Source organism: Calliphora vicina, chromosome 2 (assembly GCF_958450345.1).
Source record: "Calliphora vicina chromosome 2, idCalVici1.1, whole genome shotgun sequence".
NCBI classification, from domain to species: Eukaryota; Metazoa; Arthropoda; class Insecta; order Diptera; family Calliphoridae; genus Calliphora; species Calliphora vicina.
The window spans coordinates 16663123-16917957 of NC_088781.1; the positions used below are offsets into that span (position 1 = coordinate 16663123).

At 29.9% G+C, this 254835-nt stretch overlaps 7 protein-coding genes across 11 annotated transcripts; 4 read left to right on the plus strand and 3 right to left on the minus strand.

The window, feature by feature from the left end:
• Positions 1–19624: 19624 nt before the first annotated feature.
• RpI135 (RNA polymerase I subunit Rpl135) lies at positions 19625–26517 on the plus strand. Its single transcript, XM_065501169.1, has 6 exons — positions 19625–19761; positions 19820–20861; positions 20920–21377; positions 21434–21891; positions 21950–22357; positions 25435–26517. Exons 1-6 carry the CDS (start codon positions 19693–19695, stop codon positions 26369–26371), a joined length of 3372 nt encoding a protein of 1123 aa, XP_065357241.1. The 5' UTR covers positions 19625–19692; the 3' UTR covers positions 26372–26517.
• Positions 26518–30425: 3908 nt separating this feature from the next.
• Positions 30426–50078, minus strand: AP-2alpha (adaptor protein complex 2, subunit alpha). 5 transcript variants are annotated; one of them, XM_065501739.1, is made up of 11 exons: positions 50003–50078; positions 45727–46394; positions 37153–37364; positions 36885–37078; positions 36152–36815; positions 35896–36083; positions 35197–35826; positions 34846–35122; positions 34133–34416; positions 30965–31169; positions 30426–30885 (listed from the first exon to the last, which is right to left on the minus strand). In XM_065501739.1, exons 2-11 carry the CDS (start codon positions 45788–45790, stop codon positions 30808–30810), a joined length of 2796 nt encoding a protein of 931 aa, XP_065357811.1. In that variant the 5' UTR covers positions 45791–46394; positions 50003–50078; the 3' UTR covers positions 30426–30807. The 5 variants fall into 5 exon arrangements, with proteins under 5 accessions (XP_065357811.1, XP_065357809.1, XP_065357810.1 ...); XM_065501737.1 differs by having other exon boundaries at positions 49798–50046; XM_065501738.1 differs by having other exon boundaries at positions 49782–50046.
• Positions 50079–50760: 682 nt separating this feature from the next.
• Positions 50761–53871, plus strand: ebi. The gene is made up of 3 exons (XM_065499719.1): positions 50761–51161; positions 51229–52322; positions 52385–53871. Exons 1-3 carry the CDS (start codon positions 51104–51106, stop codon positions 53228–53230), a joined length of 1998 nt encoding a protein of 665 aa, XP_065355791.1. The 5' UTR covers positions 50761–51103; the 3' UTR covers positions 53231–53871.
• Positions 53872–54429: 558 nt separating this feature from the next.
• On the minus strand, positions 54430–55554 carry LOC135950225 (ribonuclease H2 subunit A). The gene has a single exon (XM_065499756.1). The coding sequence runs from the start codon at positions 55537–55539 to the stop codon at positions 54508–54510; it is 1032 nt and encodes a 343-aa protein (XP_065355828.1). The 5' UTR covers positions 55540–55554; the 3' UTR covers positions 54430–54507.
• A 1667-nt stretch (positions 55555–57221) lies between these two features.
• On the plus strand, positions 57222–58073 carry RpLP1 (Ribosomal protein LP1). The gene is made up of 2 exons (XM_065499634.1): positions 57222–57437; positions 57588–58073. Exons 1-2 carry the CDS (start codon positions 57366–57368, stop codon positions 57852–57854), a joined length of 339 nt encoding a protein of 112 aa, XP_065355706.1. The 5' UTR covers positions 57222–57365; the 3' UTR covers positions 57855–58073.
• Positions 57991–58571, minus strand: LOC135950115 (uncharacterized). Its single transcript, XM_065499632.1, has one exon. The coding sequence runs from the start codon at positions 58509–58511 to the stop codon at positions 58092–58094; it is 420 nt and encodes a 139-aa protein (XP_065355704.1). The 5' UTR covers positions 58512–58571; the 3' UTR covers positions 57991–58091.
• A 1782-nt stretch (positions 58572–60353) lies between these two features.
• drongo (Arf GTPase activating protein drongo) lies at positions 60354–239607 on the plus strand. The gene is made up of 6 exons (XM_065499388.1): positions 60354–61656; positions 221130–222019; positions 227348–228178; positions 233610–233849; positions 233917–234389; positions 237911–239607. The coding sequence occupies exons 1-6, from the start codon at positions 61490–61492 to the stop codon at positions 237947–237949; spliced, it is 2640 nt and encodes an 879-aa protein (XP_065355460.1). The 5' UTR covers positions 60354–61489; the 3' UTR covers positions 237950–239607.
• Positions 239608–254835: the final 15228 nt, after the last annotated feature.

The following is a 254835-nucleotide window of genomic DNA, read 5'->3' on the forward strand; positions in this document are numbered from 1 at the left end:
ATATTAGTAAAAAGAACTAATTTTTTACAATTGCCAATAGATTTTTGATTCAATTTACCTTTAACTTTTTCCTCCAACCATTAGTTTGAAAAAAAATTATGTCGTTTTAATTATTTCATTATATATTCTACATGATTTATTGAATAAAATAATAATTTGCCAGATTTGTCTTCATTTATGAGATTATGCAATATTTAATTTGTCAAACACGTGCTGCGAGTGTTTCTACTACAACCAAAACATTTTGGGATAGAATAGTGTCTATAGATTTGCGTTTAATGGATAAACCGAATACATACATATAAAAATGACCATGTTATTATAAAGTTTTAGAGGAACTTTAGTTAAGAATTTTAACAAAAGCTTAACACCCATATTCAAAATCAATTTTTAAATTTATTAAAGCTTTATAAAACCATTTTGCAATTATACATTAAAAAATTCACTTTTAAACGCATTTTACAAGAAATCCTAATACAATTTTCATCGAAATTGTTTAATCTCTTTAATTTTTAATTCGAATATTTATTAACACCAACTAACAAACAACATGACACAAAACATCTGTCATATTTGCAATACTTAAACATTTGTTTAATTTGCCACATTTTGTGCAGAAACAAATCCCCAACCTTGCTCCTCCCTTAAGTTACGAGTTCAGTAAACTTTGGGCATTGAAAATAAAATTGAACTTGCAATTTTGTTTTCTTTGAATTGCAGCACTGCTGCTACAAAAAACCATGCAACCAGACAAAACAATATTTATAATTAAAATCGAAAATATACATGCAAGTCATACAAAAAACAAAAAAACATAGGAAAAGAATTCAATTTGTTTTTCCTCAAACGAGATAAAACAACAACCCCACATTTTCTTTGTTTGTTGTAAAACTGTATAAAACGCAATTTTGCTGCAAATTTTCAAAAAAAAACAAATTGCTATTGTGGTCCATCATGATCTGTATTTAAAATTATGATTAAAAGAAAATTTAATCATTTGTATTTTAATAACGAAAACTTACTAAGAATAATATTTGAAATTTACTAAATTCATGTGTGAAAATACATAAACATTTTTAAAATGTTTTCAATTTACATGAAAAGAATATGAAATTTTATGAAAATGTATTTCAACTAAACCAACAATTAGTCATGGTGGGAAAATATAACAATGAAATCAAAATTTTTGATGACATGATTTTAATTAAATTAAATGACATATTTGGCAACCAGAATTTTTCTTAATTATCATTTGAATTAAGAGATTAAAACACGAAGAAAGCCAAATGGGAAAATATGAAAGCAAAAGTATTTTTATTTAACTTAAACATTGGATTTGTTTTAAATAAAGTTTAAACTTGTAACATTTTTAATCAATAAACCAATAGTTAAACTACAATTAACTGCATTTTAATGAGAATTTATGAATGAATTTTTTTAATTTTATATGCATCTTTAAGAGACACTTGTTTAGATACAATTAGTGAATATACAATAGAAACGTTTTTTGAAAACTATATTTCAAATTTTACAAAACTCCAATTTAAAATTTTGTTAAACAAATTTCAGAATTCTTTGATCATCACGTTGGGATTTATTGAGAACAGAATAGGGAATAAAAATATGAAAAAAAGACAATAGTTTTTCCGTATCTACGATTTAAATTTTGCGATTTTCAAGAAAAAATAATTTTTTGGCCATATTTAGGCGGATGTGCCAAATTTCATTACTGTTATGAATTGTAAGTAAAGCCTATTAAGAATATTATAGTCCAGGAAATTTTAAATGTAGTCTGATAGTTTTACTAAAATCGGAAAACGTTAACCTTTAAAAATACTAGACTTCAGTTATATTTTTTTAAAATTTCATCAAAATCGGCCTAAAAATATATATCATTTCGCTATCTTTCCATGAGAAATTCCAAATATTTAAAAATTTGACCTTTGACCTTCACGATTTAAGGGATACCGTTTTCCGATTTTAGTAAAACTTTAACATACTACTGCTCAAACAGTATTCCGGTGGACATACATATGTACGGGGGCTAGGTAAAATCATGGACAATTTTTTTTCAAGGACAATTTTTTGGTTCAATATCCTGTGTTCAAAAGAAAGGGATTTTTAGGAAATTATATTGAAACTAGGGTTCATAAGCATTACTATGTATGTTTTAAATATTTCCGAGTTAGATACAGCTATTTATACATAAATATGTTGAGTTTGTTGATATTTTTATACCCTTCAGCTTCGTGAGAAGGGTATATATAAGTTTGTCATTCCGTTTGTAATTTCTACATTTTTCATTTCCGACCCTATAAAGTATATATATTCTGGATCCTTATAGATAGCGGAGTCGATTAAGCCATGTCCGTCTGTCTGTCTGTCTGTCTGTCTGTCTGTCTGTCTGTCTGTCTGTCTGTCTGTCTGTCTGTCTGTCTGTCTGTCTGTCTGTCTGTCTGTCTGTCTGTCTGTCTGTCTGTCTGTCTGTCTGTCTGTCTGTCTGTCTGTCTGTCTGTCTGTCTGTCTGTCTGTCTGTCTGTCTGTCTGTCTGTCTGTCTGTCTGTCTGTCTGTCTGTCTGTCTGTCTGTCTGTCTGTCTGTCTGTCTGTCTGTCTGTCTGTCTGTCTGTCTGTCTGTCTGTCTGTCTGTCTGTCTGTCTGTCTGTCTGTCTGTCTGTCTGTCTGTCTGTCTGTCTGTCTGTCTGTCTGTCTGTCTGTCTGTCTGTCTGTCTGTCTGTCTGTCTGTCTGTCTGTCTGTCTGTCTGTCTGTCTGTCTGTCTGTCTGTCTGTCTGTCTGTCTGTCTGTCTGTCTGTCTGTCTGTCTGTCTGTCTGTCTGTCTGTCTGTCTGTCTGTCTGTCTGTCTGTCTGTCTGTCTGTCTGTCTGTCTGTCTGTCTGTCTGTCTGTCTGTCTGTCTGTCTGTCTGTCTGTCTGTCTGTCTGTCTGTCTGTCTGTCTGTCTGTCTGTCTGTCTGTCTGTCTGTCTGTCTGTCTGTCTGTCTGTCTGTCTGTCTGTCTGTCTGTCTGTCTGTCTGTCTGTCTGTCTGTCTGTCTGTCTGTCTGTCTGTCTGTCTGTCTGTCTGTCTGTCTGTCTGTCTGTCTGTCTGTCTGTCTGTCTGTCTGTCTGTCTGTCTGTCTGTCTGTCTGTCTGTCTGTCTGTCTGTCTGTCTGTCTGTCTGTCTGTCTGTCTGTCTGTCTGTCTGTCTGTCTGTCTGTCTGTCTGTCTGTCTGTCTGTCTGTCTGTCTGTCTGTCTGTCTGTCTGTCTGTCTGTCTGTCTGTCTGTCTGTCTGTCTGTCTGTCTGTCTGTCTGTCTGTCTGTCTGTCTGTCTGTCTGTCTGTCTGTCTGTCTGTCTGTCTGTCTGTCTGTCTGTCTGTCTGTCTGTCTGTCTGTCTGTCTGTCTGTCTGTCTGTCTGTCTGTCTGTCTGTCTGTCTGTCCGTCTGTCTGTCTGTTGAAATCAATTTTCTGAAGGCCCCAGATATCTCCGGGATCCAAATCTTCAACAATTCTGTCAGACATACTTTCGAGAATTTTGCTATTTAAAATCAGCAAAATCCGTCCATAAATAACGGAGATATGAGCAAAAATCCGAGACAACCTCTGAAAATTTCATCAAAAAACACAATGTATTGCATGCTTTGACAAAAAAACAACAAAACGTATGGTTGGATGTGCAAGCTATGCGTATTTTGTTTTTTTTTGTGTTTTGTTTCTTTTGGCGTTGTTGTTGTTTTTTATACAACTAAACTTTTGTTTGGTTGTGTGTTGGTTTTTTTGACAAAAAATCAACAAATCGTATGTTTGAATGTGCATGCTTTGCGTATTTTGTTTTTCTTTTGTGTTTTGTTTCTTTTGGCGTTGTTGTTGTTTTTTATACAATTAAACGTATGTTTGGATGTGTGTTGGTTTCATTGCCTTGCGTATTTTGTTTTTTCTTTTGGTGTTCTGTTTGGTTTGGCGTTGTTTTTTGTGTTCTTGATAAATTTAGGATGCTGTACGCTGAAAGTGGGCAATGTACATACATACCTATATACTAATTATAAAAAATAATAATGCATCCACAACAAAGGTGAAGGGTATATAAGATTCGGCATAGCCGAATATAGCACTCTTACTTGTTCTTTTCTTACGCCTTTAACCTTTTAAAAACGATCATTTTTTTTTTTTTGTTTGTTTTCTTCATTCTGCATTCTCATCTCATTAGTTTAGTTTACTGCTCTTTTTTTTTGTTATTAAATTATATTAGTTTTTAGTTTGTTACAATGTTTTCCATACGCTACAAAACAAAACTATGCCAGTGATAAAACTTCTATCATTTACTTGCTCTTTGGCAAAAGAAACAGGAAAAAAAGAACAAAATATTATGATGTAAATTTGGTTTCCTTGTTAAATAAAGATTTCCTTTGTTTTTTTTCTTTGTTTTTGTTTTGCTCCTCTTCACTTGCTTTTAGTTCGTTCTTTTATAACCCAACTACATACTTTTAATTTTGTTCTTTCATTCAGTCATTCATAGAGTTTTATGAACAAATACTCCATAGTATGGTAATGTTGTTATTTTAAAGTTTCAATTCTTCTTCTCGCGTCGTTTTTTTTCTCCTCCAGTTTTCTTGTTGATGTTGGTTGAGTTGCTGGGAACAGATTTGATGGAAAAGTTACTTATTGTTGATGATGTGGTTTGCCATGCACGCAGAAACATCATCAACAACAATTGTAGTCACATGCAGCAATAGTCGGCATGCGGCATCATACGAAAAGGAGTCATGGTAATGAAAACAACCATCAAGTTTTCTACACTCTATCAACCAAACAAACATCCAGTCAGTCAGCCAGCCAGCCAAGCATCCTGGCTTCATAGAACTACATTCCTAAGAGCCAACAACTATCATGCCTTCTAACGTGTAAGTAGTGAGAAGAAAACACAAATTGTTAAATATCACGGGAGGAGTAGATGCCTGAACAAAGTACATATTTTATATGTATTATTATGCGGTAGTGACAGGTGGTAGTATTAGCTACTTCCTTGTAGTATCTGGAACTTGTTCCTTGTGGACGAATTCTTTAGCCGCTACTTCTAATTAAACACTAAACTACTTGATATGTTTGGCCCCATCTGCACAACCATTCGCAGATTTTTAACGATTCAACCTATCTTTGGGTACAGAAGTTAGCTATTGGCAATAACTGTGGCAAGTATCGGTTTTCTAGGTCTCCTCGTATTTGAAACATTGGACGGACATTTTGTTCTGAATTGTTTTTGGTTGAACCAATTTTGTCTATTTTCAACATCAAACATTTCTGATCATTTCAAAGAATATTATCGGGAAATTTTCACCCCTAAGTCCATCTCTCTAGGAAATGTGGGAGCTATGGCCAATTATGATCGCCAAAATTTTACTTCAATAACGATATTTATAAGAAATTCATTTCCGATAATGTGTTTTTCGAAAGTGATCCTTATAAGGGAACTATGACCGATCATGGGCCGATCTTCATAAAATTAATTAATTAGATTTTTATTGTCTCAACTCTGGATCTACTTGATCGATTTTGGCCATTTTCAATACCAAATTTATCTGATCAACAAAGAATATTTGAGGAAATGTCTAAGCCCTATCGTGCCTTCAGCAAACAAATGGACGGACATAGCTAGATCGTAGAATAATAATCCTTTATATATACTATTTCGATATGTTACTAACGGAATGACAAAATCAAAATCTTTTTGGTGGTGGGTGGTCAGATCAGATCAATGCAGAGAAAGAAATTACATAACATTTTATTATAATCCATGTTAGATGATCTCTTTGTTTTAATTTTTAAAACAGAAATTCATCTCTAGTGATTTTGTTTGCAAAATGCAAAGCAAATATAACCAGTTTTTGCCAGCAGCATTACTTTGATTAAAGAGAGTAACTAGTAGTCACCACTAAAACTAGATACCAGTGAACAGAAAGGTAGGTAGTGCTGGGATAAATACTATTATTAAAACTGCAGGGTTATAGTGATATGACTGTAGTTGTAATAAAAATACAAAATAAATAAATACACATAAAGAAAAAAGTTCTCTTTTGGTGTGCTTTTGTTTTATTTGTGGTCTTTGTTGGTATGTGCGAAGACTCACACTTGTATCTCTGCTCCACTACTATTCTGAGCCATATTAGGGAGGTATGAAGGATAACAATTCCCATCTTTTCTGAGAATCGTTATGTTATAGCTCGCACTATTGTGTTACATTTTCTTATTTTTCCGAAGAAAAAAATCGTTTCGAATTCTGTATATTTATTTCCATATTATATAAAGAACCGCTAAGCTATATTTACTCCTAAAATATCCTTTCATATCGACTACGGATACCGGTAAAACACCGTTATTGATATACATAATTTCATATAATATATCGTGTTTTAAATGATTTTAAACGTACGACCGATTTCCAATACCAAACATTTCTGATTAACAGAGAATATCTGGGTCTTCAACAGACAGACGGACAGTCATAGACCGTCTTTGAATTATATAAAGATCCAGAATATATTGTTACGAAATTGCATTATCAATTTGAATTGCAGGTTTGTAATGGTTGAAACTCCTGAAACGTTAACAACAGCATGTTATCAACATTGTTTATAAGTATGACAACACCCTCTGTAAAGCAGCTTTAAAATCTCTGGGAGATCACTGTAGATTCTACAGTGTAGAAATATATAAGATGACGCTGCAGCGCGCTGTGTATATAAATAGTAACGAGAGCACTCCCAGCGGGAAAAAATGATAGGACTTCAATTTGTAGGCCTTCTAAAGGGCATACTTACACATTCTAAAAGATCCGATACTCATTCCACCCTGCCTGCTCTTAGAAGGTGTTCAAGAAGCCCTATGAATCCCCTTCTAATAACAAGTGAGCTTGTTGGCTGCCAACAGCCCATCATAAGTAGGCCTTCTCTCAGCCCTCTAACAGCAGCGAGTATGCAAGGCCTTGGCTCGCAATGACACGCCGTGTAAAATTGAAATGATTTTGCAATGCGGCAAAATGATTTTGCAAGTCCTTGTGTCTGCAAAATGAGGCATTTAGGAAGGCCTCTTTACTGCATCTTTTTCCCGCTGGGCTGTTTATTACCAATGAGTTTTTAAGGTGTGTATTAAAAGAGAGTGAATATGTGAATTGTTGTGTAAATTTGAATAAATAAAGAGTTGTTACAATTGTTGAACTACTTGGCGCTTTTATTTGCAATTTTTATTTAAAGGCAATAAACCACCATTATTAAAAGGTAAAAAAGTCTCAATATTAGTCGTAGACCCACAAAAGTATATTGTTACGAAATTGTACTTGAATTCAAATATAACGATTTTAACGGCTGATTTAAAGTTGCATAATGCTTTCAAATAGCAGTGCCCAAAATTTTAGATATCTGTGGGCATTATTAACATTGAATAAAAGCTTTCAGTTGACCATTGATCGTAAGTATGGCAACGCTGTTTGCTGCGACCGTATATTCGAATTCGAATATTCAGTTAAAGAACATTGTAAAAATAGAGCTTTCTAGATGGTAATGCAGTGTTATAAATAGTGGCAGAGGTTGCAGTCGTTAGTCAGTTTATCAGAGACGCTATTCGAATAAACATCAACTGAGTGCCTTAAAGTGTGCTGTATTTTTTCAAGTGAATTTGTGTACATTATAAAGTGTCTGTATTTCTGAGAATTTATAAACGTGTATAAAAAAACATTGAGTGGCTATTTAATTCTGTTGTTGTACATTTTTAAATAAATAAAGAGTTGTTACAATTTTCAAACTACTAAACGGCTTTTATTTGCAATCAAAAGTATCCGGTTTATTTAAAGGAAATAAACCAGCGTTTTGAAAAGGTTAAAACGTAACAATATATTTGTGGATCTACAACTAATATTTCAAATTAAATTTTATATTTTAACCCATTCCCTTAATGAATTCAGTATGAATTAGTAGTTCCTTTGAGAATTTATTCTTTATAGATTTAATTCCTTATTAAATCATTCAAATTTCCTTTAATTCAAATTCATTACATACATAGCTTTAAAAATGTATTGAAAACAAAAACAAAACTAGAGGAAATTCAATTTGTATTAGATTTAAATTGAATTTAATTGAATGATTTGAATTGAATTAATAAAAATTTAATCATTCAAATGTTGAATGAATTTTGTTATGAATTAATTCAACGATAAATGAATTCTATTTAAATAAAAGCCTTTGAATGAAGCTAAAGAATTATAGGTTATAGAATGAATTGCTGATTATAGAATGAATTGCTGAGATTTTTAAATTCTGAATTAAGTTTTAAGTAAATTTAGCTCAAATTGAATTAATTAATTCGAAACTCTGATTAAGAGCAACAGTACATTTCTATGAAATGGTCCCAGATTACGCTTGTCAAAAATTAAACCAAATCTTTACTGCGGCTCTTTAATAAAAAGTACTAATTCGGCAAGTAGTCCACACAGGAGATTATTAGTTTCATAATAGTGGTCCTATCACTTTAGTGACCTTCTAAAAAGATTCACTTTATGAAGGTGCTCCCTAATGTATTACACATGTACAAATGAATATGTACACATACAAATACTTAATAAAAGTTTTGCCGGATACAAAGGCAGACATACAGACACACATTTATACATAAAGTTTCTGTGGCCCCACGAAAAAATTCTTTTTAAGATTTTTCTTTATACACTACAACAAAAATATTGGGAGTACTAGTATTTTGAAGTGTTAACAAAAATAAATATATTGAAAATAAAGAAATTCTCAAATTCTGCTCCTTTAAAAGTATGAGCAAATTTCAATAATTTTGTTTGTGAGTGATTTTCGGAAATCGGTCTACAGGAGAGCTATTGTCAATTATGAATCGATTCGTTCAAAATTTTTTGGTGTGTTTTACCGATGATGCCGCCTGCCCAAAATCCACACCAAACAGTCAAGTTTTGGGGATGAATTGGACACTTTTGGATTTCATCTGGATTGGTATCGTTCCAAATTCAACAATTATGTTTGTTGACGTACCTATTCATCCAGAAATGGGCCTCACCGTAAAACTCATTTTTATAAAACAATTTTATCATTTGCACGTCCATGGTGATTTGGCAAAACTAACTGAATAAATGACAGCCAATTCGACAGATGTATGTAGCTTCAACAATATGGCCGCTATCAACTCTCAAAGTTCGGAAGTTAGAAATTCCTATTGGAAGTAATAAACAAACTCTATTTTATGCTCTTGTATTAATCTAGTTTTTCAAATTAGTAATGAATTGGAATGATTTCAAAGTAAATAAAAAATGTCTTCTAAACTAATTGTTCAATTAAAATACGAAATATTTAACTCCATCCACATCGAAGATGAATTTAGTTTGAAGATTGCAAAATCTAAGAAAATATCTCATTTGAAATGAATTTGACAACAAGGTTTTTCAATAAGTTGAGAATGAATTCCCCTAATTGTTAAGAATACTATTTTTATTAAATTAATTTAATTATTAAACGTTTGGCACATAGATAAATACATGGATCGGAAACTATCCTGTCAAAGACCTAACTCAGTTATTAAAAACCTATGTCTACATTTGAAATGCATTTGACAACAAGATTTTTCAATTAGTTGAGAATGAATTCCCCTAATTGTTAAGAATACTATTTTTATTAAATTAATTTAATTATTAAACGTTTGGCACATAGATAAATGCATGGATCGGAAACTATCCTCTCAAAGACCTAACTCAGTTGTCAAAACATATGTGATGAGAATGTTTAGTAAAAAAAACTATGAGTTTTTTGCGCTCTACTTATATTTGTCTATGTTTTGTCATTTGAGAAGGAGATGGTTTCAAATCATTCTCAATTTTATCAAAACATTTATCTGTCTTCTCTTTAGTTAAATCAGTGTGGCTATTCTTATTTTTTAAATTTTTTTTACAATGTATCTTTCAAAAATATCTCACATAAAGGTTATTTCAAAATGCAATATTTTCATTCCAGCAAACAAAACATTTCGTACATAAAGTTTCTAATTTCATTTAAAAGTGTTAATAATAAATGATGTACAGAAACAAACTCACACGTAAACATACTTAAAAAAACTTTCTTTAAAAATACCCTGCTGTTTAAAGTACATTACATACACAAGTCACTAGTTACGAAAGGGCCGCTGGTGGTGTATAAAGTAATGTCTATCATTGAGTTTATTGCGTTGCCACCAACTTATAATTAAAAATATAATGTCTGAGTATTTCTTTATTATCTGTTAATTAAATAGAAGATTCACCTGTCGAAAGCGTGGGAGTGTATTATAGGGTAATTAGTGGTAGTTCCATGAACTACACCTTAGTTATAATTCTTACAAAACACTTCACACATTCTTCAAAACAAAACAAATTTTCTAACTTCGAATCATCTTAACCATAAAATTTTAATTTCTATGAAAATCTTTTCTTTTATTAATAAGAAACTAGTTCCATGAACTGCTGGATGGCTAATGAATTCGTTAAAGCAAAACTAGTTCCACGAACTGTATGGTACTTCTTCTTAAAACAAAACATTATAATAGAATCTTCTAAACAAAACAAAAATAGACAATTTTCTAATTTCAAATTTTAGTTGCCACAAAATTGTAGTTCCTACGAAAAACTCTTCCTTTTCCCATAGTATTCATGCCTTCCAAGTATACACTTCTTGATACTTCTTGTTTACTATACATATTTAATGATAATTTAATTTTTAGAGCGACAGAGAACAAACTTCAAGGAATACAGAGGAAAACTTTTAGTTTTTCTGTAAACGCAAAATAAATTAAATTAAATGATTTTTTCTCTAATAAGTATTTGTATGCTTTTCTTTCCTTTTGGTTGGAATAAAATGCATCAATGTTATCAAAAGTTTTTTGTTATTTCTTGCTTTTAAGTCCTGTTTTAGTTTTTCTTTTATAATTTTTTTGCTGGGCGCGCGTGTTGCCTTTTAACAGACTGACCCGGGTGCTCAAAGGAATTTTTATTGGACACGTTGAATTTTAAATAAACTTTTTAATTAGAAGCTGTTGCAGGAGTACTGTGAGTATTTGCGAATAGAAACAAAATGAAATAAACAAAATATAAGAAAAAAATTAAAAAAGTTTTGGTGAAAAACGATTTACAACTTTAGTACATGCAATTCATTGAATTTTTAATTTAAGGACTGCAACTGCAATCAATTTTTTTAAAAACTGTTTTTCATTTATTATTTATGTTTGTAACTTAAGTTTTGTCAGGAATTAAATGTTGCTAAAAGAATCTTGTACAGTCGCTGGTTAAGGGTGAGTAGAGTTAGTTGGTTATTTGTCATTAAAGTTTAAGAGGTGCTTCGATATCTCAAGTTTTACAAAAGTTAAATGTTTAACTTGGGATTTTTCTTTTAAAATAACTTATTTATACTCTTCCAAACACAATCCACAAGTATACAACCGTTCAAGGCGAATTTATATACCAGATGGTGTCGGTGGCGAATTCGTTCGTATTTGCCTGAATTCGCCACTACCACCATTTGGTATATAAATTCGCTTTGAATAATTGCAATAACCCATTAATAAGCGATTATAATTTATTCTTCCTAAAAGTACACTTTAAAGATTTTTCCCAGCTTCTATTTAGCATTTTCCCGAAAAATATTTGCTGAGGAGGTAACTAATAAAAAAATGCAATGACGACAAAATCTGCAAAAAGGACAAATGCAAAACACGTAAAATGCGTTACTTCTAGCACTTTATTTGATTGACTTCTGGAGTTCTATGGAAAAATTCTTAAAATAAAATTATTTTCTTTTTCCAACTACTCGCATGAAGGTTAAAAAGAACACACACAAAAAGTGAAAACATATGTAAAGAAAAATATCTTGAATACAAATCAATGTTATGTATTCCTTATATACTTCTTTTAAAAAAAAAATAAATTGAATGATGCAAAAAATAGTTGAATACAAAACTCAAATGAATTAAAAATTTCTAGTAGAATTTAATAACTATTACAATACATGCAAAAAAAAAAAGATCAGAAATTCTTCTGTCAAAGACCTATGTTACGGACCGGTTGGTCTGGCGAGGTTTCCCAGTAGCTCGGGCATGTTTTGACCTCAGGCGGTTCCAACCCTACTCACCAGCCGCGTATCCGAACTCTAATCAAAAATGATAACACTACTACACAAAACTGACACTACACTCACTATACCACACGAAGAATGTCCAGGGACAGATGTTGGCCCCTATGTTGCCCTCCCAACCATGTCGTAGGCGCATCCGCTCATATATTCCTACGACCCAATACCCGCTAGACCACTTCTCCACTTACCTTTCCATCATTGCCTGTACCTTGCTAATTTAAGAAACCAAGAATAATTATAAATTTATTACATATTTTTTTATTAATAATTTTCTTAACCCTAAACAAGAATATATAAAAAAAACATGTAAACAATAAACACAAATATTTTATTTAACATCACCTCTTCAAATCTTCTTTTAGCCGTTACTTTTCTTTTTGTATGTTTCTCTTTACTATTATCATATATTTTATAAATGTTATTATTTATCTTTTCTTTTATCCTAGGGCTCAAATATTTTGCTTTATTTTTGAAATTTTTGCGAATTTACGATTTTTATCTACATATAAAGGAGCTCCCTGAATTGTAGTACTATTGACTGCCATTGCACAGTGATATTTAACATTTCCGCGGTTTATCTGGGCTCTAGATATTTAATAATTTTCGTATTATATTTCTTTTTAGTTTTACGGCAATCGAGGGACTAGTGTAACTAAACCAAAGAACACAAACACATAAACTAGACATTAAACGTTACACTCATAATTCGTTTGTCACAATATCACGAAATACACTTAAAACTAACTTAAATCTAATTTATTGTTGTTTCTTATCTATTTATTTATTTGTTCATTTATTATTTAAAAAAAATTCCAATTTCAGTTTCCTTTTTAACTTTTCGTTGCCCGACACTAGAGACTTATTTTGAAGCTATTTAAAATGATTCTCGTCCAAATTTAATTAAAATGTTTGCCACACTTATTGCCAATTTGTAGTTATATTTTATAATTTGAATAAAGTGGTTACTAAAATAGTTACCTGGCTATTTTCCTTCTGTGTAGTTCTGGCCAAGATTTCAGATTTATTGATCACGTATTGAGAAAATAGCCAGCTACAAAAACACACAATTTTAGTTTAAAAAAAAAACTATATTTTCTTTTGTTAACTTACGATTTGTTCAATAATAATTTTTAATATTTATTTGCCAGAACTTGTTCAATGTTCTCTTTCGCACAGACTTGTCCTTAAATTGAATATAACTCCGTCCCACGTCTTATCTTGACAACTTTATTTTTGACTTTGACGATATTTACATATTTTTGCCATTATTTACTAAAAAATGCTAGTTGCCAATTTTCCCTTGCTATTTATTTATAAATATATAGGCGCAAGATATATATATATATTATATATGTATTTCCCCGACATTTTAAATATTTATCAAAATTTTCCCGCTTTGATTCCATATATGTATTTATTCTTGCGGTTTCCTATTTACATAAGGGTCCTAAAATCCCCTCTTCAGCCCTACACAATACTACCTATCATTTTCAAATAACAGGCTCACATAAATTTTAACAAGTATTGTATTTTCATTCATAATTTTACAATCTTTATAATTATCTATATTCAAATAGTTTTGAATGAAAATACAACACTGTAACTTTACACATATGTTTACTAAACACAGCCACTACAATTGAATATACAAACAGCTGACACACACATTTACATATACTAAGTACGACAACGAAGAAGACAATAGACACACATGAATACAAACAAAACAAGCAAAAGAAATAATTACACGAAAATTAAATAAATGTGACAAAACTAAAACACACATTAAGTAAACAACATAAATACAAAAATATAAATAAGGCAACTAAACACATAAAGTTAATGACATACAAAAAACAAGAATACACATTAATGAAACATAAATCGGCCTAGAAGATTATAAAAACCCACCCGCAACAAAACTCCGGGTTCGCTGGTGCCAGCCAGAGGGAACGGTGTGCGGGTCATAATTGGTTCTGAAACCCAACGTGGGGAACTCTCACACCCTGAGATCAAGAGTCTCGGCTCTACATAAGAGTTAGCCGGGCAATAAAAAGTAAGTATATGAAAAATAATTGGTACTATCTCATAATAAATTTTATGTTTTTAGGAAACCTCGCAAGTGTAGTTTAAGTCATAGGTGAGCTTTAAATAGATCCTAGCTCCTGTCCCAAGACTAAAAGCACTCTGCTGAATTTGTTTCACGAGGAAATAAATACATAGAGGCAACCCTTTAAACTAATTTACAAAATTTTCGCGTTACTGTCATGAGATCAGTAGGGCACAATTGTGTGCCTAGTATATTAAACCGAGCGCTCCTTTTGAAGCAGAAAAAAAATCGGGCCACACCTCTAGAATTCTATTCCTGTTCCAAAAAGACTTCATGCTCAGAACTGGCTTTAATCTCTGGAATCTTTTAAATTGTAAAAGTTTCAGAGATTTCGGATCATCATCAAAATATCACCTACGGGAAGTACTCACTATTGTCAATCTGACATATAAGCATTTACTTTGTGAATCTTTATATTTATTTTTTTCAGGTTTTTTTTGAAGGACTAGTACAACATGATATTAAATCTATATTGCACAACCCTAAACCTACATATGTGTATTATTAAAAACACAAAAGACATCACAACTTAAAAACTATATCACAGAATTAATCACAGTTTTCCTAAATCTACTATTGTGGTTTCTTATCACCAATATTATTGCACAAACATGGACTAAACCAAATCTATCACAGTCTCTTGATTTCGTAATCCTGGCACACTTCTATAATGGTATTTATAAGATAAATATACAGACTAAAGACTGGCAAAAATTTGTATTATTAGTTAAAACAAAATCTTGTTAGACGAGAGATCGAAGTCATATGCAAACTTGTATATAAGCTTTAACAACGTATACAAATTATGGCAAAAATCAATTGTTTTTAAATAATCTAAACATTTGGTAAATTTTGGCAAATCAAATTTGTCGTTTTCAGAATAGTGCGTAATTTGGCAGATTAGATTTCAATAACAAAACAATTAAATAAACATTGAGATTTTTTAAAAATCGATAAATATAACAAAACTAAATAATTAAAGTCAAAATTAAACAATAAACATAAATAATGAAATAAATAAATAATAAATCTAAAAATAAGTAATAAATATGAAAATAATCTAATGAATAAATAAATGTATAAATATGAATGTGGACAAAACTTTACTAAATATACTAAATAAATAAACATGCAATTTAATAAATAATAAGAATAAATAAATAAGAAAATAAAATAAATAATAAAATCGTATGCAAATAAATAAATTAATAAATAGAAAATAAATAAAATGTAAAATCAATAAATAAATAAGTCAAAGAATAAATAATTGTATAAATTAATAAAAATAAAACTACGATGTTAAATACTTTTTAAAAACTAAATTTAAATTCAAAAAATATAAGAAAGTAACATGCAAAATAAATCAGTCTAAAAGTATAAATAATATCATGCAAACATAAAAATTAATTTTTGAAAATAATTATGTATGAGAAAATATAAACTTTTTCAAACATAATTATAAATAAATAAATGAATTGAAGAATAATTGATATAAATAAATATAAATAATCAAAAATTTAATAAATGTTTTAAACATGCAGATATCTAAATAAAAAAAATTAAAATAGTAGTTATATAATAATTAAAAATTGTAAATAATATAATTGTTAATTGTAAATAATAAAAATAAACTTTCAAATCATAATATTATTATTATTTTAATTTTTGTTTAGGCAATGATGGACGGATGTGGAGGTCAAAGCGGTTAACCAAAAACGATTGAAATTCTTCATGTGGTATACAAACAAAACTAAATCAAAATTTAACAAAGTTACTAACAGTTAGAACGAAATAACTCTGATACTACACACTTCACGATACACACGATCATGACAGGCTATCAGACATTACACAACATTCAAAACTGACAAATAACTATAAACAATTGAACTTTAACAATCATTTTCAGGACGAATGCATATAATTCTGATACAACACACTTCGATATAACATTATACGACAGGATATCAGACATTACAGTACATTCAACACTGAAAAATGACCAAAACCAAACTCTAAAACAAACTCAAATAAAAAAAAGGAAACGAATACAATACATTTGGGGACACTACAAGTCGCTCTCAAGCTACTGTTATTCTTTCCATTGTAAAAACTTCGCCGATCATCATATCCAATAATTCCATTCATATAAAACCCTCCATTTCGTCCTAGAGCAGCTATATGAACCAATTTTGCAAATATGAATTCTGGCTGTATTCGGGCTATAAAAAAAAAACAATCAGGCTATTGCTGCATGTTTCGCTGTTATACATGCGTAATTTATACATTCGTTTGGGCGCCATTTGTTACGGACCGGTTGGTCTGGCGAGGTTTCCCAGTAGCTCGGGCATGTTTTGACCTCAGGCGGTTCCAACCCTACTCACCAGCCGCGTATCCGAACTCTAATCAAAAATGATAACACTACTACACAAAACTGACACTACACTCACTATACCACACGAAGAATGTCCAGGGACAGATGTTGGCCCCTATGTTGCCCTCCCAACCATGTCGTAGGCGCATCCGCTCATATATTCCTACGACCCAATACCCGCTAGACCACTTCTCCACTTACCTTTCCATCATTGCCTGTACCTTGCTAATTTAAGAAACCAAGAATAATTATAAATTTATTACATATTTTTTTATTAATAATTTTCTTAACCCTAAACAAGAATATATAAAAAAAACATGTAAACAATAAACACAAATATTTTATTTAACATCACCTCTTCAAATCTTCTTTTAGCCGTTACTTTTCTTTTTGTATGTTTCTCTTTACTATTATCATATATTTTATAAATGTTATTATTTATCTTTTCTTTTATCCTAGGGCTCAAATATTTTGCTTTATTTTTGAAATTTTTGCGAATTTACGATTTTTATCTACATATAAAGGAGCTCCCTGAATTGTAGTACTATTGACTGCCATTGCACAGTGATATTTAACATTTCCGCGGTTTATCTGGGCTCTAGATATTTAATAATTTTCGTATTATATTTCTTTTTAGTTTTACGGCAATCGAGGGACTAGTGTAACTAAACCAAAGAACACAAACACATAAACTAGACATTAAACGTTACACTCATAATTCGTTTGTCACAATATCACGAAATACACTTAAAACTAACTTAAATCTAATTTATTGTTGTTTCTTATCTATTTATTTATTTGTTCATTTATTATTTAAAAAAAATTCCAATTTCAGTTTCCTTTTTAACTTTTCGTTGCCCGACACTAGAGACTTATTTTGAAGCTATTTAAAATGATTCTCGTCCAAATTTAATTAAAATGTTTGCCACACTTATTGCCAATTTGTAGTTATATTTTATAATTTGAATAAAGTGGTTACTAAAATAGTTACCTGGCTATTTTCCTTCTGTGTAGTTCTGGCCAAGATTTCAGATTTATTGATCACGTATTGAGAAAATAGCCAGCTACAAAAACACACAATTTTAGTTTAAAAAAAAAACTATATTTTCTTTTGTTAACTTACGATTTGTTCAATAATAATTTTTAATATTTATTTGCCAGAACTTGTTCAATGTTCTCTTTCGCACAGACTTGTCCTTAAATTGAATATAACTCCGTCCCACGTCTTATCTTGACAACTTTATTTTTGACTTTGACGATATTTACATATTTTTGCCATTATTTACTAAAAAATGCTAGTTGCCAATTTTCCCTTGCTATTTATTTATAAATATATAGGCGCAAGATATATATATATATTATATATGTATTTCCCCGACATTTTAAATATTTATCAAAATTTTCCCGCTTTGATTCCATATATGTATTTATTCTTGCGGTTTCCTATTTACATAAGGGTCCTAAAATCCCCTCTTCAGCCCTACACAATACTACCTATCATTTTCAAATAACAGGCTCACATAAATTTTAACAAGTATTGTATTTTCATTCATAATTTTACAATCTTTATAATTATCTATATTCAAATAGTTTTGAATGAAAATACAACACTGTAACTTTACACATATGTTTACTAAACACAGCCACTACAATTGAATATACAAACAGCTGACACACACATTTACATATACTAAGTACGACAACGAAGAAGACAATAGACACACATGAACACAAACAAAACAAGCAAAAGAAATAATTACACGAAAATTAAATAAATGTGACAAAACTAAAACACACATTAAGTAAACAACATAAATACAAAAATATAAATAAGGCAACTAAACACATAAAGTTAATGACATACAAAAAACAAGAATACACATTAATGAAACATAAATCGGCCTAGAAGATTATAAAAACCCACCCGCAACACCTAACACTCAGTTATCAAAAATTTAAATTATGAGAATTTTGTTGCAGAAGTTTAAAAGTTTCCATTGTTTGCTTAAAAATGTAAATATACGTTTATATTTGGTAAAAGGACATTTAAAAAAACAAGTTAGAGAGCTATATTCGGCTGTGCAGAATCTTATATACCCTTCACCAAATTATACTTCAAAATAAAAATTTTAAATTTAAACAAAATTTATTTTTTTTTTCAAAGTTGTTTTTTTATTTTTTTGGAAAAAAAAATTTTTCGAATTGTTTTTTTTTAAATTTAAATTTTTTATAATAAAATACATAAATTTTTTTAAGTTTTAAATTTTTTATTTTTTTTAATATTTAGTGAAAAAAACTTTTGGTAAAAAAAAAATTCGGGTTAAAAATGATTTTTTCCGATTTTGACCCATTGTAGGTCCAACTTACTATGGTCTTATTTACATCGTTGCAAAGGACTTTGAAATACCTATCATTGGATATCCATATTGTCTATATTAATTGCTTAGTAATCCAGATATAGCTCAAAAATAGGTCAAAAATCGAGGTTGTCCTGGTTTTTGCTTATATCTCTGCCATTTGTGTACCGATTTTCTCGATTTTAAGAGCCGGAAGAATTCCGGAGATATTGATGTATGAATAGTGTATGTAAGTTATTTGGGGGCTTCGGGAAGACATACATGGCTTTATCGACTTCGCTACCTATAAGTATCCAGAATATATATACTTTATAGGGTCGACAATTATATTGTGGAAATTACAAACGGAATGACAAACTTATATATACCCTTCTCACGAAGGTGAAGGGTATAAAAAACTGAAATTACTCATTGTACTGTATTTACTTTACTTTGTGTTATCTTTTACCCACCACAATTCAAATTTAACGTTTTTCTATACACACCACTTTTAAACAACTTTTTACCATTTCTTTCATTGCCTGTACATCCACTTGCTCAGCTGTTGACACAGCTCGCTGATACAAACACGTGCAGTTTAAAAGAGAGAGAGAATAAAAACATTTATTGTTAATTTTCCTAGCAGCAAGTTGGATTTTTATAAAATTTTTAAATATTTTTAATTTAAACAAGTTATTAACAAAAAATTTAATTAAAAATGAAAGTATACCCTGAATTAACAAATTCTCGTCCAATATTTAGAGTTATACCGGAAGAATTAAATGAAGTGAGTTAAAAATTATTGTATTTACCCCAGACAATTGTAAGAATTTGTTTTGTTTTAGCATTTACATGCCTTGGGTGCTCCTCATTTGGATTCCTTCAATGAATTAATTGACTATGGTTTGGCTAATGTGGCCAAACATATGACACCCTGCAGTTTTAAGACACCAGCTGGCGAAAAAGTCGACTTGTATGTGGAAGATATTAAAATCGCAAGACCCCAGGTGCCTTTGTCAGTGATAGATGTCAAGGAACGCGATATTTATCCCACCGAGGCCAGGCAATTGCATAAATCGTATACGGGCATGTGTTCCGTTAAAGTGGGCTGGCGTGTGGATGGCATAGAAAAGGCATCCATTGACGTGGATTTGGGTGAAATACCCATTATGTTGAAATCGAAAGTTTGCAATCTGGGCAATAAGTCACCCGAACAAATGGTTAAACATGGTGAACACGACTCTGAATGGGGTGGTATATTCATTGTCAAGGGTAATGAGAAAATTATACGTATGTTGCTGATGAGTCGTCGCAACTATCCCATTGCCATCAAGCGTAGTACTTGGAAAGATCGTGGAGCCAATTTCAGTGAAATGGGTATTATGATAAGATCTGTGCGTGAGGATGAGACCTCTTATAACAATGTCTTGCACTACCTGAACAACGGCACCTGCAAGCTTATGTTTTCGAATATGAAATTCATGGCCTATGTGCCGGTATGTTTGATCGTAAAATGTTTGACAGACTCTACGGATGAAGAAATCTATAGTCGTTTGAGTCGCGGCTACGAACATGATCAATATTATTTGAGTTGTGTCCAGCAAATGCTGCGTGATGTTCATGACGAGGGCTTGCATACATCCGGTCAGTGTAGGGAGTATTTGGGCCAAATATTCCGTTCAAGATTCCCCGACTTGCCTGAATGGACAACGAATAAAGAACTTACCGATTTTATAATGCAGCAGAGAATATTGATACATTTGGAAACGAATAAGGAAAAGTTTGATTTGCTGATATTTATGATACAAAAGTTGTATCAATGTGCTCAGGGCAATGCAAAAATTGAGAATGTCGATTCGGTTATGATGCAGGAAGTGTTGACATCGGGTGAGTTGTGAAATAATAAATAATTTTCTATAAATAAAAATTTTCTCCCTTTTTGCAGGTCATTTATATCAAAAATTCTTGGCAGATCGCATTGATCTTTGGATGCAATATGCTAAAAAGTCGGTGTTGAAAAAACTAAACACACCAGATGCTTTAATAAGCTCCAGCATTTTGACTGCTACTTTGCGCGGCAGTGTTGGTGTGGGTCGTGCTATGGAATCATTTTTGGCAACCGGTAATGCACCCTCACGCAGTGGTCTTGGTCTCATGCAAAACAGTGGTTTGGTAGTTATGGCCGAAAACATTAATCGCATGCGTTATATGTCACATTTTCGAGCCGTACACAGAGGTTCATTCTTTACCACCATGAGAACGACTGAAGCTCGTCAATTGTTACCCGATGCCTGGGGTTTTATTTGCCCGGTACATACGCCTGATGGTACGCCTTGTGGTTTATTGAATCATTTAACGGTGACTTGTAGAATTTCCACTATCCCAGATGCAAGATTAGTAGAGGTGAATAAACAAATTTTAATTATTTTTAATTTTAAATAATATTAATACATTTGTAGAACATACCCAAAACTTTGGTAGACATGGGCTTGATACCCATAGATTCCGAATTGAAAGATCATTCCAGTAAGCTGTTTGTGGTTTTCTTAGAAGGCAAACTTTTGGGCCACATACGACAAGCTGATGCCACAAAAATAGTGGATAATTTAAGATTGCTAAAAATTGAAGGCAAATTACCCGAAATGATGGAAATTGCTTATATACCCTACAAAAAGAAAGGACAATTCCCCGGCCTTTATTTGTTTGTGGGTCCTGCCAGACTTATGCGTCCTGTTAGAAATTTAGCCTTAAACAAAATAGAATTTATCGGCTCTTTGGAACAAGTCTATATGGAAATTGCGGTGGACTTGAAAGAAATGTATCCAGGTTTTACCACTCACATGGAGTTATCTAAAACAGATTTTATGAGTAATTTGGCTAATTTAATTCCCATGCCGGACTACAATCAATCGCCACGGTACGTCTTAAAACTATAATTAATTAAACTCTTTTTATATTCTGCCTATATCTTTTAGTAACATGTACCAGTGTCAGATGGGTAAACAAACCATGGGCACTCCCTGCCTAAATTGGCCCAAACAAGCCGCCAACAAGTTGTATCGTTTACAAACACCCTCGGCTCCCTTGTTTAGACCTGTTCATCACGACAACATACGTTTGGATGATTTTGCTATGGGCACAAATGCCATTGTGGCAGTTATTTCCTATACTGGCTATGACATGGAAGATGCTATGATTATTAATAAATCAGCTCACGAACGTGGTTTTGCTTATGGTTCCATTTATAAATCAAAATTTTTAGAAATGCGTGGCACTAGCTATTTTGCACGCAATCCTCATATACCTGAATTGGTTAAATATTTGGATAATGATGGCTTGCCGCAAGCTGGAACAAAATTTACACATGGCTGTCCTTTCTACAGGTGAGTTAAATAATTATTTATGTCCTTTTTTCGTGAAAACATTTCATTGCTATCACTAAAGATCACTCAATTAAATTATTTGCTTCATACTACTAAAGACACTTTAAAAATGAGCTAAGGAGATGATTTATGGTCAAAATCGGAAGGAAAAATAGGTCGAAAAGTAATGAAATGAAATAAAGGTATATCACAGTTAATCATATTATAATATCATACCTCGATTTTTGACCTGTTTTTGATCAATATCTTACTACTAAGTCATTAACATAGACAATATGGATATAGCAATTTCAATCGCTATCAAATCGGAAAAATATTTTTTAAACCGATTTTTTTTACCAAATGTTTTTTTTTTTGCAAAAAATAAAAAAAAAAATTTAAATTTAAAAACAATTCGAAAAAAAAAATTTCCATAAAAAACAATTTGGAAGAAACAAATAAATTTTGTTTACCTAAAAATATTTAAAATTTTTATTTTGAAGTATAATTTGGTGAAGGTATATAGCATTCGGCACAGCCGAATATAGCTCTCTTACTTGTTTATCATAAATTTTTTTCAGTAATAAATTAAAAACAAAATAGTTAAAAAATTAAAAAAAAAATTTTGCCAGAATTTTTTCACTTAAAAGTAAAAAATATTTTTGACATAAAATTTTTTTCACTTAAAAAGTGAAAACTAAATTTCAAATGAAAATTTAAAAAAAAAAATTTTTTAATTTTATTTACTTAAAAATACTTAATTTTTATTTTAAAGTATAATTTTGTGAAGGGTGTATACAGGGTGTTACAGCCGAATATAGCTACCTTACTTGTTTTTTTTTTTACTTATCAGGAATTTTGCTTGTTCAAAAAACTTCCTTTGGAATGAAAGCATTTTTAGTTTTCAAAGTGGAATTGATATTTCTTTGAAAATGTTTGTTTTTCTAAAATTTTTAATAATTTGTTTGTTTTAATACTAAATAAAAAACGACGTCAAATTAAAATCAGAAATACAGAATTATTGGTACTAATAAAGGTATTTATAGACGGCAATTCTGAGTATTAATATTTGTCAAAAACTCAAGTATCATAATACAATTTCATCATCAAAACAAAATTTGTATTAGATTTTCAAAAAATACAAATGATTTTTTTGATTTACGGTCGGTATTGAAAATTTGTTTAAAACAATTCAAAAACTTTTTATTTTCATATGTATCGGGTATGTATTTATAAACACAAATAAGGCAAATAAAAATGTCAAGAAAATATAAAATAAAAATAAAAATTTTCAGAAAAATATCAATCAACAAAGAAATAAAATATTTGTAATACTATCGTGTAAACAATAAATGTTTTTTCAAAACGATTTTTTGAAATACCGACTGATTTCAATAATATTTTAAATTTGAAAAGTGTTAATACTCAGTATTGCCGTCTATAAATACCTTAAATAGCACGGAATCTAAAGAACCTAAAACGAAATCGATCAGAATAAAAACTACGGAATAGAAACCATTCCGAACTGTATATCTCAAATATCACAGAGCAGTTTGAATAACATTTGAGAATAATGGCTTTCTCAAAACTAGAATTATTTTCTCATTTTCAATCTGGGCTATAAATTATTTCAAATTTGTGCTAATTACTAAATGTAATGTCAATAATTTTACAAGTTAGACTTTTAGTTTTTAGAATTATATTTGATATTGAGTTAAGAAAACCACATTTTTCTAAGTTAATTCATAAATTAAAATTTAATTTTTGCTTTGAGAATAACATTTAATATAAAATTTTGAAAAATACCACTTTACAAACAGTAGACTTGAAATAAATAAATAAAAATAAATAAATAAAAATAAATAAAAAATGAACTAGCTCTTCTAGCTCAATCACTCCTTTTGATTTTTGAACTACCTATTTGTAGAAGAACAAGAAGCAAGTAAGTGCTCATTGGGTTTTTAATTTCGCTGTCAGATGCAATACAATTATGACAACGGATTCTATCCATTATGACCTTATTTCTTCGGCACTCTGTCAGAATTCGTATAAAAAGCTGGAAAGGCAACGAGAACACACATTTTGTTCAAAACCTACATATGGATCATTTTAGTTCATATTTAAAAACTGAACTAAGTGATTAAACTAGTTCAATTGAACTAGTTCGTTCAAGAACTACCCAAGTCTATCAAACAATTTATTTTAAATGTTTATGTTTGGATATTGTGTAAATAAATTGTGAAATTTAAACTAAGTATGTTTAGGTTTGAGACATTTTTGAGAATTAAGCTTGATTTAAAGTTGTTTATGTCTTTTCTAAAGGATTATATTTATTTTATAATTCTTTAAAACAATTTCTACAAATTTCTGGAACCAAATTAGCGCATTCGTTATCGAATGAGCTATCGAAAAATGATTTTCATATCGAAATTATGATAAAATGTACTAAATTTCTTGCACGATCGATATCTATCGCAATAATCTCAAATAAGAAATTTAAATTTTACTCTATAATATATAGATGTGGTATCCGGCCCCTATTTATTAACAAACATTTTTATTGTAAAGATTTGTAATAAAATTGGACTTAGGGTATTTGGAATCTATCGATAAACTAAAAATCGAAATGTTTCTTCAAAAAATGTCAAAGGTATACAAAATTTACTTATTACATGCCCAAGGTGCAACAACTCATAAACAAATATTTTCTAAACATTTTTTAATATTTTGTTAAATATCTCCACAATATTTTCATGAAAATCTAAAAAGTTATTCCAAAATATTAAAGTTCTATCCTCATCCATAATTTCTTCTATGATTTTCTAATAAAGTGTCTTAATTTTAGTTGTTGCGAACTTTTTTAAATTTTAATTTTTTTTTTATATATATGTATGTATATAAATAATAATAAAAAAAAAAAAAAAATTATCATCACACACACATCATATATATTTCCCTAATAATATCAATCAATTCATATCAATAAATATCAAACGATTCTCTCTCATGTCCATGTTCAAACAATGCTGATCACTATTTCCTATTTTTATATTTACCCAACACCCCAAAAAAAATGTATTAAAATTCTTAAATTTTAGCTACTACGATACTGAGGAATCCACTTATAAACTCATAAAAATGGACGAAAAAGAAGATTGTATTGTCGATAGTGTAAGATATTGTGGTAGTTTTAATGCTAATTCACCACGTATGGTGTGCGTTACCTTGCGTATACCACGTCCACCCACTATTGGTGATAAGTTTGCCTCGCGTGCTGGTCAAAAAGGTATTTGTTCGCAAAAGTATCCAGCCGAAGATTTGCCCTTCTCCGAAACCGGTCTTATACCCGATATTGTATTCAATCCTCATGGTTTCCCCTCTCGTATGACAATTGCTATGATGATCGAGATAATGGCCGGCAAGAGTGCGGCCTTGCATGGGCTGGTGCATGATGCCACACCCTTCCGTTTCTCGGAAAAACACACAGCCATCGATTACTTTGGCAAATTGCTAGAGGCTGGTGGCTACAATTATTATGGCACAGAACGTTTGTATTCGGGTGTCGATGGCCGTGAAATGACTGCTGATATTTTCTTTGGTGTTGTGCATTATCAACGTCTACGTCACATGGTGTTCGATAAGTGGCAGGTGCGTTCGACCGGTCCTGTAGACGCTATAACCCAACAACCGATAAAGGGTCGCAAACGTGGTGGTGGTGTACGTTTTGGTGAAATGGAACGTGATGCTTTGATATCGCATGGTGCTTCTTTCCTTCTACAAGATCGTCTCTTCCACAATTCTGATAAGACTCACTCCTTGGTGTGTAATAAATGTGGCAGTATATTGGCCCCCTTAAAGAAAATCGTTAAACGTTCACAAAACACCGGTAAATTGCAATCGGTTCCTGATACTTGTCGTCTGTGCGGTGATGGTGCTGGTGTTGGCTATATTGAGATTCCCTGCTCCTTCAAATATTTAGTTACCGAATTGAGTTCCGTTAATATTAATGCTAGATTTAAATTGCTGGAAATTTAAAACAAAAAATACTTTAGTTTGTTAAAAATCTAGTTGTTACTTTAATAAAAAAATATAATTAATTTGTATAAAGTTTATTGGTTAAAAATAAACTCTAATGAAAGTTAATTTTTTAATAAAAATACATATTTTTATAACAAAAATAATATTGTTTTTATAAAAAAAAATTAAGTTAAATGGAAAATGAATAACACTGTAGAACATTTTCGGGATCATTATGTGGGGTGTGAGAAATTCCTAGGTGTGAGAAATTCCTCCAAAGGATTTGGCGTTCTCACTTTTCTTTTATGACCTTTCATATTTTTCCTTATCTTGATGTTTGTTGGCTTAGTTTACATATAAATGAATGTCTATTAGAAGGAAAATCAATATTATCCTTTTAAATGAGACTTTTTCGAAATTTCAACTTGGTGGCTAAAAAATTTATAAAGAGTATCGACCCACACTTGGCGATGGGATTCTAATTGCAATAAAAGGTGATAGTATGCATATGCTGTTACCTAAAATCAAAATAACTACTGTTGAGAGCATCTCAATATACTGTAGCGTATAAACCATTTAACTCTACCAATTTCAAGGCTGATTTGGATAAACTGACATCTTTTTCTAATGACTATTTTATATTTGCTGATCTGAATGCCCAACATACACTTTGGAATTGTATGTTAAATAATTATGCTGATAAAAAGCTGTTCAGCAAATGCCTCCAATCCAGTTACTACATATATCAAAATATCAACCCAGTCCACCCGCTTGAGCTTATCTAGTTTCGTTAACCTTTTTTTGGACTCGTTAACTGGATTTTGGACAAAAAGTAGAAGTGACCACAGATTGAGCTTATATTCTCAAAAATCTCAATATTTATCAAGTTAGAGCCGTTATTAGTTTCGTTGAGTTTATACAAAACTCGATTTGAAATAAAATGTTGAAGTGATCACAGATTGAGCTTTTTTTCTCCAAAAATGTAGTATTTACGTTGTTAGTTTCGTTAAAGTATTCGCAATTGAACTTATTTTCTCAAAAAACATAATGTTAACCAAGTTAGAGCCTTGTTTAGTTTCGTTCAAAAACTCGAACAAATTTGTATGAAAACTATTCGAAAGAATTTTAAAAACTGAGTGTTTTTCATACAAATTTGTTCGACTCATTTTTCTTTCGACATCGAGGAACAGGCAGTGAGCAAATTTTGTAAAAAAAAAACTCAGCATTTACCAAGTTTGAACCGTTTTTAGTTTCGTTCACTTTTTCATTCAAAAACTCAATTTTAATTAAAGGACGGAAGTGATCACATATTGAGTTATAGCCCATTTTAAGTTGATGAAAAGTAGAAGTGATTAGAGACGATGTTAGTTTCGTTGAAGTGTTGCAACTTATTTAGAGTTAGAACCTTGTTTAGTTTCGTTGACTTTTTCATTCTAAAAATCGATTTTAGATGATTGAGCTTCTCAAAAACACAAAAAAAAGTTATAGCCGTTTTTAGTTTCGTTGACTTTTTCATTTAAAATTTTTGATAAACAGTAGAAGGATCACAGATAATCATATTTGGCCATTAGGGCTTGATTCTGAATAAATATTAACCAAGTTAGAGCAATTTTTAATTTCGTTTACTCTTTCATTCAAAAAAAAGTACAGTGATCACAGATTGAACATATTTTCCCAAAAAACTCAATATTTACCAAGTTACAGCCTTTTTTAGTTTCGTTAACTTTATCCTTCCAAACTCGATTTTAGATAGTGATCAGAAGTTATCCCATATTGAGCTTAATTTTTCCAAAAATGCAGTATTTACCAAGTTAAAGCCGTTTTTAGTTTACTTTTTCATTCAAAAACTCGATATTTTATAAAAACCAGAAGTAATCACAAATTGAGCTTCGGTTTTGGAGTGAAGATCTAGTTATACTTAGTTCGAAAATTAAACTCTTTGATATTTTAAATAATGTTTATTATTTTTTTGTTGTTTTCTTTATTTTAAATTTTCTTTTTTTTATGTTTTACCTTCATAATATATGACACTAAATAATGTGTTGTATTTATATATAGTATGTATATATATATTTTATTTATTTGATAACAAACTTTTTTAGACAATTAAATGGATGATATAAAAAATTAAATATAAAAAGAAAAAAACTAAACGTTTTAATATGGTTTTTAATACTATTTATTGTTTTTTTCTTTCGCAAAATATAATAAGTATTTATTTGTTGTTTATTTTGTTTTGTTTTATAACTATACAAATATTTTTTATAAAAAAGCAAAAAAATAATAATAAAATGGAATTTTTGAAAATAATAATAAAAATAATAATAAATTGGTTAAATATGTGTTTTTTTTAAATTGTTTTTAATACAATGCTACAATACACTTTAAATTATTGTGTAATGTCTATTTAACAAATAAGAAATATTTTCTTGTTTTTTTTTATAAATTTTGTTCAACAAATGGGAATATTAGTGTTTATTTTTTTATTTTTTAAAGATCTTCTTTAAGAGTACTTTATGCTTTTTGTTTTGTTTTATTTGCAGTTTTTTTTAAATGAGTTTTATGTTTAAATTATTATTTGTCTAATGAGATTTTCTTCTTTTTTTAACGTTTATGTTGCTGAAAAATTATACATATTTATTTAAATTATATAAATTAAGTTTTTTTTGGGAGGAGTTTTAATTTGCTTTTGTGAGTAACGTTATTTTTTAAAAATTTTCTTTAAACATGGGGGTTTTTCTCATTTTCTCTATATTTTTAATTTAAGTTTACTCTATGCTTTATTTTTGTTTTATGATTAAACTTCTAAAATATCAATCAAATTTTAATTATTTCAAATAGCTGGAATTTGGTGTATTCAATAACAAAAAACTATCACGAATTATTAAAAAAAAAAATCTTTAAAAATTCTAAATTTGTTTTGGAAAAAGCTTTGAAAATTTTTAAACAATTTGTGAAAATTCCTAATAGCTTTTTGTTATTGAACGGACACCCCAGTTGATTTTGTAAATTTTTTCGTAATTTAGGAATTAAAAATGTAATTTTAATTGATATTAATGAAGTTTAATTTATTTTCTATATTATAATTTTTTTTAATACCAAAAGTTTGTATAACAATTATTTTTAATTTATTTAAACTCAACATAATTTGTTATGATAATATTATAGAAAGTATTGCATAGACTTTTCATCACCTTACTCATAATCATATTTTTAATTTATCAAAGATTTGTAAAACTTTTATAAATTTAAAAATTCATTGTGAATATAGGGATTGAAAAGGAGTTGTTTTTTTAATGTTTGAAAAAGAATTAAAAACAGGATTCAATTGAAAAGTTTATATTTTTAACAATTTCAAATTCTTTTAAATCTTTCTCAAACATTTTTAAAACTTAATTTCATTATCGAATTTCTTCTAAACACTTTAACTGCTTGTTTTTGTTTATTAATTCTTAAAGTTTTGAGCTTAAAATGTAGGTAGTTTTAATCATTTATGACTTTTTTCCAGTTTTGTTTATCAGAGTTGTTCATGCTTTCTGTCTGTCTGTGGCGGAGAGTTTTCAAAACACGTATGTATGTATGTATTTGGAAATATATAAAGTTTATTTAGTTTGTATTTGTTGGTTTAGTTTTCCTATATAAGATAGTCTTGATGTAAATTCTTTGAATTAACATTTGTTTAAAAACAATGCGTTATTTATTTAGTTTTATTTATGTTAAATGGTTGTTAAAGAAATCTCTGTATTTTTAAGGTTATTTGAAATTAAAGTTAACTTTAATTTTATTTAACATATATTATATATTTTTTACAATATTTATATTTTAAATGATCTTATTTATGTTGGTTTCTTTTTCATATTTATATAATAATATAGTATAGTGTAGTGTAGAGTTTTACATTTCGAGGAATTTTTTGTTTTGTTTGTTGTTGGTTTTCATTTGTTTTGTATTTGAAATAATGATATATTTTCATTGCAATTGGTAATTATTTATACGAATTTGAGTTTAAAGTTGTAGGGCATAGTAGTAATCGTAATAGTGTTTAACAGGATCTGGGTGTTAATTAGAAATGTTTTTAATTATTAAGGATTGTGCTATAATTCAGGTTTTATTTTTTTCGGACTGTATTTTTTTTTTTGTTTTGTTTTTCTTTTAAAGGAAAATCTATAATTTTGAAATATAAATCTTTGTCATCGAAAATGAATGCAAGCTTTTTTTTGTATGTAAGTATAATTATTATAATTAATATTATTAAAATTGTTATTTATACCTTTTTGTTTAACTACTTGTTTTTTCTTTAAATTTGTTTAATGATTTATTGTTGTTCTTGCTTGGTTTTTTTTGTTATTAATATTTAATTAATAGAAATGTCGTTGCATTTTCCCCTCTTGTTTGTTTGCTTGTCTCTGCAGTTTTCATTTCTCTAACAATATTTTGCATAAATATTGTGTTTCTTAAAATTGGTCTGAAAGCAAATCGCATATTTCTCGGGTTACACTTTCTTTGCTGGCACGTATTGTCAAACGGAACATCTTTAATAAAAATATGTGCATAAAAAGATTCATATAAGTTCTATATTCAAAAAGTGTGAAAAGTTAATGTGGTACCAACCTGTGCCTGTTTATTGGGCTCTAATCTGAGTAAACAACCCACTTGTTGTGTTTGTGTATGAATGATACCCGCACACACCATATTGTCAGGATTGGGGTCAACACTTTCCAGCAATTGCATACCGAAACCCATGAGTTTGTTGCGAGCACCAGGTAAATCTAACGGCTGTTGAGCTTTAAAGACCTTTTGAGCTCTTTGTTGTTCGCTAAAAGAGAAAAGACAAATAATTTATAATTTCTAGAGTCCCACCGATATCGTGTTTTTTATGTAGAATTAATGCCTAATTCGAAACAAACCGAATATTTTCAAATGTACTATTAATTCCAAACAAATATTAATTATTTTAAAAAGTTATATTTGAGAATACAAAATTTATTTTTTAATACGATTTAGTTTGAAAATGTTCTATATACAATTATATAATTTTTCACAAATAACTTTTCATAAAATAAAAAAAATTAAGTTCACCAAATTAGTTTGATTTGTTGGTTAGAGTCATTTACAAAATCTCGAGGATTTTGAATTTTCGTAATGTGCATCGATTAAAATGATAATTTTGTCCCAATACAAAAGTTTTTTTTGAGATTTTTGTAACATTTATTAATTTTCCAATTTTTTGGTCAGAAAATCAGCGTTTCAACTGGGTTGTCCGTATTTTCATGTTTTAAATTCCCGGGATCCCCAACAAAAATCCAAAGGAATCGGGTAGGGGGAAAATTGGTTAAATTCCCGGGAAATTTGTAAAAACCTCCCTAGTACAATTTTTTGCCAGCTAATTTTTACTGTTATTTTTTCATCTTGAACTGAAAAGTGTTTTGTAGAAATTTAACAATAAAATATGCGTTTTTGCATTTTATTTATTATTGTTATTGTATTTATACTTGTTTCAACTTTAAAATTCCATACAAATTTCAGTTTCATTCAGTATTCGGACAAATTTTGTTTTTTTTTACTTTTGCAATTTAATTTAAAAGAATCGAAATGTGTACGTAATTATCGTTCTAATAAGATATAAAAGACATATATTGGTTAAAAAATTTTAAAGTTATTAAAAAATCGCCAGGCCACTAGAACAAGAAATGTAGGAACAAAATATGTTAATTTTGGTGGTATTTTAGGTCATTACGAAAGTTTTCAGCGGGTACCGTTTCAACATTTCAAACATTTAATTCTTAGGGACACTCTAATATACATATATTGGAAATTTCATGTAAAGTGAACAAATTTTTAAACCGATTTCTTCCGACTTTTTTTGCAAAATCAACAACATTTTTGACTTTTTTTTCAAAATGGGACTTTTTTTCAAACGATCTATCAAAATCAAATTAAAAAACTTTTGACTTTTTTTTTGCAAAATTCAAAACTTTGTTGACTTTTTCAAAAAGCAACCTTTTTTTAATTTTTTATTATTTGGTTGTACAATGTTGATCCAGCCTTTTTAAGGGTTTCTAATTTAATAGTGGCATTTGATCGGTATTGTCACACGCGTAGTTTTTTAAAACACTTAAGAATTTCGAATATATTAAATATATATAACATGCGTAGTTAGTTTCGAAAGAGAAGATTTTCAAATCACATTGTACATAATCAAATTTAAACCACTATTATTGTTATTATTTATTTATATAAAAATGGATGTTTGTATGTGGGTATGTATGGATGTTCCGAATGAACTCAAAAACGGCTGGACCGATTTTGATGAAATTTTCAGGGAATCTTCAGTAAGGTCAGATTTTTGATTTTCGGTCTGTGGGCGGAGGGGCATTATCAAATTTTTATATTATACCGCTAATTCTATCTATATATATAAAAAACGGCTGGACCAATTTTAATGCAATTTTCAGGGAATCTTCAGAAAAGCCCAGCGGTTATCACTGTACAGACAGATTTTTGATATTAGGTGTGTGGGCGGAGAGGTCTGTAAAAATCCAATTTTTACATTATACCGTTAATGCCCTATATTTCATAAAAATGGATGTGTGTATGTATGTTCCGTATGGACTCAAAAATGGCTGGACCGATTTTGATGATATTTTCACGGTGTCTTCAGAGAAGCCTTTTGGGTCAGATTTTAATTTTCGGTCTGTAATACTCTTGCTTATAGGGTCATGAATAAGAAATTTCCATACTGAATTTTTGAATTCATTGGAACCAGCCGAAATGCCACTACATGTATTAACATTGCAGGTTGATTCACCGACTTTGTCCGACAATGTATATTAAAATCGAGATCGATATGCAATATAAAACAGATGTTTTCTAATGGCCAGCAACGCGGACCGGGTTCATCTAGTTTTCTCTAAATATGAATATCCATAAAAGTGTAAATGTTAGGCACCTTTAAGAATATAAACTTAAAATTTTATTCATTCTTAATAACCGAATATTTCAACTGTGGCTTGAGTTGAGTTAAAACAAATTTGGTTATTTCAACTGCCAACTGACTATTTGTTGATAGAACCGAAAAAATCTATGGATATAATAGAATAATTAAATTACCAACAAATTTGACAATCGCAACGAATCTGAAAACTTATAAAGAAATTCCCGACAAACATTTCCCCAAAATTTACCAAAAAAAATATTCACGGGAATTCCCGGGAAGAAATTTTTCCAGCGTAGGAACCCTAGTACATACCCTTACCACTCATGGTGAAAGTTATAATAATATTGTAAACACAGTGACAGCTGTCTCAACAGAAAGTTTTTCCTACGGAAAGAACAGTGGAACTGTTTTGACAATTAATTTGTAATCACGGCAATAGTTTTAGCAAGAAATCGATAGGGAAAAGTCGCTCAGATTGTCAAAAACAAGTGAAATTTTGAGTATTCCAAAGATCTTATGTATAGGTCATCTACTGTACAGTGCCGATATGACACATAATAACTTATTTTTAATACATCAGGATCAAAACCAACTTTTCGACGCCTGAAGATGCAATTTGGAAGGAAACAATAGTCATACACAATTTAAATTTGCTCAAAAATGTTAAATGCGCTTTGGTTTGTCTTTTATCGATGTTCAAATTTTATATATTAACCTCTCATCCAATTTTTACAATATTGGTCTCACAGTAATGCTTATGTAGCCTAGTTTCAATTTTGCTAAAATTGTTTGACTTAACTTCATTCGCTAATTGAAACACAATATTTTTTTTTCACACTTACCCGCTTAAGTTTTTCCATCTAGCAAAGAATGAATCGGCATTCATTTCTGTTGGTTCAAAGAATTTATTTATTGTTAACGGCAGCTTAATGCTGAACTTTTGTTGTACACCATTATAACGGAAATTCACCTCAATTGTGGGAGAATCTAAATAATCTTCTATACATTCGGCGGTCAACAATTGCTGGATTTGGGCGCCAGCTTCTAAGGTGGGCTCAACCGGTTTCATTTGAACATTCAGCTTTAAACCGTTCTCAGCATCCCATTGTAAAACAGGAGTAAAATTCTGGAAGAAAAATAATTTAATAAATTTTCAAAATCTTCCTATATTTTCTTGTAAAAGTATTCACTGAGAATCAGGGATGGGAAATTTTATACGATCGAACTTTTTTTGATAATATCTCATGTTAAAAAGTACAGTGCTTATTTGATGCACTTAAAATAAAAATATTTGTGTATAACACTTTTTTCTATAGACAAATTTGTGTATAACAGATTTTTCTATAGACAATTTTAATTATAATAGATTTTTCTATAGACAATTTAGTGTATAACAGTTTTTTTTATAGAAAATGTGAAATTAAAAAAACGTTACAGCTTTAGTACTCTGGGTCCAAAAAAATAACTACATAATTGAATATTCGATACATATATTTCTTTTTCCATCCCTGCTGAGAATATTGAAAAATTATTCATAATAAGTGTAAAAACTTACCGTTAAGGGTATTTGAGTTTTATTGCCATAGAACAAACCAAGACGTCCCAGATTCTGGCGGAATTCACTTTTAACACCAATTTGTAACATTTCATTTTCGAATAAAACACCATTGTTCTTGAATAGGAACTTTTTGGTATTATATATAGCGGTATTATTGTTGGTGCTGCCATAAATATCGCCTAAAACATCTATTAAAGTGCCGCTATTGTTAGCGGTATTATTGGCTGGTGGAGTACTCAAACCTAATAAATCTGTATTAGCATTGCTGTTTACTCTGCAAACGACAGAAAGTAAATACTCATAAATATTTGTTTTATTTATAAATTAATATAAAATAAATATGCCTACTTGTGATTGGTAGCAGCATGTGTATTATTTTGTACAGCAGCTGGTGCTGGACTCTTCGATTCGCGTATTTCATTTTCTGGTACCCGACCAGGTTTCTTCTTCTTCAACACGGCCAATATGGAACTTTCCCTTTCCGGGAACGAGGGCATTTCTTCCAACACTGTTGCCAGCACATCTGTGGATGCCACAATACTCAATTGTAGGTATTCACTGGCCCGCTGTTGAAGCTCAGCGTCGGCTGAACGTAAATTGCTGTGTTGACGGAATACTTCTTGTATGTTGGTACGTATCTCAGGGAATAGATTTATGAATTTAATGTATGTCGACAGTAAGAGAGCTCTAGTCATTGGTGAACATAAGTGATATTTCGAGTGTAGCAGTTTAAATTGTACCAGGGGAGCAGAACGCGAATCGCCCGCAATTAAATTACCAAATTCGCCCAATATGTAGCCACCGACTTTGACCATATTCTCGTGGCAAGCGGGTGCTTGGAGGGCTTCGAAAACAGTCTTAGCGGCATAACCCTGGACCTCTTCGCGATTGATAACAATTTGTATGACACGATACCATACCTCTTCGGAAACATAATCGCCAGCAATACGTATTAGATTAAGAATGACATCAACATACCTAGAAATATACAAAATTAACTGGTATAAAATATAACATTTCTAAGCAAGCTCTTATTTATCTTCATACCAAGTAAAATCAGTTGCATATTTTTCAGCTAAAATGGCCACTTTAAGTACCATTTCCTCTCGTATGGAATAATCAGCGGTTTCCAAATAATTCAACATTTCCTGTACAATTTCCTCAGCATTACTGCGATCACACATGGCATACAACAGATCCACAGCCATCTGACGCACCGAAACATCTTTTTCCATCTAGTATTTTAAATTTTAAAAATTATCTCTTTAATATGTATAAATAATAATAATACAAATATTCTTACCTTCATTGATAAAATGACAACTTCTTGATGCTTTTTAACTTCTTCGTGTGAGAACTCCGAAGTAGCCAAATGACACATAGATTCCAAAGCCAAATAACGCAAATTGGTCTCACGATTACTCAAGAACTGACCCAGCTGATTACAAGCACGCACCAATAAGTTCGGCTCACTGTCACTATGGATAATGAGATTGATGGCCTCAAATAGCACCGCATTCTTGGCATTTGAATGTTGTACCTTCTTGCTTTTTGGTGGTTCTTGGGCCTTATTCAAAATAGTCTCTAAAGTTTCATTTAAACGGGCTCGTACGCCAGGCTCTTCAGTAACCGGATTGTAGTTTTGTAACAAACGCAAAAGTTTAACGGACAGCCAAGGGGCTGGTACAAAATAATAAGTGTAATCTTGTAAATCTGTGTAACTGGCCGTGACAATGCGTGACAAACGGGAAACGGCTAAATTAACACAACCCTTGTATTCGTCGGGATTGCGTTTAACTAGAGCGTCTATGAGAGAAGTGGCAGCGGTCACCACGCCCATATGTTGATCATTCAATAAGTGAATAATGCGAGAAGTCCACTCGCCACCGGGAATAATATCGGGGCTAGAGCGGAATAAGCGCAAAAGACAAAGAGCAGCTGATTGTTTAACCACATCCATAGTATCTCTAAAAAAGAAAAAAATTCCAGTTTAAATTTAATTTGTTTTGTTATTTATGTTTGTTTGTTTTACTTACCCTGATACCAATAATTTTGGTATTTCATTGGAAAACGATTCAGCCATATCACGACTGCCAATATTGGCAATACACTGTAAGGCCAAATTAACGTGCACGGGATTACGTGATTGCAAATCATTTTTGATTGATTGTATAATCAAACGTATTAAATCGCTATTTGTATTAACCAATACCGATATGAATAAATAGCCCTTTAAAAAACATAGAAAAATTTTAATTATTTAATATTTCAATTCTTAATTTAATTGAAAATAAAAGAACTTACAATTTGCTTTTCTGAATATTTATTCGATGATAGTAAATTAACGGCTTCCATATGACCGAAATCAATATCATGACCCAGTAGAAATATAAATAGCAGCTTACACACATATTTCTTTTTCTGATAACCATCTAACGTTTTGTCACCTTTAAATTTACTGCGTATATTGGCCAATTCTTTATTAATACGTTTAACTTCCGCTTCTTTACTTTTACCTTAAAACAAAATCATACAAAAATATATTTATTATTATAATAACGATTGTTTTACATGTTTGGTTTCTTAGCTAAATGAAAAATCGATACCAATAATTTACTTGTACATTAAACTCCATTTAATAAAACTGAAAACACTGCTAATTTAAGTAGAGTATTATTAGAGACCGAAAATAACCCCTCATTCTATTCAAATTACACAAATTAACACTTATGTTTAGTTATAAAAATAAATCATTCACTGTGGCATTAAATAATTTTTGTTAAATGTTATAGTTTTTTTTTTTTAATGGAATCTAAGTGTGATAATATTTTGCAATGATTAACTTTAATTTTTATACCCTTCACCTTCGTGAGAAGGGTATATGTATATAAGTTTGTCATTCCGTTTGTAATTTCTACATTTTTCATTTCCGACCCTATAAAGTATATTATATATTCTGGATCCTTATAGATAGCGGAGTCGATTAAGCCATGTTCGTCTGTCTGTCTATTGAAATCAATTTTCTGAAGACCAAATCCAAATCTTCAATACATCTGGATTACTAAAGGTAGGGTCACCATGGCAAATATTTGCTCTAAAAAGAGTAACCACTTTTTTTAGAACAAATTTGTATGACGTGTGTTTAGTAGTGTTTGTTAGTGTTTTGTAAGATCAAACAGCATCAAATAAAACTAAATTTTTTGTTTTGAATCGTCCAAAGTAAAATAAGTTTTTGAAATAAAAGAATTCAAATATGTATATTTTATTTAGTGGTTACGTCTTTTTCGTCAAATATTTGTCATGTGTGACCCTACCTTAAGTCATTAATATAGACAATATGGATATACACATCTGCTCAAAATAATAGATACACCTAATTGGAAAAAATTTAAATGGCGGTAACATTGAAAATTTCCTCGCAAGCGTTAAGAATACATCATATTATTAAAATTTCTATCTGGCAATGTCATGTCAGTCAAAAATCTGGCAACTATTTGCTTTCATGTTGATTTTTAAAAACGAATTTATTTGAATTACAAAAAAATATTTGCTCATAAAAATAGATACACATCAGTAATTTGTAATTTGTTTATATACAATTTTTTTTTTGTGCAATTTTTTGTTCCTATTTACGTGAAACAGTAAGTATAATTTAAATTTTAGCAACAATTTTATAAAAAATAGGACTCTTTTGAAGAAAATGGGACGAAATCATCATTGTACCGAAGATGAGAAAAAAATTGTTCAAACGATGAGAAATCAAGGAAAATCATTACGGGAAATAGCAAAGAGCATAGGAAGATCTTTACATTTTGTCCAAAATGCTTTATCTAAAAAACAAAAAAGAGAAACTCGCGGTAGACCAAAGAAAACCAGTCCAGAAACAGATAGGCGGATCGTCCTTATGGTTAAAAAAGACCCTTTCATATCATCGAAAGCTATTTCTGCGGAGCTATGTAACGAAATCAGTCCACAAACAGTTCGTCGTCGTCTTTTACAAGCTAAATTGCCGGGAAGAATTGCCAGAAAAGTGCCACTAATGCGCCAAAAAAATATCAAGACAAGATTAGAATTTGCTAAAGAGCACTTACAATGGTCCGGGTGTGAAGGCGAAAAAAAATGGAGAAATATTTTATGGAGCGACGAAACAAAAATAAATTTGTTTGGAAACGACTGCCAAAGAAATGTACGCCGACCAAAACGAAAAGAATTCCACGTTAAATTTACAAAAAAGACGGTAAAACATGGCGGGGTAAACATAATGGTTTGGGGTTGCTTTTCATGGAATGGTGTTGGTCCGATATTCCGAATAGAAGATACCATGAATGCTAGTGGGTATAGAGACATATTGGAAAACGTAATGCTTCCATATGCATCGGAAAATATGCCATTAATATGGACATTCCAGCAGGACAACGACCCAAAACATAGTTCAAGATTAGTTAAAAACTGGTTCTTGGAGAATAACGTACCTGTTTTAAGCTGGCCCAGCCAATCCCCTGATTTAAACCCAATAGAAAACTTGTGGAGTGAATTAAAGATAAGGCTTTCGAAGGAAGTTTTCAAAAATAAAGACGATTTATGGGAGAAAACGCAAAAAATATGGTACGAGATTCCATTGGAGAAGTGTCAGAACTTGATATCCAGTATGCCCAGAAGAGTGGAGAAAGTTTTACAAAACAAAGGTGGATATACTGGATACTAGCTTTACTTTAATAATAAACTAATTTTTTTAAGATAAAATTTATTAGCTTTTGTTTAATAAGAATTTTTAAAAATGTATCTATTATTATGAGCACCAAATTTTTCGAAATTTAAGAAATTTAATTTACTTTATAATATTTATTATTAATTATGAAATATTTTGTTTTTGTTTTTTACTCTCCTTTTAACTATAAATAAAAATCGACTGAATTTTTTTTATAATTTTACAATATACCATTATTTTTTTTCGTTTTTAAAAAATAAATTTCGGTGTATCTATTATTTTGAGCAGATGTGTATAATGATAGATATTTCAAAGACTAAAACCATAGTAAGTTGGTCCTAAAAATTTTTTAACCCGATTTTTTTCTTCACCAAAAGTTTATTTTCGCTAAATATTAAAAAAACCAAAAAAAAAATTTTAAAATTTAAAAATTAAAATTTAAAAATTAAAATTTAAAAAAAAAAAATTAATTTAAAATTTAAAAAAAAAAAATTTAAAAATTAAAAAAAAAATTTAATTTAAAAAATTAGAAAATATTTTTTCCAAAAAATTAAAAAAACTGCAAAAAAAAAAATGTTGTTTACCTAAAAATATTTAAAATTTTTATTTTGAAGTATAATTTGGTGAAGGGTATATAAGATTCGGCACTGCCGAATATAGCTCTTACTTTTTTATTATGAGAACAAATTATCAAGATACTTTGGCAATTTTGTATTGTAATAGGGGTCGTAGACATTTTTGACTAGACGCTATAATATTATATATAAAACTAGTTGATCGCCCCGGCTTCCCCCGGTGGCATTTACTAATGTAAGTTCCTCAAGTTTCTCCAACCCACATACACCTGCCTGTTCTTATTTATTTGCAAATAAAATATCTAAATTTGTACTGCATACTTTAGGGATATTTTTTATTACTCACAAAAAAAGAATTTCCGAGTTTTACCCGGAATTTTTGAATTTTTTTTCCTTTACAAACCATCTCCTGAAAATTTCGAATCGAATAAAAAATCAGCCAAATCGCTCCAGCCGTTCTTACGTGATGACATTACATACATGGACCATTTCATTTTTATATATGTATATAGATAGAAGAGAATTTATTTATAAGTGTTAATACAGCGTTATTGTATGGATTGTTAAAATGTAAAATATGTCAGATATTATCCTTTCTTTAAAAAAAAATAAATAAAACTTTTTCAAAAAAATCCAATAAGGACTTTCAAAAGAATAGCAAAAGATCTGAAGGTTCAGCGTTACACTGTTTCAAAAGCAATTAAACAGTATACGGAAGACTTGAACATTGAAAGTCAAAACAAGTCAAACAACTCTTTCGAAGAACACCGAACAATTCTATCAGAAAGGCAGTTCGTAATGTTAAATGCTCTGATTATTTTGTGCACAGTGCCATAGCTAATGCTGGGTTGAAGTCGTTTAAATTCAAAAGATTTTCAGATCGCAATTCGGAAAAGAATTTAGAAACAAAATAACTAGAGAAAAATTTAGTAAAATTTTATAAAAAAAATACACCTGTTGTGTGATGGATAATGAAACTTATGTACTGGCAGACTTTATGTAACTTCCGGACCAAGATTTGTATGTGGCGCATGGACGAGGTAATGTTCGAGAATAATACCGGACAAAAAAACAAACAAAATTCGCCAAGTTTCTTATGTGACAAAAGAAGACAATCATTAGTAAATATACATTAAAGAGTGACTACAAAGATTTCCGTAAAAAGTGAATAAATTTATAAATACGTATAATATGCCAATATTTAAATATTTCTTGAATTTGTTCAATATCTTATATATAAATAGGTCATACGTTTTTTTTGGTACACTTTTAAGTGTGTTATTGTGCTCCAATATTGATGAAACGTATATGGTTTAAATGTTATTTTCTCTAGATACGCACAATATAAAAAATTTCAAAAGTGGTCGAATTTTGACCACCTTGCGATTCTAGTTTAAATAAATTTACGTATTTTTTACGTTCGTTTTGTGATTTCTTTTTAGCATGGAACTTTTTTTTGCAAAATTTTGTATTCAAAGACATTTATGTACCATAAAGATATATTGCGGGAAGAAATTTGTATGGGGGCTAGTAAAATCATCGGTCCATGATTTTACTAGCCCTCATACAAATTTCTTACCATTTTCAACAGAGCTTGTTCTTTTATCATAGGAACAATATTTGCAAAATTGCATACATAATACGTATATGGAAAACATTTTTTAAAAATATTTTTGGAGATTGTCTCACATTTTGGTTTATAACTCTGGTTCTACTGAAACGATTTTGTTAATTTTCATTTAACAAAATATTTATTTTACAAAACATATTAGTCATAGGGAAAGTAATAGCGGAAAAAACACAATCAAAAAAATTACTCAACCACTTAGGTTTTTGACAACTGAGTTAGGTCTTTGACAGGAGAATTTCCGATCTATGTGTATTTATCTAAGGTTTAAGTTATCACTTTCGTAGGAATCTGATGTTTACGGCATACCAGAACTTCTGAGTATGTTTTCAACGTCTACCCCGTTTAACCCCAAAATTTCCATAACAATTCTTTTTTTAAAAAACCTTTGATAAAATAATAATTCCATTAATCATAAAAACTTTAGATTTATTTCACAGCATATTCAATTCTAACTAACAAATTAATCTTAAATATAAACAAATTTGCTTATCTCTTTTCTCGCATTAAAATGTCAATTTGACAGTTTAATTCTTCACATGTAAAGGTCAATGATCACAATAATTTGTAATTTTGTTTAATATAAAATGAAGCTAATATTTAATTTAATAAATTATAAAAGTAGAAACAATTTCTACGCATTTAACTTGCAATAAAAAATTATTTTTTACGTAGATCATAATACAAATATTTCACTATAGATATTTGTACATACATATTTTATTTATACATAACTCGTTGAACCATAAAGTACCAGTTACATGTACAAATCAGTATTTTCCTTTTATTTACTATTATGTACAAGTACATACATACCTAAAGCTTCTATAGTAATATTAAACAAAAATACATGAAAACTCAAATCTAACTACTAGCAGACATCTACTATTAAATTATCATAATTGAATGTTCTAGCGCCAACAATAATAATATTACAAAATTTTGTTTGTGACAGAACAAAAAAAAAAATACAAAACAAAAAAAATATTGGTGTGAAAGGGAAGATGATATTTAAATGTTATAGACACGTATTTGGAAAATACAAATAAAATATTTGACGCCCCTATTATTTAATAAATGTTTAATTCAATTATGATGACATATACAACAATAAGAACATAAAGCTATTGACATTTTAGCACAGCTTAAATGTGGGAGTTAATGTAAAATGTATTGATTTATTTAAATCAATAACACATGTTAAACAAGACATGTTTAAAACAATTGTCAAACATACTGGCAGACTAAGAGGATTTCAACACTTTGCTGTAACTGAGATAGACAGAGATAAACGAGAGGTTTTAAATTTTTTTTTATTAAACTTTAATTCAAGTTTTTCTTTTATTTGAAAAAATAAGAAAATCCATCAAAATAATTATTTTAATTATAAAACTAACATAATGACTTTGCAGTTATGTTTAGTTAGACTGGTCTTGTATTCTCAGATATGGTTTTATACAAAAAATGTTAATTTACAACAAAACAACAAATTATACACAAACAAAATTAATGAGTTTGACGTTATTGCTGATAATTTTTTGTTAATTTTTTTGTATTCTTAAAAAGCTTAAAAAACAAATTCTTACGATAAATATGCATTCGCCTTTATTATTTCATTTAATCACGTTTATTTAACCTGCTCTGTACCGAATTGATATTGCTGTACTTTTAAAGCAAATATTTAAATATTCCGAAGGTATATGTATTTCAATGAAGATTTAATAAATATTGTACCTTTTTATATTATTTTTTTTTATTTTTTTCTTTAGGACATCAAAAGCTAGTATGAACAAAAAGAAGTACTGATTTTTAAAAGTATTTATGATTTTAATTGTGTAAACTTAAGCTAAATAGTATTGGTTTACTAATCGATTTAAATTATAAAATAAATTATACAGAGATGCTTTTCTAATTACGAAATTTGTATTTGTCCCTTAAATTGTTTTTAATGGCAGCCGAGATTTGAGTATAAAGGGTCTTTCTTAAAAGCTTGCCATTTCATTCAGTTTTCAAAACATTCACAAATGATCTTGGATGTGCCTCAGCGAAATGTGTTGGGATAAAAGTATATCGTTTTCCGCTTTCAAAAATGTATTTAAATAATTTTTAAACTCTATCACTTTAATATTGTAAGCTGACAAAACTCTTTTATATCTATTAGAAATTTTTTGCTAATAAAAATTGGTGGAACAAAAGTTTTATGAAATTTTGAAGTAGTCCTAAAAATTTTTGAATTTCATAACTTTCACCAAAATGTTGGCTTAAAAATTTAGCACCTTATAACATTTTACCGGATGTTGATTGAGTAATTATACATATAACAATATTGCTCCTCCATATCTGCTGAGCAGTTATTTTATACAAATCTAAATCGAAAAAACTTTCGTTCGTTTCAATAGAGAGATATAAATAAATCTCTCCACTTAGGTTTTTGACAACTGAGTTAGGATTGAAATTAGCACCTAGTCCATAATCGGTTAAAAATTTGTTTCCACTTTCAAGTCACATTAAAATTATATTTTTATTCAAAAGATTGAAGAAGTTCGACTAAGTTAAATCTGGGGAAAAAATAGTCACCCCTATCGCGAATCAATATTTCACATGAAATATGTTCCCATTTTTCGTTCATAAACTTTGTTCACGTGAAAAAATTCCCCATGTTGTGAAATTTTTAGATGAAATTTTGTAAACAATAAACAGCTGCTACGAACAAAATCAACTATTGTGAATGAAAAGTTTAGGGGAATATCACGATAGCAATTTTCCCTTCGAGGGAAATAAATATTTCATGGGAACATAAATTTCACATGTTTTTCACGATAGGGGTGAGTATTTCGTTTTAAAAGTAGTCGAAAAATTTCCTATTTTAAATAAAAAATATTGTAATTCTACTTTGTCAAACGATTATCTTTTCTTAGAACCCAAAAATCGATAGGGATACCCCGGAAGCCTACTTGGTAGTGCGATAGCTTTCATTTGGTCGTGACAACTAATCTGAATACTGTAACTTTAAGAAGGATTTTCAGCTCAGCGACAGCTGTAACAACCGAAATTATTTCAAAATAGTTATTTTAATTGATATATTGTTTTAACTAAAAATATGTTGTAATTTTTACACTTAGATTTGTGGACAAGTTATTTTCAGTAATTTTTATTATATTTTCTGGATCACTGGCAATATCTATTATTTTACTAATTTTAATGTATATTTTGTCTATTGTATTGTTATATTTATTTTCCGGATCTACTTTGATAAATATTATGCCATTTCAAATTGTATTTCAGAAACATCTAAAATATGATCAGAATTTCTGAAACTCAATTGGAAATTTTTGAAATATCTTATATATAAATAGGCCACACGTTTTTTTGTGTATGTTATTGTCCACCAATTTTGATGAAACATATATGGTTTAAAAGGTTTTTTTTCTCTAGATATGCACAATACAAAAAAATATTTCAAAATTCTTTCCATAAAAGTGGTAAAAAGCGTTTTAAAAGTGGTCGAATTTCGGCCACCAGGCGATCCTAGTGTATAATTAAAAATGTCTGAAATACAATTAGTAACAAGGCATATTAACAAGGTGAGTGCAAAAAATCAGCTGTTTCTTAATTCGCCGTGGTTTAATGTAGATGTTCTGTCAAACTATGTTTTTGTTTACATTTGTTATTGTAAATAACATAGTAATATTTTAATTCGCTAACATTCTACATTTTAACAAAAACAAAATGTCTGTTGTTTTTGCATTGTTGTATTTGTTGCCCGGACGCAATCACCTTGTTAATTCGCCTTGATTAGTAACTTCTAAAATACAATTGGAAATGGTGTAGTAATCGTTGGTTAAACTTCAACTAAATTTATTTCATAAGTTAAACCAGGTTTAACTAACGAATAGAAAACTAGCCCTTAATAACATAAATTTTAAAAATAATTAGTAATACATATTTATATACAAAAATTTACTTACAGTTTCTTATGTCCGATATAAAAACCGCCAGACCACGCATACCATCTCCCCTAACAGGTGCCATTGTTGTTAGTTTATTAATTTTTAAGATTTAACAAAAAACCGCTTTAGAAGAAAACAAACGTACACACTCGAAAACTTATTGCTTGTAGAGATTTGTTGTTTCTTCTTTTTTTGTTGTTGTTCGTTTAAACTCTCCTTGTTTAGGGGAGAGTTTAACTGATTTAAATTAATCACAAGATACGTCTACACTAGAGTAAGAAGAGACGCAGACGTTTAATAATCAAATTTAAAATATTGTTGCAATCAATGTTTGTTTCTGACAGCAAGCAAGCGAACAGCAACAGCAGCAGTAGTATAGCAGTGACAGCACCACCAATAGAACAATATAATAAAAGCAACAAGTTGTTTTTATTTTTTTTTTTTTTTACACAATCTTTTGCTTAGCAAATGTGTGTTAGTATAGGTATGTATGTGTATGTACTTGTGTGTCTTTTTTTTCCAAACCGGCAAAACACCAGTATAGATTAATATTAATCACTGGTATTCAATGGTTTTTTATTTAAAATTATAGAGAGTTGTGGTGTTCGTCGTCAGACCTGCATAAAAGAGGTGGTGGCGGTGTTGTTTCAACGGTAGATAAGATAGCGTTTTATATTTAAGATGACCTGTTGATTAAACAAACAAAAATAAACAACAAATTGTATTAGATCAAGGAAAATGCATTAGAAAATAAAATTACATAAATTTAAAAAGTTCATTGAACAGACTTGAAAGATTTTTATAGAAACCTTTTACTAAACTTCAGTTGTAATGTAAATAATAACAATTATTCAAATTCACACTTATTAAATTTTTATTAACTCATTTCCAACTTTTAGATAAAAACACTTTTTCATAGTTAACTATTTAAAACTTTTTAAACTACAAAGCAGAATTTTAATTTCTCTGTGTTTATTATTAATTTTTAAATTATTTATTTATATGTAAATTAAAATCCAAAATGAGCAATTATTTGAAATTTTATTTGACCTAGAGGCGTTGTTTGTTCTGAACTGATGATTTTTTTTATGCTTTATTTTGTTTCATTTCGTTTTTATCATTATTTTTTTGTTTAAATGGATTTAAAAAAAATAAAATACATACATTTGTATGTACTAGTATGAATATATATAGAAAAAAGCAAGCAACCAAATCTCTATAACAGAATTTTTCATTTAAAATTTCTTATCACTTGCTGCATGAATGGCGCAAACGAATACAACAAAAATATTTACGCTGTAGAAATCATAAGCAACAAAGAAATTTACAAAAGAAATAACAGAATGACGAGAAATTGGATGTGGACGTTAGTTAGTTACTTTAAATTGAATCAAGTGATTTATTTTATTTCTTTTAACAAAACCAATTCATGTTACAGAGTACATCATATACACATAGTGTAAATGTTAAATTAATGTAAAGGAATTGTTTTTTTTTCATATTTTCTGTTGATGTCATTGTTGCGAGGGTGGTACCAAAATCTAAGCGGAATGTTCCCCCGTATGGATGTTTTATAGATATGTTAGATATACATGTACTTTCTAGATAACTAATAAAAATCAGCAAATATATCAATCGAATATTTCCGAAATTTAATTTCACTCAACGTAATTTTACAAACTAATTTTCTTTTTGATACCTACATAGTATTTAAGATTTCATAAAGTTATTACTTTACGTTCACTTTCACACAATTTCAAATACCGTAAAAAATTTCCAAAAAAATAATAATAATCTTTATAAAATTCCATTTTTCTTAATTCATTTTATAAAAAACTAAAAACCAAACATTTTGGAATGTACATCAAATACATTTTTCAGTTAAACGTTAGCTTAACTACATTAATTGTAAACTCAAAAAACTCAATACATAATTGAAAACTCAAAAAAATATAATGGACGCGCTCGATTTTTTGTTAACCAAATTTTATGTATTTCCATCAGAAAAATTTTCTTTCAAACCGGTAAAATGGTTGGATCAACATTTTACAAACAAATATATTTTTTGTATACTTCTTTTAAAACGCTGGTAAAAGTATATTATTTGTTTTAATTTGATTTTCTGAAATTTTTCCGAATTTTTTCTCAACACAGGCAGCTACAATTTATTTCTTCTTAATCATAAATTACTCAATCAGGCCTGTCACAGTATTTCATACCGATCGAAAGTGTAACGTAAACACACATTTCCTTCGGAATGAAAACACTTTCAGCTTTCAAAGTGGAATTGATATTTTTTTGTATTTATTTGTTTTTCTAAAAATTTTAATCAATTTCTGTACCAAAAACTTCAATTATGTTTTAATATAAAAAACACTGTTAAATTAAAATCAGAAATACAGAATTAATAAATATATATTTGGAATTAAAAATTACACGGAATCCAAAGAACCTAAAACGAAATCGATCGGAATAAAAACTACGGAATTGAAACCATTCCGAACAAAATTGTCACACATTTTGTTCGACCTGAATGTTTTGATAACTAAATGTGACATTTTCTGACTTTATGATTATATTCAAATATGTAATATCATTTGAATTAAGCTAAAATAGGTAGTTTTTTCTGAATAGTATTATAGAAAAAAATGCAGAGATTTTTTAATCATTAATGGAGAATTTAGTGGATTCAGCGCAAATCAATGCTATGGATTGTCTAATAATTTGAAATACCATGCAAGGCTTTTTTATGCAGACACTGACTGACTTTCACTAAAGACTATTTATAAATCAAATGTACTACATATCCTCAACAAATATGCAAATATCCCTAGTTAAGACTAAAGTAATGGTAATCAGAGCATTTGAGGTTTTTTAAAATTCCTATTTGTAAAAAATTAGTCAGTCCGATTTTGAAGTTTGCGCGGTATGCAGTTTAGGTAACGATATGTTTTTCAAATCTTGCAAACAAAACACAACAAATACAAGTTACGTTATAGAAAATATATGATTTTAGATAGGTACATATGTATTAAAAAATATGTAAAATTAATTTTTCACAATGATCCCATCATCTGTAAATTACAGACATAAATTATTAATCACCTAGATTGAGTTGGCAGACACTAAAGGGTACAGGTCAAATTTAAGCAAAAATAAAATCAATAAATAAAATCAATTAAATACTATGTATTTTTATAGCTTTTTTGTGGGATGATAATTCGTTTCCCCTTTTTTAAATATATTTTGCCCTTTACTGGTATACAACTCTGTTCAATCATCACATCATGTAAAACAACTCTGTCTCAAATAACAAAAAAAAACAATTAACACCATAAAACAAATATACAAAAAAATAAGAAAAATATTAATTAAAATACATTATATAAATATAATTTTTTACTAAAAAATAAACTATGTAAAATATTAACATGTAAATAACTTGGTCTCATTTTATGTTTTACCGGCATCCCAAACTTAATATTTATATTAAAAAAAAAAACAAATATTTAAATTTCAATTGTGATTGCATTTGTTTTTGCTCATTCTTCTTTTACACTAGTTACGTTCGTTACTTTTCAATCATAAAATAGTATGTCAAATAACGCAGTCTACGTCATGAAAAATAACATAGCAATAACATGTCCACTAAAAAAGTGGACAGCACAACAAAGATGACGAACACACAAAGTCAAAGAAATTAACTAAACACCAATTATAACCATTTAAAGAGTAGTATTAACTTTTAACACAATAATATGTGAACTTTACACATTTTTTTTTACAAATTGTCTATTTTTTATATGCCTATAACAAAAAAAATACAACTTTGAAAATGCATAGTTTTCTTTTTGCCAAAAATATTCATATACATAGCATTTGTCTATTGATTTTACCACAATTTCGTTAATTTATTTTTTTTTCTTTCAACAAACTTTTGAACTTTATTACAGTTTTTGCAAAAATTCCATGGCCTCTTTTTAATTGAATGTAATAACAAGGAACCCTCGTCTTCCGCGAAATTGTGATTTTCACTGTTTTTTTTTCATGTACATGTATACTTTGCCTTTTACCGTTTTTGTGTAATACCTCGAGATGGGCGTTGCAATTTCCTATATATTTTAACGTTTTATTTATTTAATTATTTGGCCACGATTCATTTATGTTTTATATTCGTTTTTTAACACTTTGCTTGCTAAATTTGTGTATAAAATATTTATTTTCTTGTAATTATTTTGCTTGAAAATCCTTTACACAGCATACAGCGAAAAATTTTATTGATTTTTCTTCTTACGTTTGACTTTTTCCCCACTCGTACAACACATACGAACGCAGAGTGACAAGTCAAAGTAATTTTTTTTATTTTAAACTAGACACATAAATGTAATTTTTGGTAGTATTTTTTAATGCTATTTTTCCAGCTATGTAATAGGGAATACCGGCTATATAATATATAGTATAGATGGATGACGGATGTTTACACAAAGCTGATTACATATTGATTTAAATTTATTTATCATTCCCCTTATTTTTAATTTTATACTACAGATAGATACTTTATTTGTAACATTTGATTGAAACAGTAATAATTTTTTTTTTTTAAAATAACACATTTGTTAAGTTTTTTACAGCTACAGCTCATTGGTGGAACTTAATTGAAAATGAGGTTTTTGTAATTGAAATCAGATTTCAGTTTTTTCTATGTTTAATTGGTAAATTCAATTGCTCAACTCTAAAATAAGAAACGAATTCATACATGACTTAAAACTACTAAAATCGACAACTAATGCGATCTCAAACATATAATCAATGTAAATAGTATATGATTGTTGCCGCAATAAATTTTTTCTTCTAAGCTATATGATTTCATATCATGTTCGTATTATTTAGCTTGTAGGATTTTTATTATAAATATTTTTATATTTACTTTCCAAAAATAATAGATTTTGTAGAAAATATTTAAAATTTCTTTCAATGTATTTAGTACGAAAAATAGCAACTGTGTACTAAATTATTAAACGCCATATTGCGTTACTTGTGAATTGTGCTAAAAAGCGAAAACAAAATATTTTTTATTTTTTAAATATAAAACAGGCATTTTAAATGCCTAAAAAATACTGCAAAATTCGAAAAATACCTTAAATAATGATAAATCTATTCAATAAATAAATTAATACAAAAATATCTAATCACAAACGTAAAATAAAGTCCATTATAAAAAGCGGTATTTGTGGTGAGAACACATCTCTATAAAGAGAGTGAGAGGTAGTCTATGAAATAGAAGAAAATCAGGGAGATTACCTACGGCAATTTTTTTTATGAAAATCTTCCAAAATTTAAAATTGTAAAATATTTTCATAACTTGGTTAAATTTTAAGTAGTTAAAGTGGCTAAAATGAGTTTTTCCAGTGACGAAGTAAACTTTTTAGTTTACCGATATTTGCAAGAATCTGGTAAGTTCTTTTTGACACAAAAGGAGTCTCAAACATGTGAGAATAATTTTTGTAAAAAATATTTTAGGTTTTACACATTCGGCTTTTGTATTTGGTATTGAATCCCATATATCACAAAGTAATATAAATGGAGCTCTCGTTCCACCTGCTGCCTTGTTGACAATACTGCAAAAGGGTTTATTATATACAGAGGTTGAGTTGTCATTAGGTGAGGATGGGATGTCCGTAAGAGCTATAGAAAGTCTTAGTCTAATAGATGCCGTAATGCCAGAAGCTAAACCTCCCGTAGTTAAAACAGAGGCTGGCAAAGCGGGAAATGGAGAAAATTCGAATGCTGGAAGTGGAAGCACAGCATCTGGTGGTAATTCAGCTTCAAATGTTAAATCAGAAGTAAAAGCAGAAGGTACAACAACGGGTAGTGGATCTTCAGCAAATGCCGCCGGCTCAACGGGTACTTCCAATTCAGCAGCAGAAAACACTGAAGCGGATAGTAATGCTGCCGGAGCTGCAACAGGCACGGGAGGCTCACCAGCCGGAACAAATACTACTACAGGAAACGCTACCAACACTACAGCTGCCAATGCTTCAGACGATAAGAAGAGTGACTCGGCTGCTGGAGGTAATACTACGACCAATGCTGACGATGCCACCTCTTCTTCCTCCACAAATGGTAGTTCAAGTAACACAACTTCCACTGATGCAGCATCTGCTGGTGCCGCTGGAGGAGCTACCAGCTCTTCTGGAACCGCTACACCCACTACAGCTGCACAAACTGGTTCTGCTGGTGGTTCCGGTTCAGCACCCGGTGGGAATGCAGCCACTGCACCCACATCTGCTCAAACCGTCCCTAGTAGTGCGACAGCTACGAGTGCGGGAAGTGCGGCTGGTTCGGGTAATGTAGAAGCAATGGAAATTGATTCTGATATTGAAATACCGGCATCAAAAGCAACCGTATTAAGAGGTCATGAAAGTGAAGTTTTCATTTGTGCTTGGAATCCATCACGAGATTTATTAGCTAGTGGTTCGGGCGATAGCACTGCACGTATTTGGGATATGTCTGATGCAATGAGTTCACCCAACCAATTGGTTCTGCGCCATTGCATACAAAAAGGAGGAGCAGAAGTACCCAGCAATAAGGATGTAACATCTTTAGATTGGAACGTAAGATTTTACATAAATATAAAACTAATATGTAATAAAATTAATAAATATTATATTTGTAGTGTGATGGCACTCTTTTAGCTACGGGCAGTTATGATGGTTTTGCTCGTATTTGGAAAACTGATGGACGATTAGCATCGACATTGGGGCAACATAAGGGTCCCATATTTGCCTTAAAGTGGAATAAACGTGGCAACTACATACTTTCTGCTGGTGTTGACAAGACTACCATTATTTGGGATGCTTCTACCGGACAATGTACTCAGCAATTTTCATTCCACAATGCACCAGCCCTTGATGTTGATTGGCAAACAAACAATTCATTTGCATCTTGTAGTACTGATCAACGTATTCATGTGTGTCGTTTGGGTTCCGAAGTGCCCGTCAAAACGTTTAAAGGCCACACGAACGAGGTCAATGCAATCAAGTGGTGCCCACAGGGTAAACTGTTGGCCTCATGTTCTGATGATATGACTTTAAAGATTTGGTGCATGAGTCGAGACAAATGTTGCCACGATTTGCAGGCACATTCTAAGGAAATCTATACAATTAAATGGTCACCCACGGGTCCTGGTACACAAAATCCAAATACAAATTTACTATTGGCGTCAGCATCATTTGACTCCACTGTACGTTTGTGGGACGTGGAAAGAGGCATGTGTATACACACGTTGACGAAACATACAGAACCAGTCTATTCGGTGGCGTTCTCACCTGATGGCAAGTATTTGGCATCTGGTAGCTTTGATAAATGCGTACACATTTGGAGTACTCAATCAGGACAGTTGGTACACAGTTACAAGGGTACCGGTGGTATATTTGAAGTTTGTTGGAATTCTAAAGGAACAAAGGTGGGAGCTAGTGCTTCCGATGGCAGCGTATTTGTACTGGATCTCAGAAAATTTTGATCAGCACAGTTATCGTCGCCAGCTTGTATTGCTCTACCCAGAGATGGATTCTTTTAAACGGAGTCTGCAACAAGCATTGATCTTTCTTTTTTTTTTTGTAATTTTTAGCAAAAAAAACAAAAACAGAACATTTCGTAGCATTTAAGTTAAAAGCGTTAAGATTATCTTCTTTTTAAACGTAAGATACAAAACAAATTTCTTAATTTTTATTATTCTACTTTACTTTCGCTATCCTCGATATTTTGTGTTTAAAAATTCCAATGTGGTCGTCCAATTTTAACCTATATGGGACTGATTTGGAGTAACAGAGTTGCTTTTCAAATCAGGTTTTGAAAATTAAATTTATTTGTTTATTATATACATGCATACTATTTTTTTTAAAAAAACTTTGTTTAAGCTTAAATGTTTAACAAGATTGGTTAAGTTGATTAAACTATAATATAAATATATCCTTTCCCACTCTCTCTCTCTCTTTATTCTGTAACTCGACCTTACTTCCTCAGAACAAATAAAATTTAAGTGAACTTTTTTTAACGAAACAATTTCGGATGAAGTAAGCAAAAAAAAAATAATTTATAGTAACAAATAAATAATAAAAAAAATATAAAAATTTGGAATGCAATAAGTTTCATTAAGTAAAACTTTGTTTTTTTTTAATAGTATTCTCGATAGTATGTTTGATAAATTAATGGAATAGTTGCGTAAGTTGCAAAATTTATTTCTACAATAAATGGGTACATACGTTTTATCATCTATCTATCGCCACCTAAAATACCAACCGTTCTAAGAGAGCTATGGTTGTGCCGAATCTAATATAACCTTCCGAATCTAATATACCCTTCAGCAAAGTATACTTTAAGAAAAAGATTGAAAAAAATGTTGGTGTACAAAATTGATGATAAAAATTTAGCTGAAAAAAAAATCGGGTTCAAAAAGATTCCTGATTTGACTATTATATGTCCGAATTTCTATGGCGTTATATAAATCGTTAGCTATGCAGAAAGAAAAAAAACAAATACGATTAAAATGAAAAACTTAGGACTCTTGGTAAAGGGTAAAATGTTTTGAATTGGCCTCGTATTATGTGAGCGAGCATAACTTATCTCTTTAGATAAGAACTGATATTGTATCATTCTCTGCAGAATTTATGAATAATTTTATTGGTTCACACCTTTTCCAGATATTTTATTAAAATACACTTTTCTATACATTCAGACAATAAATTTATTAATGAAATTTCAATACAAACTAATTACATATTCTTAAATAAAATTAACTTAAAAATCTACACAATTATCTAGAAATCTTTCTTTAAACAAACGACATGGTTCCCTTTTAATCTCTCCCGTTTTAGTTGTGCCTTTAAAAAATTTCGTCAATTTAGTGCCGGCATATTTAGGCTTCTCTGAATCGGGCTCATCGAATTCCATTTCGTAGGCCTTATCTGCCAAAGCATTTTCAGCTGTAGACCAACTGAAGCGCACTAAACGTGGGAATCCAAATACCAGGTCAATATTTTCGGAAAGAAAACGTTTTGTAACTGGATCACCGGGATAACCACTGCCAAAGTTATTATCTTCAATTTCAATGCCTTCGGGAAATTTCCAAACTTTCAGGGCATGATCACGACTAACCTTGGCGCATATACTAGCGGCAGATACAATAGGATAAGTAGAATCCGCTTTCTTAGCAACAGTTATTTTGAATTGTGGAAAAATTAGCTGAAGTTTAGCTTGATATTTTTCGGGCGGTCCAACAGTATCCACATATACTTCGGCTATGTTAACACCTAAATCGACAGCAGCATGTATTAGGCCAATAGCAGAATTCATGGAAACTTCATTCAGCGAACATTTTGATCTTCTAAACATACTAGTGCTGATGACATTAGGTGAGATTATTTCTACAGCCCAGCCTATACATTTATTAGCATACTCCTTCGCGTTGATGTCATCGAAAATTATGTCTCTTTTCTCTTCGGTCAATTGTTTGGAATCAGCACAGCCCAAATCAATTAGAACTTGTTTACTGGCTATAGGACAGAATGCTATGCCATATACCATAGGTCCTAAAACAGGACCACGTCCGGCTTCATCAACACCCAGCATACATGGTTCATCTTTACACACTTGTGGTATATCTGAGAAGTAAATTGTATTGCGCGAATTATCTTTGGAGGCTATAAAAGGTCCCAATTTCTTAAGGGATGTGATTTTATCCACAGCCGGATCATATTTTTCTTCTTCATCATTGTTACTTTCTACGGTATCATTCAAAGGTTCACTTTTAATTTCAGCTTTTTTAGGCATGATTTTGAATAATATTGTCACACAAACTGAGCAAAATACGAAATTGCAAAAAAAAAATAGCGCCAGTTTTGTTTACAATACTTCATTAACGTCCCTGTTTTTCGTATTCTTTGTTTACAACGTTTTTGTATTTTTTTGGTTTTTACTTTTTTGAAGTGTTGCATTTATAGGTGCTAATCATTTATATTGGCGATTTTTAAAAAATAATTCAAATTTAAACCGAATGGTATAATTTTTCTGAGTATTAAGCAGGAAAGAAAAAGAAGTTAGAGTTTAAGCAAATTCAATTTTCAAACCATTAAAAGCATTTTTCTTCTTATTATTGTTTAAAAGTTATAGACACTTTAAAATAAAATGTTCCTAAGAAACTCAGATTATCTGAAAATTCTCGACAGATTTAATAATTTTCCTTTTTGCGAAATTGTTTATACCTCTTAGTAAATGTTAAATCAAAACAAATTTCATGTAGTACATTTGTAACAAAACATCTTTGTAAATGCTAATATTTTTTATTACATAAATTCAAAATCAAGCTTGTATTCTATTCAAAACAAGCTTGTATTCTATTCAAAACCTATAATGGTTTTAAAATAATCAAAATTATGTTAACTATTGGATAATCTTAAATGTTCCTCTTGTTTGATTTTGTTAAAATTTGATTCATATATTCAATTCGCATTATATGACTTATAAACCAAGCCCATTTCCTATATCGTTCATATTTTATAGACGTTTAAAGTTGGACATTTTAATAAAAAATAAGCAATGTTTAGGATCTAATAACATTGGAAAGCGTCATTCGATTTAAAAAAGTTTAGTATCCTTTCAAAGGATTATGATTGTCTTCACAAATATTTTGTAACATTTCTACACATTTTTTCACAATAGGAATACGTCTTGAAAAAATAAATTTCTTAAATGTTTTCACCACCAATATTGTTTCAGATTGTAAGACTAATGGTAAAAACAGCTTTTCCTGGTCTCTATTGGTTAAGAAGTTATAAAAAGGCGTTTTTTTTCATGTGTCCGAGATGAAAACGACATTGCGAAACTCAATTTTTTATAATCCCTATAACTAATTTTCAGCATTAGATATTCCAATTTTTTTGAAATTTTAATTGTAATTTATTGAGCTTAAGGATTTACATTGTTAATTTTTCCTTGACGATGCTACAGAATAGTGTAGAGAAATATCGAAAATAAATAACAATGACCTCTAGCTCAATAAATTAGAATAAAAAATAAATTATAAATATTGTAATTGGAAATTCAGCAAGGTTTAACTCACAACACCGAATTTAAAGTTTTTGATGTTTGATCTAAAATACAGCCCTGTAACGGAGTATAGAGTAGATTAATTAATTTAAAATGATTTTACTCGAAACGGTTTTTTAAGTTGTGATTGCGTTGCATTAATTCCTAATATATAAGGGTAATATCGGAATTTTAAAAATGTAGATTTGTTTCCATTGTTAAAATATTGAATTTTAGAACAAGATTTAAATTTTGTATATACTTATAATTTCATTAAAAAATCACTACATTAGCCTCATTTTTATGCATTTACAATTTTCTTTTCTCCTCATACGTACATTGTTGCATTTAGTAGTAGTAAATTCAGGGTTGATATTTTTGACAATTTCTTTTGTTTTGCAGCCAACTTCGCTTTGGTTTTCGTGTTACTTCTTTTCTTTCTTTCCGGTTTAGGACTCTGTCAAGTGTGCTTGTTCTCGAATCCCGAGCTAAGGCCAAATTTTTTAATAAAATTTACATTTAATTTTTTGGCAACTTGCACCAATTATTAAATAAAACAAATCTAAAAAAACATGTCTACCAAAGCTGAACTCGCTTGCGTCTACGCCTCCCTTATCTTGGTTGATGATGATGTCGCCGTTACTGTAAGTATTGGAACCAAAACATAACATTGCAATTGTCAAATAGAATCTTTGAAAATCCCAAGAATCTCTATAAGAAATGCAAGGTTTTGTTTATATTCTAGTTAGAAGAAGTTGATCTCATTTATTAATTTAATGTATTTTGTTTTTTAGGGTGAAAAAATCTCCACCATCTTGAAGGCCGCCAATGTTGAGGTTGAACCTTACTGGCCCGGTTTGTTCGCCAAGGCTTTGGAAGGTATCAATGTTAAGGACTTGATCACCAACATTGGATCCGGTGTCGGAGCTGGTGCCCCCGCTGGCGCTGCTGCTGCTGGTGGTGATGCCGCCCCTGTCGCTGAAGCCAAGAAGGAAGAGAAGAAGAAGGAAGAAGAACCAGAGGAATCCGATGACGATATGGGTTTCGCTCTCTTCGACTAAATTGACAGAATTTTATCAACAAACTAAAATACCAGGACTAAATGCTGCTTTTTTATTCGCTATTTACAACACACAACAGCAAGAACAACAAAAGTGTATGTTTTAAAATTTCTCCATCAGAGAAAGAATAGACATGTTTTAAGTGTTTTGTACACGTTTTAATGTACAAATTTATTTTTAAAAACAATAAAAAAGTATCATTTTTTCTACAAAAAAAAATACAGTGTTTATAAAATATTAGACAATTACTTCATCCAGCACTCGAGCAACTTCCTTAAGATTTTTGCCATCCATTTGTTTTAAACCCAAACCAATTACGAACTCGTTAGGACATCTATTTAACTTTGATTTGTTAACCAGATACTGTATGCCACTGCGAACTTCATCTTTGTCTGCGCCAAAATTGCATGTTATTGTTATGGGTACCGACATATGAAATTGTGGATGTTCCACGGGGCCCTGTATGGCAGCAGGTATACCTTCATTACGCTGCAAGTCAAATTTTACACTGTATAGATTTGGCACTTTTCCATATTGGGTGATTAATAGAAACCATTTGTTGGCAAATGGTTGGAATACAAATTCCGTTTGTTGTCCATTTATAGTTGTTGCAAATTGTTTGCTAAAACCACATTTATTTTCATTAGAAATGCACATTTTGCTATTATTTTTTTACGAAATTTTGATTGTTTATATTTTTCCTGCTGCGTCAGAAGTGTCAAATCATTTAAACTGAGAACATCTCTGTAGTTGGCTTGTCTTATATAAAAAGTAATGCCAGATTTAAACAAATTAACTAATGTTGCCATATATGGCTGTTATTTAATTTTGTCCGTTACTTTTTAAATGTAGAGTTTAAACGAGAGATGGTCTAAAATCAATTCCTATAACAAAAAATACGTTACATTATAGTTAATTTTGGAATCACTGTTAAAGGTTGTGACTACAGATTATGATAGAAAAACACATTATTTATAAATTCCAGCAATTTCAATCAAACCATCCAAACCATACCAAGAAATCTAAATTTTTAATTTCTGAAAAATTAACAAATTCTTATCAAAACGCGGTTTGTTAAATATTATGACTGCTGATTATCATAGTGGGTCAGTTTATTTATAAATTCCAACAATTTCCATCAGCCTATCTTCTTCCATTTCCTTTCAATATGTATTCATCATCCCAAGAAATTTAAATTTCCGAAATTTTTTTTTCTTTTTACTGTCTAATGTGATGTAAACGGCCTTGATTAATGAACATTTTGCCTAAATGCGTTTAAAACCTCAAGTCTGGACATAAAGAGTGAGTCAGAAAAAACGCATACACACTGTTTCAGCCAAAACTTTTCCTTGGTCCAACAAATTATTATTTTTCGAATCACATTAGCTTTTAAAAATATGTCAGATATTATCTTTCCTAAATCATTAATTTTCAACTGTTATTTCGGTCAAAATGGACAGCGTAAAAAAACGTGAACAAATAATTAAAACTTTTCAAAAAAAATCCAATAAGGACTCAATAGCGATTAAACAGTATAAGGAAGACTTGAACATTGAAAATAAACCTAGATCAGGAAGAAAAAAAGGTCTAACATATATTGGTAAGGCAAAAGAAGTCGAACAACTCTTTCGAAACTCTAGAAAAGCAGCTCGTAAAGATAAATGCTCTGATTATTTTGTGCACAAGGGTTGAAGTCTTTTACAGTTAAGAAAGTTCCAGATCGAAGTGAGGTAAATAACTTAGAAGCAAAAGAACGAGCGAACGAGAAATTCAAATGGTAAACCATTTGCAGTTGTGACAAAAGAACCAAATCATTTGTGACATCAGGCACTATAAACACAGAAATATATATTACGGAGTGTCTACAAAAACGGATTTCAGCTTTCTTAAAAGAAAAAAGGCCCTTGAGTGGTATTCAAAAAAATAATGGCAATTTAGTACTACGGGAGGCAAATCTACCCAACTTTCCTGAACTTCGGCCTTTGGAAAGGTATTGGGTTCTTGTAAAAAAGATGTAAAGAACATAGTAAGGTTTCCTGATTGGCTATTGGAAAGGTATTGGGTTCTTGTAAATGGACATTTCCGAATTTAAGCATAAGTAGACCACCTCGTATAAAAAGGTAGGAACTATAAAATATTTAATGGGAGGGTTTTGGAAAAAAGTGGATACATTTATAAATACCGACTAATATGCCAATATTTTAATGTTTAATGAATTTGTACAATATTTTAATAAATTTAGGTATTTTTTTTTAACTTAATACAAGTATAAGTTTTGTCTGGCTCACACTTTAGCATTAATGTTCATTATCCAACGTTAGAAATAAGTTTTATTTTTTGAACAAATAATAAAATAAAACTCCTTAAATAAGCTATATTTTTTGAAAAAAAAGTGGCACCACTGCTTTTCCCATAATCTGACATTTGACGCCGTTAGATTTACTGTATGCGGCAGCTTTGGACTATTATCTGGCAAAAATAATTAATTTTCTCAGTTGAGCAAAATTCTCTCGCCATTGCGGTTGGTTTTTATTTAATTTTTCCGTATTTTTAAGGTTGCTGTGCGTTAATTTTGTTGTGAAAGAAAAATCTGTGTGTCAGTGAAAATATATTTAATAATAATAAAAAGAAACGCAATTAAACAAAGAAAATTTTAACGGGCAACAATTAAAATACATATATAAATTATAAACAAAAGCTTTCCAATTAAGCTAACAACAACAACAGCAAAGTATTGTATAAAATTGTAATTGTTGAAAAATATTGCAAAGTGAGATTGTGAGAAAAAAGAAAATCCATAAAACCAGCAAATTATACGACGAAAAGCCAAAAATCTATTGCAATTGCATAAATATATTATTTCGTTTCGTTTCTTTTTTTGTATTTTGGTATTTTACTTCTTCTTCTATTGGAAGAGTGTGCAAGTTTGTGTGTGTGAAGTGTGCAATTGTTGTTACAGTGTTAGCGAGAAAAAAGTAGCAAGAAAAATTAAATAGATCCTACTAAAAGAAAGAGTGGTGGCCTTTACCTTATTTTCTTCTTGTGTTTGTTGTCTTTGCTGCAAAATTGTTTTTCTTTTAGTTGGTTCATTTGGTGGCGCCAAATAAATAATAAATAGATGTTTTACCCAATTCTCAATTGGTTGGATTAATTCTATGAGTGTTTTTTGTGTTTTCTTTAAGTTGACTGAAAGTATTTGTAACATCTTATTGCAAATAAACTAGAAAAAAACCAGCAAAATTCAGTTCGTTTTTATTTATCCTACAAACACGAAATTCAACAAAACGGATACATATCGAACTAACCGAGATCCCTCTCCTCCGCCCGATACGGAATTTTTTGCTACCGCCTCCACTAGTGACGACGATTTCAATAACCATCAGCAAAACGGCTCCCTTACGAAACGCAACACTAAATTCAAATCTTCTAAAAATCAAAAAGAAGAAGATTCTACGTTCGCAAAGTTTCCAACAAAATCACCGTTAACTTCGACGTCACTAATAATACCTCCATTGCCTTCGTCCTCCGTTGAGGATATAGCACGTTTTAGTCCAGTTGCTCCACCATCAGCTCTAAACAACTTTAACTTCAGCATCGACAGCAGCAACAGCAGCAACATTAGCAACACGAAAAACATGGCCATGGTACGCAAAAAACAAGATGATAAATATCTTGAAGCCTTGCGTGAGCTAATCACGACTGGCGGTGGTAATCGACAATGTTTTGATTGCGGCCAAAAAGGACCCACTTATGTCAACATGACCATTGGATCGTTCGTATGTACTCGCTGTTCAGGAGTATTGTAAGTATAAAAATTATGTATTACTCTTTGAAAATCAAAAATTTTTTGTTTCGAATTGAAATTTTTAATGTGATGCAAAATATGTATATTTTAACAATAGAAAATTTTTTATGAAAAATTAAATGAAAATTTAACTATGTAATCTTATTAGAAAATATGTAACTCACTTACATCTGTCTCTAAATCACTACAACTGTAATGCCTATCTCAAAAGTTTCACTCCTAGCTCCAAAGAATTTTTTTGGGCCAAAGTTTTATTTTTTTTCTGAACAAATATTTTTTTCAAAACTTGTTTTTTTTTTAAATTTTTTTATCAATATGTATTGTTAAAATTTTTTTTCGTATTTTTATTGAAGTTATTATAAAGTGTCATATTTAATCTATTTATTAATTGAGAAAACTATATGAAAATATGTAAAACAAAATTAAACTTTTTTTATTTTCGGCTGTGCCGAATCTTATTACCCTTCACCAAATTATAATTCAAAATAAAAATTTTAAATATTTTTTACTCAAACAAAATTTATTTTTTTTCCAAAGTTGTATTTTGTCATTTTTTTGAAAAAAAAATTTTCGAATTGTTTTTTTAAATATTTTTTCCGATTTTGACCCATTGTAGGTCCAACTTTTTATAGTCTTATATACGTCGTTGCAAAGGTCTTTGAAATATCTATCATTAGATATCAATATTGTCTATATATAGTATATTGTCTATATATACATATATTAATATATTAATGACTTAGTAATCCAGATATAGGTAAAAAATCGAAGTTGTCCTGGGTTTTTCCTTATATCTCAGCCATTTGTGGACCGATTTTCTCGATTTTAAATAGCAACCGAGCCGGAAGAATTCCGGAGATATTGATTTATGAATCGTGTATGTAAGTTATTTCTAATTTCAACAGATAGACAGACGGACGGATCCAGAATATATGTATATATTTTATAGGTTATGAAAATTATATTGTGGAAATTACAAACGGAATTACAAACTTACATATATAATAAAGTAATAAATGCCTTTTTTTTGGAAAGTTAGGAAGGAATTTTTGAAAAATTTAATTTTAAGAGAAAAATTATTGTGCTTTTTAATATATGTATGTATTCCGAAGAAAATAATTCAGAGAACGGCTACTTAGAAAACATAGATCCCAATACAATTATTTTTTTTTGCAAAAATTCGATGTTCGAGTTCTAAACAAATATTGTCATAATGTTCTAATATTTCACAATGATTTCAAAATATTGTTATTGCCTTTCAAGCAAAAAATTTCCTAACATCATGTTATCGTAACCAAACAGCAGAGACCTGCGCTGAACGGCTAAGAGTTGGTTAAGCCGAGCCGCCGAATTGTGAAATATTAGAGCATTATGACAATACGACATGATAGGATAACTAGTGAATCGACCAATTCAGAGTAACATAATTGGTCGATTCACAAGGTATCCTATAATGTCATATTGTCATAATGTTCTAATATTTCACAATGATTTTAAAATATTGTTATTGCCTTTCAAGCTAAAAATTTCCTAACATCATGTTATCGTAACCAAACAGCAGAGACCTGCGCTGAACGGCTAAGAGTTGGTTAAGCCGAGCAGCCGAATCATGAAATATTAGAACATTTTGACAATACGACATGATAGGATAACTTGTGTTTCGACCATACTTTAACTCAAGTAAATATGATTTAGCCAGTAAAACGACAAACTTTAAATATTTCAAGCTTTTAATAAGAAATTTGATACCATCACCAAAGTATATTTTAAGTAAAATATTAAAAAAAAATTAAAAAATAAAATATTTAAAAAAAATGTTGGTGAAAAGAATTTTTTGGTAAAAGAATTTGGTAAATAAAATAAAAATGTTTGTTAGAAAAAATTTTTATGAAAAAATCGAGGTTTTGACTCAATCTTTTTTGATTATTTCTCATTCTAAGTTGGACCATGTTGAATCAATCATAAAAAAATGTTTTTCAAATTGTACAAATTTAAATTCTAAAACATTCTAATGAAAGTTAAATCTTTGGAATAAACGATGGTAAACATTGTGTGGAAGTGTTTGCTTATTCTCCAGAATTATATTCTATAATCACAAATTGTGCAATTTTGCGCATTTAAGAAAAAAATATTTTTAAGGACATACATTTTTAAAAATGGGTTACATTTACGCTCATATATTTAAACCGAAAATTTTAAATTTTGTTTAATAAAAATTTCAAATATTTAGCTACCTTTTATCCAATCGAAATCATAGGTGTTAGGAATAAGTACTTCTGTAGCCAATAAGAAACAAATTATGATTTCACTACTTCTTAGTAATAAATAATCATTGAAGATTACGTTATTTAGAAATTGTTAATATTAAAATAATAAAACGATACCATTTTCTTGGAAATCCTTTGATTCGGAAAAGTATTCCTTTAAAATTGATTTTAGGTAGATGATTACAATCGTGCATTTGCCTTAAAATCGGAGTCCTGATCCTTCCTTCGAAGATATTTTTCTTTTAGTTGTAATCACAATTATCTATGAAATTTCCCATAAGAAATAATTGCATTAGAATCTGGGAAATTGCATTCAATTGCTGTTGTTTTTGTTGCCACTCGTAGCACTTGAATATAAAATGATTCTTGTTTTCTTAATGCTCTATTTCGTCATCAAAAAAATATAAAAAATCCACTTCGGTAAAAAAACTAGAAAAACAATCTAAGCGAAAACATATCAAATTTTATTGCCAACAAATCTGTAGTAGTAGACGAGTAAATGTCTACAAATATAAAAACAAAAACAGTACGGCAGTTAAATTCTAGTGTAAATATTGCCAGAGTTTGTTTTTCGCCGTCCTCAAATAAACAGAAATAATACCCTTAAATTAAATTGTGTCCAAACATATGTGTCCAAAAATTGACAAAATATGATGAACCGGTAAAAAGTTTTGAATCATACTTTGTTCGGACTTACCACTATATATATTTTGTTCCCAATAACATTAAAATGCTAGACTCTAGAAAGGTCATATTTACCACTGATATTTTCTATTTAGTAATATAAAATTATCCAAATCAGATATTATCCAAAAGTCTGCGCTTTTTTAAATGAAATGCAGGAGCTCCATTTGAGCTCTATATACTTTGTCCAACGTTTCTCCAATTTGTTTACCCCTTTCAAAAAGTAATATTTGTCGAGGTCTTCAAAATAGGTGTTTTTGTGAGATGATTTCATCGTTAAAGTCAAAGCTTTCTCATACCCAACTTATCATTCAAAATTGATACCATTGAGCCACGTGAGATGCCTATGGCTTCCACAATCTCTCGCACTTTAAATCTGCGATCAGCCAACACCATATCATGATTTTTTTCAATTGTTTCGGGTATAGGGACCTAAACTGGGCGTCCAGAACGTTCGGCATCTACCGTGCATGTACGTCCTCTTTGAGAATTCAATAAATCACTTTCTTACCAGAGTACCCATAGTATTTATTAAGCTTTGCCTTTATTTGAGTGATGGTTTAATGAGCAGACGAAATTCACTTGTTTCTAATTTCTCCTCAAGTCACGAGGTAGTCTGCTATCAATGGCTATCAAACACAAACTAAATGGCAGCTTGTTAAAATTTTGAAAGAGCAGTCTTGCCCTTTCAGTTAAGAGCCGGGAAATTCAAAATGTCGCGGACCCTACTTCGTTAATAGATTCGGTTTAGACGATTAAAAATTAATTGCTCCAGCCAACCAGCTGTCTCTGTGCAAACTTAATAAGAACTTTTTACCCCAGAAATATAAACCTGCAAGTCTGGTAAATCTAAACTGATGAATTAAATGTGCAATTTTAAAAGTGATCGATCTTAAAACAGGTTTTTTTATTTGAGCTGTACTGATGCCATTTTTGGTATTTGCTTGGAATCAGTTTTTTTTTTGCTAATGTTTTTGTTTTCATCCTCTTCAGGTCGTTTGAGTTGTTCGTTCGTTCGGTCGGTCGGTGTAAGGTTTTAGATCTCTTACTTCATTTTAACACGATTTGTTTGTTGTTATTTGTGCAATCGTAGTAGTGCGAGAGTTGTGATGAAGTGAATCCCTTTCAGTGAATGAGTCACCATCAACCACAACACAACACAACTGATATAATACACAAGACGAGTGGAGATGAAGGCTTTTGTAATACATACCAACACGACCAAAAAACACTATGTTGTATTACTCAGGCTCAGGTCTCAGTAATCGCACAAACATTCGCAATTGTTGTAGTTGTTGTTGCTGATATTTTCTTGCCAAAGGTTTTGAATTTCTTGCCATTTGTCTGTCTCTGGATGGGGCTAAACTGTGTAGATGCCTTGTTGGTTTCTTAGTAGGTTGGTTGACTACATGGCTGCCTGCTTGCTTGTTTGGTTGGCTGGGTTGTATGAATATTTTGGTTTTAGTGTTGTGTTGCAAGAATGTTGTGTTTTTTTTTTTGTTTGTTGGTACTTTGCCTCAGTTATTATTATTCTTGGTGAACAAAGTCATGACTTTTATAGTCATGCCAGTCAGACAGCCTGCACAATCAATCCAACAACCTACCAGCCAGCCATTTAGCCAGTCAATGAAGTTTTGGTTTCGTATTTATATTTCTTTTTTTTTTGCAAAAATTTCAAGCCAGTGCGAATAAATTCCTGGGTTTAAAAAAATAAATAGTTAGTAGGAATTGAAAGAATTTTTGTCATACATAGGAAAAAATGGTTGGAAAAATAGGGCTTTAAAGGAAATAATTCGTTTTGGCTTCAGGATACGAAATTTTTGTTTGTGCTGCATCTGTCAGTCTGACATTTTTCTAATCAATGTAGAGAAAACTTAATTAAATTTTGGATTAAATTAATTTTTTGACCAAGTACACAAAGCCTTTTGATATTGATTGGAATCGGTCCTCAAATTCTCTATTCTTCCTGAATAAAACTTTAACTTGAGAAGTTTCTAGTTAAAATAAATTTTCACAAATAGTACAAATTTTGACCATAGTTACCATATAAGGGCCACTGCCGAGATAGATTAGATTAAATAGCCTCTTAAGTTAACAATGAACCCTCAAGAAACCTCCTTCTACATGACCTCAAGGAAAGGCAAACACAAAGTATGAGCTGAGGCGTTTATGCCTTATCGGTTCATTATCGAAATTCTATTGTTTATTCTGTCTCAGATCGTTCGGAGATATAACACAGTTCACGACTCCCTACCTTATTTCGTACTCTGACAAGGCCTAGCGAAGCTTGGTTACTCAACATCATTTTTGAACCCCTTAACTGCTCTTTAAACACTCTCTAGTTCAAATGAAGATTATGTAAATTTCCATTAGAAATATCGTTTAATATTGTCCCAAGCGAATATCCATTTGAAACCCAAAGAACATGCTTCGGGGTTTTAGACATAGATACATATTGGATAGATACCACCAGTAGATATCTAAGAACACTATGTCCATCTATAACTACTGTGATTTCCAATTGACAATTTAGATTAGGTTAGGTCCACAGGTAGCAGCCTGTCGTCCTAAGTGCAGCTCACCTGGATCCATTAATTGTTACCTTTGTGTTACCTGAGGAAGGTAAAGAAAATAGAGAAGAGAAGAAAGAGAAGAGGGAAGGCGATAAGTTGATTGGTAAGTCTAGTAAGAGTAGGGTTGTTAACAGAAGTTTTAGATAGAAATTAGAGGAGTTGGAGTAGAGAAGAAGTTCAGAGAGCGCAGACCATCAGCGACAGATACGTGACCACTATGAGGTGCCATTTACATGGCCGGCCTAACCAACCATCTGCTTTTCCCAATAAAGGCATCTATACCACTTAATTCCTTCCCAGATAACTCGGTGAGGCTGGTAAATGATCTTTCCCTCAAATCACACAGTGCCGGGCAGTTACAGAAGAAGTGCATGATGGTCTCTTCCTCCTCCGCCTCATTTTGACAACTTATACAGAAAATGCAGCATCGATATCGAAAATGAAATGCCCTGTGATCAGCGCCACCATATTGCTGAGTCGTATTCGTTGTTACAGATCAACCTCGTAATCGCACTGGTGGTCAGTTACACCTAGTTTGGACAAGTTCCGTTGTTTACATGACGACAGCAGAGTGCAGCATAGGAAGTCTATATCGAGGCTCCTTTCCTCGCCAAGTTATTAATACAATTGCCTTCATTATCCCTGTCCATGTACCCAAGTGAGTACAACTATTGAATGTCTCGCCATTTCATTTAAAGGTGCCCGTCATTCCTGGACTATTTGATTGCAGCTTTGCTGTCAGTATATATACGAATCTCTACGAGATATCGTGTAATATCTGAGCCAGTTGGCAGTTGACAATGTTACAAATCGCTTTTTCTATCTGAGCCCATATATGGCTTCCCAGAGGCGTACAAACTTCTACTCAATTCAGGATACGGTCATTTCTCTTACATACCTATTTGATATAGGATAGCGGAGTCGATATGGCCATCTCCGTCTGTCCGCCTGGCTGTCGAAATCAACCCCAAATAACATACATACATGATTCATACATCAATATATAGGGCTCGGTTGCTATTTAAAATCGAGACGATCGGCTTACGAATGGCTGAAATTTAAGGAAAAAAACCAGGACAACCTCAGATTTTTTATCTATATCTGGATTACTAAGTCATTATTATAGACAAGATGGATATCCAATAATAGAAATTTCAAAGGCCTTTGCAATGGCGTATATAATGGCGTAATTAAGTAAGTCGGACCTACTGGATCAAAATCGGGAAAAATATTTTTACCCCGAATTTTTTTTTTTATCAAAAAAATTGTTTGTTATAAAATTTGTTCTCTAATAAATAAAAAATAATTTTTTTTTTGTAGAAAATTAATTTTTTTTATCGCTAATAAATTTTTTTTTTTGTAATTTTCTTTACCTAAAAATATTTTATTTTAGAGTCTAATTTGGTGAAGGTTACATAAGATTCGGCACAGCCGAATATAGTTCACTTGTTCTACATAGTTTTGCGAGAATCGACCCATAGAGTAACCGTTCTAGTTTCACTATTGACCTGTTTGGATCCGTCTGATAAATATATGTATTTGGAAATGACAAGAGTAATGCTAAGAGTAACGAACACTAATTACCAATTACTAATTAATTAAATGTAATGGGTTATAGTCAGGGTAACAACCACTCATTACCAGGTAACTTCTAAAACAAATCTTATTGTCCCTTTCCTTTATTCCTTTTTCAATTCTCTTAGCTTTTATTAAATTATTTGTAACTTTAAAGATCCTTTATATTTTAAGTTTATTTTATATATATATTTTTCTTCTGTTTGGTGGTACTATTTGGTGGTGTTGTGCTGGTATTATATTATTAGTTGCATTACAATTTTCTTCATTTAAATTCTATGATTTTTTTCTCTTTCCATTACTGAGCTCTTTTGTACTTGTGAATACACACATTTCACTTTATAATCAAGCTAAAGACATACAAAAATATACAGAAAAAAAAATTAATAATAAATGTCTAAGTTGTTTGTTGTCATAACTCGAGGTTTTTTTAATATAAAATTTTATTATTACTAGTTTTGAGCTTTTTTTATATATTATTCTGTTTTCAGTCTTTTAATACTTGTACGTTTGTATAAATTTATTTTTCTATATTCAAATATGAGTCATATTGAGTTTTGACTTTCAAACATTGAAATTGAAAAGGTCTTTTATTGCGTTTTTGTGGTTAAACATCATGACATTTAGCAGTATTTTTTTTCGTTTTGTTTTATTATTTGTAGAACACTGTAAAATTAAATCTTTTTAAATTGCAATTAATACCCGAGTATGAAGAATATCAAAGTGGATTGCTTGAAATTGTTGTTACCTACAAGCTAAATTGTGTAATAATTAAGAAAAAATACTGATTTATTATGACAATCGAATGTGTGGGCAACTGAATGATTAAGATTCAGTTGATATTAATATTTTTGGTTTAAACCTGTATTTAGAACTATATACAAAAAAGAATTACTACAAGAAAATGGTTTGAAATGTTCAATTTTGTAATAATTTTATGATTGTCATAAAGTTCAGAATAAGAGAGGTCTCTTTATAAAGAGACCTAAGTTCATAAAGAATGCTGATGAAGGTTATAGCGAACGCGACAATGTTTCTCATTTTCACACTCCCCATCAAAGTTTTTGTATATCAAAAACTTTAATAGTACTCCATATACAAATTTTAACATTCCTACCCTCACCACACTCAAATATTTTGAATATAATAAAATTACCACGTAATCTTCACCATACGTACCATTACCCTAATTTTGCAAATTTACCAAAAAATCCCATAAAAAAATCATCACATTCAATTATTTATTATCCCCTAATGCAACGAGTAAATAAAATGTAAACTTCAATTTCAGCAACCCAAAAATAAAAAATATAATCCGTAATTTGATACAATTTATTCTCGTATATGCAATTTATTATGTTAGTGTAATGTAGCCAACTGAAAATTGTATGATAAAAAGTGTAAAACTTTATAAACGTGATTAAACAACTTTGAGATGGGGAAAAAAATAAATAAATAAGTTTCTTAAAAATCTGCAATACCATGCATGCTGCTGAAATAAAAATAAACGTAATAAAAAGTGTAAAAACATTATGGCACAGAAAAGTTCTTCTTTGTTTTTTGTGTTAAATAGTAAATGAGAAATATAAACAAAAACCGTGTGAATTTTTGATATGACCAGTTTTTGTTTTTATTGTACACACACCAATTTGAAAAAGATGCAGAGAAAGAGCTAGAATTTCTCGAACTCGAATCGCATCGCACAGAAAGACAGACACATCCAGTTGTTCAGCACAGTTGGAGAATAGTAAAGTTGAACTATAAAAAAGAAAACAAACACACATTTACGACGCACTTAACTAAAGTGATAATAAAAGTGTTGTCAATCAGGTGCAAGTTGGGTAAAAGCAGTAAAAGAAATAAGATATTATTTCTTTCATAAGTTATGGTAGACTTTTAAATACCCCCACTACTAGACTTCGACTGAACACTTGCTAAAATGCTTACAAATGCGGTATTTTTAAAATATTTAGCTTTTATTTTGAAACATTTATTCAAAGTTTGGCCTTTGTTAGCTATGACCTTTTCCCATCTTTCTGGCAACATATGAATTCTGAGGCAAAATAACTGCTTACCTTTTGAGGCAAACAACGAATCAAGCCAATATCGGATAATCAGTTCCAAAGTAAAGCGTATCCAGGAGAGAGTGTTCTGCATCGATCGAAACAAATAGTAGTCGGACAGGGCACGATTTGATCTATGATGTGGGTGAGGCAAAACTACCCAATCACTTCATTCTACATACTTTTTAACAGGTATTGCAACATATGTTTTCATGAAGGAATATTACGGTTTCATGTCTAGCCGAATATTGTGGCCATTTTTCCGCCAATGCTCTCTTCAAACGAATCAGTTGAGTTCGGTAAAGGTTCTCTGTGATGGTCTGGTTAGATTTCAGCAGCTTTTGCTCCCACTAAATACAGATAATTACCTTAGCGCCATGGATATTTGGCTTTGGTGTCGATTCGTCTGGTTGGCCGTGCTTCACAATATATATCTTACGCTTCGGGCTATCGTAATTGTTCAACGCAAGTAATGATTTCTTCAAGCATCATTTCGGATATGGAAAATCGTTGTTCAAGGTCTCTCGTCTTCAATTCGTATGGTACCCAATTTCGCTGCTTTTGGATGAATCCTGCTGCTCGCAATCGTTTTGAAATTGCTGCTCGAGTAGCTCGCAATGTTTTTTGCAAGCTGTTGTATCTTCATAGAGTAATGCCTCCAATTCTTGGTCTTCAAACATTTTTGGCTGGCCTGGGTGATCTTTGTATTCCGTATCAAAATCACCACTTCTGAATCTCACAAACCATCTGTCTCACGTTGAAACCAATGGAACACATTAACCTTTGGTGAATGTCTCTTTTTGACGATCGGTAGTGGCAGGCAAAATTGACCAAAAGTCAAAGGTGAATAATTTGAAGAATGCTACATGGCTTCTGGAAGATCTCAAAGATAATAACCGATAAGAGTGCGAGAACTTATTGCCATGGATATTTGGCTTTGGTGTCGATTCGGATGGTTGGCCGGGCTTAATAAGGAGTGAGATCGAAAAATTCTTAACATACATATATGTTTATAAAAAAGAAACCACTAAACTTACAGCTTTAATTTTTTTTTTATTTGATTGAAATTATTATTTCAATTTACAAAAAAAATTATTTTTATAGTTTTAATCACTAGTGATGAAATTTTGAACCTTTTTCGGAAACCCTTCCATTAACGTTTTTATAGTGCTTTCTGTCACTTTGCTCGAACATGTAGTCCATCTCCGTTTAAAATCTACCACACTTTTGGACACCTTTTTTGTACTCTTCAATTCTCTTTTAACAAGAGCCCAATATCTCTCCACTGGCCTTAGCTCCGGGCAGTTTGGAGGATTTGCCTCTCTTGGTACAAATACCACATTATTGTTCTTGTACCACTCAAGGGCTTGTTTGCCATAGTGACAGGATGCCAAGTCAGGCCAAAAATAAGTGGACACATTATGAAGTCTTATGAATGGAAGCAGCCTTTTTTGTAAACATTCCTTGATGTAAATTTCGGTATTTATAGAGCCCGTTGTAACAAATGAGTGGCTTCTTTTGCCGCAACTGCATATTGCTTGCCATACCAAGAACTTTCTGGGAAATTTTGTCTGCTTTTGGGTCCTAAACTTTTCTTCAACATTCCCTCGAGCATCAGCAACATAAAATTTTTGACCTGGAAGTTGCGAAAAATCTGCCAGAACATACGTTTCGTCATCCATTATGCAGCAAGAATATTTTTTTATAAAACTTGACTTCAATTTCCGTGCTCTGTTTTTGGCCTCTAAATTTTTAGTAGCGTTCCTGTCAGGAACTTTTTGAGCCTTGTATGTTTTTAAACCTGCATTAGCTTTAACTTTTCGTACCAAATAGTCCGAGCACTGAGCTAACCGGGCTGCTTTCCTACCGGATGTGTTGGGAGCTCTTTTGAAAATGCGTTCTATTTTTTTGGCTTTAGAAACATCATGTGGACCATTCCTTCTACCTGAACCAGGTTTTCTATCAACTGACAAGTTCTCCCGGTACTGTTTAATAACATTGGAAACAGTTTGACGGCAGACCTTTGTATGCTTGGCCAACTTTTTGTAAGACCAAGTTGGGTTTTGTTGAAAATATTTAATAATTTCAGTACGCACTTTTTTCTGGTCACTCATTTTAATCAGATTAACAAAAAAATTAATATAATTGACATTACACATAATAACTGACATGTTTTTCAAAGGTAACTTGATCAAAAAAAAATTCAAATAATACTTGGGTTAAAAAATGTAATGAAAAACGTGTGTTAAGAATTTTTCGATCTCACTCCTTATAAGATATCTTTGGATCCGGTTATCGTAATGGATCCATCGCAAGAAATGATTCCATCAAGCATTCGGACATGAAAAATCGTTTTTCAAGGTCTCTCGACTTCAATTCGTATGGTACCCAATTTCCCAGCTTTTGAATGAATCCTGCTGCTTGCAAACGTTTTGAAATTGCTGCTTAAGTAGCTCCCAATAATTTTGCAAGCTCTTGTTGAATTTGACAACAATCTCCATTAAGTAATGCCTCCAATTCTTGGTCTTCAAACTTTTTTGGCTGGCCTGGGCGATTTATGACTTCCGTGTCAAAATCACCACTGCTGAATCGCACAAACCATCTCTCGCACGTTGAAAACGATGGAACACATTCACCATGAATAATTTGAAGAAACATATATGGCTTCTGGAAGATCTCAAAGATAATAACTGATAAGAGTGCGAGAACTTATTGCCCGGGACTTGATAGTTTTTAATAATGCTGGTCAATAGCGATGGCCTACTTGAACGATATCAAAATTTAAAGGAGGTTAGGTTGATAGGAGGATACAGTATCGCTGTCTCAAATCATAAGACATGCACCCAATCCTGTTATTTACTGCCATACCATGGATGTACTATCATCGTTCAATGTTTGGAAACTCGGTTTCTTCAACAAAGTTTCTTAGGTTACTCCACTCAACGTCGTTGAGGAAGGATATGTTCGGTATCAGTTCTCGTACGATGATCATCTAATTTCGGCAAAGGCGGGACAGCCCATTTGATAATGCTGGGCTCTTGTTCCAGAGTGTCCCGTAATAAATGAGTACCTTCCTAATACTCCGATATTAGAAGGTACTCATTTGTTACTTATTTTATCCTCGTTCGGGTTTCCCCTATGGATTCTTGTGGTCGTGTCCACAGTTTCGTTAGACAAGAGAGTCACATGAGCTTCTCTTAATTTTTTCAAATCCGTTCTTGTTGCCTCGAACGGTTTCGTATTGTCCAAGTTTGACGCATCTAGTTCCCTTCCTATAATGGTGAGGTCGTTAGCACGTTCAATGCTCACTATCCCAGAGTGGCCCGGCATCCAGATTATTCACTAGCTGAGTAGTCGATTATTACCTTTTAACACTTTAAAGTTTTTCTCGATTTAAACTTATCGTTAGTGATCTCCTTGATTGACATCCGGATATCGGTAAATATTTTCGCATCAATCGTCCTTAATTTGCATATGTGGTCCGGAAGGCGGAATAAAAACTCGGTCTCTTGGTTCTCTATGTAGATCCCCAGTGCCGTTTTATCTCTTAATTTAGAGCTGTTCGAGTAACAATGAATTCCTACGGGTATCTGCTTATGGATTCCATTTGACTAGTATTCTCTATCTGGGATCAATGTCTCCCAATTTTGTTGATGAAATATAGTTTCTTGAAGCACATGTGTGAAGCTTGCCAATAAATTGTTTAAGAAGATGATTAATCAATTAAATTCAAGCTCTTAAATTTGCTAACATCGACTCATAATTTCAATAGAAATTCGGCTTGAACTTCTCTATGATAAAAATATATACCTTGACTGATGTTTGAACATGGTTAGATGAAGGCAGTGAGCCCTGAAGAATAAATAATAGATTTGATATTTGTGCTCCGAAATTTACTCGATTTAGATGAATGTTTACATAATTAACCACCGCTTTATAGGGGTGGCTGTACCATTCCCTATAAATTGTTTTTTTGTTGCTATTTCCGACTATAAGCTTGAACATTTGCTTCGGAATGCTTCTTTTTAAAGGAACCTTTATATTCAGTGATAGGCTCTTATCAGCCAGACGTATAAATTCAATTCCTAATTTTCACCTGTTTGAGATAGCCTGTAGGAGCTTTACCACTCCAAATTGAAAGTTAATTTGTTGATCTCTCTGAAGAACCTGAAGGATGATCATTTGCCGGATGTCGTTATGAAAATGATTTCTAATGAAATCTCTTCATTTCTCCTTCCATAAAAACGCAACATTGACAAACTTTTAGGTTAGTGATGCATTTAGAATGAAGTGGGAAATGATACAACTATGTTTGTACTTATTCCATTCACTTGTTTACGATTTTTATTGCTGCTGCTGCTGTTGTTGTTTTTGATATTTTATTAGTAATAGTTTCATGAATGGTGTCATGTGTTGTTTTTCTTTTTTTTTTTCTTGTTTCATTTGTTGAGACATCAGAAATATGGATGGATGTTAGTAAGTAAGCGAGTGTGTAAATGTACTTAAAAAAAAACGTGTTGATGATAATACGTACGTATTTTGCAAATGCATTTGGCACCAAAATGTATGTAGAAACGCGTTCGATATAAAAAATAATCCAACGATTTTCATGATGTGTAAAAACCCAACAAGAGAAGATGTATTTTTGTTTTGTTTTTGGAAAGCTCAGCAAATACTACCAACAACTTAACGTATATAATATAGAATAAAAACTAAAATAAAAAATATACACCAAAACATGCACTTTACACACTACTACTCTCTGCATTACAATATGTAGTTTACAGTTCTCTAACCCAGCAGTTTTACAGGCAGTCAATGTATGTCTTAATTTGGTTGACTGACTCCAATTTATGTATTTTGGGTAATTTGTCATCTTTGCGCTCTTTGTAGTTCAGAGAGAAGTCAATTGGTTACTTTATACATCACATGCAATCCAGCGTGAAATCAATTGTCTCTTAAGTGTCTCTAAGTAATCTAGAGTGTAGTCACTTTAAATGTTTATTTTGTACTGCACTTTTTTGTGAGTGATACGAGTGCAACTGGTTTTAAGGAGTGAGATCGAAAAATTCTTAACACACGTTTTTCATTACATTTTTTAACCCAAGTATTATTTGAATTTTTTTTTGATCAAGTTACCTTTGAAAAACATGTCAGTTATTATGTGTAATGTCAATTATATTAATTTTTTTGTTAATCTGATTAAAATGAGTGACCAGAAAAAAGTGCGTACTGAAATTATTAAATATTTTCAACAAAACCCAACTTGGTCTTACAAAAAGTTGGCCAAGCATACAAAGGTCTGCCGTCAAACTGTTTCCAATGTTATTAAACAGTACCGGGAGAACTTGTCAGTTGATAGAAAACCTGGTTCAGGTAGAAGGAATGGTCCACATGATGTTTCTAAAGCCAAAAAAATAGAACGCATTTTCAAAAGAGCTCCCAACACATACGGTAGGAAAGCAGCCCGGTTAGCTCAGTGCTCGGACTATTTGGTACGAAAAGTTAAAGCTAATGCAGGTTTAAAAACATACAAGGCTCAAAAAGTTCCTGACAGGAACGCTACTAAAAATTTAGAGGCCAAAAACAGAGCACGGAAATTGAAGTCAAGTTTTATAAAAAAATATTCTTGCTGCATAATGGATGACGAAACGTATGTTCTGGCAGATTTTTCGCAACTTCCAGGTCAAAAATTTTATGTTGCTGATGCTCGAGGGAATGTTGAAGAAAAGTTTAGGACCCAAAAGCAGACAAAATTTCCCAGAAAGTTCTTGGTATGGCAAGCAATATGCAGTTGCGGCAAAAGAAGCCACTCATTTGTTACAACGGGCTCTATAAATACCGAAATTTACATCAAGGAATGTTTACAAAAAAGGCTGCTTCCATTCATAAGACTTCATAATGTGTCCACTTATTTTTGGCCTGACTTGGCATCCTGTCACTATGGCAAACAAGCCCTTGAGTGGTACAAGAACAATAATGTGGTATTTGTACCAAGAGAGGCAAATCCTCCAAACTGCCCGGAGCTAAGGCCAGTGGAGAGATATTGGGCTCTTGTTAAAAGAGAATTGAAGAGTACAAAAAAGGTGTCCAAAAGTGTGGTAGATTTTAAACGGAGATGGACTACATGTTCGAGCAAAGTGACAGAAAGCACTATAAAAACGTTAATGGAAGGGTTTCCGAAAAAGGTTCAAAATTTCATCACTAGTGATTAAAACTATAAAAATAATTTTTTTTGTAAATTGTAATAATAATTTCAATCAAATAAAAAAAAATTAAAGCTGTAAGTTTAGTGGTTTCTTTTTTATAAACATATATGTATGTTAAGAATTTTTCGATCTCACTCCTTATATAAAATGTGTTGATATAATTTCCATACAACTTATATTTGCTTAAGTATCCTTATATCCCAGGTATTCTATCATGAAGTCAATTGTCTCTTTAGTGTCTCTAAGTAATCTAGAGTGTAGAAAGTAGCTATTTTACCCACCAGAAATAATCTATAGGTGAGTAGTCGGTTTGTTAATAAGCAATCGGTCTAGAAGATGTCTTTTTAATTGATTATTTGAGGTAATTAGCTGTCATGCAATTTAAAGTAACTAGTCATGTAGCTAATCAAGTAACCAGTTAGGTAACTAGTAAGGTAACCGGTATGTGAATCCAATGAGTTGACTATTTCGGACTAGCTAGTAGACAGTCTATTTGTTATCTATGTAGATTCCATGTAGCTGTTTATGTAACTATTCGTCACCCTAAATGATAGGCAAAGTCACTAGTTCGGAATAGTCACCCAGAACTGCTGGTAAGTTATAACACTACACCAAACAACACTACTCACTCACTTGCTCACAGAGTGACGATGATATTCAAATGATAAATTTACGTATGAAATGTTGGGGCAGAACTACATAAAAAAGTAGTTTTTACTTGAAATTAGGTCACACTGTTGTTTATTTTTCTACTCCTCAGTCGCAGTCCTCAGTGTACGCAGTTGTATGCAGTTGTAGCATTTCAACTTATGCAGATTCATACGTCATTAGTGAGAGAAGAGAGAGAAAAAAAGAAGGAAAAGAAGAAAACCATTACTAACAAGGCATAATAAATAAATGGCTTTCAAAAATCCATTAATCAAAAATATACAAGAACAACAAAAAAACAAACAAATAAAATTTAATTTCTATGCACTACTCCTTGAAAATAAATCAAGTTCAAATTCGATTTTACCTGTTTTTTTTTCAAAAAATATGCATTTTATACAAAAAATTTCATAATTTTCCTTACTTTGCTGCTAAATCTAAAATCAATTTCATGTGGGGGAGTCATGATGTATAAACAAATCAAAAATAGTTTATACTTAGTATTTTCTTCTATTTTCGTTTCAGTTTGTTTATTTTTGTAAATTATTTTTGAAAACAATTTTTTGGCAGATTTCTCTATGTTTTCATAAATATTTTTGCAAATTTCTTCGCTTACTAAAATATATATGAGTATTTTTGTTTAATTTTTGAACATTTTTGTTTAATTTTTATATTTTATTGACTACAATAAAAATATAATATGTATTTTGTATGACCCTGACTTTGAATTGCAAGTGGAATGTAAAATATAATTGCCGTCCTCGACTGGTGTCTAAGTGGTGGATAAGATTTACTTGTGTATACATTGTAAATGCAGGAAATTGAATTTATTACTAAGCTAATTTATATATATTTTTATAAATCTATAGAAATAAAAGCTAAAACTGTTCAAATTAGCGAAGGTTTGTTGTCATTTTTGGGTGTGGTGAAATATAATTCTAATAGGAGTTTGAATTTGTTCTAATAGGAGTTTGAAAAAAGAAGCCTGTATTGATCCAAAACAAAACTAGATGACTTCTCAAACTCTTAACAAATCACTTAGTGACTTCTTTATGTGGATTTGGGGTCTCTGAATCCGATAAATACACACATTTATATTAAGGAATGTTTCCAATTAAGTCAACACAATGTTTTCAGCAACTTTTGGAATTAGTTTGCGTCTTGTCACTATTGTAAGAGGTCTTGTATGTGAGATATTGTACCAAGACAGGAAAATCTTGCAAAATGTCGGGACTCAGGCCAGTGGAAATAAAAATGAAGGCTACAAATGTGTTTCTCAAGATATAGAGGACTTTAAATGAAGACGGACAACTTGTTCTAAACATGTGATGGAAAACACTATCAATTAGACTTATAAATTAGACTTATAAAAATGTACTTCACTTGAGAACTGTAATAAAATTTCCATTAAAATATTTAACTTCCGTGGTTTCAATTGATCCAAAACCTTAGTTTTCAATGAAACTATCTGTATTTTCTACAGAGCTTCAGACCTCAGACCAAAAATCTGTTTAAATCGTGAACATATTCGATCTACATATTTTTTTTAATGATACATCAAGAACAAAGTTTGACATCTCGCAAGGTTTAACTAAACTCTGTGCGGAAACTTTTAATAGAAGATCGTCATGGGACTTATGGTGAAATCGACGTAGGTTTGAGCATTAGTTGAACTCAGAATCTGGATGAATATATGAATATTCGAGCATAATTCGAAAATCGCTCAAAACAGGATCGTTCGTGATTGATCCAAAGAAATGTAGAGAACATTCGCCTTTGGTGTTTTTAAAAACGTTTCTAAAATCGTGAGGTTCCTGGATGTAGTTTAATTTTTCCAAAATAAAACAATTGTGGACCATATGGGTTACTTAAGAGAAGTGAATTCTGGTGAAATTGTGTCATGTTTGGGCATTAGTTCAGCATTTAAAATATTAAAAAAAGAATCGTATCGATTGGCCTTTGTATCGGAAGCCAAATATCCCCCAGGCCAGCCAAAGAAGTTTGAACTAGAGGCATTACTCCATGAAGAATGTTGTTAAACTCAACAAGAGCTTGCAAAATCATTGGGATCTACTCAAGCTACCATAAGAATTGAAACCGATAGACCTTGCAAGACGAATTTAAATGTCCGAAATGATGTTTGAACGCTATAAAAGATGTGATGAAAAATGGATTCATTACAATAACCCGAAGCGTAAGAGATTGTATGTAAAGCCAATAGAGAAAAGTTGACAGATTCTGAGCAAAATTTTCTAGAGAAAAGTTGACAGATTCTGAGCAACATTTTCTAGAGCAAAGTTGTTAGATTTTGAGCAACATTTTCTAGAGAAAAGTTGTCAGATTCTGAGCTACTTTTTCTGCAGAAAATATGACAGATTTTGACCAACTTTTTCTAGATAAAAGTTGTCAGATTGTAATCAACTTTTTCTAGAGAAAAGTTGACAGATTCTGAGCAACTTTATCTAGAGAAAAGTTGACCAATTCTGAGCAACTTTCTCTAGAGAAAAGTTCTCAGATTTTAAGCAACTTTCTCTAGAGAAAAATTTGACAGATTCTGAGCAACTTTTTCAAGAGAAAAGATGACATATTTTTTTTTTTTTAGAGAAAAGTTTACATATTCTGAGCAACATTTTCTAAAGAAAAGTTGACAGATTCTGAGCAACTTTATCTGGAGAAAAGTTGATAGATTCTGAGCAACTTTCTCTAGAGAAAAGTTGACAAATTCTGAGCAGCTTTCTCTAGAGAAAAGTTGACAAATTCTGAGCAGCTTTCTCTAGAGAAAAGTTATCAGATTCTGAGCAACTTTTTCTAAAGAAAATTTGACGGATTCTGGGCAACTTGTTCTAGAGAAAATATTACAGATTCTGGGCAATTTTTTCTAGAGAAAAGTTGACATATTCTGAGCAACTTCTTCTATAGAAAACTTGACAGATTCTGATCAACTTTTTCTACAGAAAAGTTGACAGATTATGAGCAACTTTTTTACAGAAAATATTACAGATTCTGAGCAACTTTTTCTGGAAAAAAAGTTGACAAATTCTGAGGGCGAAAAACGCACAGAATATGCGGCTAGACATGAGACAGTAATTTTCCATAATGACAACGATCGGCCACATGTTGCAATACCTGTTAAAAACTATTTATAATGAAGTGTTTGGGAAGTTTCGTCTCATCCGCCTTATCGTCCAGACGATGCCCCATACGACTACTATTTGTTTTGATCGATGAAGAACGCTCTCTCTGGGATACGCTTCAATTTATAACAGAGTATCCGGAATTTTTTTGATTCGTTCTTGGCCTTAAAAAATGATCAGTTCTTTTGACTCGAAATCCATAAAAAGCAAAACATTTCGAATTTTTAAGTCGTATGTACATATAAAATTATTGGAATTATTCATTATTCGCAAATGGTCAAGAAATTGTTCTATTATTCGAACGATCATTATTCCAATGGATACCCTAGTATCGATCTTCATGCATTGTAATTTCAAAAACAATTTGGCCAAATTTTGTTAGTAATTAATTTCTTTTTACACAACCGGTAATTTTCTCATTTTCAAAAGCAAATGGTGTAATTCTTCTTAAAAGACATAATTAAATAAAAAACCATCAATTAACATGATTCTATAACCGATAATTATTTACTTCTTTAAATGGATTTTCTGTTTTCTTTTGAACTCTCCCCTTTGTTCTCTGCTCTCTTCAATGTTTGTCTTGTTTCTTTTCTTTTTTTGCTAATAGTTTAATTATTAGCAACTCAGCACGTAACATGTCAAAATAAATAAAGAAAAGAGAAATGAAATGAAAGAAAAGAAAAACATACAACATAGTCAAGGTGCCAAAATTGTACATAAAAAATAAAAAATAATAAAAACATAAATTAAAAACCCAGTTTTTAATGCTGAATATATTTATTATTTATGCAGACACAAAAACAATAATAAATAGAAAGAAATTTTGTATTATTATTTGTATGCAAAACGAATTATGAAATACTTCTCTTAAAAAAAATAAAATTTTGTTGTCTTTTCTAAAAGGTAAAAGCACTTTCGCTTTTGTTTTTTGTCTATAACTACAAATAAATTTCTAAATAACCCCAGAAGATCTAAAGGGAAGGTGTTAGTCACATCAAAAACAAAAAAATAAAAAACACCATATGAATCATAACAAATTTATAACAGATGTTAAGGCAAGAATTAATAAAAAAAAACATACAAATTTTAAACGTGTCATTTGAATCAGTATTTTTAAAGTAACTCCTCTCTTTCTAATGTTTGTGGTTTTGAGAACTCTGCTAAATACGTGATTTAAATTATATTTTCTTTTTGTAAATATTGTATTTACATGTGTGTGAGTTTAGCCAGTATGTATGATTTTGTAAAACTTTATTTGAATAATAATCAAGTGTAACGAACATTTTGTTTTCTTTTAATAACACATTTCTAAATTTCATACATTTGTACAACAACTTTCACTTACTATTCTGTTGCACACTTGACACTCATGCGGTGAAAGAAACACCTTTCGTTTACATTGAAAAACTATGTTGAAATTGGGGCTTTAGGCCACAGCAGTAAATATGCATACATATGTATATATTTAGGTATTTTACTTAATATGTAGGAGTATGTAAAATTTGTAGAAGATCATTTTGACTGACCTACATATGATGCATTGATGCTGAGAGCCAACTGGTATTGCAAGATCATAATGTAAATATTGTTAAATTGAAACATGCGTGAACATGCTTTACATTTTCTAGAGAAAAGTTGACATATTCTGAGCAACTTTTTCTAGAGAAAAGATGACATATTCTGAGCAAATTTTTCTAGAGCAAAGTTAACAGATTCAGAGAAACTTTTTCTAGAGAAAAGTTTACAGAATCTGAGCAACTTTTTCTAGAGCAAAGTTAACAGATTCAGAGCAACTTTTTCTAGAAAAAAGTAAACATATTCAGAGAAACTATTTCTAGAGTAATGTATACAGATTCTGAGCAACTTTTTCTAGAGCAAAGTTAATAGATTCAGAGTAACTTTTTGTAGAGAAAAGTTGACCTATTCTGAGCAACTTTTTGTAGAGAAAAGTTGTCTGATTCAGAGCAACATTTCCTAAGGAAAAATTATATTTTGTAGAGAAAAGTTGTCAGATTCTGAGCAACTTTTTGTAGAGAAAAGTTGTCAGATTCTAAGCAACTTTTTCTAGAGAGAAGTTGTTTGTTTTGACCAACTTTTTCTAGAGAAAAGTTGTTTGTTTTTGACCAACTTTTTCTAGAGAAAAGATGTCTGATTCTGAGCAACCATTTCTAGAGAAAAGTTGTCAGAATCTGAGCAACTTTTTCTAGAGATTCAGAGCAACTTTTTCTAGAAAAAAGTAAACATATTCAGAGAAACTATTTCTAGAGTAATGTATACAGATTCTGAGCAACTTTTTCTAGAGCAAAGTTAATAGATTCAGAGTAACTTTTTCTAGAGAAAAGTTGACCTATTCTGAGCAATTTTTTGTAGAGAAAAGTTGTCTGATTCAGAGCAACATTTCCTAAGGAAAAATTATATTTTGTAGAGAAAAGTTGTCAGATTCTGAGCAACTTTTTGTAGAGAAAAGTTGTCAGATTCTAAGCAACTTTTTCTAGAGAGAAGTTGTATGTTTTTGACCAACTTTTTCTAGAGAAAAGTTGTTTGTTTTTGACCAACTTTTTCTAGAGAAAAGTTGTCTGATTCTGAGCAACCATTTCTAGAGAAAAGTTGTCAGATTCTGAGCAACTTTTTCTAGAGAAAAGTTGTCTGATTCAGAGCAACATTTACTAAGGAAAAATTATCTTATTTAGAACTAGTTTATCTAGAGAAAAGTTGTCAGATTCTAAGCAACTTTTTCTACAGAAAAGTATTAAGATTTTCAGCAACTTTTCTAGAGAAAAGTTCCAAGCAACTTTTTGCAGAGAAAAGTTATCATATTCTGGTCAATTTTTTTTTTTTAAAAAATTCGTCAGATTCTTGGAAGCTTTAGCTCTTTTCCAGCTAATTATTCCACAGAAAAGTTGCCAGATTCCGAGCTAGATCTTCAAGAGAAAAGTACGATCTTATGCAACTTTTTCCAAAGAAATATTCTCTGATTCGAATCAGCTTTTTTCATTTGAAAATTTGCCAGATTCTAGGCAACTTTTCCTCTGAAAAATGTATCAGATTCTGGTCAACTTTTTGTCTAGAAAAGTTGTCAGATTCTGGGCAATATTTTCAATAAACAAATTTTCAGATTCTGAGCAATATTTTGATATTCATAAGGAATATTTAAAGAAATTTTTTTTTATTTTATTTGTAATGGCCTAATAATCGTACATGTATTTGAAACACAATATTTTGTAATGGTTTAATCGCATACTTGAAATATAATAAGTAGTGCAGGGCATTAAGAAATAACCTTGTTGTTGTTCGTTGGTGTATTCAATCCTATTTCAAAATTTTAATGACACTCAATACTTCCCATTACTTGACATTTCAAGACGCAAATGAAATGTGAGAGTGTAAAAACATTGAAATTACGGCAACATCGACGACAATAACAGCAATAAACACGAAACTATAACTGATGATACTTAATTGGGTAAACACATCATTAAAATATGAAGACTGTATGTAGAGGAAGGTACGAGTACAAGTATCTACTAAGTACAAATGTACAGTATGTGAGAAAAGTAAACCTTAACAATAATTTAACAAGTAAATAATATAGGATTCTACTAAAAAGAGTCTAAAAATTATCATCACACACTGTAAGTACTTTGTATGTGTCTTGCCACTAACTACTCAATTGCATGTTTGGAAAATATTTCAAATAATCATCAAGTACTAAAAGTATTTGTAAGACAAACTAATAAAATAAAAATATTTCTATGTCTTTATATACGAAATAGAATTTTGAGTAACAGGTAGCCAGCCAGCAAAATATGGCAAAATATTATGGCTACTGATATCTATAATGACACTTAAAATATTACCCAGCACATAGAAAACCAATAAACCTACATTTCCTCACACTCTTGTGTCGACTAAAACATTTCAACCATACTTTATGGGGATTAAGTAATTAAATATGAATGAAAATTTAAGTCTACCAAAAATGAAAACCTGAAACCCGCAAATTGATATAATGAGTCAAAACTTTACAATAAAACAAAAAACCAACCAACAAAGAACAAAACAACTTAACAAAAAAATAAAGAAAAAATGAAAACATAAACAAAAACTGAAATATAATAAAGTAAATTATTATTATAATTAAGTAATGTGTGAATGAAATCAACAAGAATTATAATTAAATGCTAAAATTACCTAAAAATACTTACTCGTGAATAACAAAATGAAGAAACAAGGTTAAGGTTGCGTTACATATTTCGATACCAAAAACAAAAGTTTCCGGTAAAACAGCTGCAAAACGAAATGATAAAAAACAGAGAAAAAGCTGAATATCAAATCAAAATGAAATGTAATCAGGCAAGAGAAAGTGGTATAATGATGATGATGGTGACTTTTGATAGAAACATGAAGATTTTTTTTATCTCTTATGTTTTTTTGATTAAACAATTTAAGGTTTTTTTTTTAAAGATTTAGTAGAAATCTGTCTACAGCGGAATTAAGTAATAAAATGCAGTCATAATAAGATATTAACAGGGTTTCTACTACAATTTTGAAAAAGTTGGCCAGAATCTGATAAACATTATTCTAGAATTCGAAAACTTTTTGGTAGAAAAAATTGTTGCAGAAAAATCTGCTCAGAATATGACAACTTTTCTTTAGAAAAAGTTGCTCAGCACCTGACAACTTTTCTTTAGAAAAAGTTGCTCAGAATCTGACAACTTTTCTTTAGAAAAAGTTGCTCAGAATCTGACAACTTTTCTTTAGAAAAAGTTGCTCAGAATCTGACAACTTTTCTTTAGAAAAAGTTGCTCAGAATCTGACAACTTTTCTTTAGAAAAAGTTGCTCAGAATCTGACAACTTTTCTTTAGAAAAAGTTGCTCAGAATTTGACAACTTTTCTTTAGAAAAAGTTGCTCAGAATCTGACAACTTTTCTCTAGAAAAAGTTGCTCAGAATCTGACAACTTTTCTCTAGAAAAAGTTGCTCAGAATCTGACAACTTTTCTCTAGAAAAAGTTGCTCAGAATCTGACAACTTTTCTCTAGAAAAAGTTGTTCAGAATCTGACAACTTTTCTCTAGAAAAAGTTGTTCAGAATCTGACAACTTTTCTCTAGAAAAAGTTGTTCAGAATCTGACAACTTTTCTCTAGAAAAAGTTGTAAACTTTTCTTTAGAAAAGGTTGCTCAGAATCTGACATTTTTTTAGAAAAAGTTGCCCAGAATCTCTAACAACTTTTCTATACAATTCCTACAAATTTTGCTAGGAATCTAATAACTTTTCTCTGGCCCAGAATTTGACAACTTTTCTTTAAAAGCAACTTCTTTTAAAGAAAAGTAAACTGTTTTCTAGAAAATGTTGTCCATAAATTGATAATATTTGGCCACATTCTAATAACTTTTCTATATAGAAAGTTTACTTGTCTTCTATAGAAAAGTACTATGAGACTTTTATTTTTATATCCAAAGTTTTTTTTTCAAATCTATTTACGTTTTTAAGATATCATTTAAGCTCTTAACAAAAAAAATTCTCTATTAATCTTATAAATACCAATTTATATAACTTATAATTATTTTTTTTTTATTGATTTTATATCTTAGAGGCAAAACGTGACTAATTAATTATAAACAAAAAAAAAAAAATAATCTAACTAAAATTGGGTAATAACAATTGATTGAAATTTTAATAATAATAATAATGAATTTTGTTAGAAAGAATAATTTATAGCTATGAATTTGCACAATCACGTAAAATGGAAAATTTTCAAATTAATTTATCAAATAAAAAAATTCGAAATGCAAGCACAAGCTAGAAAAAATTCCCTATAATCTAAAAATTAAGTTGCAAAAAGATGTTAATATTTGAAGGGAAAACAAATTAACAAAAAATTAAAATGACTGCAGTTTGGCAGTGTATAAATCTGTCAGTCTTTTTTCATTATATTGCACAATTTTATATAATTTATTACTTTAATTTGTTTTAATAGACCAACATTTTGTAATACTTTGTACTTTTAATTGTTGTTAACATTAAAAACGTTTTTATTTCAAATTCTTGGCTTTGGCACTTTTAACCTTTTAGATATTTTTTTTTTGAAAAGTCTTAATTAAATTTACAGTTTTTTCTTTATATTTCTAATATGGGTCACTTCACGTCTTTCTATGTTTAACATTTAAGATTCTGTTAGTTAAACTTTTGTGAACTGTAATGACACAAAAGCGAATGAAAGAAGAAATAATGACCTTAAGCTTAAAAGCAAACTATTTCGTTTATTAAGTGTATAACTTTATATAACTATATAGGAAATTTTTTGTTGCGTTTCTTATTTTAAAGTAGGATTTCAACAAACAATGAACTAATAATGTAAATGTTGAACTTAAAAAGCACTTAAAAAAATAGAATACAAATAATGTAATCTTTTAGAAAATCAAAGTAAAAGTTACACAGAATCGTGAAAGTTTTTCTACCGAAAAAGGGGATCAGAAACTGACAAATTTTCTTTAGAATATGTTTCCTAAATCTAACAATTTCTCTATAGAATAGTGGCAAGTTTTCTATAGAAAAAGTTGCCCAGAATTAGGACAACTCTTCTACAGAAAAAGTTGCCCAGAATAGTGACAGAATTCTGAAAACTTTTCTCTATATAAAGTTGCTTAAAATATACAACACGAACACGACAACTTTTCTATATAAAAAGTTGCTTAGAATATGATTACTTTTCGATATAAAATGTTACTGAGAATGAGAAAATTGCTCTCTGTAAAAAGTTGAAAAAGTTGCTCAGAATCTGACAACTTTTCTCAAGATAAAGTTGCTCAGAATCTGACAACTTTTCTCAAGATAAAGTTGCTCAGAATCTGACAACTTTTCTTTAGAAAAAGTTACTCAGAATCTGACGACTTTTCGTTAGAAAAATTCAGAATCTGACAATTTTTCTTTAGAAAAAGTTGCTCAGAATCTGACAACTTTTATTTAGAAAAAGTTGCTCAGAATCTGACAACTTTTATTTAGAAAAATTCAGAATCTGATAACTTTTCTTAAGAAAAAGTTGCTCAGAATCTGCTAACTTATCTCTAGAAAAAATTGCTCGGAATCTGACAACTTTTTGTTGGAAAAAGTTGCTCAGAATCTGACAACTTTTCGTTAGAAAAAGTTACTCAGAATCTGACGACTTTTCGTTAGAAAAATTCAGAATCTGACAACTTTTCTTAAGAAAAAGTTGCTCAGAATCTGATAACTTATCTCTAGATAAAGTTGCACAGGATCTGACAAATTTTTTTAGATAAAGTTGCTCTTTTTCTTTGGAAAAAGTTGCTCAGAATCTGATGTTTCTTTAGAAAAAGTTGCTCGGAATCTGACAACTTTTCTTTAGAAAAAGTTGTTTGGAATCTGACATCTTTTTTTTAGAAAAAGTTGCTTGGAATCTGACAACTTTTCTTTAGAAAAAGTTGCTCAGAATCTGATAACTTTTCTTTAGAAAAAGTTGCTCAGAATCTGACAACTTCTTTTTAGAAAAAGTTACTCAGAATTTGACAACATTTATCTAGGAAGAGTCACTCAGAATCTGACAACTTTCTTTAAAAAAAGTTACTCAGAATTTGACAACTTCTTTATAAAAACTTGCTTGGAATCTGACAACTTTTCTTTAGAAAACGTTGCTCAGAATCTGACAACTTTTCTTTAGAAAAAGCTGCTCAGAATCTGACAACTTTTCTTTAGAAAAAGTTGCTCAGAAACTGAGAACTTTTCTTTAGAAAAAATTGCTCGGAAACTGAGAACTTTTATTTATAAAAAGTTGCTCGGAAACTGAGAACTTTTCTTTAGAAAAAGTTGCTCGGAAACTGAGAACTTTTCTTTAGAAAAAGTTGCTCGGAAACTGAGAACTTTTCTTTAGAAAAAGTTGCTCGGAAACTGAGAACTTTTCTTTAGAAAAAGTTACTCGGCATTTAACAACTTTTCTTTAGAAAAAGTTGATGTTTTTCTTACGTGATCTGAAGGACTTTTATATGCAACGGACTGGTTTGGTTGACAACTCAAATTTATCTGACGAGGAATTGCTTTCCTCTTGCTTTCTGCTAGTGTACTCGCATTTAACTTAAACACAGTTTGTATTACACAAAAAAGTGAAATACTTTTACAAACAATTTCTTTTATTGTGCTCGCATTTAAAGTAAAAGATACTCGAAGCAAAGTTGTAATACAAATAGTATAAATGCTTTTTTTTCTTTTTTTTACTTTAACACAAAAGAAAATCTTTTATTACAGAAAAAGGAACAAAAAATTTACTTTTGAAAGCAATTTTATGAAGGTTACAAAGGCACAATTGTAAAAAAATTTTTATTAAAAACTATAAATAAAACTAAAAGCGATAGAAAGTAGTAGTTCAAAATACAAAAAAATAAATGTAATTTTTTTTGTAACACCACCAACATGTCATTTGTTTTTTTTTAATACAGGTCCCCACTTAAGTAATGCAGAGAAACTGTTATACAAAATACTAAACATTAAATTTAATTTGTAACAAAAATAGACAGGGAAGTCGGCAATTTTTGTATAAATATTTGGAAATACACACTACTTCCTCTTTGGCTCTATTAACTGGCATGGCTGTCTATTAAAATAAATTGAAGAGAAAAAAATTTTACAAAATTTTTATTTAACACCATAAAAAATGCAGTTTTGTTCAAAAAGGAACCTGAAAAATAAACCACCAATATTTACCGCAAACAAGTTTGAATTTTTTTGTTAATTTAAAAAAAAATGTTTAAGTTCAAATAAAAATTAACGTTTTACGTTGTATAATTTTAACATCAATTACCATCTATCATGTGCAGGTTTTTAGTACTTTTTTCAACATTCAAATACAAAATTTTAAACGAAAATCGTTTAACAATTTAGACGAGAGTGGTTTTTTTTTTTAATGTTTATTTATAACTCTATAGAGAATTATAAAACTGCACTGAAGGGGGAAATAAATGCAGGTTATTGTATGTTTTTTTTTTTTTAAATAATATCAACTTGTTTATTTCAAAGTTTAGTTGAAATTGCAGAAATAAATAAAAGTCAATTGCAATATATATATATTTGTTGTTAATTTAAATGTGTTTGACACCATTTTGTAAAATAACACTCCAGTGGAGAATTAAATAAATATTTATAACACAAAAAGAAATTTATAATTGTTAAAAGTTCATGATAAAACCTTGAAGATATTAGAACCTTACTTCTGTCTACAACTTTAGGGGTGTTTCTAAATGTAATTCTTTTAAACATAGTTTAATTATAAAATTTTATGTTTAAATTAAACTTATATGCCTGGTTTTTTTATATTTTAACACTTAAATTAAAAATTATTTTAATTACCTATTTCTTTCTTTGTTCTAACATATATTCCGCCAAAATTCCCCAACAAAAACAAAACAAACATTTCTTTCTTATCATTTATTTGAAATGTTTTCTGTGTAAATTAAAATATAATTTAAAAGCTTGTTGTTTTTTCCTTGTTTTATTATTAATTACTCATCAACACAGAAATGGGGTCTTAATTAAACAAATTTTAAATTTTAATATTTTTGTTTAACGAAAAAAAAAACATCACAAGAAGTCAACAACTTTGATTAAACACGTACCATCTAGCGACAATAACAAAATTTGTTTAAAGATTAAAATTTGAAAATGAAATTATGTTAAATATTTGAATTTCTTTTGTTTCCCTGAAATTTTTTGCCTACAGAGGAAAACACATTATTTTTTTTTTGCAGACAAAAGCATTTGAGATATGAATTCCATGAAATTAGGTTGTTAAACTTTTGGCAATGTTCGATAAAAAAATTTATTTAAATGGAAATAAATGATTATGAAGGAATTATTTAGAAACAAAGTAAAAAAAATAATAAAATATGGCAGACATTAAGAATTATTTACATATTATTGCATAATTACATATGTTCACAAGATATTTGTATTGCCCCAAAACATATTTCTGTCAATAATAGTATCTTCAAGACACTGATATGTATATTTATGTCAGTAAGACATAATCATGTCTGTAGGACATATTTATGTCTGTAAGACATATTTATATCTGTCATAGTTATGTCTGTGAGATATATTTATGTCTTTAAGACATAGTTAAGTCGGTAAGACATGTTTATATCTGAGACATATTTATGTCTGAGACATATTTATGTCTGAGACATATTTATGTCTGAGACATATTTATGTCTGAGACATATTTATGTCTGAGACATATTTTTGTCTGAGACATATTTATGTCTGAGACATATTTATGTCTGAGACATATTTATGTCTGAGACATATTTATGTCTGAGACATATTTATGTCTGAGACATATTTATGTCTGAGGCATAAATATGTCTGGGACATATTTATGACTGAATAATATTTATATCTGAGACATATTTTTGTTTAAGACAAAGTTATGTCAGACATATTTATGTCTAAGACTTATGTCTCTAAAACAGTCTTATGCCTGTACGACATATTTATATCTGTAAGAAATATTTACGTCTGTAAGACATATTTACGTCTGTAAGACATATATACACACAGGCTCAAAAGCGAGTAAACACCTTCGAATTTTTTGAATATTTTTAGGATCATGAAAATCCGTATTGTCCGACTTAAGTCTTTTTTTCACAACCGAATCTATTTTCAACTCAATCTCCAACAAACCGAAACATTAAAATTTTAATCGATGAATAAATTTTGGGATTTTCATTATCTTAAAAAAAAAATCGAAAATTTTTTGGTGTATATTCACTTTTGAGGCTCACTGTATGTCTTTATGACGTATTTGGGACATATTTATGTCTGGACGACATATTTAGTCTATAAGACATATTTAGTCTATAAGACATATTTATGTCTATAAGGCATATTTATGTCTGTGAGACATATTAATGTTTGTTAGAAATATTAATTTATATTTTTTCACAAACGTTTTATAATAAAAAATTTTATTCATAAAATTAATTTATTTTTCTTATCTTCTATCTTTTTAGGTAAGTGCCTTTAATTGTACCATTATGTATTACGGAAACACTGTAGTAGTAAGTAATTATTTATCAAAACGGGGTCCCTTCGACTCTACTTGATTGTTCGCTCGTAGTGAACTACCACGTAAACCAACCAAGTAATTATCTATTTATTTTAAACTCAGATCGGAGACAAGTTGAAGAAGTTCTAGGAACCAAAAGGAGAAGCTCACAAGCATTCTTAACACTAGAATATAAGAACTTTTGTTCATTTTTAAAATACACTGTAAAAATATTTGCAATTTTTAACTAATTTGCTATAGTTAATGTCCATTTCTTCTGAAATACTTTTAAATTTATTTGATTAATTAACAAATTTAAAAATGGTTCAAGACATTTGTATTTCATATTTGTATTTCACAGTGCAAGGTCCAATAAGTTTTTTCTTGAATACCGGATGGTAAACTTTGACCCTTTGCATTTGATAACTTGATAACTCTACAATTAGTAATAATTTTGTTTATTAAGTTTAGATGGGACCACAAGTAGTGAAAGTGCATGAGTGGTAAAACTTTCGCTTAAAATTATATTTTTTTTTATACAATATTTGTGGTATTAATATGTTGTTACTGCAAATTTAAAATAAAACTTGACCGCAATAAAGCCTATGGATTGTTTAAAAAATAAATATTAAATGGGATTTAATAAATTAATAAGCTTTAAAACAATTAGTGGCACTAATTTATATATATATTTATATGTATTTGAAATCAATCTATTAAAAGTCACTTAGGCCGGCCTATGACTCTGATATTTATATTTAGTGTATGTTTTTTAGAATCTTTAATAAAATTCTGCTAATTAAGCTTTTTATTTGATCGTAGCTTCTTGTAGATTTGTTTTGTTTTATTTTTTTTTTGCAAAAATTAAGTAATATTAACTATTTCATCAAAGGAAATAAACTTTATAAAATGAATTATTATTTCTATGTGTTTTTTTATATAAAAATCCATATAAATAAATAAATTTTCTACATAAACAAAGTGGAAATAACAAACATAAGGAATCAAATAAGATTTAATAGTATTTTTCCTTTCAACATGAAACATGCTGACACTTACACAAAACAATATGAAGTTTAGGGTTTCTGGAAAAAGGAGAATATAAAACTAAGGGAAAGTTTTGCAGTAAAAATTTATTATTGACTTATAGATGTGGGACTTGTAGCATGCGGAGTGAAATGAATATTGAATGGAATATAAAATAATACAGTGGTTGACAATACAATGAAAACTTTTTCAAATATTATTACTTCAATCGTAGGTATTTAAGTAGCCCAATTTTTACTTCAATAGTTGGTCTTTATGTAGCCCAATTTTAACTTCAATCATAGGTCTTTAAGTAGCCCAATTTTAGCTTGAATTGTTTGGCTGTAAGTATCCCAATTTTAACTTGAATCGTAGGTATTTAAGTAGCCCAATTTTTACTTCAATCGTAGGTCTTTAAGTAGCCCAATTTTTACTTCAATCGTAGTTCCTTAAGTAGCCCAATTTTTACTTAAATCACAGTTACCAAGTAGCTTCAATCGTAGAAGTTTGAATCAATCCTAGGTCTTTAAGTCGCCCAATTTTACTTAAATAGTAGGTCTTTAAGTAGCCCAATTTTTACTTAAATCGTAGGTCTCTAATTAGCCTAATTTTTACTTCAATCGTAGGTATTTAAGTAGCCCAATTTTTCCTTCAATCGTAGGTCTTTAAGTAGCCCAATTTTTACTTCAATCGTAAGTCTTTAAGTCGCCCAATTTTAACTTGAATCGTAGGTATTTAAGTAGCCCAATTTTTACTTCAATCGTAGGTCTTTAAGTAGCCCAATTTTTACTTCAATCGTAGTTCCTTAAGTAGCAAAATTTTTACTTAAATCACAGTTACCAAGTAGCTTCAATCGTAGAAGTTTAAGTAGCCAAATTTTAACTTCATTCGTTGGACTTTAAGTAGCCAAATTTTTACTTCAATCCTAGGTCTTTAAGTCGCCCAATTTTACTTAAATAGTAGGTCTTTAAGTAGCCCAATTTTTACTTAAATCGTAGGTCTCTAATTAGCCTAATTTTTACTTCAATCGTAGGTATTTAAGTAGCCCAATTTTTCCTTCAATCGTAGGTCTTTAAGTAGCCCAATTTTTACTTCAATCGTAAGTCTTTAAGTCGCCCAATTTTTACTTAAATCATAGGTCTTTAAGTAGCCCAAATTTTACTTCAATCGTAGGTCTTTAAGTATCCCAATTTTTACTTCAATCGTAGGTATTTAAGTAGCCCAATTTTTCCTTCAATCGTAGGTCTTTAAGTAGCCCAATTTTTACTTCAATCGTTGGACTTTAAGTAGCCAAATTTTTACTTCAATCGTAGGTCTTCAAGTAGCCAAATTTTAACTTCAATCGAGGTCCTTAAGTCGCCCAATTTTTACTTAAATCGCAGTTACCAAGTAGCTTCAATCGTAGGACTTTAAGTAGCCAAATTTTAACTTCATTCGTTGGACTTTAAGTAGCCAAATTTTTACTTCAATCGTAGGTCTTCAAGTAGCCAAATTTTAACTTCAATCGAGGTCCTTAAGTCGCCCAATTCGGACTTAAATCGTAAATCTTTATATAGCCCAATTTTTACTTCAATCCTAGGTCTTTAAGTAGCCCAAGTTTTACTTCAATCCTAGGAATTTAATTAGCTCAATTTTTACTTAAATCGTAGGTTAGACCCCTTTCCAACTATATATAACGCCATAGTAATTCGGACCTACAATGGGTGAAAATAGGGAAAAATATTTTTTAACCCAAGTTATTTTTTTAGAAAAAAGTTTTTTTTACCATAAAATTTTGTTATCATAAACATCTCAAAACATTTCCTTAAAAGAAAACCCCTACCCAAACTAGGAAAATACCCTATAACACAACTAAACAAATAATTGCTTGTAAGTGTAACTGACTGAGTTGTTGTACGAGTGTACGAGTAAAATTAAACAAATAAAATGACAAGAAAATACAATTTCCTCTAAGTGAGTAGAAGAAAATGTAATAAAATAAAATAAAAAACTGGAAAACAATATAATACCCAAAGAAGAAATATACATACAACCATCCATACAAATAACATGGTCAATACCAGCCAGCCGTATGTTCTCCATTGAGGAGCCAGACTAGAAATATTCAATACAAAACAATACAAGTACGACAATTTGTACATTTAAAGCTTTTTTTTGTACGCCCTTTAAGACAGAAATCAATAACAAAAAAAAAAAAGGAATGAAATAAAAGAAACCATAGAGAGATAAATATGTAATAGAGTTGGAGAAGGAAAAAATTGATAAAAATATATACATAGATATAAATCAAATCAAGTTTTTCTAGCTGTTTTTTAAATTGACTACCATATGGTAAGTTTAACCCAAGTGTTTTCAGTGTTTAAACAGAGTGCACGTTTTTTATTTGATTCTGCTGCTACTTATTTTCAAGCAGAGCTGGAGGGTTCAGCTGTGAAAAAGCTTTTTCAGTAATATTTATAGTCACAGATATTTTAAGGGGTATATTTAACGAACCATAACCGTTAAGGCCCTAATGGTGCAACGCAAAATACCGGTCGTTCTTATGGAAAATGGTGTGGTTCTTGTCCCTATCGAATTAGTAGCGTTCGCTATACAATAAATTCAAATTAGACTAAAATAACTTAAAATATTAATTATGGAGCTTAGTCGAATTTTGGTAATGAGCTGACATTACAGGCAATATTACTCAGTGATATACCTTACCCTATGCATTACCTTAAGTAGTAAAGTTTTCATTAGCTATTCTTTTCTTAAATCCTCAATTTTCCAGTCCTGTCTCACTCTAAGGGAAATACCATACCATACACGTTGTTACTGTCATTGTAATCATCATCTTTTTTCAATGTGGCAACATATTCACAAACCCCATATGTACAAAATGACTATATATAAAAGGATTATCTAATAAAAGTCACTCTACTAATAAATAATTGACAAGCAACCGTTCATAATATTGTGTGGTGTGTAGGGTAAAATTAGAAATAGAAAATAGCAAATAACTATTTTCTATGTAAGAGCAGTTGTTGTCTGCTGTTGTAAAGGCGTTGAAGTGGCAACATTGAAAACAGAACAAATAATGGTTAAAAAAGACACAAAAAAAAAATCCACGTAATTATTCCAAAATAGTCTGTCTGCTTTTCTGGCAGTACGTCTGTCCCTAAGTTTTTGTCTGCATATTGAAATATAATATGGAAAGCATTGTTGCGCAATTGATGAAGATAATTGACTGATTGACTGACTGACTATAAAAACACTACTAAAGAACTGTGTGTTGAGAGTTTCATAATACGATTTGTTTTGTGGGAGATTTAATAAGACTGGTAATATTGTCAGCTGTCAAAGTAACAGCTGTTAGAGATTCTTTTTTTATAAATATATACATATATGTATATATAACATTAGTCGGCATAATGAATATGAATCAAATATTATGTAATTTTTGTAATTGATTGTAGACCTTTAACTAGCCGAATTTTAACGTCAATTGAAGATTTTTAAGAAGCCGAATTTAAATATCAATTGTAGGTCTTTAAGTTGCCTATTTTTAACATCAATCAAAGGCCTGATTTTACTTCAGTCGTTGGTCTAAAAGTAAACGAATTTTTTACTTCAATCATAGGTCTCTTAGTAGCCAAATTTTTACTTAAATCGTAGGTCTTCAAGTAGCCCAATTTTTACTTCAAATGTGGGTCTTTAAGTAGCCCAACATTTGCCTCAATCATAGGTCTTTAAATAGCCCAATTTTTACTTAAATCGTAAGTCTTTAAATGGCTCAATTTTTACTTCAATCATAGGTCTTTAAGTGGCCCAATTTTTACTTCAATCATAGGTCTTTAAGTAGATAAATTTTTACTTCAGTCATAGGCCTTTAAGTTGCCCAATTTTTATTTCAATCATAGGTCTTTAAGTAGATCAATTTTTACTTCAATCATAAGACTTTAAGTATCCCAATTTTTACTTAAATCATAGAGCATTAAGTAGCACAATTTTAACTTAAATCGTAGGTCTTTAAGTAGCCCAATTTTTACTTCAATCATAGGTATTTAAGTAGCCGAATTTTTACTTCAATCATAGATCTTTAAGTAGCCCAATTTTTATTTCAATCATAGGTCTTTAAGTAGCCCTATTTTTACTTCAATCATAGGTCTCTAAGTAGCCGAATTTTTACTTCAATCATAGGACTTTAAGTAGCCCAATTTTAACTTCAATCATAGGTCTTTAAGTAGCCCAATTTTAACTTCAATCATAGGTCTTTAAGTAGCCCAATATTTACTTCAATTATAGGTCTCTAAGTAGCCCAATTTTTTCTTAAATCATAGGTCTTCAAGTAGCCCAATTTTCACTTAAAACGTAGGTCTTCAAGTAGCCCAATTTTCACTTCAATCATAGGTCTATAAATAACCCAATTTTTACTTAAATCGTAGGTATTTAAGTAGCTCAATTTTTACTTCGATCATAGGTCTTTAAGTAACCCAATTTTAACTTCAATCATAGATCTTTAAGTAGCCCAAATTTTATTTCAATCAAAGATCTTTAAGTAGCCCAATTTTTACTTCAATCATAGGACTTTAAGTATCCCAATTTTTACTTAAATCATAGAGCATTAAGTAGCACAATTTTAACTTAAATCGTAGGTCTTTAAGTAGCCGAATTTTTACTTCAATCATAGGTCTTTAAGTAGCCTAATTTTTACTTCAATCATAGGTCTTTAAGTATCCCAATTTTTTCTTCAATCATAGGTATTTTGTAGCCTAATTTTTACTTCAATCATACGCCTTTAAGTAGCCCAATTTTACCATCAATCATAGGTCTCTAAGTGGCCCATTTTTTACTTAAATCGTAGGTCTTTAAGTAGCCCAATTTTTACTTCAATCATAGGTCTTTAAATAGCCTAAATTTTATTTAAATCGTAGGTCTTTAAGCAGCTTAATTTTTACTTAAATCGTAGGCCTTGAAATATCCCAATTTGTTTAATCCATGAAAATTTTTGCCAAACTCAACTCAAGATCTTGCTAAATCATTGGAAACTACTCAAGCAACATTTTCAAAACGTTTCGAGCAGCAGTATTCATCCAAAAGCATTTAAATTGGTTACCATACCAATTGAATGTAGGCCTTGAAATGCGATTTTGTATGGCTGAAATGCTGTTTGAACGCTTTAAAAGAAAATCATGTTTGCAACTTTCTTGGCCTCAAAAGATGAGCTTTATGGTACTTTTTTCTTTTAATTGTACTTTTTGAATTATCTGTAATATTTATTTTTTATTTTTTGAATATTTTATTGTATTATAATGGATCAATAATCATGAAGATAGAAACACATGGTACTGAATAAGGTAGTATTCACAAAAAGGGTACGTAATGGTACTTTTTCTTTCTTCAAATGGTTCTTAATGAACCTAGAAAATTGCAATTAAGCGTAAACCTAGAAATAAATTTTCTGAAAGACAAACTTTCACTATTCAAGTATGTTAATTGCATATTTTTTCATGACAAAGAGATCATACATTTTATTACAATTACACGAGCTGTTTTTTTTTTTCAAACAATTAATTGTAAACTATTAAATTAACAAGCTAGAGAAAGATCACAATAAAAATCTATTTACTTTTTATATCAACAATCCCAATTCAAAACACAAACATGGTATTTCTATTTTCAATTATAAATGCATACAACATTATAGATTTTCCATTATTATCAATATTAATTTGTTGATTTTAAACAAATATTTACATTTTATTTGTCAGTTTTCTAAACACACACAAGCAAATAATACACTGTCCTACGACACGATTTGAAAAGCACATTTCAAATTTATTTTGTTGTTTTATTTACAAATCATATTTAGCTTTTAAAATTTGTTAGTCTAATGTATTTATTAAACACTCCACGTACATTTTTGTTTAGAAACGTAATTAGAAATGTTTATCTGTTTGTCTGTCTGTCTGTCTGTCTGTCTGTCTGTCTGTCTGTCTGTCTGGATGTTATTACTTCTGTAGCAGCAGCTGATGAAAGATTTTAATAAATTTAATGATAAAGCAAACATTTTGAATTATTTAATTAATTGAATACATCAAATAAAATTAAGCGACAATATTGTATATTTAAATATTTATTTATTTTTATTTATTTATAACAATAACAATAAATGTAAACTTATCAATTGCATTTCTAATTTCATTTAAATATTGTGTGGAATTTTGTTAATGCTGGGAAAAAAATATTTTTTATAAAATAAATAACAACTGGAAACAGTGCAAATATTGATTATTTAAATAAAAAATTGATTATTTAAATAAAAAAATTGAAATTCTGCAAATATTTATTATAGAATTAAACATCTGTTCTATTTGAAAATTTGACATTGGTGGCTTCTTTATAGTTATTAATCTACAGAAACTTGGGGCTATATATAGTAGAATTTAACTAGCTTTCTACCCTACTTGTGGAGGAATATGAGGATAAATAAGAATCTTAATAATAAATGGGAGTTGTTAAAGGCAAACTAGTGTTTTAATTGATTCAATTTAAATTTTAGTTGAAAAATACATTTTAATATCATTCAAAGAATATGAAATAATTTAATTAAATTTGTATTACAAAATCCTTAAATTTTAATTAAATTGCTGAATTTAATTAACATTTCATTTCCTATTTAGTTTTTTCAATTACAACTATATTTTTCAATTATTTCCAAAAAAAAACAAAAAATGGAAATGTATATTCCACATTACTTTGAATTTAATTAAAAAGAAACCTTTTAAAAATTTACTTAAACCAAAGTAATCTTACATACAAACTAAGCCTTGAATTCATTTCCTTTAACTAAGTAAATTTCCCCCTTTTGCTATAAAATTCTTAGTATAACCCTCAGCATAGTTTCTATTTCGTTTTTTGCATTTTTTATATTTGTTCGTATAATAAAAATATAATAAACAAAGGACTTTGTTTATTTTAACTTTGGTCTATATTTTAACATTTGCTTGAACATGTACAGGAATATACAAATATTATAGCATAAAAACTCCACAGGATTCTTTACAAACACTTGGCAAATAACTGGAGCTAGCAGCCGGGTAAAAGGAAACTACTTTAAATCTCAAGTGTATGTAGAAGAATACAAGTACTACGATATTCTATTGTAGCAAGAAAATGTTATATAAAATCCTCCTCCCTTGAACATGAAATTATTAAGTAAAGAATTGAAAATTAAAGTGCGTAACTTGAGAGGCACTACTACTTACTATCATTTCTAAGTATTCTTTGAAAGCAGTTACTACTACTACCACTTGTATTGGCACTCAACCGAAAAAGGGGGAATTTTTAGTTAAAATTCTGTTATATATTAGGTGAATTGAAAAAAAAGGTTACAAAAAAAAAGTATCATTTGTGCTAAATATATGTATTTGTGGGAGTAAGTATATTTATTTAGGATATTTTATTACAATAGTTGGCTTAGATTGTTTGGATTAAGTATTAGTCTCTAAATAATGAGAACATTTAAAAATAAATCATTTTCTATGAGATGCTACAAGTTCATTGGTTTTTAAGATGATCAAATCCAGCCGTTTTTACGGTTTTATCTCCTAAACATTTGATTCAACTAAAATCCATTCTTAGGGGAACTAGTTGGAGCTACATGAGAAATTAGTCAGTGAGTTAAGACACCCAAATACCTTTTATGTAAAAAGAAATGTATTTAAATTACATTTATGTTACATTTAAATTGCAATAAAAATATTGATTTTTGAACTTCGAAAAAAAAAAAAATAACGAAACTGGTGGGGAAGTTGTGTTTAACTATTTATATTACAAATGACTTCCCCGCCAATTTAGTTTTTTTTTATGAAACAATTTAATTTGTCATTCCGTTTGTAATTTCTACATTTTTCATATCCGACCCTATAAAGTATATATATTCTGGATCCTTATAGATAGCGGAGTCGATTAAGCCATGTCCGTCTGTCTGTTGAAATCAAATTTCTGAAGACCCCAGATATCTTCGGGATCCAAATCTTCAATAATTAAAATCATCAAAATCGGTCCACAAATGTCTGAGATATGAGGAAAAAACCAAGACAACTTCGATTTTTGACCTATTTTTGACCTACAGTGGTGGCCAGGAATTTAAGACAAACATTATTTGCTAAATTCCACGTGATTTTCAATTATTTTTTCAAATATTTCCACAAATATGTATGCATGAGGACTGTTTTAACACACAAGTGTGTTTTATTCGACTGTTTCAATTCATACATATTCACCACGAACACATAAAATTTATCTACAACTTGACCAAAAAAATTTTTTTTTAAATAAACATATTTTCTCACATTTATATCATTATATTTTTATTATTATAAAATATACGGACCAAATTTCGTATTTTTAGTTCCATTAGTTTCGGTCATATCATGTTATTAACAGCGGATGTTCGCTGAGGTGGGTCAACGTATTTCTACATATCTTTGTCCATATATGTTTTACCGATTTTTCCAAACATTTTTCAGAAACTAGAAACATTAATAATAAATTTCATACCCTTAGAGGTATTTTTCTTAAATTGGTGGCCACAACTGTATATCTGGATTACTAAGACATTAATATAGACAATATGGATATCTAATGATAGATATTTCAAAGACATTTGCAACGACGTATATAAGACCATAGTAAGATCGACCTACAAGGTGTTTACACGATTGTCAGATGTCTGATAATATTATTGTCCTACAATGTACTGACAATACTTTTTCTGACAACGTTGTAAGACAAAAATTGTAAGTTTACACGGTTGTTAGACATTTTCTGAAAATTTGCAAAAACCTTAGATATTTCAAAGACATTTGCAACGACGTATATAAGACCATAGTAAGATCGACCTACAATGGGTCAAAATCGGAAAAAAAAATTGAAAAAACAAAAAAAAAATTTTAAAATTTTAAAAAAAAAAATTAAATTTAAAAAAAAAAATTATAATAACAATCAAAAAAATTTTTTTTCCAAAAAATGAAAAAAACAACTAGAAAAAAAATTAAATTTTTTTTACCTAAAAATATTTTAAATTTTGAAGTATAATTTGGTGGAGGGTATATAAGATTCGGCACAGCCGAATATAGCACTCTTACTTTGTTTCTCAAGACAATTTTTCACAATTTGTTTTTAATTATGATTTGTATAAATTGTGTAAAAACAATTTAAAAAAAATAAAATTGGGAAGTTTTTAAAATAAATTTTTTTAATTTTAGTTTTTTGTTAATAATACTTTCCTTATGACAATATTTTTTAAATTATTTTTGATTCATTTTGAATAATTAAAATTACTACACCTTTTCTCATTGAAATTGAGAAAAATCCAAATGAAATCGAGAATTTCCATATGAAGTTGAATTTTATTTGTTTATTTGAATGTTTTTAATTTTATCTTTATATTCTCAATTTAATTTGGATAATTTGCAGTTAAAAATAGAAATTCACAATTCCAGTTCGAATTTTCTCAATATCATGTATAATGTTATTAATTTCAATTAAAAATAAGTAGGAAAGCTATATTCGGCTGTGACAAATATTTTAAAATACAAATTTAATTTTTTTTTCCTTTTTTTTTAAATTTATTAGTGAAAAAAATTTAAATTACATTTAAATTGCAATTATACAATTCATAATCAAAAAGAAAATTTAAAAATATTGCTTCTTAAAAAAATAGCTTTTTTGAACTTCGAAAAAAAAATCAAAACTGGTGGGGAAGTTGTGTTTTTTTAAAAATTAAAAAATCCATATCTTTGGTTCTGAAGACAATTTTTTCAAATTTGTTTTTGATTACGATTTGTATAAAGTACTACTACAATTTGAACAAAAAAAAAATTTTGTTAAAAAAAATTCGGGATAAAATTTTTTTTTACCGATTTTGACCTATTGTACGTTCAAATTACTATAACGTTATATACTTACATCATTGGAATGGACTTTAAAATATCTATTATTAGATATCCATATTGTATATATTAATGACTTAGTAATCCAGATATAGATAAAAAATAGGCTAAAAATCGAGATTGTCCCGGTTTTTTCATTATATCTCAGCCATTTGTGATCTAATTTTTTTAATTTTCTCAATTGTAAATAGCAATGTAAGTTGGACTTTAGCGGATATCGGTCATGGCTATATCGTCTTCGCTATCTATAATAAACCTTGCCACTCATGGTGGAAGAAATTAAATAAATTTTTTTCAATATAATAAATATTTCAGTTTAAACAAAATATTTTTTTTTTATATTTGTAAAATAATACGAAATTTCCTGCTATACATCAAATGTAAATATTATTCTTGTTCAATGCAATATTTTTTTATGGTAAACATAAATACGGATGTGATTTGTAACAATATTTTATTGAATTTACCAATTTATTCCATTTTATTCTTGTACGTTCTACCTTAAATCAAGTTTTTTTTTTTTTGCAGCCAGCAAATATTTTATGACGAATTTTTAATTTAATATATATATTTTTTTTTCATTATGTATAATTGATTGATTCGTGTCAGTATCTAAAAGATAGAAAAATCATCGTATCGTATACCACATGCTGCAAAATTGAAAAACCCAAACAGTTCAACAAACTGGTTTAACATGTTGCAAACAAGTGTAGCGAGATACAGTTTTTTGTATACAGAATAGATAAAATAGTTTGAAACCATTAAATGGAATTCACTCAGATTCCAACTCGCATCTATTAAATCATGTGAATAAAAATTGAAATAAAACACACACACAGAATGCACATAAAATCACCACGTAGAAAAATTCTATAAAATCGTTTTGTTTTTTTTTTATTTATTTATTTTTGTTAAAAATAAAATGCGGATTTTATTTGTACTGCTTTTTTATTAAATTAATTTATTTTTTTTGCACAACATTTTCCTGTATTTTGGTTTAGTAAATTCAAAAAAACATTTAAAGTAAAAATAAAAATGATGAAATTTACAGCTGAGTAGAAGAACAAGCCGGAGAGTAGTAAGAGGCTGCAGAAGGACGGAGGGACGGACACTATGATTTATTTTAAAATTGGCGCCAATTTAATGTATTTTTGGGTTTTTTTTGTATGTGCAAATATTTTTTTTCTTCTACAGTTTGGCTAAATATATATTTTTGGTTTATACTTATGTATACAGTAAAAATGTTGTTGATTTTGTTGGCTGTATTTCTAAAACGAACTATGATACAGAAATAGTTAGCAGCAAATAAAGAAGAGCTAAGTAAAAAGCCAAAAATGAATGAAGAAAAAAAAATTCTATTCAAACATGGTATTTTCCTTTAGTACAAAGAGACAAAAACCAAATAAAAGTTCAAGGCAAATAGAAGTTTTTCATGTCTTCATCAGCATCTACATCATCAACATCATTATCACCATTATATCTCATCATCAACATGCCTTCTCGACATGCTAAATTTTTGTTCTATTTTTCTGTAGGTTTTTTTTTTATTTCTTTATTTTCGAGATGTGGCGGGGTGGATAAATAAATAGTCCGCTTTGTGGTTAAGAACGTGAATGGTAGTTTTATTTTTTATTTTATTTATTTTTTTTAATTGTTGGGAAAATTTGTGTTAGAAAATATAAATAACTGTGTACTTGTAAATAAAAGGGTGAGTTAATAAGTTTTATATTAACGTAAAGGAATTGTTAATGCTTGTTAAAACAATTTAAAAGATTTTTAAGAAAAAAATCATAATTCAGTGGGCCTTATATGGGAGCTATGACTAATTATGGACCGATCGTCACAAAATTTGGTGGGATGATTTGCTTATGTATGAAACATATTTGTGTTGAATATTATTTGGATACTAACATATTTCAGAGAGCTATGGAAAATTGTGGACCGATCGGTACTAAATTTGGTAGTACGAATTCAGCTTATATAAAACTTATTTGTGCTGAATTTGGTATGGATATGTTTATAATTAAGATATTTATGAGAGCTTAACTATTTTCAGATAGGGCAGTTGTATTTGTGCTAGGAGAAATAATGGACTAGTCCGATATACCTTTCCCACTGTGGTAGTGTAGGGTATAAAAAGTGCCGCTTAAGCCCACCGATTGATCACCGAAGCTTTTGGTGAATTCCTTCCATCGGTTGACCTTATGTTGCCAGAATGATGGGAAGGTCCTAGCTAACAATGGCCAATACTTTGAATAAAATTATATTGTACAAATGTTTTAAAATAAAAGCTAAAAATTTAAAAAAAATCCCGCAATTTTAAGTCATACACCCAATATTAAAATGTAACATCCTTTAAATTTAGTTTAACAAACTTTTAGTTTTTTTCATAAAATTTTTTTTTGGATTTTTAAAAAAAATTTAATTTTTTTTATTTCTTTGTTCAAATTGTAGTGGTAATTGTTACCAATCATAATCAAAAATAAATTTTAGAAAAATATTATTTAGAATCATAGATATGGAATTCTTAAATTAAAAAAAAAAACAAAATTGGTGGGGAAGCTGTGTGCATTTTCATAAATGTGAATATGTGGAGGAAGTTCCATGCAACTTCTGCTACAATTTGATTGTATCAAACTTTTTAAAGCTTTAGCTACCATTTTAAATCACATTTTTTCAATTAGCTTCCTTTCAGTTATTTTTTTTTTATATATATTACAAAATAAAATTTTCGATTTTCTAAAAAAATTTAAAGTTTTTTTTTTCTTATTATTTCTTTGTTCATATTATAGTGTTAATTTTTACAATTCATAACCAAAAATAAATTTTAGAAAAATATTATTTAGAATCATAAATATGGAATTTTAAAGTTAATAGAAAACCAAAATTGGTGGGGAAGCAGTGTGAATTTTCATAAATGTGAATATTAAGAGTAAGTTACAAGCAACTTTTCCTAAAAATTGGTTGTATCAAACTTGTTAAAGCTTTAGCTATCATTTTAAATCATATTTTTTTCAATATTACAAAATAAAATTTTTAAAATTATTAATTTTTTTCAAAAAAAAAAAAAAATATTTTTAATAAAAAATATTTTTCTTTTTTTATGTTAAAATTAAACTAAACATAAAAAAACAAAATTTCTCTGGTCAATTTGTCATGTATATTCCACAGCATAATAAAAATAAAAGCTTTTAATGTTTAACAATTCAGTTAAATAGAGCAGAACTTAAAACCAACAGCATACATCAACAAAATCTACTAAATCCATAAAATATCCCCACAATTATTTTTTAAAGCAAACATAAAAATTTTCCAATTTACAAAAATATATTTTAATGACCCTCTCTTTCTGTTTCATCTCTACATGTTTTCTGTTACATTTGAATTTGAAATATATTTATGTATATATTTTCCAGCTGATGCAGCAGGCACATGCATCATGTTTACTAAACAATTCTATTTGACCCAACCCATTTGTTTAAAAAACTTGGTGCAATTGTGACAAAGTACTCGCTTCAACTCTCAACATACTAAGCTAAAAATTGTCACAACAACATTAACAAACACAGAAAAAATTCTATTGCTAAAATAACAACCCACACAAAATAGAACTGGGTCTAAAAATTACTAATGCTGTTTTTTTCCTTCCATATTTGAATGTGGCTAAAACCAACCAACCAACCAGCCAACGCTTTTTTCCTAACATTTTCATTTTGTTGTTATCTTTTTTGCTAAGCGGTATATATGTAACAATTGTTGTAAAATATGTACAACAAAAAAAAATATATATAAATATAAATAAAAATTACATATAAAAAGTCAAGAGACTTGGAAACTGTCATGTTCAAGCTAAAGTACACTAAACAAAAACAATTTTAAATAAAAAAAAAATAGAAAAAATTGGAAAAAATGGAAAAAAAAATACTGGCAAAATTGTTTCCCGTTGTGTAATGTCATGTTATTTTTGTTGGTTTATTTTTTGACATACAAAAAAAAATTGTATTTACTGTCAGTGGCAAAAAAAAAATGGTAAAAGTAGAGACAAACTTGAATATAAAGATCAATATTTGAAACCAATTGAACTATGACCTAAAAAACAAAAAAATTATACAAATTTATGTTGATTTAAATTCCAAAGCCTTCAAATAATTTAGGGACAGATATATCAATATATCCGATATGCTTGCTACCCAGAATATGGCTATTGAAAATCAGCAAAATCGATCACTAAATGACTGAGTTATTTTTCAACTAAATCAAATTCTGGATATTCAGATCTGTCAGGAACACTTGTGCCTTAAAAACTTGATTTCGATCACCAATAAAAATACGGTTTTAAACTAAAAATTTAATTAAAAAATTGGATTTACAAGAAACGGTTTGAAAATGAAAATCTTTATTTTTCGAAGAATGTTTATCTGTTTTGTCGCTCATTGTACTCGCATATTAATATATATTACAGAGAGAGAGGGAGTTGGTGCACCGCTGAAAAAAAGCATACATTTAATATGCCAAAGTATGTAATGCCCCAAAAGACAGCTTCAGTTTTTGAGTGGTAAACAATAGAATAAATATTGAATATTGTATTGCTTTGAAAAATATATTTTTGCAAACAAAAACACTGAAAGAAATAACATGTAAATTATTATAATAGATACAAATGTTGAATACAAAGTGGAAAATTCTATTTTTCAAAAAATCAAATTAAATATCTAGCAAAAAACTTGCAAAAGAAAATTTTGAAAATTGGATTTTGCAGTTTGAAAAAAGAAACCAAAATTGGCGGAGAAGTTATATATATTAATTCCTATAGTTCCAAGGTGGAACAAAGGGCCACATCAAAGTTTTTCCATTGTTATCTATCCTGTGATATCAGCTTCACTGCTTGCCACTTGAGTTTTTTTCAGTTTCGATTTGTCTTCTCCAGATGTCAGCCAGTCTACCTCATCTTCTATTGCCTTGGGGATTCAATTGCCATCTTGGCAACATTGGCGTTTGAGAACATGGCCACTCAAACTCCATTTAAGATTGATCTGGATACGTATTGCATTACAGCATTTTTATAGACTTTATCAAAGTCTAGAAATATGCAATATAGAAGGGTTCGCCATTCAACCGATTGTTCGAAAATAATACGAAGGCTGTTCATGTGATCCGTGCATGAGTGATGTGCCCTAAAACCAATTTCGACATTTCGTCAGGTCACCCTGTGCATGTGAAGTTAGAAGTTTTCGATAATGGGCCGTATTATCCTAGCCCCAAGCAATTCTGGGTTGATTTATGTCAACTGTAGCATGCGGAGTTACACATTGTAGCGTTGTGGTGGATTCTAATATTAACAATATGTCGGGGAAGTAGTCGGACCATATTCCCAATTGCCGGTCCATATATCGCACTGGTTCCTCTAAAAAGAGTCAACTCAAAATTTAAACATTTTCAGTAGAAGCAAAAAAAACTGTTTTTTTTTTTTAATACATTTCAATGAAATTTGTAGACGGATACAACTGTATTTTTTGGCGAAAGAATAGAGAAGCAGATTTTTGCAGTGGGTAGTTGTGACCACTGTACATCGATTTCTTGCAAAATGTGAAAATTTAAAAAATTTGAGTTGACGCTCTTTAGAGAAACCAGTGCGATATGAAGTAATAACACCCACCGGGTCCTTCAGGGGATAAGCAGTAGATCGGTTGTTACCAGAGATCTGCATTGTCAATCTATATAGTTTCCTAGTTCGGTGCGCATTCGTCGCAGCCTGAGTGTCTGTGGCCATGTTTTCCAACCAAGATCGCTTGTCCCGTCGAGTATTGCATTTAAATATGCGGTCCATAGATGGAATATAGGATATGCAAGCTTGTTCTCAATGATCTTGTTCTTGCCGCGTTTATATCAATCTTAGGTCGTCCTCTCTCATCAAAGAATCGCAAGGTCTCATCCATAATCCATATGTTGCGCTTATACTGTCTGTATCCGATTTATGGAGAAGTTATAAATGAATTCAAAAATTTATTTTTTATATTTATTCGATACTTCTCCTCACGAACTAATTTATGCCAAAAATTAAAGAAAATTTATAAAACTAAAAAAAGTAATTTATATTATTTCTTTGTTCAAATTATTGTGGAAATTCATACAAATCATAATCGAAAAGAATATTTAGAAAAATATTATTTAAGGAGTGAGATCGAAAAATTCTTAACACACGTTTTTCATTACATTTTTTAACCCAAGTATTATTTGAATTTTTTTTTGATCAAGTTACCTTTGAAAAACATGTCAGTTATTATGTGTAATGTCAATTATATTAATTTTTTTGTTAATCTGATTAAAATGAGTGACCAGAAAAAAGTGCGTACTGAAATTATTAAATATTTTCAACAAAACCCAACTTGGTCTTACAAAAAGTTGGCCAAGCATACAAAGGTCTGCCGTCAAACTGTTTCCAATGTTATTAAACAGTACCGGGAGAACTTGTCAGTTGATAGAAAACCTGGTTCAGGTGGAAGGAATGGTCCACATGATGTTTCTAAAGCCAAAAAAATAGAACGCATTTTCAAAAGAGCTCCCAACACATCCGGTAGGAAAGCAGCCCGGTTAGCTCAGTGCTCGGACTATTTGGTACGAAAAGTTAAAGCTAATGCAGGTTTAAAAACATACAAGGCTCAAAAAGTTCCTGACAGGAACGCTACTAAAAATTTAGAGGCCAAAAACAGAGCACGGAAATTGAAGTCAAGTTTTATAAAAAAATATTCTTGCTGCATAATGGATGACGAAACGTATGTTCTGGCAGATTTTTCGCAACTTCCAGGTCAAAAATTTTATGTTGCTGATGCTCGAGGGAATGTTGAAGAAAAGTTTAGGACCCAAAAGCAGACAAAATTTCCCAGAAAGTTCTTGGTATGGCAAGCAATATGCAGTTGCGGCAAAAGAAGCCACTCATTTGTTACAACGGGCTCTATAAATACCGAAATTTACATCAAGGAATGTTTACAAAAAAGGCTGCTTCCATTCATAAGACTTCATAATGTGTCCACTTATTTTTGGCCTGACTTGGCATCCTGTCACTATGGCAAACAAGCCCTTGAGTGGTACAAGAACAATAATGTGGTATTTGTACCAAGAGAGGCAAATCCTCCAAACTGCCCGGAGCTAAGGCCAGTGGAGAGATATTGGGCTCTTGTTAAAAGAGAATTGAAGAGTACAAAAAAGGTGTCCAAAAGTGTGGTAGATTTTAAACGGAGATGGACTACATGTTCGAGCAAAGTGACAGAAAGCACTATAAAAACGTTAATGGAAGGGTTTCCGAAAAAGGTTCAAAATTTCATCACTAGTGATTAAAACTATAAAAATAATTTTTTTTGTAAATTGTAATAATAATTTCAATCAAATAAAAAAAAAATTAAAGCTGTAAGTTTAGTGGTTTCTTTTTTATAAACATATATGTATGTTAAGAATTTTTCGATCTCACTCCTTAGAACCTCAGATATTAATATTTAATTTTTTTAAAAAGCAAAATTGGTGGGGAAGTTGTATGCATATTCATAAATGTGAATACATAGATACTGTTGCACATAATTTCTAATTAAAATTTGTTTTATAAAACTTTCAAAAGCCAAAGCTATTTAAATTCAAATTTTAAAATTTTTTGTTTAAATTATTTTAGAATACAAAATTTCTCTCAATTCAAAGACCACTTTTTTCCTCAGTGTATTTGTCACAATACCAGAATACTCAACGTATAAATATTCCTTTTAACAATTTTTACTGCAAAAGACATGCTTATTTATTACTCGTTTTTTTTTCTCTGTCTCTCTTCTTTATATTCAAACGTTTTCATATTTTTATCTTTATTTTATTTATTCTGTACTCATCCTTGAAATGGCGTTGAAATGGAAAATTGCTAGAGCAAAAATTACTTTGTTTTATTTTTACTTATTTTTTTGACTTAAAAGAAAAATAAAATATTTGATGCATATCTTTGGTTATTGTTTGCGAGTCGGAAACAATTTAATATTTTCAGAAATTTAATACTAAACGAGGTTGAACAAAATTACATACTAAGGGGTTATAAGTTACTTTAAATTAAGTAACTACTTAGGGTATTTACAGACGACAATACTGAGTATTTGTATATGTCAAAAATTGTATGTGTCATAATACAATTTCATCGTGTAAACAAACATTTTATTAGATTTTCAAATAAAGCATTTTTTTAATTTAAGGTTTCATAAATTTTTTTCATAAATTATTTTTAATTTCGAATAAGAAAATGACTCGATATCGAATGCGGTAATCTGTTCTCACCAAGTTTTAAAAAATAATGTAAATTTAAAACTGATGTGTGCCCTAATTTAACCCATCCCAGTCCTTAATTGGACACTTTTGCCCTTTGTTCACTTGTTATTCTAGTCTTAACTTCAAATTAAGGACTTTTAGTTCAATTTCGCCACAAGCATAAGTTTGTAGTAATGTGTCAGAATATATAAAACTTTGTAATGTTTGCACTTGCCACATTTTGCTTTATGGTTAAATTGTTTTGTAGTAAGTTGTTGCTGCAAGCTTCGTAACAAACATCTAATTTAACATGCTGCAGCTAAAAATTTGTTTTATTTCTTTTTTTAATTACAAAGTTTTCATATGTTTATGAAAATTTTTGCTGTTTAGTTTTTAATTTTAATTACTGAATCACTTACTCTGCCCCAAACAAAAAATCTCTTGAAATTGTTTAAAGTTTTCTTCTTTTTTTTAACAAAAATTCAATTGGTTTTTTATATGCAGTTTTTTGGTTTTTGTTTTTGTAGTTGATATTAAAGGTTGAATTTATTTTTGGCTAAAATCCAAAAATATTATGATACAACACAAGATTAACTTGCAACAAAAAGTTTACAAAAACTTTCGATTAAAAATTTGTTAGTGTTCTGATTTTGATTTGTTTTGGCAATAAACAGAAAATAAATACTACAAAATACTAGAATACAATTTGATGAAATTGACCTTGGCTGATAAGAAAACCTCAGCCAAATTGTATTTGAATGTCGGTCGAGTGGTGCTGGTGGTGGTGGGTAGGTGGGTGGGTGGTTGGTTATGATGATGTAGTGTTGCAAGTATGTGTGGTATGTGTAAAATAGCCAAATCAAAGTTCAATTTTGCTAAATTTTGATAAAGTATTTCTTTGCTAGTTTTCTATTTGCTCATAAATAATTATTTATTGTTATAAGACTACATACATATTTTGATTTTGATATCCTTGTTTTTCTTTCTTGAGCCTTGTATAATAATAAATATGAGTTTTTTTTTGCTAGTTATAAAGAAAGCGTGTCGAAATATTGTGCTATTTAAGTACAATATCAAGAATAATGATGGCCTGTGTTGTAAGTTTTGTATTTAAGACTTGAAATTAAGTTGGCGTCAACCACCTACAATGTTTATGGTTCATTGGTTTATTAGTTACTGGCTGTTTGGGATTTAAAATGTATCACAAGTTTTTTTTGTCTTCATATTGCGTCATATGCCTCTCTAGATAAAAAAGGATTTTCTAGAAATGTTAGGAAATACACTTACATGTGTATTTATTTATAAATATCTTTATTAATGTTTTTAAATTTAATTAGGAGCTATAATGTGTGGGTATATATAACGATTTTCTTAAGTTTATTTGTTATTTTAATAAAGTTTTATTTAAATTATTTTGTATTAATTAAATTTTTCTTTTTCTTTTCGTTTTAGGTAAGTTTTGATTCCTTATAAAGATATAATTATAAGCGTAAGTTATATATATATAAATTGACCCATTGTCGGTCCGAATTTCTATAGAGTTATACGCCGTTCGAAAGGCCTTTGAAATGTATATCATTAGATATTGTCTATATTAATTACGTATCTCTCTTATACTTACCAAAAAGTACTTTTTGTAAAATAATGTTTTTTCCATCTTTAAAACGTATTTTTTCGATATTTATCTTAATTTTTAAGAAAGTACCAAAAAAGTACTTTTTAAATTTAGTACTTTTCTTCAATCTTTTTCATAAATGTGCCAAAAAGTATTTTTTTAAATATAAGTTTTTTCTCAATATTTAGCTTAATAATTTGAAAATAAAAAAAAAACTGTTTGAAAATTGTACCAAAAAAGTACTTTTTGTAAATTTAAATCGCTTAAATTTTTTTTTTAAATTTACGTTTTTTCGAACTCCTTAACGTTTTTCCAACATTAAAGCGTTTTTTTTCATAATTAGTTACTTTTTAATGAAAAACAAGTAAGAGTGCTATATTCGGCTGTGCCGAATCTTAAATACCCTTCACCAAATTATACTTCAAAATTTTAAATATTTTTAGGTAAACAAAATTTAATTTTTTTTCCAGTTGTTTTTTGAATTTTTTGGAAAAAAAAATTTTTCGATTGTTATTTTAATTTTTTTTTTTTTTAAATTAAAATTTTTTTTTTTTTAAAATTTTTTTTTTTAAATTTGAATTTTTTTTTTAAATTTTAAAATTTTTTTTTTTTAAATTTAAAAAAAAATTTTTTTGTTTTTTAATTTTTTTTTTTTTTAAAAAAAAAATCTGGTTCAAAATTTTTTTCCCGATTTTGACCCATTATAGGTCCAACTTTCTATGGTCTTATATACGTCGTTGCAAATGTCTTTGAAATATCTATCATTAGATATCCATATTGTCTATATTAATGTCTTAGTAATCCAGATATAGGTAAAAAAATAGGTCAAAAATCGAGGTTGTCTTGCTTTTTTCCTCATATCTCAGCCATTTGTGGACCGATTTTGCTGATTTTAAATAGCAAAATTCTCGAAAGCATGTCTGACAGAATTATTGAAGATTTGGATCCCGAAGATATCTGGGGTCTTCAGAAAACTGATTTCAACAGACAGACAGACAGACGGACAGACAGACAGACAGACAGACAGACAGACAGACAGACAGACAGACAGACAGACAGACAGACAGACAGACAGACAGACAGACAGACAGACAGACAGACAGACAGACAGACAGACAGACAGACAGACAGACAGACAGACAGACGGACATGGCTTAATCGACTCCGCTATCTATAAGGATCCAGAATATATATACTTTATAGGGTCGGAAATGAAAAATGTAGAAATTACAAACGGAATGACAAACTTATATATACCCTTCTCACGAAGGTGAAGGGTATAAAAAAACAGCCGTACCATAAAAAGTACTTTTATTTGTGAAAATTTCAGTTTAAGTCATGTTTTTCATAACTTTAAAGTTATTTGAAAATGTTTAAAGCATAGTTTTTAATAATAATTAAAAAAGATTAAAGTTAAAACCAAAAAGGTACCAATAGTACCAAAAAATACTTTTTGTAAATTTAAGTCTTTTCAAACGCTCAAAACGTTTTTATTTCGATGTTTAGCTTAATATTTAACGAAAATTAAAAAAAACTGATTTGAAAAAAGTACCAAAAAAGTAGTATAAATTTAAATTTATATCATGCCTTTCCTAACTCTAAATTGATTTCATGATATTTATAGCATAACATTAAATAAATTTGGTACTTTTATAACAGTACTTTTCTTCAATAATTTTAATAAAAGTAACAAAAACTATTTTTTTAAATATACATTTTTTCAACATTTATTTACTTTAAAGTTAGAACAGACACAAAAGTACCAAAAAGTACTTTTGTAAATTTAAGATTTTTACAACTTTAAAGCGATTTTTCGTATTTAGCTTAAAAAACTACTTTTATTTTCTACAAATTTCAGTTTATTTTTTCTAACTTTAAAGATGTTTATCACAATGTTTAAAGCATTGTCTTTAATAATAATTAAAATGATTGAAGTTTCTACAGTAGTACCAAAAAGACACTTTTTAATAAAATCTTTCATAAAAGTACCAAAAAGTACTTTTTGTAAATTTAAGTTTTTTCCAACTTTAAAACTTTTTTTTTTGAATTTAGCTTCAATTTTAAAGATTTTTAAAAACACTGGTTTGGAAAAAGTACCAAAAAAGTACTTCTTGTAAATTAACTCTTGCTTTTCCTAACTCTAAAGTTATTTCACAATGTTCAAAGCTTAGTTTTTAATAATAATTAAAAAAGATTAAAGTTTTTATAATAAAACCAAAAATGTACTTTTTTGATAACATCTACCATATAAGTAACAGAAAGTACTTTTTTTAAATTTAAGTTTTTTTCAAACTTTGAAACATTTTTTTTCTCCAATATTTAGCTTAATTTTTAGAGAATTAAAAAAACATTCATTTGAAAAAAGTACCCAAAAAAGTACTTCTTGTAAATTTATAAATTTACAAGATATAAATATGTAAATTTATATCTTGTTTTTCCTAACTCTTAAGTGATTTCATGATATTTATAGCCTAGTTTTTTATAATATTTAAAAAAATAGTTCTTTTATATTGTAATAGTACTTTTCTTCAATAATTTTCAAAAAAGTACCAAAAAGTTTTTTTTAAATAGAAGTTTTTTCCAATTTTAAAGCATTTTTTTTTCAATATTTAGCTTAATTTTTAATGAAAGTTGAAAAAAATTTTTGTTGGAAAAAAGTACCAAAAAACTAAATTTTGTAAATTTAAGTTTAAATTATATTTTTCCTAAATTTAAAGTGATTTTTAATAATAATTAAAAAATTTGGTACTTTTACAATAGTACTAAAAATATTCTTTTTCATAAAAGTATCAAAACGTACTTTTTTTCCATATTTAGCTTAATTTTTAATAAAAATTAAAAAAAAAATACTGTTTGATAAAAGTACCAAAAAAGTACTTTTTTAAATTTAAGTTTAAGTCATGGTTTTCCTGAATTTACAGTGATTTTTAATAATAATTTGGTACTTTTACAATAGTACTAAAAATTTACTTTTCCATAAAATGAAATTTTGTAAATTTACGTTTTTTTTGAACTTTTAAAAGCACATATTTACAAAATTATTACTATTTCAGTTTAACAATATGCTGTTAAAGATAAGATAGAGCCTTAAGTCGCCAATAAGATCTTGGTTACACAGTAAAATTACACCTTCTTTGTATTGTGTATATAAATATTTTAGGTTTTCTTTTTATATATTAAACTCTATTACAAATATTAAACCCCTAAATTATTTGAATTTGCCTCAAAAAAAGAAGCGTTAATACGTTTTTTAATACAATAAATACCAGTCCATTGATACTCCCATTAACGTTAAAATTATAAATAAATAAAAGAAAATCACGGCTATTTGGTCAGTGACGCAGAAAACTCACTGAACTTGTCGAATGTTAATAAAATGCTGCTACTCACTGTATTGTTACCCCTTCGTATTGTTGCTACTAGTTACTATTATTATTAATGTTGTTGTTATTTTTTAATTTTAGATTAGAAATTATAGACCTTAGATTATGATCAATGAACCGTAAAAATGAAACAGTTACTTGCTTGCTCACCATATATAAACGTGAGGAGAAAATCGAATGTAAACAAAATATCTATTTAAAAAAAAAACTTAAAAAAGTAAAAGTTTTATTTTTAGTATTTGAATTAACCCACTTTTTTAATGCATCCATTTCAAAAACTAAAAATTCAAAAACTGTTGTTCTTTATTAGACCAGAAAATTTTATAAATTCTGGAACAATAAATAAACGGGTTTGTTTAAAAAATAAATGCAGTTTTATTAGCTCTTTTATTAAAGACCAAATAGACTTTGAAACGGTAAAAACTGTTTGAAACAAAAGTCAAGTTTTGAATAGATCATTAATTGGGTGTACTATAGATTTTATGGTATTTTAAACTAACAATAATGCATTCAAATGAATTAATCACAACAATTAATAAAAGTTGTATATTAGAAGTTTAAAAACTTATCAATATTTATGACAATTTCAAATGAAATTTCGAATTTCTGATGCAATTGTCCTCAAAAAAAAAAAAAAAATTAAAAGGCTTTTAGGGACAGAAAATTTAGTTTGAGGAGATGGGATATTTCGGGAATTTGTTTGGTATAAAATATTTGGAGTAGTAAATTTGTTTAGTGTATGAGTGTTTAATTGAATATTCACAAAAGTACCAAAAATGTACTTTTTTGTCAAACTAAGTTTAATTCAGGTTTTTCCTAACTTTAAATTTATTTTAATAATAATTAAGAAAATACTAATTTTGGCCCGAAATCTAACACGTTTGTACTGGCGTTTTTGACTTGAATTAATTTCACTCGAAACTTATACTCTTTAGTAAACATTTTTTTAAACAAATAACCCAAATAAACGGTTTAATTAATTCACATATTGGCAAGACATGTAATTTTATGTTTTTATTTTGTTTCAAATGTTTAATGTAAAAATATGGAGTATTTGCAGTAAGACAGAGATGTTCATTTTAATTTCAAGTTAATTTCGGCTAAATTAAGCAACTAACTTAATTTGGAATTTATCAAAATGTATGGGAAATTACTTAATTTCCAGTAGATTTCGGGCGAAATCACAAAATTACTTAATTTGGTTCGGTCTGAATGGTCTATAACATTTTTCAAAATAGTACTCAAAAAGTACTTTTTGTAAATTTAAGTTCTTCTCAATTTTAAAACGTTTTTTTTTTGGTATTTAGCTTAATTTTTAATGAAAATTAATAAAAAATACCAGTTTAAAAAAAGTACCAAAAAAGTACTTTTTTGTAAATTTCAGTATAATTCAAGTTTTTCCTAACTTTAAAGTGATTTCTTGATGTTTTTTACATTTTTTTATTAATAATTAGGAAAAGATTATTGTTTTTAAGATAGTACCAAAATGGTACTATTTATAAGATGTTTTTTAAAAGTACCAATGAGTATATTTTGTAAATTTAAGTATTTTCCAACTTTAAAACGTGTTTTTTTTCGAAATTTTGCTTAATTTTTAATGAAAATTAATAAAAAGTACTTATTTGTAAATTTAAGTTATGGTTTTACAATAGTACCAAAAAAGTACTTTTGGTAAATATAAGTTTTTTCCAACTTATTAATGAAAATATTTTGTTAATTCAAGTATTTTCCAACTTTAAAACGGTTTTTTTTCGAAATTTTGCTTAATTTTTAATGAAAATTAATAAAAAGTACTTTTTAGTAAATTTAAGTTATGTTTTTACAAAGTACCAAAAAAGTACTTTTTGTAAATATAATTTTTTTTCTAACTTATTAATGAAAATAAAAAATTCCACTTTTAAAAAAGTAAAAAATACCCGTGGAAATAAAGTATTTTGTGTAAATTCAGTTTATGTATTACAATTGTACCAAAAAAGTACTTTTAATTTTTAATCAAAATTGATAAAAAGTACTTTTTTGTGAATATAAGTTATGTTTTACAATAGTACCAAAAAAGTACTTTTTGTAAATGTCAGTTTTTTACAAATTAAAAAAACTCCGTTTTTAAAAAGTATCAAAATAAGCTTTTTGTTAATTTAAATAATGAAGGTTCTTTTTAGAATCTTTTTTAAATGTAGCAAAAAAGTACTTTTTTGTAAATTTTAGTTTTACAATTTTATACAATTTTTTTTAGATATTTAGCTTAATTTTTAATGGAAATTTTTAAAAAAGTACTGAAAAAGTACTTTTGTAATATTTATAGTATATTTTTTAATAATAATGAATAAAGACTAATTTTTTTCAAAATACCTAGTACCAAAAAAGTACTTTTTGCAAATTAAAGATTTTTCCAACTTTAAAACGTGTTTTTTTGTCGATATTTTTTGCTTAATTTTTAATGTCAATAATAATATTATTTTAAAAAAAGTACTTTTTTTTAAATTTAAAGTTTAATTTTTAACATCTTTTTATAAAAGTACCTTTTGTAAATTTTAGTTTTTTCCAATTTTAAACGGTTTTTTAATATTTTTAATGAAAATTAAAAAAAATATGCATTTAAAAAAAGTACCGAAAAAGTACCTTTTGTAAATTTCAGTTTTAGTCAAGCTTTTGCTTACTATAATATTAATAAGGAAAAAATAATGTTATTTATCTAAAAAGTACTATTTTATAACATTTTTCATAAAAGTACCAAAAAGTACTTTTGTAAATTTATGAATTTTACAACAATGAAGCGTTTTTTCGATATTTAGCTTAATTTATAATGGAAATAAAAAGAAAACAATCGTATGAAAAATGTGCCAAAAAAGTACTTTTTGTATATTGAAGTTTAATTATGTCTTTCCTAACTTTAAAGCAATTATTCTATGTTCATAGCTTTGTTTTAATAATAATTAAACAAATACAAATTTTTTAAATAGTACCAAAATGGTACTTTTTTATATTTTTTCATAAAGGTACCAAAAAGTACTATTTGCAAATCTAAGTTTTTTCCAAGTTTAAGCTTAATTCTTAGAAAATTTTAAAAATATCCTTTTAAAAAAGTACCAAAAAAGTACTTTTTTTTTAATTTCAGTTTATATCAGGTTTTTTCTAACTTAAAAGTGTTTTCATTATGTTTTTAGCACAAGTTTTAATAATAATTAAAGAAAAATTATATTACAATAGTACCAAAATTATAATAATTTCCAAAAAGTACTTTTTATAAATTTAAGTTTTTACATGGTTTTTTTTTGGATATTAGCTTAATTTATAATGAAAATAACAGCCATATTATTAAGGTTATTAACAAAATTCCTAGAAAATTTAAAAAGTACCAAAGTATTTTTTTAAATTTAATCCAATTTTCAAAATTAACGTCTCGTAAATACAAATTTATTGTTTGTTGATTAAACAAAACCTTAAAAAGAAACTTTGCTCAATTTCATTGCTGCAAAAAATAAGTTTTACAATTTAGCAATTATTATTATACTTATCGCAGGAATGAGACCTTTTTTTCATTTTACTAAAACATTGTTTTAAAAACTATTTAACAAACTAAGATTATTTTTTGTTTATTTTTTCTCTATATATTCCAAATAACATTCAATCTATAACATATAGCTAACATATGAACTAAGTATAAGTATTTTATCATGTTCCGCTACAACTGCTTAAAGACACAAAAATCTTGGTTTTATTCGTATTTTTCAGCAAAAGTTTTATTTTTTCCAACAAAACACTTCCTCGTAATTAGAAAACTTTGAAATTTAATTAGCATCCTAAAAGGAAGTAGTACGAGTAGAGTCTTAAACTAAAATTAAGATATAAAAACGTATTTTTTTTCAGCTTACACTTCATGTTCAATTGTATGTTTGAGGAAAAAAAAACCCTGAGATATTGTGCCAGTGTTGTTTTTCAAAAGTTTCCGTTTTAAGTTTAAAGTTTGTTTTTTTTTATTAAAAAATAATAATATTCGAGCGATAAGAGGTTGTTTAAGGAAATTGAAAAAAATAAAACTATTATTATTCGTAGTAGACGGAAAATTTTGTTAAGATTTTTGCATGTTTTATTTGCGTGTTAGAATTAAAGCTTTCAAAAACAAATTTTAAATATAAAAAGTTACATGTTATTTAAGATTTTTTTTTGTTTAAATAATTATAGTAATAAAGGTGAAAGGTTTAATTTGTAGAGTTAAATAAAGTCAAGAAATATAACACTTGCCAATAATTGCTATTTAAAAAAATCATTTATAAGGTAGTTATGCAGAATATTAAAGAACAAAACATGTTTGGCATTTAAAAAATAATCGATATAATGAAGAACCTTGTTCAAAAGTATCTTAAACGAAAATATACAATTTGAAATGCTATTGGTTAAATACTTAAAAATGCGGGATTTAGAATAGATGGCGTATCTTTTGAAATTTGGTTTTTGTTTTTAATAACTTATATGTAATTTTGAAGACTACATATCTGTCATTTATTCTCATTTAGTAAACAACAAATTTTTTTTTGCATCGAAAATGTCGAGTTTTGTGTCAACAAAGCGCCATATGCTGGAAGTTTTGCTTTACTTCTTTAATTTAAAAAAAAAGTGAGGTTCAGAAGTTTTGATTTTGAGAGGACCAAGAAATGGAGGTATTACTCCGGAAAATTGTTGTAAAACTCACAAAAACTTGTAAAATCATTGGGAGCTACTCAAGCAGCTACTTCAAAATGTTTGCGAGCTGCAGGATTCATCCAAAAGCAGGGAAATTGGAATTGAAGCAGAGAGACCTTGATAGACGATTTTGCATATCCGAAATGAATAATAATTTTTGCACCGAATTATTACTTGCGATGAAAAATGGATACGATAAGCCGTATGTGAAGCCCGGCGATAACCAGCGCAATCGACACCAAAGCTTAATATCCATGGCGCTAAGGTAATTTTCTATTTTTGGTGAGAGGAAAAAGTGTGCTATTTATTATGAGCTGCTAAAATCTGACCAGACCATCACAGGGAACTTGTACCGAACGTAACTGTTGCGTTTGAAGCGAACATTGGCCGAAAAACGAGCGGAATATGCGGCCAGACATGAAACCGTAATATTCTATCATGACAACATTCGGCCACATGTTGCAATACCTGTTAACCCTTTCAGACATTTTTTAGAATCAAAATAATTTAATGTTTACATTAATTACGGTTATTTAATTATGAAAAATAAGAAAATGGAATGGGGTGGTTAGTTTATTAACCACCGGTTGGCATTAAAATTAATAATGATACAAATTTTCGTAGCGTATGAATTTGTTTGAAAGCTAATCATTTTGACAAAATTTTCTGACTAAAACATACGAAATAGCTAAGTAACACTGAATTCGATGAACAATAAACACTCTGTACTTTTCTATTGAATACATGAAAAACTCTTAGAAAAACTGCGGTTTAAAATATTTTCAAATTAATATATTAATCTAACCAGATCACCCTGACGGCAAAGCCAATAAACTGTTTTAAAGGCTATAGAAAATGTGGCTAGAAAAGTGACCACTAAAGCGCAAAGAGTTAAAAATTATTTAGTAAGAAGAGGTTGCCACGTTTACCCTCACCAGACCTTGCTTCTTCGGACTACTATTTGTTTCGATCGATGCAGAACGGTCTCTCTGGAACGCTCTCTCTTTCGAATACTCAGAACAGGGTATCCGAAATTGGCTTGCTCGTTCTAGGACTAAAAAGATGAGCATTTCTTTTGGCTGGGAATCCATATGTTGCCAGAATAAATTTATATGGTACAAATGCTTCAAAATAAAAGCAAAAAATTGGAAAAAATCACGTATTTTTAAGTCATACACCAATTCAATCATATATACAATTGCTACAATTATGGATCAAAACTTTAACATGCTATGGTTGCCGCAATAATATAAATAATTACGGTGGCCATAATCTTGTTAAAAAACTGGTAGAGTCGGCCATAAAATCACTATACGGCCTAATCCAACACAAGCCCAAGCTTTTCAAATGTTCTATTAATTTCCTGATAGACTATTCGATAGTGTGCTGGACTATTAATCGGAGGGTTCGATTCCCGCCAGACATGAAAAAAAGTTATATTAATTTTGGAGCATGTTTCAGCTAATATTTAGGTATCAACAGCAATCAATTCACATTAGGGTGGGTCGATTTTTTCACGAAAAATCATATAGCAGAAACGCATTCTACGGAAAATTCTAAGAAATTTTCCCCAAGAGACCATAGGTCTAAAATCAAATCCTATCTTGCGCATTTCGTCTTTTATCCAATGATATTTCAATACATATTGCTACGTTTTAATCTTTTCAAAACGTTGGTTTATTTCCTTTAAATAAACCGGATACTTTTGATTGCAAATAAAAGCCGTTTAGTAGTTTAAAAATTGTAACAACTATTCATTTAATAGTCGCTTAGTGTTTTTTATACACGTTTATAAATTCGTGGAAATACAGACACACTTTATAATGTACAAGAATTCGCTGGAAAATACAGCACACTTTAAGGCACTCAGTTGATGTTTATTCGAATAGCGTCTCTGATAAACTCACTAACGACAGCAACCTCTGCCACTATTTATAACACTGCCATCTGCACTGTAGATTGTTCTTTAACTGTCAAAGCTCGTATATTCGAAGCCTAGAGCTTTCGAATACACACGCCATCTCTGGTGAACTTTCTACAATGTTCTTTAACTGTCAAAGCTCGTATATTCGAAGCCTAGAGCACACGCAATCTCTGGTGATCTTTCTACAATGTTCTTTAACTGTCAAAGCGTATATTCGAATTCGAATATACGAGTCGCTGCAAACATTCAGCGCTGCCATACTTACGATCAATGATCAACTCAAAGCTTTTATTCATTAATAATGTCCACAGATATGTTACAGTTTGAGAGGCACTGCTATTTGAAAGCATTATGCAACTTTAAATCAACCGTTAAAATCGTTATATTTCAATTCAAGTACAATTTCGTAACAATATTTTTTTTAATAGTTTTTTTTGTTGGATAAAAGACGAGAGATTTTAGACCTATGGTTTCTTGAGGAAACTTTCTTAGAATTTTCCGAAGATTGCGTTTCTGCTATACGATTTTTACATTTTGATCGTCTATACAAATCGACCCGGCCTAATATACATACATATATTCTGGATCTTTATAGATAGTGGAGTCGATATGGCCATGTCTGTATGTTGAAATCAACTTTCTGTAGCCTCAAAATAACTTACATACTTAATTCATACATCAACATATCCATTATAGACCCGGTTCGGTTACTATTTAAAATCGAGAAAATCGGTCCACAAATGACAGAGATATAAGGAAAAAACCAGGACATCATCGATGATTCAGCAATTTTTGATCTATATCTGGATTACTAGGTCATTAATATAGACAAAATGGATATCTAATGATAGATATTTCAAAGTCCATTGCAACGATGTATATAAGGCTTACTATAGTTGGACCTACAATGGGTCAAAATCGGGAGAAATATTTTTTGACCCGAATTTTTTTTTACCAAAAAAATTGTTTGGTCATAAATTTGTTTCACAAATTTAAAAAAAAAATTAATTTTGTCTACCTAAAAATATTTAAAATTTTTATTTTAAAGAATAATTTGGTGAAGGGTATATAAGATTCGACACAGCAGAATATAGCTCTCTTACTTGTTTTCATCTGGAATAGTTCTTTAAGGCAAAGTTTTTACAAGATGCTTAGACGTTTACAATAAAAAATACGTTTTTGTCTTCTATTCATTAATTTTCAAATCATGTTTCTACTTTAAACTTCTATAATCTTAGTTTTTCCTTTAAGAAGTTGGGTTTATGCCGATTTATGGCCTCATCTAAAATCGAATCAGAATATTCGGTCGGAATCTAAAAACTGGTAAAAATGTTGAAATATTTCTTTAATTTTTGGGGGGACAAACTAATGTTTGACCTTATTTTTCTCTAAAACAATTAAAGTTAAACCAACAATAGCAAAATAATAACTAAAACTGACCATTGAATATCAGTACCGAAAAGACCAGTATGAAGTCAATTGATAATTTATCATGGCGTCAACTGACCCCATCTAATAGTTTTTGGCAAAATAAGTAATAAACACAGCTCATACTCATAACAAATTTCAAACAATCAAGCTTTGACTAAATGAATGTGAGTGAATAAAGGGGGGTCGTCTCAGCTAAGTTTCTTGCTAATGTTCAGTGTCCGTCTGTCCGTCTGTCTATCTTACTTATGTTTGTCTTTAGATTTATATTCCGTTTAAGAAACCCATTAAAATTATTTTAGCTCTTTTACATATTGACTTTATAATAAAATGCGGCGGCAATACTTTGTAAAATCAAAAGAGGCACAATAAGGCAAAAAGGCGTAAAGTGTAATATTTCTTAGGAAAAAGAAACCCAATGTTTACTTATGACTAAATAAACTTGAAATTATATATATGTAAATTTTTCTTTATTATTTATGAATGAATTAGTTTCTTTCTTTTCAACTTTAAAAACGGTCTGTGGCTTGGCACAAAATTGCCATGATTGTAACAGAAAATATTAGTTTATTTTTATCCCTCATACAGATTTGGTATCTCTCTTTTTTTATTACATTTATAAGCTTATTGTCATAATTGTATAAGCATCATCATTCATTTAAATTTTATGTAGAAAAAAATAATAATTTTTCAGACAATTGTAGGAGGAAAAATAAAACAAAAATTGTAATGAAATGAAATCAACTAAATAAATCTTGAAATAATGTAGAAATTCTCTTAAATAGAAATGAAAATGACAAAAAGATTTCTAATTTATCTAAATAAAATGTCACAAATGCAAACAAATCTAAGGCTTGTGAGTGTTTGTTTGTACTTGCAATACCCCAGCATATACAGTTTTGGGGGATTTTCGGTTTTAAAATCAAGCTCTATTAAAATTGATGTATGTTGGAGAATGTCTGTCTGTGTGTGTGTAATGTAATTTTGAGAGATTTAAGTGAAATTTTTTAAATAACAACAAATTGCTTGGCTAAAAATCATTTGTTTGTAGATAGTTGAAATGGCACTGGGTACTAAATGTTACGACCGCCATCATCATCAGCGGCATTTTATCGTTTTAATCATAATAAAGATCATAACTGATGATCATGTGTGTGTTTTTTGTTTAAGAAATCCCATATGATGACCACAAAATGTAATACAAATAACAATTTTATATTTTGACTACTTGAATGACTTTTAAGCTGCAGGCAAGTCAGTCGTATGAGAAATTAATAATTTAATAGGCATGACATGATCAATTGTTTTAGTGATCATGAATTAAGCTTCGAATGATAATAGCGACATCTTTAGAAATTGCAATGGAACTGCTCAAGCCAATATCGAATACTATGTTCCAAAGTAAAGCGTATCCCAGAGAGAGCGTTCTGCATCGATCAAAACAAATAGTAGTCGGAAGCAAAACTTCCCAACCACTTGATTCTAAATATTTTTTAACAGGTATTGCAACATGTGGCCGAGCGTTGTCATGATGTAATATTACGGTTTCATGTCTGGCCGCATATTATGGGCGTTTTTTGGCCAATGATCGTTTGCATTCGGTATGAATCAGTTGCATTCGGTACAGGTTCCCTGTGATGGTCTGGACAGATTTCAGCAGCTCATTACCACCAAATACCGCGAATTTCCTTATTGCCTTGGATATTTGGCTTTGGTTCGAAGCGGTTGGTTGGCATGGCTTCACATACGATCTCTTACGCTTCGGGTTATCGTAATGAATCCATTTTTTCATCGCAAGTAATGATTCGGTGAAAAATGATTTTCTTTATAACGTTCAAGCTTCATTTCGGACAGGCTTTAATTCGTATGGTACCCAATTTTCAACTTTTTGAAAAATCCTGCTGCTCACAAACATTTTGAAATTGCGGATTCCTATACTCTGTTCCAAAGTGAAGCGTATCCCAGAAAGAGCGTTCTGCATTGATTGAAACAAATAGTAGTAGGACGGGGCAAGGTCTGGACTATAAAGCGGGTGAAGCAAAACTTTCCAACCACTTCATTCTCAATACTTTTTAACAGCATGTGGCCGAGCGTTGTCATGATGTAATATTACGGTTTCATGTCTGGCCGCATATTCTGGACGTTTTTCGGCCAATGATCGCTTCAAAAGAATCAGATGCATTCGGTAAAGGTTCCCTGTGATGGTCTGGTCAGATTTCAGCTGTTCATAATAGATAGGACCCTTTTGCTCCCATCGCCTTGGATATTTGGCTTTGGTATCGATTCGGCTGGTTAGACGGGCTTTACATTCGATGCTTCGGGTTATCGCAATGGATCCATTTTGCATCGCAAGTAATGATTTGGTGCAAAAATGATTTTCTTTTATAACGTTCAAGCATCATTTCGGACAGGCTTCAATTCGTATGGTACCCAATTTCCCCAGCTTTTTAAAAAATCCTGTTGCTCGCAAACTTTTTCAAATTGCTGCTTGAATAGCTGCCAATGAATTTGAAAGCTCTTGTTATACCCTACACCACCATAGTGGGTAGGGTATTATGCGTTTGTGCAGATGTTTGTAACGCCCAACCTTAAAGTATACCGATCGATTTAGAATCACTTTCTGAGTCGATTAAACGATGTCCGTCCGTCTGACTGGCTGTCCATGTGCGCAGAGTACAGGTCGCAATTTTGAAGATATTTCGCTAAAATTTAGTACATATTATTTTTTCGGCCCAAGGACCAAGCCTATGAAATCGGTCCATTATTTCGCCTAGCCCCCATACAAATGTTCTTCCGAAATTGGACTTTATCGGTCATAAATGTTTAACTTATATATGTATCTCCACAAATTCCGCTCCAAATAAGTTTCATATATATATAAAATTCATGTCACCAACTTTTGTTACGATCGGTCCATAATTAGTCATAGCTCCCATATAGACCCGCTTCCGAAAATCACTTTAACGTGCATAAATCGCTTAAAAATGTTGGTATACACACAAAATTCAACATAGTTACCTTTAATATAGACATAAATCACACGACCTAATTTTATGGTGATCGGTCCATAATTGGTCATAGCTCCCATATAAGTCCCACTTCCCAAAATCACTCAAAAATATAATTATTGAAAAAGATAAATGTTTTTACTCTTTTACTTAGTGTAATGTATATTCCTACTTGTTGAATTTTACATTGATGCTACTAAAGCAAAATTAACAACATCGAAAACATTTTCTGAATCTTGCCATTTTGTAATATTTTTGGTTACTGCATTACCAATTACGGCATTACCAATTTCACACTTGTCCAAGTTTTGTAAAGAACGATGTTGAAATTCTGCTTCTTAAAGCTTATTTGTTTAACTTTTGAAAGATTTTTATCTCAAGTTAAGTTGTTTTTACAGCAGTCCTCATTTTTTTCTAGCAAATGTTTTGAATTCTCTTATTTTTTCTTAAATTTTATGAAATAAAAAAACCAACTCAAATGTGCAGAAATAAATTTAAGCATTAATAACACCTCAAGTGTCACTTGGGTTTAGATTTCTATATACATATTTTTTCTACATTTGTTTTTGTGTTGAAGAGAAAAAGAAAAAATTTTAAATATTTTTCTACATATTTGTCATGCATTGTAGACTTCACATCAAGTTTATATTGTAGTTTATTATGTGGTATGCATATTTTGTGTTATGCATTTGCCATACAGTGCAAAATAAAATTAAATGAACAAAATTTTAACAAATATTTTCAAATAATAATAAAAAAAATTCACAATTATTAGCCATTAAATAAAACATTTACAAAAATAACTAATTGCTTAAAAAAAATTGAATTTGTTTGAACACTTTTTTCGCTTACTGTTCCTAAAACAATTGTCTATTTGAATTTATTAGTAGACGACAATTTTATGGCTTCTATAAGTCTATACGCCACTACTACTATTTTTGCTGCTACCGCTACTATTACCTCCTCTAAATGCATTTCTAAGCGTACAAGTTGACTATATAAAAAACAAGCGTACTTAACTTTACACTTTTTGTTTGATTTTCTAATACACAAATAACACAACAATTTCAAATATGCATAATTTTATCATCTTTTAATACAATAAACGACAATTCGTCGATGTCGTTGTCGATCAATGCCTGTCTGTCTTTTGTCTTACACTTAGACTGTAAAATGTTAATGTGGTTGAAAATTGTAATAATACAATAAAAAAAAATAAGAATAATTTCAAATTTATTCAATTATTATATGTAGTGTTAATGAACTGAAATAATAAATATGAAAAAGAAAATTATGGAAAACATAAAAATTTTTCAGTGAGAAAATTGCAGTTGCATAAAAACGTTGAACCGGAAAGTTTTTTTTTATTATAGATAGAACAAAATTGAGATTTCAATGATTGGTTTCAATAATAAAAAGTTTAAATTTTATTAAAAATATATTAAAATCTTATTCAAGTCAAACCTAAATACTGGCTGAAATTAATATTGATTCTGTTTTTGATCCCATTAGAAATATTGTACTAAAAATCGAATCAAATTGCTAAGTCTATAAAAAACCTAGTTACAACTATAATTATATATCTTAAAGTTTAAGACATATTCGCACTTTAAAATAATTTTTTTTGTTGACCTACCCTAGTCTCATTAAAGGCTTCAAATTTAAACAAGACACAGTAATTCGCCTCACCTTGTAGTTTCCTTGCATGTTTGATAATGCAGTAGTAGGTAATGCAGTGACCAAAAATAAATTACAAAACAACAAATTTACAGCATGTCGTAGTTGATTTTGAATACATTAATGAGACTACTGGAAAAAGGAATTTGAGTCTTTTTTTCGAAAATGTAAAACATTGGAAAAACAAAGCAAAAATGCTTTTCATGTAGTCAAATGAATATTTTTTATTATGCGGTTCAGAAATGGTGATTTTGACACGGAAGACAACGATCGCCCAGGCCAAAAGGGTCCTATCTATTATGAACTTCTGAAATCTGACCAGACCATCACAGGGAACTTGTACCGAACGCAACTGATTCGTTTGAAGAATATGCGTCCGTAACCGTAATATTTCATCATGACAACGCTCGGCCACATGTTGCAATAGCTGTTAAAAACTATTTAGAAAGAAGTGGTTGGGAAGTTTTGCCTCATCCGCTTTATTGTCCAGACCAGACCGTGCCCCGTCCGACTACAATTTGATACGCTTCACTTAGGAACATAGCATCCGATATTGGCTAGATTCGTTCTTGGCCTCAAAAGATGAGCAGTTCTTTTGGCTTGGAAAATAATTAAAATATTGTTGTTACTGCGAGGATCAAAGGCCTCCACATTTCACCTATTTTTGATGTAAATTTCAATAATTCTGTGCAAAAATTATTATTTTTTATAGAGATCAAGCATCATTTCGGACAAGCAAAATCGTCTTTCAAAGTCTCTCTGCTTTCATTCGTATGGTATCCAATTTCTCTTCTTTTGGATGAATCCTGCTGCTCGCAAATATTTTGAAATTGCTGCTTGAGTAGCTCCCAATGATTTTGCAAGCTCTTGTTGAGTTTGTCAAGAATCTTTATGGAGAAACCTCCAATTCTTGGTCTTCAAATTTTGTTTGCTGGCCTGGGCGATCTTTGTCTTCCGTGTCGTAATCACCACTACTGAACCGTACAAATCATCTTTTGCACGTTGAAACGGTTGGAACACATTCACCATAAGCTTTGGTTAGCAATCGGTGTGCTTCAGCACTTTTTTTCCAATTAAAGAAGTAAAGCAAAACTTTCTGCATTGTTGGCACAAAATTCGACATTTTCGAAACAAAAAAAAACTTTTTTGTTTAAATTATAATGTTCAATAACTAAGTGAGAATAAATGACAGATATATGTATATGAGGGATTTCATGTCAAGTGAACCAACTTTTATGTCTTCAGATCGGGATGAAATTTTCACCAAGGTTAGACCTATTGGATAGTAATTCAGACACAAGATCGGTCAAGAACTCTCTGAGTTAGAGGGGGTCAAAATATTACATTTTGGCCAAACATGTGTTTTTTCTTATCCATCTAACAATAGGTTCAATGGTTAACTTTAACCGATTAAACTCTTAAAATTTAAAATTTCATAAAAATTACCCTAAAATGTCAATTTTCTTAGACATGATGCTATTTGGCTAAACAAGAAACCATTTGGCTTGTAAGTGCAGGTTCGTTCACGTCAAGTTTACTTGAGCAAGTCTTGAGTTTATGGAATAGAGAGGAAGAAAAAGGGACAAATCTTTCCAATCTCCGCTCCTCTCTCTTCTATAACCTCAAGACTTGTTCAAGTAAACTTGTCGTGTGTGACCCAGCACTTACATTAATTTTAAATGTAAGTTTTTTTTTCACCAATAGAAATTTTTTTTCATTAATAAATTTAAAGAAAAAAAAATTAAAATTTTAAATTTAAAAAAAAAATTTGGCATAACATTTTTTTCACTAAAAAAATTAAATTTTTTTTTTTAATAATTTTGAAATTTTCAGCTGACTCAAATTTGAAAGAGCTTATGAGGGTTGCTCACAGCAATCATATTTTTTCGTGTTATTATATTATGACATACGACTTTATGACTATCGTATGAATACCATAAATAAAAATCACCCAATATTACTTTATTTATACAAAATTTAAAAAAATCTTTGCACATAGAATAGATAACATCAAACTGAAGATAGAAATCTAATTGAATTTTTAATATTTCTTCTTTTTATTATTCTTAAAAAGGTTTCTCCTATTAAACCCATATGTTTCTTGTTAAAGGGAGACAGTTCTTTTAACATTCTTAATACAAACTTTGCTGGTGTTTATGGCTCCTCAAAGAAAAAAAGTTTAATCCAACTTTTTTGTCACTTCTAATCTCTAGCATCTTAAAATAATAGAGAAAAAGTAATTCAAGTGTGTATGTTCCCCATTTTGTTGCTGTAATTTTCTCTGTCAAATGCTAATAATTACTTTGAAACATGTTAAAAACAAATGACATGGAATGAATAATTCAAGGTTTTTTGTTTATATATTTTTCAATGCTTCTTGTTTTTGCTGTGAATGCCTTTTATTTGTGTGATTTGTTTTGGTAATAAATTAATGGCGACCACATGCTTACTTTGTAAAAATTCTCTCATAAAGTTTTCTTTGTTTTTTTTTCGTGTGTCTCCATTGCTTTTTTCTCGTTTAAACGCCATAATAAAGGCAGCAGCTATGAAAGCTTGCTGCCCTGACAATAGCAATAGTACTGCTATTAGTAGCAGCAGCAGTAGTTTTATTCAAATGCATTCCATTTATCATTATGACACTGTGGTACAAAAACAACAAAAATAAAACTACTCAAAAACAAAAATGCCTGTATGGCTGGTTGACGGAATGACTGACGCGTTTAAAATGTTCTTGTTGTTTTTAGCCTCTCTGGTTTTTTAAATGGTTTTTCTTGAATTGCTTGACAAAAATGACAAGAGTGTAATTGTCAGTTAGTTGTAGGCAACTAAAAGTATTGTGCTGGTATTTATATAAAAAAAACATAAGACAAACAACAACATGACAACAACAAAAAATTTACAAAAATATGTATAATTTAATTTTGCAGTTGGTTTCATTTCTAACAAAAGCATTTTAACATTTATTGGTACAGTGGGTTTTAAAAGTAAAGACCGGTAGGGATATAAAGGCACGTTTGTTGAAAATAGTATTGGGTGAGGGAAGAAAGTAAAAACAATTCATATTATATTAAAAATATATCAATGGCTTATATCCAAAATGTTCTATGATCATGTCTGTATATACTGTGAATAACCCTTATTGAATATTTGTCCTAATTTTTAAAATATACATAAGTAGTAGATGTTTATTATTTTTATATTTTATACTGTTTCAAGTAATTTAATCATAATTTCTTTTCTGTTTCTTTTTAGGTAAGTGTTTCTTTATTTGTCCTAAAAACAATTTAGTTTAAGGAAAATTATAACTTGTAAGTAAATTTTTATTATGAAACATTTGAACAATATTGGCCATTGTTAGCTATGACCTTTTCTCATCTTTCTGGCAACATATGGATTCCGAGCCAAAAGCTGCTCTCTGCTCATCTTTTGAGGCCAAGAACGAATCAAGCCAATTTCGGATACTCTCTTCCAAAGTGAAGCGTATCCCAGAGAGAGCATTCTGCATCGATCGAAACAAATAGTATTCGGACGGGGCAAGGTCTGGACTATAAAGCGGGTGAGGCAAAATTTCCCAACCACTTCATTCTAAATACATTTTAACAGGTATTGCAACATGTGGCCGAGCGTTGTAATGATGGAATATTACGGTTTCATGTCTGGCCGCTTCAAACGAATCAGTCTGGTCAGATTTCAGCAGCTCATAATAGGTAGGAACCGTTTACACCCACCAAATACAGAGCCTTAGCGCGATGGATATTTGGCTTTGCTGTCGATTCGGCTGGTCGGGCATCACATACGAACTCTTACGCTTCGTTTTATCGTAATGGATCCATTATTCATCGCAGGTAATGATTCGGTGCAAAACTAATTTTCTTTTATAGCGTTCAAACATAATTTCGAACATGAAAAATTGTCTTTCAGGGTCTCTCGACTTCAATTCGTATGATACCCTGCTTTTAGATGAATACAGCTGCTCGTAAACGTTTTGAAATTACTGGTTGAGTAGCTCCCAATGATTTTTCAAGCTCTTTTTGAGTTTGGCAACAATTTTCATTTTCAATCCATGGCCTTCAAACTATTTTGGCTTCCCTGGGCGATCTTTGTCTTCCGTGTCAAAATAACCACTTCTGAACCGAACAAATCATATCTTGCACCTTGAAACCGATGGAACACATTCGCCATAAGCTTTGCTGATTAAAGAAGTAAAGCAAAACTTCCCGCATATGACGCTTTGTTTGCACAAAATTCGACATTTTCGCTAAAACAATTTTTGTTGTTTACAATATAATGGTCAATAACTAAGTGGGAATAATTGACAGATATGTATCCTTCAAAATGACATATAAGTTATTCAAAACAAAAACCGCGTTCAAAAGATACGCCATCTATTGTAAATCCCGCTGCACACAGAAAACAGATTCGTAGTAGCAACCGAATTTGTGGCCAATCGAATGATTCGGTTGCAAACATTGAATTTTTCGGTTCTATCAACAGAAAGTCAGTTAGTAAAGTAGAATTTCTGTTGATGCGACCAAACTTTTGTTACCCCTTCTAAAATGTTGTAGCCATAACTGTAAAATTCGGCCACTAAGGTAGACTCATTCGATTAGTAACAAATTCGGTTGCTATCACGAATCTGTTTTCTCTATGGGGAATATAGCGCCCTGTTGAGTTCACATCTCGCTCGGATCAATGTCCTCCATATTTTGAAACAAAAATCTGTAATGGAGTTTTTAGGGTCTGTTGTTGATTGGTCTCACTCTGTATGCGGAAATTTTGCTTATTAACAAACACAATTTTGCGATAAAACAGTCGTCTATAAGTTGCGCTGAACACAATTTTGCGATAAAACTGTCGTCTAAAGTTGCGCTAATCGATTATTTATTTTCAAAGTAAATTTGGAGCATATTCATGATGATTTGCTAGAGTATATTGATCATAAATATCGGAAAGGGAAAAAACTTGGTGAAATTATGAATACTAGATAGTTTATAAGAAATTTCTTTTGATCTTTACTAATACTGAATGAAGGTAATGGTGCCTTTAGCTTGGGACATACAGACAGATTAAAACAAAATGTCATTAAATTTATTCAGCCAACAATTGAAACAAAACTGAAGATTGACATATTGTGGGGCTGGAGAGAAAACATTTATCATGGATTCAATATTTGGTTAAGCCCTTTTCAATGCTTAACATAAACAAAAACTAAAGAATTTAACAAATATATTTTGTAGCAATAATAAAAGTATTTTTAACTGCATTAAAAAATATTTCAATTAAATAAATAAATATTAAATGTTACATTAACAAAAAACAAAAAAAAACTTTTCTCCAAAACATTAAAACATTTTATTGGATTTCAAAGAAAAACAAACAAAAAAACTGCAATTTGTATAAAATGTTTTCTTTTATTTTAACATTCAGCAAACAGTGACGCTTTGAAATTTTATGGAAAACGATTATTCATCGAGTTTTCTGGTGAATGTGAAACTTACAAATAAAAAACAAAGAAAAAAAATGAATAAACTTAGTCTGTCGCTTGGTCGTCTGTCTGTCGACAAGACAACAAATATTGTGATCATTGTCAATTGTCGCGTAATAATGTTTCGTTTTTTTTTAATTTTTTCTTACTGGGGGATTGTCTGTTTTTGTCTTTGTTTTTTTTTTTATAAAACTTTAATATTTTATCGCATTTATGCGCTTTCATTTACTTTCATATTTTTTTTGTTTATTAATAATTTTGCTGCTTTTTATTTTGGTGTTTATTGAATATGAAAATCATAAATTATTTTTCAAGTTTTTGGGGGGTAAATTACCAAAAGTGTTGGTAGATTTATGAAATCAATTAAGAAATCTTGAAAGTATTAAATTTATCAAATTTTACAAGGTTTTGGCATTCATATTTTTTTTTGTCATTTTCTTAATTACTAAATAATCATGTTCAAAGATAGCTGCTTACTTTATTAAATTTCATTAAATAGGTATATGCAAAATGTTATAATATAAAGACTGTTTTAGGAGTTAAACAAATGTTAACGGGGGTGACAACCGAATGTTGTTGCTAATCAAACGTTTTAGTTGTAGTTATAGAATTTCGGTAATTTCAAGTGAAATTCATTATAGAAATTAAACGTATTTTGGTTTTCTAAACTGAATTTCAGTTGCAGTTACAGAAATTCTATAATTACAACTAAACCTTTGAATAGCAATTAAAATTCAATAATGACAACTGAACTATTCAGTTGCGAGAACCGAAATCATTTGATTGGCCACAAAATTAGGTTAACATAATAAAATTGGTTTTCTGTGAGAAGCAAAAATCTAAATATTAAACAAATACCAGTATTATTAAGATAACTAAGCTGGAAGTGCAATGCAATTGATATAAATATTAAAATTTGAAATTGTATTTCCACTTATTTTAAATTTGCATTAATTTTATTTATTTATAAAATTTTCTTTTTTAATTTCTGTTTCTTTCCTATTTAAAGTTCATTACATTAATAATAATAATAAAAAAAGATCTTTGTCTGTTATTTATTCAAAAATATATTTCCACATTTAAAATCGCAATTTTTCATTAAAAAACTGCATATCAATTTTTCCTATCAATATTAATAGGTTCGCTGTGTTTGTATGTAGTATATGGCTGAATGAATGAGTGATTGTCATAATTATTTAAATCGTGCTAGGTACTACCAGCAAAAATATCTATCTAGTCATACAGCCTACTAGACGACGGTCAGTCAGTCAGCCAGCCAGTCATTTATAAATACAGCCACAATATAATGCTGATACATCATAGTAAACAAAATATGTATATAAACCTTATATTAATAATAATAAATAAAAACAAAGCGAAAATAATAATAATTAAGGAAACTTGTTTATAAACAACGTCATCATAGAGTAGAGTAGAATATATACAAATATATCTGCCTGGCGTGTGTTTAATTAAACCAGCAAACATACATAAGTGCATTGATAGCAATTCTGATATAGAAATTTTGAAAATATATATCTTGAGACAGAAAGACAGATTTAATTAGGTCATCTTAATGGAAAGGCCTTTGAAATACTTTACATTTGATATACATATTGTTCTATGAAACTTAGTATTCGAGATATACATATATCAAGAAATATTTCCAATAATCGTGGTAGTCGAGGTTTTTTGCTCATATCTCATCCATTTATTGATCGATTTTTTTTTGATTTTCAATACCAAAGTTCTCGAAAGTATATTTTATATGTTGATATAACATTTGGACCCCTAAGATATCTGGGACCTTCGCAAGGTTGGTTTCAACTGACATACTGACGACGGGTGGCACATTAAAAAAATTTAACAAGTAAGAGAGCTATATTCGGCTGTGCAGAATCTTATAAACCCTTCTCCAAATTATACTTTAAAATAAAAAATTTAAATATTTTTGGGTAAACTAAATTTAATTTTTTTTAATTTATTAGCGAAATTTTTTTAATTTATTTTTAATCTTTTTTTTAAATTTATATGTGAAAATTTTTTTTATTAAAAACTAGTTGACCCGCCCGGCTTCGCCCGGTATCATTTACTAATGTTAGTTCTTCAAGTTTCTCCATCCCACATACACCTGCCTGTTATTATTTATTTGCAAATAAAATATCTACATTTGTACTGCATACTTTAGGGAGCTTATTTATTAAAGTTGGCTGGACTCAAAAGAAAGAATTCCGAGTTTTACCCACCATTTCCTGAAAATTTCGAATCGAATAAAAAAAAATCAGCCGAATCGCTACAGCCGTCTCACGTGATGCCATTACATACACGGTCCATTTCATTTTTATATATATAGATTTTTTTCACAAATTTTATTTAAAAAAAATTGTTTACTTTGGCTTTATATAAGCCATTGCAAAGGTCTTTGAGACATCTATTATTGGATATCCATATTGTCTACATTAATGACAATATCAGTAATCCAGATATAGATAAAAAATATGTAAAAAATCGTGGTTGTCCTGGTTTTTTCCTTATATCTCAGCCATTTTTTGGCCGATTGTCTCGATTTTAAGTAGCAACCTAGCCGGAAGAATTCCCAATACATATATTGATGTATAAATTATGTATGCAAGTTATTTGGGGGCTACGGAAAGTTGATTTCAACATACAGACGGTCAGACGGACATGGCTATACCGACTTCGGTATCTATAACAATCCAGAATATATATACATTGTAGGGTATAGAAGAAACGGATAGTCCGATGGTAATAAAACTTCCCATGTCTATAGAAGAGGCCCAGTCGAGTTTAAGATTTCAATTTACACATTATAGAATATACAAGAATCCGAAGTAGACCTCTTCGCGTATATGCCAAATTTAAAGTCATCCCAAGGTCAGCCAAATAAGTTTGGAGACCAACATTGGAGACATTACTCCATTGTTGTTAAACTGAACAAGAGCTTGCAAAATTATTGGGAGTTACTCAAGCTCCGGCAACAGGATTCATCCAAAAGAAGGGTAAATTGGGTACCATACGAATTGAAGCCGTGAGACCTTAAATGACGATTTTGCATGTCCGAAGTTATGCTTGAATGCTATAAAAGTTAACCAGAAGCGTAAGAGAAGTTACGCTTCCAGCCGAATCGACACCAAAGCCAAATATCCATGGTGCTAAGGTAATGCTCTGTATTTGGTGGGACCAAAAGGGTCCTATTTATTATGAGCTGCTGAAATCTAACCAGACCATTACAGGCAACCTGCACCTAACGCAACTGATTCGTTTGAAGCGAGCATCTTAACATACATAAATTCTAATAAAAAAGAAACCACTGAACCTATAGTTTTAATTTTTTTTATTTGATTGAAATTATTATGAAAACTTACAAAAAATATTATTTTTATAATTCTAGTCAATAGTGATGAATTTATGAACCTTTTCCGGAAACCCTTCCATTAAGTCTTGAGCCTTATACCAAATAGTCCGAGTACTGAGCTAACCGGACTGCTTTCCTACCGGATGTGTTGGGAGCTCTTTTGAAAATGCTTTCTCTTTATTGGCTTTAGAAACATCATGTGTACCATTCCTTCTATCTTAACCAGGTTTTCTGTGAATGGACAAGAGGTTTTCTGTCAAAAGACTTGACGGCAGACCTTTGATTTTTTGGCTATCTTTAATACTTGTGTTAAAAGTTTAAATTAAAAACTTGTGTTAAGGTTTTTTCGATTTAACTCCTTATTCCATCATGACAATGCTTGAAAACATGTTGCAATACCTGTTAAAAAGTATTTGGAATGAAGTGGTTGGGAAGTTTTGCCTCACCCGCTTTATAGTGCAGACCGTGTTTCGTCCATGCAAAATCGTTTTTAAAGTTTTCTGGGCTTGAGTAGCTCCCAATGATTTTATACTGTACAAATATTTGAAAATTATTTATTTATTTACATGATATTAAGTAATATCTCTGGCTGCCTAGGCCATCAGCTATATTTGAAAATTAAAAGCTAAAAAATTTGAAAAAATCCAGGATTTTTAAGTCATACACCCAATACTCTCAGGTCTCGTTTTATGCGGTTTTTAAATTAACGATTTTTTTTTTGGAATTTTAACAGATTTTAAAATTTTAGATGTTTTTTTAAATTCTAGTGATGAAAATGATATTTTACAATATGATGACAATATGATTATATCATCTAGTGATGAAAGTAACGTTGAACCAATTCCTAATCGATGCCGACAATTATTCGTCATTCAGATTGATCATAAATATTTACAGAATTTCCTTAAAATATGTTTTATCTTAATTTTTGTATCATTTTCAGCTTTTTTTGAGATTAATGAATTAATATTTGGTCAATTCACAAGGTCTCATATCAGTCTTATTGTCATAATGTCCTAATTTATCACGTCTCGGCGGCTCGGCTTAACCGACTCTTAGGCATTCGGCACAGGTGTCTTCTGGTTGGTTACGATAACACAATAAACATAACATACAGAGTAGTATTATTTTAGGACATTTTTTCCTTGAAAAGCAGTCAAAACCATTGTGAAATATTAGAACATTATGACAATATGAGATGATAAGAGACCTTGTGAATTGGCCAATTATATTTTTGTTTATTTTTTTTTTAAAGGGTTTTTGTTTTTAGTGTTTAAGTAAATGAAATAAATATATTTTTGTTGATGTTTTTATGCGATTTTGCTTTGGTTATTTAATTAAAATTTGATTTTATGCGGGTTTTCAGAATTTTGGAACGAATCATTAGTATTTATATGAAGCTAGAGTATCGTTTTATGCGAATTCAATTTATGCGATTTTTTGGATCGCATCTATCGCATAAAACTAGACCTGAGTGTATATGGAATCTAATATAACAAATCTACATTAAACAAAGTTATACCTATAGATTATATCTTAAAGTTTATGAGATATTGTCACTTTAAAATTAAAATCTAATTTTTTTGACTAATAGTGGATCCAAATATTTCAGGATTTTTTTTTGTAAATTTTATTCTCAATACAGAATGTTTGCTGGTTGTTAGTTAGTTGTCTGTATAGAATCGTAATCTCATAAAAAGCATTCTAGTGTATTGTACAAATACCACATTCATCCGTATTATTACTATTGATATTTTAATTTGCACACAAAAGTGCAAATATTGGCACAACTATAAAATGAAATAAACTAACCAAACTAACCAAACTAACTAACTATTCTACTCGTATGAGTGGATATGTATGCCTGCCATGTACATACATATGTACTTTTATAATAATAATAACTGACTGACTAACTAGCAAGCTAAATTAAAATTAATACGGGGGATCACTATGAAAAAAAAAACACAAAATTACTTAGTAAATTTGAATACATTATTGAAAATAATGTTTTACATTTCACACAGTCAAAGCAAATTAAATTTTAAGTTGAAATTCAAATTTATGATGTCGCGATGGGACTCACATATCCTTCTAAAAATACGATTTGATATTTGTAATTAGTTAGTACTCATATATGATGAAGTTTAAAAGAAAAATAGACCATAGTTTAAGTGAAAAATACACCATATTTCGATATTTTCGAGTGAAATAACCTAAGCATACAAATGTTGATAAGTTGTCAAAGGTCAACTTGCATTTTAATAATTTAAGTAGGCTGTCACTTAATGAAATTATAAACACAGATTCATCCAAAACATTTTGTATGCTTAGTTTCTTTCGTTTACTGTATTTCTTTAATCAAAAGTCTTAATTACTTTATTTTTTTTAGTAGAACACCCCTACTATGAAACTATAACACTTACTATTTGTAACTCATATTACGAGGGCTGTTAAGAAAAGTAATAATATATATTAATATACTAATATAAAGTGATGCGGAAACGGAAGTTTATGAATGACTGATTACAATTTTCTATAAAACATTAAATCAATCATTTGACAGGAAATTTAAGAGAATAATTTATATGCTTAATTGAATTTTCTAGCTGCTATAAATTTATGTAGTAGACATAAACATAAATCTTAAGGATTATGTTGTTCAATAGTTTCCATAGATTGTTTTCGTGTTTAAAATAATTAAATTAAAAAGGGGTATTAGTTGTATATTGTGGAGATTTTCAAAACTACTAGTTGTGGGGCAAAACCAGAAAACTTGAGGCAAAAACATTTCAAGATTAATTATAGAGTGAGACAAAAAAACTTATACTTGTATTAAGTTAAATAAAACTTAAATCGTTATAGTAAGAATAGTTTCCCAATTATTTATAATTTCACTGACATTTATTGTTGGGGGATAAGCTAGTTCCTATGCGCATTTCACTGGTTGCTTAGGCCAGATCATCGGGAAACTTTTTACCAAAAGGCTTTAGAAAAACTAAAGATATTATACAAATCAAGCTATAGAGTGAATGAGAATTACAGACACTCAAGATTTATTTGTAAAAATATCAAAGCTTAAACAATATAAAAATTCTCAAAAATACATAAATTTATTCAAATATTGTACAAATTCATTAAACATTAAAATATTGGCATATCACTCGGTAGTTATAAATTCATACACTTTTTTCGTTAAAAGATTTTATAGTTGCTTCCATTACCTCTTTGGACGAGGTGATCCACTTACGCTTAAAATCGGACATTCTGGGATACATTTCCTGTGTTCTTTAATTTTTTTTTTTACAGAAGCCCAATTCCTTTCCACAGGCCGAAATTCTGGACAGTTGTGAGGATTTGCCTCCCGTGGTACAAAATTGACGTTATTGTTTGAATACCACTCAAGGACATTTTTTCCATAGAGTCATGATGCCAAATCGGACCAGAGATATGAAGACACTCTGTGCTGTTTTAAGAAAGTTAAAAGTCGTTTAACTTTAGACACTTCGTAATACAGGGAGTTTTAAAAGTGCGTAAACACTAGATTATTCAATCGATTAACCGTTAATTGGTGAACCGATTAATTTTGGTCGGTTAACTGTTCGATTAATTGAAAATTGACGATTTTCAAATAACAATTAAACCGATTAATTTGTGTCGATTAACCAATTAACCGAAATTTATTTTTTTTTTGCACTTCGTATAGAAATATAGTTTTAAAAACACTAATTTTATTTCTTAACTCGCAAACATTCCCTTCTAGCCATAGTTTTCTGGAGTATAGTACGAAAACTAACACTAAGGAATTGGAAATATCCCCTTTTTTAGAATGTTCTGTGATGAACTTTGTCCTAATGAGTCGGAGGACGATTTGGTAATAGACGAAACTGAAGACATTACTGAAACGAGTATTTTATCACAACTTAAAGAAACTATTAAAGTATTCAAAATTGTATATTCTTTATCATGCCTTACTTTCGATTTCTCCAACATCTACAATCAGTGAGAGAGTTTTTTCAAGTCAAGTTTTATTAAAACTAAATAAAATCGTTTAAAAAGAAATCATTTAAATTATATTCTTTTTTTAAAAAGATTATTTCAGAAGATCTCCCTAAAATCCTAAAAAAAATTCACATGTTTATCTATTGTTTTGTTGAAGTGTTGTTTTGTTTGTTTGTTTTTTATGTTTTTGTTCTTTTTATTAACAAAATGCTACACAAAATTCTTGTTTTTCTTTTCAATTTAAAATTAAAATGGAAATTATTCGGTTAATCGAATAAATTGAAATTAACCGATTATTAACCGATTAAATCTAAACCTCGATTAATTATTTCTCGATTAACCGATTAAATCAGAAACCCGATTAATTGAATACCCTACTAAACACCAAAAATTTATTTTATTTTTTTTAAGATAATGAAAATCCTAAAATCTATCCATCGATTAAAATTTAAAAGTTTCGGTTTGATAGAGATTGAGTTCAATAATAGATTCGGTTCTGAAAAAAGAAGATTTAAGTCGGAATATAATGGTTTTTATGATCTTACAAAAAATTAAAAAATTACTTACTTCTGAGGCTGTGTATATATATTTCTGTGTTTATCGTACCTTATGTCACAAATCGAGAAAATCGGTCCACAAATGGCTGAGATATAAGGAAAAAAAACCGGGACAACCTCGATTTTTGGCCTATTTTTAATCTATATCTGGATTACTAAGTTATTAATATAGACAATATGGATATCTAATGATAGATATTTCAAAGTCCATTGCAACGATGTACATATATAAAGCTATAGTAAGTTGGACCTACAATGGGTCAAAATCGAGAAAAATGTTTGTTAACCAGAATTTTTTTTCACTAAAAAAAATTTGTTTGTCATATATTTTTTCACTAACAAATTTTAAAAAAATTTTTATAAAAAATTTAAATACAATTTCGAAAAATTTTTTTTTTATATTTAAAAAAAAATAATTTTGTCTACCTAAAAATATTTAATATTTTTATTTTGAAGTATAATTTGGTGAAGGGTATATAAGATTCGGCACAGCCGAATATAGCTCTCTTACCTGTTTTTATAAAATTTGACCTACATTTTTTTCGCTCGTTCTTTTTGCTTCTAAGTTCTTTAACGCATTGCGATCTGGAATTTTCTGAACTTTATACAACTTCAACCCAGCATTAGCTTTGGCTCTTCCCACAAAAGAATTTACCAATAACTGTTAGACCTTTTTTTCTTCCTCATCCAGTTTTTCTTTCAATGTTCAAGACTTCCTTATACTATTTAATGGCTTTTGAAACAGTTTGACGATGAACCTTCAGATATTTTCTATTTGTTGAAATTTTGACCGAAGTAACAGTTGAATATGAATGAATGAAAAGCTAACGTGATTAAAAATATAATAATTTGTTGAACCAAGTATATGTTTTGGCTGGAATAGTGTGTATAAGTTTTTCCTGACTCACTCTTTAGGTTTTCCCATTAATACAAATTTCAACATTTACTTAACATTTCTGTCCGACATATTCATATTGATAGCTGCTATAGCTTCCCCATGATATAGGTGCCACGCCCACTATTGCTAGTTTGCCCATTTTTGGCCTAAATAAGTTATTCATAAAAAGTTTCAAGGCTTTACATACTACAAATATACAGATATATGTATATGAATTTTAGTATTTAGTTTGTATGGGAGGTGCCACGCCCACTATTGATAATCCGGCCATTGTTGTCCTAAATTTCACACAATTTAATTTATGGACTCTATCCGTTATAGTATCCTATATATTCGATTTTGTAAATTTACTTCATATGGGAGGTGCCACGCCCACTATCAACTACTAACATGTACTTTTTAATAATAAATTATCAAGATATTAATAAATTGTAGGACCAATGGTTTAGAACCTCCATTATCTTATTAACAATTTATAACACCCCTCGTATAATTTATTTACTCACGATGAACAAATTTAAACAAAAAAATTAACATATTCCAAAAAAATTGATTTAATTTTATTATTTTTATTTATTTTTATGCTTAAAAACAAAAACAAACACGTTTTTTATGCTGTTGAACCATATTTTGCGTTTGAATAGAATAATTTTTTAACAACGAACACTGAATAGAAAATGAATCATAAAACAAAATGACAAGTACAAATATTATGGAATAGAAGCTTAATGTTTAAGACATAAAAACTCAATATATATTTTTTTAATACATAAATAATTTAAAGCGAAAAATTAAGAAAAAATCATAAACTCGTATGGGTAACATCGCTAACAGTTGATGATAGGCAGGTGTCTTAAAGTATTAAAATGTTAAAATATCTAATTATTTTGAATAATTCATGTACTTACTGCCTTTACTTTTTGATAGAATTTTTACTTTTTTGTTTATTTATTTGGTTTATTATACCATCAGTCTTTTTGTGTATTTGAAAGTCAAAATTAAATTAAGTTCAGGGTGTTTATTTAATAAAATAATTGATTTTTTTATATCATGATATTTCCAATGTAAATTACAATTTATTTAGAAACAAAAACAGAGCTTCCAAAGAAGTAAAAAAGAAGTAGAATTCCTACTTTGCATTTTATTGATTCTTAGTCATTGAATTGAAAATTTAATAATTTTTTTTTTGCATAAATTATTCTTAAGTAAATATAAATCATATTGATTATTTGTCTGTGCATTAAAGTACTCATGTAAGTACTAATATGTACGAATATATGAGATTATTATTCAGCCATTACTAAACTACTTCTAAGTAATGTAGATTGTATTTAGAAGGCACTGAAAAGTATGTTAATTAACAGCTTGTCATTATCAAGTATTTTGTTTGACTGTTTTTCTACTATTTTAGTAATGAAAATGTGGATCACTAAAAAGTACTCTTACTTCTTTATATTTTTATCTGGTTAACCTCATTGCTCATGTAAACTTTTAAATTCAAATATTTTTTTTCCAACATTTGTCAAATTTCCCATTATTTAATTGTGTCAAATGAACTACACAATTTGACCGATGCAATTATTTTTAATAAATTGCCTGCTAAATTCCGTTTAATTTGGTATAAGTATATTTTTATTTTAATATTGTACAATGAAAATTACTATATTTAAAATTTGTACAATTTCCAACAGCAAATTGCTAAACTGAATTTGTGTCAAAGTAGCAGCAGTAATAATAATTTAGATAATTTTTAGATTGAAATCTAGTTAGAAAAAGTACGAGGGCGGGTTAATAAGTCCATGTAGTTTTGAATGAAACACATTTTTTTTTTCAAAATAGTCCTCTTTGAGTTCTATAAGTACAATTTTTTTTTTATACCTTCCAAAAAATAAGATTTGTCGATGTCTTCAATGTGTCAAATCTCTTTCCGTCACTTGGGGCTTAATCCGGAGAATATGACGGAAGAGCAAACAATTCATGGCCAAATTCATGGATTTTTGACATTGCAACTGCACCATTTTATGCACCCGATTGTGAGCATCTTAAAACTTTCTCATACCCAAGTGATCATTCAAAATTTAAACCCCTGAGCCATGTGAGATGCTTATGGATTCCACAATCTCTCGGACTTTCAACCACCGATTGGCCAACACAATATCGTGAATTTTTTCAATTGTTTCGTTAACTGGTTGTCCAGAACGTTCGGCATCTTCCGTGGTTGTACGACCACAACGAAATTCCGTAAATTCCACCTTTTTACCATTGAAATGGATGGTTCAGAGTCAATCTTTGCCTTGGTTTGAGAGACCAATTTCTCTTCAAGTCAAGCGGTAGTCTGCTTTCAATGGATGTCAAAAAAAAAACTAAATGACACAGCTTTGACCAGGTACGTTTTGTTATATGTGTCGCGATAATCGTAACACACTACAATAGCGACAATGCCACTTTTCGCTATTATATATTCGTTGATTATATTATAGAAGACTAATTCCACCTTATTGGATTTAAGGATTAAGGATTACAAAATGTTCAGTTTGTCGTAGGCGACAATAAAATGAATTTTGTCGTCAACCATAACATGAGCGATAATAAATACATTATGGCTGACAATATGCTCTTTTGGATGTCAATAAGTGGAAATTTCGTTAATTTTGTCGTCAAATATTATAGGATTATTGATTATAATGGGTATATGACTTAAAAATGCTGGATTTTTTAAAATTTTTAGCTTTAATTTTGAGACTTTTTAACAGATATTGCATCATGTGACCGAGGGTTGTCATGATGGAATATTATAGCTCGCTTCAAACGAATCAGTTGCGTTCAGTAGAGGTTTCCTATGATGGATTCAGCAACCCTTTCGCTTCCACCAAATCTCTTAGCGCCATGGATATTTGGTTTTGCTGTCGATTCGGCTGGTTGGCCGGCTTCACATACGATCTCTTACGCTGTGGGTTATTGTAAAGTATCCATTTTTCATCGCGTTAAAGCATAATTTCGGACATGCTAGATCGTCTTTCAAGGTCCCTCGGATTAAATTCGTATGGTACCCAATTTTCTTGCTTTTGGATTGAAATTGCTGGTTGAGTATCTCCCAATGATTTTACAACCTCTTCTTGAGTTTGACAACAATCTTCATGTAGTAATGCCTCCAATTCTTGGTCTTCAAACTTTTTTGGCTGGCTTTGGTGATCTTTGTCTTTCGTGTCAAAATCACCACTACTTAACCGCACAAACCATCTCTAGCATGTTAAAACCGATGGAAAACATCCACCATTAGCTTTTGTGAGCAATTTTCGATTTCTGAAAAATTAAAATTTTAAGTTGTGTCGCTTTTCTTATCCTTCATAAGGTCTTCGGGTCAAATTTGACTCATTTTGAATTTTTTAACCAAAATAATATGGTTATGACCGGTTATTAAAAACCAGGCCGATCACCCTAGTAAACACCAGTAAATTTTTTGCTTTTTTAAGATCATGAAAATCGGACTATAACGACATTTTCAGAACCAAATCTATTATTTAGCCCAATCTCCAACAAATCGAAACTTTTAAATTTTAATCAATGGATAGATGTTCATAATCTTAACCCTTCTGCACTACTTGGGTCAATTTGACCTAATTTTGGTTTTCAAACGCAAAATGTTTCCCTTTAATTATAAGATATGAACATGAAACTTTAATTTATCCATTACAGGGACTAAAACTATATTTTTAAAAGAAAATAATTAAATTTAAATTTTTCCTCCCCCTCCTCATTTCAAAACATCTATTTACAAACATTTAATATTCTATGGGTCAACATGACCCAATAAGAGACTTTACCATTTCTTTTATATTGAATATAATTTAATTTAGTTCATCTTTATTCAGAATCATCGATCAATAATTTTTTCAGTCAGATAATCAATAAAATCGCTTTCATTGACTACGGGAGACTTGCTAGCCTTCCTATCAGAAAAATGGTGTCGTTCCATTCACCGTTTCGGCGAAAGTAAAGTGGCGAAAGTTTTTCATTAAAACTTATTGCTTTTGGTGTCGTTATTAACATCTCTCGATTTATATCGAGCTTTTTCAGAGATCGCAATATACGAGTTGTTATAGATGGGATCTGATTAAACGAGTTAAAGATAAATTCAGAATTATTGCAAGGCTCCGTTCGTTGTCCTACTATATTTCTTATTTTTCTAAATGACCTTCTACGTCGAACTTCCAATATTTTCCATTCATATTCATTCAGTTACAGACCAAGTTTTTCAAGAATTGGGGCAATGAGGGAAAACATGAATGATTACCTTATTCGCGATCTTCTGACAATCTGTGAATGGGGTCGTGCGAATGGAGTCACTTTCAACGCTCGCAAGAATCTCTGTTGTATGTTGACACATAAACGAACGACAGACCATGTCGCTTCATCTGTATTATATGGGTGGTGTAAATCAGACACACTTGATGTTCTGGGCATGAGAATACAATGTGATGGCCGGAGGTCTAAACATATTTTTCAATTGTCCAAAGGAGTATTCAAGTGTTTCGGATTTCTGAAGCGGCTTAGGAATTACTTCACTCTATCTGATCTCCTCACTATTTATACCACCTATATCCGGCCGAAATTGGAATACAACTCCCATGTATGGGCCTCAAAGGTGCTTCAAAGTCTATTTTGGAGCTTCTCGACCGCGTACCGGAGATGGAGAAGGTGATTATTGGTGAATGATGGGTATACAACTCTATTGATTCGCTAAAGCACTGTGGGCTGCGTTTAATTGTTCATAGTGATGAAGACCTGACAGTGATGCAGAAGTCGAATCATATTCACCATCAAATAATAGCATTGAAATTGTAGAGGTGGAAGATGCAGTAGAAATAGATCACAGCAATTCAGTTACATATTTTCTAAGGACAAAAGTGTAGTTTCGAAAGAACAGCTGAATTTCAAATTGAAAATTGCTCAGAAAGGGCTTATTTATTTTATTTTTCATTATTTTTTAATTTACTAAATAAAAAAACAACAAAACAAATAAATTTCCTATAATAAATATGAAATTTTGTTTACATTTTAACGTTGGGTCATTTTGACCCAAAGGATTATAGGAAGGGCACATAACCAAGGGATGCAGAAGAGTTAAACAAATCAAATAATTTTTGGTGTTTATTCACTTTAGAAGCTTTCTGTAGTTTAACAGAAAATAACATTTAAGATTTTGTCTTCATCAGAGGTTTAATATCTAATTATTGGCTTAAGAGATAATGACCTACTTAAATCATTAATTTTATTTGAAAAGTTTAAAGATAACTTAGATTTCAATTGTTTCGTGTTTGCTTTTTAAAACCATTAGTAACATTGTCCTTTCACAACTCCAACTTTTATTTAAAAAAGTACCTTTATATCATATTAAAATTTGTTAAATTAAATCTTTTGCTAAATGAAGTTAATAATAACAAAAAGCTTTTTTAAAAAAACACAGCACTTTTCATTTTTAATATTTTTTTTTTGCTACCACAAAGTACTTTTAAAATTCACTCTTAGTACTCGTACTTTTACATTACGATTACCTACATTTTATGTATGTGAATTGCTAATTTAGTGAAGTAACAACTACTTTGTATTATTTTATTTTTTTTTATAATTTTTCATTTCAGTTCAACTATGAACAACTTGTTTTATTTTACACTTTACTTAGTACACATTATAAATAATTAGTAGGTCATCAGTTAATTAACGTGTATAGTTAAGTAGTATTTTGTATTTTTCTGCAACATCTATATTTATTGTTGATTTTGTGTTTTTTTTTTACAATTTAAACAGAGAGCCGACAAATTGTAATATTTATCGTTTGGTATGGTTTGTACTTGGTGTTTTTAAATGTGACAAATAGAGAATATGTGTGTAAATACAAACTAGGTAAAGTTTAAGCGTCAAGAGATTAACTCAACAGGCATTTAACTGCATGTGTCAAACTAAGTTGATCTAAAGTTTAAATGTAACACTGTCAAGTGATTTTGTAAGAATTTAGCAAAATGTAATGTTAAGCAATCTAAGATTACAATTGAAACGATTTGAATATTTCAGGTCTCTATACAATTGACAATTTAAGCATGTGTATCATTAAAAATGTCAACATTTATACTGTTGCTGTCAGTTTTGACACATCTACAATGCTGTTGCTAAATCTGTCAAAACATAAGTAATAACCCTCGTATAATAAGCCATTAATTTAGTTATTCAAACAAAGGCTTTAATTTATCAATTGTATTCGATAAAACAATATAGGAAATACATCAAATAAATTAGAAATAATCAAATGAACTTAATTTGGTTTAACAAATGCTCATAAAATTACGTCTCAACTAGTAAATTATAGAATTTGAATGAATTGAAAAACATCACCACACACAATACAAAAATTGTTAAGTTTTCATATTATTTTTTTTACACAATTCTATAGGGGCATATATGTATTATAGTATGTTTGGCTGAAATATGATTTGAATGCATGGCATTGTTTTAAAATTTATTTAAGTTTTAAATGTATTCCCTTAAGGCGTGTTTAATTTACTCCTACTATTTATTCATTTTTCATTTTTCGCATTTTGCATGTTACCACAGACAAATAATTTACATGCACGCTGTCTCTGATGTATAAATTTTACTTATATTGTGTAGTGTAAATGTTGTTGCAACAATTAACGTTGGTGGAAATTTATTTCAAAGACCTATTTGTTCATATTTATTTTGTTAATTTAGCTTTACTATGATATGGCCTGGCATCAAGAGATGTATTTAATATTCTCGTATTTGTCTTTTAATTTGAAAATGCTTATGCTAAAATTTCAAAAGAAAATATATGTAAAATAGAACATATGTACGTTTTTTTTGACATTTTGAAATATGAGCTACATATTTATTTTAAGCCAGTTGGGGAAATAGAGGTTTACAAAAAATATTTTTTTTTATAAAATCCATGCGGAAAATTAAGTTACTAAGACGAGGCTAGGGTGATCGATTCTTCGACAATTTTTAGAAATCGGTTTTCGTTTTCTTCGAAAAATTGCAATTTAATATTAAAACGCCTAGAAATAAGAAGAAAAATGTTTTATTTGTTAAAATAATAGTTATTTAAACATAAACGGTTCATGGGAAAACAACAAAACTAAGAAGAGATCATATTGTTACGTTTTAACCTTTTCAAAACGCTGGTTTATTTCCTTTAAATAAACCGGATACTTTTGATTGCAAATAAAAGCCGTTTAGTAGTTTGAAAATTGTAACAACTCTTTATTTATTTAAAATGTACAACAACAGAATTAAATAGCCACTCAATGTTTTTTTATACACGTTTATAAATTCTCAGAAATACAGACACAATTTATAATGTACACGAATTTAATTGAAAAACACAACACACTTTAAGGCACTCAGTTGATGTTTATTCGAAAAGCGTCTCTGATAAACTCACTAACGACTGCAACCTCTGCCACTATTTATAACACTGTCATCTGCACTCTAGATAGCTCTTTAACTGTCAAAGTTCGAATAGTCTAGATCATACGCCATCTGTGGTGTACTTTCTACAATGTTCTTTAACTGAATATTCGAATTCAAACAGCGTTGCCAACTTACGATCAATGGTCAACTGAAAGCTTTTATTTAATAATGCCCACAGATATGTTACAGTTTGCTATTACAGCACTGTTATTTGAAAGCATTATGCTACTTTTAAATCAGCCCTTAAAATCGTTATATTTGAATTCAAGGTCTTCAGGTCATTTTTGACCCATTTTGAAATTAAAATTGATTTTTTTCTAAAAGTGAGTTGTTGATATTTTTCATATTTTATGAATTTTATTTAATTTCATATGTCAACAAAAATATCTATAAAATAATCAGTACTTTTTGCATGAAAATTGGGATTCCCCGGATAAATACCAAAGCTATCCTTACCCATTTTGAAATTAAAATTGATTTTTTTTCTGAAATTAGTGGTTGATATTTTATGACTTTTATTTAATTTCAAATGTCAACAACTGTCACATTAGTTTTTGCCCAAAAAAAAAAATATTTATTTTCTATTTGGGTCAAATTTGACCCGAAGATCGTTTAGACCTTATGAAGGTTAAAATAATCTCTTAACCACAGTTTAAATGCTTTGGAGTATATCGAATTTTTTTCTTTTGTTTTTATAAAGCTAGACATTGCAAATGATCTTTCAATCAGTGTACTATACTTGTAGGACATAGTTAACAAAGCATTCAGTAAGTTTTCAAGCATTCCAGATCGATTGTATCATTTATCTAAGTGCAAAAGTCTTCTAAAATAGTTGGAGTATTTGTTTTAAAAAAGCTTTTTTGGATTTTGAATATTTTTAAAGTTTTTAATACATTTATTCGAGGAGAAAATCCCGGTTTGTTCGATATTCGAAATGTGAGCTTTTCAAAACAACCGAAAACGACTTGAACAAAAAAACCGGTTATAACCGGTTATTAAAAACCGGGCCGATCACCCTAGACGAGGCACAGTGGGGCAGAATCTAAACGGCTGGATCCTAATAATGCTCCAAATTACGTGCCATCCTTTTGCCTCCCATCCGATTTCAAAGATTCTCTTATAATTTCCGAGTTATAGGTATTTCAAAATTGAAATTTTAAAATTTTGCCATAACTTGGTCCGCTTTTTGGACCAAATTTTGACGTGGGAGTAGATAAGGAGTATTCGAGTTTAAGTTATTAAAATGGACCCTACAAATGATCCAGGGGCGGCGCTATAGGAGCTCAAAGTAGGGTACCTTTGACATGTAAAATTTTTAAACACGTAGCATCTTTTTGTCTCCCATCCGATTTCAAAGATTCTTTTTTAATTTCCGAGTTATAGGCATTTCAAAAATTTAAATTTTAAAATTTTGCCATACCTTGGTCCGCTTTTTTAAAATATATAGGTCGTATTTTTGGACCGAATGGTCTCGAATTATTTTTGTTAGTTAAACAACTAAATTATGAATAGAAATTATGATTATAGATCCAAAAATAAACGATTTTCAATTTAAAAATTTGGGCGAAAAAAATAAAATTTTTTAAGAACATATAACAATTTTATGTTTTTCTGTAAGTTATCTTTATGCAAAACATGTTGGTATAAAAAAACATGTCCTATTTTTCGAATATGACCTTCGTAATTTGTCCTATTTTGTTTTAATCAAAATTTCAACTTTGGGCCACATGTTCTAAAATCCCAAAGCTGGGATCAGAAAACGGAAAGCAGCTTTGGAAACCTTGATGTGTTCCCTATTAATCCCCAAAGTATTTTCCCAGTCCCAAAGAAAATGTGGACTGGGAAAACACTTTTCTTTAGCCTTTTGACAAGTTTATTTACAGTCTGTTACTTAGAATGGCAAATTTAAAAAAACGTTGAAAATTTCATTGAGTTTTGTTAATAATTTGAGCCCACGTAGCGTCGCTTCTGGAGCATTTGTAGGGTCCATTTTAGTAACTTAAACTTAAGACGTTTAGAAATTTATTTCAAGATTTATTTCCAAAAAATGTTGATTCTGCCCCACTGTGCGAGGTTAGAGGAGATCATGATATTTTAGCAAAATTTACTGCAGCTGGTTTAATTGTAGTGATCCAATTATCATTTGTTTAGTGTGCTCGACAATGCTCGCTTCAAACGAAATTGGGAAATTGGGTACAATACGAATTGAAGTCGAGAGACCTTGAAACACGATTATGCATGTCCGAAAATAAAATTAATCCATTACGATAATCCGAAGCGTAAGAGATCGTATGTGAAGATCGGCCAACCAGTCGAATCGACACCAAAGCCAAATATCCATGGCGCTATGGTAATGCTCTGTATTTGGTGGGGGCAAAAGTGTCCTATCTATTATGAGCTGTTGAAATCTGACCAGACCATCTCATGAAAAATGTACCGACCACAAGCGAGCATTGGCCAAAATCCGGCCAGACATGAAATCGTAGTATTCCACTATGCCAACGCTCGGCCACATGTTACAATACCTGTTAAAAAGTATTTAGAATGAAGTGGTTGGGAAGTTTTGCCTCACCCGCTTTATAGTCCAGATCGTGATTCGTTTGAAGCGAGCATTGGCCAAAATCCGGACATACATGAAATCGTAGTATTCCACTATGCCAACGCTCGGCCACATGTTACAATACCTGTTAAAAAGTATTTAGAATGACGTGGTTGGGAAGTTTTGCCTCACCCGCTTTATAGTCCAGATCGTGCCCCGTCCGACTACTATTTGTTTCGATCGATGTAGAGCGCTCTCTCTGGCATCACTTTGGAACATAGTATCCGATATTGGCTTGATTTTTTCTTGGCCTCAAAAAATGATCAGTTCTTTTGACTCGGAATCCATATGTTGCCACAAAGATGGAAAAAGGTCACAGCTAACAATGACCAATAATTTGAATAAATTTATATTTTACAAATTTTGAAAACAAATTTACACTATCCTTTTTTAAGCACTCGATCGATTTTACACAGATCTAAAACAGATCATGATCAGTAGATCTATTAAATTTTTCTAATTTTAAATTTCTAAAGCTTTTCTGCAACATAAAATTACATAAATCTATCAATCATTCAACAATTTTGAAAGTAATAAGTGTCTTACAAACCATTTAGTAAAGGTTAATGACTGCAAACAGGATCTTCATTACAACATTTTGTTGGCTCCAATAAATTTATGAATACAGTCAGCATGTGGCTCTCTCAATCTTGTTGTTTGAAAGTAGTTTTCTGTTAACAAAATCACACTTTAAATCATCAAACATTTGATCATATGGTTTTTCAAAAATAAACAACACTTAAGTTATTTTTAAACTTAAACATTTCCAAATTAAACTTTAAATTAACTGCTGTACATAACAAACAAACATTTTTCCAAATGAACAAACATTTCAATCAAAGTGACCTTCATATAAAAAAAAAATCTGAAAAATTAAATTGTGAATGTATAAAAACTACTGCGAGTAGATATTTTTTAGTTTATTTTTTGCGGTTTTCCAAGTAAAATTGCATTGTTTGCAACCACTATTATTAATTTCCAACATGTTTATAATGGCTTTTCTTTATCCAAACTCACATCTGTTTTTTCTATTTTTTGGTTTTGCTTGTACTGAGTGTAAGTTTGTGTCTATAAAATAAGGAGCAATTTAAATAAAACTTTCACTTTTTGGTTGTTGAAATGGAAATAAAGAAAAACCAAACAATAACATTAAACTAAAACCTCCTCTCTTTAACTGTCTAAACTTGCAATTTATTTTTTTACTTCTTCTTTACATTTGATGATTATATATTTTACATGTAAACTAGACACTTAAACTTAAGTGTTGCGCATACTTGAAGTGCGGTACATTGAACAGATTCATAAACGTGAATTTGTTTACCCTAGAATTGTTGCCTTTAAAATGTTGTACATAAATCGACATGCCGGCCAACAATTTAAAATGTGTCGCTTACCTTGTCATCATCAGCACATTGTCGCTTGTATTGTCTTCATAAATGCTGATAGAAGACAATATTTACTATTTTATCACTCATCTTGTGGTCAAAAAAGGTGAATAATAGAGAATATTGAAAACTAGTCGTTGATTGGGTTTAATATAGAAAACCACCTTAGGTCTTTGTCCCTCATCAGCTTGTGGCCAACAGTGATCATTTTACACTTTTTTTATTTCGACTATAGGATTTTATTCTACTTTAGACACCATTTAAGAAAATGTCGTTCAACTTGTCATTGACACAATTTTAAAGTAGACAACCTTTAGTAAATTGTCGCTCATGTTGTCATTAACAGTGTTGATAGAAAACAATATCGCCAAATTGTGTCGGAAGAGAGCAAAGAAAACTCTCATCTTTGTATAAAAGAAGACAATCTTTAGAAAATTGTCGCCCATTTGTCTTTAGCAGTGTTGTGGAAAACTCATATTTGTAGAACATCTTGTTAAAAAATGTGTCAGAAGAAAGCATAGAAAACTTTATAGCTCATTTTCAAAACATGACGTCGATTGGAAGACTTTCAGTTCTTAGTCGCCCATCAACATAAAAGTCTTTGTCGCTCAAACAATTTTTAAATTTTTGTTAACTTTTTAAAATTATTTGATAACTGAGTGATTTTCATAAATTTTTTTTAATAAATTTTCTATTCGTGTTTTTGAATCAGGCCCATTATGTATCGCATAGTTTCTGACAGAGTTGGAGATAAGAAACATTGAAAACATTTGCACTTTCAGATTTAAAAACTTTTTGTCTTCGTCGCTCAACATGTCGTCAAACGGTATTTATAAATTATACAATTCTCTATTCTAGATAGAGTTCGAGAGAAGAAACATTAAAAACATTGTCGCTTATCTTGTTACGAAGAAAGATTAATAAAAGACAAGATTTAAGAATATGTCCGTCGACTTGTCGTAGACTTTCAGGTCTTAGTCGCTCATAGCCTTTGTCGTTCAATTTGGCCCTAAAGGGGGTTTAAAAAAGACAATATTTTAGATTATGTCGCTCATTCTTTCTTTATAGTTCGAGGGAATACTAAACTTCACCTATTGTTCATAATTTTGCCTTCAATAGAGGTGAAAGAGAATAATAATATTGAAGACAATAAGGAGTGAGATCGAAAAATTCTTAACATACATATATGTTTATAAAAAAGAAACCACTAAACTTACAGCTTTAATTTTTTTTTTATTTGATTGAAATTATTATTACAATTTACAAAAAAAATTATTTTTATAGTTTTAATCACTAGTGATGAAATTTTGAACCTTTTTCGGAAACCCTTCCATTAACGTTTTTATAGTGCTTTCTGTCACTTTGCTCGAACATGTAGTCCATCTCCGTTTAAAATCTACCACACTTTTGGACACCTTTTTTGTACTCTTCAATTCTCTTTTAACAAGAGCCCAATATCTCTCCACTGGCCTTAGCTCCGGGCAGTTTGGAGGATTTGCCTCTCTTGGTACAAATACCACATTATTGTTCTTGTACCACTCAAGGGCTTGTTTGCCATAGTGACAGGATGCCAAGTCAGGCCAAAAATAAGTGGACACATTATGAAGTCTTATGAATGGAAGCAGCCTTTTTTGTAAACATTCCTTGATGTAAATTTCGGTATTTATAGAGCCCGTTGTAACAAATGAGTGGCTTCTTTTGCCGCAACTGCATATTGCTTGCCATACCAAGAACTTTCTGGGAAATTTTGTCTGCTTTTGGGTCCTAAACTTTTCTTCAACATTCCCTCGAGCATCAGCAACATAAAATTTTTGACCTGGAAGTTGCGAAAAATCTGCCAGAACATACGTTTCGTCATCCATTATGCAGCAAGAATATTTTTTTATAAAACTTGACTTCAATTTCCGTGCTCTGTTTTTGGCCTCTAAATTTTTAGTAGCGTTCCTGTCAGGAACTTTTTGAGCCTTGTATGTTTTTAAACCTGCATTAGCTTTAACTTTTCGTACCAAATAGTCCGAGCACTGAGCTAACCGGGCTGCTTTCCTACCGGATGTGTTGGGAGCTCTTTTGAAAATGCGTTCTATTTTTTTGGCTTTAGAAACATCATGTGGACCATTCCTTCTACCTGAACCAGGTTTTCTATCAACTGACAAGTTCTCCCGGTACTGTTTAATAACATTGGAAACAGTTTGACGGCAGACCTTTGTATGCTTGGCCAACTTTTTGTAAGACCAAGTTGGGTTTTGTTGAAAATATTTAATAATTTCAGTACGCACTTTTTTCTGGTCACTCATTTTAATCAGATTAACAAAAAAATTAATATAATTGACATTACACATAATAACTGACATGTTTTTCAAAGGTAACTTGATCAAAAAAAAATTCAAATAATACTTGGGTTAAAAAATGTAATGAAAAACGTGTGTTAAGAATTTTTCGATCTCACTCCTTATATCGATTGTCTCACGACGATCATCCTGAAACTTACCCCCTGTCTATACTTGACAAATATTCATCATAACAATAAATGACATTTGTTGTCAAGACAAAGTTGTCTAGGCAAAAGCACTAACAATTTTATCATAACGAAGCAATAATACTAATAAATGCAGACTATACCTGATAATTTTTTATTTAGACAACCATTTTGAAGTTTATCATGATAAAAATTTATCAGGTATAAGCAACGAATATTTGATTGGGTGTATGACTTAAAAATGCGGGATTTTTCAATTTGTTAGCTTTTATTTTGAAATATTTTCAAATTATTGGCTATTGTTAGCTATGACCTTTTCTCCATCTATCTGGCAACATCTGGATTCCGACCCAAAAGAAATGCTCGTCTTTTGAGGCTATGAACGAATCAAGACAATTTCGGATACTCTATTCTGAAGTGAAGTTTATCACAGAGAGAGTGTTCTGCATTGATCGAAATAGTATTCGAGCGGGTCACGGTCTGAACTATAAAGCGGACGAGGCCAAACTCCCCAACCATTTCATTCTAAATAGATTTTAACAGGTATTTCAACATATGACTGAGTATTGTCATGGTGGAATATTACGGTTTCATTTCTGGTCGTTTTTGTACCAATGCTCGCTGCAAACGAGTCAGTTGTGTTCGGTACAGGTTCCCTGTGATGGTCTGGTCAGATTTCAGCAGTTCATAATAGGTAGGACACTTTTGGTCTCACCAAATACAGAGCATTACCTTAGCGCCATGGATATTTGGCTTGGGCGTCGATTCGGCTTGTTGGCCAGGCTTCACATATGATCTCTTACACTTCGGGTTATTGTAATGGATCCATTTGTCATCGCAAGTAATGATTCGGTGCAGAAATGATTTTCTTTTATAGCGTTCAAGCATCATTTCGGAAATGCAAAATCGACTCTCTTCAATTCGTATGGTACCCAATTTCCCTGCTTTTGGATGAATTCTGCTGCTTGGAAACGTTTTAAAATTGCTGTTTGAGCAGCTCCCAATGATTTTGCAAGCTCTTGTTGAGTTTGACAACAATCTTTATGGATTAATGCCTTGGCCTTCAAAATATGTTGGATGACCTGGATGATCTTTGTCTTCCTTGTGAAGATCACCACTTCTGAACCGCACAAACCATCTCTCGCACGTTGAAACCGATGGAACACATTTGCCATAAGCTTTGGCGATCAATCGCAATGTTGCAATTCGCACTACATACAGATACATTGAGAATAAATTCCGCTAATTATTGAGAAAGATTTTGTTCTCAAATCATTATCAAGCGTTTATTTAGCATTTGAGAAATCATTTGATTTCAAATCATTTCCAATTTGACATCAAACCTTAGTGTTTGCCGGCCAAAAGGAAATCTTCATATTGAGAATAAATTCCGCTAATTATTGAGAAAGATGTTGTTCTTAAATTATTATCACGTTTATTTAGCATTTGAGAAATCGTTTGATTTCAAATTATTTCCAATTTGACATCAAACCTCAGTGTTTGTCGGCTAAAAATAATTCTTCACATTGAGAATAAATTCCCCTAATTGTCGAGAAACATTTTGTTCTCCAATCAAGCGTTTATTTTGCATTTGAGAAATCGTTTGATTTCAAATCATTTCCAATTTGACATCAAACCTCAGTGTTTGCTGGCCAAAAGGAATTCTTCACATTGAGAATAAATTTCGCTAATTGTTAAGAAGGAGTTTATTCTCAAGTCACTATCAAGCGTTTATTTAGCATTTAAAAAATCATTGCTTGCCGGTCATAATGAGCCCAAATGTTTGATTCAAATATTATTTTAAATTGAAATTCACATTTTTTCACATAAATAGAAATTCTGTGACATGATTGAGTCATATGAATTCGAAAATTTGGTTGACGTTAAACAAGGATCATTCTACACCATGACAAAACTAGCTCTTATGTAGGGTACATAAGTGAAATGGCTGATCCTAATCGCCTCTTTTTTTGGATTGTTGGATTTATTTTGGGGTTTTTATGCTCCAACCATAACATGTGTTCCATTAAGTGTTTTTTTTCAGTTTCACATTCAGTTTTTTCTCTTTTTCTCCACTTTGGTGAATTTGTGGTTTTTTAACCACAACAACCAACCTTCCAACCACCTTCTTTTTGTGAAAAACTTTTCTACTTTTTTACCTGTCCAAAATAAACTAATCTTAATGTAATTTAGTTGCCACCAGCAACAATATCGTTTTTTTTTCTTCTGTTGCTGTTGTTGAGGTTGTTGTTAATATCACTCACAAAACAATTTTATTTGGAAATGTATTGAAAAAACGGAAAAAAAGCGTTAAGAGGGAGAGGAAGAGAAAATGGTATAATTTGAAATCACTACTAGTTTTCGTTTGAAAAATAAATATAAACAAAAGTAGTATTTCGCCGTAAGATAGAAAAGCGTTGTTTTTTTCTAAATGTTTCTCTATGACTTGGAAATTTTGTTGTTGTTTAGTAAAAACGTGATTTCCGTAAAAAATCCAAACTTTTTTCAGTTTGTTTTTGTTGTGGTTAACGTTGTTGCTGTTGCAGTAATGTCAGTTCATAGTAAAGTAGACGTTTTTTCTAAAGTTTTCTTTTAACGTTTTGGCGTTTAGCTGAAATTGCTGGTTGGTGGTGGTGTTGGCGGCGATACGTGTTTCTGTTTCTGTATTTTTAGTTTTTATTTTTGGAATTTGATTTTTGTTGGCTTTGTAGTTCTTGTTAAGCTTATCATTCATCCGCACTGCATTACTACGCCAGTTAAAAAAAAATAGTTTTTAATTTTAGTTTCACAATCAGCGCAAAAAAAAGGCTAAACAAAAATAGAAAAAATCGCTTAAACAAATCAAAATTACGTTGCAGACATTCATTCATTCGCTCGCTCATTTATTTGAACATTTTTATTTAAATGTTATTTGTTGTTGTTTTTAATTATGTATGTATATTGTTGTTGTTGGTTTTTTAAATTTCTATTTATTTATTTATTTGTTTTTTATTTTATTGATTGCATTTAGTCGTTTTTTTTTGTGTTTCAGTAATTTAAATTTTGTTTGTCATTTAGTGTTAGTTTTGATTAGTATTTACTGCAAATCGGTTTGAATTCAAGTACTTAGATTCAGTTTTTGGAAAAAAAGTAAAATAAAACATAAAAAGTTGTTTTGGTTTCAAAGAAATTAATATTTGTAAATTATTTTCAGAGCGAATTCTATTTAATTAGCAGAAGTGATCATAAATATTGAAAAATTTAGCTTAATAACGATATATTTTTTTGGATTTTTTTAAAGCTATTTAAGGTAAGATTTTATATACCCTTCATTATGAGTGGCAGAGCTGTAAATGAATCATTCATTTTTGAATTAATTCGCGAATCATTCACACAAAAATATGAATTGAATGAAATTTGAATTAATTCAAATGAATTGCTTTTCGATTCCAATTCATTTGAATTGAATTGATTTTGAATTAATTCAAATGAATTAGAAAAAAGAATTAGCAATTCATTTCCAATTCACTTGAATTGATTTTGATTTAATTCAAATGAATTAGAAACAAGAATTAGCCATTCATTTCCAACTCATTTGAATTGATTTTGTAAGTAAATCTACAGTAAGCATCACTGTCGTTTTGTTATTCAACTAATTTTTTATGTAAGAAATGTTTTGTATATCACCTAATATAGTCCAAAGACAAAAAATTCTTAGATTTAAACTTTAGCAATAATTTTTTGTTTAAACGTGGATCTCTTTCAGATGATAATTTTGAAAAGTTATTGCTGTTGAAGGTGAATGATGCATTCTAATTAAATATAATTAGCCTTATTTTGTAACTAAAATAATAGCATAATTAGTTGATGCAATTAATTCCTATTATATGTAGCTCATTTAATATACATACATATGTATGAATTGAAATTCATTTCTGACTAATTCTTTTGAATTGATTCAAATTTCATTCAATTAATTTTTTCAATTCAATGAATTAATTCAAAATTTAGCTAATTCATAATGAATTAAAATCAAAAAAGAATGATTCATTTACAGCGCTGATGAGTGGTAAGGATTTGTAATTTCTACATATTTCAATTGCGAAGTATATACATATTTTCTTGATCGGTGGATCCATAAGTCCACGACTTTTTTTAATTTCCCGGCTCTTAACTGAAACGGTAACACTGCTCCTGTCAACAGACATTTGTCAGTTGACTCCTATCAAAAAAATGCATCAGCCAAATAATGGCTAAGCTTGATAAATACTATGGGAACTTTGCACCAAAAATTTCAATAGTAAATACAAGCACGGAATATGTCGAACGTTCCGAACTCCAATTTCAGGTCTCCACACCCGAAACAATTGAAAAAAATCATGATATGAAAGTCCGAGTGATTATTTCTCAGTGGTTTAAATTTTGAATGATCACTTAGGTATGATAAAGCCTAATTCCTCAAAGCCTAAATCCGCCCTATTCTCCGGAAGAAATGAAGAAATGTATCAGCGGAAAGATATTTGACTCAAACGATGAAATCATCTCACAAAAAAAAACCTATTTTGAAAGTCGAATTTTCAGGAAAATTACAATTGTTCGATTATTCGAATATTTATAGAACAATATTGGAAATGTGTTTACATGGGGAAAATTTACTATTCTGTTTTACTAAAATATTATTTTAAATATTGGTCTTCTTAAAAACCACAAAACCATTAACGGCCTAATCCGAAACTTTTCAAATATACTATTTAAAAAAAAATATTTTTTTTTATTTTGGTGACCCAAAACATTTACTTATTTTACATTGTGTACTCCATTAATACATTTTATAACATTGATGCCCATTTCATGGCACAATTGTGCAAGCTATTCTCACACATATTATTATTCTCTTTTGTGTAGTCGTCACTGAGACAGCGACGAATGCACATGTTAAGCGGGTGGATTTTTCAGTTTAATATATTTCCAACTTAAACAAATCATTGCAGTTTTGTTTCGTTTTTCCCTCAATTTACTTCTGTGCACAATTTGTTTTAGATTTGATATTAATTAAGTAAAAACAAGTAAGAGATCTATATTCGGCTGTGCCGAATCTTATATACCCTTCACCAAATTATTCTTCAAAATAAAAATTTTAAATATTTTTTGTAACCAAAATTAATTTTTTTTTCCAAAGTTGTTTTTTAATTTTTTGAAAAAAAAAATTTTCGGTTTTTTTTTTAATTTTAAATTTTTTTGTTTTTTAATATTTAGCAGAAAAAACTTTTGGTGACAAAAAAAAATTCGGGTTAAAAAATATTTTGACCCATTGTAGGTCCAACTTACTCTGGTCTTATATACGTCATTGCAAAGGTCTTTGAAATATCTATCATTAGAGCAACCGAGCCGGAAGAATTCCGGAGATATTGATATATGAATCGTGTATGTCAGTTATTTGGGGGCTACGGAAAGTTGATTTCAACAGACGGACAGACAGACGGACATGGCTTAATCGATTCCGCTGTCTATAAGGAAATGAAAAATGTAGAAATTACAAACGGAATAACAAAATTATATATACCCTTCTGACGAAGGTGAAGGATATAAAAACAATTATTATATTAATTAAAATTTGCCGAAAATTATTAATATCGAACTCTCAATTAATGAGCTATGACAATATGTCTCAGACAATTTGATTAAGATTGTTGACTTCATTATAGATAACAAATAAAGCCTAATAAATACTGACATCTTTTATTTAATTCAGTTTTCTTTCAGTGGAGTTCTCTTTAGCTCACCAATACTAAAACAGTGTTAGCTTTAGGCATCCCTGTTTTACAAGGTGAATTTATAAGAGGTGGTGTCGGTGGCGAATTAAGGCAAATACGAGCAAATAAATTTTGTACATATGGAGTTTGACATTCGAAACAATGAGAGTGTTGTTTGATATTAGTTAGATTTTTGGTATATTCCAAACCGTTCGGACTCTATATTTTTAGGAACCGATTCAGAAACACGATCAAAAAATAAATTTTGAAATTTTTGTACGAAAAACACTCTAAAATTATGTGTAAAACTGTGTGATTTTCATACAAAAGTATTAAAATTATTATTTTGGTGCGGGACTAGTTAAATGTTAATATTCTTGATTTGTAATAAATTATTTTATGAAAAAACTGTATCCAGTTTTCGAATTTCAGCTTTGTGACTTTTGAACTCTAAGTCCAAATTCCAAGTGTACAAAGTTTGACAAACCAGAGATGGTCGACTTTGACTCACCTTGTAGTCTTGTGATCACCCTCACAAGTTTAATTTTATTAAATCCTATTTCCTGGTCTATTATTCATCCATACATCATTTTGTATTCGACCAGTAGATTAGAAGATTCAGATTTATGAATGTGGGTGAAGTTAGCTACGAAAGTTAGCTCCGTTTTTTAACATTTCTATGTTAATGTATAAACTAACATAGCTCCTACTCAAAGACTGTTAAGTTAACAGAGCTGCTTTATATTACACTCAGTAAACATTTTATCAATAAAAACAAAAAAAAGGGGTTTACCGATCATTCAGCTTTAATATATAATAACATTTTTTTTGGATAAAAAAAAATAAATATTTATTATGAACAATCGTTGATATTTTTGCTTGTACAGTATTATCTCCTTTTGAAATCCGAAAAAATTGGCCAAAAATGGAAAGGTGCTCCTTATCCACTTAATGGGGTCGAAAGCCATGTAGTCATAGATTTCAGAACTGTATTGCTTATATTCAGAATCAGTATAGCATTTTTGCAGCAGCATTTTCAAAATTATGAAATTGTGAATTTTGTCATATAAGGATTTTTTGAAATCCGAAAAATTGGCCAAAAATGGAAAGGTGCTCCTTATCTACTTAATGGGGTCGAAAGCCATGTATTCATAGATTTCAGAACTGTATTGCTTATATTCAGAATCAGTATAGCATTTTTGCAGCAGCATTTTCAAAATTATGAAATTGTGAATTTTGTCATATAAGGATTTTTTGAAATCCGAAAAATTGGCCAAAAATGGAAAGGTGCTCCTTATCTACTTAATGGGGTCGAAAGCCATGTATTCATAGATTTCAGAACTGTATTGCCTATATTCAGAATCAGTATAGCATTTTTGCAGGAGCATTTTCAAAATTATGAAATTGTGAATTTTGTCATATAAGGATTTTTTGAAATCCGAAAAATTGGCCAAAAATGGAAAGGTGCTCCTTATCTACTTAATGGGGTCGAAAGCCATGTATTCATAGATTTCAGAACTGTACTGCTTATATTCAGAATCAGTATAGCATTTTTGCAGCAGCATTTTCAAAATTATGAAATTGTGAATTTTGTCATATAAGGATTTTTTGAAATCCGAAAAATTGGCCAAAAATGGAAAGGTGCTCCTTATCTACTTAATGGGGTCGAAAGCCATGTATTCATAGATTTCAGAACTGTATTGCCTATATTCAGAATCAGTATAGCATTTTTGCAGGAGCATTTTCAAAATTATGAAATTGTGAATTTTGTCATATAAGGATTTTTTGAAATCCGAAAAATTGGCCAAAAATGGAAAGGTGCTCCTTATCTACTTAATGGGGTCGAAAGCCATGTATTCATAGATTTCAGAACTGTATTGCTTATATTCAGAATCAGTATAGCATTTTTGCAGCAGCATTTTCAAAATTATGAAATTGTGAATTTTGTCATATAAGGATTTTTTGAAATCCGAAAAATTGGCCAAAAATGGAAAGGTGCTCCTTATCTACTTAATGGGGTCGAAAGCCATGTATTCATAGATTTCAGAACTGTATTGCCTATATTCAGAATCAGTATAGCATTTTTGCAGGAGCATTTTCAAAATTATGAAATTGTGAATTTTGTCATATAAGGATTTTTTGAAATCCGAAAAATTGGCCAAAAATGGAAAGGTGCTCCTTATCTACTTAATGGGGTCGAAAGCCATGTATTCATAGATTTCAGAACTGTATTGCCTATATTCAGAATCAGTATAGCATTTTTGCAGGAGCATTTTCAAAATTATGAAATTGTGAATTTTGTCATATAAGGATTTTTTGAAATCCGAAAAATTGGCCAAAAATGGAAAGGTGCTCCTTATCTACTTAATGGGGTCGAAAGCCATGTATTCATAGATTTCAGAACTGTACTGCTTATATTCAGAATCAGTATAGCATTTTTGCAGCAGCATTTTCAAAATTATGAAATTGTGAATTTTGTCATATAAGGATTTTTTGAAATCCGAAAAATTGGCCAAAAATGGAAAGGTGCTCCTTATCTACTTAATGGGGTCGAAAGCCATGTATTCATAGATTTCAGAACTGTATTGCCTATATTCAGAATCAGTATAGCATTTTTGCAGGAGCATTTTCAAAATTATGAAATTGTGAATTTTGTCATATAAGGATTTTTTGAAATCCGAAAAATTGGCCAAAAATGGAAAGGTGCTCCTTATCTACTTAATGGGGTCGAAAGCCATGTATTCATAGATTTCAGAACTGTATTGCTTATATTCAGAATCAGTATAGCATTTTTGCAGCAGCATTTTCAAAATTATGAAATTGTGAATTTTGTCATATAAGGATTTTTTGAAATCCGAAAAATTGGCCAAAAATGGAAAGGTGCTCCTTATCTACTTAATGGGGTCGAAAGCCATGTATTCATAGATTTCAGAACTGTATTGCCTATATTCAGAATCAGTATAGCATTTTTGCAGGAGCATTTTCAAAATTATGAAATTGTGAATTTTGTCATATAAGGATTTTTTGAAATCCGAAAAATTGGCCAAAAATGGAAAGGTGCTCCTTATCTACTTAATGGGGTCGAAAGCCATGTATTCATAGATTTCAGAACTGTATTTCCTATATTCAGAATCAGTATAGCATTTTTGCAGGAGCATTTTCAAAATTATGAAATTGTGAATTTTGTCATATAAGGATTTTTTGAAATCCGAAAAATTGGCCAAAAATGGAAAGGTGCTCCTTATCTACTTAATGGGGTCGAAAGCCATGTATTCATAGATTTCAGAACTGTATTGCCTATATTCAGAATCAGTATAGCATTTTTGCAGGAGCATTTTCAAAATTATGAAATTGTGAATTTTGTCATATAAGGATTTTTTGAAATCCGAAAAATTGGCCAAAAATGGAAAGGTGCTCCTTATCTACTTAATGGGGTCGAAAGCCATGTATTCATAGATTTCAGAACTGTATTGCTTATATTCAGAATCAGTATAGCATTTTTGCAGCAGCATTTTCAAAATTATGAAATTGTGAATTTTGTCATATAAGGATTTTTTGAAATCCGAAAAATTGGCCAAAAATGGAAAGGTGCTCCTTATCTACTTAATGGGGTCGAAAGCCATGTATTCATAGATTTCAGAACTGTATTGCTTATATTCAGAATCAGTATAGCATTTTTGCAGGAGCATTTTCAAAATTATGAAATTGTGAATTTTGTCATATAAGGATTTTTTGAAATCCGAAAAATTGGCCAAAAATGTAAAGGTGCTCCTTATCAACTTAATGGGGTCGAAAGCCATGTATTCATAGATTTCAGAACTGTATTGCCTATATTTCGGATTTCAAAAAATCCTTATATGACAAAATTCACAATTTCATAATTTTGAAAATGCTGCTGCAAAAATGCTATACTGATTCTGAATATAAGCAATACAGTTCTGAAATCTATGAATACATGGCTTTCGACCCCATTAAGTAGATAAGGAGCACCTTTCCATTTTTGGCCAATTTTTCGGATTTCAAAAAATCCTTATATGACAAAATTCACAATTTCATAATTTTGAAAATGCTCCTGCAAAAATGCTATACTGATTCTGAATATAGGCAATACAGTTCTGAAATCTATGAATACATGGCTTTCGACCCCATTAAGTAGATAAGGAGCACCTTTCCATTTTTGGCCAATTTTTCGGATTTCAAAAAATCCTTATATGACAAAATTCACAATTTCATAATTTTGAAAATGCTGCTGCAAAAATGCTATACTGATTCTGAATATAAGCAATACAGTTCTGAAATCTATGAATACATGGCTTTCGACCCCATTAAGTAGATAAGGAGCACCTTTCCATTTTTGGCCAATTTTTCGGATTTCAAAAAATCCTTATATGACAAAATTCACAATTTCATAATTTTGAAAATGCTCCTGCAAAAATGCTATACTGATTCTGAATATAGGCAATACAGTTCTGAAATCTATGAATACATGGCTTTCGACCACATTAAGTAGATAAGGAGCACCTTTCCATTTTTGGCCAATTTTTCGGATTTCAAAAAATCCTTATATGACAAAATTCACAATTTCATAATTTTGAAAATGCTGCTGCAAAAATGCTATACTGATTCTGAATATAAGCAATACAGTTCTGAAATCTATGAATACATGGCTTTCGACCCCATTAAGTAGATAAGGAGCACCTTTCCATTTTTGGCCAATTTTTCGGATTTCAAAAAATCCTTATATGACAAAATTCACAATTTCATAATTTTGAAAATGCTCCTGCAAAAATGCTATACTGATTCTGAATATAGGCAATACAGTTCTGAAATCTATGAATATATGGCTTTCGACCCCATTAAGTAGATAAGGAGCACCTTTCCATTTTTGGCCAATTTTTCGGATTTCAAAAAATCCTTATATGACAAAATTCACAATTTCATAATTTTGAAAATTCTGCTGCAAAAATGCTATACTGATTCTGAATATAAGCAATACAGTTCTGAAATCTATGAATACATGGCTTTCGACCCCATTAAGTAGATAAGGAGCACCTTTCCATTTTTGGCCAATTTTTCGGATTTCAAAAAATCCTTATATGACAAAATTCACAATTTCATAATTTTGAAAATGCTCCTGCAAAAATGCTATACTGATTCTGAATATAGGCAATACAGTTCTGAAATCTATGAATACATGGCTTTCGACCCCATTAAGTAGATAAGGAGCACCTTTCCATTTTTGGCCAATTTTTCGGATTTCAAAAAATCCTTATATGACAAAATTCACAATTTCATAATTTTGAAAATGCTCCTGCAAAAATGCTATACTGATTCTGAATATAGGCAATACAGTTCTGAAATCTATGAATACATGGCTTTCGACCCCATTAAGTAGATAAGGAGCACCTTTCCATTTTTGGCCAATTTTTCGGATTTCAAAAAATCCTTATATGACAAAATTCACAATTTCATAATTTTGAAAATTCTGCTGCAAAAATGCTATACTGATTCTGAATATAAGCAATACAGTTCTGAAATCTATGAATACATGGCTTTCGACCCCATTAAGTAGATAAGGAGCACCTTTCCATTTTTGGCCAATTTTTCGGATTTCAAAAAATCCTTATATGACAAAATTCACAATTTCATAATTTTGAAAATGCTCCTGCAAAAATGCTATACTGATTCTGAATATAGGCAATACAGTTCTGAAATCTATGAATACATGGCTTTCGACCCCATTAAGTAGATAAGGAGCACCTTTCCATTTTTGGCCAATTTTTCGGATTTCAAAAAATCCTTATATGACAAAATTCACAATTTCATAATTTTGAAAATGCTGCTGCAAAAATGCTATACTGATTCTGAATATAGGCAATACAGTTCTGAAATCTATGAATACATGGCTTTCGACCCCATTAAGTAGATAAGGAGCACCTTTCCATTTTTGGCCAATTTTTCGGATTTCAAAAAATCCTTATATGACAAAATTCACAATTTCATAATTTTGAAAATGCTCCTGCAAAAATGCTATACTGATTCTGAATATAGGCAATACAGTTCTGAAATCTATGAATACATGGCTTTCGACCCCATTAAGTAGATAAGGAGCACCTTTCCATTTTTGGCCAATTTTTCGGATTTCAAAAAATCCTTATATGACAAAATTCACAATTTCATAATTTTGAAAATGCTGCTGCAAAAATGCTATACTGATTCTGAATATAAGCAATACAGTTCTGAAATCTATGAATACATGGCTTTCGACCCCATTAAGTAGATAAGGAGCACCTTTCCATTTTTGGCCAATTTTTCGGATTTCAAAAAATCCTTATATGACAAAATTCACAATTTCATAATTTTGAAAATGCTCCTGCAAAAATGCTATACTGATTCTGAATATAGGCAATACAGTTCTGAAATCTATGAATACATGGCTTTCGACCCCATTAAGTAGATAAGGAGCACCTTTCCATTTTTGGCCAATTTTTCGGATTTCAAAAAATCCTTATATGACAAAATTCACAATTTCATAATTTTGAAAATGCTGCTGCAAAAATGCTATACTGATTCTGAATATAAGCAATACAGTTCTGAAATCTATGAATACATGGCTTTCGACCCCATTAAGTAGATAAGGAGCACCTTTCCATTTTTGGCCAATTTTTCGGATTTCAAAAAATCCTTATATGACAAAATTCACAATTTCATAATTTTGAAAATGCTCCTGCAAAAATGCTATACTGATTCTGAATATAGGCAATACAGTTCTGAAATCTATGAATACATGGCTTTCGACCCCATTAAGTAGATAAGGAGCACCTTTCCATTTTTGGCCAATTTTTCGGATTTCAAAAAATCCTTATATGACAAAATTCACAATTTCATAATTTTGAAAATGCTGCTGCAAAAATGCTATACTGATTCTGAATATAAGCAATACAGTTCTGAAATCTATGAATACATGGCTTTCGACCCCATTAAGTAGATAAGGAGCACCTTTCCATTTTTGGCCAATTTTTCGGATTTCAAAAAATCCTTATATGACAAAATTCACAATTTCATAATTTTGAAAATGCTCCTGCAAAAATGCTATACTGATTCTGAATATAGGCAATACAGTTCTGAAATCTATGAATACATGGCTTTCGACCACATTAAGTAGATAAGGAGCACCTTTCCATTTTTGGCCAATTTTTCGGATTTCAAAAAATCCTTATATGACAAAATTCACAATTTCATAATTTTGAAAATGCTGCTGCAAAAATGCTATACTGATTCTGAATATAAGCAATACAGTTCTGAAATCTATGAATACATGGCTTTCGACCCCATTAAGTAGATAAGGAGCACCTTTCCATTTTTGGCCAATTTTTCGGATTTCAAAAAATCCTTATATGACAAAATTCACAATTTCATAATTTTGAAAATGCTCCTGCAAAAATGCTATACTGATTCTGAATATAGGCAATACAGTTCTGAAATCTATGAATATATGGCTTTCGACCCCATTAAGTAGATAAGGAGCACCTTTCCATTTTTGGCCAATTTTTCGGATTTCAAAAAATCCTTATATGACAAAATTCACAATTTCATAATTTTGAAAATTCTGCTGCAAAAATGCTATACTGATTCTGAATATAAGCAATACAGTTCTGAAATCTATGAATACATGGCTTTCGACCCCATTAAGTAGATAAGGAGCACCTTTCCATTTTTGGCCAATTTTTCGGATTTCAAAAAATCCTTATATGACAAAATTCACAATTTCATAATTTTGAAAATGCTCCTGCAAAAATGCTATACTGATTCTGAATATAGGCAATACAGTTCTGAAATCTATGAATACATGGCTTTCGACCCCATTAAGTAGATAAGGAGCACCTTTCCATTTTTGGCCAATTTTTCGGATTTCAAAAAATCCTTATATGACAAAATTCACAATTTCATAATTTTGAAAATGCTCCTGCAAAAATGCTATACTGATTCTGAATATAGGCAATACAGTTCTGAAATCTATGAATACATGGCTTTCGACCCCATTAAGTAGATAAGGAGCACCTTTCCATTTTTGGCCAATTTTTCGGATTTCAAAAAATCCTTATATGACAAAATTCACAATTTCATAATTTTGAAAATTCTGCTGCAAAAATGCTATACTGATTCTGAATATAAGCAATACAGTTCTGAAATCTATGAATACATGGCTTTCGACCCCATTAAGTAGATAAGGAGCACCTTTCCATTTTTGGCCAATTTTTCGGATTTCAAAAAATCCTTATATGACAAAATTCACAATTTCATAATTTTGAAAATGCTCCTGCAAAAATGCTATACTGATTCTGAATATAGGCAATACAGTTCTGAAATCTATGAATACATGGCTTTCGACCCCATTAAGTAGATAAGGAGCACCTTTCCATTTTTGGCCAATTTTTCGGATTTCAAAAAATCCTTATATGACAAAATTCACAATTTCATAATTTTGAAAATGCTGCTGCAAAAATGCTATACTGATTCTGAATATAAGCAATACAGTTCTGAAATCTATGAATACATGGCTTTCGACCCCATTAAGTAGATAAGGAGCACCTTTCCATTTTTGGCCAATTTTTCGGATTTCAAAAAATCCTTATATGACAAAATTCACAATTTCATAATTTTGAAAATGCTCCTGCAAAAATGCTATACTGATTCTGAATATAAGCAATACAGTTCTGAAATCTATGAATACATGGCTTTCGACCCCATTAAGTAGATAAGGAGCACCTTTCCATTTTTGGCCAATTTTTCGGATTTCAAAAAATCCTTATATGACAAAATTCACAATTTCATAATTTTGAAAATGCTCCTGCAAAAATGCTATACTGATTCTGAATATAGGCAATACAGTTCTGAAATCTATGAATACATGGCTTTCGACCCCATTAAGTAGATAAGGAGCACCTTTCCATTTTTGGCCAATTTTTCGGATTTCAAAAAATCCTTATATGACAAAATTCACAATTTCATAATTTTGAAAATGCTCCTGCAAAAATGCTATACTGATTCTGAATATAGGCAATACAGTTCTGAAATCTATGAATACATGGCTTTCGACCCCATTAAGTAGATAAGGAGCACCTTTCCATTTTTGGCCAATTTTTCGGATTTCAAAAAATCCTTATATGACAAAATTCACAATTTCATAATTTTGAAAATGCTCCTGCAAAAATGCTATACTGATTCTGAATATAGGCAATACAGTTCTGAAATCTATGAATACATGGCTTTCGACCCCATTAAGTAGATAAGGAGCACCTTTCCATTTTTGGCCAATTTTTCGGATTTCAAAAAATCCTTATATGACAAAATTCACAATTTCATAATTTTGAAAATGCTCCTGCAAAAATGCTATACTGATTCTGAATATAGGCAATACAGTTCTGAAATCTATGAATACATGGCTTTCGACCCCATTAAGTAGATAAGGAGCACCTTTCCATTTTTGGCCAATTTTTCGGATTTCAAAAAATCCTTATATGACAAAATTCACAATTTCATAATTTTGAAAATGCTCCTGCAAAAATGCTATACTGATTCTGAATATAGGCAATACAGTTCTGAAATCTATGAATATATGGCTTTCAACCCCATTAAGTAGATAAGGAGCACCTTTCCATTTTTGGCCAATTTTTCGGATTTCAAAAAATCCTTATATGACAAAATTCACAATTTCATAATTTTGAAAATGCTGCTGCAAAAATGCTATACTGATTCTGAATATAAGCAATACAGTTCTGAAATCTATGAATACATGGCTTTCGACCCCATTAAGTAGATAAGGAGCACCTTTCCATTTTTGGCCAATTTTTCGGATTTCAAAAAATCCTTATATGACAAAATTCACAATTTCATAATTTTGAAAATGCTCCTGCAAAAATGCTATACTGATTCTGAATATAGGCAATACAGTTCTGAAATCTATGAATACATGGCTTTCGACCCCATTAAGTAGATAAGGAGCACCTTTCCATTTTTGGCCAATTTTTCGGATTTCAAAAAATCCTTATATGACAAAATTCACAATTTCATAATTTTGAAAATGCTGCTGCAAAAATGCTATACTGATTCTGAATATAAGCAATACAGTTCTGAAATCTATGAATACATGGCTTTCGACCCCATTAAGTAGATAAGGAGCACCTTTCCATTTTTGGCCAATTTTTCGGATTTCAAAAAATCCTTATATGACAAAATTCACAATTTCATAATTTTGAAAATGCTCCTGCAAAAATGCTATACTGATTCTGAATATAGGCAATACAGTTCTGAAATCTATGAATACATGGCTTTCGACCCCATTAAGTAGATAAGGAGCACCTTTCCATTTTTGGCCAATTTTTCGGATTTCAAAAAATCCTTATATGACAAAATTCACAATTTCATAATTTTGAAAATGCTGCTGCAAAAATGCTATACTGATTCTGAATATAAGCAATACAGTTCTGAAATCTATGAATACATGGCTTTCGACCCCATTAAGTAGATAAGGAGCACCTTTCCATTTTTGGCCAATTTTTCGGATTTCAAAAAATCCTTATATGACAAAATTCACAATTTCATAATTTTGAAAATGCTCCTGCAAAAATGCTATACTGATTCTGAATATAGGCAATACAGTTCTGAAATCTATGAATATATGGCTTTCGACCCCATTAAGTAGATAAGGAGCACCTTTCCATTTTTGGCCAATTTTTCGGATTTCAAAAAATCCTTATATGACAAAATTCACAATTTCATAATTTTTAAAATTCTGCTGCAAAAATGCTATACTGATTCTGAATATAAGCAATACAGTTCTGAAATCTATGAATACATGGCTTTCGACCCCATTAAGTAGATAAGGAGCACCTTTCCATTTTTGGCCAATTTTTCGGATTTCAAAAAATCCTTATATGACAAAATTCACAATTTCATAATTTTGAAAATGCTCCTGCAAAAATGCTATACTGATTCTGAATATAGGCAATACAGTTCTGAAATCTATGAATACATGGCTTTCGACCCCATTAAGTAGATAAGGAGCACCTTTCCATTTTTGGCCAATTTTTCGGATTTCAAAAAATCCTTATATGACAAAATTCACAATTTCATAATTTTGAAAATGCTCCTGCAAAAATGCTATACTGATTCTGAATATAGGCAATACAGTTCTGAAATCTATGAATACATGGCTTTCGACCCCATTAAGTAGATAAGGAGCACCTTTCCATTTTTGGCCAATTTTTCGGATTTCAAAAAATCCTTATATGACAAAATTCACAATTTCATAATTTTGAAAATGCTGCTGCAAAAATGCTATACTGATTCTGAATATAAGCAATACAGTTCTGAAATCTATGAATACATGGCTTTCGACCCCATTAAGTAGATAAGGAGCACCTTTCCATTTTTGGCCAATTTTTCGGATTTCAAAAAATCCTTATATGACAAAATTCACAATTTCATAATTTTGAAAATGCTCCTGCAAAAATGCTATACTGATTCTGAATATAGGCAATACAGTTCTGAAATCTATGAATACATGGCTTTCGACCCCATTAAGTAGATAAGGAGCACCTTTCCATTTTTGGCCAATTTTTCGGATTTCAAAAAATCCTTATATGACAAAATTCACAATTTCATAATTTTGAAAATGCTGCTGCAAAAATGCTATACTGATTCTGAATATAAGCAATACAGTTCTGAAATCTATGAATACATGGCTTTCGACCCCATTAAGTAGATAAGGAGCACCTTTCCATTTTTGGCCAATTTTTCGGATTTCAAAAAATCCTTATATGACAAAATTCACAATTTCATAATTTTGAAAATGCTCCTGCAAAAATGCTATACTGATTCTGAATATAGGCAATACAGTTCTGAAATCTATGAATACATGGCTTTCGACCCCATTAAGTAGATAAGGAGCACCTTTCCATTTTTGGCCAATTTTTCGGATTTCAAAAAATCCTTATATGACAAAATTCACAATTTCATAATTTTGAAAATGCTCCTGCAAAAATGCTATACTGATTCTGAATATAGGCAATACAGTTCTGAAATCTATGAATACATGGCTTTCGACCCCATTAAGTAGATAAGGAGCACCTTTCCATTTTTGGCCAATTTTTCGGATTTCAAAAAATCCTTATATGACAAAATTCACAATTTCATAATTTTGAAAATGCTCCTGCAAAAATGCTATACTGATTCTGAATATAGGCAATACAGTTCTGAAATCTATGAATACATGGCTTTCGACCCCATTAAGTAGATAAGGAGCACCTTTCCATTTTTGGCCAATTTTTCGGATTTCAAAAAATCCTTATATGACAAAATTCACAATTTCATAATTTTGAAAATGCTCCTGCAAAAATGCTATACTGATTCTGAATATAGGCAATACAGTTCTGAAATCTATGAATACATGGCTTTCGACCCCATTAAGTAGATAAGGAGCACCTTTCCATTTTTGGCCAATTTTTCGGATTTCAAAAAATCCTTATATGACAAAATTCACAATTTCATAATTTTGAAAATGCTGCTGCAAAAATGCTATACTGATTCTGAATATAAGCAATACAGTTCTGAAATCTATGAATACATGGCTTTCGACCCCATTAAGTAGATAAGGAGCACCTTTCCATTTTTGGCCAATTTTTCGGATTTCAAAAAATCCTTATATGACAAAATTCACAATTTCATAATTTTGAAAATGCTCCTGCAAAAATGCTATACTGATTCTGAATATAGGCAATACAGTTCTGAAATCTATGAATACATGGCTTTCGACCCCATTAAGTAGATAAGGAGCACCTTTCCATTTTTGGCCAATTTTTCGGATTTCAAAAAATCCTTATATGACAAAATTCACAATTTCATAATTTTGAAAATGCTCCTGCAAAAATGCTATACTGATTCTGAATATAAGCAATACAGTTCTGAAATCTATGAATACATGGCTTTCGACCCCATTAAGTAGATAAGGAGCACCTTTCCATTTTTGGCCAATTTTTCGGATTTCAAAAAATCCTTATATGACAAAATTCACAATTTCATAATTTTGAAAATGCTCCTGCAAAAATGCTATACTGATTCTGAATATAGGCAATACAGTTCTGAAATCTATGAATACATGGCTTTCGACCCCATTAAGTAGATAAGGAGCACCTTTCCATTATTGGCAATTTTTCGGATTTCAAAAAATCCTTATATGACAAAATTCACAATTTCATAATTTTGAAAATTCTGCTGCAAAAATGCTATACTGATTCTGAATATAAGCAATACAGTTCTGAAATCTATGAATACATGGCTTTCGACCCCATTAAGTAGATAAGGAGCACCTTTCCATTTTTGGCCAATTTTTCGGATTTCAAAAAATCCTTATATGACAAAATTCACAATTTCATAATTTTGAAAATGCTGCTGCAAAAATGCTATACTGATTCTGAATATAAGCAATACAGTTCTGAAATCTATGAATACATGGCTTTCGACCCCATTAAGTAGATAAGGAGCACCTTTCCATTTTTGGCCAATTTTTCGGATTTCAAAAAATCCTTATATGACAAAATTCACAATTTCATAATTTTGAAAATGCTCCTGCAAAAATGCTATACTGATTCTGAATATAGGCAATACAGTTCTGAAATCTATGAATACATGGCTTTCGACCCCATTAAGTAGATAAGGAGCACCTTTCCATTTTTGGCCAATTTTTCGGATTTCAAAAAATCCTTATATGACAAAATTCACAATTTCATAATTTTGAAAATGCTGCTGCAAAAATGCTATACTGATTCTGAATATAAGCAATACAGTTCTGAAATCTATGAATACATGGCTTTCGACCCCATTAAGTAGATAAGGAGCACCTTTCCATTTTTGGCCAATTTTTCGGATTTCAAAAAATCCTTATATGACAAAATTCACAATTTCATAATTTTGAAAATGCTCCTGCAAAAATGCTTTACTGATTCTGAATATAGGCAATACAGTTCTGAAATCTATGAATACATGGCTTTCGACCCCATTAAGTAGATAAGGAGCACCTTTCCATTTTTGGCCAATTTTTCGGATTTCAAAAAATCCTTATATGACAAAATTCACAATTTCATAATTTTGAAAATGCTGCTGCAAAAATGCTATACTGATTCTGAATATAAGCAATACAGTTCTGAAATCTATGAATACATGGCTTTCGACCCCATTAAGTAGATAAGGAGCACCTTTCCATTTTTGGCCAATTTTTCGGATTTCAAAAAATCCTTATATGACAAAATTCACAATTTCATAATTTTGAAAATGCTGCTGCAAAAATGCTATACTGATTCTGAATATAAGCAATACAGTTCTGAAATCTATGAATACATGGCTTTCGACCCCATTAAGTAGATAAGGAGCACCTTTCCATTTTTGGCCAATTTTTCGGATTTCAAAAAATCCTTATATGACAAAATTCACAATTTCATAATTTTGAAAATGCTCCTGCAAAAATGCTATACTGATTCTGAATATAGGCAATACAGTTCTGAAATCTATGAATACATGGCTTTCGACCCCATTAAGTAGATAAGGAGCACCTTTCCATTTTTGGCCAATTTTTCGGATTTCAAAAAATCCTTATATGACAAAATTCACAATTTCATAATTTTGAAAATGCTGCTGCAAAAATGCTATACTGATTCTGAATATAAGCAATACAGTTCTGAAATCTATGAATACATGGCTTTCGACCCCATTAAGTAGATAAGGAGCACCTTTCCATTTTTGGCCAATTTTTCGGATTTCAAAAAATCCTTATATGACAAAATTCACAATTTCATAATTTTGAAAATGCTCCTGCAAAAATGCTATACTGATTCTGAATATAGGCAATACAGTTCTGAAATCTATGAATACATGGCTTTCGACCCCATTAAGTAGATAAGGAGCACCTTTCCATTTTTGGCCAATTTTTCGGATTTCAAAAAATCCTTATATGACAAAATTCACAATTTCATAATTTTGAAAATGCTCCTGCAAAAATGCTATACTGATTCTGAATATAGGAAATACAGTTCTGAAATCTATGAATACATGGCTTTCGACCCCATTAAGTAGATAAGGAGCACCTTTCCATTTTTGGCCAATTTTTCGGATTTCAAAAAATCCTTATATGACAAAATTCACAATTTCATAATTTTGAAAATGCTGCTGCAAAAATGCTATACTGATTCTGAATATAAGCAATACAGTTCTGAAATCTATGAATACATGGCTTTCGACCCCATTAAGTAGATAAGGAGCACCTTTCCATTTTTGGCCAATTTTTCGGATTTCAAAAAATCCTTATATGACAAAATTCACAATTTCATAATTTTGAAAATTCTGCTGCAAAAATGCTATACTGATTCTGAATATAAGCAATACAGTTCTGAAATCTATGAATACATGGCTTTCGACCCCATTAAGTAGATAAGGAGCACCTTTCCATTTTTGGCCAATTTTTCGGATTTCAAAAGGAGATAATACTGTACAAGCAAAAATATCAACGATTGTTCATAATAAATATTTATTTTTTTTTTATCCAAAAAAAATGTTATTATATATTAAAGCTGAATGATCGGTAAACCCCTTTTTTTTTGTTTTTATTGATAAAATGTTTACTGAGTGTAATATAAAGCAGCTCTGATAACTTAACAGTCTTTGAGTAGGAGCTATGTTAGTTTATACATTAACATAGAAATGTTAAAAAACGGAGCTAACTTTCGTAGCTAACTTCACCCACATGATTTATGAATACCTGTTTTTTTGATCGACCACACTATCAGCCCAATTATGAATAAAAAATTCCGCGGGAGTTTGTTCCCCGGGAGTTTTTTCCCATTGAATTTGAATAGGAAAAATGAGAAAAGGGAGAAAACTCCCGCGGAATTTTTATTCATAATTGGGCTGTATGAGTCGCCTTGCTGAGTCTTTACATTTGAAACCATTACTCTTTCTCTCTAATTTGTGCTTGATTGACAAATTATCTCTTCAATTTTAAAATACTCTTTTTCCATTATAAATGTCAAGCATTGTCAATGAACTGTTATTTATTTCGTTTCCTATAACAAATTCCCCTTAACAATTACACAATTACGTTTTAAACACTAAACTAACTACTAATCGATAAAGTTTCAATCCAATTTGTATTGTGAAAACTAAATTTGTCCCTGTTGTTTAGTTATTGAAAAAATTTGTGAACTTTTACCAAAAAAAAAAAAAATAAAAAACTAAAAGTTTTAAAATTCCATTTTCTTAATCTGTGAACATAAATTGAAGGCTTTAGACTGTCGTATGTCAGAGAGTGAATGTATTTTGCTGATAAAATTCCTGGCACGGATAAAAATAAAAGAAACGAATTTATGTTTTCAAATTGAACTTTAGACTTCTTTTTTCAACAATTCCTTGTTGTTATGGTTATTGGTAATTTCTTTTGTTAACATAATTTTTCGTAAAGCTTTTCTTTCACTCAGTTTATGGGTCAGAAAATAATTCAGACAGCAAAAAATAAAAAAAAACACACACAAAACTTTAAACAAATACGAATTTAACACGCATGTAGAAGGAAATCCATAAACATTTACACAAACATGGTTGAATGTGTATTTATTGTGGCTGTATCTGTAAAGTTCTTTATCTTCAACATATGAAATTTTGTTTAAGACTTAAACTATGCCAACCAACCAGCCAACCATCGTACGTACGTACTTACATACAAACATATCCGTTGGTATATCCGTTCACCATGTCCACAACAACATTATAAACGAGGACATTGTCCGTTGCAGTATTTTTGTTAAAAAAATGTGGTTAAAACCCCAGCAAGAAGTCAAACAAGTCAAATTGTAACAGGCAGACAAGAAAAAGACCAACCAGACCCAGCCAGGCCAGGCCATAACAGAACTGAACCAAACTGAACAGAACCGAACCGAACAGACCAGTAAACGATAACAACGGCTCTGTAGGTATCGTATCTTAATATATGTAAGAAACTCTGATGCATTCTTTTTTTTACTTATGTCTGTTTGTGTAGAATATTCCAAGCAATTTGTTATTTAATGCATATTTTTCCGTCTTTCCTTCTTTAGTTTGCAAAAAAGAATAAAGAAATATATAAAACAAATTAAATAAAAAGGAAATACTTAAATATTTTTGCAGCTGTTCTAAAGGAATTTCTTTGTTTTTTATGTTTTACGCTAAAAAGTGAAATGAAAAAACGTATTATATTTTTTTCCGTTTTTTTTTGTTTGATTACAACATCATTATCATGATCTTCATGATGGTTATTTAAAAAGCTGAGATCAGTGAAACTAGTATATGATTAAAAGCTTTAAATTTTTATTATTGAGTGTGTGATTTTTAAAATTTTGTACAATATTAATTTATTCAAAGTATTGGCCATTGTTAGCTATAACCTTTTCCCATCTTTCTGACAACATATGGAGTCCGAGCCAAAATAACTGCTCATCTTTGGAGGCCTAGAACGAATCAAGCCAATCGAATTTTCCGGAAGCATCTAGAAGAAGATGAAGAAAATTCGATTGGCTCTAGTTTGACACAGTTGTCAAGAGAAATTTATGAAACAATGAATTTAAAGCTACAGAGCTGATTTTGCCCTTGTAGGGAAATGCAGCTGAAGTTCTGGAATGCGTACCAATGAGCTGCTGGAATAATTATGAAGACATAATGTCTGCTCTGCAACGTAAGTATTGTAGCGAGCACAAGAAAGAATTATACCTAATGGAATTACGTGGTAGAGTGCAGAAAGCCAATGAGACGCCGCAGGACTTCGCGATGGATATTGAACGTTTGGTACACCTGTATTATCCAGGATCAAGATTGAAGCATTTGTGATGGGCATTCAAGATCTCGTCGTAAAACAAGCGGTATGTACCTCAATGAAGCCATCGTTTGGAGAAACCGTCTCATTCGCATTGGCACAAGAAACCACCAAGATAATCTACACAGCAAAAATGTGAGGTGCCAGATCCTGAAGTTGTTGTTGAGAATAGGAGAAATATGGTGAAAGCTGTAAAAGAGGCAGTTATGAAGACATAAGCATAGCAGGGCTAGAATCAAATTTTATAACTAAGTTAAAGTCGGTCACATTCAGCGTAACTGCAAAGCTCCAATTATGTGAAAATGCCAAGGGAGATACAGGAACGATAATAAACACGGTAATGTGGACACGCTCTCAAGACAACCATCACCCAAGATTACAAACAGATTACAAAGATCGAAGAAAAGGAATGCGTCATTAATATTCGACAGATGCGTGCGGATTTCAGTAACGATTGGCGTGTGGCGCAAAGAAATGACACCATAATGGCAAGAATAATACATAATAAAGAATAAAACCGAAGACCTTGCCCCAATGAAATCTCAGATGAAAGCCCATTGGTGAAATCATCTTGGACCCTGTGGAACAGTCTACAGTTGATAAATGGCTGCCTATACCGTATATGAGAAAGTGGTGATGACAAATGGGCGAGAAATCTAATTTTGGTGCCGTCCTCTAAAATCAACGAAGTAATGAAAGAGTTCCATGAGTCCCAGTGGTGGTCATCTCGGTGCGACAAAAACTCTAGTATATTCTGGGTGTTTTTCGGCAAATGCTAGCTTCAAACGAATCAGTCTCGTTCGGTATATGTTCCCTATGATGACCTAGTCACATTTCAGCAGCTCATAATAAATAGAACGCTTTTGCTGCCACCAAATACAGAGAATTACCTTATCCATTTGGCTTTGGTGTCGATTCATTTGGGCTTCACATACGATCTCTTACGGTAATGGAACAATATTTTCTTTTACAGCGTTCAAGCATCATTTCGGTCATGCAAAATCGTATTTCAAGGTCTCTTGGCTTCAATTCGCATGGTACCCAATTTCCCTGCTTTTGGATGAATACTGCTGCTCGCAAAAGTTTTGAAATTGCTGCTTGAATAGCTCCCAATGATTTTGAAAGCTCCAGTTGAGTTTTACAACAATCTTCATGGAATAATGCCTCCAATTCTTGGTCTTCCCAGGCTGACCTAGGCGATATTTGTCTTCCTTGACAAAATCACCAACTCTGAACCGAACAAACCATCTCTCGCACGTTGAAACTGATGGAACACATTCAACATAAGCTTTGGCGAGTATTCGGTCTGCTTCAGCGGCACTTTTTTTCAAATTAAAGAAGTAAAGCAAAGTAATAACTGTAGCTCCTCAGAAAGATATTTGTCCTCATGGAAGGACATATCCTATAAATGTTGTTCCTATTACTAAGAATAAAATAATTACTCCTACTAATCAAGTTGGAGTAAATAAATATGAACCATATATTCCTCGTCCTACATGTAAAGAAGTAAAGCAAAACTTCCTGCATATAACGCTTTGTTGGCACAAAATTCTACAGTTTCGAAGCAAAAAAAACTTTGTAGTTTACTCTATAATGTTCAATAACTAATTGAGAACAATTGACAGATATGTACCCTTCAAAATGACGTATAAGTTATTAAAAACAAAAACCGTGTTCAAAAGATATGCCATCTATAGTAAATCCTTTATTTTTAAGTTATACACCCAAATAAATAAAACAAAGTGTGTGTGAGATATAATCGACATACGAAATGTCCAATTTTCCATAACTCCGCCACAAAATCAGGCTGAATTTGAACGATGTCATGGAGTATGATCATTTTGAGAACCGCTGTGTAGCTTATTCGCATAATCCTGCGACTTAAGAAAATCCCACAAGAAAAAGTCTAACGATGTAAAATCGCAGGATCTCGGTGGCCAGTTCACATCACCTCCACGTGAGATGACCATGCCCTCAAATCGCTTGTGCAGAATGTCCAATGTGGCAAGAGCTGAGTAGCTGCGTCCTATTGCAACCACATCGTTGGTCTCCATATGATCCAATTCAGGCCAAAAGAGGTTGGTAATTATCGTTGATGATATTGGCCTGGCCAACGTCCAATGCCAGCCCAAAATTCACAGCAAACAGTGACTTTTTCGGGATGCTTTGAAAGCTCTAGCATCTCATGTGGATTGGTTTTGTTCAAATTCGTTAATTTTATATGATGTCGTACCCATTCATCTAGAAATAGGCCTCATCGTAAAATGGGCAAAGCGCGTGGAACGTTGCCCGAACCGAACACTTATATTGTTAAAACAATTTTATCATTGTAGATTTGGCAAAACAAACTAAATAAATGACAGCTAGTTCGACAGATCTAGCTTCAACAATATGACCGTTATCAACTGTCAAAGTTCGGAAGTAATGAAGTGTCTGAGTAATAGCATTTTAACTCATTACTTGGTAATGGAATTTGTTGCTGGTATTTTAATATACAACAAAATGTTAAGAATCTAATTTTCTTAGAATGAGCAATATTCGAATCCTTTGAAAAAGATTGCATATATAATATACAAAATGATTCGTTAAACTTAACTTTACTTCTTCATTTAAACTGATCTCTGACCTTAAATAATCTTGAAAATAATAAGCATTTGTAATTGTGCACGTACAATAATACACAGATAATAAAAACAATTTTATATTTAAGTTTAAGACTCTTTTATGTAGAGTGTTTCTTTTTTTATTTTTTTTCATACAATATAAACAGATAATAGTTTTTATTTATATTTATTATATAAACAAAAAAAAAAATAATAATGCAATAATTACATTAAACTGGTTTTATCACAATTTTACCATAAAATGTTGCATAACAATAATGTTGGCTGCCACCGCTGCTAATACTCGTTGTACTCGTGCAGCAACAAACACTAATAACAATAACAACAAATGTCTATTTACACTGTTGTTACTTAGCTCGTACCACAAATCTTAATGGCCATTTTTAATGTTTAATTTATTTATTTTATTTTATTAATGTTTGTGTGTTTTCGCATTTCAACTACGAGTAGAAAGTTTACCCTTGTAACCATTTCTCTGTAAATCAACGACCTGTAATTATGATTTTTTTTTTATTATTTTTATATTATTAAATACACTTAATCGTTTAGTTTTATATTGTTTATAGTAAAACCAGTTAATTGTGTTTAACTACTCGCTGGCTGTTTGGCTACTGGTAGTTGAAATTAAAAGCAGTTACTAAAAGCTTAATTCATTAAATAAATACATAAATATGTTTGTGTAAATACTAGTTTGTTTGTTATTAATTTAATTTTTTTTTATTGACCAAAAATTGATTTTTGATTTTACTGTTTGCATTAATGTTTGCCTTTGAAAGTGGGGTTTTTATTTGTAGCTAAATTGTAGACTTGGAATTTTTCATTTTAATTAAATTAAATCATTGATCATGGTGCGTTAATGATCTCCTTTCAACGTAACACGAGCTCCAGCATCATTTTTGAAAAAAACAAGGTCCAATAATGACTCCGGCGCGCTGCGGCGTGTTAACCTTACCAAGCGGTGCATTTTTCTGGATGTAATGGAGTCTGTAGGGTCTGTTGTGCATTGGTCTCACTCCGTAAGAGTTAATTTTGTTTATTAACAAACCTGTTAAGCCAAAAATGAGCCCAGCGCACAGTGGGCAGAATCAACATTTTTTGAAAATAAATCTGGTCTTATCGGGATAAAATTTGACAAGGAGTATACGAGTTTAAGTTATTAAAATTAACCCTACAAATGCTCTAGAGGCGACGCTATGGGGGCTCAAATTTGGGTACCTTCGATATGTAAAATTTGTAATTTTTGTTTCCGTTCTTAAAAAATATTGCACTTTTTCGAACTAAAAAATGTTATAAATTTTCTAATATTCTATACAGCAACATCAAGTCAATGGTTCTCACTTGGTGACAATTAGTTTTAGAAACTCAATAAACATGTAATATGTAATAAAATCTTTATTTATTAACAAAACTCAATAAAATTTTCAACGTTTTTTTAAATTTATCATTCTAAATAACAAAAGGTCAAAGGGAACCCAGCAATTCCTAAAAATTGGAGCGAAAATCCTAAAAATTATTTTTTTTATAATTTTGCCAATGGGGTCCATATTTCCTTCGGACTGGGAAAATACTTTAGGGATAAATAGGTTTCCAAAGCTGTTTTCCGTTTGCTGATCCCAGCTTTTTTTAGATTTTAGAACATGTGGCCCAAAGTTGAAATTTTGATAAAAAATAGGTCAAATTCCGAAGGGCGCAAGGGCGACATATTCGAAAAATAGGACATGTTTTTTTATACCAAAATGTTCCCCATAATGATACCTTACAGAGAAACATAAAATTGTTATAAGTTCTTAAAGAAAATTTTGAATTGATATTGCTCTGAAATCTTTTGTATATTATTTGTAATTTAGTTGTCTAACTAAAAAAAAATTCGAGTCCATTCGGTCCCAAAAGTACGCCCTATATTTTTAAAAAAGCGGACCATGGTATTTCAAAATTTTAAAATTTTAATTTTCATATATGTACCTATAACTTATAAGATGTTTTTTTCAAGACCTAGCCGATTTTAAAGATTTCTATATTTTTGGAAAGCGCTAGGTCTTGAAAAAAACATCTTATGATTTCCGAGTTCTAGGATGGGAAACAAAAAAATGGCACAAATTTGTTTAGAAATTTTACATGTCGAAGGTACCCATTTTGATTCTGCCCCACTGTGCATCGCTGAACACAATTTTGCGATAAAACAGTCGTCTAGAAGATGCACTTATTATACCCTTCACCTACGTTGGAAGGTGAAGGGTATATAAGATTCAACACAGCCGAATTTAGCTCTCTTACTTGTTTTCAAAGTAAATTTGAAAGCTTGGTGACGTTTATCTATTCGTAATGCTTTGCCAGAGAATATTGATAAATGTCAAAAAGTGACAAAACATCTGTCTTTTTTATTAAACTAAAACTATTTTCCAATACATATTGCTCAATTGTTACACAAATTATTGATTTTAAGTAATTTGTCTTATTAAATTCGATTAAAGACTTTAAAAATTTCATATAACATTTTGTTATACCACAAAACAAGACTATGATTTAACATTTAAACTATTAACAAAAACAATTTTTAATTGACTTTTACTTTTGTATAGAACAAAACATGCAACCTTGTTGGTAAGAATAAAAAATATATATAGACAGACATACTCATAGATACATTTATACACATGTAGTACATACATAGATACATACATGTATATTGTAACTATTAGACTTTATAGTATAAAATAGTAACTAGACAATTTTCTAAACAATGTACTATGTAGAGTAGTATCTTTTACACGAAATCTGTACATGTGTATTCAATGTTGCCGAGTTTTCCCATGAGTAAAATGTCGTTCTTAACAAGAAAAACAAAACGAAAAGTTATAGTTTACAACGTTATTTTTACGATTATCTTATCTTTTTGTCCAAAACACTTGAGATAGTCAGAAGAGGAAAGGAAGAGACGACTCGTAATAACTTTTGGCAAAATGCCAAAAAGCTAGAAAAAGTAAAATGAAAATTCCAAATGAAAATCCATATAAATGTTAACAACATCAGCTTGAATTGGAGTAGTTTTTTTTTCTTGTTTCTAGTTCTGTTTTACTTTTGTAGGTTAGTGATGATGATTGCAGTTGCAGTTGCTTTTCATATGAATGATTTTTGAAAAGACGATGACTTCTAGCCATAGAAGTGGTTAAACACAAACTGTTTAGTTAAAATCTTTTTCTCTACTTGTTTGCAAATTGCAATATCAAAATATTATTTCATTGATTGGCACTCAAATATGTAGGGGTCCTTTGTTAGAAGAGCCACAGCACTTAGAGAAAATCTGCCAAAAAAATTGAAATTTAACAAAAGTTGCTCTAAAAGATTTAAATATTTCTTTTCTTATTTTCCAAACTTTTATCTCAAAATTTTAAAAAATTAATAAGACAATTTTCTCCGTGTAGTTGTTGCTGATGCGAGTACTTACTCGTATCTAAAGTAAAACCTTGACTTATAGTTTAGGTCATAAATTGATTTATTTTTTTTTGTATTATTTATGCTGTTCAATATATATTTGTTAAATATTATGGCAGCAATTAAAATTATTAAAAGTTTAAACAAAAAATTAAAAAAATTGCATTTAAACTTATATATACAATCGTATTGAAATCCTTTTTTGAAAGAAATACTCGTACATATTTGTTTATTAAACGAGTTCTTTTTTTGTTTTGTATTTTTGTTAAATGTATATGAATTATTCAAGGATTGTATTGAGGTTAAAATTAATCTGTTTGTAAGTGTATTCTTTAGCTTATTTGCTATTTTTATTTATTTATAAATATTTAAGACATTTATATGTATATTTTTCTTAATAGGTATTAAAATTTATTGATTTTATTTATCTTTGACTTGTAAGTAAGACAAAAAGAAAACGTAATTTAAACAAGTTTTTTTTCTGCATTTTTTTTATAAAGCCATAAAGTTCAAGAGACTTTTGTGCATCTTAATAATATTGAGAAATATTTATAAATAAATAAAGATGTATAAATATTAAATATATCTGATAAGTAATCACACTGTGAAATCTACAGAATTTCATAGGAAATAACACAAGCTATTGATTGCATTTTTCTTAGGAAAAGACACAATTATTTAATAGAATTGAAATACAAGTCAAAGTGAAGCCATACACGAATTACCATACACCTGCACTAAAATCAGTTCTAGTTCAGTTCTAGTTCAGTTCTAGTTCAGTTCTAGTTCAGTTCTAGTTCAGTTCTAGTTCAGTTCTAGTCCAGTTCTAGTTCAGTTCTAGTTCAGTTCTAGTTCAGTTCTAGTTCAGTTCTAGTTCAGTTCTAGTTCAGTTCTAGTTCAGTTCTAGTTCAGTTCTAGTTCAGTTCTAGTTCAGTTCTAGTTCAGTTCTAGTTCAGTTCTAGTTCAGTTCTAGTTCAGTTCTAGTTCAGTTCTAGTTCAGTTCTAGTTCAGTTCTAGTTCAGTTCTAGTTCAGTTCTAGTTCAGTTCTAGTTCAGTTCTAGTTCAGTTCTAGTTCAGTTCTAGTTCAGTTCTAGTTCAGTTCTAGTTCAGTTCTAGTTCAGTTCTAGTTCAGTTCTAGTTCAGTTCTAGTTCAGTTCTAGTTCAGTTCTAGTTCAGTTCTAGTTCAGTTCTAGTTCAGTTCTAGTTCAGTTCTAGTTCAGTTCTAGTTCAGTTCTAGTTCAGTTCTAGTTCAGTTCTAGTTCAGTTCTAGTTCAGTTCTAGTTCAGTTCTAGTTCAGTTCTAGTTCAGTTCTAGTTCAGTTCTAGTTCAGTTCTAGTTCAGTTCTAGTTCAGTTCTAGTTCAGTTCTAGTTCAGTTCTAGTTCAGTTCTAGTTCAGTTCTAGTTCAGTTCTAGTTCAGTTCTAGTTCTAGTTCTAGTTCAGTTCTAGTTCAGTTCTAGTTCAGTTCTAGTTCAGTTCTAGTTCAGTTCTAGTTCAGTTCTAGTTCAGATCTAGTTCAGTTCTAGTTCAGTTCTAGTTCAGTTCTAGTTCTGTTCTAGTTCAGTTCTAGTTCAGTTCTAGTTCAGTTCTAGTTCAGTTCTAGTTCAGTTCTAGTTCAGTTCTAGTTCAGTTCTAGTTCAGTTCTAGTTCAGTTCTAGTTCAATTCTAGTTCAGTTCAGTTCTAGTTCATTTCTAGTTCTGTTCTAGTTCAATTCTAGTTCAGTTCTAGTTCAATTCTAGTTCAGTTCAGTTCAGTTCAGTTCTAGTTCAGTTCTAGTTCAGTTCTAGTTCAGATTCTAGTTCAGATTCTAGTTCAGATTCTAGTTCAGATTCTAGTTCAGATTCTAGTTCAGATTCTAGTTCAGATTCTAGTTCAGTTCTAGTTCAGTTCTAGTTCAGTTCTAGTTCAGTTCTAGTTCAGTTCTAGTTCATTTCTAGTTCAGATTCTAGTTCAGATTCTAGTTCAGATTCTAGTTTAGATTCTAGTTCAGATTCTAGTTCAGATTCTAGTTCAGATTCTAGTTCAGATTCTAGTTCAGATTCTAGTTCAGATTCTAGTTCAGATTCTACTTCAGATTCTAGTTCAGATTCTAGTTCAGGTTCTAGTTCAGATTCTACTACAGATTCTACTTCAGAATATACTTCAGATTCTACTTCAGATTCTACTTCAGATTCTACTTCAGATTCTTCTTCAGATTCTACTTCAGATTGTAGATCTGATTCTAGCTCAGATTCTAGTTCAGATTCTAGTTCTGATTCTAGTTCAGATTCTAATTCAGGTTCTATTTCAGGTTCTAATTCAGGTTCTATTTCAGGTTCTAGTTTAGGTTCTAGTTCAGTTCTAGTTCAGATTCTAGCTTAGATTCTAGTTCAGATTCTGGTTCAGCTTCTACTTCAGGTTCTACTTCAGATTCTAGTTCAGATTGTAGATCTGATTCTAGTTCAGATTCTAGTTCAGATTCTAGTTCAGATTCTAGTTCTGATTCTAGTTCAGATTCTAATTCAGGTTCTATTTCAGGTTCTAGTTTAGGTTCTAGTTCAGTTCTAGTTCAGGTTCTAGTTCATTTCTAGTTTAAATTCCAGTTCAGCTTCTAGTTCAGCTTCTAGTTCCGGTTCAGGTTCAGGTTCTAGTTCACGTTCTTGTTCCGATTCAGGTTCTAGTTCAGGTTCTAGTTCCGGTTCAGGTTATAGGTTCGGTTCAGCATCTAGTTTAGATTCTAGTTCAGGTTCTAGTTTAGTTTCTAATTCTAGTTCAGCTTCTAATTCAGGGTCTAGTTCAGGTTCCAGTTCAGATTTTATTTGAAAACTGAGTAATTTTCAAATAGTTTCCGGTGTTTCTGAATCAGGAACTAAATATTTTGTCCCACATGAAACTCAAAATTTTAAACTTTATTAATCTATTGTAAGGGTTGTCGTATAACAATAAGTTTTATATTTCTTTAAATTATTGTATATTTTATTTTTAAATTAATATTTCTTCAACATCAACTAATTTTTTTTCTTCTTTACTTATCTTTCATTTTAGGTAAGTGTTTCATACCGTAGATAAACTACTTATTTCTATAATTCTTTGTGGCATTAATGTAAGTAATTTTCCACCAGTTGTGCCTTTTCAATTATATTTCCCAAATAATCAACCATTTGAAAATTAACTGGGCATAAAAATAAAAAAAAAATCTTATTTCTTTTTAAATAATTTTTTGAAAATCATGATCAAATAATAATTGTATAATGACATTAATTAAATGGTTTCTTAAGAAATTCAATGAAGGAAAATTGTTTCATTTCATGGTTTTATGATTTCAAAAAAGAAATTAATTATAAGAAGATTTTATCTTGGGTTTTAATTTAGATATACTTTATTTTGTTCTTACTTACGTACCTCTAAAATGTATCTAAGGAAAAACAAATTGGCTGATTACCTCAGCAGTTTTTGTATCGTTTTTTATTTATTTTTCAAATCTTTTTTTCTTTTTGCAATTTTATTTAGAAAAGCAAGTGTTTATTTATATTCTTCAGTTTTATTGTGTATGAAATTGTTTATACTCAACTCTTCAGCTCAGTTTCTGTCTTTATATTTATTATTATGACGACTACGAAGCCTGCGATTACGCTGGCGATGATGATGATGATGTTTTGATTATAAAATCTAGTTTTGTATACAAACGACTGGAAAGATTGAAAAAAATAAAACTGAATACAGAATATTGCATTACTAAAACATTATTTTCTATACGAGTATGTATGAAATTGAAATACAGAAAAACAAAAACATCTACTCAAATCTTTGGTAGAGTGAAAAAATAAAAACTACATACAAGGTCATATTGCTCACGGCAATTTATTTTAAGTAGGTATAAAAAAAAATAATATACAGTTGACGGCAAAAAAAACTGTTAATATTTGTACTGAAAAAAAGCAAATAATTGAAATTCCCTTACTAAACTACTTCGGTGTAATCAGTATTGTATGAGAATGTATAAATGATCTTTTTTTAAGAATGTCTGCTTTTTCGTCGTTGATGGTAGTTCGTCAGACACAAGGAACACAAGCATAAATTCTATTATATCTAAGGCCGCCATATAGTCTATGTAAAGTATAATTTAACGATTTTTTTCTATTTATTTATTTTGATTTTGGTTGTTTTTATAATTTACAAAAACAAATATAAAAAGAAAATTGTAAATAATAGAGTGTGTTTGCAAAACAAAATGTTTAAATTATTAATTTTTGATAAATGTTTATTTAAATAAAAATTTACTTTGCGGTAAATAACCTAAAATACAAATAAGAAGTAAAATAACCTCAATATTACCTAAATTACGCTTCAGTGGTACTGTTAAAGTACTTTAGGAATAATTAAAAAGAACCCCAAAAAATTAACACCGCAATCATTTCAACAGGATTACTATTTTTTTAACAATATTATTATGGTCTCTGTAATAATGTATTTGATTGCGACAACTAAAATATGTTACAGTTAATATTCACATGATTGCAACAATCACATATGATTGCAGTAAATAAGTATATGTTTGTGGCAATCATTTTTATAATGAATAATTATACCATGTTATGCAGCATTCTGATTATGGTTGCCGCAACCATATGCATAATTACAATGACCCCAATATTGTTAAACAACTTGTAATTGAAATGATTACGAAGATCATTTACATTTATATTTATTCTTTGGCTGCTTATAATAAAATTCATGTTTCATTTGTATCTTAAACAATTCACTTTATAGGTTTAATTTAATGGAATTTGTTTTCCTATAAATTATAATCAACTATAAAATCAAGTAATATTAATTTTGTTTAAAGTTTTAAAGGCTACTTATAGTCGTTATTAATCTCATGCAATTTTCATTCTGTTGTTTTCAATGTTACGTTGCAGTTAAAGACAGGAAATCGTTTAGAGCATTGTCTTTTTTAAAATCATAAATTATTCTACAAAATGAATACAAGTACAGAAAAAAGTAATTTACAAAAAAAAATTTTAATGGTTCTTTAAATACAATGGCAAAAACATTTACAGTTACAAACAAAATTTAGCGTACGATTGAGGTAAATTTTTCAATTTATAACAATGAACTAGAACTTCAACTAGAACCTGAACTAGAACCTGAAGTAGAACTTGAACTAGAACCTGAACTAGAACCTGAACTAGAACTTGAATTAGAACTAGAACCTAAACTAGAACCTGAACCTAAACTTGAACCTGAACTAGAACCAGAACTGGATCCTGAACTGGAACCTGAACTATAACCTAAATAGACCCTGAACTAGAACCTGAATTAGAACCTGAAATAGAACCTGAACTAGAACCCGAACTGGATCATGAACTGGAACCTGAACTATAACATGTACTATAACCTCAACTAGAACCTGAACTAGAACCTAAATAGACCCTGAACTAGAACCTGAACTAGACCCTGAACTAGAACCTGAATTAGAACCTGAAATAGAACCTGTACTATAACCTGAACTAGTACCTGAACTAGAACCTGAACTAGAACCTGAACTAGAACCCGAACTGGATCCTGAACTGGAACCTGAACTATAACCTGTACTATAACCTGAACTAGAACCTGAACTAGACCCTGAACTTGTGCCTAAACATGAGCCTAAACTTGAGCCTAAACTAGACCCGAACTGGAACCTGAACTGGAACCTGAACTATAACCTGAACTAGAAACTGAACTAGACCTGAAATAAAAACTGAACTAGAACCTGAACTAAAAACTAAACTTGAGCTTAAACTTGAGCTTAAACTAGAACCTGAACTAGAACCCGAACTATAACCTGAACTAAAACCTGAAATAAAAACTGAACTAGAACCTGAACTAGAATCTGAACTAGAATCTGAACTAGAATCTGAACTAGAACCTGAACTACAACATGAACTACAACGTTAACTAGAACCTGAAATAGAACTGAACGAGTAATAGAGCTATATTCGGCTGTTCCAAATCTTATATACCCTTCACCAAATTATACTTTAAAGTAAAAAAATGTTGACTATTTTTAGGTAATGAAAATAAATTTATTTTCTTTTATTTTCATTTTTTTTTTCATTTATTAGTGAAAAAATTTTTATGGGTTTTTTAACTTTTTTAAAAAATTTATTAACGAAACAAATTTTATGACAAAAAAAAAATTTTGAAATCAAAAAAAATTCGGTTTACAAAATATTTTTTTCGATTTTGACCCATTGTAGGTTCGACTTACTATGGCGTTATATATGTCGTTGCAAAGGTCTTTGAAATAATTAAATTTAAAACTGAATTTAAAGCTGAATTTAATGCTGAATTTAGAACTGAATTTGGAACTGAATTTTAAACTGAATTTAGAACTGAATTTAAAACTGATTTAGAACTGAATTTAGAACTGAATTTAAAACTGAATTTAAAGCTGAATTTAATGCTGAATTTAGAACTGAATTTGGAACTGAATTTTAAACTGAATTTAGAACTGAATTTAAAACTGATTTAGAACTGAATTTAAAAACTGAATTTAATACTGAATTTAAAACTGAATTTAGAGCTGAATTTAGAACTGTATTTAAAACTGATTTGGAACTGAATTTAGAACTAAATTTAAATCTGAATTTAGAACTGAATTTAAAACTGATTTAGAACTGAATTTAAAACTGAATGTAGAACTGAATTTAAAACTGAATTTAGAACTGAATTTGGAACTGAATTTAATACTGAATTTAGGACTGAATTTGGAACTAAATTTAGAACTGATGTTAGAATTGTATTTAGAACTGAATTTAGAACTGAACTAGAACTTATTTCCACACCTCGAAAATAAATTGTGAGGTCTGGGTAAATTAGATGATAATATGATTAAAACGAAATATGAAATATGTGCTTCGGAAATTGTTTCCTACTCGTGGAAAAGTATACTAGTCTTCATTAAGAAATTGCCATATTTGTTTTAATATCGGCTTAAGAAAAACATATTCTGTACGTTCAATTCCCCTAGCAACTGTTTTCACTAAAGACACAGAAAAATAATTAAACAATAGTACAACAAGTACATATGCTACGTCAAAAACAGAAACGGGACTCATTGGCAACGACAATTACACCCGTTGCGGTCTGTTTATTTCATAAGAAGCTCATTCCACAAAAAGTAGCAAATAGCATTATAAATACATACAATGCATATATACTAATAACGACAATAAGAAGAGCAACAGCAGGTCACAATCATCATAATCATCAACAACGTCATTATCAGCATCATCATCATCATCATTATCAAATACAAGAATATATTTAACACTGTCAGTCAATAAGAATAGAAAATTGAATCCACTTATGTACATATGTACATGGCTGTGCAAAGTTCTACTTAGTTCTACCATACCATATGTCATTCATTAAAATGGCCTGGGGATCATTCCTTCCTCTTATTCCTTCTGCTGTCTTCCTTTCTTTGATGTATTATGGGGTTCTGGTGTGATGGCATACGATGAATATAAATTATTTGCATTAATTTTTGAAATATATCTGTTGCCTCAGAAGTTTGATGAACTAACAAACCATCAACAGCAACATCATTATTAAATAGAGGCCAATAACCGTAACGATCAAAGTATTGTTTGCTGTGTGTAATTTGAAAATGTGCTGTAAATTGCCGCCAAAATATTGCGAATATAAGCCAAAGAACTCAAAGTTAAAATTATTTTTGTTTTGCAAAATTATCAATATGAACTCGTTTATACCCGCTTGTATTGGATTTTAAGACAAATTGTCTACTTTTACTTGGTATAATTTTGTTTTTAAAATGTGTTGAGTTGTTAATTAATTTATTTTTTATTTTGGCAGTTATTATTAGGTTTTTTTTCTGTTAGCAAGTTTATTAACACCCTAAAATTTGTATATAATAGAACTTAATGAACAAAAAATAAATATTATGCAAAATTGAAGGCCGTATTTGGATAACTTATGAAAGTAAAGATGATTTGAAAAAAATTTAAAATCCAGACAAATACTAAACCAATTTATGGGTTTGATTTTAATGAGTTTTCAACAAAATTCTAAAATGAGTTCAGAATAAACAATAATCATTAAAAAGTGTTCTCAAATATTAATCAATTTCATTTTAAATATTTTCATTTATCAATCATTTTAGCAATTTAAGTATGTAATTGCAATTAAATATAATTTGATTTCCTCAAAAACATATTGTTTTAAATAATTAAATTTTCATACTCAAGTAATTTAACAGAAATTTTACCAACAAAGTATTGATAATGAAATTACTCCGTTTTATTATTATTTTATTTTTAAAGTGGGTGGTAAATTCTTTTAAGCAATAATTTCCACCTTTCAATTGAACAAAAACTCAACAGAACAATGACTATGAAATATTACATTTGAGATATGGCAAAATGTACGAGTATAATTTGTTTTACAAACTCGATTACGTTTTTTTATTTTCTCCTTTTTGTACGAACATTTTTTGCCATGCTTTTAGTTAACTACATTTAGGGTAATTTAAATAAGGGCACATTACTATCAGCCTAACCACAAAAGCCTTAACATCGATTTTAAGTCCATAAAGTTGACTGTTATTTTAAATTTCGTACCATAAAACAATTTTCAAATATAATTTAAAATGTTTTATTATTTTAAAATAAACTTTTTATTTTGAATATTTTTTTTTTAATTTTTTGAAATTTCATTTTTATACCCTACACCACCATAGTGGGGAGGGTATTATGCGTTTGTGCAGATGTTTGTAACGCCCAAAAATATTAGTCTAACACCCACCTTAAAGTATACCGATCGACTTACAATCACTTTCTGAGTCGATTAAGCGATGTCCGTCCGTCCGTCCGTCCGTCCGTCTGGTTGGCTGGCTGGCTGGCTGGCTGGCTGGCTGGCTGGCTGGCTGGCTGGCTGGCTGGCTGGCTGGCTGGCTGTCCATGTAAACCTTGTGCGCAGAGTACAGGTCGCAATTTTGAAGATATTTCGATCAAATTTGGTACATATTATTTTTTCGGCTCAAGGACCAAGCCTATTGAAACTGGCTGAAATCGGTCCACTATTTCACCTAGCCCCCATACGAATGTCCTCCCGAAATTGGACTTTATCGGTCATAAATGTTTAATTTATATATGTATCTCCACAAATTCCGCTCCAAATAAGTTTTATATACACAAAATTCCTGTCACCAAATTTTGTTACGATCGGTCCATAATTAGTCATAGCTCCCATATAGACCCGCTTCCGAAAATCACTTTAACGTGCATAAATCGCTTAAAAATGTTGGTAAACACACAAAATTCAACATATTTAACTTTAATATAGACATAAATCACATGACCTAATTTCATGGTGATCGGTCCATAATTGGTCATAGCCCCCATATAACCCCACTTCCGAAAATCACTCAAAAATATAAATTATTGAAATTTTAAAAGAAAAATTTTATTGCTCTTTTACTTAGTGTAGGGTATTATATGGTCGGGCTTGACCGACCATACTTTCTTACTTGTTTTTTATTTACATTTATTGAAAAATATTTTCATTTATTTGAATGTATGAGTTGGAAAAAGTTTTCAAAGCTTTTTTAAAATATTTGTTATGGTACGAAAAAAACCAAAAGTTCTATTTTAAAATAAAGTCGAGTTTAACAAAAATTAACTTTAAAATTTCTTTTATAGTTTGGCTGTGTAATTTCAGTTGGTAAATTTGATAACACTGGCAAAGCTCTTCGGATTGTTCTATGTCAGCCCTGCAAAATGTTGGTAATAACATGCAATTACACAATAACTTACTTTTCAAAGACTACTACATACCCTCTGCATTACTTGGAAGTAGATGTATAATCACTTATTAGCATGTGCTTTTTATCTTTTAATAGTCCTAACTGTTAATGTGTTATTTAGCAATTTAATTCATTACTTGGCAATGGAAGTTTTTGCTCGGAATGTTGCTGGGCGATGTTAGCTTGGATAGATTCGAATCTCTCTTAATAAATAACTTTTATTGAGCGTATGACTTAGAAATGCGGAATTTTTAAATTTTTTATTTAGAAACATTTGTACAATATAAATTTATTCAAAGTATTTGCCATTGTTAATGACCTTTTCCATCTTTCTGGCTACATACGAAAGAACTGCTCAAGCCAATATCGGATACTCTGCTCCAAAGTGAAATGTATCCCAGAGAGAGGGTTCTGCATCGTCTGGACTAAAAAGAGGGTGAGACAAAACTTCCCAACCACTTTATTCTGAATAATTTTTAACGGGTCGAGTGTTGTCATGGTGGAATATTACAGTTTCATATCTGGAAGCATATTCTGGGAGTTTATCGGCCAAATGCAAACAAATCAATTGCGTTCGGTACATGTTCCGTTTAATGGTCTATCCAGATTTCAGCAGCTCCTAATGTCCCACAAAATACAGAGCATTACCTTAGCGCCATGGATATTTGGCTTTGGTGTCGATTCGGCAGGTTGGCCGTGCTAACATACGATCTATTACGCTTCGGGTTATCGTAATGGATCGATTTTTCATCGCATGTAATGATTCGCAAAAATGATTTTCTTTTATAGAGTTTAAGCATCATTTCGGACATGCAAAATTGTCTTTCGAGGTCTCTCGGCTTCAATTCGTATGGTAACCAATTTCCATGCTTTTGAATGAATCCTGCTGCTCGCAAGCTCTAGTTGAGTTTTACAACAATCTTCTTGGAGTAATGTCTTTAATTCTTGGTCTTAAAACTTTTTTGGCTGACCTGGGCGATCTTTGTCTTCCGTGTCAAAATCACCACTTCTGAAACACAGAAGTGGTGAAAATTTTCACCATAAGCTTCGGTGAGCAATCGGTCTCCAGCTCCAAACCGGGCATATTATAAAAATATATTCCTAATACAACTTAATGCATAACGCAAACACACATAAAAATAATTCTTCTTCACAGACCTCTATCTATTCCAAAATAAAAAGTTTATAAACCACTTTGTTAATTCACGATTAATGTTCGCCATTGTGGACTGCAGAATTTCTTAAAAATGCGAGTTTTGGCTGATATTGTAAAAGCCTTCGAAATATCAAGCGTCGCTGTGTCAGTCTTTGAGATCTTTTTTTTAAAAAAAAAAAAAAAAACAAACACAAACTGCGAAGCGATTTGCTTGTCTGCAGGTACACCCAGAGTCTCTGACGGGAATCGAACCCGCAACCCTCAGATTAATAGTCCAGCACACTATCGACTGATCTATCGGGTCACCCATAGATGAATAGCTTTTGGCATTTAATGTTTTTTATTTTACCGATTCCATATGATAGGGAAATTAAAACCTGAAAGTCTTCTTGACAGATACTTCCAGCTTGACAAGATGTTTTAGCATCTGCATTAATATTTCGTTGGGATGAATTGGGTTTCAAGTGGTGGGTCCTAAAGTGTTTCTGGTTTGTGAGAAATTCGTCACACTTTCGTTGCATTTCTTTCTTTCATGCAGCTTGATCCTTCTTCGTCGGGTGGGGAGAGATCTTACTGTAAACTACTATTTACTAGCTCTGCGGTTCTTCAACTGATCTACGGAAGTCTTTCGGTTAGGTTTTCCGGCATCTACAGTGATATTTAGTTGTGATCAATTAGGTTTCATGGGCTTTTTTCAGTTGCATGCAAGTTAATGAACATTTGACATGCGTACCTTTCATCACCGTTGATCCTTCTTCATTAGGTGAGGAGAGGTCAGACTGTATACTACTCTAGCTAACTAAATCTGCAGTTCTTCAACTGCAGAATTCATTTCAATTCGAAATGATTTCCTTTCGAATCGAATTAGGGAGTAAGACCCATCAGATGTCATCGTGCACGTTAGAGAGATTCGAAAGATCATGGCATTCGGTTAATTCATTGAAGTCATGCCATCCAGATTTCTTCTAATTGATAAGTGTTCAGTGTTTAGTGATGGTGAGATCGTTTGGACGATAATGTGTAAATGGTCTACGCTTTCCAGATTTCATAGTTGATTACTGCCGAGTTATACGATGGAGTTTGTATTCATTGACTTACCCATATTCTGGTTTTTATACCCTTCACCTTCGTAAGGAGGGTATATATAAGTTTGTCATTCCGTTTGTAATTTCCACAATATAATTTTCCGACCCTATAAAGTATACATATTCTTGCTCCTTATAGATAGCGGAGTCGATTAAGCCATGTCCGTCTGTCTGTCTATTGAAATAAATTTTCTGAAGACCCCAGATATCTTCGGGATCCAAATCTTCAATAATTCTGTCAGACATGCTTTCGAGAAGTTCCTATTTAAAATCAGCAAAATCGGTCCACAAATGGCTGAGATATGAGGAAAAAACCAGGACAACCTCGATTTTTAACCTATTTTTGACCTCTATCTGGATTAATGATTAAGTCTTTAATATACACAATATGGATATCTAATAATAGATATTTCAAAGACCTTTGCAACGACGTATATAAGACCATAGTATGTTGGACCTACAATGGGTCAAAATCGGAAAAAAAATTTTAACCCGAATTTTTTTTTTCACCAAAAAAAAAAAAATTACAAAAAAAAAAAAAATTTAAATTAAAAAAAAAAGTTTAAAATTTTAAAAAAAATTTTAAAATGAAAATGAAAAAAACAACTTTGGAAAAAAAGGTGTCATCATGCCCATTAGAATGATCGAAAGATCATTAAAACGACGTTCGGTTATTTTACTGGTGTCGTGTCAGTTTAATATATTTTGATATACGTGTTTAAATATGATATCGTTTGATCGATATGAAAATGATCCTATAACTAATAAACTACGCTCTCCAGTTTTCTCAATTGATTACAACAGATTTAGGTGATGGAGAGATTGCAATCATTCTGATTTGGTTTTGGGTTAAACATGTTTTGTAGGTAATTCCCTGAATGAATGCCCTTAATTTAATTTCCCTAAGCATACTTACAGCAAGAACCATAAGAATCATATAGACTGTCTGTAAACGAAACGGGGGAAAAAAAGAGTACTAAAGTAGGAAAAAAGAGAAATAACTAAGTGTATATAATATAATCAAAAGCAATTTCCCAGACATTATTATGGTCTAAATTGGATGATAGATAATGTTATTGATGCAATATGAAGGGAATAAGTAGAATTGAAAGGTCGGACGGTCGGTCGGTCGGTGGGTCTTCTTATTATTGTACTTTAACAAAATGAACAAAAACTACATACAACAACTATAAAAAAAACTATTAAGTGGCTGGCATATAGTAATGATGATGATGATGATGATGATGACGATAGTGATGATGGCTGAACAAATAAAAAAAACTAATCATAAAAAATGAAAACTAAAATTCATATAAATTGAAAAAATAATGGATAAAAATTGTTTTCTTCAATTTTAATTTCGAATGTTCGTGTTGTTTACATATGAGTATCCATAAGATACACATGTACTCACTTGTAAAAACATATTCAAACCTTATGAATGAATGAATGATGGAATGAATCTATGTTGGTTTGTATGTACTTTATTATACATTGTATAATGTATAAATGTATCTAATATTTATTTGCTAATTTCTTTGTTATATATTTTTATGACCTATTTATTTCTTTAGGTTTTTTTCTTTTCATTATAGTTTTTTTTGTTTGTAATAAATTTGTTGGAAAACCAAAAGAAAAGCGAAAATCATCACACCATTTTATTACACACACAAAAAAAAGAAACCAAAACTAGTAAAAAAACCAAACATACAGAATAAATTAAAACACTTGTAGTTTTATTTAAAAATAATAAAAAAAATCCATATATGTACCATCATCTTCTTTTATAATTTTTTTTTGTGGTATATGGTTGAGGCCTCCTCTTGAACAAAAACCAGCAAGAGTTATAATGATCATTGTCTGTATTAAAAAAAAACCGCCTAAAAGGCATTGAAGCGTTCATGCGAAACGTCCGGTTAAATGAGAGTTTTTTTTAATTCTCTATTTTAAATGGTATTTTCTGTTTTTTTTTTTGCTATACCATCCATGTCTTTAAAAGCAGATTATATTGATGTTTTTTTGTTTCATATTATATTTTTGCTATCCATCAGAGATATAAGCCTCACCAACAGATACAATTGCTATTAACCCTTTTGTTATTATTTGCCATTTATCTATGTGCCAAAATTTGAAATATATGTCAGAAAGCATTTTAATAACGGTAAAGAAAGAAAGAAAAAAAACAAAAACCACCCACATTTTCTGTCAACTTTGTGTGATGTTTTGTGATGCTAATCATTTGTGACAACTGACATTTTAAATTAAAACAGTTGTCACACAGCATAATTTGATTCCCTTAAATAAATGTCATTGTTGAGACTGTAAACATTTTATCATAACTGCAATGTAATTTTAATATTGTAGCAAATGATGTCATTGATTATTAATTAATTGAATTAATTGAAAAAGGTTGGCTCAGTTACCCCTAAAATAACTGGAATTACTGCACAGAGAAAACAGATTCGTAATGGCAACCGAATTTGTTGCCAATCGAATGATTCGAATTTTACAGTTGTGGATACAAAATTTTAGAACTTGTAACAAAAACATGGTTGCTTCAACCGAAATTCTTCTTTATCAAATGATTTTCAGTTGTTATAACCGAAAAATTCGATGTATGCAACCGAATCTGTTATAATCATAAATACCGTTACCGCTATTCTATAATGACACAGGTCAACAAAAAAAGGCTTGAATAACCAATATATAGATCTGATGCACCATGGCTACCTAAGTACAAAAATGGGAAATATTTTTTTTTAAATTTTTATGTAAAATTATACATTTTGTTAGACGTTTGTTTCTCCACATAATTAATGATAACTCAAAAAGGGTTTGTCTGATATTATTAAAATAAACTTAGAAAATTTTAAATTTACATAACCTTTAATCCGTTTATATATTGCGTTTCAATCGGCTCAGTAGTTTGGGAGTTATAATAACAAATTGAAGCAAAAAATATATTTTTTACATGAAAATAGCTAATTTTTCTGTTTTAAAAAAATCATGAAAATTTGAAAACGGCAAAAATGTATCATATTTATTGCTTGATCGCAAGCCACATGTAAAAGGAACAAAATGAGTTATCGATCATAAAAATCAATTGATTCTTTTCGAATTTATTCACAATTAAGTGAATTCGCTCATTTTCACAAAATTTTAGTTTTAATGTTCTTCTTTCAATTGATTGAATTTTGAAAACATTTTTCCCATGCTATACACACATTTTCATATATGGGGCATTTCATGTCAAGTGAACCAACTTTTGAAATCGATGTCTTCCGATCGGGATGAAATTTGCACCAAGGTTAGCTCTATTGGATAGTAACTCAGACACAATTTTTCAACAACATCGGTCGAGAACTCTCTGAGTTATAGGGGGTAAAATTTTGACAATTTGGTCAAACAGGGGTTTTTTCTTATCCATGTAACTTATTACCTATTGTTCTTAGCAAAATGTGTCCCAAATAGTATAGATAGCTATTTCTTCGATCTTTCGAAAAAAAATATTTAAAAAAAAAAATAAAAAATTTTTAATATTTTTTTTCCGAAATCAAAAACTTTTTTGACTTTTTTTTAAAATGGGTCCTTTTTTTTTTTTTTTTTTTTTTCTTAAAATAAAGTTTAGATATTTTCCTTGAACACCTACTTGGTCGCTTAGTGGGATGCGAGTGGGATATCTATCAAAATAAATATTTTGTAACTCAAAACATAAAATTTTTGACTTTTTTTGCAAAATCAAAAACTTTGTTGACTTTTTTTTTCAAAATGGACCCTTTTTTAATCTTTTTTTTAGGTCAAACAAAAGCTTAGATATTATCCTTGAAGACCCTTTTGGTCGCTTAGTGGGATGCGAGTGGGATATCTATCAAAATAAATATTTTTTAACTCAAGACTTACAATTTTTGACTTTTTTTTTTGCAAATACGATTTTTTTTCCAAATGCCCTTTTTTTAAAATTTTTTTTGTAGTCAAAAGAAAGCTTAGGTCCATTCCTTTAAGATATTTTTAGTCCCTTAGTGGGATGCGAGTGGGATATCTATCAAAATAAATATTTTGTAACGCAAGACATACAATTTTTTAATTTTTTTTTGCAAAATCAAAATTTTTTTCCAATATGGGCCCTTTTTTAATTTTTTTTTTTTGCTCAAAAGAAAGCCTAGGTCCATTCCTTTAAGATATTTTTAGTCCCTTAGTGGGATGCGAGTGGGATATCTATCAAAATAAATGTTTTAACACAAAAATTGTATGTCTTGAGTTACAAAACATTTATTTTGATATATATCCCACTCGCATCCCACTAAGCGATCAAAACCATCTTAAAGGAATAGGCCTAAGCTTTCTTTATAGAAAAAAAAAAATTACAAAAAGGAGCCATTTTAAAAAAAAGTCAAAAAAGTTTTTGATTTTGCCAAAAAATCAAAAATTGTATATCTTGAGTTACAAAATATTTATTTTGATAGATATCCCACTCGTATCCCACTAAGGGACCTAAAATATCTTAAAGGAATGGACCTAAGCTTTCTTTTGAGCAAAAAAAAAAAATTAAAAAAGGGCCCATATTGGAAAAAAATTTTGATTTTGCAAAAAAAAATTAAAAAATTGTATGTCTTGCGTTACAAAATATTTATTTTGATAGATATCCCACTCGCATCCCACTAAGGGACTAAAAATATCTTAAAGGAATGGACCTAAGCTTTCTTTTGACTACAAAAAAAATTTAAAAAAAAGGGCATTTTGACTAAAAAAAAATTTTTAAAAAAGGGCCCATTTTGAAAAAAAAATCGAATTTGCAAAAAAAAAGTCAATAATTGAATGTCTTGAGTTACAACATTTTTATTTTAATAGATATCCTACTCACATCTTCCTAAGTGACAAAATAGGTCTTAAAGGAAAAGACCTAAGCTTTCTTTTGAGCAAAAAAAAATTTTTAAAAAAAAGTCCCATATTGGAAAAAAATTTCGATTTTGCAAAAAAAAATTAAAAAATTGTTACAAAATATTTATTTTGATAGATATCCCACTCGCATCCCACTAAGGGACTAAAAATATCTTAAAGGAATGGACCTAGGCTTTCTTTTGAGCAAAAAAAAAAGTCAAAAATTGTAAGTCTTGAGTTAAAAAATATTTATACTAAGGGACTAAAAATATCTTAAAGGAATGGACCTAGGCTTTCTTTTTTGCAAAAAAAAAAGTCAAAAATTGTAAGTCTTGAGTTAAAAAATATTTATTTTGATAGATATCCCACTCGCATCCCACTAAGCGACCAAAAGGGTCTTCAAGGATAATATCTAAGCTTTTGTTTGACCTAAAAAAAAAGATTAAAAAAGGGTCCATTTTGAAAAAAAAAGTCAACAAAGTTTTTGATTTTGCAAAAAAAGTCAAAAATTTTATGTTTTGAGTTACAAAATATTTATTTTGATAGATATCCCACTCGCATCCCACTAAGCGACCAAGTAGGTGTTCAAGGAAAATATCTAAACTTTATTTTAAGAAAAAAAAAAAAAAAAAAAAAAAAAAAAGACCCATTTTAAAAAAAAGTCAAAACTGTTTTTGATTTCGGAAAAAAAATATTAAAAATTTTTTATTTTTTTTTTTTAATATTTTTTTTCGAAAGATCGAAGAAATAGCTATCTATACTATTTGGGACACATTTTGCTAAGAACAATAGGTAATAAGTTACATGGATAAGAAAAAACCCCTGTTTGACCAAATTGTCAAAATTTTACCCCCTATAACTCAGAGAGTTCTCGACCGATGTTGTTGAAAAATTGTGTCTGAGTTACTATCCAATAGAGCTAACCTTGGTGCAAATTTCATCCCGATCGGAAGACATCGATTTCAAAAGTTGGTTCACTTGACATGAAATGCCCCATATATGTATTAGAGTGACAATCAGTTGTATGGAAAAAAATTTTTGTTAAAATTTTGAAGAGTGGTGGAATATTGTAACACTAGGCCTAAATGTTAAGTGCTGAAAATTTTAGCCAAATCGGGCAACTATTTCTGGACGCGCATCGAGGTCAAAGTTCAGATATATGCAAAATTTTACTGTTAATATGGAATAAATAGGTGAAGCTCGCTAACTTTCTGCATTGTTTTCTAGAAATATGTAGATTTATTTATACTAATGAATATTACATTAAAAAAAAAGTTTTGGAAATTAACCCTGTATCTCCTTTGGTTCAAAATGACCCAAAAACTGTATTATCGCCAAAATTAGAGAAAAATGCAAATTTTTCAGTTTTTGAAAAAATGTTGCTACTAAATAAATACTTTTGCAATTGAATGCAAAAGAATCGAAATATGTACGTAATTATCGTTGTAATGAGATATAAATGACAAAATTTGATTAAAAAATTTTAAAGTTATTACAAATTCGCCAGACCATTAACGTGTTTCAGGCCACTTGAACAAAAAATTTAGAAACAAAATTAAGATATTTCGAGAAAAATTAAAAGAAAAGCTAATTTTTACTTAAAATATGTCCATATTTACTTGTATATGAGTTTTTGTCTTCGTAGGATACCTTTAACATATTCGCAGGTATGGCCAAAAAAAATCATTTTTTTTAACGGCTGTTTCAAAACTCAATTTTCAAATTTTTAAAAATTTTGTTAAACAAATTTCAGATTTTTTCGATCATCACATTGGAGTTTATTGAGATCAAAATAGGGAATAAAAATATGAAAAAATTATGTCAATACCTCTTACAGTTTTTCCGTACCTGCGATTTAAATTTTGCGTTTTTCAAGAAAAACTAATTTTTTGTCCATATTTAGGCGAATGAGTCCAATTTCCTTACTGTTATGAATTTTAAGTAAAACCTATTCATAATATTATAGTCCTTGTAATTTTAAATATGTTCTGAAAGTTTTACTAAAATCGGAAAACGATAACCTTTGAATCGTGTAGGTCAAAGGTCAAATTTTTCAATATTTGGAATTTCTAATGAAAAGATAGCGAAATGTTATATATTTTTGGGCCGATTTTCATGAAACTTGAGGAAAATATAACATAAAGGAATAAGGAAAAAACTAGGACAGCCTAGATTTTTTACCTATTTTTGATCTATATCAGGATTACTTAGTCATTAATATAGACCAATATGGATATCTAATGATAGATATGTAAGTCGGACCTACAATGAGTCAAATCGTTTTTTCAAAATATTTTTTAACCCAAATTTGTTTCTCACCAAACAAATTTTTTTAAATATTAAAAAAACTTTTTCAAACTTTTTTGTTATGAGATTTCAACAAATGCATTTTTATAAAAAAAAATCTGTAGTTTTGTTGACATCCATGTTATTTTAGGTTCCATGGGCAGCCACTCATCAAGCAGCTCACAACACTGATGCCATTGTAATACGACATCCGTTGTTTCCAAGGTAAACCAACCAGATTCTATGATGAAGGAATGAATCTCAGATTCAACCTTGATAACTCATCTAAACACGAGAAGAAGGCGGTTCCAAACTACTTTTCCCCAAGTTTGTCAGAGCCGGTGGAATAGATGGGACAAAGTCTCCTCCTCTTCTTCGTTTCGACAGCTTCTACAGTAGTTATAAAACCTTATGCCCATTATCCTAGCATGTATTCCAATTAAGCAGTGTCCTGTAATAAAAGAACCAATTAGCCTTATTTGCTCACGACGGTATTCTACAAGTAGATTCGTCCTGCCGGCATCGTATACGGGTCAGGTCGACCTCGCGATAACACAGGTGGTTTCATTAGTCCACCTGTTCTGTGTAGTCTCATATAGTTTCTGCTGTACAATCATCTTACATTTTGCAACGGGGATACCAGAAAAGGAATCAATCGCCTCCTCTGTGTTGTCTACATGTAAATAAATTATCAAGTTCGTCTCTGTTGGCTTAACAGCCATGATTAGCGACTTTTTGCAAGCTGAAATTAATGATTTTGTTCGCTCATCGAACAACATCAACAAATTTATCCTTTTGTGATTTAACTTCGATAATCGTGTTATCAACCGGCTGGAAGATGTCAATTGGACGACTTTAAGCTGTAATTTAACGCCGTTAGACTTTTTTGTGAGCTGTCACTAAAGCTATGAAACTATCTAGAGCCTTAAGGTCAATCATAAGAAACTGTCAACAATGTCTATTAAAAATAAAATCGTTTCTCCTTGACATTTGTTAATTTTAAATTAAGCTTTAGATAAATAAAAATAATTAATGAAAGTATTAATTGATTTTAGCTTAAGTTTCTCCTTATTATTTAGTAAGCTTAAAATATATGTATGTCAATAACAAAAAAAGCTTATTTCCTTCCAAAACAATATCGAAAAAAGTGTAATTTTTAATCCAAAGTTAATTTTTTTCTCCTTGGAAAAAAAAACTTAATTTTTGGCCATTTGTTTAACAAATGTGCCAAAATAACTCAAGTCATTCCATGTATGTAATACCGTGTCATCGTGTCAAGCAATTGCAAAAACAAGTAACAACAACAGCAAAAAAAACTCAAATTGGCAGGTGATAACGGTAGTTTCATTCATTATTTTGGCTAAAACCCAAAAATATTCTTACACTTTGCACTGCTGCTACATAAAACGAAACAGCATACCAGCCAGCAAACTAAATAATCAACGTAATATTTGAAAAACGTTGCCAAACATTTTAAAACAAAGATTTCCCAAATAATTTTCCAGTAATTTAAAAACAATTAATGTGTGCAAATTTTCTAAATAACAAAAAAAAACACAGCAGTCTTCTCTAAATTTGTCTGTTGTTCGTTGCAAGTTCAATTGTGAATTCATACGAACAAATGCACAGCAAGAAAAAAAGGTGTAATTACAGGTATTTTCATACATACGTTGTTGTTATGGTTATTGTGTTTTTTTTTTGTTGAAAATACAAAATATACTATTAGTACCACCTGCCAACGGTCAAAATATTTGTTTAATTGTTTTGGAAAATACTCAAAAAACAAAAAAAAAAACAAAGAATAACAACAAAAATATCTACATAAATTGTTGTGTGAAAAATGAAATTGCAATTGATAGAGCGTAACGATGAAGAGAAAAGAAACGTAAGAGAAAAATACTCGTTGAAACAACAACAACTTGAATAAAAATGTACTAATGAAAAACACACAAATTACTTTCATTGTTATGAAAAATAAAACAGAAGAAAATTTCAAAGCTCTATATTTAAAGAAAAATAAATAATGTTTTTTTTTATTTATTAAATTGTTTTGTTAAAAATGAAATGAAAGAAACTCTAGTGAATTTGTTTATTTTTAACCCTAAAACGGCAAGTTATATAAAGGTGTCCAGTTTGCTAAAAACAATATTAGAGTCAGGGATAAAAATTAAGTGTTTTGCTTTACTTCTTTAATTTGGAAAAAGTTCTTCTCAAGCACGCCGATTGCTCTTCAAAGCTAATGGTGAATGAATGTGTTCCATCGGTTTCAATGTCGATGGATGATTTTTGCGGTTCAGAAGTGGTGGTATTAAAACGGAAGAAAAGATCGCCCAGGCCAGCCAAAAAAGTTTGACGATCAAGAATTGGAGGCATTACTCCATGAAGATTGTTGTCAAACTCAACAAGAGCTTGAGTTAGCAAATGTCATAAAATCTTAATCATTTTTCCGTATGGATTCCGGACCAAAAAACTACTCATCTTTTGAGGCCAAGAATGAATCAAGCCAATATCGGATACTATGTTCCAAAGTAAAACTTCCCAACCACTTCATTCTAAATACTTTTTAACAGGTATTACAACATGTGGGCGAGCGTTGTCATAATGGATTTCATGGGCATTTTTCGGTTAATGCTCGCTTTAAACGAATCAGTTGCATTCAGTACAGGTTCCCTGTGATGGTCTGGTCAGATTTCAGCCCTTTGCTGCCACCAAATACAGATAAATACCTTAGCGCCATGGACATTTGGCTTTAGTGTGGTTCGGCTGGTTGTCCTTGCTTCACACACCTTCTCTTAAGCTTCGGGTTATCGTAATGGATCTATTTTTCATCGCAAGTAATGATTCGATGCAAAAATTATTTTCTTTTAGCGTTCAAGAATCATTTCGGTAATCTTCATGGAATAATGTCTCCGATTCTTGGTCTTCAAACTTTTTTGAATGGCCTGAGCAATCTTTGTCTTCCGTGTCGAAATCACCACTTCTGAACCGAACAAATCATCTCTCGCACGTTGAAACCGATGAAACACATTCACCATTAGCTTTGGTGAGCAATCGGTGTGCTTCAGCGGCATTTTTTTTTTCAAATTAAAGAAGTAAAGCAAAACTTTCCGCATATGATGCTTTGTTGACACAAAATTGAAAAAAAAAATACAGATATGTACCCTTCAAAATGACATATAAGTTATTAAAAACAAAAACCGCTTTCAAAAGTTAAATATTTATTTGTAGTTTTTCTTTTAAAATATTAGTAAATAATTTTTTAAGTCAGGCTTGTTTAGAGTTTGGAGTATGATTTGATAATAATGGTTGACATAAAATAGAGAAAAACTAATTAAATTATTTTGAGAAAATACAATTTTTCAAATCAATCTTAAACTCCATTCAAAAAGGGAAATTAAAACCTCTGCTTAGGTTTGAGAAACCTTTGAAAATTAAGTTTAAACCAAATGAAAATATTTAGGTTTGAGAATCATTTGAGAAAAATCTCAGATATCAAATGTAATGAACATTTTAAACTTTTGAAATTGTATTTGTGAGATTATTGTCGCTGTTCTAACTAACAACTCAACACTGTCTGCCATCAACTCTAAAACTGTCAATATGTAAATTAAATTTTGTTCAGCAAATATGTAAAACATATTTCAAAATTTAATTCTTAACATTACTTTACATATTTTTGAAAATAATCCTATAACATGCTAATTTAGTAAACTCAAAGTCATGTCATACATATGCAAATATTCATGAATAAGATACATACATATCGCTAACTGGATGCCAGGCCGCCACATCTCAAATAATACACATTTGAGTAAATTGATTTTCAAGATGATTTCCATAAAGAATCAGCAGATTACGAAACGTTTAATGAAAAACTGCCTAAGAAGAGAAGCAAAGGCATGGTTAGATTTCGAGTTGTGACAATCTTTCATTAAGACAGCGATATTTATTCTATGTTTAGTTTTAGTATATGCCCTGAATGTATAATAATAATAATTTTAACACTTGTGCAAAAAGTAACAAAAACAACAATTTTAAAACGCCTCAAACCTAATGAATTTCAACACTGAGGTTTTTACCTACCTAATAATGTAAGAATCTTCTTCATTCATAATGACATTGAGGTAAGACGAGAAAATATTTACCAAACCAACCAACAAAGTCAGCCTTCCTTCCTTCCTCCTCTTCATCCATTCATCATACCCAAGTAAATTTATTGAAGTATAGGAAATTCATATTTTTTTGTTGATGCCAGTAAACATTTGCAAATGTAATAAATATGTAGTTATACGTGGGATGTTTTATAAGTGAATAAAATGAAAATTAAAAAAAATCTACCAGTGAAATACTCATACAAAAACTATTGGGAATAACAAAAAGTTGGTTTCCCAAAATATTCTTTTGATGACAAAAAATTAAACTTTTGTTTTAAATTTTACTTTAAAGTCGAAATTTTAAATTTTTTTTAGGTGTATAACTTAAAAATGCGGAGTTTCGAAATTTTTTTTGGTTTAAATTTGATATTTAGGATACTCTGAAGTGAAGCGTATCCCAGAGAGAGTGTTCTGCATCGATCAAATCAAATAGTAGTCTGGGCATGGTCAGGACTATAAGGCGGGTAGGCGAAACTTCGCAACCACTTCATTATAAATATTTTTAGCAGGTATTGCAACATGTGGCCAACTGTTGTCATGATGGAACATTACGGTTTCATGTCTGGCATATTCTGAGCGTTTTTCGGCCAATGCTCGCTTCAAACGAAACAGTTGCGTTCGGTACAGGTTCCCTGTGATGGTCTGGTCAGATTTCAGCAGCTTATAATAGATATGACCCTTTTGCTTCCATCAAATACAGAGCATTACTTACTCTTCGGGTTATCACCATATTGGATCCATTTTTTATCGCAAATAATGATTCGGTGCAAAAATTATTTTCTTTAGTGTTCAAGCATCATTTCGGACATGCAAAATTGTCTTTCAAGGTCTCTCGGCTTCAATTCCTATGTTACCTAAATCCCATGCTTTTGGATGTATCCTTCTGCTCGCAAACGTTTTGAATTTGCTGCTTGAGTGGCTCTCAATGATTTTGCAAGCTCGTTTTGCAACAACCTTCATGTAGTATTGCCTCCAATTTTTGGTCTTCAAACTTGTATAGCTGGCCTGAGCCGCGCAAACCATCTCTCGCATGTTGAAACAGATGAAAACATTCACCATAAGCTTTGGTGAGCAATCGGTGAAGTAAAGCAAAACTTCCCGCATATGACGTTTTGTTGGTACTAAATTCGGCAATTTCGAATAAATAGCGGTTATTCGGACCAAGTTATTACGACTAATTATTTGCTAAATTAGGTAAACTTCATTGACAATCGTGTTGTTTACAGGTAAATAGCCCATCATGTTCAGTCTCTGATAGCTTTGAGAGCCAACCACAGCTCAAAACCTTATCAAACTGACCACTTACATCTATGAATGTGATTTTAAAGATGTCAATGCTACGACACAGAACTAAAAATAGAAAAACTAGACTTTGGAAAAACAATTTCGAAATAAAATCTTGTGGAAAAGGTGTGTTATACTCGTATTTATAGCTTTTGTATTTTATTTATAATAGAAATAATGGAAATAATAAAACAATTTATGCATTTCATTATTTAACCTTCTTAAAAACATACATACACACTGTGGTGTCCAGTAGTTTATAAGAATACCAAGGTATTCTTATCACTATTATACGAATTCATTCATTCATTCATTATTATGAAAACAGATTTAAATTTAGTTTTTTTTTTAGTTTTCTTCTGCCACATGTAGCATGTTGGTTACAAAAGCAAATTACACCGTCTCGCTCATGTTCGTACAGAACAATAAACGAAATAAAAAAAAAGAATTTGAGAACTGTGTCAAGTTTTTTTTACATACATTTTACATACATAATAATATGTATGCATGTATATTACGTTTTGTGTTATAAGTTGTTTGTTAAATAAGTCTTAAATAAGTTTCTGAGTTTTTTTGTATTTGTTCCTTAGTTGTTGTTCATTATCATGTTTTATTTTTTTGTTAGGATGAAATTTCAAAGTCATTTTTGTCTGTCGTTTGCAAAAATTTAGTATGATGAGTTCCAAGAATTATTTAGATTTTGAAAATACACACGCACTCCAAAGACTTTTATACTGTGTTAAATTACTTAATCATAAATCTTCTCATTTTCATAATGATTTAAAAGATATGCATTCATCCTTAAATGTGGGTCAGGTACAACAAAAACAAACAGCCAGGCATATTTTTACATGAAAAAATGTGAGAACCAAGAAGTCTTAAGGGAATAATCATGATTAAAATTTGTGTTTTTTTTTTTTGAGTATAAACAAAGGATTTCTTTTGCTTTATGTTGCACAGTGGGAGAATTTCAAAGAATTTTTAAAATTTTTGGCTTTTATTTTGAAACATTTGTATAATAAAAATTTATTCAAAGTATTGGCCATTGTTAGCTATGACCTTTTCCCATCTTTCTGGCAACATAATGGATTCCGAGCCAAAATAACTGCTCATCTTTTGAAACCAATAATGAAGCAAACCAATTTCGGATACTCTGTTCTGAAGTGATGCGTACCCCAGAGAGAGCTTTCTGCATCATTCGAAACAAATGGTAGTCGAACAGGGCAAAGTCTGGACTATGAGGCGGGTGAGGCAAAACTTCCCAACCACTTCTTTCTAAATAGTTTTTAACAGGTATTGCAACATGTGGCTTAGCGTTGTCATTACGGAATATTACGGTTTCATGTCTGACCGCATATTCTGGGCGTTTTTCGACCAATGTACGTTTCAAACGAATCAGTTGTGTTCGGTAAAGGTTCCCTGTGATGGTCTATCCTGATTTCAGCAGATCATAATATATAGGAGCCTTTTGGTCTCACCAAATACAGAGCATTACCTTAGCGCAGGCACGGATCCAAGGGGTTAAAATAAAGGAAATTTCCCCCCACCAAAACCGAAAAGTTATAATATAAAAAGGAGAAGCAGAAAAATGCAAAATAAATTTTACTTTAATTTCTCCCAAATGGATGTCCTGGACCTGTGCCTACCTTAGCGCCGTGAATACATATTTGGCTTTGGTGTCGATTCGGCTGGTTAACCGGGATTGACATACGATCTCTTACGCTTCGGGTTATGGTAATGGATCTATTTTTAATGAGACAGTGCAGCATTTCAGACATACGAAAACGACTTTCAAGGTCTCTGAACTTCAACTCGTATAATACCCAATTTCCCTGCTTTGGATGAATCCTGCTGCTTGCAAACGTTCTGAGTACCTTACAATGATTTTGCAAACTCTTGTTGAGTTTGACAACAATCTTCATGGAGTAATGCCTCCCATTCTTGGTCTTCAAACTTTTTTGGCTGGCCTGGCTGATATTTGTCATACATGTCAAAAATACCACTTCTGTTGAAGCAGATGGAACACATTCACCATAAGCTTTTATGAGCAATCGGTGTGTTTCACTTTTTTCAAATTAAAGAAGTAAAGCAAAACTTCTTCCATATGATATTCGTTGGAACAAAATTCGACATGTTCGAAGCAATAATAAGTGACAGATATGTAACCTTCTTGTAAATCTCGAAAACAAATTTATAAATAAATATTTTATCCCATTTTTGTTTTTTGTTTTAAGTTTTTTTGGGAATTGTTGGGTTTTTCAATAGCAATTTTCAAATATTTTATTTTGTAATACATATGTATATCAATTTTCATTCATTTAACATTTATTAATAAATATTTTGTCACATAATCAGTCCAATTATGAATAAGGAGTTTTTTTCCCTTTTCACATTTTTCCTTTTCAAATTCAATGGGAAAAAAACTCCTGGGGAATTTTTTATTCATAATTGGGCTGAATAAAAATATTCATTTATACAAAAATTTAACTGAAAACATTTTAACCTTGTTTTTACAAAAAGTCTTCCATGATTTTTTTAATTATTAACAATTTTCGACATTTTCGAAAAGAAGACACAATTTGCTTCATTTTGATATATAATATGATTATCTTGTCTTTATCACTAGTCAAATTAATGAATTCAAATTCAACAACATACAGGAAATTTGCAAAATTTTTTGGTCACTGCATTACCGACTACGGCAATACCATACATGAAAAAAAAACTAAAAGGTGAATTATCGTAAAAGTAGATTAGTAGAAAATATAAGAAATTGCCCCACTGTGTGTTGTATGATATTAAAAATAAGAGACTCTGGAGATCAAGGAAAGAAAGAGTTGAATGAATGGGTTAAAAGTAAAAAGATTTTTGAAATATTTTGAAGAGAATTTAAAGGAATGTAAAATAAGGATTTCAAAATTCGTTTAATATGCTTATGATAAAAGTTATTTATGTTTCTACTTGATAAATTTTATTGCCCATATTCATAAAAAATTTTAAAATTTATCAAAGATTTAGGAAACAAATTTTGTATGAAAATTTTGTTTTAAAAATTTAAACACTTTTTATGATTATGTTTATTTCTATTTAAACTTTAAATTCCAGATATATTTTCTCAACATTAACAAATTCAAATTGAAATAATATATTTTTAAATTTAACTTAATAGCAAATAAACTGCATCTTTAAAGCCTTTAGCAATATGTTTAATATTCCCCCTTTTTTTCTTTATTCACCAATGACAAAAATTTCGTTTGTATCTTTATTCCTGCTGTTTGTTAACTTCCATCCAAACAACATCTCAGGTGACAGCTTAATGCAAAACAAAAACGTATACAGTTTCCTCACAATCTGCATTTCCTTTGATGTTATTTAATGTTTCCATTAATTTGAAAAATTGTGTCTTATACGTAGGTACCAAATACATACAATGGGTACCTTTGTGCAGCATATGATTAATCTTTTTAAGTACATTTACTTAATTGAAACTCTTCGATCAAAAAAAATAATAAAAAAATTGCTGTGAAAGTAAAACAGCACCTTTTGGCAAGACAAAGAAAATTGAAATTTAACGGATATTATACATTCAAACTGACACACGTTTATACTGTTTGGTAAATAAGTGCAATAAAACACCATGGGTGTTTACAGTAGAATACTTTCCAAATACTTACTGCTGCAAATATAAAATATATACAAAACAGTAAGAGTTTTAATTTTGTTTCTGTTGTGTTTGTGGTTCGAGTATATTTTTGGCCACCATATTGAAAACGTGACTGAAGAACATAAAATTCCACTTCCTTTTTTCATATTTAAAAAAAAAAAAAATGTTTAAATGCACTTTTTTTGTGCAAGTTTATGGTATACTGCAGTGTCAACAGGAAAAATAATATGACACAAGGTGTTTAATTTAAAGGGTGTACACGAGAAACTAAGAATAATGTTATAATTCTTTAATTAAATAAAACAATTAATTATAAATAGTCAATAAATTTCATTAATTTCTCTTTACTGCTGTAAATTTCTCTTTGGTGTAGACATTATCTAGCTTTTAGTTAAATGTCAGCAGTTTGGTGATAGTACGAGAATTACTAGTTGTATTTTGAGGAAAAGGATATATTTTCAATGCAATTTTCCCAATTTCAATGATATTTCACAAAAAACGCCTTAAAATCATACAATTTATTTTTTAGGAGCGCGATTGAAACAGTTATGAGTTGATATTTTTTATGCTCAAAGTGCTGATTGTCTGATACTATAGTTCGTAGTTTCCCAGACTTTTTCCATTCTCTGGAAATAACAAAAAAAAAACAAGTAAGAGAGCTATATTTGGCTGTGCCGAATTTTATATACCCTTCACCAAATTATACTTCAAAATACAAATTTTAAATATTTTTAGGTAAACAAAATTTATTTTTTTTTTCTCCAAAGTATTTTTTTAATTTTTTGGAAACATTTTTTTTTTCAAATTCTTATTTTAAATTTTTTTTTCTAATTTTTTAAAAATTTCGGGTTAAAAAATATTTTTTCCAATTTTGACCCATTGTAGGTCCAACTTACTATGGTCTTATATAAGTCGTTGCAAAGGTCTTTGAAATATCTATCATTAGATATCCATATTGTCTATGTGGACCAATTTTGCTGATTTTAAATAGGAAACTTTTCGAAAGCATGTTTGACGGAATTATTGAAGATTTGGATCCCGAAAATATCTGGGGTCTTCAGAAAATTTCGCACAATCGAAATTGTGGGAATTACAAACGGAATGAAAAACTTATTGGTTCATTTCTGGAAATCTGTCAAAATACAATAATGTCTTGTCTTTACTTTTATTAAAAGATTTAAGAGGCCGGACTTAATTAAATCTTGAAAAAATGATTTTATACACAGAGAAAGCTGATTCATAGTAGCAACAAAATTTTAGATGGGATAACAAAAGTTTGATTTGTTCAACCGAAATTCGTCTCTATCAACTGACTGTCTATTGATAGAACCGAATCTATTGATGCAACCGAATCATTCGATTGGCAACAAATTGGGTTGCTACTATGAATCTGTTTTCTCTATGTAGTTTCCAAAGAGAACTTTTTAAAATCGGATAGTATATAAACAAAGACAAAAGACGATTTTGCATGTCCGAAATAATGTTTGAACGCTATAAAATGATGTTTGAACACTATCATTACTTGCGATGAAAAATGGATCCATTACGATAACCCGAAGCGTAAGAGATCGTACTTGAAGCCCGACCAACCAGCCAAATCGACACTAAAGCCAAATATCCATGTCGCTAGGTAATGCTCTGTATTTGGTGGGACCAAAAGACTCTTATCTTTTATGAGCTGTTGAAATCTGGCCACACCATCACATGGAACCTGTACCCAAAGCAACTGATTCGTTTGAAGCGAGCATTTGCCGAAAAACGACCAGAATATGCGGCCAGATATTAAACCGTAATATTCCATCATGACAACGTTCGGCTATCGGTTAAAAACTATTTATATTGAAGTGGTTGGAAAGTTTTGCCTCACCTGCTTTATAGTCCAGACCGTGCCCCGTGCGACTACTATTTGTTTCGATCGATGCAGAGCGCTCTCTCTGCCATACGCTTCACTTTGGAGCAGAGTATCCGAAATTGACTTGATTCGTTCTTGGCCTCAAAAGATGAGCAGTTCCTTTGGTTCGGAATCCATATGTTGTTAGAAAGATGGGAAAAGATTATAGCTAACAATGGCCAATACTTTGAATAAATTAATATTGTACAAATGTTTCAAAATAAAAACTAAAATTTTTAAAAAAATTCCGCAGTTTTAAGTCATAAACCCAATAATTTCACCCATTAAAATCGTCACAGTTGCAATTTATTATTTATTAGATTTGATATTTTTAATTCTCAAAATTATGATTTCCTGATACTATAGTTCCAAGTTTCCTGGCTTCTTCCATTCCTTGGAAATAATAAAAAAAAAATCTGTGAATTTCTGGGAATTCCCGAGAATTTATATAACCACTACCAAAACTGTGCTGTATTGCTGTATTGATTGCAATAGGGCTTAGAAGGAAAGGTATCAAATTTCCAAATATTCTCTATTGATCAGAATTGTGATCTAAATCGGTACAATCAAATATTAGAACAAAATGTCCTCCTGTTCCACCGTTAAAAATAATTAAAACACGATAGGGCCTAAATGAGGGACCTAGAATATCGTAATTTGGCAAACAAATGTATGTGTTCAATTTAGTCTCGGTTTGGTTGCTATTTAAATTCGGAAAAATCGCCTCACTATTGGCTGAGATATAAGGAATCGATTTTTTAACTATTTTTGATCTATATCTGGATTACTAAGTCATTTACATACACAATATGGATATATAATGATAGACATCCGTATTTCAAAAACCTTCCAACGACATACATATATAACGCCAACAATGGGTCAAAATTCTATCAACAAAATGTATTTTAACCAATTCATCAATCTTTTTCTTAAAGTATACTTTGGTGAAAGATATATAAAATTCGTCACAGCCAAATACAGCTCTCTTACTTGTTTCCGAATCGAATTATGCAACTAAACCCCTCTCCCACCACAATTTTGTAGATTTTGAAGGCGATAGATACTTAACATTAACGATAATGAAATACAATTCCTTAATTTTAAATATGTTCAGTTCCACTTTCATGGCATTCACCCTTTTATTTTACTATACAATATTCCACCTTTTAAATTTCCGTACTAAATGTGCAAGAATTCTAGTGTTTCAATAAAAAATACATACACCCCAATTTGTGTATAAATTATCAAGAGGTTTTATTTCTTTTTTTTTAATTTATACATTTTAAAGTATGTACTATTTATTTTAACTATTTAAATGGAAATTTCTAGTCTATTACAAAGAATTTACTTAAACACGAGTACGTACACATTTCTGCCTTGTCTTGTCTTGACTTGACTCGACTTGTCTTTTCTGTTTCACAACATTTCTTTGACAAATTTATAACACTTTTCCACGTACATACATTACATTTTCGAAAACGAAATAATTTAAGGAAATTTTAAGAAAAATATTTTGTATAAATTTGCATTCTTTGCACATTACATTACTTGTACATGATGTTGTTGTAACCTGTTTACATTTCACAACAATGTCGTACTTGTGTATGTTGAATTTACGACAGATACGAGTGGTAAGATAGCAAGGGTATGATTTTAAGGGTGTTCGTAGAAATGGGTGTTTAAGGGAATTAAGGAAATATTTCAAATACTTTGAAGATTTAAAAAGCTGGGGAAATAGCTTCATATTTTTTTTAAATTTTTATTTTCAAATATTTTTTTAAGTACGTTTACGAGACAGCCTAAAATGTTTACGGTTAATTTTTGTAACAACAAAAGTACCCTAGAACAGACAACAATTATTTAAACCTTCTCGTGCCATTACTTTTCCTTTTTTATACCCTTCACCTTCGTGAGAAGGGTATATATAAGTTTGTTATTCCGTTTGTAATTTCCACAATATATGTAATTTTCCGACCCTATAAAGTACATATATTCTGGATGGCCGTCTGTCTGTCTGTTGAAATCCACTTTCCGAAGCCCCCAATTAACTTACATATACGATTCATACATCAATATATGTATCTGAAATCGGTCCACAAATGGCTGAGATATAAGGAAAAAACCAGAACAACCTCGATTATTGACCTATTTTTGACCTATATCTGGATCACTAAGTCATTAATATAGACAATATAGATATCTAATGATAGATATTTCAAAGACCTTTGCAACGAAGTATAAAGTTTTTTTTTCCACCAAAAGTTTTTTTTTCGCTAAATATTAAAAAAAAAATTTTAAATTCCAAAAAAAAAATTAAATAAACAATTTGAAAAAAATTTTATATTGAAGTATAATTTGGTGAAGGGTATATAAGATTCGGAACAGCGGAATATAGCTCTCTTACTTTTTTTAGCCTTATATCTTCCATGTGTATGTCTGTCAGTCTGCCTCTGTGTGTCTCTCTCTCTGTCTCTGTTAAAGTATGTGTTGGCGTTTTAAGTTTATTTTATATTTTTTCCATGAAGAGCTGGCGTTTTGCTTAAAATAAAATGTTTATAGTTGTTCACGCCATCAAAAGTTAACGTCATTTGAAATATCAGCCAAAACTTTTGTTTAATTTTACGTTTTTTTTTTTGCATTATTTTTGCTTCAACACCATACTTGTGTACATTGTTCTTGCCACACAACAGAAACACACTTCTTGACGTCAAAAAATGTGAATGATTTTTTTTGTTATGTTTCATTTTTGTTGAATTAAAATATTCTTTAAATAGATACAATTTGCAGTCATATTCACACATTTGTAGAAGAGAATTGTTTAATATTGAAAAGTGTTTTTATACCCTTCACCATGAGTGTTAAGGGTATATATAAGTTTGTCATTCTGTTTGTAATTTCAACATTTTTCTTTGGCGACTCCACAAAGTATAAATATTCTGGATCGTTATAGATAGCGAAGTCGATATATCCATGTCCGTCTGTATGTTGAAATCAACTTTCCGTAGCCCCCAATTACTTTAAAAAACATGATGGATACATGAATATATCGGGAATTCTTCCGGCTCTGTTGCTATTTAAAATCGAGAAAATCGGCCCACAAATGGCTGAGATATTAGGAAAAAACTGGACAACCACGATTTTTGACCTATTTGTTAACTATATCTGGCTTACTAAGTCATTAATATAGACAATATGGATATTTAATGATAGATAATTCAAATTCCACTGCAGTGATGTATATAAGGCTATAGTATCTTGGACCTACAATGGGTCAAAATCGGGAAAAATATTTTTTAACCCGAATTTTTTTTTTCACCAAAAAAATTTTTTTCACTAATAAATTTTAAAAAATTTATAATATAAATTTTTAAAAATAAATTCAAAAAAAATATTATAAATTTTTTTTTTTTAAAAAAATTATTTTAAAGTATAATTTAGTGAAGGGTATATAAGATTCGGCACAGCCGAATATAGTTATCTTTTATTTGATACATGGTGAACAAATTATAGTAACGCTACCGCTAAGCTACCGTTGTCCTTAAAATATCCATTCAACTCGACTACCGTGACATCTACCGCTAGAATTAACTGGCTTCTGGCTTCGTGATTTATATAAATCGCGTTGAATTACTAAAGATGTTGACAGGTCCAATTCCCGAAATCATGTTTTCGCCATTTGGCACGTATCGCCATCCTATTAAAACCACATATTGCCCGGATCAATGTCATCCATATTTTCAATGCGGTAACCATTGAACCTTATTTTTAAGAAATAAGTGCGATGACGCCACCAGCGTGTAAATGATGTAATGGAGTCTGTAGGGTCTGTTGTGGATTGGTCTCACTCCATATGCGGCAATTTTGTTTATTAGCCAAAATTAGCCTCATCGCTGAACACAATTTTGCGATAAAACCGTCTGAATGATTGATTTTCAAAGTAAATTTGGAAATCAAGCGTCATGATGATTTGCCATTGATATTGATCGAAAATGTCAAAAAGTGAGGCAGTATGACAGTTCGTTTGACAGTTAACCATTTCGTAAGTTCTAAAACCCTTTATTTTGGGATAAAATGAGATTAAATAAGTATGTTTAATAAATTCCTTACATTTCCATATTATTTACCAAAAAAAGTTTGCCACAATCCTAATTTCTTTATTATATATTATATTTTCCAGACGCGGCATTACACCACCACATCGTGTCAAATCCATATCGATGGCCACCTTTACACAAGATGAAATTGATTTTCTTAAAGCACATGGTAATGATGTCTGTGCCAAAACATGGTTGGGTCTGTGGGATCCAAAACGTGCTGTGCACCAGGATCAGCGTGAATTGATGATTGACAAATATGAGCGTAAACGTTATTACTTAGAGCCAGCTAGTCCCCTAAAATCTCTAACAAATGCCACAAATCTTAAGACTACTGCTACAACAGCATCAACAGCCGCAGCCACATCATCATCATCAACGTCCTCAGCCTCAGTAACAGCGTCTTCGGCGAATAGTAGCCAAAATAATTCTAATAATAAGACACAAATACAACTAACACCACCAACATCGCAACGTACTACAGCCAATGGTCTGCACAAGACCTCCTCAACCGCCATCAGTCGTCCTCAGCATACAACACCACAGCCCCAGAATGGCTTCTCCAGCTCTCTGTCGAATCACAACACAGATGCTTTCGGTCTACACAATGGTTTGAATTCATCGGTCGGCTCCATGTCCACCGGTGCTCTCTCCGATACTAGCAGTTGTGCCAGTGCCAATGGCTTCGGAGCAGAGGCGGATTTTGTGGCCGATTTTGGTTCGGCCGATATATTTAATGCCACTGTAGCCAGTTCGCCGGCCTCATCGGTCGGTTCGTCGACGACAAACAATAATGGTTATGCCAAAATACAACCAATGAAAATCTCTGCAGCTGCTCATCAGCAATTTATGAATGGCCATGGCGGTGGTGGCGGTAATAATGCCACCACAAACTTACAAAATGGTAATCTGAGTAATGGAAATACCGAGAATTTTGCTGATTTTGATCATGCACCAATTTACAATGCTGCAGGTGAGTTGTGTTTTTTTAGTTTTTGCTTATAATTATTGTTTCTGTTATCATACATTTTCCGTGTAATGATTTTAATACGTTTTTAATTGAGAGTGTAAGTTTTTATTTTGTGTGTTTGAGGTAAAAAAGTGTCGAAAAGGGAGCGGAGTGTTTAAGCGAAATTAATCATTCTTAGGCACTTTGACTTTATTTTATTTGAACTAAAGGCATAACTAAATTTTTACTGTCCATTAATAAATTTAGACAAATTTAGAAATTTTCAAGTTAATGGATTAAAAAGTTTTTTTCAAAGCCAAGTATTTTTTACATATCCCCTTTTTAATCGGCTCTAACTTTAAATGATTTTCTTATATTCAGCTTTTAAAATTTTTAATTTTTGTTATGTTTAAGAGGATATTACAAGTGTTATTAGTTATTATACATATTAACTTCCATACCTTTCATAATCAGGTTTTTGATTGCTCACTTAAATTGCACCTTTTCGACTCTATTCCTCATGTCTCAAACATTTCTACTACATTTTCCTTGGTTTATTTTTTTGTTTGTATAAAACTTTCTTGTGAAGCTTAAAAAACTGTTTAACCTACATTTTCTTTAAAGAAAATCTTGAAAGAAATAAAACTCTAACCAGCAAAGTATTTCCTGTCCAATGTTTTTCTTGCCACCATCATCATCATGCTTTTATTTGCCATTTCAGCAATTTTTTTCTTACCACTCTTTATGACTTGAGTTAATTCTAGCTTTTTTTTGTGTGCAGATTTATTTATTTAAGCTGTTAAACAGGATTTATGACATAATTCTTCTTTTTTAGTTTAAGTTATTTTTTTTTATTCCTCGGCTTATATTTTCCTTACTATTTGCTTGATTTATATCTTGTTATAGTTGAACAGGAAAAAATACATCAATTTAAAATAATCGCATTTTCAAAGTTGACCACCACCTTGGTATATTATGCAATATGTGCTTTAATGTGTAAAGTGTAATATTGTGATATTTAAATGAGTGATATCATTTATAAAAAAGGATTTAATCATGCTTCCTACGGACAGCAATTCACATTGGGCCAGGGGGTTACTCTCTATTGCGATGCGAAAGAAAAACTGAACAATTGGTACCCTCTACTCCGTTTTCGCATCGCAAACAAATGTGTTTAAAATATTTTTATTTACAAGTTTTGACATTTCATTTCGCTATTGTTTATTTTGTGGTACCACTGTTGCTTATTTTTCAAATTGCGAAAGAGTTTGCGTAGACGATAAAGAATACTAATCGCATCGCAATACATAGTAACCCCCCAGGTTCCTTTATAGTGGGTTTCGCAGATTACACTGTGCTGCTTATTTTGGACCCTTTTTCAATCTCAATGATTCTAAATTAAAATAAAAGTGGGCAAACGTCTTTTCTAAAACGGGCTTTATAATTTTAAAATAAACATCAATTGATCAGACTTCAATTAGGTATTTATTGTCTTATTAGTTTCAATTGTGAAAAATTAACAAAAAATATCATTTATCCCAGTTATTCAAAAGAAGTCCAACAAATTGTACATCAAACAATATTAATAAGGTACAAATACCACCAACATCAGTCGTGCTCAGCATTCAACACCACAACCCCTGAATGTCTTCTCTAGCTCTCTGTCGAATGGTTTGAACACATTGGTTGGGTCCATGTCCACCACTGCTCCGATACTAAATATTGGATGTATGACTTAAAAATGCAGGATTTATAATTTAGTCTCACATAAACAACTACGTTTTTTTACTTCGAAAATGTCGAATTGTGTGTTAACAAAGCGTCATATGCAGGAAGTTTTGCTTTATTTTTTTAATTTGAAAATAAGTGCTGCTGAAGCACACCGATTGCTTATGGTGAATGTGTTCCATCGGTTTCAAGTGCCGATTTTGACAAGGAACACAAAGATCGTCCAGGCCAGCCAAAAAAATTTGTAAACCAAGAATTGGAGGCGTTACTTCATGAAGATTTTTCATAAACACAACAAGAGCTTGCAAAATCATTGGGAGCTACTCAACGCTATAAAAAAAATAATTTTTACACCGAATCATTACTTGCGATGAAAAATGGAGACCGTACGTGATGCCCGGCAACCAGCCGAATTGATACCAATGTCAAATATCCATAGCGCTAAGGTAATGTTCTGTATTTGGTTGGAGCAAAAGGGTCCTATCTATTATGATCTGTAGAATTCTAACCAGACCATCACATTGAACCTGTACCTAACGTAACTGATTCGTTTGCAGCGAGCATTTGCCGAAAATCGCCCATCATGACTATTTATCGATGCAGGACGCTCTCTGGGATACGCTTCAGTTTGTAAAAGAGTATCCGAAATTGGCTTGATTCGTTCTTGGCCTCAAAATATGAGCAGTTCTTTTGGCTCGGAATCCATATGTTGCCAGAAAGATGGGAAAAGGCCTAAGCTAACTTTGAATAAATTTATATTGTACAAATGTTCAAAATAAAAGCTAAAAATTTTAAAAAATTCCGCATTTTCAAGTCATACATCCACATATATTTAAATAAAGGTCCGGGCATTCACAGAGGAGTTCGTAAATTGATTTTTCCTTCTCTCAGTCCAGGCAGCTGCGGCAGTAACTCATGAAGTCAAATCCGAGTCTGCTTGCATTCTTACCGATAGCTCAGTGACCCGTTAACACTTCTATTTACCTCGAAATGTCTTTCCGGTTGCTATTCAGGAGTTGAATACTGCGTTTCTCATTGCATGCGGGCCACAGTTTTCTGACAGTCTTCTTGTTTTCATTTCAAGCCACTTATTGTCAGCCTTGTAAAGGTAGTGTAGGAAGATTTTAATGGTCTCAAACGGGATTGCAAAAGATACTGTATCTGATGCATTTAAAACAGATCATTCTCTGGTCAGCTCATCTCCGTGCTCATTACAGTAATATCTGGACTTGAATATAAACTGAATTTTCGGTTTGTCATCTGTTCGTCTTGAAATTTATTTGATTATAAAGTTGAAACTTTAAATATTCAGAAACGCGGATCCAATAGGCCGTCGTTTCTTATTTATCTCTTTAAGTAACATTAAATAAACACACATGTTAGATGTTTGGAATGGACTCAGATTTTAAAAAAAATTTGATTCGACATCTCTGAACAGGAATATGAATTCAGATATTCGTATGAACACAAGAGATAAATTAAGTGCAATAAGACAATACCAATGGTGTTTTCTTTTCTGATACAAAATGTTGCCTATATATTTTTGTGTTGCATTTTTAACGATCACAATAGAACAAAAATCATTACCATTTATGCACTTTTCTTTTATGTAGCTTTTAAATATTATAAAACTATACTTTTTGCTTACATAAAAAGTGGTGCATGGCTAACCCTTTGTTAAAATTGAGGGTGAAACATGTTGCATATATTCAGGGTTTTATGGTAACATTATTAGAAAAGAACACGACCAAACTACATTTTTTTCAGAAAAGAACACAAGAAGGGTAAAAGGCAGAATAAATGCATCATTTATGCCAGAAAAGAAAAACCATAAGTAAATATGGCTGACAAAATATTAAATATATATTTCGATTTTAGATTAAATAATCATTATCAGATAGATTTGTGGTCGCTGATCCGGAATATGAAATCAGATTTTCCATATTTTATGTGGTTGGTCCAATATGACGAATAATTTTGACAAACAAATCAATAATTTTCAATTTAAAATACTTTGAAGTATTTAGTGATTGATGATTAAAACAAATTCCAAGAATTCTCCAAAAATGTTGTCTAATAAAACACTTGAAAATCAGTTGTTCTAAAACATTTTATGAATGTTTTGCTTAGCGGAACTGTTTTTAATCTCTTCAGGTGTTTGTCTTTTCCGTTAACTGATTTTGATTATTGTTTATCGTTTAATAATTTAATATTGCTCTTGTGTTTAAACAAATGGTTTTTAATCTTTTTAACTTTGAGTCATTTAGATTTAGCAAAGCATTATTGTTTATAATCAAATAATTTTCAATTCAAGTACCTGCTTGAGGTTTGTTTATTAAACAAATAAATTATGTCACAAAACAAACTTGCAATTGATTAAAAAAAATAATAATTTCAATAAGTGACTAATTAGAGAAAGGTAATCAAATTCTATACGTTTGAAAATAGGGAAAGAACTATTTAGTTAAGTTTTTTGTTTAATAATTATAACTGAGCTAATTTTTAGGTCAATTATATTTATTATGGCTTTTCTAAATTTTAAGCCATAGATTTCGAGATTATCATTTAAAATTCAACTTCATAAAGTATTTATATTCTGGGTCGTTATAGATAGCAGATTCGATATAGCAGATTCCGTAGCCCACAAATAACTTAAATACAAGATTCATACATCAATATATCCGCTATTCGGTTGCTATTTGCTATTTAAAATCGATACAATCGGCCCACTACCTCGATTTTTTATCTATATCAAGATTACTAAGTCATTAATATAGACAATATGGATATCTAATGATAGATATTTCAAAGACCTTTGCAACGACGTAGGTCGGACCTGCAATGGGTCAAAATAAAAAAAATTTATCCCGAATTTTTTTCAACAAAAAATTTTGTTATAAAATTTTAAAAATCGGAAAAAATATTTTTAAACCCGATTTTTTTTCCATCAAAAAAAAAAAAATTTCCTAATAAATTAAAAAAATAATTTGGAAAATTTAAAAAATTTTGGCATAAAAATTTTTTTACTAAAAAATTTAAATTGAATTAAATTTTGCTAATTTGTTTTTATTAGGTTTTTTTAAAAATTTTAAGGTAAATTTTATTTTCTGGAATCATAAATCTGACAGCTTTCTTGCTATGCCTTTCTAGATAGATATTTCAAATTAAGGCTTTAATAACTTTTGCTAACGTTTTTTTTTTAACCTAATTTCTTTACGTTGTGATTTCTTTCGTCCTGTACATAAATATAAAAATGTGTGTTTAAATTTTACAATAAATTATCTAAAACTATGCTCAAACAAACATTAATTTCTAACTAAAATAAAAGAAACTCGTATTATTGTTTGCACCATCCACTCTACATGTTTTATTTTTCTTGAAAATTTAGTTTAAAGAAACAATTGGATTTCCACCAATAAATACTAAATTTGATTTTTTTATTCTTTTTTTGTATTATTTTCTTCTTTCCAAACAAACAAAATGTTTTTTTCTTCTCTTCTCTACAAAAAATACATTTTCGAAAACCAATATAAAAAAATATCGAAAATAAAAACTTTGACACAAACTGCTGGCTGCTGCGCCTTTACAACATGCACAAACATATATTTTCTTTTCTGTAACTAGTTGAAGAACCAAGCAATTATCAGTTTGTAAGGAAAAATGCCATACGAAAAAAATCGACTTCCAGTATATCCGGTTCAATAATACGTCGAAACGAAAGACAATTAAAGGATATACTGGAAATGGATAATAACGAAAATGCAGTAGACTATATCAACTTTAATGAGGATGAGGTATTTGGTGATACCAAGACAACGGCAAATACCAACAAGTCGGGGGGTTATAGTAATCTCTTTGACGATTTCGATGTTCTGCTGACACTGGACGACGACAACAGGCAGCAGACGAATTTCAAAGAATTTGAAAGTGATTATGCGAATGTAGCTGTAGGAGGAGATCACTTGGCAAATGGTAGTAAATTTACGCCTTTGGCTTTGGCAGCTCATGCGACTGCCATGGCGGTGTTGGGCAATCAAAGTCATTTCAATAGTCAACTACAAACGGCAAACCAATGGGATGTTTGGCCTACATCTAGCATGAATGTAGCGGCGGCAACACTACCAACAAAGTCAAGCACAACGGTGGCAGCAACGACACCATGGTTTCCTAGCAATAATTTAATACAGCAGCATTCTTATGAAGTGCCACCAACACAGCAACAGCAACATCAGCAACATCTTTATGCTTCGATAGCCAATTTTAATTCGGGGAATTTACATACTAATCAACAGCAACTGCAACATTCACAGTCACAATACTTTCCCTCCAGCACATTTTCAACACAATCATTAACAACATTTGAAACAGCCAAAACAACAACAATGTCCACAGCAGTAGCAACATCAACAACAATGCCAACATCGAACATGATAACATCATCATCAGCAACAACGAGTATGTTAAATAAAAATACAATAAATTCAACAAATCCGTTTCGTATGCATCTTGATGTAAATGATAATAATCATAATACAATTAATTATAATGATAATGATAATTATTTAAAGAATTATAACACAACCAACAACATTACTCCAACAACCACAACAACTAGCTATACTTTCAATACTGATTTCAATACAAATTTCAATGATTTTAATTTTGTTTCAAATTCAATTTTATCCTTTAATTTTGATATGTTTTCTACTACTGCAACAACATCAACAACCTCCTCTAACTCCATTACAACAATGACAACAACAACACCACCACCACCACCAACTCAAAATTATCATCATAACAACAACGATAATGCTAACGATAACAACAACTATAATAATTATATTCAAAATTCCAAAATTTATTACAATGATGATTATGTTCATAATGATGATGATGAAGAAATTTCCAAAAATCCTTTCTTAACTTCTCAAAACTATACAAATTCGCCACAAGATCTATTAAATGCACCTAAATTTTCCATTTATCAATCACCCAGTTCTACTACAGTACAATCATCATCTTCTGCTTCCAATTCTACAACAACAACTTCTTCTTTTGTGTCTTGTACTATTACACCACAAACAAACAATCCTTTTTATCCTGCTCCATCAGATTCCACATCTCTTGCATTTGCATACACTGTTGTTGATGATAATGCAAATATTCAGAACAATTACAGTTACAATAGTAATGAAAACAACAACAACAATTATTATTATTCCCCTTACAATGACAATGACAAAAACAATAATAATACTGTTGATTCGAGTAAAGATGTTGCCAACAATTTTTGTCCTAGTACAAATCATAATTATTTCAATTCAAATTTAAATTCAAATTCAAATTGCAACTTTAATTCGTATTGTAATACAAATGCAAATCACAATCAGAATCCAAATAATTATCAAAATGAAAATAACAATCAAAACAATAATAATAATAATAGTTGGCGTAAGTTTTGTGTTGTGTTTTTTTTATAATATTCTTTATACAATTTTGGCTTTTTTTATTTCGTTTTTGTTTTAATTTCGTTGTTGTTACTTTTGTTTGTGTTCCTTTTGGAAAATGTTTGCTGCTAAATAATTAATTGCCGAATTTTACGTTTTTTGCTGCATAATTTTTTTTTTCGTTTCGTTTGTTTTATTATTTTTTGCTGTTTGCCACGTATTTACACGCTGAATTTGCATGGAATGATTTTGGTTTTTGTTAACTATTATATTTGAAAAGTTGGTTTAATTTACAAAATAACATCTTTTTTGGTATACTTACTATATTTTTTCGGTTTAATTGAGCTAAAGACGAATTTATGGTATCTTTAGTTAAACTGCGTTTAATAAATTTGTTAGTTAAAACCAAACTTAAAATATTATTATTTTTTTTTTAAATATTTTTTTTTAAATGAAAAAAAATTATTAATTTAAAATTACATTTCAGAAATTTCCGAATATATTTCAGAATTTTTTAAATGTATTTCATTATATTTTAATTATATTTCGGAAACTTCCAATTGAATTTCTGAAATTTGTAATTCTACTAGAATTTTGTATTTTTAGTTCAGAATTTTTACTAAAAATATTCTAAGTAATTTGTACTTTTATTTCAAAAATTGTATTTCAGAATTTTCCACTTATATTTCATAAATTCCAATATAATACAAATAGAAAATTCTAAAATACAAATTGAAAACTCTGAATTTCAATTGGAAAATTCTGAAATACATTTCGAAAATTCAGAACTACAAATACATAATTCCGAAATACAATTGTTAAAAAAAATTAAAAATTTCTGAAATTTCTTAAAAAATGAGTAAGTAAAGGGTCTTGCAATAGGGTCTTCCGAACTTTATCAGTTGATAGCAGTCATATTGTTGAAGCTACGTCTGTCGAATTGACACCATCAACAACACAACATTAAATTTTAATTTTTTTGTTTATGTTCTGTTCGGAGAACGTTCCGCGCGTTTCCCCCACTTTACCATGAGGCCCATTTCTTACAAAATTTTCGAATTTGGGATGATACCAATCTACATGTGATCCATGAGCTTCCAATGCATACCGAAAAAGTCACTGTGTGTATTTGGTTTTTTTTTGGGGTTGGCGGTCTATATTTCTTTGAGAACGATGTTGGCCAGGCCATCACCGTCAACGGCGAGCGCAATATGTCGATGATTACAAACTTCTTTTGGTCTGAATGATCCAATTCACACCAAAAGAAGTTTGTAATCATCGATATGGTTTCAACAGGACTGCGCAATGAGCTAAATAGCTCAAGCAATAATGGAAGTTTTACATAAGCAATTTGATGGCATGATCATCTCACCTGGATGGGGGTGTAAACTTAGACTTTTTCTTGTGAAGTTTTATAATTTAAAAAATTCTGAGATTTAAATTTCTAAAATATAATTGAAAATTTCTTAAATTCATTTGGAAATATGTATCTGAAATATAATTTTGAAATTCTGAAATACAATTAGAAATGGTGTAGCTCTAGTACTCGTTGTAGTTAGTCGTTGAGACCAATGGATTGTGTTTGAAATTGTCACATTCGGAACTAGTTTTAGAGAAGCTTTACGGATATAGCGCACCTTATTTCGAACGGTTATGGAACCAGTTCTTTAGTCAATTGCCACCCTCGAAACTAGTTTTGCAGAAGCTTTAGAGATCAAACACACCTTCTTATGAATCGTTCTGGAATTAGTTCATTCATCATTGATTTTTGTTTGAAATTGTCATGCTTAGAAAATTTACTAAAAGATGACTGATAAGATTTCAATCATAAATAGCAAATATAGAATTCTAATGGAAACGTTTTTGATAAAATATTCGTTTTACAAATTTTATATTCCCTGTTTTTTCATCCAATTCCTTAACCGTCCATAAGTATTTAATTTGTATTATTCATATGTGCATTTAAACAAAACATTAATATACATTTTTCTTTGATTTACATTTTTTTAACACATACATTTTCTATTTGATTTAGAAATAAGAAGTGATCTATAGAACTAGTCTAAAGCTGCGAATTAATTAAATTTAAACATAATTCACTTAAAACCTAATTCAGAATTAAACAATGTCAGCAATCCATTCCATAAAACCATTTGCAAAAAACTAGTTCTTTAGTTTCTTTCAAAATCTTTTATTTGAAAATAATTCTTTCGCTGTAGAATTAAGTCATAATCGAATTAATTCATAATAGGCTTTATTAACCCTTTAAATGAAGGGTTCAATTTGTTTTCTTTTTATTAATAATTTACAAAATTAATTAAACAAATTAAAGCCACTTCGCAATAGAAAAATTTAGGTCCTAATTTTGTAAATCACGTCACCAAACTGATGGAAAGCAAAAACAATATTTCAAAAATTTGTTTTTGTTTTATATACAAATTCTAAACACAACAAACTCACCAAAATTCAAGCCTTTCAAAATTTTAAAATTTTGTATATAAAACGAAAACAAATTTTTAAATTTTTTGAAATTTTGTTTTTGCTTTCCACATAAATATCACTTTGGTGACGTGATTTACAAAATTCATTCAATAAATTTTATTAAGCCTTTTCGTAATAGATTTGAATTGAAGAAAAATTTAATCATTCAATAAAATTTTATTAAGCTATTTTGTAATGGATTAGAATTAACGAAAACTTGAATGATATAAATATGATTTTAAAAACTGAACTAGGAAATAATTCTGTCGAACCTTTGATTACGAGTTTCAAAGAACTAGTTCGGTTCCTAGAAAACTCTATGAAAGCACTTTAGAATCACAATAATGTTCTACAGAATGGGTTCCATAAGGAATTGCGACATCACTAGTTCCAAGGCAGTTATAAAATAATCTGAAATTGTTCTGATTTCAATCCTTCTAGAACTAGTTATTTTAAAACAAGTTTCCATACAAAATGTTTTACGAGGAATAGTTTCAAGTAAGAAAATGTGAACCTAAATCTTGTTTAATTTGAGTGAAGAATATTGGGAAAAAGGTTTGAAACTTGTATTATTATACGGACACGAACAGTAATGGATAGACTACAATAATTTCTCATTTTAAATTTTGAAACTAATACATTCTCATTTTAACATTTCTCTTTTTGGTTGACTCTGTTTTAGATCAGTCATAGGCAGATATAGATAGTGACTTTTGTTAAATTCGCTTTTTAATCAATTCATCTTGAGTGAAATATTTTTCTGAATGGTTTTATGATTGTATTATGATTTCTATACAAGATTCTTTTTCCAAATTCTCTCTCGACCTCTGTTATTTATACTTTAGCTATATTTTCTTTCAGTTGATATCAAGAAATCTACATTTTCTTTTAAACATGTCAAGTAAATGGACATAACTAATGTATATTTCAAAATGTTTAGGGAAAAATCATTATTTGTAGTTTACAGATTTAAATTTAAGCTCCTCGTCCTATTTTTCTTCTCTCAATAAATTTTTGTGTATTAGAAACGTTTACAAGTTTGACTAGAATATCGAAAACTGAACCTCGGGTAGTGGACCCCAATTAGTCCCAAGCTTATATATTTTTTTACTTTATTACACATAAGTATATTGTTTTTACATTTTAAGTATCTTTAGCGGTGCTTTTATTCACTATTTCATTAGAAAAGTTTTGAGGAAATTGAAATATTAATTAGCGCTTTTTTGTATTTATTGTATTATTAAGTGAGTCAGCCAATTTTAGAAAGAAGTACATTCAAATTTCTATTCTCATCTAAGGCATAATACTTTGAGGATTCAATATAAATATAACTAAAACAAAACGGCTTCAACTATATGTTTTGTATATTAGCAGACGTTAATAAATTTATTTTGAATTAAGTGACACATTTTATAAAAAGTAATAACAAATTTGTATGGATAAAATCCAAGTTTGAAACCTTATTCACGGTGTTCTTCGATTTATAAACTGAGCTTGAAAATTTAATATTTTTACTTATATATTTCGAGCTCTAAACCTTTTAACCCAGACTTATAAACATATGTTATTTAATTTAGAATTAAATAAATATCAGTAATTAAGATACTGATTTTTAAAATAAACAAAGACGAAAATTTCCCCCAATTTCAATATTTGTTTTCTTCGATTTTTTTTGTTTGCTTTATTTCTACAAAGGTTTACAATTAGTAGACATTGTCATTTTCTTAGTTTTAATAATTTCTTTTTAACGTATTTCGTTGTTTTCTTAAGCCGCACTTGCCAATTTTTGTTAAATGCGTTGTTTATTTTGTTTTAAAACATATATAAATTTGTTTTATTGTTATGTTATATTTAATTTTATACAGCTTTTTTTTATCAAATATTCTTTTGCAATTTCGCTTACTAAAAATCTTTTGTACATATGTTTTTCTCTTCTTGTAAATATTTAATTTTAGGTCTTCCAATTAATAATAACAATAACAAAAATTCCACAACAAATGGTTTTAATAATAACAACAACATCAGCAACCACAACAACAACAATATAAATAATAACAATAATTCCTCAGCACCCGCAGAAGATCGTTATGCAGCCTTAAAAGATTTAGATGAACAATTGAGAGAAAGTAAAGCTGTGGCTGCCCAGGCCGCCTCAATAGTGACAGCAAATGTGGTAGATTCTGGTTTTGGAAATCGTAAGTTTTCATTTTAATTGTTATTGATTTTTGTATGCTAAACTGTTTGAATTTTTAACTATTTCAGCCAATGTGAATGGGACAGTGAATCCTTTTGCTGCACACCATCATCATCAACAGCAGCAGCAACAGCAGCATCAACAGCAGTCAGCTGTTGTCAATCCTTTTCAAAATGCGTCAAACAATCCAACGCAAAATACAACACAACAGTTGTTTGGTCAAATGACTTTAATACCAAATGGAATAGCTGCGGCAAATGGTTTTTTAAATGCTCAAAAAACTCATACTGCCAATACGGGATTCTTTAATTATACGGCAAGTGGATTTACAAATGCCAATACACCACAACTACAAATACAACAACAACAGCATCAGCAACAACATCAACAACAACAACAGCAACATCAGGCATCCCTTTTGTATCCAACATCAATACAAACAGGACCAAATGGTTGTGGCTTTGGTTTTGGTACACTACAACAGCAAATCGCCTCAACTGGCACGGGTCTAACAACAAATACTTTTAATAATCCATTTGCTGTAAGTTACACACAAACCTACTTCATATACAAACATATGTAGACTTGCAAACAAATCCTTCTTGTTTTTTGGTATTTGTTGCCACATATTGTAGAAATTGAAATGAGCAACCTTTTTTCTCAATTTATTTCGAAATTTCAATTAAGTCAGTAAAACTAAAATAGAAAACAGAAAAACATGAGCTTAAAATAATAGGCAGATAGTTATACATTTGAAAAAAAAGGAAAGCATAATAGAATTGTGTTGGTTTATATAAATATTCTACTGATGGTTTTGTTCTAGTCAATATTTTGCAATATGTTTATAGACAGCAAATAGAGGAATATAGGAAACTGTATATATGCCTCACTGGACAAATTCATTAACTTCCTAAAAAATAAAGATATACAGAGAAAAATTATAAAATAAATAGCCTTAGTTAAATGTGCAAACATGCTAAGTCCACTTTTTATAAAAATTTTGATTTGAATACAAAACGATACGTTTGCATGAACAACATTTTGAAGTATTTTATTAACATAGTTGTTATGCTGTGGCATACAAAAGACCAAAACAAAATATAAATCATTATATTTTTAAGGAAAGTTTCATAACTACAACTGATTTTTATTACATTGCTCTATAGCCTTTTTAAAATAATATTGAAAAATATTGAAAAAAAAAATTCAGACATGCCCAAATAAGTTGTCAATGCCCATTATTATAAAATGTGTAAACTTTTTCATTTGAAACTTTAACAAAAAAAATGCATTAATTAGAACATTCTTTGTCTCTCCTATAAAATTTATAAAAATGGACTTTATAAATTTATCCATTACACTAAAGACATTTTAATTTTTTATTTCTTTTTTAAAAGATAATTTATATACAAAATCCATAAAAAGTAGGGAAATGCGATTTAGAAAAACGATTGCAAAACAATTTTCAAATTTTTATATGAAAAAAATACTCAAACATTAGAAAATAATGGAAAATTACACTCAGAGTTCTTTAAACTTTTACACAACAAACACAAGAAAAAAAATTCAACAAAAAAATAAAATCTTCTTGTTGTTGAAAAGTGTAAAAAAATCAGAAAAACCATTTTTTAGTGTGATTTTCATACAAAAATATAAAAAATATTTTCTGGACCTGTTACTGAATCAGCCCCTTATTGTTTTAACTCTGTTCTTTAAGTTAAAGTCTGTACTGCCACTAAAGTTGATTTCAAAGTTCAAATTGTGTCAAACTCAATGGTTGAGATGATATTAATTTCAAAATAATCCCATTTAAGTTTTTTTTGTTAAAATTAAATAAATAAACTAATAACCAGGGAAATATGCTCTAATAAACTGTTTTATACGCATAAATGCATATATGATGTAAATGCTGAAAAATAGGCTCTTAACATTTTAAGAAATATGCTACAAAAAAGCTGAATCTATATAATTTTTAAAGCTAGCGGTAATTAATTACTCTCCTCTAATACGATTACCAAATAATTATTTTTATTCAATAATCAATCCAATTTTTTTAGTAACTAAATTTGCATATTGAAAAAATAAGAAAATCAATGCAAATTTGTATTTTTTTTAATTTTTGTTTTGAATGTTTAATTCAAACAATACCATTTCTCATATAATAGACAGTTCATAGCAATTTTTTACAACAATGCTTAGTCTGATTCAATGAAAAAAGTTAGAAACAAATAAAAGCTACATTCGGCAGTTGCAAATCGTACATAACCATGCCCTATTTTACGATAAAAACTAAAACCATTTTTTTTAAATGTTTGGTGAAAGTATGTTGAGAAAAATAAATATAAAATTATAAAAATGTATAAAAATGGCAAAATATGCTCTAAAAAGGACGAATAATCTCTAAATAGTCAAAAGATTTAATTGTATCTTGATATATTTCAAGGCTTTTTAAAAATGCCCTTAAAATTTTGAGTTATGGCGAAAAATAGGTGACTAACAGATAGTAATGCAGTTATTTCTTAATAAATAAATCCTTTTTAAGGATATTTAAGGACAAAATATTATCGATATATACCTTTATCAAGCCATTAATTTCATAGATGCATATTCAGAAACCATAACTAAAGTCGGAACTAGTAAAATAGAAACTAAAAAATAGTTCATAGATAGTTGTAGATCTTATTCACAATTCATAACTAGCTGATTTTCTTTTTGTATGGATGTATTAAAATGAAATCAATCAACTGATTTTTTTAATGTATTAGTTAGTTGGTATTTAGTTACAGCTTTACCCATGATTAAGTGTTAACTAATTGTGCTGAAAGTAACCAAATGTGAATAACTTAAATAGGTACTTAAAAAAGTTAACACTTGGTGATCGTTTTTGAATTATTTTAAGATTTTTTAAACAAGGGAAGTTTTCATTTAAATTTTTCATTAATTAAAAAAAAAAATCGATACAGATGTTACCACTTTTTGGAGTTTTTTTTTTTTTTTGATTTTGATAGTAAAATTGTAATGCATATAAAACCTTTGTTTATAAACCTTTGATAAATTTAAAAATTGTTTATGCATATGGGGGTTATTCTTTATATTATCCCACAAATTTATTTCCAATATATTTAATATTATGGGTCCTGCAATGAATATTTTGATAGAGTTTATAATTTAAAAATAAAGTCCGCAACTTTTCGAATTTCCGGCTCTTAACTGAAAATCAACAATTTGAACAAGCTGAGTCAATTAGTTTGTATTTGACAGCCATTGATAGCAGACTGTCTCGTGACTTGAGGAGAAATTTAATAAAAGTGCTCATTAAGCATTATTTTTTGCTGAAAAAATCATGACTCAAATAAAGTCTAAGCTTGATAAATACTATGGGAACTCTGTACCATCAATTTCACTGGTAAAAAAGTGATTTACTGAATTTCGTTGTGGCCGTACAAGCACGGAAGATGGTCTGAATGGCCAATTGAGGTATCTACACCGGAAATAATTGAAAAATTCATGATATGGTGTTGGCAGATTGGAGATTAAAAGTGCGAGAGATTGTGGAAGCCATAATGTGTAATTTGATGACCTCGACATATCTAATTTTTTGGAAAAGATAAACAAATTGGAGATATCGTGTTAAATTGATCTTTTTTCTTATTTGATATTATGACATTCGATATCGTCAATATATTTTGTACATTCGATCACAAATGCGGTAATTTGGGCCCAAGATCTCTTAAATACGACCATGAATTCAAAGTATTGTCATATTTTTATGATAAATTTGATCAACTTGACAGTTATGAATATCGTACTGAAATAGATTAAACTACATCTAAATTTGTTAACAGCATGTTAAAATAGATTTAACTAATAATTAAGATAAGATGTTATTTTGATTAAAATAAGCTTATGAGAACAATAGTTATGTTATATTATAACACTATTAATTGTTTTAAACATTTGCCTCATTGTCCACATTACATATAAACAATTAAAATATTTAGTAACAAAGCTTCTACGTTTCCAATTATATTAACAAGCATTTATTTTCTCTCTTTCTTCTAGGCTACCGGAGCTCTTAACTCTAATAATCCGTTTTTATGAGATTTAAGAAGCCTTAAATTTAACAACGATCCTTTAATCAACTATGAAATGCTTAGACACAACTAAACATGTTCAAATAGTACAGCAAACACAACAAAACCAAAACTTGTTTCAATAAGTTTACAAAGGATCCATCTAAACAAACTGTGGTTTATTTTTAAAAATATAAGAATATTTTTCTAACATTAACAAACAAAAAATACAGGCTGCATTAAATTTTTTTAATAAAAAAAAAATTCTCAAGCCTTATCTAAAAAAATAAGAAGAATAACAAAACAAAAACTTAGTCCATTTTATGAACAATAGTTATAAATAATTATAAATATTCTTAAATATAGTAAAACAAAAACAAATCTTTCTTAATATTAAAACAAAAAAATATTAACTAAAACAAAGCAACTTACAAAAAATATAAAAACTAAAAAAAGAAACTTCACATTTTCCTTTAAACAAAAAAAAAAAACAAAATCAAAAAAATACTAAACAAAAATTTATTATAATATACAATTATTTTTACTTTATGATAAACGAAAAAGAGAAACATAAAAACTTAACAAAATTATATAAATCAAAAACAAAACCAAACTAATAGTAAAACAAATTGATAATAATTAAATAAAAAAAAACACAAAACGAAACATTTATTAAATAATAATAATGCTTTTAGAACATGTAAAATTATTACAATAATAACAAAATTATAAAGAAAAGAACTACATACAAAATTAGTTATACATAGTTAATAATCATGATAAAACAAACGAAAACGCTAAACAAAATCAAAAGTCCATACAAAACGTAAAACTAACATAAAATTATAATTGTTGAAATATGTAAAATATGTATTCTTTTGATCCCATTACATATACTATAATAGTAAACATTTTATTATTTTCGAAACTTCAAAAGAAATTCTCAATTAAAATTTAAAACTGGTAATAATCGAAAGTAAAACAATTTTTGTAACAAATTTATTTTGTTTTTTAAAATTTTAATTTTAGCAATTTTGTCAAATCCTTAGTAAAAATCAAATTACACAAAAAGTATTCATTACAAAATCTGGGAACATTTATCTTTTAAATACATACATGCTTAAATGTAAATTACTTTTACTTTTTTCCAAAGTATATAAACAAATCCTCCATGTTCCCATTTCAACTGATTTTGCATAGATTTTTTGTTTCTAACTTAAAAAGGGTTTATTATGTTTTGTTTAAAATTTTCTATTTTAATTTAGTTTTATTATGTGTATATTATTTTTTAATTGTTTGTAATTTAATACTAATATTTTTTATTATTTTCATAAACAAATTTTAAGTTTATTATTATTATAATAAATATTTAAGGAATATTTTATTAATCCTCTTTGAAGGTTGTTATAACACTACATATATTTTATTTAAAAACAAGTAACAAAACAAAAAACTACTCGGTATTAGATTTTACAAACAAAAAAAGTGTCTTAATTATTTTCTTCCAAAACAAGAACAAAGATTTTTTATACATATTTTAATTTTTATTATTATAAATTAATTTTTTTATTTTAGTATTGATATTTAATTGTGTGATTATTTTCATTCATTTTATTTTTATTTACCCAATTCTACATAAATTCCATCATGTTCTTAAATAAATATTTACCAAAATTTTTAATAAAATCTTCTTTTTATTTCATTTTGATTTAATATGTATTTGCACGAAATATGTTGACGCCATGAAGAGTAGTATAATCGAGAATTTTTAATAATAATTTAATTAGAGCATTTTTCAATGTTGAAGCATAAACAGAATTTGCTAGTGGGTGGATATTATATAACATTTTTATTTAAAACGTTATAACTCTTTAACCAGAGCAGATACGGGGCTGAAAGTTCCTCTTTAAGATAGCATATCTTTTGACCGCACACTCCCACGCCTACTTTAAACAATTTGCACTTTAATGATTTAAACGCTTATCATTTTACAACTAATAAGCGTTTTAAACTTTGCCTTTAACGAAAATTTGCTCCAAATCATTTCCTTATGATATAATAAATTTGATTCCAAAAGCTTTTAAAGTGAAAAGATGGTAGTAAAAAGAAATTCGTATTCAAAAATCCAGAAATTTCTTCAACATTTCAAACAGTAATAGGTGAATAGAACTTGCTAGTAGGTGGATGTTAAATAACATTTATATTCAAAGCGTTACCACCCTTTAACCAGAGCATATATGGAGCTGAAAGTTTTTCCATTTTGAAACTTAAAATCTCCTCTTGAAGATAGCATATTTGCTCACCGCCCATTGCCACGCCTACCTTGAGAAATTAGCACTGTAATAATTTAAACGCTTATAAATTCAAAACTAACAAGTGTTTTGAACTTAACCATTGATAAAAATTTGCTCCACAACTTCTATCGACACAGCAAATTTTATTTAAGTAGCTTTTCAAATGAACGAGTGGTAGCAATAACAAAATCTTCGTTAAAAAGGTGAACAGAATTTGCTAATAGGTGGATGTTAAATAACATTTATATTCAAAGCGTTACTACCTTTTAACCATAGAATATACGGTGCTGAAAGTTTTTCCATGTTGAAACTTAAAATCTCCTCTTGATGATAGCATATTTGCTAACCGCCCACTGCCACGCCTACCTTGAGAAATTAGCACTATAAGAATTTAAACGCTTATGAATTCAAAACTAACAAGCGTTTTCAACTTTACTTTTGATAAAAATTTGCTCCACAATTTCTTCTGTCGATATAGACAATTTTATTTTAATGGCTTTTAAAATGAACCAAAGGTAACAAAAACAAATTCATAAGCAGAAATTCTAAAATTTCTTTAACATAAACTGACAAATTTTCAAGCATTATGGAGCTGAAAGTTTTTCCATGTTGAAGTTTAAAATCTTCTCTTGATGACAGCATATTTGCTCACCGCCCACTGCCACGCCTACATTAAAAAATTAGCACTATTAGAATTTAAAAGCTTATGAATTCAAAACTAACAAGCGTTTTCAACCTTACTTTTGTTAAAAATTTGCTCCACAATTTCTTCTGTCGATACAGAAAATTTTATTTTAGTATCTTTTAAAATGAACGAATGGTAACAAAAACAAATTCATAAGCAGAAATCCTAAAATTTCTTTAACATAAACTGACAAATTTTCAAGCAGTAATAGGTAAACAGAATTTGCTAGTAGGTGGATGTTAAATAACATTTATATTCAAAGTGTTATAACTCTTTAACCAGAGCAGATACGGACTTAACAGTTTTTCCATATTGTAGCTTGAAAGCTCCTCTTTATGGTAAAATATTTTCTGACCGCTCACTGCCACGCCTACAAGCAGTAATTTGCGCTTTAATGATTTAAACGCTTATAATTTTAAAACTAATAAGCGTTTTGAACTTTACCTTAAACGAAAATTTTCTCCACAAGTTGTTCTATCGATACATAAAATTTTATTTCAGTAGCTTTTAAAATGAAAGCGTGGTAGCAAAAACAAACTTGTAGTCAAAAATCCTGAAATTCTTGTAACATTAATGGAAAAAATTTCTGTGAGTAATAAGTGAACAGAATTAGCTAGTAGGTGGATGTTAAATAACATTTTTATTTAAAGCATTATAACTCTTTAACCAGAGCAGATATGGAACCAGAGCAAATTTCCATATTGTAGCTTGAAAGTTCCTCTTGATGATAGCATATTAGCTCACCGCCCACTGCCACGCCTACCTTGAGAAATTAGCACTGTAATAATGTAAACGCTTATAATTTCAAAACTAACAAGCGTTTTGAACTTTCCCTTTGATAAAACTTTGCTCCACAATTTCTTCTATCGATACAGCAAATTTTACTTCATTAACTTTTACATGAAAGCGACGTTAATAAAAACAGAATTATAGTCAGAAATCCCGATATTTCTGCAATGTATATGTTAACAGTTTCTGTTAGTAACAGGTGAACATAATTTGGAAGTAGGTGGATGTTAATTACAATTTTTATTTAAAGCGTTATAACTCTTTAACCAGAACAGATATGGACCTGAAAGTTGTTCTATATTGAAGCTTAAAAGTTCGTCTTTAAGAAAGTTTCTACTTTAACTTTAGTTTATACACAGTTTATTACAATCTATTGAATGCATAACAATTTAAAGAATTTTCTTTAAATAAAAAACAAAAATGTTCATTGGTCCAATGAAATTTTAATGAAATTCGTTCTCTTTTGAAATATTACATTGGATTAATGAAAAAATTGTAATGAAATTGATTCATTGGATTTATGAAACATAATTCTTTCAGTGTAACAGATAAAAATAATGAGCTACAAGATCAATTTTAAAATCATATTATATTCAAAGCCTTATAAAACATTAGCAGTAATTGACCTGAAAGATTTTCCTTATTATATCACGAATACTCTTAATGATATTTCTACCACACCAGCTTTTTTATTAAACTTCACACCTATAACATTTTGATCTGGAAATTCTGGTAACGACTTTTTTCACTAAAAATAATTTTAATTATAAACAAATAAATACATTTTAGCTTTTTATCAAAAAAAAAAAAAAGGTGTTATGTAAACTTAGCAAACAAACCAAAAAAAAAGTGACAGGATGTTATAGTTAATAGATAGTTGTTTAATTAAATATATAAATAATATGTTAAGATACGAAATGAGTGTAGTAAATGTGTAATACTTACCCAATGACTTAGAAAAACTATTAAGTAAACAAGATCTTATTTACATAAGTAAATAAAACGAGAGAGACAGTAAAGGAAGTTGAACTGTTATTTAAAAAAAATATAGAGCAGTTTTTGTATTGTAATATATCCAGTTTTAACTCTCAAATCCTGCTGGAAGTTATCTTATCTTAATGAGAGATATACAAAACTAATAAAAACACATACAAATTAAGGTTGCAGTGCGGATTATGTAAATTACGTGGCTGCAATGTGGCTGACTATTGTGGCTTGTTACCAGTTGAATACTTACTTTAATACACCATATGTATATAGTATACAACTTGTTCATTGCCAACATAAGAAATGTATGTTGGTGGAAAACTGATTTAAATTTTTCAATAAAATATTATTAGTGCTTAGCTACTTAGTTGTCTATATGTTTTTTAACCTTTGAGTACAACTTCGATTAGGATTCAGGCAACAAACAATTTAGACAATTAAACCGGAAAATTTGTTCATTTGTGATATTTTCATATTTATGGACAAGTTGATACCTTATTTTGATACTATTCCAAGTTAAAAAGTACCTTGGAAATCTCGCGAATAAATTGATACTCTTGCGTTGAAAAAAGTACTATTTGAACATCTAATTTTTCATTGCTTGGTCAGGAAGGTTACTCCCTAATTCGAATCAAAAGGAAATCTTTTCGTTAGGCAGTAACCGAATTGACCAATATTTTCGTACTTGAAAATTCAATTTACCTGAAATCTCAATTTTAGCATCTGCAATTGTCCTCAAAATGTACTATTAATATTTTGCTCAAAAACAAACTTAATTATGTCTTAACATTGATGGTCAATTTGTTTAGCCCAACATCAAAACTTGTTACAGTTTCACTTTGCTCTTAAAGTAAAACAATTTAAAAAATAAGTAATTATTTTCGTATTAAATGTTGCTTAGCTAATTATTACAATTACAATTTAAAGAAATGTAAAAATGTATTTTATGTTAAATCAGCTTATTCATGTGTAAATAATTGCAGCACTAACTCTAGCATCAATGTTATTATGAATTCATTTAAAACTAATTTTTAAATGCTTTTTATAGAGAATAAAAATATGTATGAATAAAATCAGCTCATAAATTACAAAATAATACAAAAAAAAATAAAAGAAAGAAACACAAAAAAAATGAGGCAGATACTTAAATAAAAATTTAAACCACCAATTAAGCGTTTAATTAGGTTAAGCTGTTTCAAAAAAAAAAACAATAACCAACTCTATACAAGTACCAGTAACACGCTAAATTACTACTAAAACCTTTCACTTTGAATGGAATGTTAAAGTAATGTTCCTCAAATGTAAAAAACATACGATTTTGTGCAATACAATAGGTATGACTAAATAATTTGAATATTAAATCATGAAGTTGAAAAAAAGTAATTGCAGCGGCTGTAAAAAAAGTATTAACATTGGAAAATGTCTGAGTTTATAGGTATCATTAATATAAAAATTTAAATTGAATTTAGTTCATATTGTTTGTATGAACTTATTTGTGACTTGAGATCAATATTTAATCTTTATTTTTTTAAATAAATGTTACTGCTCGTTAATAAATTAGTTTGTCATACATTTTATATATAGTCCTTGATAAAAAAAAACTATATATCCTGTTCATAGGATCCTAATCATATTAGTTATCATCTTTCCGATAAAAGTGTTCTTTTTGAGCAATATATTAGAATAAAAAAAGTTCATGGGTTAATATAAGACTGAGTTTAACAAGTGCTCTGGGGACTTGGATCAGTTATGGTACGAACTGTACGGAATTTATAATTATATTTTCGTGCAGAAACAAAAAATAATTAACTATGGATAGCTCAATGTCCAAAAAATACACAACAGTCTTGGTATGAATACTTGTTTAAAGCCATAATCTTTAGAGCATCTATCTTGCGACTTGACTTTTAAAATTGTCAATAGCAGTAGCATCCAACCATAATTTTCATATCCTAATAACCCAGCAGTTAAGCAAGTAGTAAACGTATCCCTTATAGACAGTAAATGTCACTAATGTCTGATCAGTTGGTTGACTCCATTTGACACGTATCTACTATTTGTAATGCAGAGAGAAGTCAATTGGTTACTTTATACATCCCATGTACTCTAGCGTAAAGACAATTGTCACTTAATTGTCTCTAAGTAATCTATAGTGCAGTCACTTTATTTTGTCGATAACATTTAATGTTATTTCTATAACAAATTCATTTTGTCCAGATAATATGTTACCCATTGACGACAAAAAATATTAAAAACTTGAATAATATGCATATAAATATGCATTTTGAAGTTAAATATAACAAAATATGCATTATCAATAGATATGCAAAAATATGCTCTAACAAATCGATGCCATTTTACAGCAAAGTGTGCCATTCGGATAGATAATTAGTCTACATGGTATTTGGACATTTGAGAAAAACCATGCATTTGCATATAAATCTGCCCCCTAATCATTATATATAAATTATTTACTGACAATAAAATCACCCCTATCGCAAATCAATATTTCACATGAAATATGTTCCCTTTTTCCATTTTTCGTTCATCAACTTTGTTCATGTGAAAAAATTCCCCAACATGGGAAATTTTTAGATAAAATTTTTAAACAACAAACAACTGTTACGAACAAAATCAACTATTGTGAATGAAAAGTTCATTGGAATATCACGACAGCAATTATCCCTTCGAGGGAAATGGATATTTCTTGGGAACATAAATTTCATAAATAAAATTTTTTGTTAATACAGATTTTTATGAAGATCTTCAACTTTAATGTTGTGGCATTTTATTTTATTGTATCAATGGTCTATTACGGGATTATATATCGAAGTATGCAAAAAACTCAATTTTAAGCTACGATATATCTTTTTTGATGGTGAGTATAAAAAATATTTTCATTCAATTTGGATTAGTTTCAATTTAACAGATATTGAATTATTCAAAGGAAGACTGAATACTATTGTGAATTAATTGATTTATTCATATTCAAATAAAAGCCTTTGAATGAATTGATGACATATTAAATTCAGAGAGGTTATTGTGTAATTCGATTCGAAAAGAAAATCATTCGAATCTGTATGCTCTATACATGGAAATTCGAAAATTAAACTCAAATGTAATTAATTATTTCAAAGCTCTGCTAGCACACATGGTGAAGAATGAAATTATGCAACAATTTAACGATGCAACACTTGTTGTGAACTGAATAATTCAGTCATACATCTCATTGATTTTTCTAATCTGAAAATGCATTTTGCAGTTAACATGTTTGAATGAAATTAGTGATTTATTCAATGGTATTTTATATTATTGCGAAAAAGGTTTTAAGGATTCAATCATGTAACATGTGATTTGTTTAACTATCTATCTTCACATTTAGAAATTTTTCTTATAAAACCTAAATACTTGAACTTTCACATTATTTTAAGTATAGTTTACATTGATTGGAAATGTAATTGAAAATATGCTTTATATCTTCACGATTCCTTATAACTGTCCCATAAATTACGTATGTATAATTTTTACTTTTTGGGTATATCATAGTATGAATTATTATAATATTTTGTATAACATATATATGTATGACGTTTTGATTTCAGAAAATTATTGTAATTATTTGCGAACGTCTAAGATAAATAACAGCAGCAGCAACATGTGGCACATGTGCTCCCATTGTAATTGGAATTTTATGTATATGACAACAATAAGGAAGTATTACAAATGTTTATTGTTAAAAGTGATTTACTATCAAACTCCGCCAATTGTTAACTATGTTTAAGACAATAGTTCATATTCGTTCGTATGTGAATATTAGGGTAATTGTGGTGGTTTTTTTTTCAATGAAATTTCTAACTATCATACAATAATATGTAGTAGGAGGTATTGTATGTTAATTTAAAAACAATTTTAGTTTGAAAAATATAATAAGCAGCACGAAATTTATAACTAAATTTACTTTATATGTAACTTGTGGCTTATAAAGTTATTGCAGTAAGCCCTTTCAAACATCAAACTGTTAGCAAATTATTAAACTTTTTGGAAAAATCGGGAAAAAAAATTAAAAAGTTATACCCTACTAAGTGTCTGTCAAACAAATGGTGTAATACTTTCCTTTTTTTTCTGTTTTGTATTTGGGCTCTTTTTTTTAATAAACGTTTGTAACGAAACACACAATTATGTTTTACGAAAAGAAAAAAACCAAGCCAAGCCAAACTGTCATAAATGTTGTTACACATTTAAAAATACAATACCACAAATTGGTCAATTGCCAGGCATACGGGCACATAAAAACGCGTACCTATGCAATAATAATAAGGAGTGAGATCGAAAAATTCTTAACATACATATATGTTTATAAAAAAGAAACCACTAAACTTACAGCTTTAATTTTTTTTTTATTTGATTGAAATTATTATTACAATTTACAAAAAAAATTATTTTTATAGTTTTAATCACTAGTGATGAAATTTTGAACCTTTTTCGGAAACCCTTCCATTAACGTTTTTATAGTGCTTTCTGTCACTTTGCTCGAACATGTAGTCCATCTCCGTTTAAAATCTACCACACTTTTGGACACCTTTTTTGTACTCTTCAATTCTCTTTTAACAAGAGCCCAATATCTCTCCACTGGCCTTAGCTCCGGGCAGTTTGGAGGATTTGCCTCTCTTGGTACAAATACCACATTATTGTTCTTGTACCACTCAAGGGCTTGTTTGCCATAGTGACAGGATGCCAAGTCAGGCCAAAAATAAGTGGACACATTATGAAGTCTTATGAATGGAAGCAGCCTTTTTTGTAAACATTCCTTGATGTAAATTTCGGTATTTATAGAGCCCGTTGTAACAAATGAGTGGCTTCTTTTGCCGCAACTGCATATTGCTTGCCATACCAAGAACTTTCTGGGAAATTTTGTCTGCTTTTGGGTCCTAAACTTTTCTTCAACATTCCCTCGAGCATCAGCAACATAAAATTTTTGACCTGGAAGTTGCGAAAAATCTGCCAGAACATACGTTTCGTCATCCATTATGCAGCAAGAATATTTTTTTATAAAACTTGACTTCAATTTCCGTGCTCTGTTTTTGGCCTCTAAATTTTTAGTAGCGTTCCTGTCAGGAACTTTTTGAGCCTTGTATGTTTTTAAACCTGCATTAGCTTTAACTTTTCGTACCAAATAGTCCGAGCACTGAGCTAACCGGGCTGCTTTCCTACCGGATGTGTTGGGAGCTCTTTTGAAAATGCGTTCTATTTTTTTGGCTTTAGAAACATCATGTGGACCATTCCTTCTACCTGAACCAGGTTTTCTATCAACTGACAAGTTCTCCCGGTACTGTTTAATAACATTGGAAACAGTTTGACGGCAGACCTTTGTATGCTTGGCCAACTTTTTGTAAGACCAAGTTGGGTTTTGTTGAAAATATTTAATAATTTCAGTACGCACTTTTTTCTGGTCACTCATTTTTATCAGATTAACAAAAAAATTAATATAATTGACATTACACATAATAACTGACATGTTTTTCAAAGGTAACTTGATCAAAAAAAAATTCAAATAATACTTGGGTTAAAAAATGTAATGAAAAACGTGTGTTAAGAATTTTTCGATCTCACTCCTTAATAATAATTTGCATAAATCTTTAAGATGTAGATTACAAGTCCATATTAGTAAGTGTTTCGAAGAGAAAAAGATTGTTAACAGTAAATGAAGATAAATGTTGCAAAACTTATACAGTGAGTGTTAGACGAAGTGGAACAAAATTTGAAAACCACCCACTATGGGTTAGAAATCTTGTGTTTAGACATATCCAAAATTAAAGTTTCGAAAGAATTATCTATTTAATTAAAGTTTAAAAACGAATTGAATTGGATCTCTTTATCATTCTTTTAAAAACAGTTGTTAGTCCCGGTACACACTGTGAAACATTTGCTGCAAAACATTTGAGTTTGTTGATGAAAGGGGAAAGAGGAATGAAAAAGGGAACTTTGTTTCATGTACATGAAGTTTTTGTTGAGTATGTCATCCACATTTATTCGTTCGTATTCGTACTGTACAGAAATGTCAAAAACTGAAAAGCAAAAACTTCACTGTGTGGACACGAATGCAGTTTCAAAAGAGAATTTAAAAATGTTTTGCAGCAAATGTTTCACAGTGTGGACCGGGACTTACGAATTAATTCAGAGTTATAATTAGGGTGCGGATTTATATGCAAATGCATATTTTTTCTCGAACGTCCAAATACCTATCCGAATCACACATTTTGCTGTAAAATGACATCGATTTGTTAGGGCATATTTTTGAATATTTTATTGATAAAGCTTATTTTGTTATATTTGTATTCAAAATTCATATTTATAAGCATATTTTCCCAATTTTTAATAAAAATATAATATGTATGTATGTATGTAGTTTGCCTTCGATGGTCAATATATTGTTCCAAAAAAAATTTTTTTTGAACCTTTTTAAAAGAAATTATTGAATATACAATTTTCGTAATTGAAAACACAAAAAAAAACTAAAATGTGATTTCAATTACGAAAACTGAATTTTCAATAACTTTTTTTATTAAAGTTCAACCAATAACGAAAATTCTATGTTCAATTAAATTGGTTGAACATTAATAAAAACAAGTAAAAAAATTTTTTTTTTCCATATTTCTTTTTATTTAAAATTTTGTTCAAAGTTTTTTTTTTAAATTTTTTTAAATTGATTAATGGAAAAAAATTTATGACAAAAAAATGTTTTTGGTGAAAAAAAAATTCCGCTTAAAAAATATTTTTCCAGATTTTGACCCATTGTATTTATATACATTAAGGTTAGTATAAAAAAATTGTTGGCAAAAGTTTGAGCTCGATCGGTTAAAAATTGGCGTGCCGCACGAGGGTTAAAGTTCGTGAGAACATTTACAAGGGGAAAATGCAATTTTTTCAGTTTTTGTAAAAATTTTAACATTAAATAATTACTTTTGCTATTACTTTTTTATATTTAATTATAAAAGAATCGAAATGTGTACGTAATTGTCGAAGTAATCTATATATATAAAAATGAAATGGTCCATGTATGTAATGTCATCACGTGAGAACGGCTGGAGCGATTTGGCTGATTTTTTTTATTCGATTCGAAATTTTCAGGAGATGGTTTGTAAAGAAAAAAATTTAAAAATTGCGGGTAAAACTCGGAAATTCATTTTTTGTGAGTCCAGTCAACTGTAATAAAAAAAGCTCCCTAAAGTATGCAGTACAAATTTAGATATTTTGTTTGCAAATAAATAAGAACAGGCTGGTGTGCGTGGGTTGGAGAAACTTGAAGAACTAACATTTGTAAATGCTACCGGGCGAAGCCGGGCCGATCAACTAGTGAGATATAAAAGACAAAAATTGGTTAACAAATTTTAAAGTTATTAAAAATTCCCCAGGCTATTAACGTGTCTCAGGCCACTTGAACAAGAAATGTATGTTCAAAATTAACATATTTTTAGAAATATTAAAATAAAAGCACATTTTTACTTAAAACATATCCGTATTTATTTGTATATGAGTTTTTGGCTTCATAGGATACCGCTAACCTATTCGCAGGTATGACCAAACAAATTTAATTTTTTTTAACGGCATTTTCAAAACTCCATTTTAAAAATTTTATTAAACAAATTTCACAATTTTTTGATCATCACACAGGGATTTATTAAGAATATAATATGTAACAGAAATATGCATAAAAGATGTCGATACCTTCTACAGTTTTTCCGTACGTGAGACATCAATTTTGCGATTTTCGGGAAAAACTAATTTGTTGGCCATATTTTGGCGAATGATACCAAATCCCTAACCGTTATAAATTTTATGTAAACCCTATACAGAATATTATAGGCCAGATAATTCTAAATATACTATGAAAGTTTTACTAAAACCGGGCAACTTTAACACTTAAATCGTGAAGGTCAAAGGTAAAATTTTACAATATTTGGAATTTCTAAATGAATGATAAAGAAATATTATATATTTTTGTGCCGATTTTAATGAAATATTGCTAAAAATATACCCTAAGGGGTTATATTTACAATAACAGTGCAAACATTTAAATTAAACCTTAAGAGCACTTTGGATCCAAATGAACCTCAACTTTTAAAATCACGAAAAACACAGTCAAATTGAGGTTCATTTTGACCCCTAGTACTCTTAAGGGTTAAATAAAATACAGAATACTATATTTTCTATAACCTTTTTTATTAAAGTTCAACCAATAACGAAAATTATATATTCAATTATAAAAATTACCAAATTCAAAACTCAAATTTCTGTAAAAAATATTAGAAAATTTTGTTTTTGAGCACGTGAATACTTGATTAAATTATGAAATAATTCAATATATGATAAATATTTGAATTGAAACTGTTTGGGAAATAGTTTTTTCTGTGTATCAAGAAGGTAATGTCTAAGTTGCGAATTTGAATACCAAAGTAAGCAAAACATAATCGAAAAACAGTATCTGTAATTGATTTTCGCTGAGCTTTTAACATATATATTCGCCACAAATGTAACAAAACATATTAGCACCTCATCTTACTAGCCATTATAAAATAATATATGTAATAAGAGAAATTATATTTATAAAAAAGCAGGAAATTAAACTAAAGTTTTATTTTTTAGGAATTCACTGTCAATTACAGAAAAACAGACACTTACCTAACAGAAATATTGATTGTTTAAGAACAAAAAGTCTAAGGGCCATTATTACAACTTGCCGTTATAGTAAAAGGTAACTTTAAGCAATAGAAAAAGGTACCCATAAAGTTAACTTTAAGTATAACGGCAAGTTGTAATAATGGCCCTAAGATATTTTATTATTACGCTCAAAGTAAATTAATAAACTAGCGACAGTACTACAACAAATACAACATTTACAGAAACAACATGTACTTTGTTTTTGTTAAATGGTAAGTGAACTGTCAAAGTTGCCTGTTACTGTTTTTGCTTTTGGGTTTGTTGTATTTTTCGCCACAACAACCACAAGTGAATTGACAGTTCAAACTGAATAAAAAAATAGTCAGCTGTTCTACTGAGTATATTTTATTAATTTACTTTGATTACGCTAATCTGCAAAAATAAATCTTTAGTTTAAGTATAATCATGCAAGTTACGAACATTTATATAATTTTTCTAATACTAATAACATATTAAAAATATTGTAAAACTTTGAGTTATTTGCCAAATAGTTTAGTATATTTTCAGCGAATTTTCAATTGTTTTATATAAATTAGTTTATTGATAGCTTTTTTACCAAAGTTCAAACCATAGAGAATAGACATAGAGCGGAAACTCTGCTGTCAAAGACCTAACTCAGTTGTCAGAAACCTAAGTGGTGAGAATGTATTAGTAGAAAAAACTATGCGAAAACAAAAACAACATTCGTATGTGTGATTATTTTGAGTAATTTTTTGGTTTGAGTTTTTTTCTAGTTTCCGCTCTATGTTTCTCTATGGTTCAAACTTATAAGGATGAAAAGTGAAAAGAGTTAATTTTCAACATCAATCATAAAGCATATATGAGACCATCAGCGCAAAAGTAGTGTAACACTAAATTTTTTGGTTGCTGTTATGGTATTACATACAGTCCTTACATTACAACTATCAATACAAAAGTGTGCTAAGATACCTTCAAAAGCAGTTAGATCTGAAAAAATAGTTTTTGCACAGAGTTATACCAATTTTGCGCTGATAGCCTCATATATTCTGAGTCGTTATAGATAGTGAAGGGTATATAAGATTCGACTCTTACTTTCTTCGGAATGGTTTTGAACTGCTGTAATTTTTAATTCGGAATTAAGTTTTTACTGAATTAATTCATAGCTAAACTTTGTATATTTATAGGCGCATTAAATTATGTCCAAGAAACGGCTAATCACAATAAAATGTTGAATATATTGGGGGCCTTAGTTAAATGCTTCTAGAGCAGTGGTCGGCATTCATAGCCACCATTATTAAAAGCCATGTTCTCATTATACCAACCATTGTTCTAGAATCTAGAGTATAACAATGTTGCTATACGATTTCATCTAACACTCACTGTACATTTGAATGTCTTTACATGTCTACTCAAAGTTAAATTTTCATAAGACAACTAGCTTTAAAAAACTAACTTTCAAAATACATAGTTTCAATAAATAACAACTCAATTGTAAAGTGAAAAGAAATTAAGAAAATGTTTGTTCATATTTGGTTCAAACTATGTTGATTGCGCTAACTATTCATTATTTATATATTTTTAAAGTGGTTAAATGATTTATTTAAAAAATAAAAATAAATCAATTAAGAAACTATATTTTCAGGCATATTAATTGGAGAAAATCTGAAATTGAATAAAAACTTTTAAATATATATTAACAGTAAACTGTCATGACATGAATTGTCAACTGAAAAATTATTCGGATTAAACATTTCATGATCATAAATTTGTTGTATAAATCTTAGATCTACTAATAATTTCATTAGTAATAAGAGAGTATCTATTTTAATTTAAATAATTCTAATTCATATATCACTCTTTAAAATAAAATATTTCTGTAATAGAATAAATTCATTATTTATATGATTAAATAATTATTTTATGTCTTCACATAAAACTCAACACACATTTTTCGCAAACACATTTTAAAGTGATAAATTAAAATTTTCTTCACATTAAATTAAGATTTTAATAGAAAATAAAATACATACGAGTGTTTATAATTAAATCATATCAACCGGTTATGATTTTTGGAAAACCCCCATTGAATCAAAACACAAACATTTGAAAACATAAACGAGTGTTTAAGTCATAGAGAAATACACATAGAGCCGAGACTAGAAAAAACTCAAACATAAGAAATACTCCAAAAAAATAACACAAACGAGTGTTTTTTGTTTTCACCTAGTTTTTTTTACTAATAAATTCCCTCCACTTAGGTTTTTGACAACAGAGTTAGGTCTTGGACAGGAGAGTTTCCGATCTATGTAAATTTATCTATGGCTGATGTTTTCAAAAATGATGTCTGCTGATGTTTTTCGTTTCGAAAATACTTAAGACACATTGTTATAGTAATGCGTGGTTTTGTATTGCATTTTAAAGCTGTCAATTTGTTGTTTACATTTTAACGCGCAATTACCTTGCACTTGTCTTCATTTATGTTTTTTTTTTTCAACTGTTGCAAGCTTGAGGATTATTTTCTGTTTGTTTTGTGTGTGTTGTTGCAAAGCAATTTATAATCTTTTGGTACCGGTTTCTTTTGAAACGGGATAAATGATTTTTTTTATTTTATGTTGTCATTTATGATAGCGGTAAATTGTATCTGTACGTACGATTCGTTAAATTTTAACCTTGTGTGGAGTAAAAGGGTATAGATGGTTATGCGATTAGATTATTAAGTTTACTTTATCCAAAAATTCAGTTTTTTATTAAAGTACGTAGATATCATTATAGAATCATAGTTGAGAGGAATCAAACATTTTCGACAAGCCATCGGTCCATACTCATTCCAAATTTGTTGAAACTACGTAAACAGATTCTTTATGGTGATACTAAATTTGAAGTTGCTCAAAAATTTTAAATTCGCTTTGGTTTGTCTTTTATCGAGATTCAAAGTTCAAATTTTATATAAGAAGGGTATAAAATTGTTCTATTTCTATAATATGTATTGGTTTCATATTAATGTTTATGTACTATTTTCTTAAAAATACTTTTTTTTGAACAGAGAATATTGAACAAAGAACAATGGATTTCTTCAAGTTCTTAAAGATTTTCCTCAATTACACTCTGCTACAAAATAAAACTTTTTGTCAGAAATTGAAAAGCGACCTAATGGAGGTTGTAGGCCTAGGTATGGACATTCTAAAAACGTTTTCAAAGATTTTGAAAGACCCTCAAAATTTTGAGTTATTTTGAAAAAACTTCCATATCAAAATAAGCAATGAAAAGCTACTAAAATCAAAAAGTTGATACATTTTGTTTTTCTTTTAGATATTCTTAACAAAAACAATACTTATAACTTACAAATGTATCAAAAAAATTTAAAGTCGGACAAAAACTGATTGAGTTACAGATCGATAAGTTGTGGAACATCACTGAAAATGTTTTTTTCAGAATAACTTCTGAATTAGAGGGTGTTTCTGAAATGTAATGTACTCAGCA

Bases quoted from the DNA above. Each gene is read 5' to 3' on its own strand.
- RpI135 (XM_065501169.1), top strand. From the start codon at position 19,693: ATGAAAGTATACCCTGAATTAACAAATTCTCGTCCAATATTTAGAGTT. The intron at 19,762-19,819 runs GTGAGTTAAAAA...GTTTTGTTTTAG, and splicing joins TACCGGAAGAATTAAATGAA to CATTTACATGCCTTGGGTGC. The intron at 20,862-20,919 runs GTGAGTTGTGAA...CCCTTTTTGCAG, and splicing joins GCAGGAAGTGTTGACATCGG to GTCATTTATATCAAAAATTC.
- AP-2alpha (XM_065501739.1), bottom strand. From the start codon at position 45,790: ATGGCACCTGTTAGGGGAGATGGTATGCGTGGTCTGGCGGTTTTTATA. The intron at 37,079-37,152 runs GTAAGTTCTTTT...TGTTTTTTAAAG, and splicing joins AATATTCAGAAAAGCAAATT to GGCTATTTATTCATATCGGT. The intron at 30,886-30,964 runs GTTGGTACCACA...TTTTTATTAAAG, and splicing joins AGCCCAATAAACAGGCACAG to ATGTTCCGTTTGACAATACG.
- ebi (XM_065499719.1), top strand. From the start codon at position 51,104: ATGAGTTTTTCCAGTGACGAAGTAAACTTTTTAGTTTACCGATATTTG. The intron at 51,162-51,228 runs GTAAGTTCTTTT...AAAATATTTTAG, and splicing joins CCGATATTTGCAAGAATCTG to GTTTTACACATTCGGCTTTT. The intron at 52,323-52,384 runs GTAAGATTTTAC...TTATATTTGTAG, and splicing joins TAACATCTTTAGATTGGAAC to TGTGATGGCACTCTTTTAGC.
- LOC135950225 (XM_065499756.1), bottom strand. From the start codon at position 55,539: ATGCCTAAAAAAGCTGAAATTAAAAGTGAACCTTTGAATGATACCGTA.
- RpLP1 (XM_065499634.1), top strand. From the start codon at position 57,366: ATGTCTACCAAAGCTGAACTCGCTTGCGTCTACGCCTCCCTTATCTTG. The intron at 57,438-57,587 runs GTAAGTATTGGA...TTTGTTTTTTAG, and splicing joins ATGATGATGTCGCCGTTACT to GGTGAAAAAATCTCCACCAT.
- LOC135950115 (XM_065499632.1), bottom strand. From the start codon at position 58,511: ATGTGCATTTCTAATGAAAATAAATGTGGTTTTAGCAAACAATTTGCA.
- drongo (XM_065499388.1), top strand. From the start codon at position 61,490: ATGGCCATGGTACGCAAAAAACAAGATGATAAATATCTTGAAGCCTTG. The intron at 222,020-227,347 runs GTGAGTTGTGTT...TTCTGTAACTAG, and splicing joins ACCAATTTACAATGCTGCAG to TTGAAGAACCAAGCAATTAT. The intron at 233,850-233,916 runs GTAAGTTTTCAT...TAACTATTTCAG, and splicing joins AGATTCTGGTTTTGGAAATC to CCAATGTGAATGGGACAGTG.